Raw genomic sequence first — 279,806 nt, forward strand, 5'->3', positions numbered from 1 at the left:
TTGTCGAAAAGTTACGTTCAAGGCCCGATAACATCCTAAAGGTGAGGATAAATATCCTCCAGCGCTTCGGCACGTCTCTCGGAGACAACACTTTAGCTCAGCGGGTAATACTGTCGGATTCTGTGACTTACCGCCACTCGGCTCTGGATCTCTTTTTGCCTAAGTGTAGTCAATCACACCCGCATCCGGGGTGCTGTCCATGACGTAAAAAAGGAAATACGGAAACGATGCAAATCGGTACTTGTAGTTTTCATTTCTGATGGTCGTTGCGCCGACACTAGATGGCGGCGTTAAACCGCACTGCTTTTGCTACTAAATCTAACACACAGACTGCCTGTGAGACAATGATCCGAATAAACGAGATAAGAGAACAATTATTACAAATAAAATGTGTTTTAAGTATTTAAAGTTTTCATTTAGTCACAGTAAAAGTGACAGTACACTCTATTATATTTAAAATGTAAAAAAAAATTACAAAAAAGGTATTTAAACCATATAAGATAACAGACTAAAGCTAAAAGTGCATTCATTCATTCATTCTGCCTTGCATGGCAGCAGTCACCCCCACTGGAGTGTGAATGTGTTTTTTGGAATGAGTGAATGTGAAGCTTAATGTAAAGCGCCTTGCCCACCGCGAAGGTGTAAAAAGTGCAATTTAAGTGCAGTCCATTTAGCATTTAACTCTTTGCTGAGCCCCTGGATACATTTATAATGTCACCTGTGTACACTGAGACAGGGCAAGGGGTCAATGCTGACCAACAACCAGACCCTCAAAAACACAAAGAGGCACCAGTTTATTGCCTTCCCCAAGAGGCTCTGGCGTCACTGCAGCCTATAATAAAAAAGAATTCCCACCGAGACCCTACACCCCCCGTCACAACCCCTGCACCCCATTATTCTGCCAGGAGATTCCCCAGGATGTCTGTAGCATTTCCATGACAACAGCCATTTGCGTAGATTGGGGGGGGTGACTGAGCCAAGCGATGCAATCGAACAAAGTTAAAATTAAATGGAGGGAGAAAAATGACGGTGATGAGAAGACAGAAGGATGCAAGAGTGGCAGGCCATGAGGAAAGGATGTGAAATTAAGAAAGTGCTTGAATGTATATATATATATACAGTATACACACTATTCACATCAAATGTTTTGATGTATATATATATATATATATATATATATATATCAACAATGCAGTGGTAATAAAAAAAAATACATTCTCAGAACAGATGCTGCCAAACCAAAAAAATGTTTGTTCTTGTATCACAATAAAGCTTCCAATTTTTAAAAAAAGCCACAATGAATATTCATGTATCCATTTTATTCATCTTTTATTTATTAAACATACAGTGAACAACAACCAATGCTATTCAATAAAGTTATACAATCTTTTGACATAAAATACAAATGAAATACATTTCAATAATCATCTCGTCACCTCCTCAGTTTATGACGTGCATCAGAACAATGAGGCCTTTCAACAAGTCGATGAACAGTTCATCATTGTACCAAACAGAAACTAAAGACAGCCAAGTGTAAGAGCACAAAAAATCCACTTAGCAGCTGGGTCACAGCGTTGAAAACATTTGGACAATTACCTTTTTTCAAAACAAATTACATGCTAAACAGAAACTAAATTTATACAAAAAAAAAATACTTGTAAAGACTCTTGGTGTTTGGTGGTACAAGTATGTTACGAGGTTGTTTACATGAGAAAATGTCTTAAAAGTCTTTTCGTGGCGTCCTATTGCCTGCAAAGGACACAAGCGAGTGGAAGAGGAGGTAGGATTTGGAGGATCTACTGCTCAGCAATTCAAGGAAGCATATAAGAGAAATTGCCCCAAATGCTCCTAGTGTAGCTCTCTAAGGCCGAGGGAAAAATTACAAGTACTTGTATTCCTGCAGTGGTGGATCACAACCAGGACCAAGAGATTTAAAAAAATGAAGTAGGTAATTTATTAACTCAAACAGGCGGATCCAAGAGATGTAGACCATAAAGACTGTGCAAAGATCCGGCTTTCGTGCCATTTTCTATCGAGCATTCACAGTGTCATATAACCTCCTGACAGCAAAGGAAAAAGGCTCTCCCTCTTTGAACGTGGCAGGATTGTTGAGCTGCACAAACAAGGCTTCGCGCAACAAGCCATCACTACTAAGGCTGAACGTCATTGTTTTTTAACATTTCTTATGAAACCCAAAAGGTTATGGTCAAAAAAAGTCAAGTGGTTGACCCCAAAAAAGATTTCACCCGCCCTGAGCCAGAGGATCGGACGGGCTGTCCTTGAAGACACAAGTCGTTCATCGACCAAAGATGAGGCCCTTACGGATCTCTATTTACAACCTGGTAAAAAGTACTCGTTATTTTCCTCCCCAGTCTTAGAGATTTCTTTTCAGGTGTGTGAGTGTAGAATGCAAACAGTAAAGACACGACGTGAGAAAACCTCCACAATACAAACACTTAACCGCTTACATCACCTCCACAGCGGTTGAGCTGCAGTAGCTCGAGGCATTTTGGGACCAGGTGTCTGGGAAGCTGTGGGGATTCTAGAGCTGACAGGAGAGGGTCCGGTGCCTGCGGCCTTGAAAGCTTTATTTCGGGCAGCAGATATTACAGCTGTGCGAATGCTCTTGGCTGTGGCTGAAGACGGGCTACGGTCGGTTCCAGACTTGGAGGCGACTTGAAACTCAGAGTTAGGGGCAAGTCTTTTTGACACACGGAAAGGAGTCCCTCTAATAAAGACTTGCTGGTTGCTGCTTGAGACCTTCTCCGGCGATGATCTAACTGTCCTGCTAGTCAACGTTGGCTTCACTGGAGTTTGTGGCTCAGTCCTCGCTTTTGCGCTATTAGTGCGCTTCACCTCTGTCTGACCAGTGACAGGCCGCGTAACAGGAGAGGAACGCATGGACATGCTACGAGTGGGTTGGCTCGCTGGAGTTGGGCCTCCATTCAAAGCCTCAGTTTTGGAGCGCACCGTGGGAATCCCCGGGGAAGGTCCCACACGTGACGCGTGTCCCCTTTTCGCCCCTATTCCGCTACGCACAGGGATCTTCACGGAACGAGCCTCCTCCTTTGAGGAAATAGACGCTCGAGTTGTTCCCCCTTGATAGTCAGCCTCCCTTTCTTTCCTCCATTTAGAACACGGGCTTGGTTCAGGTCGCGGAAGTGGGGACGTCGGGGGAGACAAAGCATCATAGGATCGTAAACCTCTCACCAGAGTGTGGCACTCCAGTGTCCCGCCCACACAGGAATATGACTTTGCCACTTCCCTCTCAGGAGTTGGCAAATCAGGGTACTTCTCTAGCTCTTTATTGAACTCCATTAGATTTGAGGGCATACAGTTCTCCTCCACAGGTCTGGAGGTCACCTCACTGACCGAGAGCTTTCTTAAACCCGCGTCAGGCATCACAGTGCTTGCTGTGATGGATGTCGTTCTTGCCAGTAGCTGTGAAGGGACCTCCTCTGAAGTATTTACAAAAGGTAGTTTCTCAGGTCTCTGGTGCATCGAGCCGCAGTCGGTGTCACCGTGAAGCTGTATTCCACTAACGGGAAGAGACTTGGGTTCTGATTCATCAAAACAAGAGCCACTAGATTTATTTTGAACAGCGTGAGGATTGTCAGTCACTGGCAGGCCAACCCCATGTCTGTGAGGCGATGTCTGGCTTTTAGCAGGAAGGGCAGCGGTCTCGGTAGGTGTAACAGCAGAGTTTGTACGGGAACTGGGTAAAAAATGAGCGGCCATTGAAACCACATGGTCATGTGAAGTCTCGGCTTCCTTTTCAAATCCTGTCGCCTTGTTCGGCTGGCCCTGCGCCAAGTAAGCGATACTCTCAGGTCCATGTTTCCTAACTGAGAAACCGTGTCCGTGCTGAGAGTGATTCATTGTAGCAACGTGGGAGTTCTCAACCGCTTCTATGCTCTGGTTAGTGGCTTGACTCTGCTGACACAGACCGCCTCTACCCACGACACATTCTTGCTCGATAGGAGAACAAGTGCCATCGGTTTCTGGGGAGCCACAAAGCACGACGTTGGTGTCATGGTCGGATGAACCATTAGTGTGATAGCTGGTCATTGTTGGGCTGCTGCCCAGTTCGGGGAAATTCTTCCCCGTGGATCGGATAAGGAGATGGTCATCAATGTGACGGGGAAGTCTGCGGGAGTCAGCGCTCCTCAGGCTACGTCGACTCCATGTATAGCTCAAGTTCTTCTCCAGGAGTTTCTCCAGCTCATCTTCATCGGCCTTGCCGTGTGGCTCCCTGCCCAGGCCGAGACCCGGGTCCAGCCCCGTACACACCGCCAGAGAACGACGCTTTTCACCCATCTGACGTTGACGCTCCAATCGTTTCTGCTCCTTCAGCTCCCGCTCTGAGTTCTCCTGCAGGGAGATGGACGGAAAGTGTAAACTTAAAGCTTTACCTCTGACTTCTCGTGATAAAAAATGGCTTTATTCACAGATTCTTCTGATACCTGGACAGCTTTTTGAAAGCGATGGCAAAACAAGTGGAAGAACCCGCAAGCCTCTTCTAGTTTGAAGGTGCCGCCATCTTCACAAAAGAACTCCACCATAGCCTGACTCGACATCCTCATGCCCTCCACCTCATCTTCTGCTTCTTTCAGATGCTCATCAGCCACCTGCACGAAAAACAGTTGTGTTTTAAGTCATCTCTTAAAACTAGTTTCCCGCATTGGAATTCTTGCGCATTTCATTAAATTGACCTAAAACTAAAATATTAAATAAAATGTATTCAACCAGAGACTATTTGTTATACCTCGAGGAATACATGCGTTTGCTGCTGAATCTCTGCCTCAGTTTGGATGTTTGCTTTGAGTGCCACCACTCTGCTTTTTAACTTGGACAGGTCTTCAAGCACAGACTCCTCACAAAACCTGCGTAGAAGAAACAGATATAAAATGCACAGGTATAATAGCAGCTGTGTAACACATCTAGAGGAAAGTCTCACAATCAAAGCTACAGATGGGGGAAAAAAAGGTAATAAAGGTTAGGGTTATGACAGTAAATGAACAATTATGACCATTTACAGGAACTTTATTTCTTTAAGTTTAGTCTGACTTGAGTTCTGTCAATTTATAAAATCCCCCAAAAATATTGCAGTGCATTTGTTCTCTTTAAAGTTTACAGTTGTTTGGTATTTTTGCAGAGAAACTCTCCAGCAGAGCGTGATTATTGTCTTGGAGTGTCAATGTTGTACTAACTCAGACAGGACCTGCGTATCTCCTCAGACAGTCAGATCTGATGGGTCTCTGCGTTTTGAGAAGAAACTGACCTGGAGGCGGAGCCAACATGGCCTAGTTGGCCGGGAAATGAGAGCAAACCCTGGTCCTTTTTAACAGCTTCCTGCCGAGACAAGCAAATGATTATCCCAGCTATTGTGTAAAAAGAAGCAACACACTATTCGCAAATGTTGACAAGATGCCATGCTTTGTGGAGCAGTCTGCTTGGGTGTCCTCAAAACACTTTGTGGACTTAGATTAATTTTCTGTACAGATTGTTCTAAAGCATGTAATTTACTGATCTAATCCAGAGAATATCAAAGTAATGTTTAGTTGTCTTGACAGAACCTCAAAATCATTGCAGTCAAACAATCATGTTTTTCGACTTGATTGATTTAAAAATCAACACTTTTTTTCCCATAAAAAATATTTTCAACCAGCTGTTTAAATCAGATGTTTATTTGGAGCTCCCCAAATTGCAAACATTCATGGATAACAACCCCCAATTTTACCTGAATTTATTTGGGTCAATTCTAGTTTGGAGCCTTTCCTGCCACCAAGTCTCGTGAAAATCCATCACCAAATTTTCATATCATGAATCTCGAATATGGCTAAAAATGTGTTTTATGAGGTTGGAGTCATTTTCACCTTTGTCCATCAAGATCTAACCAGTTAATCCTTGCTTTCAAGTGAAAAGAAAAGTCCTTCAAGGTGTTCCTAAGAATGGGATGGACAGACAAGCTATAAACTTGAGTGTGGAGGAATAAAAAGGATGTGGCTGCCACGTATTACCAAAACAGATTCTAAATATCACCTCCTTTGAATAAACAAATTCTATTCTCAATATCTATTGGATATCACAGGATGCTCGTTTGTTTGTATGCTTACATTTCAGGTCTTACCATAGCGACAAAATGCAGCAGATTCATGCCTGGTTTGTTGGCTTTGGTGTCAGCCAGTTTAAGGAGCGATGAAATCCGGAAACCAGCAGCATTCCCTGCATATCCTCCCTGCAAAGGCAGAGAAAAAGAATAACTCATACAAACCCAGCATGAGAAAACAAAACAAAACCCAGGTGCAAAAATCGGTGACGTCTGAGCACCAAGCCTCGACTCCATCGTGACAGGTGCATAATAGACACACAAAAAGACAGATTCGGCTTTGTGGGAGTGCATAAAAGGAAGGAAACAAAAATAAAAGACTCACAGCATTCATATAGTTCCCTGCTTTCAGCACCAAACGAAGGATCGAGTGCAATTCGGGACAGCTCAGCAGTTCTAACAGTAAAAGACAGAGATTCAAAATCATGCTGTTCCAGTGAAGCAAACTGTTACACACATCGTCTTTAGATCGTTTCAAATAAACTCTAGCAAAATTAAGAATAGTAAACGATCACAAAAGTTCTATCAAAATATTTTATTTAGAATAAAGCATCAAATGCTTTTTTGAAATCAAAGTTGTAAATCAGCCTGGATGCTTCCCCTTTGCATTTTAATTCATGGTGAAAATACTTTCAGCTAACACTAAATGGGAACATTTGAAGGACTAATATAGACCTCCATCTTTACAGTGGTGGAGTAAAAGACTCCCTGCTGTTAGCATCACCTCTGGCCGCCTCCCTCAGACATCTGGCCGCCACACACAGAGAGGTCAGAGCTGGGTCAAACTCCTGCTGCAGGATCATGGCGTCAAGACGAAGCCGAAAACTAGTAGGATGGAAGGGACAAATAGACACGGTGGAATGATGGCAGAGGAGAAAAAGAATTTGTGATCAATCATTGGTTAAACAAACACGTGGCAGATACAAATAAACAAAACAAAAATACATTTTTGAGCCTAAAAGCTATTTGTTGGAAAGACATTTCATACACATTTCACAAGTTAGGGTGAAGGGCCTACCTGGGGACTTCTACCAACAGCAGGATGAAAAGATCAGGTTCTCCCAGCCAGCTCCTCTCGCCACCAAACCTCCTCAGACGAGCCTCCTGAAGGAGGCCAGATGCAAAGTAAGACATGGAACGCAGCTTGGTTGGAAAAAGAAATCTAGAACACTAAAAGTGACCCGCTGTGAACGGCCTCTGCCAATATCTTAGCGCGTGGCTCATCTCTAGAAACAAGACCACATCGTATGCCGGAGTGGAATGGCGAGCCTCTCGACTTTACCTCCTCACTGTCAGGCAGCAGTTTGCACAGCTCTGAGAGCTTCTCCGCTCCGTATCGGTCCCCGACACCCTGTTTGATATCCTCAACAATCTCCTTAGCAGGCCTGCAAAAAAAAAAAAATGAAGATTTTTGGGATGACATCACCATTAAAATTCTGCACCCCCTCCCCCAGAGAATGCTGAAGTTAAGCAGCGCTATCAGCTCTTGGTTTATCCCGCTCTAATCAGTGAAAGTGGTGCAGAGCGAGGGTTGATTGACGCCACGCTGGCGACAGAGTGGCGTATCCACTGAGCAAATATGAGGCAGACGTGCTGGGAGAAGGCGTTGGAGGGGGGGGGGGGTCAAGGTGAAAGAGAGGAGAAACTGCACTGTTTGCCCTCTATTCCATCAGTTTTTCCATGGTCCTAAACGCTCTCATTGTGCGTGCTACCGTGAGGCTTTTACTCCCAAGCCTTACTCATCCATGAGTCAACAAGTTACGTCCATGTCCAAAAACTCTGCGACACAAAGGGAACGATCACATAAAAAAAACGAACCGCCATCGCGGACGAATCACAGACTGCTGTCTGACAATATAACACTATGTTTGGTTCAGACTACACCCATATTTCAACAGTGGCTCTGTTTATGTTTCCAGAAGAGCGGCCCAATAATTGCCCAACAAGACAACTGTTCGTGTACTCAAGAGGCATTTATATAAAAGCCTTTCCCTGCAAGTCTTGACAAATATAGTTAACGGCTGCGCCTCAGTCGCGAGGCACACAATTAAGCCTCTGAACATTTCTAGCACAAGTCAAGATGACATATTAGAAATTCGGCATTTCAATCGCATATTGTTGCTGTAGCAGTTCTAAATGCAATTGTTGCGTAGACACAAAGCCGATGCAAAGTCTGTTTTCTCCAACTGCATTCATTACAAAAGCTTTGATGGAACCTGGAAAACATGCCAACAGGCTTTCAGGGAGGGGCGAATGACAAGGCACCCTGTGGGGTTCTCTTTCAGTCGGGGGTAGCTTCATCATTCAACCCTTAAAGGCAATCAGCAGGTGTCAACTCTGACTCTAGGGGCTATTCACTAACCCACCAGCAACCTTCAAAGCCCCGGCCCGACCACTCGCTGCACCTGTCCCCAAGCTACATCCTCCTGCCCCCTCCATGACTCCAGATAAGCCCCCCCCCGTTACGACCGATGTGTGGCCTCACACCCCACAGTCCGTTCCCCAGGGCAGAATATACACATTCCGTTTCCTGCTTTTAAAGCCACCGTTTGACTGATGGTGCCGTTCAATAGCCAAACGCGTTAGGAGCTGCTGATGCTATTAAATTGTAGCAGAAGCTCAGGACAGCTTGCCACCATATTCATCATCAACTGTATTGCCGATCACGATCTTGACCGATCAATTTACTGAGTTTAGGAAATGTCAGGTTCTCAAATATCGGTGTGATGTCCTTGTTTTGTTCCATCATGGGCTCAAACCAAAAGATATTCCGTCCATCCATCCATCTTCCTCCACTCTCCCGCTTTGTGGGTCACGGGAGTTGCTGGAGCCTATCCTGGCGGTCACCGGGCGAGAGGCGGGGTACACCCCGAATGCGTCGCCAGTTCATCGCAGGGTCACACATAGACAATCGTCCTCAATCCTCAAATAGCTCTAGTAACCGATTCATCAATGTTTAAGTGGTGAATAAAGAAACTTACGTTTTGAACTGGCGTAGAAAGATTCCAATGTTCATACTGCGTTTGGAGTCCAATAGTGAGATCTATAAATAGATAAATCTATTTTAGGGGTAAAGAAAGTGAAAGCAATGTAAATCCCTTTATGGCTTTAAAATGCCACGCTCCTCGGTGATCACGTGGATCTGACCTCTTCCACGTTGTTCTGCGGGGATCCGGAGCGTCGCAGAGCCGACCTGCCTCTCAAGGTGTTGGTCCTGTCCTGAGGCTGACTGTCCTTCTGCCCGAACAGCTCATCCAGGGAATGAAGGTCTATGGGGAACTCATCCTCACCTGGGACCGCCCCGCTCCACACATTCTTCCTTCCTTCCACCTTCTCTTTCGGGATGCGCTCCCAGTTCAGCTTCCTCAGCCGGCTCCGACGGGCATTATCCGTCCGGCTAAATGACGAAGAGGATGAGAAGGATGTAGGAGGAGGTGGAGGCGGAGGAGGAGGAGGAGGGGGGGGAGGAGGTGGAGGAAGGGGAGGTGGCAGCGGGGCGACCAGCACCAAATGCGAATCCATGGCCGTCACATCCACAGTGTCATCAGTGGGAAGGCCGGGTAGAGTTCCATGAAGGTAATGGGATTCCTTGACGGCCACAGTCAAGTTGATGAGCATGGAGGGTGTCTGGTTTTAAAAGGGGGGGGGGGGGGGGTCTCTGCTCAGTCCATCAGTGACATATTTTCCGGTTTCAAGCAATCTGTAGTTCAAAGGTCGATCAATAACTGCATTCTGGGGAAAACAAATGACCATCAAACATTATTGAGCATGAAAGAATGCGGGAATCTTCCAACTTAGAGCAACAACAACTGAGTCAGCCGATGACCTCATCCGATTGGGCCTGACACCCGGGCCCCACTAGCCCTTTCATTAGCGTGGCCCCGTGCATCGATTGGTGCAACAAGTAGCTGGATCTAAAAATACAACCCCGGGTTCAACTTTCTGTGGAAGTTCAGCACGTTTCAAGGAAAGTAGTCGTGAACTGCCCCTCTCTGGGGGGTGTTTGAACAGCTTGTCCCATCCTGTTCACACACGCACAAACACACACACACACACCTCCATCATCCTCTCCTTTCTAATTAGAATAAATGGAGACACCACTGGCAATGATGCACAGAAGGTGAACATCTGAAACCGGGTCGCATGAGCACGATCCATCAGGATTAGTAATGCAAATTATGAATGAGTCAGAGGATTCAAAGTCCGAGGGAAACCCTTTCATCATGGCACAGCCTTGCAGCTGGCCCTTAAACACCTTGAACGGCGCGCGTAATGGGAACGTCTCAGGGGGGCGCGCCGCAGGGAGCGCGCTGCAGAAACTGCCGTCGATGACCTCATCACCCTCCATCATTGGATGAGATCCGTGTTTGGACGAGCAGAAAATCATTTTTAAACTCGCCTACTTTTGTTCAAGCTCGGTGGAAGAAGCAAATCTAATTAAAGAAAAAAAGAAAACCGCGAAATTAACCAGAACATTTTTTTTTTTTTTTTTTTTACAAAACTTCAGAACTCGTTTCACTCTGACATTTAGTTAATGTTCTAAAAACCTGTTCCCTTAAATCGGACCTTTAAGCGTAGAAACTATTCCTAAAGTATGGGATAATAAATCATTTGTTCCGCGGCTCTCTTTATCAGGACAACCTAATCAATTTGTATTTAACCTACCTGTCGGTGCCTCCTCCTCCTCTTCTTCTCTCAGGTCACCCACGGAGCGCCGATGAGCGCTGAAGCGTTACAGGAAACCACGAAATGTCTCGGTTCCATTCCGGGAGATTGTTTGCTGATTCTCCGTTAAATCGGCTAATTGTGCCGCTCCAGTCACGGCGCTCCGCTCTTCCTTAACTTGAAACTTCCACGCGGGGACGCGCAAGCGCGCACCCACATGCCTATTTGAGTTTTTTTTTTTTTTTTTGTATCCTCCCAGTTTTCCCATGGGCGGATTTAAGGGTTCCAGGTACGCATGGGTATTAACTTATTAACTCCTCTAAGTAAACTTTGAAGGTGTTTTGGTGGAACTGAACTTCTGATATGTTTCAACCTTATAATCACGATTCCACTTTGTTTTGTGAAAGGCCAGATAAGGCTGCTGTCACGAGCTGATCGTCATAGCGGGCAGGGCTGATCTTTGACTGGTGCAGAAGTCCTTGATCATGCTATCAAAAATATGCTTTTCCCATGGCTGTCGGACATGGGAAATGATGTCTGTATCGCTTCCCTGCTACTGAGAGCGGCTCACAGGCGAAAGCCAAAGAGAGCAGGGAATCCCTGTCAGGTGGTGAAATGGCCCAGATGCCTGGATGTAAAACCATAACGCCCACCCTTTCATCTCAGGTGCTGCTGCGCTCCTGGCCGATGCCACCGGCTGCTTCAGAGTCCAGCTCAGGTAGCCGTGCTGACAGGTGGCTGTCCTCACCTCTCGGCTCTCGGGTCGGCAGTAATTAGGGGGTTCTGACCCAAAATATCCAGATATTGTTGTGCCTGTGCAGCAGGTAATGTTACCGGCTATACCCATGCCAGAATAAAGCTCTCTCAGGAAACTTCACTTTCCATTCAGAGTACAGTGCACGTTTCAGAACACAGAGAAACTCCGCCGTTGAGACGGCTGCTTCGTAGTCCTTAAAGATCCCTAACAGTGCTGCACAAATCTGCATATTCACGCCACCTTTCATGCAACACGGACACAGTAACAGTGATTAATGAACCGTTCAACATTAACTTGGCATCCTCCACCCCACTTGTTGCAGAAAGACAGTTATTCTACAAGGAGAGAAAACAGCCTGTGATGCGTTCACTCACAGCCAGTTCCCCTCTGCTTAACAGTGCACTCTGCCCATTCTTGAGAAGAATCAACGTGCACAACTGTGTTCTTGTGTAAGACTGAAGTGTGAGACAGACTGCAATTGTGTGGCAGGAGAGTCATGCATGCGTTTAAATCCAGTTCTGCTACACCGGCCTTCAGTCAGAAATCACAGTTTTACTTGATCCAGCAAAGGAAACCTGACCGAAATTATCTTATCGTAAGTGTGACATTTCTTTGAAGCCTTTTCATCTCAGTTAACGTTAAGACCCTCACAGCAACAAGTCTTTAGAAGCTCTGCGTGTAGAGCGGTGGGGTGATTGCAGCCATGCAGCAAGTGTTAGCGCTTGGTCATCGTTCCTTTTTAATCTGTCTTTGAAGCTGCAGAGGGGTTATGTAAAGGTGAAGGCTATTGCCTTTGTCCTCCCCTAACTTACACAGAAATAATCAGAGGTGTTGACACACTCAAGCGGGAATGATATTTGCGCCCTGCACAGTTTTGGTGACGCCGATCAGATTTTACGCAGCGACCTCTGTAAAAATGAAAAATGTAATACAACTGGATTTCCACACAGCAGTAATGAATCCGGATGTAAAGAAATCAATACAATGGACCCCCCCCGGTACATACCGGTAGTGTGTAAAAGTGCCTGGCAAGCTAGTCCACATGAAACTATTGATAGAACCATATGGGGGGGATTAGTGTTATTTTTGCCTCCAGGGTCTTGGTCATTTCCTCATGGAGGTCAGTGTTACTGTGGATCTGTGAGGGGTATAAAACACATACATGGTGTGTATGCACACACACACACACACACACACACCTGGATCTGATCCCATTTTGGGACAGGCAGTCTGGGGAGGTATTCTTAATCAAACCCACCTTCCTCAGATGTCTTTAGGTTCCCCAGCTGCACTCAGATCACGTGCAGTTACCCAGAACGGGCCTGACAAGCATTTCTGGCTTTGGTCAGACTGCCAGCCGGATAAGAACAGACATCAAGAGACAGAAAGCACATATACGCTCCAGCTCCTACCCCCAAATTATTACTCACACACACAAACACAAATGTGCTCTGAGTAAGTAATATGTTCCATAAGTGAGGAATCAGTGAGCGTACACTTGCCCACATTCATATGTTCATATGGTAAAAACAAAAGACACAAGAAGAGGCTTCCACAAACGGTTCTCAGAAAACACACTATAAGGACAGCACACCAGGTCTGTGTATTTTCCTCCTTTGATTGCTCTTTAAAGTTTCCTGCATTTTCTTTGTTGAAGAGCTGTAACCTTTTTTTTTTGCTCCTGCAATGATATCAGCTGCAGCTTCGATATCGGTTGAGAGGACGGACGGGAGACACGACTGAACCGTTGTGCTTCATTGTTTTTGTTGCGTGTTCAAAGTGCAGCCGGAGCTTTCCTGTCTTCGCCAACCTGTTGCACAAACAGGTGTGTTGCGTTTGGTTAAAGTTAAATTCCGTAGATCGAATGTAGGAGACAGACCTTCTCATCTCCTTTCCTTCAATTGTATGACTCCTTGTTATAATGTTTCCTCATACGAGAAGCAAGACCAAGCTGTGGTTGGGCACAAAGCCCCGGAGCAGAGTGCCGGGGGGGAACTGGACTCCAAAGATAGGTGGTCCCGCTCCTCTGCAAGAGTGATCACGCAGTTAATATTCAAAGGGCCAGGTCTGTTGTAAAGCAGCAACTCAATAGAGGTTGACAAAGCGCATCGTACAAATAAAGGCTTTCCTCTGAGTAGGATGTGTATACAGCAGTGAAAGGATTGCTTTGCTGGGGTGATCATGTGTGGAGGATATAGTGAGTTCTTATAACAGGGCCTCCTCTTCATCACAAACCGAACCATGAGCTCTTAATTTCACGTTTGTCTCAATAAAGAACTGCATTTATTTATTTCATTCTTCATACCACACACTCACACACGCACACACACACACACTCTGCATGCACGAATAGACGCAAATCGCACGTACACACACTCAGCCTGCATCGTCATTTCGGCCGTCTAAAGGTAATTATTCTCCCCCCTGTTTCTCTTTGCCAACATGTGACGTCACCCACAGAGACACAGTGGGACTGTTGGCTCGGTGCCTGAGGGCGGGCGGCCATGCTAGCAGGGAGGAGAGGACAGGAGAGGAAGTTTAAAGATTAGCAGTTGAGAGATTAGCAAAGTAAATAAATGAAGTGGGATCCCCTGGGTTTGGGCTCGTGTGTTTTAGGGTTGCAGGGATTAACTATAGCCTGTTCTGCTGCCGGACCCACGGAACCCATCCTCCACGTCTCTGCTCCGCCCTCGGCTCCGAGAGTTGTTCAACCAACACATTTAAGGCTTAAAGGAAAACATGCGGGCGTTATGCGGGTCAGACCTCAGGGGACACCCTCGGGGATTAACCTCACTGCTACTCCCTTCCCAGTATTTCCACTGGCATTCAATTGATCAAGTCCTATTTATCCTCACTAAATGGTTGCATAACAACGTGACAGGCTGATGCACTGGAGCTGATGGTGAAACAAGGCACCTCCGGAGCTGATGGTGAAACAAGGCACCCCTCCCCCCCCCCCCCCCCCCCACCGGAGCCCATGAATTTAAAAGTTCCAGTTTGTTGTGTTATTTGATAACCTGTGGAGGATGCAGCATTTGTGTGAGCGGCTGGACATTTGGAGCACACGTCAAAGTGGAGACAGAAAGCTATAGGTGGACCGTTGTGTGGTTGTTTGATCTTTTATTGAATTGCAAATTTCTGGATTTCAGGAAACAGGCTGAGAAAATGACACATAATTCCCCCCCCCCCCCCCCCCCCCCCCCCACCGGTAATTCTAATTTGTTGATTGATACATCTTTTGTTTTTAGTCTCCCAAGATGATGTAAATGATGCTGATGTTTAAAGCAAACTAAAGGGGGGGGGGAAAAGACCAGATGATTTCAAAGCCGTTAGAGCCACAATAAGGAAGGGATTACTTAGAGTGGGTCACTTAAATGTTGAGGCAGCATGGGGTTCGTTATTCTGTAGAAATCACATGCTAACCCTCCCTCCCTCTGTCCCTCCCTCCCTCTGACCCTCCCTCCCTCTGTCCCTGACACATGGAGGACTGGCAGAGGGAGAAAGAAGAGAGAACAAAAGGATGAGTGACCATTGCGGAGATGCGATGACCAGCTGAGTTATTCGGTCAACACCCAGTCAGATGGAAGGACGGGCTGTTGCTAGGATCTACTGTGGGACAGAGAGACCACTCTGGTTATACTCGATGAAAAGAACCAGGCCTCTGTTTACCCTCACAAATATACGTCTGTGAAAGAAAGTCAGTCACCACCAATTAGTAATATCACCCACCACAAACTCTTAACGTGTTGAAAGTGCCTTAAAGAAGATGAAGAGAGGTTGAGAGAAATAGTGGTGAGTGACAAAAATATTGAGACATGTACAACATCGTCACTGATAAAGTGCAGGTTTAAATAGGTCCCCATTCCATCCAGCATTACTCCACAATATCCACTTACGCTAATAATGTGACTCTGTGATGACATCATTTCATCACTGTGGAAAATGTGACAGCAGTTCAGATTTGCATGATGCAGTCCAAGCAGGCTGTCGCTGATCTTTCTGCAGTAAACACCACACAACTCACACTTCCAACAAGCCACAGGCATTTCTATCCCTTTTATTCCTAATTAATACTAACACTAATAAGGATAATAATACGTTTAGTGAAATCTATAGGACCTGCAAATTAATAACATTGCAATTAAAACAATTAAATTTGCTATGGAGAGATGACTTAGTCCATTTTTGGTATATTACATAGAAGTGCTGTAAGATACCACTGTGTACATAAAATAAGTATGACCAAGAGGGGGATAGAGAAACCAGTCAAAGCATTACTGCTTGCTCCTCATGTGTAGACGGCAGCTTCTCTAGAGGAAACTAAAGGAGGGATTATCTTGGGCCAGCCTTAAACAAGAGAGAGAGAGAGCAAGAGAGCGAGAGAGAGAGAGAGAGAGAGCGAGAGAGCGAGAGACCCATTAAGATGTATGTGTAGAATCCTTTGAGGCCAAAGTCTTGCATGAGGAGTGCCGAGGTTACGATCAGAGGTCAGAGGTCAAGCTGAAAGTCTATCAGCAACTGTCTGGGGTTAAATATCACAGTCCGGATAGATGAGCACTTAGCGAAGTAACACTTGGTGAATGTAGCCAGGGGTTAAAACCTGAGTTCCAGCCCACCCCCAGGCATCAAAGCACAGCGCATAAAGCTCGTGCATTTTTGTGCATGCAAAATTTCCATTGGCAAGACAGACTGGGAATCGTACCTCGTGTCGCTCTGGGTGTGGCTGAATATGGAGACGGGGTGTGAGAGGAAGTGGTTGGGGAGCAGAGGTGTGGAACCCTGCCATCCTGTTGTTACTGGTCACACCTGTCACAGTTGTTCACAGACAGTGTAAAAAAAATTAACAGGAGGTGTTTGTTTATTCAGACCGATGGGATTCAGCAGACAAGAAGGACGCCCTAATCCAAACAGGACGTGGAAAGAAGTCAGTTCTGACTGAGCAAAGGGCTAAAAGCAAAAATCTACGACAGGCACAACAATCTCGCCCGTTGCACACACACACACACACACACACTTGTGTGCAGGATAATGGGAAGTCTCTTGTTTAACGCCTCCTTCATTCTGCACACTGGTGCATTCTTAAACCGATCCAAATGAGACCAGCGCTAGGTGTGTGGAGGAGGAGAAGGGAGGTGTTGAGAAGAACAGAAGGGAGGCAAGGTCTTCTAAAACCACAAGCTTTCAACTCAGACGTTTGTCCTCGCTGACCTGAAGTTCGCCTTTCATTTGCACATTTGTTTCTTGTTTTGGCTCTCGTTGTGAATCTCTTGTGTGCAGATTTATCAGCGGCGCAGTCACAACACTTTGCGTACCCTGGCACCATGCGAGGCATCTCTCCCTGGCGGCATCATTGTTTTGATCTTGTTGCAGAGGAGGCTCCGTGCTGGATTGTGTGTATCTCAAGCCGATCTCGGTCATCTCCAGTGACCCACAGAGGACGGCACATGAGGCACGGCAGTCGCAATGCCCCGGCCCTCGCTGGGGCTGTGATCAAGCATAAATCAAGCGCATGCTCGATTACTTCCATAGGACTCACTGACAATGTGGGAGTGGAACTCGTGAAGGGTGCCACTATGTGGTACATCAGAAGCCGGAGGGTTCGGGGGGGGGCACATATCTGGGTACAGAGCAGGTCTTTCATAGGGAGGCTCTTTGAAACCTAACTGACATGAGAAATCCTTTTGAAGGGCTGTTTTGGTAAAAGCCTAAACTCCAGAGCAGGTTTAACTTGTTGAAATGGATCCTTTGTCTTCCCATTCAGGGATCATATAAGATCACAGACACATGAGGAAACATAGAGGGTACCCCCCCCCCCCCCCCCCACACACACACACACACATGTTAATATTTACAGACCAACATCTGATGTATAGAGGTGAGGCACTTAGGCGCAATGGTAATGCCATGTTTGCACCTTAATGTTAAATTCTAAGCCTATTCGCCCACCAGGCGCCTGAATGGGCACAAAGGCAGGGGAGGAGGGCCGAAAACCAAAGTAAAATAACAGATTTATTACAGTTGAGAGTAATTTCTGTGCAGGCTGCAGGCGCTACTGTCAGACTATTAATAAACAAACACGCGTTTGAATGTTGTAATCATGAATATGTAAAAGCCCAGAACTGTACAGTGTGCTTTGCCTCAGATATGAGGCCTGCACATGAGTTCCACGTAACCGTTAATCCCGTAATCCCTCTCCCACTCCAATTTCCCCAGGTGTACTGTGCATGTCTTTGCCAAGCAATGCTAATTACGAGATAGTTGGTTTCAGCATTGTTTCACATACAAAAGAGATTTACTCCAAATCTAGGTCACCACCCCCCCCCCCCCCAAAAAAAACAGGCACCCACTGCATTGTAGCTAGGATTGTCCCTTTATTTAACAGTGACATAGCAACAGCAGCAACAGGCCTGATGACGATAACACTGCTTTACAAATTTTAAAACGCAAATTAAAGATTGAGGTTTCTGCCAGATATTATATATTCTGCCCGCTACGAAGTGACCACGGCATTTAGCTTCATGTGTTAAAATGTGTTTGTTTCGGATTGGTTAACCATAGTTAACTGTAGCAACTGTTGTAACATGGATGGCTATTATGTTCTATGAAATTCCAAATGTGATTGATCATCATGGTGCAAGGAGCTGACACTGCAGACGAAGACTGTGTGTGTGTGGCTAAAAGTTAATCAGGAGGGAAACCTCCAATTTACCAGACATGAATATGCTCAGATGACTCCATATAAGGGTTGCTCCTGTAAACACTACCGTTGCAGACCATCATTAAGGTACATTTTAAAGTGTTCCATCGAAAATGAATCCAAAAAGACCATCACATCAATATTACCAGCTGATCAGGCAGTAATACACATTTTTATTAGAATTAAATAGTAAAGCTGATCAATGTATAATATTGATTTTAAAAAATCCAGAGGTAAATACTTGAACCCACCTCATACAGGGAATCTGATAAATCTGACGGGGTAATTGGCTGTAATCTGCCAACTCTTCCGTATTTGTGCATCTCCAGGACACCGAAATTGGAGGGAATGATTGTAGCTGCAGGTAAGAGTGATGGCTTTGAGAAAATGTTATCAAAGGGTATATCAAGTTTGTATCGTATCTTGAAATGAGTCGCAGTTTCCGAACATTTCTACAAGTGTGTGCTACATAAACAGGATATCTAGAGAGGAGAAGACCAGCCTGGGAAAAGACAGAAGTCGGAGGCGATTCTTTCAAACAAATAATTCGCCATTTGCTGAATGTAAAGGAAAGGGCAAATAAACTGTTCCAAGTTAGAGCAAAGCTCAGTGAAGCATGGCCGAGGGCTGTAACTGGTGATGGTGAATGAGATCAAATATTAAGCATTAACCACCCACTCAACCACAGTGTTGAGAAAACCAGCTCTGTGCTGCCACCACTTATTACTGCTATTACGGAGCTTATCGCCTCAAAGTTGGTCTGAGCCTTTATTGTGGCACAGTGTGCAGTTACATAACTCGGATCGACATCAACAAGTCAGAGACAGGAACGTTCTCACACGCAGAGAGAGTCCATTGTGACTGACGTATGACGCGTCAACATGTGGTGCAGATCGGTGCAACAAGTGCACCTCATTGAGCCGTGAGAAAGTGAAGACCTGAACACGGATGCCCTCATCCCAGTGCCAGCCTGTTTTCTACTGTCTGGTAGTGACCTTCGTTCTAGTATAAAAAAAAAATACAATAAAACTGACTCACAAGGTAGGGCCTATTGTGTAACTGAGTGGAAGAAGGGGGGCTGGGAGAGGGGAGAGAGGGGTTAGCGGTGGATGATCCACTTATCTGGATAAAAGATTTTGGAAAGTGGATGATTTCTGCGTGAGAACGGGACGCAACACGAGTTGTATTTGCTCAAGGATGGCCAAAGGTCAATTATGCTGTAGCTGTCAGTGATTAGGAAAGTCTTTTGAAAGGTGTGTAGAGGAAGAGGGAACGCAGAAGAGGAGGGCCTGCTTGGCAAAATGGCAGCCCCAGTAACATGAAGAGGTTTTGTTTGATAAACTCAAGGAGTGGGACTTCTTCACACCAACGTAACATCCATCTTCCTCCATCTGTTGCACTGAAATCAAAGAGTTTCTAATGAATTTACAGTATTTAATTACCTCTGACAAGGAGGTTATGTTTTTGACGCCATTGTCTGTTTGTCTGTTTGTTTGTTAGCAGGGTTACGGACAAACTGCTGGATGGTCTAACTTTGATCACATTAAATTCTGAGCGCGATCCGGATACCTGTCTGGATACAAAAAAATAAACATCCGGATGTTCACATTTACTGAAAATGAAGGCTTTTTCAAACAATCATGTATTGTAAAATATGCATTCAATTCACTCACCAAAACGGACAGACAACGTCAGATAAATCAACTACGTACCCCCCCCCCCCCCCCCCCACACACACACACAGACATGAGAACCTCTCCGATAGTCCGAGACCTCAGTAGGACACGGGGAGTCTCGAGTAATCCTTCCCCGCCCCAGACAGCCCGTCTCTGGGATTGCACGTCACTCGATGCCCCTCAGGTGGATTTAAATGAAATCTGCCAAAGCCAGGATCAGTGGAGTTTTCCATTCAAGGTGTGTTTTTAGATCTGGGATTTAGTCTAAACCCTGGGAGAGGTCGTATCCTCACCATTAAGCACTGCAGTGTGCACCATAGTGTGCACCATACCTTACTGGGGAAAAGGTTCCATGCAAGGCAATGCTACTAACCACTTTCAAAATGTGGACATCTGTAAGTGAGGAGCACAACTGATAAAGATTCCCAGAGGGTGGGTGGATCGCTATCTGTGTTCGGGTCAGCTTATCCTTCCCTGAGGTGTCTCCAGCTCCTCTGCCCTGCCACTGTTATCTTACAGATAGAGGGGGGGGGGGGGGTCAGAGGGCCCAACGACAGGTGATGACAGCAAAGATTTGAAGTGTCCACTGGGCAAGCCGTGACAGCTTCCCTGCAAACACCAGCCCTGACCTGTCCTGTTCCTGAGGTTCAACTATAAAGCAAAAAGGAAAGTATAAGTGTATCTTGTCTGGTATTTTTCCACCTGTAGGTAGCATTTAGGGACGATCCGGAAGGGTATTAAACACGTCAAACTGAAACAGTTTACAGCAGTACATTTTTTTTCTGCTTGTATATGGCGTGCAGAGGAAATCTAACCACAAAATAAGTGGCTGTAAAGCGTCAGTCGGTACCTTATAAACTGTAGCATATTCAGCTATAAATAGAAAAAATGTCATGTCTTTCCTTTGTTTTAGTGTAAAGAAGTACAAAAACATTCGGAAAAACTTGATATTTAATGAACTATTCTTTTACAAAACATTTCAGGAAACACCTCAGATTGCTTTAGAGAAACGTGCAATTTACTTTTATCATTCACATCTATGCATTGCAACTGATCCCATTGATTGTACGAAGGCACAAAACTTTAACAAGCAATTGGTATTGAAAAATATAGTAATGCACTTTAAGATGAAATGAGACTTATAAAGAAATGGCTTTTTAAACCATTTACACATGTGCATATAAAATCTAAATTGAATCCCTGCCTACTCCTTACAAACTAAAGAGAGTGCTATTAAATGTGTAAGGAAGAAAGTATTCACCTGTCCTGTAAACTTCATACATGAAACATACATACACATACAATGCATGCTGAAAATGTATGGAGCTGCATGAACAGTAGCATTCCACCATGCTCTTTGGTACTAAAGCTGTGTTGACTAACATTAAATTGCATCACCACAGTCAGGATTCATTTTCACAGATCTGTATTCTTGTGCAAACAGTGTCTGAGGCAGCATTTTGAACGCGTTAGTCTAGTCTAGACCGCTTTGTTTTTGTTCCTGAAACTTGGCATCTTTTGGCCTGCATCAACATCAGGTGTCATGTCCCGACTAGCTGTCACTCTCAGAATGTAATGTAAGTGCTTGTATCTGAGCCTTGATCACATTTTAGTTTTATTGATGTTCATTACTGAGAAAATGTGTTCAAAAAGGTAGGTTGTCCCAAACATGCACAGTTCTTTGCAGCCAGGGCTGTTAATTTGGGTTATTCTGGCAATAGATACTGATCAAATGTGTCCAGACCTATGGAGGCAAATTTTCCCTTAAAATCTGTGTCACATTGCAAATCAATTAATTCTAACTGGATGTCGACACATCAGAAGCTTTAACTGTGAAAGGTGAGCAATATGTACACCAAATGCCTGAAAACGTCTCTCAAACTCCCACAGCAATCCTGCAGTCTTGTCTTTGTTTTTTTCAAAATTCATCCTGCGGGCCTGATGGAACCTCCTTGCGGGCCGGTTCCAGCCCGCGGGCCGTATGTTTGACACCCCTGGATTAGAGAGACCCTGTATATAACACTAGAAAAGCACACAGAGAGCGCAGACCTCTGCCAAGCAGCTCATTCCCCTCCTAATTGGATCTACACCGTCCACATGGTGATCTGGATCAGCACCAAAAGGTTCTAAACTGTTCTTGGTATCTTTACCGAAATTTCTTTACTAAGATTTCAAAACAATCAAGAATCCAGGATCTCTTGTGGATCATCACCAAAAGTTAATCAACTTTTGAAATAATGGATTCAAAGATGACACTTATCTTACATACACTTTTCACTAATGAGCCTTTATAGAGCACAGATAACCTTTTCGCCAAAGCAACGCCATTCAATTTTCTAGGAAGGGACCCCAAAAAATACAAATAATGTGGGTCATCTGCTTTCATTTGATGTTATCCAACGATAACTGAGCTGAAGTAATATATAGGCTGCTCATTTGGTGGCAAAATATTCTGTCCAGGCAATTTGACAGCGCAACAAAAACTCTCTGTATCTCAAAGCTATATTGTGTTTGATCTGTGATAGAATTAACCTCTTGCTCTCATGTGCTTCTTAAAATAGCTCATTTTAAAAAGCAGGGTTTGTTGTGAGGAACAGTCCCCGACCCTTTAAGCAGAGAGAAGATGTGTTCACCCCGACTGCGTTCCGAGCGACTGCAGCTTGCACAAATATAAAAGATGTCAAATGCAATTGCCAAAGACATGCGGTGCACATGACGTCACCTCCTGCATGCAAGTGCCCACTAAGGAGTATGCAGAGTGAGCAACGTGTGGAAGAGTACACAAACCCTGCCCCCCCCCCTATGCATGCTTTGAGCACAGAGAGAAAAGCCAACACAGGCGATGATGTCAACCCCTTTCCCATAGAGGCACTATGGGAAAGCCTGAGGTGCAGAAAGCTGGAGCCCCCTTTTCAATATCTTCACAGCAGAATGGCTCGTTAATAATGAGCAGCACTTCACAGGCCCCGACATGGGAGTGAACTGAGGAGATGCACGAATCCCAAGTCACTGCATATTGATTGTTTGCAATATTTAATGATCGATGAATGACAAAATGTGCTTTTTAATTGGACCATTGTGTCTGCAAATAAAGATTTGATTTGATTTGAATCAAAAATATTTTCAAGACTCGTGCATATTTTGAAACTATTACATAGTTTAAAACAAAGATGACACTGTAACAGAAGGCAAGTAAAAAACATATCATATGTGTGGGACCTGCAGGAATAAATCATCAAAGGCAGACGCCATGTTCAAACCCGTCATGTGTTAAAAGCGTTATAGAGGCTGCCCTCTGTTGGTCATTAGGAGATTTGCTGTTTGCACAGAAACACAAAATCAGTCAATTGAATTGAATTGCATGAAATTCCTGGTTATAATTAGACACTTTGGCCTGTGCCCATTTCACAAAGCGAACTCAAACGCTGTTATAGGTCACTGTGAGGGACTGTCTTTTTTTATAAGTGAAACAATTCAGATAACCCATGGGCATGTAAACTCCTCACAGAAAGGCCTCAAGACGACTGAGAACCTTCACAGACATTGCGATCATGTTTCATCTCCATTGTCTTTAGTTTGAGGCCGGTCTGACGTCGCCGAGGGAACCGGTTTTGGTTGCACCCTGTCTTACTGCGCCACTGTGTTCTTCCGCGCAATATCGTGCGTCGTCTTTTTTTTTTTTTTTTTCGGTGATGTTTATTCCACAAATTAATCTAACACCATTGCAATACATAATATGTAAACTTTGTTTATATATATATATATTGCCAAAACAACATGACAAATCTATCCACGTTTCATCGTAATGGCGACTCACGGATCTATTTTCTCTCAATAATCAGATCCACCCATTACGCCATTTTATGTTCCCTAGCCGCCTTAGTCGACGAGGAAACCGTCCTGTTCCTTGACTCCTTACAATATCATCAGGATTTAAGACAGTAGCTCGTTAATTAGTCAAGGTTGGGTAATGAATTAATATTCGTTCGAATATATACCACTGGAATATTTCTTCTATGCGGAATTTCTAAGCAAACGGGTAGGTTAGCTTCCTAAACGTTAGCTTGCCGAACAACGTGCTAGCTCGACGGCAGCCTCGGAAGACGTCTCCGGTCACACCGTTTTCTCTTGGACTGTTTTCTACCGGAAGGCACGTTGACGACCACCGTGCGAGACACGAAGACCGAGGAGATGGCGACCTCAGTGGGGAACGTGGCTGACAGCACAGGTGAGTCGCTGCTATTTAAAGTTTCAGATTGAAAGTCACGTATCTAAACACCAATGCTAACACCGATGCTAACACCAATGTCCGGCCGAGGAGGCTAGCTAGCGTCCATTAACAAAGATTAGACAAGTGTCTTCTCTACAATCTCTCGTTCGCATGGTCAAGTACCGTCGCGCTGTTAACGTGGACTTAGTTTGTGCATCTTTTTTGTCTAACCTTAGCTGCAATGTCGGGCTAATGCTAACTAGCTTTGTCTCCGTTGGAAGCAACTCGCTTCGGACAAAAGAAAACCCTAACGAACATGGTATTATGCAGGTTTGACTTCGATGGTAATGCACATTGATTTTTAAATTTGACTTATATCTAAAGTGTTTGTAAATAGGTTTTACATGTAAATATTTGCCGTTAGATTTCCTTTGTTTCGAGCTCTGGTCTCAGAGCTGAACGCGGGGCCCTACAATAGCTCTAGCTCCTGTCTGACGACGATTTCGCGTTTTCCTAATTAAATAGAATGTTGAGGGGGTAGTTTAGCTACAATTCAAGCTAGGCATGATAAATGTGTGTGAAAACAACAAAGAACTGAAAAGCTCTCTGCCTCCAGGTGTCCATTTGTCTAATATCTTCGACTGGTTGCATCACTGCCCCAGCCTTGTGTTTTCTAAATGCCATCTGTTTTTATATCTGCGAGCTGTTGACTTAACCTTTGATATTTTACTGCCCCTTGTGAATGTGTCAATGTAAATAAAGCATGGAGGATATGGGTGTCAACGGAAACCGTCTGCCAACCTTTCTTGCATATTCTCTCCATTCGTACGGGTTTTGAATTGGTGCTATTTGGTTTCATCTGTAATTCTACAAGTTATTTTAATCAAATACAAAAGATAATTAAAGACACATATTGTAGCAACAAGTCTTGCTAAAACCAGAAACGTCCAAGAAGAAGATGGCTGGTTAGCGGTGACAGACCTAATTTACTGCCCGAAATGTCCCTTGCTCTAAAAAATGCATGATAATGAATGTGACTTAACATTTCTGAATGTTTGCTGTGCTATCACCCCCTTCCTGCTTGTTATTCTTTGGTCATCTCATGTCTTTGTTAAATTTTATTTTGGTTTGCTGACTGAGAAGGCAAAAGCACTCGACAACTTAAACCACAAAATAAAATGTTATTTGAAGTGAAATGATCTTGTTTTAATTTCATTCTTGCAATAAACTGCTTGTAAATTGGAGATAACCAACAGCACAAATCTGAAAAGTTACTACCTGGCTTTCTGAAAGAAAAGACGCATCGTATATGGTGTTAAAAGGGAATTGTATCTGTTTTTAAAGTTGACCAGTCTCATACAATTATGGAAGAAAGCCAATTTCAGTAAAAACGAGTTACTCAATTTTGATACAATTTTGGATTGCAACACTTTATTTAACTTATCTTCATTTGACCTGTTACATACATTTCTGTGTCTCTTTTTTTTAATGTCATTGACAACATCAGCTTCATCTCTTAATTTGTCTTCATTTGTCGCCTTTAATTTCTTGCATCACCGCTAACATGTTGTTTCCCCCCTTTTTGGGCTGTGGTGGTGGTCCAGAACCGACAAAACGTATGCTTTCCTTCCAAGGGCTGGCAGAGCTGGCACACCGGGAGTATCAGTCGGGGGACTTTGAGGCAGCCGAACGCCACTGCATGCAGCTATGGAGGCAGGAGCCTGATAACACCGGTGTGCTGCTGCTCCTGTCCTCCATCCACTTCCAGTGCCGAAGACTTGACAGGTGAGGTGTGGGGAGGAGGAGTCTGCGTACACTGAACATGTGGCATGGGAGTGACGCGGCATAATGGCTGCTCTGCGGCTCACGGTGCACAGACAGCTGGTTCCCGGAGTCTAATTCAACAAGGGATGTGTCGAGGAAATCCTTTGTTAAATCTTGCTCTGTCTCGCAATGTTTCGGTGGTGGGAATATCCATGTTTTGCAGGCGAGTGTTTTAGGTCTCAAAATTTACAGGTGTAAAAATTTGCTGAGCCCAATGCCAGTAGTATAGTCAAAGCAAGTTCAGTTAAATGTGTTTGTGTAGTGGGCATGTACAGAACGCAGTAAAAGCAGTCAGGTATAAGCCATGCAGACAGAGTGACACTTTATTTCATTTAACTCCGTATTGTTGAGAAATATTCCTAATTATTGCTTATAGATGCATCATATCTGTGCAAACACAGCTTCATCTGAGCTAACCTGCTAGCTTGGAAATTTATTTATAAATAAATGGTGCCTAAAAGAAGTCGTTTTAAAAATGTACGGATGTTCAATTTTATGTTCTATTTAAATATTTGCTGATGTCGTCGAGCCAGGTTCTCCTTTTCGTGGCCTGTAATGTGCTGCCGTGTTTTGTTCTAAGGTTGTGACTCATTCTGGTCCTACAGGTCTGCTCACTTCAGCACCTTGGCCATTAAACAGAACCCCATGTTGGCTGAGGCCTACTCCAATCTGGGCAACGTGTACAAGGAGCGTGGGCAGCTGCAGGAGGCTATAGAACATTATCGACACGCTCTGAGGCTGAAGCCTGACTTCATTGACGGATACATCAACTTGGCGGCAGCGCTCGTGGCGGCGGGGGACATGGAGGGAGCAGTGCAGGCCTACGTATCTGCATTGCAGTATAACCCTGTAAGTCACACGTTTTGTGTCTGATTCCTTAGAATAACCAAACATGATGCTGGGAGAGTGTCTTTCTGTATTTTCCGGTTGACGGGTAGCAAGCCTGTTTCATTTCTACCCCGACATGATCATTGAAAGTAGAGGTGTTTGGTTTGTTTTTAACTCATTCTGTGCCAGCCATTTTCACAGAATATTACGTACTATGACTATGCAAACGCCGAGCCAGCCAAATAAAAACTAAAGTGTGTACCTACCGTTTTTTGTTCTAAATATATTGGCAGTTCAGCTTTCAACAAAAACCTGAGAAAACGAGTGTTTCGTGCCGAGAAGCATTCCAAGCAGATCGCTGATTTTTATTTTAGTGACTCGTCAAACAGCTCAAGAGTTGATTAATTCTAGAAAACAAACAGCTTTTGATGTTGCAATAAAACATTTATGTACAAACAATATATATAACATATATTCCCTCCACTGTGTGTCCTTCCGGCTTATTGCATAGTAATAGGTGGCAATCATCCCCCAAAAGGGGTATCTGTCCTCATGGCAGTACAGAGAGGTCTGATATTTACTGAGGACATGGACAAGAGCGTCCTCATTCCCACGATCGCATGTGCGAAAACACTTTCTTGATGTGTGTGTATATATGTCACGGCACTGAATGAGTTAAGCTGGTGGAGGTTAGAAGAAACAGTTTTAGGGTTTGTGAATTTACTCCCTAGACTCAGTATATGAGTAAACTTATTAGAGTCAACTCATTGGTCTGTGGGTCATTGTTAAATAGTTTCCTTATTTCCTCTTTTTTTTTCCCAGGATCTTTATTGTGTGCGAAGTGACTTGGGCAACTTGCTTAAAGCCCTTGGGCGCTTGGAAGAAGCTAAGGTGCGTTACAATGACTTGGAATCTGTATAGATGTGTTTTGTATGTTTGTTATGGGTTTATTTTTCACATTTTTGTTTTTATTGTCCATTTTTCCTTTTTTTCCCCTTTTTGATATTTGAAACCAAATTTAGTCCTTTCTTATCCTGCGCCTTAGAAAATTCCCTTCAACTCACTGAACCAGGTGAAGGGCAGGAACTGGTAGTTCTCTAATCTCTTAAGGTGTGGACACCACGTTTTCAGCATTTTTTTAAAATCATAGTCCTTTTTTATATTAATGACTTTTTAGACTAATTAGTTTTATATATATATTTTTTTTGTAGGATACACTTAACTTTTGTCCCGACCTTGTTCCGCGATTAGTCCCATCGTCCATTGTTTTACCCCGACCTTTTACAGCGGTCTGCCCCTCCCCTTTTAGGAAGAAAGGCTGGGGTTTTAAAATCACAATGTTCAATCGGCATCGTTGTCATTGGGCTTCGGCCCGGGCATTTTAATATTGATTTTAGAGGGGGAAAGCTGGCTCGGTCTTTGAAGAATATATGAACTGATGAGAAGATAGTGCAAAAGATAAGATGGCTTCTAGCCTAACCACGATACTCCAGTTTATTAACTGCCCACTCACAAGCTTTTGGTCTCCAGTTTGCTGTCAGTACAGTTGCTGCTAGCACGGGACTGTTACACTTCCACTTGTCATTGTAAAGCCCGTTTCTATAGTAACGGTAATGGGGGTTCCTCGGGTTGGGTCAAATCTGGAGCTGTGGGGTCATCCCACTGGTTACAAGCCATCTTGTTTCGTGCTTGAGGTGGGGAAAGGAGTGGGGAGGAGCATCGGGGAGTCACAAGCTCTGTCGCTCCGCCCCCCCGCGCGCTCGCTGAGAATTGGTGGAATGTGCGCGCTAAGAGCTGTCTTCCTGACCATTGAGCTATGCCCAGTCATTTCCAAAGCATACCATAATAGCGCTCTCCATACTCTGCTGCTGGTGCAGTATCTTTTCATTCGGCCATAGCGATTTGACCTCGTTGGTTGTTCGTTCTGACATCCACTAATGACAACGTTTGGGTTTAAGAGAGCTCATCCGGAAGTTCTTACAATAGTTCAAGTGAGGTGAGGCAGACGGCTCACAATCTGCACACCACCTGCGTCAGAAAGACAGAAGCAAGCGCAGCTACAGCGATGACTTCTTTATTTCAGAGCTGTGGAGGCTTCTAGATACAAATAATTACACCGCAGATTTTTTCTTCCTATTCCATTGGCCAGGATTCAAGAAAGCAGGCCAGGATAAAGAGATCAAAGTATTAAAAATATTTCATGAAGCGGATAAAAGAAAAATGATGAATTCTTCTTCCCTTTTTCTCCAAATATGTAATATTCCCAAATATATGTGATCAGTTCATTTGGGCAAGATCAAGCCAGTAGCTGCTCCCCTGCAGTTTGTAAAGCTAAGCGATGGAAAACTGAAATTCTGACTCCACCGATAACTAAATGCATTCAAAGCCTTTCTTCCCTCCCGGTTACCCTCAAAGCATCGATTTTGTTTTCTTTGAAGCGACATTCATTGCATGAATGAAAACTAAGAATAGTCTGTTTTTTTTATGTTTGTTGTGATTTGGAAGAAATTTCCATATTTAAAAAAGAAATATGTCTTTTTCGAAAACTTACTAACGATCTTGTTTTCTGATTTTGTCTCTTTTGGTTTTTCCACGACTGATACTGTTATTGAGAAGGTTTCAGGTGGGTGGCACTATTCCTGCGTAGGTGCCTGGCGGAAAGGAACACTAGGGCAGCCTCAGTCCTCTCCTCCTCTTCCAGCCAGCTGCGGCCACCACTCTGACAAAGTCCAAAAATATGGTAACGGGTTTGTAACTGCCAACAAAAGAAAAACCACCGTACTTCATGCTTGAGCTCCTCTGTCTTGTGGCTTCCTTTGAAGACCAAATGAAAAGAGTAAACATCTCTCAAAATACACAAAATATACCAATTATCCAGTTCTGTATTGAGTAAAAAGAAACTTGGATTTGGAAGCAATGATTGTGAAAAGCAAGTAAGCTCCCTCTAACTCTTACATGTTTATTTTTGTCCTATTTTGTTTTGTTTTTCCTTCTTTATTTGGAGTTGCGGCGTTCTGACGATGCGCTGTGAGTCTACAGTTACGCAGGGGCTGCGCAGCGAAACCCCTCTAAGCGACCCAAATGGCAGCAAGCGCAAGAATGCGACCCCCGCCCCCCCCCTCAACCCTTTATGGCTTGTTGGTTGCGGACTGCTCCCCACTCACAGCCAGCCTGGCTCCCAAATGCTCCAAAATGTCAGACACAATTGGCTTTTAAAAATCGCGCATTTTAAGTTTGTATTTATTCAGTAATACATTTTGGATTCCAAATCCCAAACAAACAAAACAACAAGGTGAGCCAGAGGTAGATCCCTCAATGCCCCCTTCCACAGTGTCCCCCCCTTGAATCTGATGTATTTTGGGAGCTGAGTGTGTGCCAGTCTGGTGTAGTTGTTGGTCTGCAGCTGTCTCAACTGGTCATCCAGCTGGCGCAGCGGCGAAGCAGTGACCTTTGCCAGGTGCAAGGTCACGAAAGCGGCGCGCTCGCGTTTTTTTGCGCTTGCGTTACAGGGATCAACACTCGCACGCACTGTCCAGAATCCAAGGTTGTGTGTCAAAATCTTCAGCATAAATATTTTCACGACTTAGATCTTGATGGTGTGTGTGTGGGGGGTGGGGGGGGGGCAGACTATATCCGACAGTTATTGAGACTGTGTTCATAACTGATGGATGACGGCCTGCGTGTGGGTGTCGGTCGGATCTGCGCTGCGTAGGAAAAAGCGATGCAGCTTATGGCATCAGACGTGCGCTCAGAAGCCCAAACTGTAGACTCACTTTTTGCGATGATGGAGACGAGTCACTAATTTTGTTCTCTCTGCCCCTTTTTTGTTTTTTCTTTCTTTTATTCTCAATCTCCTATTTGTTTTTATTTTGCAATTCCCTTTCCTCCCCTCTCCGTCCTTTCCTCTCTCTCTCCTCCCTTCCTGTGCTTTGTCGTCGTGGAACCATCGAAGGCTTGCTACCTGAAAGCCATTGAAACTCAGCCCAACTTTGCCGTGGCTTGGAGCAACTTGGGCTGTGTGTTCAATGCCCAAGGAGAGATATGGCTGGCCATACATCATTTTGAAAAGGTCCGTCGTATCTCCCATCAACTCTCGTCATAATTCTGTATCGGCGTGTTCCTGTCTTGTCCGTGTATTCAGGTTTTGCTCTTGATGTTTAGGCAGTGACGCTGGACCCAAATTTCCTTGACGCGTACATAAATTTAGGAAATGTTTTGAAGGAAGCACGCATCTTTGACAGGTGAGTTGTCTGGATGGATGGATGGATGGAATGATGAACACTTTAATGAGGTGATTAGGCTTATTGTTACTGCCTGCATCACCCTACTGCAAATCCGATGGAGTTGTCCATTTGCACACGGAGACCCTTGTGCGTTGATCGCTGTGTTTTACATGCGGTTTTTGTACATCGAGGCCTGTAATCACTTGCAGGTCTGTAACACAATTTATAACCCTTTCAGCACCAGATTTTCAACGTAGAATGTGCTCTAACGGTTACTTTGAGAGATAATTTAATTACCGGCAGGTGAAGTCTGCGGAAGATTAATCTTGAGCATAACTTGCATCTGCGTGTTCTTTGTTTCCAGAGCTGTGGCTGGATATCTCAGAGCGCTAAGCCTGAGCCCGAACCATGCCGTTGTCCATGGAAACCTGGCCTGTGTCTATTATGAACAAGGCCTCATCGACCTGGCTATTGACACCTACCGTCGGGCTATTGAGCTGCAGCCACACTTCCCCGATGCTTACTGCAATTTGGCGAATGCTCTCAAAGAGAAGGGCAATGTAAGACGATGCTCCGTGTGGATTCACCCCGAGACGAGGCCAAATGCCCGTCCTGAGTATTTGTAGATAAACCTTCAGTGTCTTTCGAAGGTGTCTGAGGCCGAAGAATGCTACAACACAGCCCTGCGTTTGTGTCCAACTCATGCCGACTCGCTGAACAACTTGGCCAATATCAAGCGTGAGCAAGGCAACATAGAGGAGGCCGTTCAACTCTACAGGAAAGCACTTGAGGTGAGAGCAGAGTCGACGGTTTGTTTTTTCGTAATTCATGATGCAAAAAGAGGCCATCGCTGGCAGCGTTATTGAAATGTCTTCTTCTTCGTGACCGCTGCTGTCCATCAGGTGTTCCCAGAGTTTGCTGCGGCTCATTCTAACCTGGCCAGTGTCCTGCAGCAGCAGGGGAAACTCCAGGAGGCCCTCATGCATTACAAGGAGGCCATCAGGTCTGAGGCTACGCCACTGGCATTCAGAGATTCACTTTGTATTCAAATGATTATGTTTGTTATATTTTAATACAAATGTTCAGTGCTTCATAAGATCTAAAAGCCGTCCCTTGAACATTTCGGTCCATGCTGACACTGGATATTGTCTGAGAAGCATCCCAAGCAGGTTTTTCTTGTTGTTTTCATTAGAATCAGTCCCACATTTGCTGATGCCTACTCAAACATGGGAAACACGCTGAAAGAAATGCAAGACGTGCAGGGAGCTCTGCAATGCTACACCCGTGCCATCCAGATCAACCCTGCGTTTGCTGATGCTCACAGTAATTTGGCCTCCATCCACAAGGTAGGAATAATTCCTGATTTTAACTTTATACTTTATCACTCTGTGTGTTCTAAGGCTAGACATTTCTTTTGTGTGGAAGTCTATTCATTTTGGTTTTACACTCCGCCCGCTAACAGGATTCTGGAAACATCCCAGAGGCCATTGCGTCGTACCGCACAGCCTTGAAACTCAAGCCAGACTTCCCCGATGCTTACTGCAACCTGGCACATTGCCTGCAGGTCTTTGTGCGCTCTATTTGTTGAATGCGTGTGACAGTGAATTAGAATGTCATTTTGAAACGTGTCCCGTCACTCTTCCAGATTGTGTGCGACTGGACGGATTACGACGAGCGGATGAAAAAGCTCGTTAGCATTGTTGCCGACCAGCTGGATAAGAACCGCTTGCCTTCGGTGCATCCGCACCACAGCATGCTGTATCCGCTGTCTCACGGCTTCCGCAAGGCCATTGCTGAGCGCCACGGAAACCTTTGCCTGGACAAGGTACACGCACTGATCCAAGCAAGTAAAGTTTAAAATATCTTGGAGGGGGGTGGAAGGTGGTGGCTGTTGATGGCAATGGCCGTCTGCAGAAGTAATGGTAAGGAGAGGGAGGGGACGGATGTCGGGCACGCGGAGTTCTTTGGGGGAACGGAAGCGAACGCTGTGTTGAGGGTGTTAGACGTGGTTTGAGGTGATTCCACGGGAGATTTTCTTGGCTTCCTGTCAGTCTGCCATTGCCACAGTGTGTAATACAAAATGTCCCCATTGCTGTAGTTGTGTACTTAAACTGCTGTTTCCTCTTTAGGTCAATGCACTACATAAGCCTGCCTTTGAGCATCCGAAGGATCTTAAGGCCAGTGGTGGACGGCTGCGCATCGGCTACGTCAGCTCTGACTTTGGAAACCACCCGACCTCCCACCTGATGCAGTCCATTCCTGGGATGCATAATCCTGAGAAATTTGAAGTACGTGTTACAATTCTAATACATTTTAATTTGACCGAGCGAGCGTGTGCGCGTGTGTGTGTGCGTGTGTGTGTGTGTGGAGCGTCTTATTTATTTTTCTCTCTCCAAGGTGTTCTGTTATGCACTCAGCCCCGATGACAGCACCAATTTCCGTGTGAAGGTGATAGCAGAGGCTCACCATTTCACAGACCTCTCGCAGGTGAACCTTTAACCCTGAAGCTGCCGTTTGGCTCTCGACATAATGTCTTCCATCAACCTTTAAAGTTCATTTTAGGTCATTGGTAGCTGTTGTGAGTTCAAACGTTTAATTCCAACTCCTGTAGATTCCTTGCAACGGCAAGGCAGCTGATCGGATTCACCAGGATGGCGTCCACATTCTGGTCAACATGAATGGGTACACAAAAGGAGCCCGGAATGAGCTGTTTGCCCTCCGTCCCGCCCCTGTCCAGGTGAGCGTTCATTCTGATTCGGTCACGGAGGCCTGTGTGAGTAAATGGCTGCACGTTCAGCATGAATGCGGGCATGAGAAACTGCTCCTCCCTGCTCGCCAGGCCATGTGGCTGGGCTACCCCGGGACTAGCGGGGCCCCCTTCATGAACTACATCATCACCGACAAGGAGACGTCGCCGATCGAGGTTGCCGAGCAGTATTCTGAGAAGCTGGCCTACATGCCCAACACGTTTTTCATCGGCGACCACGCCAACATGTTCCCTCACCTGAAGGTTTGCCTGGCTTCACTTTGCAATGTCTAATTGGTGCAAAATATAGTATACAACCAGCGTTTTATTTTGTCGTGTTTCACCCACAGAAAAAGGCGGTGATTGATTTCAAATCTAACGGACACATATTTGACAACCGTATTGTTCTAAATGGAATTGATCTGAAGGCCTTCTTGGACAGTCTGCCAGATGTGAAAGTGATAAAGGTAGGTTAAACGCACATCCTGAAACTCGCTTTTAGTTGTTTCAATGACCTGTAGGTATCATTTTTATAATTTTTACTCGTGTTTTATTGTGCTCGGTCAACATCTGCGTATTCCTTTATACATAATGTTCAATGTAAAATTGTTTCCTGTGACCAGATGAAGTGCGACAACAACCAGGAATCTGTCGGGGAGACCAATGGAGCTCTGTCCATGCCTGTGATCCCGATGAACACAGCAGCTGAGGCCATCATTAATATGATCAACCAAGGCCAAATCCAGGTCACAATCAATGGCTTCACTGTCAGCAATGGCCTGGCCACGACTCAGGTATATTGATTCTGGATATCGTCTTGTTAAACCATGGAGGATATAATGGCCTTGGGTGCGAAACATCAAGTTCAGAAACGAGATGACATCAGCGGTTTAATTTAGCTTCGTGATTCTCCAGATCTTTGAGCAGCTCAGGTTGTCGTCTGTCTGTCTGTCCTTACAGACCTGCTGTCTTCATGAATGTAACGTTAAAGCACAGATTTTTGGATGGGGGAAATGGAGGCACTTAATTTCAGTAAAAAAAATTCAAAAAAAGAAAAATAACTTTAAAAACGGTCTCACTTAAATAAAGTCTTCTCTGTCTTTATTACATTGTTTCCAATTCCCTATTTTAGATCAATAACAAAGCTGCTACTGGGGAGGAGGTGCCACGGACAATCGTCGTGACGACTCGCTCCCAGTATGGTCTGCCAGAGGACTCCATTGTTTACTGCAACTTCAATCAGCTCTACAAGATCGACCCCCCAACTCTTCAGATGTGGGCCAATGTGAGTTTGGCAGACATTAATTTTGAAATTAACAGTCCATGCAGGTATAATGAGTGGAATCTGTTTCAAACGCTGTTTTCCGTGCAGATCCTGAAGCGCGTGTCCAACAGCGTGCTGTGGCTTCTTCGTTTTCCCGCCGTCGGCGAGCCTAATATCCAGCAGTATGCTCAGAACATGGGTCTGCCCAGCTCTCGCATCATCTTCTCTCCCGTGGCCCCCAAAGAGGAGCACGTGAGAAGGGGTCAGCTCGCCGACGTGTGCCTCGACACGCCGCTTTGCAATGGTCACACCACAGGCATGGATGTTCTGTGGGCCGGAACGCCCATGGTCACGATGCCAGGTCAGGACGAAGCCCTCGATGAAGTGTCTTGAAAATGTTGCTCATTTCAAGGCTGTTGATGATTTTCAACTTTCTGTGAAGGTGAGACCCTCGCCTCTCGCGTGGCTGCCTCACAGCTCCACAGCCTGGGCTGCCTTGAGCTAATAGCACATAGCCGCCAGGACTACGAAGACATCGCAGTGAAACTTGGCTCCGACATGGAATAGTGAGTAAAGAGCGCTTTCCAGAAATGTTGGTTTCAGGCTTTCAGGCCTCTCGTCCACAAGGCTTCTCCTGTTCCGAACCAGATATTTATGATGGGAATCATTAAGGCATTGGGTCCTGGAAACCAAGTCTTAGGTTGAGGTTATTCACCGTGACCCAGATGATGGAGAATGTTCAGGCATCTTAATTAAATTCTCACCTTTCTTCCCCCCCCCCAGCCTGAAGATGGTCAGAGCACGAGTTTGGAAGCAGCGAATCTGCAGCCCTCTTTTCAACACGAAGCAGTACACAACCAACCTGGAGAGGCTGTACCTGCAGATGTGGGAGCGCCACAGCAGCGGCAACAAGCCAGAACACATGGTCCAATCAGTAGAGAGCAGTGAGAGTGCCTGAACCACAAGCACACCGATTCTCTGCCCGCACACCCCAACCTCGTTCATCCCAGCCATTTAAAAAAAACAACATTATTGCCACCTGAGATGGGGTTGTTACCCGTTTCACCCCAGTCCTCCTCTTGAAGAACTGCCTCCAGCTCGATTACAGTTAATAGGACTTATTATTTGTAAATGAACCCACACGATTATCCCACCTCCCATTGTTTCTTTGTATCGCACATCTGCAATTCCTGAGCCAGATTGAGCCTGACATTTCCAGGCAGCTCTGAGACTCGTGTCTGAAAGCGTAGTATATCTGGTGAGCATGGCGATTGTGACTGCACTGCTTACCCCCCCCCCAAGCACCTGGATCAGTGGAATTTTACCCTCACCTTTGTGTTTGTGCAGGAAATATTGCATCTTGTGGAAGAAATGCCCAGTCATCATTACTTGTTGATCTATTTATAAATGGGTTAAGAGTGTTGTGTGTTTTAAAGGGACGATGTTGCACCGTGAACGTTGTAACTGGCCTAAGTTTTGTCATGTTTCACGATATATATATATATATAAAAAAAAGGTTGCGATGGCTAATAAATTTGTCTTAAACTGTTCTAAATTACTACAATTAATAGATGGAGGCTCTTTATTCTCACTAATAATGCAAACGTACATTTTGTTGCCAACTGAGGAATATATTGAGTAGCCATTGTCCTATTATGTCACACTATTCTGAGGGTGATTGAACAAAGCTTAACATTGAATTGAAAATGGTCTAAATTTAAATTGAACTCTCAGAGCTGTTCTATAATTGGTATTGTTTTTATCCCTAAACCAGGAACGGCCTAGGTAAGTATTTTCTAAGCAGTTTTTCTTTTTGTAATATCTGTTGACTGTATTCTGTCAGTGATGCCATAAGGCCTAAAATATCATTAAAGGAAGTAAAGAGGAGAAGCTGTACTGTCTTCTCTCGTTTGAGTCTGATGTTGGTTTTCACATGGGGAAGGACTAGGATAAATGTAGTAGTTTATTAGAAAAGCAGTTTAGAATTCTTTTTTCAACAACTGGAGATCTAGGTAATGCACATTATGGGCTCTTGAGCTTGGCACGTCAACGTGAATTCAAGAATTACATTTAGTTCTAGAGCAGTGATTTACACTGAATACCAAGAGATGTGTCTTGTGGCATTTGGATTTAAACAATTTATCATTTTTTAATATCTGGGCGAGTCTGAAAATGTATGAAGACTAACATTTAATGCTTACAGTTGTAGTGAAGGGGAATTTGGTTCTCCTTCATGTTCTGTACGTTTTGTCGGCAATGAAACGTTCCTCAGTGACGCAGTCGCATTATTTCGTTATGTTTGGGTGTGAGAGGTTCCATTCCATCCAGTCCTAAACCTGGAGATCAATCCCCGCTCAAGAGGATAATAAAGCAAGGATTGATCTGATCTAAAAAGAAAAAAGCTTGTTTTCACAATGACGTGGAAAGTTAAAAAGATACAATCCACATCCAGAACCGCTTCATAGTCTAATGAACTATCCCGAGTCAAGATACAAACCCAGAAACAGAAGATTTATTACAAACAGGTCGGGAATCGCACTATTAAAGATGCATTACTGATGAATAAAAGGCAAATAACCGGACGTGACGTCCTGGTCCTTAATCCGACTGGGAGGAGACTACAGTGTCACGTGTGTTTCGAAACACGCTTCTATTGGTCAATTCTTTTCTGACAACTTCCGGCGTAGTAAAGCACAGGATTTAAATGTTACCGTCGTTCGTCTCGTTTTCTCGGTCCGTCTCTTATTCCGGTGAGCAAAAGCGCATTTGGTAATTATGTCTCTTGAGAAACATGTTTAATTAGCATTAAACTAGAGGATGATGCAATCGATCAGGCAGTGCTCTCTATCGGAGAACACTGAACCACTAACAAAACCAATATCCGGACGTAGCAGGCAGGCTAGCCGCTTCGGAGCTAGCTAACGTTGCAGGTTCTTTACAACAAGCACAACATGGCTGTGTGGTTTTATTACGAGCTCATCTTTTTATCCAGCGGGGATTAGCTAAAGGGTGAATTATGTAACTGTTGTGTCCCGTTCCGGCAGAGCTGGAGAAACTATGAACGGGGATACCTGCAAGTTGTTTGAAAGAGTTGCTCTGAAGCTGGGCTGGGCCGCGGAGGGGGGGCTGGACACGGCCGAGAAAAAGGTTCGTTGCTCGATTCACGAACTAGAAAATCAGAAACAGTTTATTTCAACATTGTGAGAAGAGTTAGGATTGGAACTCATTTTAGAGGTTCTTTCCATTGTATTAACTATACTCTGTATTTTTTCTCATCTAACTCTTCTAGCAGTTATACTATTTGTATTTACCCAAATAATCATATTATTAATCAAAATGCTTATTGTGTTGATACATATTCATATGATCATTGACACAATGTTGTTCTAATGGACGTTTTGGTCAATACATTTTTTTTTTGTTTATATTTTGAATTTCAGTTACTCAGATATTAGTCAATTGAAAGATGAAAATAAATGTGCAATCTTTTGACAGTTTATTAATCTGTAACTGTTTTTTTCAAGCACAAATTACAAGCATTTACATAATTAAATGTAACGGTTTATACTGTTCTTTGCCACATCCAAAAAAAAATTGCTTTGTAACAACTGTGACCTTTTCAAACAAATATATATATATATATTTCATTATAAAGTAGTTAATTTGTTCATCTTGTAAATAGTTGTCAGGTGTAATAATGGTGATGTATTTATTATAAGTTTTAATGTTCGTCTTGATTGTTTTCTAGCTGCTCGGAACGATTGACAAGACCCGCCATGCTGCAACAAGTTGGTCCGTGCATCGATCCGGATCGCCCGTTCCTGACAGCAACGACGGGCCCGATAAGGAGAACAAGTTCTCAGAGGGCATCGCTTACCGAAGCCAGTCCGTGATCGAGTCTAGTGACGAGGATGACTTTGACCAGTGTGAGCTCAATACCACGAATAGTGTTCAGTTTGCCGTTTGCTTTGCCAGAAACTCATTTGACATTTTCCTTTCTTAGTTCTTGTTGGAAAGGCCACACCCAAAGTCAAGCCTACGCCACGAAAACCATGCAGTGCTTCAAAGCAATACAGGTATGAAGCTGGAATGCACCACAAAAAACACCCCACTTTGATCTGTCAAACAGTTTTTTTCATGGTTGTCTGCGCTTTCTTTAGCCCGAACGTCATCCTGGAGAGCTCAGAAGATGAGACATTTGAGACGTGTGAGTCGAGCCTGTCATTGGGTTCCGTTTTTCTCCGTCAACTGGCAGTAAATCAAATTCTAACATTATTTTTTGACTATCGAAGTTCTGCGACGAGTGAAAACCCCAAATACCAAGCCGAAGAAAGTATCAGAGCGGGGGAGCAAAGATGGGTGAGCTTTTCCGTTACGTTTCTCTCCAGTATCTGTTTGAAAAATGTCTGTTTTAACTTTTATTTCTCTTCACAGCCTCAAAAACTTTATTGTGAACGATGACTCATCAGATGACGACTTCATTGCGACGACAATATCTTACAAAGGTAACGCCGTTTAACCTCTGCGCTCGTCGTACTCTATCGTAGAACCGTACGTGCGTTAATGTTCTGTGTTCTAACAGTTCCTACGAAGAGCAACACGCCGGCATCCACGCGTCCATGGAGGAGACCCCTGTCTCAGTGTGACTCCCCAGTCTTCGTCAGTGATAGTGATGATGATGACGATAAAACGGTGAAGAGCACTTGGAGGACTCGTCGGGCGAAGCCCCCGCCGAAGGCTGAGATCAGTAGTGCTCTGCTTTGTGATGAAGATGAGAATCTGCCTTCCTCGTCACCCTGCATGAGCGCAGCATCGCTGGCCGTTTCCAAACGCACTCTCTCTGCGCCTCCTTCGCTGGAGGAGTCCGCCGGTTCCGACGAGGAGTTCACGTCCCTGCTGGAGAGGCTGAAGAAGAAGAACAAGTTCCTCGCCGCCGCGTTCTCCGCTAGTGGCACGCAGGGTAACGGCTTCGCTGGGATGTTTCACGCTTCGTGTCTTTCTTTGGCTTTTCATTTGACGCCGATGGATTTCGGTGTTGTTCTTGCATTTAGAACGCACGATGGGGCCTCCTGCGTCAGTTCCTCCTGTGAGGGGACTCGGAACGCCAGGCTCTAAATCGATAGGTGAAACGCCTTTATGCGCGACGCCACCCACAAAATCCAGCATCATGAAGCCCACAGTCAGCCAGTCGGAGCCCAGACCCACCAGCAGGTAGTGGATCTGGTCTCCAAAGTTTCTGGGATGTTTCCCAAACCCTAAACGGAAGTTCCTCTACTTCAGATTCGACGCTGATTGCTTTCGGTCCCTGTTCTCTCCCAGTAGGGCGGCGACGTGTCGGACTCCGGGGTGTTTCCTGGAGTCCTTATCGAACCCGAGAAGCAGCTACGGGCTCAGCTTCAGGCAGAAGAAGGAAGAACTCACGAGCAAACTCTATCTGCTCTACAACGCCAGCGTGTTTGACAATAAGGTGCTTTCACTTTTCTTTTGTATTCAGTCGTTTCAATTAGGATGAAATTTTAACCGTATAAATATTTTGTATTTATGACACGTTCTCTTTTCCTTCTAGCTCCCAAAAAACATGTCGGTTACTTGGAATAAGAAGATGCGCAAAACGGCTGGGTACTGCGTTACGGGGCAGGAGCGAGGCGGGGGCAGTCGCTACGCCCGCGTTGAGCTGTCGGAGAAAGTCTGTGATTCTGCAGGTAATACTTCTGCCCAGGTCTCAGAGGAATCATGTCCAAGCGTCTGTTTATATTCACCTCCGCCTCATTGCTCCGCCCCCCCCCCCCCCAGACCGCCTCAGGGACACGCTGATTCACGAGATGTGTCACGCCGCCACCTGGTTGATTAACGGCGTCAGGGACGGCCACGGGAGCTTCTGGAAGCTGTACGCGCGCAAGGCCACCTTGGCGCACCCCGAGCTGCCCATGGTCACCCGCTGCCACAGCTATGACATCAAGTACAAATTTCAGTATCGGTGCACACGCTGCCAAAATACGTACGTGCGACTGATATCGTAGGAATAACAAAAAACAAAATCCACGAAGGTCATGAAAACTTGATTTGTGCGTTTTCCCGTTCTTCAGGATCGGCCGTCATTCCAAGTCGCTGGACACGCAGAGGTTTGTGTGCGCCCTCTGCACGGGACAGCTGGTTTTACTCACGCCGTCCAAGGCACGGCCTCTAACGCCCTTCGCCAATTTCGTCAAGAAGAATTACGGGAATGTTCGACAGGAGTTGGCGGGACAGAGCCACGCAGAAGTGATGCGCAAACTGAGTGACGACTTTTCCTCCAAGTCAAAACTCGGTCAGAGCTGAGCGCGTGGAGATCTCTGCGTTTAAACGCAACTCCAGGCAATCTACAAATCCCAAAATGCCCAAGCCTGTCAGCAGCGAGCCGTGGTTTTTGTGATTGAATCGTTTATTTGTTTTCATGTTGTGTATTTGTCAGTATGTGACGATGGATTGGATCGGCTTCACCTGGAAAACCTGAGCTGTTGGTTTTTACATTTGACCCGTTTGAGTTCCCTGTTATGAATTAAAGATTTATATTGAATTTCTGACCCTGTTCTATTAAGGTTTTAAAAGCGTGACTGTTTTGTCTGCCGGCATGAACGGATGACGTTCACAGAATGAATGTTCCCAACGTTTCATTTCAGCCATTGTTTGTTTCTGATTGCGTGTCTTTTAAAATTATTAAATTACCTTTGGGGGAAAACAATTGCCTTTCTTTTTAGTCGTGCACAAAACATCTTTCTCAGTTTTACGTGTGTGTGTGTGTGTGTGTGTGTGTGTGAGAGCAGATGGCCTTATATTTTCCATGACGGCGTCCTTGCTGTCAGGCAAATATTGACCGGTAGAATACAGTTCTGTGCGGATGTGTTAATATTGTCTCAGACTTTTGTGTAATTCTAAATATAATCCTGACGGCAAACACGAGCTGTTGACTCTGCTGGTCCGCGTGGCTGATGGTTCTAGGCCGGAGGTCTGAACAGTGACTGCCTGCGTTGCTTCCACAGTCGTCAGAATGAAAAGGATGTCTGAGCCTGTGTCTGCAGTAAGAAGCCCACGAGGAGAAGCCTGAGCAGCAACAGGTGAGGATGAGTTAATAGCAAGTCATTTTACAATGTCTCCTGTTCTAATGTTGTATTTTTTGTTCCTCCTATGGAACCAGACGATTGTGCAGGCAGGTCACGGAGCGCCTGATGCAATGAGTAGTCTCTGCAACGTGACGACAGTGGAGGCTCAGATTCAGATCAACTCCACCGTCTTCCACCGGGTTAAGATGATCAGCATGTGTGTGAGCTGCACCTTGAACGTCCTTCTCAGTGTTCCTTTACTCCTGGTCCTCACACGCTCCCCATCTCTCCTCAGACATGCTCCCTTCCTGCTCCTCTCACAGCTCCTCTTGTGTGACAACTTTCAGGTACTGTACATTTAGAATACTTCGTCTCTGGACGGATTTTCACGATACCGCTCTGGTGTTTGGTGTTTCATGTGACCTGTATAATGATCATTACCATTTCAGCAGCTTATCTGGACAACCAAGGCGGTTCTTTTAAGGTGGAAAGAAGCTATACCTGTGACCCAGTGTTTGATCTTATGTGCTGCTGACCAGGCCTGCTCACTGGTTTGTAAATAATTTATTTACTTAATTTAATTGCAATAACGATAAAGTGCTATTATATTCTAAAACACTGATTCAAATTGTGAAATCTATATTTGTTACAGCTGCAGTCGAGGCTAGCAGTCTTAAATTCAGACCGCTTTCTGTTCTTTTGGACTAAATCTAAAGGATAGATTCCTATTTTACAGTTCAGTCAGAAATGTATCATCCAGAAGTACTGCATGATCAGACTCAGTATATTTGACCTGGTCTGTAAGAAAATGTCTTAAATGTGAGGTTTCAACTGGTCTGTCTTAGAGATACCAAGTAGTATCACACTTTAGTCTTGACATGGTTTTCTTTGGTAGAGCAATACAGCAGAAGTTAAATATATATATATATATATGGTGAATGGAAAACAGTTTTTTATTTTTAGCTTTTACACGAGAGCAGTTGGATTTCACCTCATACTTCTCACACTGAAATTACATTTGACTCGGTGAATGAAAACAAAAAATGCATCTAAGTTTTATTTTAAAACAAATTTAGGCAAAAAAAACCCTCCAATTTGGACTTGAATTACTGCATTACAGGGTCCCTGCATGCTTTTTAACTTTCAAAATGTAAAGCCCTCATGTTGCCTGGATGCCTCTTTGTGTTCTATGATCTATTTATCTGTCACTCGCCTCTCCTGAAAGCTGTACCCCTAAAAAGCTGGCAGCCGAACTAAGGGCTGCGTCTCACTCCCCACCTTGAACAGGTGGACCTCTTGCTGAGCACCGCTCTGGCCATGGACCGCTTTGCAGCAGTCAAGTGGCCCCTGTACTACGAGTTCTACATGTGTCCTCGAAGGAAACGGGCAGCCGTTGCAGCCATATGGATTTTATCAGCGGTGCTCATCAGTGTGGCTTTATCCATCAGCCTCAGCACCGTAGAGGTCAATTTCCCCCTGACCCGCTGTCGACCTCTCATCCTGGTGCCCTGCGTGTCGGCGACGTCGGCTCTGGTTCTTTATTGCACCGTGGGAACGGCGCTGTTGGTGCCCCTCTGCTTTTTGACCATCCTGGGAAGCTTCTGTCTGCTCTGCTGGGACATGCGCGCAGGACTGCTCTGCACCAATCGAGCGTTTGTGACCCTGACCCTCCAGGTAGCTCAGATAATCCTCTTCTCTGTCCCTTTGGTCACGGACAGCTATCTGATTCCTGCCTCCATGCACAGTGATGCGCTTGATATAGCCACCACCATCAGCTACAACCTGGGGGTGCTGCTCGTTCCTCTGGTCTACGGCTACCGGTCGCGGGAACTGCAGCAGAGGATACGGCGCGCCGCCAAGAGCAAAGTCAAAGAGCAAAGTATGCCGAGAACGTGACGACCATTTTATTTTATGGACTTAAGAAGATGTGAGACGGCATTGCATGGATGAGACGCTGCGTATAGTAAGGACAAAAGCGTGAATTGCTTCAAGATATTTAATTTGTACTGCAAAACACTTCTACTGTATCAATACAATAATAGATTTACTGTTTAAAGCCTGCATATTTTACAAAACGTTCAAGAATACAGAGGGACAAATACTCAGTACACAGGACGGGTACTCTGGAGAGTACAAGAGGCCAGACTTAAAACTCTGGAGTTACACCCTCAATGGAACATCCCAGATGGAGGCAGGCTGATGCACTGTGTGATTAATGTGCTCTGTTTGTCACCACATTGGGACAGACACTGAACTTTTGATGTCAGCATTGTTTGTTTGTTTGTTTGTTTGTTTGTTGTCCTTTCAGCCGGGTTGCTCAAAAAGCCAGGGACAGGTTTTGATGGCGCTTCTAGAGAGGTAGATTATGTCCCAAGGAGCGACCGACTAGATTCAGGTGGTGACAAATCTCTGATTCGCTGCACCGGCAGCTCTCTTACCACAAGAGGGTGCCAGGTTCCCTGTAAATGTGAGCTCCATTACGAGTGTGTTTAGAAAAGGGCTAGCTCTGCGCTCTCTGTGTGTTCTTAATAAACCTATACTGCGTTTCAACCATGAGAAAACATTTTAAGTGAAAATGCACGACACGAAACAATCAGGATTTTGACCGATAGATATTTCTGCAGCATGAAAGCATGTAAAAGCATCCTGCCCCCCCCCCTGCCCCCACCCTTGACCAGCTCTCAATAAAGACAGGTTTTCTTCATAATTCGCAGGAACTCCTGCTGGTTCACTTCCCCGTCTCCGTCCCGGTCTGCTTCGTCGATCATCTCCTTCGCAAACGGAGGCGGATCAATACGGTTAGTCACGCATTCTGATAGCGGAACTTCGTGTCTCCTGAAGCAGCGCTTTACCTGCAGCTCCTCGTCTGTCAGGTTCTCTCCCAGCTCTTTGGCCACTCGCTTCAGATTCTTGAATGAGATTTTGCCCGTCTCATCGTCGTCAAACAGGCGGAAAGCTTTCAGGATCTCCTCTTTGGAGTCCTTCTCGGCCTGAAACGCACGGACGTTGGAGAGCGATCACGAATCAACGCGCCATTTTACAAGTGGTGCGGGGAGGACGGACGAGGGAAACGTGGATAGTGTACTTTAAAACAGATAGAAACCATTTTCTGTGTCATGACGGCGAGGAAGTCTGCGAAGGAGATCTTTCCCGTGCCATCCTTGTCCACTTCGCTGATCATCTTCTTGATCTCTTCCTTCTTGGGTTCGAACCCCAGAGCTCTCATTGCAACCTGGTGAGACGGAGGAGAGCGAAGCACAAACACAAATGGCTCCCCTGCGCTACGCCGATGAACGTCAACAACGTTTGAGCGCTTCTACCTTGAGCTCCTTGACATCGATGAACCCGGAGCCGTCGGTGTCAAAGAGCTCAAAGGCCTCCCGGATCTCCTGCTTCTGCTCTTCGGTTAGTTCTGGCTTGGGGGTCGTCTTCTTGCGAGGAGGGGGCACGGGACCCTGCAAGGACGGTCTTTTGGCACTGGTCGCCTGGTGGGGGAGGAGGGGGTCAGAAAAAACTATCCAAATGGTAGCAGACATAAACTATGACGCATGTATGACGTCAGAGATATCTTAGGGGAGAAGGGGCGTTTCTCCAGATTGAAAAAAAAGACCAGTGTGATAAATGATGAAGATACCCATTAGATTGATTTAGGTTATGACATATTAATTATGACTCACCATCGGTTGCTGCGTGTTTGAAGTGTAGACGCACTGAGCGAACAATGTTTTCCTCTGAATTAGATGCGCGTCATTTAGGATGGACGGTGGAATGACGAAACGGGTTCCGCTGCGTGCATATATTTATCCGTTTCTGGCGTAAAGCGTTCGATTGCACTAAAACAGCTCCTTTTGTCTTCTAAGCCGATTCTCTACCGCGCAGGACGAGCAAGTAGAAATAACGGTGCGAGGTTTTCATGCTCTGCGGCGGCTGTCATGGAGGGTGGGCGTGGTAATGCGACCCAGGCTGCTTCACCGTCAGCGAGGGATCCGCTCCGGCACGAGCGGGAGTAAAAATCTAACGCACCGGTCGGGAAGAAAAAGATGATTGGTTGACGAGTATCACGAGGTGCATGACGCGTTAGCCTGAGCGATTGAAGTACTTTAAATACTGCAACGAGAACACGAGACGTGGTAACAACTAATCAAGTTTAGAATATGAGAAAAGAAGAAGATGATGAAGAAGATGATGATATAGAGAATAACACGACGATGAAAGTATAATTATTACATAATAATAATATAATAATAATTACACAACAGAGTTCTTCCCGTTTAACATACATCGAAACGCGCGACTTAAGTCTGAATAATTTTCTCAAATCAAGTCAAAGAAATGAAAAGCGATCAAAAACAAATATTAATACTGAATATGAGAGTAATCAATAAGATTGCGTCTGACGTATTTTAGAAGGCGTGCTCTTCGGGTGAGGAGGTGGCGCCGGAACACTTTCCGTGACCGCTGATTGGTTAGAATCGTGGCGTTCTTTGACGTGCTACGCAAGCGATTGGTTATTGTTGAACGAACACTTCGCCGAGCTTCAAGCCCGACCAATCAGAGCGCACTTCCCAGTCAGCTGATTCTGAGTCGGTTCAGAATCACTCCGCGGTAAATGGTGCGGCGCCTGCATTAAAGTTAAAACGTCAATGAGCGTAGACTCTGACAGGAGAAGCTCAAACTCTTCGTCGCTTTTTTGTGACGTCAGTGCCCTTTCCCGAGTCGCAGCTACTTCTCGGTAACTTTCTCTCGTTATGGCCGCGCGTCTTCGACCGGTGAGTTATAAACGCGTGTTGCGCGACTCTGTTAGCGCGATGCTAATGCTGCCTGCTCCGTCACGCAGAGCAACAAACGGTGTGCGGTCATCGGGGGCTCGGGCTTCCTGGGCCGGCACCTGGTGGAGAAGCTGCTGGACCGGGGCTATACCGTGTCCGTGTTCGACATCCGGAAGAGCTACGAGCTGCCCGGTGTCGCCTTCTACCGGGGGGACCTCTGCGACCAGCAGGCCAGTTTGTTTCAGTTACCGATAATCAATAAGAGGAGAAAGTTCAAGTTTTAGTGCCATTTTGTGTCTGGAATGCTTTTAGGTTGACTTGGAGTTTGCAGCTTTCTCCCCCCCAAACCACCATCCGATGTAAAGCGTTTGTCCCAAACGAAAGGAAGAATGCTTTTCTTCATAATATTAATATAGTCTCCATTATCAATATTATATTTTAGGAAACAAAAGATCAAATTAATGACCCCTCTTAAATGCACCGAATACCATTATTGATCCCCCACCGGCTACTCGTGTGGCATGGAAAGGAAAATACTATTTTTAATGGTCTCTGGCATTGTTTAGGGGGCGGGGCCGTAGTTTGGGGACCCTGCATTAATAGTTAGTTCTGTCTCATTCTGCGTCAGGCCCTGCTGCCAGCCCTGGAGGCCGTGTCCCTCGTCTTCCACTGCGCGTCTCCAGCGCCTGCCTGTGACGACCGTGAGCTGTTTAAAAGGGTCAACATCGATGGGACGCGCACCGTGATTCAGGCGTGCACCGAAGCTGGAGTACAGGTGAGGCGGGGGAGGAGAGGGAGGGGGGGAGGGAGAGCGGTGGGTATGTGCACGCTTTCTGACAACGATGATGTTTTAGTTGAAGCGCTTTCACCTTTTTTTTTTATCTTCCCAGAAACTGGTCCTGACGAGCAGCGCCAGCGTGGTGTACGAAGGACGAGATATTAAGAATGGCAAAGAGGATCTGGCGTACGCCAAGAAGCCCCTCGACTTTTACACCGAGACCAAGATCGAGCAGGAAAAGGTGATTTATCTAAAATGACTCTTAAATATGTGAATATGTCGTCTCGGTGAGCGGCATGATGAGGAGACCGGTTCTGATTGAAGCAGGACATTTATCGGTCCATTCATGGATCAAGTGTTTGTTGTGAGTTTTCCCGCTGCTCCTTGTTTAGAGAACAGCGAGTTCTGAAACGCTGAACAGTTGGACATTCAAAGGTTGAGTGGAGGTCACATTAAGTTCACCTGTAAAGGTAAAATGCGTTTGAGGTTCATCCTAAAAGCTGAATCCTAGCTTTTTGTGAGTAGTTCAAGGCCCTTCCGTATTCCTCCATCTTGTTTTTTTTGCAGTTTGACTATGTTTTCACTGCTTCTGTTTTTAGTTGGTGCTTGAGGCTTGCGGGCCGGGGAACGGGCTCCTCACCGTCGCTGTTCGTCCTCATGGCATCTTCGGCCCTCGGGACCCCCAGCTGGTTCCTGTCCTCGTGGACATGGCCCGCAGGGGCAGGATGACGTTCATCATCGGGTAGGTTGAAGCAGTTTCGCTGATTGGTTGATTGCATTCATGCATATTCAACCAAGGGCAGGAAGGGCAAGGGCAAGAAATGACCCCAAGTCTCACGATTCTTACTGTAAAATTGTTGAAGGTATTATTTATGCCTTTTATTGAGGTTAATAGAAAGCTAACAATGCTAACAAATGTCAGTGGACTTCATAAATGAGCGTGAATGCACAAACATGACCTTTAACCTGGAAATCGATGCAACCGCCTAAACATAAATATATATAAATGTACAAAATGGATCAAAGCTGTGTGTTGTGTACATTTAAAAATTGGATTACTGCACACGACTTATGTCACCCACCTGTAAAGGCCATATGAGGCGGGTACTAGTTCCGTTAGCCGTCTCTGCTAACCACGCTGGAGTAGCTGTTACCGGCTTGCTCGACCAAAACGCCGCTAGAATCGTTATTTGCATCTTTATTTTATTTTTGGCTTCGGTCCTCGGAGCTTATTTTCATGTTTTGTGTTTACCTTCTCTTTCTCCGTTTTCTCCAGTGACGGGACGAACCTGGTGGATTTCACTTTTGTGGAGAACGTGGTGCACGGCCACATCCTGGCTGCTGAAAGCCTGCAGCCGGGCTCCTCCACATGTGGCAAAGTGAGTGGGCGTGAAGTCCGAGGCAGAGCCGAGTGAAATACTCCACGAAACCCAAACGCTACATCCCTTCCTGTGTCGTTTTCCAGGCTTACCACATCACCAACGACGAGCCGGTTCGATTCTGGGACTTTCTGTCTGAGCTGTTGGTGGGTCTGGGATACAAACCGCCCCGCTACCATCTCCCCTACCCTCTTGTGTATGGCCTGGCCCTGCTCCTCTGGTTGTTGGCCCTGATTCTGCGCCCGCTAGTGTCCTTCAAACCAACGTTTACGCCAATGAGAGTGGCCCTCGCTGGAACGTACCATTACTACAGCTGCGACCGTGCCAAGCGAGACCTGGGCTACAAACCGGTGGTCGGTCTGAAGGAGGGGATTCAACGCACGGTGCAGAGCTACCCTCACTTAAGACGGGATGCTCCAGTGGAGGCGCGCCGCGATCAAGTCGGGCCGACTGGATTATTTAATTAAAGCGGTGGAAAAAGACATTGTCCTGCTCCATCCTTTGTAATGGCTGTGCACCATTTTCACCAGCAGGTGGCAGCAGATGATCCTAGCCAGCGGGCTGTGTATCATAAAGCATTTAGTAAAAGCTGTAGTTTTATTGATAATGTGCTCTTGCACTGTATTATAAACTGTGAAGTCACTCAAATACTACATAATTGTTATATAAATATTGTATTTTTTCACTCATCGTGATGCTGCTCTTTATGGTTGTGTAGCCTGAGGCCTTTCTCTTTCGTTAGAACTAAAATCTTACACTTACTGATGGCTTTGACGTGCATACTGTAAATGTTTCTAACGAAATGAGGTGCGTGTTGAAGAAAGGCCGGTCTCTCCACTTAAAGTTGGGCTGCAGCAGTCTGACGTCAGTGGGAACCTGCGTCTGTGTGACGGCCAATCTGCCTTATATAAACAGGGAAACACCAATAAAACATTCTTTAAATTCACATTTGATGTGATGTGATATTTAATGTGAAAACTCCAGGCTGCTGCTCGTCTCGTCGGTTACGCTTGAGTTTTTTCGATAAAGAGAATTGTTGCCCCATTAAATACTTGAACGTGTATCTCAACGCAGGCCGCAGAGAAGAGGACAGATTACATCACAATTGTATAGCATGACAAAAATTCACTGCCATGTGCTGCTGCTGCCGCTGTCACATAATGGTTATCAGGACGAAGCACCGTCGCTGAATACAATAATAGGATGGGAAAGGAATGCATCTTATTTACAATATTCCTTTACAACTTAAATCCTTCAAATTGGGCCTGTCTCGTCATCGATGGGAGTGGAATGTGTTGATTACCTGTCACCGAGGCTCTAATCTTTTTTATCTTTCAGGGAAGCTTTCTTTCATTCTGCGTCTGGGGTGTGGCGACCGCACCGCAGGGCGCGGAGTAAATCTGGATCCTTTGCATTCTCATTTTAATTCCGCGCCAGTGGCGCTCGAATGATTCACTTCAGCGCCTTTGAGCCGAGCCGTCCGACTGGTTTCTCTATTTGGTTGAGGAAAACAGGGAGAGAGAAACTAGACAATAGCTGCGACTGTTTGCACTTGTCATTCTGCGTGGCAGCAGGAAACTCTCAAAGTTGCTCATTTGCATCTCCTTCCTTTGTCAGGTTGCAAAATCGCTTCACACCGGCTCTCCGAACGGATCATCCTTCTGTACTTGTGTGCACAGTTTGATATTGATTTTTGGATCGGAAGATGGAGCGGAGCTCCTTGCTGTGCTGTTTGTTTGCCGGTTGCTCAGATACGGCTCTTTGTTGTCAGGACAAGAGCCGGACGTCCTCATTTTGATTGTCTTTGACTCATTTAAACAGAAAACACATTTCTATACAGATTTAATGGAGATTAAACTCAGACATAACTGGTTTCTGAAATCTCATTTTTATTTCTAATATAAACATTCCATTCATTACACTGCTAACACTTTGTTTGTTTTTTCCCTCAGGTTTGGTTTTATGTTACCTCTCCTGATGGGTGGAATGCTGTTCCTGCTGATCTCAGACCAGTTTGCGTGCGTCGCTCCTTGTTTCAGATTAATGATGTCTGCGTTTCCTGGGTTGGCTTTCTGGCCCAGTGAGCAGGAGAGCGGCGTTCCCTCCCCGGGGGAGACGTTGCTGTGAGTCACTGTGCCCTTCTGACGCACACACACACACACACACACTTGTATGACAGGTATGTAACGCTCTAATGACTTCTTGGTTAACCTCACACAGATGAGTAGGCAAACAAAGACTGCTCCACCCCCACACCTACCTGCTGCGTCTACCTGGGCTCGACGCTCACGCCTCTACCTGTTCTCTCTGATACACCTGTGAGACAGACTTCCTCTCTGCTGGGTGGACGCGTTCTCTGCTGGATAGAAGGTAAACCTGTGTCTCTTTTACAACGTGACTGAACAAATAAGCTGTAAAGATGGTCTGCTTAGTGTCTGGAGCGTAGAAGTAATCAATCACACCACATTAGAGGGTTGAAGGCGTTGGCTGCTGCTGGGTGTTTCCCCCGTCATGGCTGCGTGTCTCGCTGATACGCTTTCTCTTCATCAATCATTGATCAGGCATGGGCTGATGTGTTAAACCGAGGATCAATACGCTTTGTGAGCCCCCCTCTGTGTGTATTTGCTCTGTCACCGATAGAACAATATCCCCAAAGAGCCATTTTGACATTTTGAAGAAGGAAAAATAGGAGTTTTATTTGTATTCTGCGTATGCGTCAGCTTTCAGACAAGGGACCAGGCGTCTGCGTTTCGCCGGTGTTTTCCTTTTCATCCGGGGAACGTGTGCGTGATTCTGACCATAAATAAACCGAGGGCTCAACGCATTTGAATTTGGCTGAATTGAAGAGATATTTAGTCATTTCTTTCAAGTATTTTTTAAAATCCAAACACAAAGGCCCCTCTCCTACTTGTTTTTGCGTGTGTGTGTGTGTGTGTGTGCGTGCACGCGCCTTTGTTCCTATTTAGGCAATCGTGATATTCTGTAAGAAGTGGTCGGACGAGATCATCTGCATGTCTAAAGGGTGAAACAGAAGCATTCTTGAACGAGCACGTGTTCCAGATTGGGAGGGATTGATCATTTCACGACAGATTAAATGCTCTAAATCTCTGCGGAGGAATTTTCACACGATCCCTGTCGTACCGTTTCCAAAATATTTTCCAGGTGACCTGTAACGACAGCAGCACCAGCAAGCGAGACGAGCGTCTGAAAGCAAGCATGACGTCAGGTGAGCGGGCGGATCTGATCTGATCCGACCTGATCTGATCTGATCTGATCTAATCTGATCTGAACGTGAGATTGTGCCTTGCCCATAGAGGCTTCCTACATTCTGATCTCGGCCCTGAACATTCAGGCGGTTCTTTGGCCTGAATGTCCCTGCTTACATTCAAGCAGAGGCTCATTAATATGGGGGTATGCCACAGGGCACACTGTGTGTAATGACACAGATGTGTGTGTGTGTGTGTGTGTGTTTGTGTGTGTCTCAGAGGGTAAAAAAGCAGCTGTGTTCGATGCCACCAAAGTGCGGAGCAGGCTGAGGGGAGATGATAGCTGGCTGCACCGCAATAGCAGTTCTGAGACTAAAGCCGCGGCAGTGAAACCATGGTAAAGCACACATGCACTTACTGTGCACACATCATGCACTGCTGATCCCTTTTGGACAGACAGAACCAGAATCCTGTGCATCCACGCAGGCTAGCGGAAGTGAAGGCCGGCCGTCCAAACGGAGCCCTTTCTGCATCCAGTCCACTCACATCACCGACAGAACCCGCCCCACGGCCCACCAAGGCGGATACCCAACGGTGAGCATGCGCCACAAATGTCACGGAGTTTCTACAGAGCACTGTTCTGACAGCAAGTCTCTGTTCTGAATTTAGAGCACCAAAATCCGGATTCCTTATCAGGTCAGTCTCGCCTTCAGACGTCTAATTTGAAGACAATCATCGAAGGCAGGATCTGATGGGCACTTGCTTTCCTTTCAGAGGCGTGTTCACGAAACTGGACGAGGCGGCGCCATCCTCTGCATCTAACAAAGCCAAGTAAAAGCTGCTTCCAGTCTTTCTTCTTTAGTCAGAACCATCTTATATCCTGCTGATGACCTACCAATACTAGAAGAACCGTAACTAGATAGTTGACATGACTTCTCTGAACTGGACCTGGTTCCCCAAACAGAACCTCGACCTTGATGAGACTCTTGTCAGGTCAGACAATTTACTCCGTTCAGACCGTCTAAAACGAACAAATCAACGCTAATTACAGTGGAAAAAAACTATTTTTAATCGCTTGGTTTTATTACGAGTATCTCGGAACGCTCGTATGTCAAAGCGCTCGCAGGTCGAGGTTTTAGATCCCACAGTAACGTCCTCTTTAATCTTTTATTTTTTATTATAGCGGACTGACACAATTCGTCAAAAAACCTTCAGAAAGTTACAAGAAAATGTGAGCACACACACACACACACACCTACACACAGACACACAGACACACACGCACACAGAGCAGATTTTCATGTCACATTTCATGAGAATGAACTTTCATGCGCCGTACGGTGTTTGCTCTGCTCCTCAGAGCCCCCCACACCGTGAAGCCCGCCTCAGACAGCCGGGAGAGCCAGCTCAGCAAAGACGAGCAGGAGCGACGGTAAGAATCTCCTCGCACAAATGAACCCACGAGGATTAAATGCTCGTGCACGCTGGAGCGACGGCGTGACGGTAACGGTCGGTTTTGCAGGACGGAGGCGGCCGGCAGCGTTCTGAAGAACTCGGCCAAGCAACGATCGTATGTGCTTTCTGCTGCGAAGAAATTTGAGTATGCACGCTTTACGTTTCTCCTCAAGCCGGCTGGAACTATACCCGGCACGGTCCAAAAGTTCTGACATCTTTAAAAAGTGATGACGCATTTAGGAAAAATCACCGTTTTAAATCTGCAAAGGTCGAGACAAGAAGCAGCAAACGCCTCTCCAGCCCAAGGCGGGTCACCGTTTGTGGCTAAAAGGTAAATGCGACTTTCAGTACCTCAGAGAGGAGTAAGAAGCTGCCATGTGATCACGCTGCTCTGTCTCATTGGTGCTACAATGCAGGGTGGAGATTTATGACGATGAAGAAGGCCCTTCATCGCTGGCGCCCACCAGGACTCCGCCCCCCTCCCCGGTCAACCCTTTCGCATCGGGTCCCGCTCCTCCCCAGACTCAGCCGTGGAAAATGTGAGTCCATCGGTCCGCTTTCACGAGTGGTTCCCGCTCCTTCCATTTCTTCATCGCCGTTGTGGTTTTCAGAGGTGACACCAGGGTCAAGTCGGCCATTGAAGCCTTCGACCAGCTGGCGGCTCAGAGCGAGGGCGAGACGTCGGTCCAAAGGCCCGAGAAAGAAGACGTCCACCCTCCTCCGGCGCCCGTCATACCGGCTGATCCGTTTGAAGACACGACGCCAGGGTGCACCAAGAAGGACACGCCTCTCCCCGTGTTTATCCCCGACAACGTCCAAACAGTCACCATGGGAACAGAACCTGGGAGTTCTGGACAGGCTGACACGCCTCTGGTTGACCTTTCCTCTGTCCCAGAGCCAACCGTCCCAGAACCAACGGCTCCAATGTCTCCTACCCCAGAGTCACCCATTCCCCTTGAACCTGCACCACCAGAACCATCTGCTCCAGTCTCTACTGCAACAGACATCATAGTGAACACAGAACCAGAACCATCTGCTCCAGTAGTCACTGTGGCAGACCTGACAGTGAAGACAGAACCAGAACCATCTTCTCCATTCTCTACTGCGACATTTGTCATAGTGAATGCAGAACCAGAACCAGAACCATCTGCTCCAGTGGTCACTGTGGCAGACCTGACAGTGAACGCAGAACCAGAACCATCTTCTCCATTCTCTACTGCAACAGACATCATAGTGAACACAGAACCAGAACCATCTGCTCCAGTGGTCACTGTGGCAGACCTGACAGTGAACGCAGAACCAGAACCATCTTCTCCATTCTCTACTGCGACATTTGTCATAGTGAATGCAGAACCAGAACCAGAACTAGATCCATTTGCTCCAGTCTCCACTGCAGTAGACATCCTAGTGATCAACAAACCAGAACCATCTGCCCCAGTTTCCACATTGACAGGCATCATGGTGAATACAGAATCAGAACCGGAACCAAAGCCGAGGTAAGATTTCCTCGCACCGAAGTCGGCGCTGCCACGTTGTGACTCGGCAAACGTTAATAATACCTCTTTGAGGTTTTACACGCCGAGCTGAGAACACAGTAACGTAACTGCATTTCCACGAATTAAACTGCAGAGCCGTGCTAAAAAGCTAAATTCAACTCAGTTTGAACGGAACCGGTAGTAAATGCTTCATCCTCGCTGGGCGTGAATCGCTTTAAATGCATTTCCAGCTGCCTTCCAGTGTGCGTTTCGCCCACAAGGTGCTTTTGCCAATTCATTTCATTTCATGTGTGAGTGAAAGCGTCCCTTCTGTTTTCACATCTCCAGGTGTGAGACGCTCTCTGCCTTGTCTGACACGCTCATTTCGTTTGACACGAGTCCACACAGGTACAGGAAAAGAACAAAATGAATATATATATATATATAAATACCAGTCACTCAAGCACACATCTTCTGATAATGATTATGACTAATCACAAAATGATAAATCACTTTCACTCTTGCTGTCTGCAGGATCGAACTGGAGCCAGTCCCAGAGATCAGCAATTGTGTTCCGACAGACGACCTCCTGGTTCTCACTGGAGGGTTCGTTGAATCACATTCTCACCCTTCCTGCAATTAAACAGCCTTGTCATGTTTGTTCATTTGCCCACAAGGTGGCACTGTAGGACCTCAAAATATCTCCCTGCTCAACCTGCCTCGGATGACCTGCTATGCTTCTGAAATCACTGAATCTCAAACTCGCACTTTGTTCCTCAACTGCTCCTCCTCCTCCTCCTCCTCCTCCTCCACAGTCCCGAGGCACCAGCAGAGCCTGTCCCCCCCAGCCCAGGACGCTGGAGCCAGGATCTCCTAGGGGGCTTTGACAGGTACTGGGAGAGCTCTCTCTACCGCTCCAGCCCTACATCCAGAGTCGAGCGTAGAATTTCATCAGCGGAAAATCAATAGTTCTCTCCATTTACCTGAACTTACCTCGCCGTATATACACCGTTTTGAAGTCTTCTGCGTGCCTCACTTTGTGTTTGATGTTTGAAGTGATCCACACCCAGAACAGACCAGTGGCAGCCTGGATCTCCTGTCCAATGACGTCATCGCAGGCCACACAGACACACACAGGTGAGAACGAGACAGACGTGGGACAACCTCCCCCCCCCCCCTCTCTCTCCCTGCGCGCCATTAATTCTTAGCACCACAGATGAAGGGGGGGGGGGGGGGGCAGGCATCCCAAGTCCCCGAGGTGCGAGGCTTTTAATAAATCCCACACCCCTCAAGTTTATCCATAAATCAAGGCTCCTCTACTTTCTAACTCCCTGCTCCGTGCCGTAAACGAACAAAGCCGCAGATTCCTGAAACGACTAATACTTTGATGCAGGAAGCCACATCTCATCTGAAAGCAGGGCTGGAAGTAGAAGAGGATGTTCTGTGCTGATTAGTATTGTGGCTTTGTGTTGTCCCCACCAGCCTCAGCGCCCAGCGAGAGGAGAAGGAACCGGCGGATGAGACCAACAAAGCGACGCAGCAAAGGTAGAGGGAGATGACAGGATGCTCTTAAGCAATTATCGACTGCTAACGAACCCGTTTGAGTCTGATATGTGCCTCGTAATGCTTCATACTGAGTCCTTCCTGCTCCAGCTCCACAGAGACAGTCACGATAACCACAGAAACTGTGATCGTTACAGAGAAAAGGTACGAGAACACACAGAAAGAAACTTTGCTCTGTGCTGAATTCAGGTTTTCATGCATGTGAAATTGCTCAGTGGGTTTCGAGTGTCTCTGAAGAGCCAGGGTTGTAAATAGTGCATGGGAAGAACCACAGTAGCCTTTACGTGCCCTCTTCTCTCATCCTCTCGCACCGTTTGTCGGCGCCGTCTTCCACGCTGCCCTTTCCTGCCCGTCGTGCAGCATGGGCGACGGCGCAGATCCCGGGAGCTCACGTGTTACAACCAAGAGGTAGATGATTCGCCTGTCGGTGTTATAGCAATGAAATTAAATGCAGTTTATATATGAAGAAACCACGTAGGTTTGACCCCCCCCCTCCCCATAGGATTACATTTTAAGATTTATTCTCTAAATAAACAAATATTTCTTGGTTTTAGTGAGATATTGTTGGATAATTCTACATTTTTTAATGTACATGTATTATTACTACACATTTTGCAATCCAGCTATAAAATAGCCTTTGGCCTTAAAGCGTCTGATACCGACTGAGTTTGGCTCCTGGTTGTTGTGGTGCTGTTTTCCATTCAAACTGCATTACGTCTTTCCATTATGAGCCAATGTGATCAGAATTCCTTTGACGCGAGACGGGCCGCGGTGACAATTGAGAGTGAAACCAGTGTGAAATTGTTTTTTCAGCCCGGCTGATCCGTTTGATCCGTATCCGATAGGGACCACGTCCCCCAACAGGTGATCATATTGGTTTGGAGCTGTGACTGTTTTTCCAGCCAGTCAGATCGCATCGCAGCATGCATAATGCAGCAGCTTGAGATTATGAGGCACTCTTCTTTATTGCAGCGCCTCTGACCTCCTCCAGCCCCGCTCAGATGTTTCCTCCGACAGGTACAGGAATGATCATGCAGATCGTCATACAACTGCATCCACGTTTATTAGTAATCAGCAGCTATCGTAGCAGACGCATCAGTTCGGCTGACGCTGCAGGAATCATGAAGCTTTAAACTTAAAATAAACCGGGCTTATTATCATGCATGGGTGTTCTCTCTCTCTCTCTCTCTCCTGTAGCCCCGAGGAAACGCAGACACAAACGATCACAACCGTCACCACTATCAGGTTGGTGGGGGGGCATCTGACAGCTTTAAAACTCAAGTTTTGTGATGAAACCCTGCGGTGATTAGAAGGGAGTGAGTGTCAGAGGTGTGTGTAGACGAGGATCAGAATGAGGCTGCAGCACAGAGAAAAGACCCAAACCAATAAACCCACGTGGTTCTGCAGCGGGCCACGCTCAGCCTCATCTATGAATAACAACTGCAGACGTCTGATTTTTCTGGATACCGTCCAACGTATCGACGGCCGCAGTCTGAAAAGGTGAAAGCTTAACACGGCTTCCATTCCTTTCCAGGGAGACGCAGAGTCAACCAGAGGCGACCTCGGATCGGTGAGTTAACCAACGGCGGACGGTAAAAAGCAGGAATACTTTGGTTTTCGGCTGTCTGATCGGTTTTCCTGATTTTGTGAAGACACTCTGCTCACGCAGGAACGTGTGATCTTTTAAGACTGGTAACATTAAGATGTGGAACTGCACAAAATATTTTAATTCCATTTTTTTTCTGAAGTCAACTACCGGCTGCGACAGAGAACAAAGACCCAAGTTCAGAAAGCATGTAAGTTTCACTCACCCAGCACCTGCAATCAGGTTAACATTCAGTTAAATAGAACTACACTAATTCACTAGCTTACTATTTTATTTATTTATTTAGCATTAATGTAGTAAGTAAAACTTCAGAATTTTTGTATTTTTTTTAAATGTTCAAACAGCCCAAGAGTTGTTCAAATTATGACCAAATAAAACAAAGAATTAAATTTGAGCATCTGGAAGAGATGTTGGATTCTTTTGCTTGATAAATGGCTGACAATTTTAGGCCCTTATGAGAGTTGATGGTAAGAAAATAAGACTTGCTGCACTGCCCAGATATCGTCCGCCTTAAATCAACCTCTCTACTTTAGACTGGTCGTTTGATTTTATCATCAATTAATGCATTTATATTGTTAAGTTAGTTTCATTTTATTACTATAATTCTAATTTGGTTGCTGCTTATGTTTTTTGTAGTTTCCAACTTGCTTTGCGGTTGCTATGCAAACATCGGTATTACTGTTATTACTTAAATCCCCAGGAATCCAGGAAGGCAATTTTTATTGAATTCTAATGTTACAGTATTTTCACATGTTTGACTGCCTTTGTTTTAGCAATAATGCACTGAAATACCTCGAGGAGGGTGTCACCCCCCCATCAATGTGGACGCCACAAGATTTTAATCGGAGTCCAGTGCGTCATTGTGTTTTAAATTTATACGTGAGAGGAAAGGAAATAGACATATAAACTTAGTCTGAATTGCTTAATCAATCAGAACCTTTACATTGCCCCCCCCTTTGTCTCCCCAGTGTCGGCACTCACCGCTGGGCGCTCACACTGGACACCAGCACGCCTAAGCAGGAAGGCCCTGCAGAAAGGTGATGCCACTTTGATTTGCTCTCACACCTTCTCACGGTGCAGCTTTATTCATCGCTGCACGTCCGTTACGCGCTGAAAAACGTTCAACGTGTGTCTCCTCTCAGCCAAGCCACAGATCAAACCATGCTGATCAAGTTTGAGAGAAAGTAAGTATTGTTTTCATTTAAATCTGTGTGTGTGTGTGTGTGTGAGTGTGTGTGTGTGTGTGTGTCCTCTGCTTTTATTCCTGTGCCCTGTAGTGAACTAACTTGCTTTTGCAGTCTCTACTCATTGTGCCAGAGATCATTGTTGCACTCATGCTAATAAAAAATGGGTCAGATGTGTAGATGGTGCAACCTTTGCTCACAACTACTACACCCCCCCCCCCCCCTCCCCCTCCAGCCTCTTCTTCTGTTGCTTTACAAGAGGAGTGGGAATTTGTCACCCCCTCATCCCCTCATGCTACAGTGTGATGTCGTCGTTGTTTGTGTTCAAAGGTCCAATGAGAATGACTCCCCGTGGGACCGGTGGACATCACCCACCGTCTATAACATCGCTACTGAGGAGGAAGAGGAGCAAGAGCAACGGTATCTCAGCCGTGGCTCATTAAATGCTAATTAAACCACTTTATTTGACTTAATTTAAGCAGTAATTAAAACACTTAAATATTTAGTGACTGGCAGCCATTTAAATACAAGTTGATACTTGGTTGCTCACTCTGGGAAAAACAAAACTTCTCTTCTTCACCTGCACTGCCGGGCTTATTATCATGCATGGATGTTCTCTCTCTCTCTCTCTCTCCTGTAGCCCCAAGGAAACGCAGACACAAACGATCACGACTGTCACCACTATCAGGTTGGGGGGGGGGGGGGGACATCCGACAGCTTTAAAACTCAAGTTTTGTGATGAAACCCTGCGGTGATTAGAAGGGAGTGAGTGTCAGAGGTGTGTGTAGACGAGGATCAGAATGAGGCTGCAGCACAGAGAAAAGACCCAAACCAATAAACCCACACGGTTCTGCAGCGGGCCACGCTCAGCCTCATCTATGAATAACAACTGCAGACATCTGATTTTTCTGGATACCGTCCAACGTATCGACGGCCGCAGTCTGAAAAGGTGAAAGCTTAACACGGCTTCCATTCCTTTCCAGGGAGACGCAGAGTCAACCAGAGGCCACCTCGGATCGGTGAGTTAACCAACGCCAGACGGTAAAAAGCAGGAATACTTTGGTTTTCGGCTGTCTGATCGGTTTTCCTGATTTTTTGAAGACACTCTGCTCACGCAGGAACTTTTGATCTAAAAACATCAAGTGAGGATCCAGTGCTGCACAATAGTGAAATGCACTCATTAGTTTGCCTCCCCGCGTCCCCAAAAGACAGGGTGTCGTGTAGAAGCAGAGTAATTCCAGAATGACACACGGATTGGGAGAACATGTGTCCCCCTCATACTGTAAGAATAAACAAGATGAGGATTATGTTTATGCCGACGCACACATTCGTGGTCGCCGTAAAGCCCGAGGGAAATTCGATTCACTCCTGCCCATCAGTTATTGAGGATATATTGATCAGCTATTTAAAGCCACTCTCATAAAAGGCCTTCTAACTCATGTATTAATATCCTTTTTTACGCCAGATCGTGACAGCATCGCCTGTTACCAGTTAAATTGCTTCTTGGTCAAATGTCCCGGCGAGTTGTCTCGTAGTTCTCGTAAAAGCCTTTCCTGTCCCGTTGCTGCTGTCCCACATTGAGATTGGTTGCTGTCACTAAAAGCTTGAATGTATTACGTTAGAAACAACAACAGACATATTCTGTTTTGTTCGTTAGGTTATCCCATGCTGGGTTTTTAATTCTCTCGCCTACCAGATCTGCTGTTGTCTTCGTGTTGGTAGTAGCCGCCTTATTTAGGGGGGGGCAGAGATTTAGGTCAAATCCTGTGGGAATGCAGCTGTGTGTGCTCAATACCGCAGTCTGGAGTTAAAGTTACCTGCAACTGCTGCACGGAGCAGAAAGACTTCTGACTCGGCTCGGATGCTGACGTTAAAGGAACGAGATGTGATCTCCTGCTGTCTTTCAATTTGCCCTCATTTCCTTGCCTGTAATTATCAGTCTCCAGATGTCAGATTAATGATGTGCGCTGGAAATGTGCCTTTTTTTTTCACCTCACAGCCCGTTAAACAGTGCGCCATTAATAAACCATTATTTCCTGAGTTACGTCTGACAGACGTTTGCCGTGCGTTTGCCTAACCGCCGCTCTGTCTGGCAGCTATGAAACCTATTCCAGGTCTGCCACGGTAGAAGAGGAGAGCTTCAAAACGCCGGAACCCGAGGCCAAAAAGTGAGACATTTTCACAAGCGTGACAAATAAAGTGATGACTGATGTTTTTGCGGAGCACATTGATTCTCTTTCTTCCACCTGCTCAAGGGCGTTTGTGTACGTGAAGGAGTATGTCAACTCGACGGAGCTGTCTTTGCATAACGCCAGGGACACAAACTACGGGTAGGACCAAAAACACGTAGGATTTATATGAATAATCCTTCCAGCTTCATGACAACCGACAAACTGCTCTGTTCTTCTTAGTGGCTCAGGTTACTTGACATCGAGCTCAGTGGGTTCCTCTTACAGCAGCCCGTCCACTTACTTCAGGTAAAGACATTGTCCTCTAAACTGACTTATTGTTCTGTTTCCTCTCTGATTAGTCGGCTGCTTTCACATTGCTCATATTTTCATTACCTGCTGTTCTTTCCACAGTTAATTTGGCATCAGTCTCGGTCCTAATACTCTTATAGAAACTCCTCCTCTTCATTCTAATAACATCACAATTATTTAAAACTGTCTTCGAGCCAGAGCCCCTCCTCCCTCTGCGTCTGCAGGAACAGGCCTGCTGATTAGGAGGTTGGATTTGGGACATGAAACCTCCACTTGGAGATCCCCCTCACACCGACCGGACTGAGAGGGCCATGGCGTATTTTAGCAGAGCTGCACTTGTGTTTTTTACTGGCCAAACTAACTTGTCACAATCTCTGCGCCTCCCCAACAGCTCCCCGACATCTAGTTGTACATACTGCGGAGAGCTGGTGGGGAACGACGCCAAGATCTCCATCGATCACCTCGACATCCACTCCCACCCCGCCTGCTTCAAGGTACTTCTGCTCCGATGCTGTCCGGCTGAAGACGTGAGGCGGCCTCCATTGAGCTGGAATATTCCTTCGTCGTTGAAGTGACACTTGGAGATTTTGTTCACTTGAAAAAAAAGTGTTCTAATGTGTAATTATGAATGTCCAATCAGCCAAAGAAAGAATCCAGTTTAGATGTGATGAAACAAAAAGCTCACTCTTGTTCAGAATAGGCATACATTGTTGCCATGCCTGTTCTTGAATCAAAACACTTATTTGGAATTTCTAAACTACATAATATGGTCTAATAAACGAGGAACCAGCTCATGTGAGTTCAGTATCAGTGAAGATTGTTCGGTTCTCTCTGTCCCAGGAACGCTGAAGCAGCAAAACAGCAGGTCTTCCTGTAAAAGGAGCGCAGCCGTCGCCGATAGACGACGTGTCCTGTCTGCTCTTCACTTTATTCCCTCTTAAATGCATTTTCTAATAACACTCTCCCACATTTTCAGTGCGGTGTGTGCGGGAAGCCGATGGGAGAACTTCTCGACAGCATGTTCCTGCACGGTGGGAAAGTCCACTGCGAGACCTGCTATGCCAGAGCTTTTGAGTGATCGTCCGCGTCCCTTCATGTTCATTTGCATGTGACAGCGTTTGGACTGTGTTCAGTCTGAAATGGCAGTGATGTGGTTTAGGCGTATTGCAGTGACTAATGTGCTTACTTGATTGTTATTTTAGGATAAATGTCTAATTTTTCGTCTCGTTATCCTGGCGGTGAAAGCTCCGTCTGCGTCAGCCAACGATGAAGGACGTAGCTGTGAAACAACAAGGGGAACTCCGATATTCTACTAAAGCAACAGCAGATAGACGAGAAAATTGCTTTATTAAAAAAAGTGTTCAAATGCTTGTATTTGATACAAAATGATCTTGTTTGATTTATAAAAATAAAATAAAATGGAGTTTATTCAGTCTTGGTATTTGTGATAAAGATGCAGTAAGATGGAGTTACACGTTGTGAAAGGCATTATATCATTATTGCACGTAGATAAAGGGAGCATCAAGGAACAGAACAGATTGAGGGGTTGCATAATAAATCTGCCAGAGATTCACTAGATCAGTTCCTGAGAGCTGAAGTGACTTCCAGCAGGAGAGTTGCTTAACTTAAAGTCACCTTTCGGTATTGCATGGTGAAACAATATTGCCTATGCATAGCACCAGCGTGCTTTAAGACTTCGGTTAATAACCATCAGCTACCTGCCGAGTGACCGTAGAGAAGCTAACGCTGTTCCGAGGCTATCGGCTTCATGGTCTTCACACACAGTTAAGCACACTGCAGTAAAAACCTACCGTCCGTAACAATGTGCCTCAATGGCGCTGGATGCCGTTAGCATAAGCAATGAACATCGGTGGACTTGACAATATGTGCATATAGCACTTTAAGATACTCTTTAGCCATTACTGACATAAGGATAAAGTATCAGGTCATTTGAGTCCAACATCAAAATCGATATAATGGGAACATAACTCCTCCGAACGGGTGCAAAGGTTAGCTTGAATTCACCTTCTCTCCCTCGTTTGAGCAGGGAACGCGTAACGACACGCACCCCCGTAATCCTGGACGCGCTCCACGCTCCGTGACCTCGCGGCCTGCGTCAGCGTTTTCCTCTGGCTCGGCTCACGGAAATGTTTTGGACGTGCTTCCAGAGCAGCGAAGGCTCCGACTCGTTATGTCTTATCAGAGACTCCAGGCCCGCTGCTTGGTCCAAGCTCTGCCAGTAATCCTGAGGCCATGTTTGCAGCCATCTGCGGACAGATATACGAACAGATTAGTCTCATCACAGTGGATGCTTTAATTAGATAATTAAAATGAGGCGATTTCTCTCCCCTCGGGACATAGTTATTCCCATTTAAGTACAGACAGCGGACGGATGCGACTCCTGGCATAGCTACGAATTTAAGAAAAACTCGCCCGTCGTTTGCAGGCACGTCCTGGACGCGCCCGTACCCTGGGCTGGGCAGGGGGCACCCCATGTGAGAGTTGTTGGCCATTCTCGGCTGAGGAGGCGTCGTCTTCTTCGGGGCTTTCCTGTACGCTCGCTCTGCCGCCAGCCGCGCGTTCTCCTGGTCGCAAACGTAGCATTCGAATCCGTTCAAGTAGTTCGGCTTGCTCATGTCGTTGACCCCCCACTCGCGGGTTTCCAGAGCCTCCAGTAAATGAGCGTTAGTGACGCGTTTGGGATTCTTGAACTCCAAATACTTTGCGTATTCGTCGTCGTTCTCATCGAGATGTTTGAGGAAGTCCCCGAGCGCTTTTGGCGAGGGGAAGTCATCCACGACGACGACAGAGTGGCCGTTGGGCATCCAGTCGGCAACCGCAGAGGAGCCTCGATACACGGGAACGCAGCCCTGATGGAGGGGCCGCCACAGCTTCTCCGTCATGTAGTCTGGACACAGGCCGTTCTCCAGCGCCAGGTGGAACTTGTAGCGCGCGACAAAGTTCATAAAGTTCCGTTCTTCGCCGGTCGCGGTGGCCGTGTCTTCCAGGTGCTCGGGCAGGGGCTTGTTGTTCAAACATTTCCCGTACGAATCCACCTGCCGAGAAAATAGAATAGTTTGAGGCACGACGGGGATGGAGGGAATAATTAGTGAGGAGAAACCCTTTCAACTGAACTCTGGACACTGAGAGGAGTAAACAAACATCACATTATCGGCCACTATTTACACACCAAGAATGAAAGATGTTACTCTTTGTAACCCTGGAGCAGAGGCAAAATTAAAGGGTTTCATTTCAGACCCAATGGAGGATAATAAATAAACAAATTTCACTCAGGTTTAATACATTTAAAATAAGAGACAATCAGAGATTGCAGACCCTCGCCTCCAATAGACCATTCGATCTTGTGAGACAGTAAACAGGGCTTCCAGATCAGAGGGGCCAAACCTGCTCTAGCTTGCTGCTCCGGAACGGGAAAAGATACAACTACAACTGTAACATATATGAAACTAGAATGAACTATGAGTGTGCACACCAAATTTGAAGTCTCTAGCTCCAAAATTGAGGTCAGGGTGGACTCCTGAAAAATGCTGATTTTAGAACGAAAATTAGCTCTCAGATCCGGATTGTGATCCGGATCCGGCCGAAATTAGTCATGGTCATAGACCTTTAAGGAGTACTTATGTGGGATTTTTTTCAGATCCATACCGCCATATGTTTTGAAGAAATTAAGAAAAATGTCAAAAAGTGCCCTATCTCGCAATGTTAAAGAATCCTTTAAAAAAAGTCTAGAATCTGGATCCAGATCCGGATCAACGCCATTCTCGGGGAGGACCGAGCCACGGACAGAACCTTGCTTTTGTAAAAATTTCAAGTCGATTGGGTTACTAGTTTTTGAGTTATGCGCTCGGACAGACAAACAGACCCAATTGCAATACCCTCGCCTCCCCTTCGGCCGTTACAGCATAACAATTGTGGAATGATAATACTCAAAATTGGCGTTATAGGAATCGAAACTCGTGTAACAAACACCTCCCGAGCAATAAGTCCATACTTTACCTGAATGTATTTCATGAGCTCCTGGACATATCTGTTTCTGTCCGACGGCACGTCGCAGTGAGACTGCATGTACAGAACGGGGGCCAACCCCCCCCTCCTCAGCCGGTTCTTCTCCTCCAGGGACACGGCCACGGGCGTCAGCAGGTAGTCCAGCGAGGGCAGCCACTGCAGCGTCAGAGGGTAGTCCGACTCCCTGCGAAACGTGGCCGTGTAGTTGAACAGCTTGATCCCGGGGCCGTGGGACAGGACGTAGTTGTTCATGGGCGACTCTTCGTGGAACAGCGCCCACGTCTGGTGGCGGAGGCGAGGCAGCGGAACCTCGTACGCCCTGAAGTCCGTTCCGTAGAAGATGATGGATGCCGTCCGCTTGTACAGCTGGACCTTTGAAGACCAAACTCGAGGTTATTGGGGAACTGAAGCATCATTCCCTCTGCCCCCTCCCCCCCCCCCTCCCCCCCTGGTACCTTGCGGTTCCTTGTGACCATGCAGGAGGATCTGGCACAGTCAACACGCTCAGTGTCACCGGGAAAATGTGGGAACAGCCCCCCACTCCACCAGAGGAGGATGGGCAGCTCCTTGTTTCTTCTGTCGTCGCTGTTGCCGGGACCGACGTACGAGCCGATGGAGGCAAACTCCACGTCCGACAGAGCGCTTTGGGGCTGGAAGGCTCCTCGGTCTCGGTCCACCACATCCAGGTGAAGAGGATCGTCTGGAAAGGAGGCGAAGGAGACCCAGACCCAGCAGAGGACAGCGAACAGCCCCAGACACGCACAGGGCACCAGCCGGGCGCTCCCGGACATCTGGAAGGTTGAAAGGAACAGAAACGAAGGCTGGCTGTGTTGTTCTGGGTGACGTCATTTTAAATCGCTGCGACAAACAACCAGTAACATTAGCAGATGACCGATAAATCTCCGCCATCCGTGTCAGTGTTTGTTTCTAAATGCGCGCGCATTGTCTCCTACCATAGTTCCAGCCGGAAGCTCATTAGGACGCAGCTTTCCTACGGAAGGAATGTTGTTGATGCTCCCTGACTGACTCCAGGGCGCGGATTCTTCTTCTACGTTTCTCCTTTCTTTTCTCTTCTTCGCGTCTTACGCCTAAGACGGGGCTGCTACACAGCGCCACCTACAGCCGTGGAGTGTACATTGTAATTACATGTTGAATTTAACTCTAGAATGATTTCACCGTTAATTACATATGCCCAACGCCACACATATGTGGGAAGTAATTGCTAGTTAAGTGCTAACATGAAGGGATGTGCTTTGAAATGTCTTTACAAAGGAATTCCCGCTTGTGACTGGTGCGTTTTGTTGCCTTGAGATATAATCGGCAGAAAAAAATCCAAGTGAACAAAGTTGCCAGCAATAGAAATGAATAGCAAAAGGAAAACAATGACTCAATTTGCAAGGAAGAGAAGTATTTAGTATTTACTCTAAATGCAGCTACGTTCATACTACGGTGCCACGTCACCGTCGTTTATTTACGGACGTGCGCGTGCTGCTGCGGCACGGGGGCGCGCACGTCACCAGTCTGGATGTCTGGGAGGGGAGAGCACGCAAAATGAAGCTGTCAGAGCAGGGTGAGTAGCGAAAACCGGCATGTTTGTCCTGCGCGTTTCTAAAAGCATTCCAGATGTGAATGAATCGCTGAAATATTCGTAGCTTTGCTGCTTGAAATGCTTTTTTTTATTTTTATTATTGTTAATTTCTTGAGGCCACAACAAGCAGAGGAACGTCAACAAGCTCTGGGGCTAGCCGGCTAGCTTGGGAGGCTCGCTAAAGCTGCTAGAGCTAGACTATAACACTAATATCGTTTGTTGTATTGAGTTTTTTTTATTTATATCTTTAAATACGCGGCCTCTTATTGTTAGCTAAATTCCCGTAATGGCTAATCGTCAGCAGTCTAATTTGAGTTTCAGTAGCCAGACCTGGTTGCGAACAGGCGGCTCCGTATTTCTGGCGTTTCCAGTCACGACTGTTGCTCTTCTGTTTACGCAGCTCATCAGAGTTCTGTCTGAACTGTGTGGTTCCTAATATATATATTTGAAAGCATGGCGCATTCGCAGACACCCCTGAGCCTGTATTAGTATGCAGTTCTGTAAAATCCCAATCAGAATCGGTTTATCGTCAATGAGGGTTCACAGGCATGTAACAGTAATGACTAAGTTACAAAAAACACACAAGTACAGAACGCATCACAAAACAGCAGCATCAGGAGTGGATACACAGATGTGTATTAGCAGCAGTAAAACGAATATAATCGCGCGGTGCAAAGAGACGAGACCTTCGCCAGACATCTCGGTCCTTCACCCCTGACATTAGTCAACCATTACACGTCTCTGGTAGCTTCCATCTGTTATCAGGACGGTTGATAGCGCTGCTGTATCGCGCTATCTACGCTTAGTTTTGGTTCTAGTGTCTCTATTCTCACATCTTTCAGCGGTTAGTTCCATTTCCCTTTGACTGCATCTATACTTGTTTCTTCCTCTTTCTAGGTTCCTTTGACCCTGCCCACCTGGTGTGGATGCCAGAAACCCACTGAGGAGGCCTCGCTGGGTGGGGGGTGGGGGGTGGGGGAGGAGAGGAAACATGATGACTGGAAAGAGTCTGCTCCTGAAAGTGATCCTTCTGGGTGACGGCGGCGTGGGCAAGTCCTCTTTGATGAACCGCTACGTCACGGACCGCTTTGACTCCCAGTCCTTCCACACCATCGGCGTGGAGTTCTTAAACCGGGATCTGGAGGTGGACGGCCGCCTGGTCACCCTTCAGATCTGGGACACGGCGGGCCAGGAGCGCTTTAAGTCTCTTCGCACGCCGTTCTATCGGGGCGCCGACTGCTGCCTCCTCACGTTTGCCGTGAACGACCTGCAGAGCTTCCAGAACCTCGGCTGCTGGAAGAAGGAGTTCATGTACTACTCCGACGTCAAGGAACCCGAGCGGTTCCCCTTTGTTGTGCTCGGCAACAAGGTCGACGTGGAGAAGAGGGAGGTCGGGGAGGACGAAGCGCGGGCTTGGTGTGAAGAGAACGGCTGCTGCCCTTACTTTGAGACCAGCGCTAAGGACGACACTAACGTCACGTCCGCGTTCGAGGCGGCCGTCAGAGAAGTCCTGGCTGCTGAAGACCACACTGACCACGCGCTTCTGAGTAGCACAATTGATCTCCATGGCAACCGCAAAACCCCTCGCAGATCTTGCTGCTGATCGGTCAGGTTTGAATCCACCTCGTCTCAAACGCGCTGGTGGCAGTAAGTTATTGCTCATGCTGTACGTACACGGCACTGGACACGTCCGAGCCACCGCTATCTAGGTGGCTGAATTATTGCTCTAGGTACCAGGCACACGTCCTCCTTTGTACTCTACTCTGCTTCTAGCAGCGTTGCAGAGAACCGTCGTCACCCAGCTCTACGTCAGTCTGCCTATGGAGTTCTTGAAGAGCATTTATTTGAATTTAAGTGATTACGAGTTTAACGTCCAGTGAGAGAGAATCACTAACCCCGTCTGGACTAGCACACCCCGACCTATGACTCGGCAACATGCGGCTTGCTCTGGGTTTCAGATAGACCCTTAATGCAGCAGCGTTTTTATTGTTATGGGATGTGGGGAGCGATGCGTTTACTGGGTAGGGTGGGAGTTAGTGGTCCCCGTTTTGGTACTTTGACCAATATGATTGGAGGTACGAGGTAGTTAAATGATGAAATAAAACTCGTCTTCAATGATGAGGAAATTTGGAGCTTCAATTTTGCCGCTCTGGCTTTAAGCACCGGGTACGAGCCGTTCTGGTTGGGACTGTTTTAGCTATTGACTATTATGCTGTATCCATTTCCACTGCGCTGCCGTGCAGCTGGAAGGGTCAGGTGTACGAGTCGGATATCTTCAGAGCCTGTTTACTAGGTAAGGTTCAGTGTTATTTAAACGTGATGACATAATGTTGCTTTCCTGTTGTTGATCAACTGCTTTTAATTGTAATTTTTTTTGGCAGACATGTCCGTCCACTGCTGATGTATAATATAGAGCTGCATCATCTACATTAGGCTTCTATGTTGGATCAAGGGCTGATTAAAGCTAGTGGAAGCTACATTTACTAGCATTAACAATCACGTATTATACTGTATGTGCATTACACACCACCCTGTTCATTCGGTGCTGGATGTAACAAGTATTATAAATTAATACTGTGAAGAGAAAAGGGTATTTTGAAAAAAAAACTTGTAGGTGAATTAATTAAACCAAATGAGGTCCATTTGCTATTTGTCAGTCCATCAGTTTTGTCCTGTTTAAATGATGTAGCCGACCAGTGTTTGACTGAAATCTGGTTTGTCTGAGAACCAGTGGGTACTTCAAAGCTGGGTAGCATGAAAACAACTGTTTCATTTCACTGCGGCCCTGTGTCAGTATTTTGTTTTTATTTATGGATGTTCATATTGATTGCTTATGTAAGCTGCAAAGGGCATTAATTTTATAATGTGCAAAATGACTGAGCATCTGTTTCACCTTCAGTGTTTAACCCACGAGTGTGGTTTACGATGTGTGAAAGTCAGACTGGTGATCCTGATTATGAGTTGGTCTAACGGGGAACCTCCCGAATCGCTGTTTTTTGCACTACAGAGGATACGACTGGATATTCCAACTCGCTGGCAAAATTGTGTTTTCTTTCCAGTGCTTGGCGACGAATAAAACACAACTTACCAAATGTCTGCGTTTTGTTTTTGTGCTATGAAAACATGTGGCAGCTGAAATTAATGTAACCATTTTCAGGCTTAAAAGTATTTTTTAAACCGAAACTAAACCTGTATTTGACCATTTTTACCATCAGAGGTAAAAAGTGTTGACGCTAAGCCGTAAATCGAGGGTCATTTGTTTCTGCCCCAAAATGCACCTTATTTAGATTTGAACACAAGACCCTGAATGTTCTTGGATGACAAAGCTGTGTAAATGTTTATTTCCACTGATTGTGAAATTATATCTGCAAGACAAAAAAAAGTCACATCTACTTATTAAACAAAATTTTAAATGTTTGAACAACAATTGTGCAGACGGTTTAGATTCTGTAGACACTGGTCAAACGCAGAACATTAGAGGAAATAAGCTAAAAATAAAGTTCCCAGCTTCCCACCATTTTGAAACTTAAAATGTAGCACATGGATAGCCTTTATTTTAATAAAGTAATTCCCAATAAATTTAAACTTTTGATTTTTGTAAATTTTGATGCCCAGCTGTAGAATGATCCTGGACATCTAGAGGGGCTGGCAGATCTCAGATGAGGATGCAAGGTATGGAGAGCAGAGTGTTGCTCCGCTGTCTCTCTGCAGCCTCCCATACAGGCTGTAGCCTCTGCTCTCCTCTTTCGCCCTGCGCCTCAGCCTCCTCACATACACCTGACTCACAGCCAGGTTCAGGGAACAGAGCACCTGTGGACACGAGGAGAGAACACCAAACACCTTACGAAACACCTCGGCCCTGAGACGAGGCAGGACGCCAACGACAAAGTTACCAGAAGATAAACTGGTTTTATGTCAGAGGTATGCTGCTGCACAAATGCGTTCAAGAATATTCTCTTTATTATCAAATCTTACTAACAAACAATTATCAAACAGCCTTTAAATACATCACTCAAAGCTGAGTAAGGCTTCAGCCAATGAAATAATCTAATCAACACTGTAAAAGGTTTTGTTAGTAATAATAAAAGTGTAAAATTGGTAGTAAATTCTGCTACAGTCAGTAAGAATGTGTTATACAATAACTACAACAACATTCCTATAGAATTAGAGACAAGGCAGCTCGATCTCTGGAGACGCACCTCAGACACAAACAGCAGGAGAACGTCCACCTCAATAACGCCTCAAATAAAGACGAATGAAATGAGGTCACTTAATAGGTTAGCATTATTGGGTGGAGGTGGGGGTCACGCAGCAGTGTGCATGCGTGTGTGGTTGCTCCCCCAGAAGAGCCGCATTGATGCTGCAGAGGTCTCTTTGCCCGGAGGACCCCCTCCCTGCCATATATATAAAGGGACCCTTCCGCACACTTAGCACAGGTGCCCCCACAACTGGCTCCTTATTGGCCGCTTTTGAAAATGGACATGACTCCATTGTTGAGGCTTTTCACCAGCCCGTGAGAAAAGTCCCGAGGGTCAGCATGAGACTGCAAATGTGTGCCTGTCTTTCACCATGGGAACCAGCTGTAGTGCACGGTAACCGTGGTGATCTACAATCCCTATTCTCTGGAAGTGTGTTGCAAGTGGATGGTTATTTTGAGCATGTTAATTATTAATGATGTTTTAACTGGGATGCCAAAATGAATTTTGTTACTAATCTCAGGAAGCAGAAAGAGAAACAATCTACAAATATTTTATACGGACGTCAAAATACTGAAGTATGACTAAACGCAGCAGATGAATCTCGCACCATGCGCGCACACACACACACACACAAACAAAGCTACGACATCTCATGGAATACAAATCATTTCAACAAGTAAAAAATATAAAGACAACATGTTTAAGAGTCCTGGTGGTTCTGTGCAGAGGACGTGGAAGAAACTGTGTTGCCATCCCCGTGCTGTTGGTGACGCAGCGATATGGGAGACAGGAGAGGAGAGGCGAGCCTAACACCGTGCACCTATGCCCTTTCGCCCCAGATACCGCAGAACTGCAAAGTTATAGGTGGTTGAAGCGGTATACGTCAGCTACGGAAGCACAAACAAACAGGAAGTGTCAGGACAGAAGAGAAAGTAAAACAGTTCATTTTTACACTGCAAAAAAACACATACACAAATCAATCAATTACTAATGGCTAAAACTTCAGAGCAGTTCCCGTCATTGTACGAGAGCCACTGTTATGAGTGCTCCATTATGCTGACTGGAAAGCCACCAGACATTACAGCATTGTCGTGACGCGTAGGCTGAGGAGGAGGAGGAGGAACAGAGACTGATAGTGCAGAGGTCATCGCTCATGGAGGCCGGACATGCCTTCCCCACCTACGCTCGGAGCGTCATCGAGTCACATGAGCCACAACACTATTGTGCCCTGCTGTGAAGACAAAGCCAGATCGACCTCGGATGAAGAATAATCACTCACCAGAGCCAAGAGAGTGATGCCGGCCCCAGAGAAGGCAGCGATGTAGAGGTCATAGGTCATCCGGTACTAATGGGAGGAATGTTTCCCATTAAGGGTGATGCTATTGTTTCATATCAAGGACCGTGACAAATACTACTACGTGTATTGTACAGCGTTACCTCTCTGGTCTTACAAACAGTGGACAGAGTTATTCCACAAGCTTTACCAGGCACTGCGTTCCATGGCAGGAGCCCTGTGAACATCAGATTACACTATTCAGCTCAAGCTCGCACAGAAAACTATTAAATATTCTGTATTCATGTTGTCCACATGTCACGTGAAAATACATACATTTAAATTCCTAGCCTTTTATTTAACTCAAACTCCACTGGTTATTACTTAAGATGTAATTGTTAAAAGAAAATATGTCACATAAACGCAGGTTAATTTCTAAAAACAATATTCACGTCGTCGGGACAGTCCGTGGAACCAACTCAGAACAAGCAGGCCCAAGTTCTTGTTCAAGACGATTTCACAGACAACAGACTGCTGCAGGTTTAACCTCAGAATAAACTGTAATAATCTCGATGATCCCCGAGTTTTCATCTGGGTCCATCACCGGGTCTCATGATGTTCCCATTAGCTTCAGCTGTACTTAATGCTAATTGTCACCAGATGTTACAAGAGCAGCCCACGAAAGCAAGACGGTGAACGTGGCAAACATTACAGCAGATAAACACGTTGCTATTTCCATTGTCTGTAGTTTAACATCTGTCGCTGAAAGCTAGAGTATAAGATTGAAGAATTGGACTTTGTTTTTTTATTTAGACATACATTTGTGACTCGCACTCATCCAAACCCAGTAAAAAAATAAAATAAACAAACAGTATCAACAATCTATAATACCAATTTGGTCAAGATAACTTTTAAGTCACGCAGGTAGATGTAATCGTTTATCGTCTTCCATCTCAATCAGCAGGCGATTGATTTAGTTGTTTGCTTTTACGCCGTGTAACCATGGCAGCCGTGAGCAGAGGTCTTCTTACCATATTGCCTCGCATCGACACAGAGCTGGTTGATACTGGCGGGGGTCTCAGTCAGAACATCAATAGTGCGGCACGTGGCATCCATGTTGTAGCAGAAGTAGACGGGCAGCGCCGAGAAGGCAAACACCAACATCCACAGAGCGGCGAGACAATATGTTATCACTATAAACTGAAAAGAGAGTAGGCAGAAGAAACGTTAGAGTGCATAATCAGAACGAGCCCATGCAGATAAGTAATCTAAGAGAGTGCTTTTATGAGCAGTGACTCACTTAGCGGCCACATTTCCTATCTTCTAATAAGCTTAACTCACTTTCTGTCCTCCTACCCGTCTCCCAGCAGCCATCCTCCTTTTACACTCAGACTGTACGCTTATCTTTGCATGTACCCAAAAGTTTTTTTTTTTTTTAGCAGCTTTAAGATTTTCGGCTCAGCACCCCACCAGGGAGTGATACGACTATTAATCCCATGCAATCTCTCAATCCCCTTTACTCGCGCCCCCCCCCCCCCCCATCCCTCTGGGCCCTCTCACCGAGGAGCTGAGGCAGCGGCCGCACATGGTGCTCCGGAACTCTCCGAAGGTCTGCTTGGCAGCGCTTGTGGTGTAGAAGCCCTCGGCCAAAAGCACGATGCAGTAGAGGAAGAAAAACGAGGCCAAGCCGTAGATGAAATACTGGAAGTACTGAATGCTGAGAAGAAAGCAGAAACGGAGAGAGAGAAGTCGGGATTAATAGAGAATAGAGGATTAAAACGACGTCGCCGAAGGCCGCCGCTCACATGTAGGCGAGGGTGATGTAGTCCTGAAGGTTGCGGGCGAAGTAAGTCTCGATGAGTCTCTCCGTCTCGGTGAGCGCCTGGTGTCCACAGCCGCAGAAGAGGGCAATGCCGGAGAAGCAAAGCAGCGTGGCGGCCAGGGAGCAGTACGGCACCCGACCCAAGCAGCGCAAACAGCAGTCATAGCAACCTGCGGGTCAGGGTGCAGCACCGGAGACATCAGGGCAGCAAACCTCCTCAAGCGCCATGGCCGACAGCTCATTTAATACGGACGACCTGTGAAAGTGTCACTTTAACCAAATCACTGACTCAGCTCTGGCGGTAATCACTCACCTCATTGTCTGGTTTCATTTGCTATGGTTTTCATACATTTGCCTTCACCATGAAATATAAATGTACTTCCTGTATTGTTCAAACAATTATTTTTTGGCGATTATACATATATATGGTGTCATTTATGTCCCGGTCCTTCAGTCCCTATCGTCTCCATCTCTCTGTCTCCCCTCAACCAATCAAAGCAGGGGGCCGCCAAAGAGGAGTCAGATATCTGCATACCTAGATAGCATTTTAGTTCTCTTCAAAAGTTTAACCAGTCCTTTATAAAATATTTTCTCATCCAGTCTCCTCACTATGGATCAAGCTGCAGCTGCTAAACATTGATCCCTGCGCATTCTCCCAGAAAGCCATGTGTTGCTTGACTATGATGCCAAGGCCGAGGAGATGGGGACGTCTTCTCCGACCCCGACCAGCACCCTGACTCCATTCATCAGCAAGCATGGAGAGTGTGAGAAACGGGGGGGGGGGGGAGGATGGAGAGGAGAGGTAAAGTGAAAGAGAGGCTGCTTTTGTGACTGCAGAGACAACGGTCTTTGTCCCGCAGCATCATGGGGGGGGGGGGGGGGGGGGGGACAAGGCCCCCCAATGTCAAGCAAACAAAGAGCAGAGACTCCTCTTTGCACAGATGCAAACACGCACTCATTAGACTTCCTTCTGAGGAGACACAGGAGTGAGAAAACGATAGTGGAGAGCTGTCTGTGCTGGAAGAGGATGGAGAAGCCAACCCGTGAACAATCGATGGAGCTCTGTACCACAACGTACGTGCACGTGTGCTTCCACCCAGCTACGCAACAGATGCAGACAGTCTGTGGCTGGTACCGTTAGAGCGAACACAAATGGCAGGCGGGGCAAAGAGATAGCCGCGTAATTGAACACAACACGAGTTGTGTTGTTTGGGCATGCGTACTAGTGTGTTGGGCAATGTGGACTAAACAAAGTAGGAATATTTTTGACCTGAAGCCACCAAAATGATCAACATCTAGTTGTTCTTTCTTAAAACATGACAGATACTATAGAGTCCTGATCAATAATCATTGCTAATGATTGATACATTAAACATCATGCAAGCTTTTTTTGTAGAACAAAAATCCCCTATTTTTCTCTAGGCATGAACCAGGCCTGGCCAGGGGATGAAAACAAAAGTTTTTTTTCTTTACAACAGGATTCAAGTAAACATGTTTTGGATGCCTGCTGATCAATAATACCTCACTGGACCCAGAACGTGGAGCTAAAACTAGAGTCAAAGCGTGGAATCCTGGAGTCTTCAGGTCCCACCTGGCGCTAATTAACTAATTGATGACGTCAGCAGCCTGAACAAAGAGAAAGAGAAGCTTCCGGGAATAAACCTGCGGTTGTGGCTCCAATGAAAACACAGACCACGTTCCTTTGAATATATATATATAAAGAGGGGGGGCAAAGTCCAGCTCAGCAGAAATTGAGAAAGATTGCGACTGAAAGCAAATGCGACAAGGCTCATATGAAAGTAGTCCCGCCATCCCAAGCATGAAATAAGTCTCCTAATATCAGCGGAGCATCAGCCCGACCTCTAAACTGACACGAACCGTAATCACTCGTGATGCCCTCTCCCACAGTCCCACAGTCCCACTCCCACTCCCACTGCGCACTGTGCGCAGTCACGGCGGATATAATAACAGATCCGATCATGTGAAATCACCTCATATGCTAATAATAGAGATTATAATGTATCAGCGGCTTCCTCACCCATGTCGGAAGGATCCGTTAAATGCTCGTCGGGTCCCCGCAGCTGGTCCGCTGATGATGATGATGATGATGATGTGCGCAACTCGTCCGGCCCACGGAAATCAATCTCCAAGTCGTCGCCCCCCCCCCCCCCACGAGGGACAGACCCACTGGTCGCTTAAAGAAACAAGGCGTCCTTTCAGCGAACTTCGAGGCGTAGAGTAACGAAGGTCAAGGACCTTGACCTTCAATGAACGAAGGGAATTGAATTGCGCAAAAAAATAAAATAAAAATAAAAATATCAGACCTGCATGTTTTCTTATTAGTATCCTTAAAGTACAATTTACAGACAACGAATATGTGGGAAGCAACACCTTGGATTATGAAACAACTTGTGTGTGTGTGTGTGCGTGTCTCAGAAATAATCCACTTTGGGTAAATGCCAGCTCTTTGGCTACTTTCACACTGCAGCCAGAAAGAACTTTCAGCACTATGAACAGCGCAAATCGCATGAAATATGATCTTTTCAATTCTTGTTTGGCCCACAGATGAAAAATCATGTCTCTTTGCTCTTTCTGAGCACGCTCACATCGAGGTTTTGCCAGCACTGGAGGCCAAAATAAAATAAAAAAAGGGGGGGGGGGATCACTGCAAAGGCAGCAACAGCAACTCAGAGACGCGAGGTTGTAAATTCTATAGAGAAGTGAGAAAATATCTCAATCAAATCAGTTCTGTGCTTTTTTTTTGCATCCAATCTAAAAAGATTACCGACTATTACCGCGCGGATGCAAGAGTAACCAATACTAGAAATGAAAGACTCTGTCATCTTTGTAAAAAATATTTTGATCTTTTCTATATTGTTCATCAAGATCCTCTATGATGTCACCGATGTCAGATACAGGTCACAATGCATGCCAGATATGAACAGTCAAAGCAAAAGGGGGACTTCTCTCACTGTCAACGGTGTGAACGCAGCCGTGGGCTCCGTAAGATCACAAACCCACTATCAAATATTCATCACAAAATAGATCATCCAAGATGAGATGCGGAGCGGCAGCAGCAGGGAGGCGCCGCTGATCTCAGATGACCTCACGGTGGTGAGAGACCGGCCTCTGATTCATCTCGGCCCTCTGGCCCGTGAATAAAGCGCTGGCCTCATTTATACACAGTAGATGGCAGGCTTTCTCCTGCCACCGTGAATCAACAGCAGAAGGCACACGGGGAGTCCCCCCCACAATGCTGCTCATTTTTAAAGACAGTTTTGTCATGAAGCATATCCAAACACAGCGCTTTAAAAACATTCCTTTTTTGAGCCTGTCTGGATATATATATATTTAGATATTTTAATGTACTGGAATCTTGGCAATCATGAATTAAAGAAGCATCTTAATATGAGGAATTATTCTATAATTTATCCAGATGGGAAATTATCCTAATTTGAAGATGCTTCTTTAATTTCGCTATGGTTCTGTTATTTCTAATGCAATCCGTCCCACATTACAACCCTATTAGATTATTTAGGTGAGAAATCCTCAGAGAAGCGCGGCTCATGTTATACAAGCCTTGTTCCCCATTAACCAGGCTGTTATACATGGTGTTTTACGGGCGTTGACTCGCGGCTCTCCTCCTTTCCTAAAAGGCTCGCTGAATACTTTATGACACTGTAACAATAAAAGATGTTTTCTTTGGAGAATTCTCAAACTTTAGCCTGCCCTCTTTGTGTAATTGTGTGTTCAGATTTGTGACCAGGTTTTGCCCTGACTCGTTATACTTTATGCATCACTTCATTTGGTTTAACAATGCAATTGCTCCCCAGCTTACGCATGAATCGGTGGTGATGCCTTCTGAGAAGATTTCTTATAAGGACACTGTGATTTCACTCCAACATCTGTGTCTAGAACACTAATCCTTAAATTACAGTGCTGTACATTAGGTTGTCTGCCTTTGGGTGACATGCAGCGCCATGGGTGAGAAGAAGCGCTATCAGGTAACAGGTGTGGGGCGGCGACTTGAGACGGCGCTTCTTCCCTCCTGTTCACAGCTGTGCTCCGCCTCCCGCGGTCATCTCAGAGCATCATATTGTAAGACTGTCAGCTCCCCGCCGAAGGAACATTAAACCCAATTCACTGTCTAAATATCCGAGGCACCCTATCACTCAGAGATGGAAATCGGAGAAACCCTCAATCAGCTTAACGGACCCCTAATTTCATTCTACTTCTTACTGCAGGGGCCATGGAGCCGGATCCTTATAGATTACCGATACTGCTGCTTTCACAAAGCTTATTGTGATGGGTTCTGTTTACATCAAGACTTTCATTGTAATTATATATTGCTTTGATGCCAAAAGGAACAAGTCTCCACTCGTCAGAACAAACATTCCTGGTAACTCGCCGGGATCTTTATCAGACAACTGTGCAACTTTATTTCCGTCAGTTGGAACACATTGTGCATCAGGATAATCCAACTAGATATAAAACACAAGAAGCTTTTTTTTTTTTTTACAAATATTCAGAATGCCTCTAATGCCAAGGCTGATTTCATCCTCGACACAGTGAGACTGGGGATTGTGTGCGCTGTTTTATTGTATTAGTCGTCAGGGTAATATTTGTCTCTCAGCCTAAGTGGGATCTCATTCTCTTCGCTGCGCCCCTTCTTGTTCTGCAGACGTCTCCTCCTCTGCTTCAGGTGGAAGACAGCTGTCACCACCAGCAGGCATGCTGATGCCAGCAGCATACCTACGCCGACTAACAGCGTCAGCCGAGCAGACCTGGTGTCCTCCACTTCACAGATGGAGGCCTTTGAGGGAAACTGAACCATGTCATATGTCCCTGTCCAAGTGGGCTCCCTGTTCAAGTGGCAGGGCTCCATGCTCTCATTTATTAGCAGATTGACCCAGACAGTGGCATAAAGTGGAATTGGTTTCCCTCCATCCCTGACCACAATGAACAGATGATGCATTCCCAGGTCACTCCACAGAAGTTGCCGAGCAACAGTGATGTTTCCTGACCTTGACTCCACCTGGAAAGGACTGCTTGTTTGCACAGCCTCTGGCGCTGCTGCAGTGTATACAAGTTCTGAATTTAGCCCTGAATCCCTGTCAATGGCGTATATCTTTGTTACCATGGTACCTGTGATTGTTTCTGGGGAGACAGTCAGGCATGATGAGTTGCTGCTGGGAAGGATCACTTCTGGCTGATTGTCATTGATGTCCTCCACAAAGACTGTTACCCTGGCAATGGAAGTCAAAGCCACGGGACGCCCATGATCCGTGGCCAGCAGGTAGAGCTCATAGCGGTCCGCAACCTCACGGTCCAAAACAGTTGCTGTGTGAAGTGTTCCCCGGTTGCTATCCACAACAATTGGTCCGCTGCTGTTTACAGCGTACAACGCTATGTTCCCATTTTCGCCTTTGTCTAGGTCTGTCACCCCTATCCGCCCTGCCTGAGCGAACAGCGGTACATCCTCAGGAATGAAAAAGAGGAAGTGAGGGGTTTGAAAAACAGGTGCGTTGTCATTCTGGTCCAGAACACGAATAGAAACGGTGGCCGCCGACTCCAAGGGAGGAGAGCCGCTATCTCGTGCACACACGGTAAGTTTGTGTTCGCCCTGAAGTTCCCTATCCAGGGAGGCTAACACAGTCAGCTCACCGGTCATGGGGTCAATGTTAAATATGGTCGGCGTATATTCGTTCAACTTGTAGGTCAGCCTGCTGTTGGATCCACTGTCTGCATCTGTAGCTGAGACATGTTGCAGTGACATCCCCGGCTGGTTGTTTTCCTCCACCTCCAGCTGATAGTGAGGCTGGAGGAAGTGTGGAGCATTATCATTGACGTCTTTCACCATCACCGTGAACACATGGCTAGTCGGGGCAATCGCTGTCCCATCAGCTGACCTCCCATGCCCTGTAACAGTAACACGATATTCACTTCTAATCTCATAGTCTAGGGGTTTTGAGGTGGAAAGCAGATATTTGTCATTCTGTGGGCTTAGGCTGAATGGCACGTCACCCTCAATCACAAGAGAAGAGTCTTTACAGCTGCCGCCACTCTCAAGCTCTAAAATAGCTAATACGGTGGGGGGCTGGTTCTCTGGTAACACCATGGTCTGGTTTAGTTGTTCTGCTATGAACCTGATCCTTATTGTCAAGTCTTTGTTCACCTTGGGGAGCACAGACACGGTTACCTGCGCGACTGCTGGGGGGCAGCGATGGCCACTGGCTAACACTTTCAACAGCAGCTCCTCGGACTTCTCGCTCTGGAGGTCTTGAGCTAGTCTGATGCGTCCACTGAGTGTGTCCAGGCTGAAGAGTTCCCTGGCCCGCTCTGACACTTTGGGACTAAAGGAGTAAATGATGGCAGCATTTGGACCTGAATCTGGGTCTGTGGCTATAATCTGAGCAACCAACATGCTCTTGGGGGAGCCTCCAGGGATGTCGACACTGTGAGGCCTGTTAGAACTAAAGGTTGGACAGTTGTCATCAACATCTGTCACTGTCACTATTAAAGTTGCCGTAGCACTTAAAGGGTGTGAGGCACAGTCTGTTGCCACCAGCGCCATCTGATACAGGTCCTTTGTCTCCCTGTCCAGGGCGGTTTGCACGACCAGCACGATGGTAGGTCCATCTTCTTCAACCTTTAAACTGAAAACTCCGTCAGAGTCTTCCAGGTGGTACCGCAGCTCACCGTTGCTTCTGGCATCCCGGTCCTGAGCCTGGTGATCCAATAAGAGGCTGGTGCCCACAGCCACATCCTCAGAAACACCAAGGCGTATTTCACTGTTTTCAAAATGAGGTGCATTGTCATTGATGTCTTCTATGATCACAGGAAACTGTACAAGGTCTCCCGAGGGCCCCACGACCGCATTGTGTAGAATAATGCATTCCTTGGCTTTTGTCTCCTCGGGGCAGAGATCCTCACGATCCATCTTTTTCTCCGTCGTGTAGAAATTGCCTGTGTTTTTGTCCATCCACAAATATTCCTGGGTCAGAAGCTGGTATGGAGGTGGAAAATATTTAGTAAGTGACCCCGCGAGAATCCCAGGCTCCTGTTCCTCTGGGACAGAAAACCAGACAGAATCCCCAGGAATCTGCCGGAGATGGACCATAACCAGCAGATTCTGGTGGGAGAAGAGCAAAAAAAGGAAAGTCTGAAACATTCTGGAAGCACCAGTATTCTCAATTGTGGTTCATCTTCACTTGATGGAACACCATACTTTCCTTGAGGTAATAAGATTGAATCACATTTCTTCAGTCAACCCTTTTGAAAGGAGGCAACTGCACAGTTAAGGCAATGTGATGCTCTTCACTTTGCTGCAGCCTCACTTAGCCTTGCACACAAAAACTAACTCACAATAAATTTGGCGCTACAAAGAAACAAATGGCACATCAAAAACACACATTAATTAAAATGTATCTTAGTATGTTAAGCTTTTGAAAGGGCACCAGCGTTCACAAAAGTGAGACACTCTTCACTGCCGTTCCAGGTACTCTGTCACACATTCAGTGGTTTTATCGTTTTTAAAATTGCACACTAATGAATAACGATCCAGGTAACGAGAAACACCGAGCCAGTAATTAAATATCATCAGATCGGAACATCTTTGCATTTCCTTCACTGACCTGCAGCAGCCCAGCCCAGTTCATATTATGAGGAGTCTCATGGCCCATCGCCCTCTCACATGTTATCCAAGTTCCCTGGCAGCGAGCGAGCGAGCGCTGAGGACAGAGACGCCGACCTAAACCTGGATGGCTGAAGGCAGATTTTTATTGCAAGCCCCTCCTACCAACACTTACCTTGTGTGAGTGAATGACACAGGAGAAGATGGAGGAACAAACAGGTTTGTCTGCATGATTTGAACCCATACAGAGCAGTGCGTCAGCATGGCGCTTGTGTTATGTTAATCTCTTTCATACAAACTGTGTTAGGCAGGATTACTGCGTTAATACTAAACTTGTTTGCACACGTTTTTTAATAGCACACTTGGCACCTGTTTTATTAATTTTTTTAACTACTTCAGAATAATATAACAGCCTCTAAATTATGTTTTGCTCTCAGATTTGACTTCTGGTTTTCCCCTGTACACATTTTCTCGATCCCTTATCCTCGAGATCAAGAATTTTGAAACAAAACAGCAACCAGACAACATTCAGAGAGCGCAGATCTCCATTTATAACGAATATAAATACATTTTCTTTGTGCGGATAACAGTGCTAATGTTTTATGGTTCTTTCTGCACGCTTGGGACCATACAGGTGCTAGCTTCTTCTGCAGGTGAACACCGGTGGGAGTGTTTGGAGTGCAGTTCGTTTCAGTGGAAACCGTTGTTCCTTTTTTGCTCTATATTCATTTGATGAATTTTGTTACTTCCAACCAGGAGGTGATGTTTTAACCGCCATCTGTTAGTTTATAAAAAAAACTACACAATAGAGTTTCATGAAACTTGGCAGCGGCAAAGAAGAGCTCAATAAATCTGGGAATGACTACAGATAAAGAGGCGGATGATTCTTTAACATTGGAATCCCAAGGATCGTCATTCTGATGTCTGTTTGGAATTTGGATTAGGCTTTAATATAATTTAGATAAAAATATGTGGTGAAATCTGATGTCTTAAATTACCCAAGAGTGTATATTATAATATTCAGCCCATTCTGATTAGTTACATTTCAGACATGCATCCACTATAGCATACCAATAATGATGTAACTTTGGCTAAAAATGGCTATACTGCATTCTTAGTACTTTTAATAATTTGATTTTACAGAAATTGAGTCAGAAGATCAAATGGCCTCGTCTGCCACAGGGCCACACCGGCAAGACCACTGAGGACCTCTGTCGACAGAGCAGAGTACTGCACCACTACTGCGCAGGTATTATTCATTCACACATATTTTAATACTCTTTACTCCACACAGAGTCAATAATTTATTTACAAATTCACACAAAAGGGAATCACTGCAGGTAAGTAAAAATATCCCTGACAAAGTGAGGAGGCTCAGTCTATCCACAACAAACAAATAGTGAAGGGGCGGCTTTTGCTATTTAGGAACATTTGTTTTGTCTTTTTCTATATTTGTAAATTATGGCTCATTTGATGATGAAGCTCGGCTTGGCTTCCTCCAATAATTATTTTTGCTTGCTGTTGTCTATACTTGGTTACCACATCCGTGACAAGCCCCTCAGACATAACACCAGCTTTCATGCCTCGTCCTATTGCAGCTTCAGCTCAAATCAGAAGGATTCTCTTGAAGTCCAGACAAAGTTTCCAACAGCGACGTCATTTGCGTGTGGTTTTCCGGTGAACGCCCCGCCCACTCTTTCCGGTTCCAGCTCAGCGGCGAGGCCTCTCTGCGCTCTGATTGGCTGGGCCTGTCAGCCGTGTGACACATGCTTGACTTTAAACCGCTGGAGGCTGTCAGCTTGCAGCTCAGAGACGCGACAGACGGGCGGACGGGTCGGACCGCGGATGCAACATGTCCACAGGTGAGTCCCATTTATCCACGAACACCAAGCAAAGACCTCCTGACCGGAACCTCTTCAAATACTAACATTTTAATACAGATTTAAATCACAAATTACTTTTTGAGCAGAATGTTAAATAGTTTGAAAGTTGTTGACTGTATGTGTGTGTTCAGATATAATGTCCTGTGAGGCTTTTAGTAGCTTCTGTTGCATTCCCGTAAGGAACTTCTAAAATTAATCTATACATTTCCCATTATCTGCACAAAATAACTGCAATTTAGACTTGGATGTAACATTTGTTAGATTACAGTTTGTAGGCCAGATGCTTAAAAGTGATAACTTTGCTTTGCCGGAGTTTTTTTTTTGCCCTCTGAAACCATCTTGGATGGGACTCACGTTTTCCCTTCGAGTGGAACGTGATTCATGGGCTGTCTCCGACCGCTGTCACATTTTCCGCAGACTTGGAGCTTGAGCTTGGCGAGTTGCTGCATGAATTCCAGGATGTGGTGGAGGAGCTGAAGTCCCCTTCTCGAAGCCGACCTCATGCCTACCAGCACATCCTGCAGGAGGCCAAAAGTCGCACGGGAATGACTGAGGACGGCGGAACGGAGGACTCGGATTACAGTGAGTGACAGATTTGTTACCTGGGCCGCTGCAATAAGAATAATGTTGCTGATTGTTCATAGTGAGTGGGTGAGTGGGTGGGGGGGGGGGGGGGGGGGTAAAGCCTTTGTGATGCATCACTCGCAGGTGGGTGAGGTTGTGTAAAGTCTCTATCAGCCCAAACAACTGCAGCTTGACATTTTCAATTTGCGCAGAAGTACAAGAGGCCAGATCCCCGGACTGGAGTATCGAAGTGGCTGTTTTTGCTCATAACAACGGGGTTGATGCACCGGAATGAACTGCAGCTTTTAGATAACCTGTCTTCTGTAATTGTCTGCGGTTTTCGCTGCTTTATCCGTTGTGTTTGTCGACAGTTATGGGATGAAAGGAGAGAGCGTTTTTCTCTGCTCCCGTGCGTCGTCATTATTGTAACTCTGTTGCCCCCCCCAAGCCAAACGCACTCAAAGCAAGCATGCCTCTACCTTCTACTTCACTGCACGGAACAATCATTGTGTTCGAGGGTAGCATTGTGTTGCTGTTGTTGTCATAGTGGGTGTTGATCGTTTGCATGGGCGTGCCTTGCTGCTTGTCGTCTGTTTATCTCTACCCCCCCCCCCTGCCTCCCTCTCCCACCCCAGGCAGCGAAGCTTCTTTGGGGAACAGTTTGAACACCAGCGAGGAGGAGCTGCACACAGCAGGCGTAACGCTGGCACCGAAAGGTACGAGACTCCCATCGGCCTATCTCCATCCAGATAGCCCTGTTGTAGCAGCGATCACTATCACGTCTGCTCTGATCACTATCGCCGCCTCATGGATGCACACAACCCCCCCCAGGAGCTGGGAGCCCGTGTTTTTAACACAACAAAGCTCCTCCGTCTGCAGGTTTCCTGCTGAGGTTACTTGCGCGTTTGCATGTTGAGACTGGCTCAGGTGTGTTTGAATGACATTGGCTACCGTTACATTTCAAGAGGGTGACGAGGGGGGGGGGGGGGGGTCACTCACTCTGTTTACATGGAATACCTCACCATATTTGCAACAGCGGCCCCGGCTGGATCCAGTTTAAAATGTAAAGCTCGACATTACCTTCATTTTAAATTGTAGAAAAGAAGCTGACCCTTTTGTGCAGAGCCAAATGTTCAGTTTTTTTTTTTTTCTCATATCTGTTTCAGTGGCAATAACACAAAACTGAGCCACATTTCTCCACCAAAATGTTCCACTGCTGCCTTTTTTTCCCTTCTTCTTTCATCAGATTCTCAAATTTCTTGTCTTTCTCTCCTCTTTCTGCAGCCAAGCTGGGAGACACGAGAGCTCTTGAGAGTTTTATCAACATGTTGGACCAGGAACTTTCAGGTTTGTCTTTCGGAGAATTGCACCCGCTATCACTCAACCGATTCTTTACTCCCTTCGCACGTGACAAGCGCAGAAAGCTGCGGTTAGTAATGCTGGCAGACACTCACAGAGCTCCCATTACACTTTGAAGTAGTATTGTGTGGTGGAGGCCACTTGGGGTCTGCCCTGTGCGACCTCCCAGTTTATCTCTCCGCCCCTCTTGTGTGTAACTGTGTCTGGACAATCTGAACTAGCTTTTGTGATAAAGGAACACTTGACTACATGAGCAAGGTGCTTCTGCTATCAGCACGAACGCAGTGGTGTTTCAGATCTTGTGAACACAAGTCCTGTGAACACACACGAACCACAATAAAAGCAAAACATACATCTTGTGCTATCAGCAATCTAGACATAGCGAGAACTAATGTTACAGATGAATCATAAACCCCGCCTGCATCTTTACTAGGCTTCCTTATTCGGTGTGTGCCTTGGCTCGGCTTCTTTTTCTAGGTTCTTACCTTCTCTCTCCCTTTTGCAGAAATGTGAACGGGGTGAGGAAGCTGGCCATAAAGATGAGGGGAGGGGGGGGGGGGGGGGGCGAAGCAGGCTAGAGGCAACGGGGCCATGAAGGACCGGTGGATCTACACCAGAGCAGACCCAAGAAAGCAAAATCATCCTCTGGCTGCTCCGAGGGGAAAAGGTTAACATTCGAGATTTAAAAGGACATTTCCAAATTACGAACGCCCTAAGACCCCTGCAGTGCCACGACCCGTCGTCACGAAGACGTCCCTGCAGCATCGAATGCGGAATGTCTGACATATTCTTGAAATTAGACAAAGCTTCTGTCTGTTCAGCAAGAGAAAGGAAAAGCTGCGAGGAGTACAGAGAACGTATTTCATGCCCCATTTAAAATCCCTTAAAGGGCCCTAAATCCTGAGTGCCATTTTCAAGAGGCTGATCTTCCTTCAGCTGAAAATTACAAATGGCACTTTAACTCTAGACTAATTTTAAATTTGGCTGGTTTGCATTTGCCATGCATAATCGGCTTTTAATTCCAGTGTACAGTTCTTGTTAATATTCTGTCTTTTTTTTTATATACATCAAAGTGTTGTACAGATTAATGCACATATAATAAATAAAAAGAAATATTGTTGGGACGTTATTCCACTTCATTTCTTCTGTTGATTTGTGTAAAACTAAATCTAATCTAGGCTCAGACTGAGCGTGGATGAACTCCTGGCCTCACTGCCCACATCTGATTCAACGCATAGTGTGGAAAGCCCCTGACAGCACTGACAACAAATTATATTCAAATTGCCTACACTCTCACTCTCCCCTGAATGGACTGAGCCTACAGTCGCACCACATGAGCTACTTCTTTTTTTTTTTGTTGGCACCTCTGCTTCCTCTCTGTTTTGATTATACTTTGAGTTTCTCTGTTGCCACCATATCAGAAAACCCGTAAATTTAGCTCAGGCATCACGTTAAGGGAAGTGTGTCAGCCGTTCTCAGAGCAACAATGCTCATTTAGATTTTCTGCTGCGAGTCTCGCGCAGGGCTTCGGCTCTGCTATAACTTATTCCCACAAATCCGACCTCGGAGCAGGAGGAGGGGAAACTGTTCTGCTTTTTGCAGCTGGGAATTTTGGTTTCTTAACAGACTTTTGTTTCATGGTTGTGTTTAATTTCCATTATTTCACTGTAGTGAAGGTTTATTGAGTGTAATACATTTGTATGTTTCGTCTTGTCAGCGCTTTGCTTCTTGGGGAAACAGACGAGGCCAACGTGACTGCTGTGGTTGTGAAGTGGCGTTCACACCCGTGACTTCTGATTTTTGTCCATTTTTGGCGGAAGTGCACGCAAATATTTCCAGTTTACTGCAGAACTGAGTTGAGGATAAGGTAGAATGAGGAACCAATACAAACAATCTCTGAAATATTTAGCTGCACATCTTGTTGTACTCACATGAGACTGTTGAAGAGTAAAGGAAAACTTGGTAAAATAGATTTCGGGGTTCAGCAGATGGCCCATCATCTCTTCACCGGTCGGAGTGGTACATTATAAATGGGCTGCTTGTGTAGAGATGCCTTTCGCTGTTGTGTCAGTGGCAGCGATTAAAGGGAGGATGGCTGGACGTGTAAAACACTGTCTTTTGGCTGTTTGTGTCGCATTAAAAGACAATTTGTTCAGAAAGTCCACCATCCCAAACTCTACTTAAATATTTAACCCTGCTGCCTTGGGTTTGGCACTGGCCTCTGGGAAAGAAGGCGAATCCAGCCTGAAGATAAATGAGCTTAAAATTTGACAACATTTGAGAAGTACAGAGGAACAGTGGGACTAAAAAAAAGGAGAACGCGAGGAAAACCAGAGAGTTCAAACAGTAGGAAGACACAGAGGGGGTAACCTGCTCCTACCGCGTCGTCTGTTCTACTCAGAGAAAGGCCGGGATGACTGATTGAGGCCACAGCTGTTCAGGATAGTAACGAACAAAGTTTCCTTTGACATGATGGAGCTTCCCTTGCAAATGAAGGACACATCCTGTTTTCAAAGAAAGAAGGCAAGGAATTGCAAAAATGCATGGAATGTGGCGGAGTCTTCAAAATTCAGCGGAAATATTTATTTTTTTTGGTGCGGCATCGCTTCTCTGCTTTAATCCACACCGCCAATTCACTATATGCATAAAGTCAGCAGCATCTAATTAAGCGGTATGATTGTTGATTAGATTGCTCTTCAGGATCTGATGTAATATAACAGTTTGTCTCATGGGAGCAGCTCCCCATTGTTTAGCTAATTACTATGAGACCATCGTTTGACTGGCAGCCCATTCGAGTACGAGGCCAAAGCGTCAGCCAGTCTCCTTGTTTAGATAACCAACTGAACAGATGATGAATGAGGCGTTCATTCGCTGGCAATTTAAGATGAAATGTTATGATGAGATTGTGAGTGATGAAGAGGGAGGAAGACCCTTTGCTCCTCACCTATGGGCACAGGCGTCTTAGTAATAAATGTCACATGGACTTAAAATCTCTGCACACAGTTCTGGTTTGTTTTCAGCCAGTTAGCGAGCTAATGAAGATGTAATTGAGTATAGCGAAAAGGAGACTCTTATTATCAGACGATGAGTAAATGAAGCAGAGATATGGCCTGTGCAGCGAGGCTATCACGGCCAAGAGGAGCGCGGCATGCAGAGCACGCAGCCCTCTGTCATCTGCCTGATGAGAGACTGGAGCAACGCTGCTCCCCCGAGAGCTCCCCAAACGATCCCGGCTAACAACGCTCTCCCAAGGAATTAGCCGTCCGACACACACACACACACGCGGAACAACGGAAGACGCACAAAGCTGAGACCAGCCTGTGAGCCAGGATCAAGACTCAGATCACTGCTCTGGTATCGTAGCAGAACTCTCCAAAGGCAGAATGAGGCACTTTGACCGTAACACTGGATGTGAGATCATAGCTCTCCTCATAACCTCGTATCAAAACCGATTCAGATATTCAAGAACCATATGAATACCTGAGTGCAATAGTCCATAGCTTTATATTTCAGCCTTTTGGTTTTAATGTTTATTCCACTACTAGCTGAAATCCATGCATCTCTTTCTAGAGTATATCCATAAGACTTTTACCAACATTTCCTCCAGCACCATTGTTGACATCTGATTTCACTGAAATGTCCGAGCCACTGTTGGATGGATTGTCATGAAATAAGCGACCAGGCATTTGTGTTCTCCACAAATTAATTTTAATGACCTTGCGGATCCCCCCCCCCCCTCTCTCTCTCTCTCTCTCTCTCTCTCTCTTTTTGTTTTATCCATGTAACACCAGGCTGAGGTCAAAAGTTCATACTTTTGAGAAAAGGCCATGATGATAACGTTTCCATCATCTTTGGCTGTGTGCTACTTGTGTGTTTGTGCTCAATTAAATAGAAAATTGACAGTAACTGTAGCATCTCTCTAGCCTGGCTGACCGCTCGAAGCAGATTCAACTCAAGCCAGCAGTCACTCATCCACACAGTGGTGGCTGAGGCCATTATGTAAGGTGCAGAGGCCTAATCAGGAGCAACACCATCCACCCAAAGATGGAGCAACCACTTAATATCTCGCCCAAGGACACTTCAACCTGTAGCCTGTAGAGGCCAGAGATCTACCTGGCAACCATCCAGTTAATGGACTGTGAATATTAGCATGCTGATGAACGTACACTGTATATTACATAAGATAAGCATCAATGTGTTAGCATGCTGGTGTATTTACTTCAAGCAGAGCATTCTTGAGGAATAAGGACAGGCTAGATTCGTGTAAAAATGCAAGGGTTTATCTTAATGGAGAAAATGAGAATTTGTGGGTTTTATTAACTTATACATAATCAAAACAGTTTGTTTTGTTCTGTATTTAGAAAAATCACTGACGAATACAAAGCTTTCACAGTGTCAGAAAAGATCAAATCTTAAAGCGCTCTGTGGATCATAAAATTAAACTGATTTATGATGCAATATTCATTCTGGAGAAAACAAATCTCTCCTCCCTCATTTTCAAACCATTACTGCAGTGGAAACATTTTAATGGCTTATTTAGACTTTTGAAGTTATTGTGACGTAAATCCAAGCCTCAACCTATGGCCGTGTCGCTTCCTGTTTTGCTCCCTGACTTCCCAGACCTCATTGTACGGAACAGGAAACCCGCGTAATTATTTTCAGAGGAGCACACAGCAGAAGAACGTGACTCATTCAGCCTTCATTAGACTTCAAATGAACCATTGCGTCACTTTTGACTGGGGATTTCTTCACGCTGCTTCACCCTTCCCCTTTCAACTCACACAGGCAATTTATTAGAATTCACGACTGAAACCGAGAGAAACAACATAAAACCTGCAAGAGAACTCGAATGTAATAATTTCCTGTCAATTCTTGTATTATTGAGAGCTTTTGTACATAAAATGATGTCCAAGCTAGGCATAGTGAACAGTGTTGTGAAAAGGGAATAAAGGCTAACAAGTGGATGCATGAGTGGAAGTGACAGTGAACATAGTTTTAACAAATGCCATGGGCTACCTAGTGGGCAGGGGAAACGCTGTTCTTTGCTGTAATGTGCTGTGGCAGTAAGATGTCATTCACACAAGCGGAACTCACACTCGGTTTCTGGTGTGTTAGTCGTGTCAGTAGTGCGAATCGAAACAATATCTAACATCTCAGAATTGGCCGAGGACCGCTTCGCTGCTTAAACTTTCAATTTAGCAGCTTTCCGATCGATCCGCCGTCATCCTAATTATAAGCCGTGGTAAATTATTAGGCACGAAATCGATTTTACGCAGGTTTTGTGAAAACCTTTTGTGTTAATTGACATTCTTATCATTTGTAAACACGAGGCAGACATGCCAGCACCGTGAGACACGGTGAAGCTGGAATTGCAGGATTTCATATTTAAAAAGGATTTAGAAGTTTTGTGAGGCTCATCAAACTGCATCAAAAGTATTCGTTTAAATATTGCATTTCGGTTTGTCACACAAACTGGACCGACTATACAGGACGAGCATTTAGGCATCACTGACAAATGAATGCGTCCGCCTCTCGGGGGTAAAAGTAAGCTAACTTCAAAGGATGTTTCTAGTACTAAACAGAAACAAGTAGGCTTCTAGTCAGTCTCAATGTATTTGATCTGAAAGGTCTGTAAAACGCCTGGTAGCATGGATTAGCACTGCATATCAAATCGGTGATATGCAGTGATCTAAGTGATGAGATGCTTTCAGAAAGTCCTCTGGGAGTCCTCTGTGGTCGGACCCGGAGCAGACACCAAACTCATGCAACCTTCCCTTGCCACCAGCGAACTACGTATCTGAAAAAATGCATTAGTGGACTGCCATCTGATGGTGAACTTCAGCTGATGCAACTTAGAGATAAATCGGTCACATCTCGGCCGCACAAACAACTTGGAGAAAGCGGCTCAAATCTGCAAGTCGGTGGAGTGAACTATTCACTTTGAGAGGCAGTTGTGAATCTTGCCAGGAAACATCTTCTCCCAACAAACCGTTAGACCCGAAACAGCGAGTAAAAAAATTATCCATCAAGCAGTATCTTTTAGAAACAGGATTTTCTGGACAGAAAACAGGGTTGATACCATGTAGAGGCTTACAATTTGCTTGTTTCCTGCTGTTGTTGCTTCCCTCACTCACAATGGGGAGGATCCGTGCTGCAGTCTCAGCGTCCGCCGTGGGATTTTGAGGCTATCCATCTTACAGGGGGTAGATCATTAAATAGTCGAAAGGCAGCTTTAGGCCATGGGGCAGGTGGGACCGCTTGTGCTGGGTGAAGGAAAGGCTGTTACTGTTCTTTACTGGGCCTCCATAAAACCCAAACCAGCCGCGTTTACTGTTGAATAGCCCATTAGCGTTCAGGATGCTGCAGTCTCACAAAGCAGCTGCAGTTTATCACGCCCAATCATCGCCATGTTATTCTAATGTATATATAGTACATTCGTTTAACAAAAAGTCTCATTGCAAGGCCAAAAACAGCAATGAATTTAGTCCTTGCTAACAAGTCCTGACAAACCACAGCTTGGAGCTTATAGCCTGTGTGCCACAGGACTCCATCCAGAAATCCTAAAAACACATAAACCAGCCATACTATCGGCTGATGCTCCAACTCATTCTCTGACAACTCTGCAGCTGCATCCTCCCTGGACGGTGGCGCCATGGCGGGTGCACTTCCCTGAACGTGCTTGCTTTGCTCGTTTGATGAGCTTTGAGGAAAGAACTGCACTGGCTGTGTCGATTGTAATTAGAGAATACGTCACCCAGCCTAACAGTCTGGCTCCCGTCTCTGGGCTTCTTAATGTGTTTTTTTGATGACAGTGAGGTGAATAGCACAGAGTCATGCGCTGCATCTGGCTGTGGCTCGAGAGTCAGAGCTGCTTTGTCTGTTTCTAGTATTTGTTGATGATGCCAATAAAGGGTCGCACATTTGATGTTTCCCCCCCAGAAGAGTAGCGTCCTCAAATGCAACACTTAGATGGTTATGTCCTCATTATAAAAATATTTTCGGTGAAAAATATACAAAACACTATTATCAGTACCAGTCTTGCTGGCTTACTGAAAACGGATGTCTTTTTCTATATTCATAAGAACAACCATAAGATACAAAAACGATAGATATTCGATTTTGATGACCCCAGTTTGTGCGACTCTAAATACCTTCCAACGCCATAAACACAGAAGTAACAGGGCATCCTTAGTGAGCTGTACAGTGACACAGATAATGTTAAAAACCATTCGCTTGGCTGGTTTCATAAAAGCAGAATGCCCCTTGTTAGGAAAACCTGAATTACATGCCAGCAATTTGTCTATTCTTCACGGTGCACAAAAGAAAATTGTCAAGAGTGCATTTCTTACGTGGAAATAATAGATTATAGATGTTTTGACAAAATGCAGGATAATTTCCCTTCGGAGGAAAAACAGGCCGTTTAAATTTAACCCACTAGAATTGTGGTTCAGTCTCTGATTCCACTCTACTTTCAGATGAGTAATGCTAATTAGCTTCTTGGTCCACAGAGAAACATACTAACTGAAGAAAACTAGACTTAAGTGATTGGAAATGAGCGAGTTGCTGTGATTATAGCACTTGCAAAGTGGAAGAAAGGGAAAATGTGCAAGTCATGTGTGTGCGAGGAAGAGGTAGAGCTGCTCAGATGGCAGTATTGTGTGAGGGAGGAAAGAAGAATGGAAAGCAGGAGGAGAGCGATGGGGTGAGGAAGAGGTCGAGAGGAAAAATAAACACATTTGCCACGGCAGAAATCAAATTCACAGTATCTACATGTGATGGAGCACACGTGGATCTCCCTCGTCAGCCACACCACACCTGCAGCTCCGTCCCAGCGGGTGGCATTGTGCAATTTGGCACATCCCTTATCTCGACTGGGTTTGTCTTCCGTGCTGTCGAGGCAGCCGCAACCCCCCATTGGGAAATCCCAGCCAATCCTCGAATGATGCTGTCACTTTTGAAACACTTTCACTGAGGTGCAAACAAATCCTGACTGTAGAAAAGTGCGTGCTTCATAGCTGTCCCGATTTTCTACTGGTGGTGAGTCTTGCTAAGGGAAGTTTGGACTAATTTCACCCTTAAGGTGCCGGATTGCTGAGGGACTTTGACCCCATTTTCCTTTTGATGCACTCCATCACTACTCGTTCCATGGCCTTCCTCTTTGCTGCCTGATTATGTATCTTTTTTTAAAGGGCCACGTGTCCGACATGGCGTCCCCAAAGCCACCCGGTCCACCGCTGCCAATTCTCAGCGACATCTGGTAGGATTCTACAGCATATGGGAAAAGAACATGGCAAAAACAGGCTTGGCCACTGCTGACATTTCTTCCCTTTGATAGTTTGTTCTTAACTTCAGTCAGTTTTAACCTAGTTCATGTGGGCGATGCATGTGTGAGCGTTGGAGCCAGAGGAGCCTGACGTCTCACTGCTGCAGATCAACCAGCAGAGGGGACCGTGCACATACATTCATACTCTGTCCTAATGGGCTGTGCATCCAATTGTCACGCCAGCAAGGGCTATAATGTGACGAGGGAATGGTGAGCCATTATCATTTGTGGTGCTGATAGCAGAAGCCATGAGAAAATGGAGCAAGTGGTCAATTAAAAAACATAGACTATAAGTTCCAGTCATCACCTAACATGAGCATCCAAATCTGATGACCTGCTTTTATAATCTTTTGTTTAATGATATTTAAATATCTGTATTGTGTTCACTCATATTTCACACGTTAATGCAGGTACAGGTTGCACAGGGGGTCGTCGACTTACAACCACAATTGGTTCCGGGGGTGTCGTCGTAACCCGACTTGGTCGTAAGTAGGCCCATGCTAAATTACCCTCAGCATATTACCTTCACTGTCCCTCTTATTGTCTCATTTCTAATCCTGTCCAACCTGGTCACTCCCAAGGAGAACCTCAGCATCTTCATCTCTGCCACTTCTAGCTCTTCCTCAGAGCCACTGCCTCTAAGCCGTCCATCATGGCTGGCCTCACCACTGTCTTGTAGACCTTTCCCTTCGTCCTCGCTGACACTCTCCTATCACAGAGCACACCTGATACTTTCCTCCACCCATTCCAGCCCGCCTGCAAACGATTCTTCACTTCTTTTCCACTCTGCACTGTTGACTTGAAGTCCTCTACCTTTTTTACGTCTACTTCTGCTGCTGTAACAAATTTGACTATTTGCACAATCTGCTTCCAACATAAGCGCAAGCACAGAGAGATTATTAAATGTTCTGTATGTATGAGACAGTGCCGGGTAGAAAGCAGCTGCTTGTTTCTGCCCCAGTGACTGTGGCTCAGTCGAAGACATTGACTGATCAAGAAGTGAGCCCCGTATAAGACAGGATGACTCATATCAGATCAGTCTCCAAGACGTTTCCTCAAACAACCCTTTCCCTCTCTCTGCTACTGGCAGCGTCGGTGATGAGCTGACAAGATTGTAATTCTCGCTCCGCTGCTTCCCCAATCATTAAATACCAGGGCGAGTTGCAATGGAATACTTCACAAAAATGTAAAGGCTTATGCACATCAAATATTTAAGAATTACAACGCAGATCTATCATCACAGGTCAAGTCGCATCAATGCACCCACGCAGTAACGCATGACACAATCTCCTCGACAGCAAGGTACCTCGTCAAAGTGGTCATATTTACTTGCAGAATGAATAAATCTGTTATTTCCCCAAGAATAACAGATAATAGGATGCAACGTGTGTACATCAAGGCAATCTTTCCACAATCTCCCATTGCTGCGGTTCTACTTTGCATGAATTACTGTGAAAGCTGGAGTTATGCACGCAGATAGGCCCCAAGCTGTTAGCCTGTTTTTCCTCAAAGGTTTCAATGAGAGAAAAATAAAGAGGCAGGACTTGAGGGAGGTGTGTGTGTGTGGTGAAGTCCTGGGGGGGGAGAGGGCGGGGGCGGGGGGGGGCTTGTACTTCCTGCAATAATATTTCTTTTTTTAACTCATTGTGAATGAAAATAATAAAAAAATATTGAAAGGGAGGGAAAAAAAAACACTTTGATCAAGCGATAAAAAAAAAAGTTTTGCGAAACTTTATATATTCCATTTTTTACAGTTTTAATTTGGCACATGGCACAATCATCATGTATGCATCTGGTATACATAAATAAATATTAAATATTTCATACATAAATATACATATAGAGCTCTTACATAGCTACCTAGAGTGGTGTTGGCTTAGGATGTTTCAACCACACAGAAATGATTGGCGCCGTTGTTTCATCTACTGAACAGTGTTTAAAGTTGTTTAAAATTGTTCTGTAGGTAGGAGTCATATCGTCATAGAAGCCCTATACATATATGTATGTATGCCCATATTTATATATATTCAAAGAAATACAAGTGTGCACTGATTTATTCAGTGCAAACAGGCCACTGTCTGCTTTTGAAGAGACACTTCAGTGGAATCATGTCAGTTAGTTCACTTGAATCTTTAGCTATTTTTTTTCTCTTACATGTAAAATAATATTTATCCTGTAATTTTTAAGCAAAATTAGACATATAACTTTATAACTCTGAAAATAACAAAAGTGCTATTTTGCAACAACAGACACCCAGAGACGCGGCAGGAACACTACTGGTGGTGAACCAAAATCAACAACATGAGAAAGTAGTCAGCCTCCACCCTCCAAAAACCACATTATACAACCTACGGAAAAAACAAAACAAAAAAAAAAACAGGTGCACGGACACACACCTATACACGCACACTCATTCACTCACACACATTCACGCGCCACTCTTGCTTTTGCAAGTTCCGACAATGTGTCTCGTCCTTTATCTCATCTCTGAACCAAACTCGCACGCAAGGAATGAGAACTCATTTTCACACAAACGCCCCGGTGCTCTAAGCAGCATGTGTACGTGCACACTCTGTGGAGATAATATAAGATATCTTAACAGATAAATTGTTTGAAAAAGATGCACTTTTTTTTTATAAACAAAACAATCACAGTAACGTAGTATTTATCTCTGCCTTCACATGTCCGAGCAAGCGCCGTCCCAGACAAATAATTTCTATAAGAGATAAAAAAAGAAAAGATAACACTGTTTGTGTTGGTATGCAACAGGAAAAGCGAGTTGCACAAAAACGGGTTTTAAATCTCTACATCTACATATCGTCTCAGTTCCCATCCTGGTTTCAGTCTCTCTTCCTCGAGCCTCATCAGCGTGTAACGCACTCCATACGGAAATGTCTCCATAAACAGAAGTAATGGAAAAAAAAGAAAAAAAAGAACAAGCTTTGTGTAAGGCATTGAAACGTAAAACAAAAATAAAAAAAATGAATTAAAAAACATTTTGTGAATATCGACGTCGAGGCCTTTGTTCAATATGTGTCTCCCGCAGGAGGAAGGGATGGGAAATAAAAAGCACTTCTCTTTGTTTTTGTTATGAATTCAAGAAAAAAAGTGTCGCTATCTTCTCAGTCAGCTTAAAAAGGCTTTTAAAATGATTATTTTAGAAAAGAAAAAACACTGCAGAAAGACCCCCCCCCCCGATCAGGAGAAGGGAAGCAGTTTCATTTTGGCAGCTCTGCACAACTTGACATCCACGGAGAGCTCTCAGCAACTCTCCTCGTAGTAAAAGTCTAGTTAAATCTCTTCATGTTTTAATCCCACTCATGCCCTTCCACTCCCCTCCCATCCCCCCCTCCCTGTGATATTTATAAAACACAATCCTCTCCTCCAGTCGCTCATCCTCCTGCTCCTCCTCCTCCTCCTCCTCCACCGCCTGCGCTGGCTCCCCCCCCCCCCCCCCCCCCCCCCCCCGGCCTCCTTAAAGCTATACGCGGGTGGTTGAGTGGGAGTGCGGCAGGCCGGTGGAGTTGAAGCCGGTTGTGAAAGTGTTGTAAGGGTGCAGATTGGGCATGCCCACCAGAGAATTGGGGATCATGGTGATGGTGTTGGGGGTCATGAGGGGAATGTCGTCCGGAGAGCGTCGAAGAGTGAGCGTGTAGTCGGGGAGTGACGCCAAGCGCAGCGCACCCTCGTTGCTGTTCCCTGCCTCACACTCGTGGTGTGTCTGGTTCATCTGCAGCGACATGATCTCTTCCTCCGGCGCGTGGTGACCAATGTCATTGGCGGTGGCCTGCCGCTGCGGGCTGGGCTGCCCATGGCGGGCGTCCTGTCGACGCTTGTCCTTGCGGTAGTAGAGGGCCGCAAAGGCCAGCACATTGAGGAAAAGCAGCGACGCCCCCACGGCAATGGTGACACTGAGCTCAGTGGAGTAATCTCGAGGATTCTCCACCACCAGCGGCCCCGTCTCGTCGTCATTCCAGGAGTCTTTGTTCTCGCTGTTGTAGGCGGGGGACATGGGAGGCCGCTTGGTGTTCAGCGGCCAGGAGGTTTTCCCGTTTGGCCTCTTGGTGGACAAGGTGTTCTGGGTGGTCTCTGGCGGTGGCACTTTGGTGGTGGTGGAGGTGTAGTGGAACATATCATGGAGGTTGTACAGGTGGGGCACCAGGTGTTTCCAGAAGGCCACTTTGGTGGCGCGGTAGTGGTCGCGCACGCGTGGCTTCAGACCGATGTGCAGGTAGAGCTGGTCCTGCGGGTTGTACTTGGACCAGGCCACTTCTTCAAAGCGGTTGGCCTTGGTGTGGATGAACTTGGTGTCTTGGGGAACCGGTTTGTTGGGATCACTACGGGCAGAGGAGAGACAAAGGCGACGTTGTTAAATAAGACTATAACACCACTTCACATCGTTCCTGCAGGGATAGGAAGCATGTCAGTTACAGTTACAGCATGCAGTTGGATAAGACTCAGTTAATAATTGATCCAGGCGTGTATGATGACTTAGAGTCATTCATTCTATCAAGTCATTATCCCGCTGAACTTTGTCATTTTTTCTTATTATTTTTATAACTTTTCAGCACAACCCGGTTCCTCTCCTCTTTCAGCCACTTATCTGTTGGTCTCATCCCCTTTTCTCCCATCTCCCCAGATGTTGTTCTTATTTCAGTTCTGGTGAAGCCCAACGACAAAAGCAGGGCACAGGCATTTTAAGTAAACACGTATGAATAAGTCAGCAGGCTTTAGGGCTTGCGTCGGGAGGCATCATGCTGTTGATAATCCAATGCTGGTGGAGCCCCTCTGCTAATTGCTCTGGGAAGGCAGCACAGTGTGCATTGGCATCCAGCTCACTAATGCAAAGTGGACCATATTAATCAACATACGAAGAGGAAACTGCTCATCCTTGAGCACAACAGTATTTGTTTGGATGAGCGTGTGAAATCGAATGTGAGGAACAAAAGGGATGTGTGAAACAGAGTGAGAGACAAAGATATGAGTATTCTGGAATGCAGTTCCTCTTTTGATCTACAGAGTTCACTCTTCCACTTTTTCAGTTGTCAACATATTGCCTCAGCAGCAGATGCACAATCATTTCAACTACAGTGACGTTATTGATTTATTGAAGGAATTAACATATAACCGCATCCCATGGTCACACAATTCTGTGTTGCGGCGTCAGGAATGGGAGTTCTGGGGTTTCAGGCTATCACTTTCGGAATAGGTTGAAAATCTGCACAAGAACATGAAGAATAGAGTCTTGAAAATACAATAATTGATGTTGGAACAGAAATTGTTGTTGGCAAGGAGACGAGGCTCAGTGCAACATTTCTCAAAATGTCACCAAATACCCCTCTGTGGGTCTGATTGTGATGCCGGTATCAAAGTTCACATTTAGAGATATGCCAGCAACTTAAGTTTCTATTTATTATTATTTTTATTTTTATATAAGCTGAAAAACCTCAAGACAGCCCTGGGAATTAAAATCCACGGCAGAAGAATTCACCCTCAAACCTCTCCTGTGTTCATTTCTGTGCTGTCAATTTTTCTTTTTCAGGTCAGTGCTTCTGGGAGAGGTGAGAAAGAGAGAGAGAGAGAGAGAGAGAGAGGGGTGAAGCAAATTGAGATGGCTTGAGTTGAATCCATGGACCTGCGCTGGTGTCAGCAGCGCAGCCCATAAACAACCTCTTTTATTAGGCCCGTAATGATCCCCAATGAATATTGACAGCCGGGCTATGATGACTTTGTAGCTGAATATCAGTAATTAAGTTTCAAAGGAGGGGCTGGTGGAGGTAAGGTCATATTGATCTCCCTGTGAGCAACATGCCAAAGAACAGGACGTCGGTGGAGCAACCCGAGACGCGGTTATCTGCAGCCTGCCTGCTGCATGAATCTCATCATGTCCTGCGCGTGCCGTCTCACATTCCTGCAAGCAAATGTCCCCCCGCCCTTCCGTCGTTCTCCCATACATACATACACTAAACACACACACACACACACATACACACACACACACATGACAATGATGATGGAGCTCAGAGCAATCTCATTTAATGGGAATTCCGGACATTGCCATAACACGGCAAATGGTCTCTTTTCCAGGAGGGTCAATTTGGTGAATTGCGGTGGCTAGATATCGCAAAGGTGCTTGGATAAATCTCACAAAACAATCAGTGTGTGCAGGGAGCGAGGGAGCAGCGTTGCGGAGGAGCAAGAAAAGCTCTTTTGGTGACTGGCTGGCTGGTTTAGTGCAACTGAAGATGAATAATTTAGGCAACAGAAAGAAATCAATGTGCCATCTTTCGTTAATTTGATTTGCCGCATTAGAGAACAACTGGCTGCCTTATCTAATTACACACACATATGCTTGGGTAATTGTTGCAAAGCCAAGAGTAAACAGGCTGCATTCCTTTGAACAGTTTTGCCACTACTGCTGAACTTTGGGCTGCGAGCGACAGCTTTGAGATCCCGCCTCGAGCTGCAGGCGTCAGTCGTATAGTGAAGCGAGCTCGGCGTGTGCTTGTCGTTGTGGTAAGGGCTACTAGGCTAGCTGCTTTAGCTGCACATGGGTGCACGCATGGGCACCGTGCTGCCGAGCTCCTCGAGCTCAAATAGCAATCAGTGAAATCATTGCTGAGGATTTCTGCAGGCGATTTTCCTTCAAATAGATATAAGAGGTTGATAATGAAGTGAATGACAGTGACAGACATGTTTATTATTTTGCTGCGCCTTCTCCGTGCACGAGGTCAAAACAACTCAACACAATGTAACATAATTTAGAACAGAGTGACAACAAAGGAAATGAAAAGATTCTCAAGCTGCATTTGTATTCAACCTTTGTACTGACCCCCCCCCCACGCTCTGTGTTCCTATGATTTTGTAAGTAAAACCACAGAATGACTACAATGATATCTGAGATGGGCAACAGCTGAATAGTCAGATGCAAAACAAAATAAAGAACAAAACAGAACTGAATCGATTGTAAGGATGGAGAAACATATCGACAGTCTGCTGATTCAATGGCCTGAAGACTTCCAGAATCCGCTGCACCGTAAAGAAACGTTCATTAGGGATAAAACTAAATGAGGACGCTTAGGACGTTTATTTTAACCTGCTGAAAAGCATCTGGTAAGCTTGATGCTTGTGGTCCTGCGTTAATAGACCTCCCACTTAATCTGGATGGTCAGTGGAGCTGTGGCTGGAGCCCAGGCAGGGCAGAGGGATTATTTCACCCATAAAAGCAGGCATCTTAATGGCCTCTCTGATGCGTTCGTACGGCTGTGGTACTGTAAACTGTCACCTCCATCTCCTTCTCAGACCCCCCCCACCCCGCTAACCTCGGCCTGCCACACGTGTCTGCGGTCGACTGGTAGTTTGAGTTTCATCTTCTGCCTTTCATCTTGAGAACCTGTTTGCGTGTTTGTGTCGGTGCATTTGATGAACTCCGGGGCCAAACATATGCAACACTCGAACACAAGACGCGTCACATTTCACTGAAGTACAAGCTTTGCAAGCAGTGGTGAAGAGCCTCTTCACGCTGATGAAGTCTGCTATAGGAGGCATCACCTGGACGACAGGCACGACTCCACATCCGCGGATGTGGCGAAACGGCTCGGCTGATTCCGAGCTTTACCTGCAAGTGCTGATTTAAGAGGTAGATAAGGGGCAGGAATGAATATCATTTTTGCTCCTTTTTCATTTCACATGAACCACGTTCCCCTTTTCATCCTGATGTAATTTGAAGCGCTCGAATGATCATAGACCTCGCCATCACCAAATCTGAAAAAGGTACCTGCAGGTGCCCTAAGGCAGAAGATAGGAATGTATTTTCACCACACTCAAGGTCTCTGAATCCCGAGCAGACTATGGGCTCTCATTAATTCAGTGGCGCTGATGCTCATTTTGCTAAGCTGCTGAAATATGCAAAGTTAAAGCCTGCCCCCCCCCAGTTTTTGTTGTCACTGTCACTGCAGCTAATTCTTCCCCTGCAGTTGTTTATCTACTTACCAGGTAACACAAAGTGTGCAGCTAATTGTCATTTTTCAACCCACACAAGATTTCTCAGCACATTTACTTTGCATTCCATGTAGTTATTCTCAAAATAAATGCACTGTAATTCTGTTTGTGGACTTTGCCCTAGCGCAGCACGAGGGGGCATTTTCTGCATTGAGCGGGCAAATGATCAGCCTGTGCTCTTGTTTACCCTTCATGTGGGCTCACACCGGGGCAGAGGGCTGAGTGATGCGTGGCTCATATCTAATGGCAGCCTTCGGCTCAGCACGCTCAGTGATGCAGGGTGAGGCGCTGTGACTTTTGGAGCATGCGGAAGTGTTGGAGGACACTCTCAGAACACTCCACATTATTATAGATGCTATTGATTTGTTTGATCAGATGAGCAACAGGAAACAAAACCTCCCCAAACAGGCTCCTGACATTTTCCTTCAACCCCCCCCTTAACTAATTAACAACTTTCAACCACTTCCGCATTGCGTTACTTTGGTATTTATCTTTATTTGAATGGGATAACCACATTTTAATAAACGTACACACGCAGGTCCTCTGTCTTTCCTCCTCCTTCTCCCCTACCGCCCTCCTCTCATTACATTCAGGATGCAGCATGGACACCGATCAATTGAATCCAGGCCCTTTAACAAGCCACGCCGCTTCCTTACCTTCTCTAATGCAAATCAGGATATTGAATACAAATCTCCTATCAAGTGAGTGCCTATTTAATGGAGTACAGGGGTTGACGTCTGGGCCTGTGCTATTCCACAGTGTCCAGCATTCACAGATCCCCAGTGCAGGTTGAGGGATTGGGAGGATAATCCGGAGAAAGGACAAAGAGGCAGGCGAGGAATGAGTGATGCAACAAGGAGACAGTTATGGTAAAAAGAAGGCTGAAGAAGTGTGCAACTGAGATCAGATGGGAGAAAGAGATGATGCATATGTGCTGTTCATTACAGAGGGCATGCGTTTGATTGACAGGCAGGAAGAAGACGCAAACATTCTGAAGACTGGGTCGTAAATCAAAGTACTAGTTGTTAAACAGCACCGTGAACCCGGCATGGTTACTTCTCACTGCGTTTCCTTGATTGGCCGCCATTGTCACCCAAGACAAAGGAAGCGATGCTGAATGGTTTGAATGGGAAGCCATTTTTCTTTTGTGTGAAATAAGAAGGGAGGATGAAGGAGGGATACAATGAGAATAGAAAATCAACACATGACAGCGCTATGCCCTTTAACTACCAACGGAGGCACAGCTAACACATGCAACACTGAAAATGAGAACCAGCCAGCGGGGCAAAAAAAAAAAAAAAAAAAGGGAGCTGGGAAGACACCCCACCCCCCGCCCCATATTTAGAACACTAATGAGACACGAGGATGGATCTTTCCGGGGCCCTTCATCATTCGGTGTTTTGTGAAGTGTTCTGCCAGTGTTTCTGTGAACAACTGCGTTGCTGTTCTTGCATCTGCGTTTGTGAAGGCATGGAAGTCGTTGTGGTGAAAGTTTGGGGGGGAAGCTGTTCAGGAGAAGTTGTTATGGCGATAAAGCGCAGGACAATTTTGACTGTCAATAGTAAAACAAATGTTGCTGCCAGATAAAGCAAAAACTCCGAGCTGAGTAAATCCCCACAGCTTCTGAAACATCCCTAACTCGCAGGAAAGAGCAGCCTCATAGCGCAATCACACACTCTCGCAATCACACACACACACTAAGAAGATTTGACAGCGTGCACTCTCTGTATGCTTTTATGGTTCACTGTTACTGATGGGCGGGGGGGCGGTGGACAGGGATTTGCCCTGTGAAGATGCCACATGAGAGCCTGGAACAGGAAGAGCTTTGGGGTGAATGCTGCAATGGTATAAATTGCAGCCCAAGTGTCTCAACATTGTGTCAAACGTTTCTACATCCGATATAGAGAGAGGGCAGCTCGGGCAACCTGGGTCAGTTCATTAGGAACATCTGGAAGGGGAGTAAGAGCTGCTTTACAGATATGCGGAAGGAGGCTGTTGTGCGGCCCACGAAGGAAAAGTGAATTCAACTGTGCCTTAATTAAGGACGTCCACTAAAGCCAGACTGGGTTTGGTGGTGCTGGAGGAGATATCCTTATCCCCTGGCATGGCTTAAATGAGGAGGATGAACTTCAGAATGTATGAGAAATACCTCACATGCTCAATGCCCCATAAGGATTTGGTGGTTGCATCCTTTATTCAGGCTAGGGTAACATTATGGAGAGGCATACTGAGCTTAATAATATCCCGGCATCTAATCCCAGGCTTTCCGAGTGCCTAATTGTGATCTTTGCGTAATCTCCCAGTCTGAGGCTTATGCCGAGGTGGCACACCATTGGGTGGATATTACCCATAACACGGCAAACAAAACCGTTGAGTTCCCACCAATTGGTTCAAAGAATTAATCATTTGCTGAGATAGAAATGTATAAAACTGACATGGGATCAGCAATAAAATGCAGACTGTTCTTTTTGTCCTGTGCTGCTGGGCCAGGTTTGGGATTTGGCTGCTTGACTCTCCGTGGCAGTTTGTTGAATTAGCGTGGTTGTAGGCGAGATAAGAAGGATGCCATAATTGATCACATAAAGAAAAGTCTCGTCTTTTCTTAGACACACCCTGTTGTTCTGATACAGCAGATGCTATTCTTCTTCATCTCTATCTGATAAAACTGCTGCTTTGGATGTGGCGACACAAGATGGATGCCAGGCAGAGGAAACAGCTGTTTGGTTTGAGCGGCGCTGATGGACCTCAGCAATTTCCTTGAGGCTCCAAAGCAGTTGACATCACTCCATCTGCACTCGCTTACCATTAGTAGCTCACGGATGCAGCCAGAGCCAGTGGCTCTGGGGCTGAGCCTATCGGCCATATGTCTGGACGCAAATGCCAGCTGATTGGACAGGCAATGATAGAGAGAGAGAGAGGAGATAAAACAACGGAGCAAGATTTCAGGCTGCATCCCAGTCAGAACGGGATCAATACCTCTCTGGTTAGGGGGGTTGTCAAATTAAATTTCAGTTGTTGGAAATTATTACTATAGTCGTCATACAAAATGGCCATACTTAGAGATGAGTGGGGGAGAAATCGAGCATTGTGGGTAGCCGGAGTAACCCAAGGCACGAGTGATCGACTTGTTCCACGCTGAGGGAATCGATACTGCTGAGGGCAAAGGTTTGATGTGTCTCTCTGATAAGTCTGTGTCTTTTGGGCCTCCGTATAATAGAGAATAGATAGCGTTTCCAGCCAAACACACACACACACACACACGTACTGAAAGCCAGGCAGCCATTCACACACAGCCTCAACTCAGTCAGCCAAGCACAAAAAGCACAGCACACATTCTGGAGGAACATTTAATCTTCCTCAGATTCGATATGTCTCAGGTTTTCAGACTGGAACCCATGAAGTTCAGGAAAAACACCTCGAAAGAAAATGTCTTTGTTGAAAAATGTCTTTTCTGTCCTGTGCCATCCATTGCAGAGCTCCCTTGTCCCTGCAGCTTCTCTTCTGTTGCACGGGCCCCCTTTAATAGGACTCCGATAGGATTCCTCTCTGTGCCTCTGTGCTAAAGGAAAAGGCCGCACTCGTGTGATCAATGCTTTCGGTAAATTGCAAATACGGCTGTTTAATTTAGTTAAAATACAAGTGAGTAATACATGTGACTATGTTGTGTTTGTTGTGTGGCCACAGTTACTAGACCAATCTAATTTAGGATTAAAGACAGATGGGAGGTTTGGTAAATGACTATCCCTCCTCCTACTCGTCTTCAGACCTTGAGAGGAATCTTTTAATTTGTTGAACGTTCAACATTTTGATGACATTTTTCACCAAACGTAACGCTGGAGTCTGACCAAACTGTCTGCTGCTTTGCCTGTGCTCCGACATCGCTTCATGCAGCATGGCTAAAATGATCCTGCTCTGCGCTCAAACTTATGCCATGCTTTTTAAAAATGCTTCCTTGCATGTGACACATTTTTGTAGCAAGTGAGACCCCATACCCTAAATCAATCAAAACAGGCATTCTCTCCCGTTGTCAAACAACCTTTAAAACACAACACAACCTTGCTGCATTAAAATAAAGCAACAATATGAAGGCCATTCAGAAACAGTGGTGTTTGACCTATGCTATGAATTTTAATACAAGCAGCTCAGCTCCAGGGTTGAAAAACAAAGCAGGAATGCCAAAAAACTTTACTTCTTATAAGAATAATAAACACAAACATGCTCATAGCCTGGTGAAAAATGTAGTTTTGTTCTCGAAAGCTAATGTACTCGTGCATAACACTCGTGTGGAAGGTGAAAAATTATATAAATCATAAGTTGGATTTATATTTAATAATGTATAGTGAAACGCAGGCTCGAGAAGTTTGTTTGTCTTCCTGTGTGGACCCAGCAATTTTTTTAGATTTAGCTAGCTTGGAGATAGCTGTGCTTGAATAATCAGGTTACATTTGTCTAAGCTCAACTCCACCCATGCTATGCCTCTTTGCCTAATTTTAGTAGCGTGTCATTGATGTCTATGAATTCACCTGTGGAATCCATCACCGTCCAATCCATCATAATCCCATTAAAAGTCTGGATGGCTATCGATTAAAGCACAAATAAGTCATTCAGCATTTCCCCGCTAATTGAATTTCTGACAGAGAACATTTTTTTTTACTGCCAAGAATAATGTTGGTTATGCATTAATTAATTAATTAATCAATTATTTGCATTTGTGGGTGGCTCAGTGCAAAGCTTTTTTCGAAACATCTGTCCATCTCCTGTTGCCTGGCAAATGTGGCGCAAGGTCTGCTGAAAGTGAGCCGTGCATTCACTCTGCAGCGGGACGTGCAAATCTGACACAATCATTAATATCCCCTGCACATGGCGTAGTGAAGAGGAGAGACCGGCTCAGTTACAAATGGAGCAGGTAAGAGGTATTCTGTAGTTATTATTATTTTTTTTTTAGCTGAGCTATACAAGAAAATGTTTGGTTAAAACACACAAGTGATGTTGGATTAGGATTTTCTTTTATTAAATGTTTGCTGGATGTGATATGACATGTGTTTTATGTGGAGTGAGCGCCGAACAGCCAATAATATGGGAATGTTAGAGACAGTTAGACCTGATTGATAAGTCAGTCAGTACAACAGCATAATTTGTTTTTTGACACCTGACATTAGCTCCTGTATCATATGTCATCACTGTTTTGGAAGAAAGTGAATGATGAACCAGGAGTGACTTATTTTTCTTTAAAAAAAATAATTATACAGTGGATCTTATTTTTTGTAGATGTGACAAGTATGTCAGAATACAACTGAGAGATATGACCGATTCTCATGCAATATAGACAAGCAATAGCCGTACCAAAAACGGCATCGATACCTATACAACTGCAGAAAACCAAAACACAGCCATTTATTTGACTCACCCAGTCTTGGCAAAGTTGGTCCAGTAGGTCATAACCACAGCGCTCAGCATGACATCGTTCTTTGAGAAGTTACAGGGGAAAAGTTCAGTCGGACCAATCATTGGAATTCCAAAAACATATGGCATCTCATCGCCGTGGGCAGCGTCCGACCAGGCTGGCTTCATCAGGCTTTGACAGTGGTGGTAGAAGGCATAGAAGTACGTGGGCGAACCGTAACGGGCGTGGAGGTCAGCTGTCACCACCGATGGTTCCACCCACTGGTGGTCGGTGAACAGAGCCACCAACGTCTTGCGTCTGGTCTCTGGATTGTCTCTGTCTGCCCAGTCTGTGTACATGAACTTAATGGTCTCCCTCAGCGTGTCCTTTCCTTCCGGGTACCCGTACAGACTGTCGACAAAGTCTGACACGGAGAAGTCAAAGTCATTTCCAGACACGCCATCCTCTGAATCCACCACGTTCTCCACAAACCGCAGCCCTTCGCCCTGGTTGACCCCCAGCATGATGTCATAGTTGAGAAACTCCCCCTGCTCCATCAGGATCTCAGGGTCATCGGGAATGACGTCGCCATCAATCACGGGCCCGAAGGCTACGTGGTACCTCGCTGGCTGTATGTCCTGCTCCACCAGCTCCCTGGAGCTCTTCTTCCTCAGACAGTCCACCATGCCCAAGGTGTCCAGGACATTACAGCCGACTTTCTCCGCCAGAAGACGCGTATACTTTACCGGCTGGTAGTTCACCGCCCAGCTTGAGAGGGCTGAGCCGCTTTGAATGATGGCTCTGTGGAACAGCCCTGCACAAGGACACAGACAGAAGACACAAGAGGATGGTTAGCGTTTCACTAATGGAGGATAATTCAGATATACTACATGATAGTTTTTAATTTTGTGGCTGCCATCATAAAAAGGACACCATCAGCACAGCTGATAGGAATAAAAAAAAAAAGCCACACAGAACACTAATAGAATCATGACGTCATCCGGAGCTCGCAGACAGAGGGCGGGATCCACACTATGTTGTCTTCCCTTCTTCCTGCTATCTTTATAGGCTCTTCCTGTAATGTTTGTCAAACGCCGAGGCTGAAGGCGTCGTTTTCTAAGCTTTGTTGCAATCAGAGGGTGCATCACAATGGCAAAACCACACTATACCAAACTGAAAATGATTAATGTTTTTTTTATGCAAGAACCCTGTGTGAGAGTCCTCTCCTTGTTAATCTACTTTTCAAGGCAGCTTTAATTGGATGACCCTCAAACACAGCAATTATAGACACAGATGGCCCTTTTTTGCAGTTCACTCAAACACACGCACACACTTTTCCATCCGTTATGCCAAGCACAAGTTTTTTTTAATTTTTACCTGAAAGATCACTAAATTCTACAGGAGCTGGTGGGTGGATTTCTATAAATAAAGCCCGACTCCTACTCCCTACATTTGCACGAGGGATAGAGCAGAACATTTTCACCTAGAGATGCAATCTAACATGGTTGCACACAATAAAAGAAGCCCATACTGATTGTGGTTTCCTGCTTGTATTATACTCAAACAGAGAACGTCAACAGACCATCTGTTATACGAATCTACATCGGCGTTTGGGCTACAGGTATAGTGGGCTCAGAAACCAAGGTGAACCAATCTTCAATCTCAAGGGATGCTCTTACAAATGAAATGTCATTTTTGTTGCACCGCTCTATGAAGTGAATTTGAAATGTCTTTCCAGAACAAAAACAGATCGCAAATAATTACCATCATATCCAAAGACTAATCAAATTATGTCCTCTTAAAAGATTTCTCTTTGCAGACAGAAGAACGGATGTGACATAACATCCTCATGGGAGGGCCTCTGTCACATCATCCCCAAAGGCGTTGCAGTCTCTGTCTTGACAGCACCACTCATCGGTTTTCCCCGATTTATGAATTGGAGAGAAAAACGGAGGTGAATTTCCCACTTCTTGACCAGGCTGCTTTAAAGCTCATCCCACTTCTGCCGCCTGAATATCTGGATTCCACTAAACACACGATGTGCAGATGAAATGGTGCAGAAATGGTTCGCATAAAACAAATATCATCATTTGGCAATTTCACATTTAAGCCACTAGCAGCCTTACAGATTAGCTTTGTGATATTTCAGCATCAGTGTGGGTGGCTGTGTTGAAGTCTTTGTGTTTATGAGGTAAACAGCAGACTTAAGTGCCAGATATATCACTTTGGTAGTCTTAATCAGAGGCAGCGGGGGGCTTATTTCTTCTTGGAGAAGACAAAGTGTTTATTTTCAGAGCTGTTTACATTTATTTGTTTGCAAGTAGTAAGTAGAATTAATGTGTCTGGGTGAGTGAACTGTGAAATGTCTCTGTGGTGACAATGCTTACTAGTATTTGCCCAAAACATTGAGTAGCTGAGCAATAATTTTGGTCTTCGTACCAAATATTTCAAAAGCTTTCCTGCTTCTACTTAATGCGTCTCACTGAATGCAGAGGGGGGGGCCCATCAGCTGTCTGTGGCCTCGTCCTGCCGCTGTCCTGAGGCTGTGCGTCTCTGCAGGATGGGACAGCGGACGCTGTGTCCCAGGGAGATGAAGCAGATGTCAAGGTTTTCACCCATTTGGAAATACGAGAGGGGTAGAAGCAAGATGAAAGATGGCCCCTTGGAGGCAGGGAGTGGGCAGTAGCTTAAATCCACCTTCTCCTTCGCCCGTCTCGCCTCTCTTCACATCTCGACTTGGATTGTGCTGTGCAATCAGAGCCAGTCACGGTGTGGGGAATCTCTCAAATCCCAGTTGCACCGGCCGTACCACAGCCTCTCTCTTTGATCAGACGCTGCCAGAGGGGAAAAAACAATTGTCCACTCAGCTCCTAACTGCCGAGATCATTTGATAGACCTACGTCAGTCGGGACAGACTTGAATATGGATATGCTTGGTCGCCTGGCTAGAGATCCAAACCCACAGATGACCTACAAAGCTATCTTTATCTTTCGCTCTGCACGGCTGAAGAGCATGAGGAAGACTAACCGAGCCTTCACCATTGTTTGTACAGAAATCTTTAACTCCACTGTGCGTGGGCCGTCATTGGCCCGATAAATATGCATTAGAGCCGTGTGTGATGAGCCCCACTGTGGAAGGAAGCCCACTAGGGGAAGTCATAGGGAGAGGAGAGGAGAGGGGAGTATAGGTTCTATCACCCACTGTGGGAACCCACTAATTATCCACAGCGGGACGTGTACATGTGTGTCTGAGGACATGTGTGTGTGTGTGTGTGTGTGAATGCGTTTGGGTTGACAGTGATTGTATCAGTATCGTCTTTGACCTCCACGCAGTAAACGATTAATCAATCTAAAACCGAATCACACAGGAAGAACACGATGCCGCCGCCACGTGCGTCACATTCGTGCCTCGCATTCGTGCCTCGCATATTCTAACTTTGCAAAAATCAACAGATACCCCTAAAATAATCTGCCGCTGTTTGACATGGGAGAACCCGACACACAAACTGTGAGCAAATCCATCAAATCATGGCCTTGCTGGCAGATTGAGGTCACGCTGAATTATGGCTGGAGCGCTGAGGCGATCACTCATCGGGCTCCTGCTAAAGCGCCGTTGCGTCTCTCTGCAGCCGCCTCTGCGCCGAGGTTTGCTGACCTCGACCCGTTGCTGCCCCTTCGCTAGACATCCGTTAAACGGGCAAGCGGTTCAGGCCCAGGATTGGTGAAGGAGCTTGTCGAGATAACTCATCACGGATAGGAAAGATAATAAAGCTTGACCTTGGGGATACGATGACCATCGCATAGCTTAGAGAGCCACGACCCACACTCACACACACACACACCCACACAGGTTTGAAACACAAACAAGTTAAGGGCAACTAAATGGATGAAAAGCGGATATTAAAAAGCCAAGTCGAGTGTGCAGCATGACGAGGCAGTACTTGGAACACCGCTGGTGCATTCGTTCGGTTCGTGTCAACGATCAAGGATGTTCTGCTGGTAATGATTCCAGCGAGCGCCATAAATGACTGGCCTTTATAATATGGAACAGCTGGCAAAAAAAGTCACTGGAGCATCAGCGGTGAATTTCATCCGTCTGGCTCGGGGATAACTGCGACTGTAAAGTGCATGACCAAAACAATGTCGTCCAGATAAAAGAAACCATTTAGAAATGCAGCACTGCCATTCAGCGAGCTCGGTCAGGTGGCATTGAACGTTTAGATGGGGCCAGCGACTCATTTCCACAATATGCCACGATTTTAAGGTAAAAGCTGCAAATATATGTAGAGTGGCAAAATCTTATCAGGATCCATCTCATCCTGGGAGAGGAGTAACGTGGCCACAGGGACTTGTATATTTGGATCTTCATTCCATCTTTCCCATAATTCATACTAGATCTTTTTTTTTTTTTTTGCCTTCAATCTTTTTCTTTTGTGATTCTCTTTCCATCACACTCCTGATTGATTATTAGGCGTGAGCTTGCATTCTACACCATCACTGTAGGGAAATTCCCACAGACCGGAGAACTGAGCAGAGCCCCAAATGTCTCTCTCTGACTGCAGTCAAACTAGGCTAGCGCTCAGTTGGACACACTCAATAAAGGTTTTCTCGCTGCATTTCACTCCAGCTTTTTTTTTTCTTCTTCCACCATTGTTTCTCATTTTTAATTTTCTTTCAGGGTTCAGTTCAGCATTTTTTGTTTTTTTTTCCCACCCTGAAACACAAAAAATAGATGAATTTGTTAAATCGCATCCGACGTATTTAAAACCACCTGGGAGATGCAACTGCAATGAAAATCCGATCTTACATCTTTGGCCACACAGGGTTACAAATGTTATCGCCATGGCTACAGCTGATGGTGCCACGGGCTGCATTCACTTCAACAAAAGGGCCTTCTGGTCTGATCCTGCATTAGTCCATGGATAATTACCCTCGCCGAAGAGGAGGCGAGGGTATTGCAATTGGGTCCGTTTGTCTGTTTGTCTGTCTGTCCACGCGCATAACTCAAAAACTAGTAACCCAATCGACTTGAAATTTTTACACAAGCAAGGTTCTGTCCATGGCTCGGTCCTCCCCAAGAATGGCGTTGATCCAGATCTGGATCCAGAGTCTAGAATTATTTTTATATCTGGAATTGTGCCTGTGCTGTAACATGGGAATGTCACTTTAAGAGGGAGGGACACAAATGGCATGATGGGAAAAAGAGTCCAGAAGGTGTGTTGTAGAACACAGGAGACAAAAATATTACTTGACGTTAAAAGTTTCCAAACGAAGATGAACGTGAGTCCAGTCGTTCATTTCATTTCAGGGGTGCAACATAAAAGTTGTATCTTTTCCCGTTCCGGAGCAGCAAGCTAGAGCAGGTTTGGCTCCTCTGATCCAGAAGCCCTGTTTACTGTCTCACAAGATCTAGTTTAGATTCTAGTTTCACATTGGTCTAGCAGCCCTAAAACAACACCTGCAATGTTTTTCTGTCCAACATCAAAAATGTCTCAATCGAAATGAGTTTTCTGAAGCATCATCATTGAAAACATGTCCTGGAGATACTTTAAGTGAAGGCACAAAGGATGTGTGTGTGTGTGTGTGTGTGTTTCGTTTGCATGACATTAACCCAAGGTCCTTGTTTACCACCCAAATAGGACTTGCCATTTATGAATCATGGCACGCATGATTTGGTTCCCTTACCGTTTTATGCTTGCGACCATTCTTGTCACCTGGCTTCACGTGTTTACAACAAACCAAGTTTACCCTGGAATTATTTCACAAGAGATAATCCAACAGGACAGCTGCCAAAGCAAATGCATCTTCTTTCCAGAAACTGTTGTTTTGTTTTGCATGGCTCAAGACGCAAAAACGAATGGATGCATAATTCCTTCAAGACTTAAGTCTGTCTTACATCCTGGGAGGTGTTGCAGGAACATTCAAATCGAGAGCAGTTGGGCTTTGAAATCAGAAACGCAGCCCTGCTCCTGTTCTCATCCTGTCCATATAGAGGCAGTATCTTAGGGGCCAGTGTTTTCATCTGTCAGTGAGAGACATGCTTCATGCCAGCCCTATATAATGTTGTTTGAAGCTGCTGGTCTTCGGCTCCAGCCTCTGTAGAGACTGCCTTGCTTGCCTGGAGGCTGTGGCTTAGGCCAGATAAAGAGTTTGATCCATGAGGGTGGGAGGACGGGAAGAGGGAGGGAATGGGGAAGCAGAACAGAGAAAAAAAAATTGGGAAAAAAAGAACAGAGCGAGGATGGGGAGGGGGGGATAGGAAATATGCAATTTTAGTTAAAAGGAGGAGAGAGGAGAGGAAGATTAAAATGACCCCACTGACAGGCTGCGCCCCGGTTCCAGGATCAATATGCATGGGAGCGAGGCGAGTGTGATTTCTCCTGCTAATCACAACATGACAATACTCCACAATCCAGGCCTCATCATCATGCCTCTCTCTGCACGAGGATCACATCAGGACCACCGCCCCACCGTGATCCCATCAAGCCGGCCGCCGCCCACAGGCTTGCACATCACACCTTGTTTTACTGCAGGTATATTTCAGATTGAAGCATCTTTTCATTTGCAATATAATGAACTAAACTGAATATTGAAGCACTCCTTTGTGATTATTTTCTTCTGGTGCTTCTGCTGTATTGTGCAATACAGCAAATGAAATCTTGCATGCAGGATAAAACATCCTATTTATTTGAGAATCCTTAGTTATCCAGATATGATGCTCGCAGGCAGAATGAAAAACGCATATAGCCACGCTCTCACTCACTTATGCTAAGAGACGTCTTATCACACTTAACTGTAGGTTCGGGCAGCTGTTCCGTGCTTTAGCTGCAGGTAAAGTGTGAAGAAACGTGTTTGATCAATGCAACAATCAGAATGCAGAGAAGCTCTCGTTTCTTCAGCAAAAATCCTTCGGAAGCTGTGAATAGAGACACCGCTATAAAGGAAAATCTCAGAACGGCTTGAACAGAAGCAGATCTTCTCAACAATTTTCTATTATTATTATTTTGTATTATTGTTATTATTTCGGATGCACTTTGCAAGAACATGCCCTCATGCACTCCCTCTTGATTAATGTGTTTCTTGTTTTTGTTTTGTTTTATTGTTTGTGCATTCTCATAACTACACACACATGGAAGTAAATACAACCAATTGATTTCTGTCCCCCTGCAGCCTTCCTGCCAAACTGAGAGAAACAGAAAGTCTGCAAGCTGGATTCCCCCCCCCCCCCCACCCTCCTCCCCCCATTTGCACTCATGCATGTGTCACTAATGCTGCAGCCTCTGAGAAGGGAAGAATGTTATCTCCGTGTCCCTCTATTGCTGGCTGACTTTGTGCTGTGGCATTCGGGTGGTATTCACCAAGCTCCATCCACACTGCAGATAGCTGTGTGTGCGCAACAACAACAACACACCACTGTCAGCGAGCCTAGCCCTCGATGTGAAAATGGGAAGAATAATGAGTTATTACAGGGTTATCTATGTGTATCTCCGTGTCATGACTGTGTAAGCGGCTCCGCTAATCTCATTAGATGGGACAAGTTGTTAAAGATGTTTTCTGATTTCCTCTCTCTTCTCCAACTGTGTCCACAAATAGATTTCAGATCAGTGTGTAGAGGAAATGATTAGCATCTTTAGATCCTGTAGAAACTGGTTTTTCGTGGCAGCATTGTGACGTAACAGGACACACATCTGATTCCTGCTGTTTCTAAACATGTGCACCATGTTTACTCCCCATCTGCACTGCATGTCAGCCCCGAAGCTCGGTTCATATATGCAGCAAGGAGTGATGGGCGGAGACAAAGGGCACACTTGAAGGAAGCAGAGACTCCATTCATCCAAATCAGATGTAAAATATGTCTACTGTGGCAGGGCCAAAGACAAAAGTCACACACACATGACCATTCAGCCATGAAAAGTGTAAAGAAGAGGAGCTTCATTTGGCTTGTGACAGTCGGATGGGACGGCTGACACTCAGTTTTGGGCCAGGGAAAGCCGCATAGAGGGCGCAGTTGCATTTGTAACAAATCATTGCAAGGGGAAGGAATCAGATAAATCATTCTGTGGAAAGAACAGAGACAGAGCGAGAGAGAGCGAGAGAGAGCGAGAGAGAGTGTGTCTACGTCTTGCAAAAAACATCATCTGTGCACTGTAGAGGCTTGAGCGGTGACGGTGAGATGGATATGCACATGCTGGCTAAAAGCAGGAGGTGGGTGGAAGCTTACTGCTTACCCTGGCCCTTCACAGCGTTCCTGTGCAGCAGATCACGAGCTTAGAAGCCTCTGAGCCTGATTCTGAAAAGGATGTGCCCCCGATTACATCTGATTGTAGTGCGCATACAAAGGGACACAATGTGGATGGTGTCCCGACACACAGAGAATAACATGCTGCCTTAGCGTCACACTGGCCTCCTCTAAATATCAATTGTTTTGTCAGAGGAGTCCAAATCCTACTGTAGCTACACAGAAAATACCTCCAGGTAATATTTAACATATTTATCCTTTACAACCCTCCCACAGCCAACGCGACCACCATGCACGCACGCACGTACACACGCACGCACGCACGCACACACACACACACTCATATAATCCAGGAAGCTCATTAGGCACCACACACAGAGCACCTCCTAGGCAGCACCCATTTTTCTATGACCAAGAACATCAACGACTCTTTTAATCTAAAACACTACTAATGAAGCCACTGCAGGAAAGAAGCACCCCCCCCCCCCAGTGGTCGCACCAGCAGCAGCATCTGAGATGACTAACATGAGCGTGTCAGAATGTTCACTGGCTCCAGCAGCATAAACATATTCATCTAGTTGTGCCTTTGTCATTTTGTGCATTCCCCTCTCACAGTGTCCGACACTGTTACCCTCCTCTGCCCATTGTGCCACTAGCCTTGCAGCCAGATGCCACGCAAACTCGGTCTGATTCAAGGTGGCACAACATGCAAGCAGCAGGCAAAAATAGCATGGATATGTGTGTTGTCCTCTCTTTGCATCCATTCTTCGGCACACATTAAAGACGGAGAGTGAAACTCACAGGGCTGGGAATGGAACGCCATCCCAAAATGTGATCTCTCTAACTCGGGAATTACCTGCAAAGTGGAAGTCCGCTGTGTCTGCTGACTGTGTGTGTGTGTTTATGTGTGTGTGTGTATGCATATACTTGTGTGTGTGTGTGAATGCGTGGCCCTGGAAGACATTTAAGATAAAGTACAGCTGGCCAATCCCAGCAGAGCAGCGTGCCTGCCGTCCCCGCCTCATGCTTCATGCTATAAAAGACTGCAGCAGACCCTTTAGCCACTGTAGACACATGCAGTATAACAATTGGGTTAGGACATGTCCTGCATAATGTCTGTTGGCAGCAGCAGCTGCCTAAAAATCTACTCAAACAATTAAGTAAATTGGAAATCCCGACAATTAAGAGCTATTTGCGCAGCTTATCTGAACTCAGCATTCACCCTGTGGGCATCGATCTGCTGTTAAACCAATCAGAATTAATCCGTTCCAATGTTTCTTATTTTGATCAATACTGAATTGCTGAGGTGTTGACTTTAGTAATAGAGATTAAAAATGTGTCGACCAAAGCGTTCATCAGACTGATCATTTTTGCTCCCCCCCCCCCCCCCCCGCTAAACAGAACCTTGCTGACTACACATCTATCTGTGCTGTAAGCCAGAACATATATCTTAGCGAGACAAGCAGACCAACATATGGATGATCTAAGCTGGTGCCATCCATTCTTGCTGTGTGTCAGACAGAGAGAGAACAAGGAGGGGGGGGTCATTGGAGGATAAAAGGAGAGGAGCAGAAAATACAAGAAAAAAAATGAGAAGACTCTTAAAATTCCTCAGTGGGTGCAATTGTCCCCGGAGAGTATTCAAGTCAGGCAGAGGCTCTCTGCGTAGGAAAATGGCACTCTGCATGCTAACTGCGACTTTGCATTCATGGTGAGGAAGACACAGGAATCCCACTGCATTGCGTGACTCATGCAAACCAATTCTTTCCTCCGGCATGCGCCGCTCTCAAGCTCAACACAAAAGCTCCAAAATAATTTTGGAGAGCGATTCCTTTCACTGCAAAACGTTTCTTTAAGGGTTACAACTATTCTTCAGATTCACCACTAGAACCGAGGACATACGTTTCCCTCCTGGTGCAGACTTTCCATAATAATTTAACTATCTGAAGACAGTCTGAAAACACTGCCATTTTATTTGTTTACGGGATTTAGAGTGGCTTTTTTATTTTTATTTTTACATTTTAAGCTAATTAAAATGTAATTCTGAGCTAGCCCATTGCTAAGCATTTTCATTTAACTGTATTTCGTGCAGTTCTGCCACCTCTATAGGGTCATATTGGCTTATGACGCTCTGCAACTGTGAGTAAATGTAAGGCTGGTATTAGATTTGAAACCTGACATGAAATCAAATTTCTGTGCACAAAAGTATAGGTGGGAGAGATTGTTTGTTGATACACATCCAAGGCCACATCTGGTAAGCCCCATCAAATATACATGAACCTCGAGACGTCATAATATGGCCGCACTGCTGTGCTTCCTCAGCATATTCCCGTTCCGTGCAAGGTTTTCAGACACTGACATTTACTTTGGCAAAAGACAAACATGCCGTTACTTTTATCTGCGGTATTAATGTTCAACAGCGATCTGTGTGATGTCACAGGAATGACAATTAAAGGCAGAGCATTGTTCTCAAGGCGCGACAGCACAGAGAGATGGCTGATAGTGATGGTTTGAGTCTACGGCTGATAACTGATTGATAGTGCCACAAACCATAATGGACACGTAATGAATACATTTAACATGAATGCTAATCCCATTAAAATTTGGGTGAAGTAAAAAAATATATAATCCTGGAGTGTCTGTTATTGTCTGCCGCCTTGTGGAGCTAATTTCCAGCAGCCGGCTTTCTCACGAGAACCACGCATATTCTCCTCTCAGAGATCCACTACAGTCATTTCATACTTTGGCATGTACATAAAGCAGGATCTTAATGCCTCTGATTCTTCCCGCCAAGCAGAATTGCTTTATGGGTAGTGGTTTAACAGCCACTCTGCTGCTAATGGTGGAGATGTGGCGTCCACGGCTACAGATCCCACCTGCAAGATGATCTATAGCGCGCAGCAGTGTGTTCCTGCCCTGGCAGCCTGATTCACAATTTATTGGTGGGTCTGTATGTGTGTGCATGTGTGTATGTGAGCATACCACTGGCAAGCATCGTATGAACGCATTTGTATTCTCGTGAACTTTGTGGCGCTGTGCAGGTGAGAACGATGCTCAATAGTTGCCGTTCTGCCTCAACGGCCACACTTTGAATTATCAGCCTTTTACATTCAATCCAGGTTGAAAACAGCAGAGGTGAAAAAAATAAAATAAAAATCACACTCGTGAGACGGTGTGCATGTTCCTCTTTGGGTGTTTGTCCTCTTCTCCATGGCAACGCACCTTTCACCACAACGTGTCCATACATTCCCCGCTTTGTGTTGTGTGCTTTGCTGCCAGCGCCAGTAGGCAAACAGCTGTAGCCACATGAAATCCTCTGAAGTGGGAGAACACGCACACACACACACACACACACAAGCCTCTGTGTGCATTTGTGTGTTTGAGTGTGAGGCGCAAAATTTTACCTTTAATGACAATCAGTCCCACGGGCTCAGACCTACAATGGCCAAAGCCGCGTGTGTGTGTGTGTGTGTGTGTTCAGTGTGTGCGCGCAGCATCAGAACAGAGCTGCATACACGGCTTGTGTTCGTGTGTGTGTGTTTGTGAGACCGAGTGCACTTGTCTATCATTTCGGCTCCGTGCTGGAACACTCCACTTTCTCAATGTCAAATGTGCACATATTCAACAGCAACTGATGTCACAACACATGAAGCATCTCACCCACAGACATTCTTCTGCAGCGCATTGGTAAGCCTATTGCTGTTACTATAGAACGTGTCACTGTCAGCTTCCATCACGGCATAGAGAAACGAAAGCGTGGTCTGTCACGGCTATCACACGCACCTACACACGCACACACACACACACACACTGCTCTTTACTCACTTTGAAAATAGCATTTCCACAACCAAGCTTTGTTTTTGTCGGACTGCTAAAAGGATCACTCAAGAAGTTACAGCGTATAAAATTATTACATATTCATTCAGTTTGCTGCCAAATTTGATTTATCTACAAAAGTTTTCCGAGCCAGATGCTGAGAGACACATCGTGTTTGGTGAAATGCAATTTTTCTTGAACCAATTCTAAACCAATAATGACACCAATGAGATTCCAGATTCGAGGGGCAGGTTTCCCTGGTCAAGCAGTGATATGATCAAAGGGCTATCATTTTTCGGTGATATTGGATAACGGGGAATAAAGTCATCTTACATCTTAGATCAGGCATTCAACCGCTGCTACTCCTCAGACTCGGTTGCCTTTATCTCTACCTTCCTTCCTCTCTGCTTTAAAACCAACAGAAGTAGCCAGGAGGGGAAATACATTCTCCAGGTCCTTTAGCTGCTTTTCAGAGTGTTCATATTTGTTAATATCCAACTGGACAAGCAAATACAACAGCAGCGTCTGCAAATACAGTTTAAACTATAATCTGTTCAATTCTTATATTTATTTAAATCAGCTCTAAACATTTTGTCTAATCTGGTTAAAAAAGTCATAAATAAATAGAGAGTGAGGTAGAACTTCCAGATGAGAATCGGTGTGTGTGTGTTTGCGTTTTTACGTGTGTGTGTGCGTTTGTGGTTGTGAGATCATCATGACATTGAAACAAAGGATTGACTGTCAAAACACACGCAACGGGCAAAACATTCTCGTTTGAAGATGAACTCTCCTTCGTAGCAAACCACCGAGACGTGAAACAACACGGAGGTGAACGCTGATCAGAAAAGATAAGTAATGTCGAAGTTCACGACTGTGCTGCAGACTCTGTGGATTTCTGATGTGCTTTGTGTTGCCCCCCCCCCCCCCCCCCCCCTCTGATTTCCCTGACAGCCCTCTCTTATCTGCGACCTCCTGATTTAACCATTAAACCTATTAAACGGTGACAATAACATAAACCATTCTGGACTGCATTTGCACATGATCGTGGCCTCTAGATTGTCATTTACTGTAAATAGCTTGGAGCTGATCAGGTCAATCGTTCTCTGCCCCCCTCCCCCCTTGTTGCTGTGCCACTGTGTTTCCTGCATGAGGAACGTAAGCAACTGGCCCGTGTTAATTCAATGAAGCACGTCCATGGCAACACGCTTTCCTGTTTGAATTCTAATCAAGCATTGGTCACCCTTTTTCGTCCAGGAAATGTTTCTGGCTGTAATCTGTAGCTGTTGCCATGAAGATCATCAGATATTCACAGTGTCATGGCTGATGCCGCAGCTTTCCCCTCCTCCTCGCCGGCTTCATCGGTTTTGACAAATAAAAAAGGAAATGTGCGTTTGGCTTTCGAACAAATTTCAGCAGTACAATCTACAGTGTTTGAATTATTTAATACCATACTGCAAGTGGGGGGGGGGGGGGGGGGGAGGCTCAAAGCAAAAAAAGGCTCAATGCAAAAAACGGCATCATCTGTCTCTCCTCTGGGTTTTTCAAAATCTTCTATCTTTCAATCTCCCTGCAAGTGTGGATCGTGTTTTTGGTATCACAGTCGATTGAGGCGGTTTCAGAGGAGAACTAACATACAGTAACAGTGCTCCTCCACGTCTCTTCCACGAGGTCAAGGTCAGAAGGTCATTATGGGCCGGATGCGTAGGCACGGCACAGCCGGACGGAAGCTTTACCAAGACAGATCTGTAATAGCAACCGGTGGGAGAGGAGGAGCGAGAAGGCTGTTGCGTTTGTAGCACAGTGGCGCCGTTTCCCATCCAGTCTGCCTCCTCTCTCTCCTAATGAGCATTCCATTAGCAGCTAGGGGACGGATTTAGGCAGTTAGGCATACGGAGAAGGCTGGCTAACAATACAAGTGGTTCGCTAAACAGCTGCTCTCTCTCCCTGCTGTCACCTCCCATCTCCAGCTAATGAAGCCCTCACCGATGAACAGAAGTCCCGGTACACGTCTGACAACGGCCACGGACACCCAGACAGGGTCTCTCCGTCACTCACCGGCCTCGTAAAAGAAGTATATGAGCAGAGGATCGCTTCAGCGCTAAGACAACCAAGGCACCAATTAGGTAGTGGCTCTAAGGGGAACCCTAGGAATAGCACACTGGGTGAGCGCAGACATTTTTTAGGAGCACTCTGCGCTGCTCTGCATTTGTAAGCGTTGGAAGGTAAACACTGCATTTATTTCTGAGTGGAAAGCCATTTGATTTTATTTCATAACGCATAGTTAATAGATAACGCTGACGGCTTGTGTGAAATGTTACATTAAATGCATTTCAGTAATGTTTACAGTGGTGAGCACCAATCAAAATTAGGAGCAGCCCATATGGGCTCGTCCACCTCTGATGCGTGCTCTCCCAGCAGCCTTCACTTAAACAAGGAGATATATATGTTCGCTGAGTTCACGCCTATTTGTCATTTTATGAACATTTGAAATGGCATTATGTTTGGCTGGCAAAGAGGGGTATTAGTTTTAGTAACCTGCTGAGGCTCGATTGTCCACCGAGGGTCCAGGGGTCACCTTCAAATGATGCATGGGCTCGTATTTACTCTGCAGTCACTTGAGCTGCCGAGGCCGCGGCGTTTTAATGAACGGCTTCGTCTTAATGTGCCGCTGCCACAGGCCTCCGGCAGGAGATTCTGAAAGTCGACACTCCTGTTTTTGCAGCAATTGGACAGGTGTGAAGACTTTTGTGCTGCGAGACAGAATTCACTACAATTTATAATAATAATATTCTCTTCTTTTTTTTCCTTTTGACTTATTTACCATTCACATCTTCGTTTCCATGAGAAATGTAATCCCGTATAAAACATAACCTTTAAATCTGTTCACATGAAGATCTAAATGCTAAGACCTCTCCATGCATGCACAGTGACACTGATTTATTAATTCCTTTTTCTCTCATTAAAATAAGCATTAGATCTACAACTGGAACATACCACTGAAAACAAAGTACTACACGGACATGATCGTGTTCTCAGTATTTTGCTATAGCCTTGGTTTTTCAGAGCCAAATCACAAGTTTATAAATCCTACACCTGAACGCTATCAGGTGCCCTTGGAAGGCTTTTTTTCTGCTAAGAAAGCTGCACAATGTTGAATTGTAGCTCTCGGGTTGAGCCCTGTTGGCCAATCGAGCAATGCTGTTAATGCTGAAACAGCTGGGCCTTTTTTGGGGACCTTTTTCATGTGTAATAGCAAGATCTCTATCTGACTGGGAAAAACAGCACACACACCCCCAACAGCAACCCCACAGCTATGCAGGCTGATTATTATCAATTACCTGACTCTCTGTGGCACCTTTTTTTTTGTCTTTTCATTCTCCAGCCTCTTGATCTGGTAATGCAAAAACAAATATTGTCATTTGACATGTCAGCTCAGAGCATGGGAAACCTGCCACAGTGGTGAACCAGCATGGTGCTATCGGTCTCTGACAGTGGCATTCGATTTGGTGAGTCTCTCTGTTTCACCGCTGAAAGGGATCTATAGCTGATGTTACCTCTCTGAGCTAAGAATCTATTACAGCCTCGCAGGCTTGAGAGCAAAAGATTTAGTCTTTTTGTCAGGTTGCACAATGTTGGCCCTTTATAGTGGAGCTTTCTGCTAGTCAGCATGTTTGCTGAAGTTCCCCTCATTGGGGATTTCATTGTGCTCAGACTATGCAAATTTCACAGCTAAGGCTAATGCATTTGCACTGCTGAGAATTGAACGTCTTGGTAGGCAGACTACAGCTTGGGAGTGCAAGCGCGAACACACACTCTCTCTCTCTCTCTCTCTCTCTTACAGCACAGTCAGTGCTAGGGAGCCAGATGGCTAACATAAATTCCATTTCCTATATCACGTTGTTATACTGCTACAGTAAAATAACCGCACTAATGTTTCTTATATGCTACACTTTTACTGAAATTACAGCTTTCTTTTCAAATCATTGTCTTTAAGCATATATAATGTGTCAATGAGTTTCTGTGTAATCTGAATATTACTAGATGTCTACTCTATAATTATGCAGTATTTCATGCGCAACAGTCTGTTCAACAGTGAGAACTCTGTGTTGCTTAATGTTGAGATCATACAAATTAACGCATAAATGAGAGGTTGAAAAATGAAAGAAATAGAAATGGCCTAGCAAGGAAATTCAAATGAGAGATCGGTACAAAAGAAAAGATGGAGGAACAGAATGAAATGTGAAAAAGGTGCGAGGGGGAAACTGGAGAGTTGTTGAGAAAACTGGGCCAATATGTGTGTGGAACAACAGGGAATAAATGAAGGGTGTAGGAGATAGCAAGAGACGGAGAAGGTGTGAGAGGAGGAGGGAGGTCAGTAGATGCGATGATGGGTGGAGGATGAGGGGGGAGGGATGAGCCCCGAGTGCTCAGCTGTCAGTGCTTCCTCTGCAGGTGGGGCAGGAGGAGTGCCAAATCCCTCTCTCCTGCTCACACAGACACCCATGCATCACTCTATAATGGATGCTTTACACTGGTGCCAGATAGAGAAAGGCTGAGGGAGGGAGAGCGAGAGAGAGGGCGGCATGGCGAGAGGACGAAAGAGGGACATGAGGGGAGGTGGTGGTGAGGGAAGAAAGGAACTGCTATAAGGTACAGAGAAAAAGGAGCTGAAGAAATGAAGGCAGCGGAGTGGAGGCAGGGAAATGGACGGGTAGACGGAGAGACAGACAGATAGAAAGCCCCATCAAGTCATTAGACCAATCAAGAGAGGAAACAGACGAGACAGTCTGGGAGCAATATGATGCAGCTATCGGTTTAATTGATCTAAAACAGGATCAGAGAATGATGGGTCACAGCCAGGAACTGCAGCCATCGGTCCCCCCCCCCCACCACCCCCCCACCACCACTGATGCTGTCCATTAGGAGGTGCATGAACACGATCTAGACAAAGATTCATCCAGAATGATTCATGGCCGGCCTCGGCCCGACTAATGACTTTCCAGCTTCTTCACTGGAGACTGAAGGTCATCAACAGACGGCGCATTCTGCCGTCGCCTCTTTCATCTGCTGCAATTAGACTCTGAAAACAATCTCAGCGACGCATCGTCAGGTGGGTCCCGTCGCATTGTCTCAGAGAATATTGCAGAGACAAGCGCATGCATGAAATACGCTTTGCCCGTGCGTGGATCCGGAGCTCGAGATACAAGCAATGCGCTGCCACTTACGTTGTTGGAAGCATGGATTTACTAAACCACTCAATTATCCCCTGCCTCTTCCTCTGACCTGCTGCTCAGCTCTTTAACACCTATAACTCCACGCTTTATAGGCTCAACTACCTGCTGCAAGCTGAGACAGACTGATGGCTGGATGGCACCAATGAACTGTTTTTGCCGTTTTCAGCCCATTTGTCAAATCTGCTCTCTTCTGACAAGCGATAGGTTAGCTGCCTCCGTCTGATGGGCAGCCCGACGCTATATTGTTTTCTGGATTGCTATTTCAGAATCTGGTCTCAGTAGAGTCTTCTCTACCCTAATAACACCCTCTCACCTCACAACAGTCCGGATGGAGAGCTCCCAAGAATACACTTTTCTGTCAATGTTGGAATAGTAAAGAGAAGAAAAAAAAGCTGCTGAAGCCTGAATTAAGCCTTTAAAGTAGTAACATCTGGCAAATAAACCTTCAGTTTGTCTTGGGAAAGTAAATAAATGTTCCTCTGCTATCCGTAATCAAAGACTTTGCCATTCGCAATGCCACATAGGCCACATTTTAAAAGCAGCTCACTTTTTCCACAGTCCAACAAAGCACAGGAGTCAGCACAAATAAATACAAGCATTCCTGCTCCACAGAGACGGCTTCCCCCCGGTTTAATTATTGCTCTTGTCAATCGAGGTGGAAGAATACACCTGACAAGGTGCGCCCCCATTCTCTCATCGCACATAGGCCTTATTCACACGCTGAGATGCCCAGACACCTTTCAGCAAACAGTCGAATCCAGCCCTTTAGACGGAGGCATCCTGTTGCCCAAACACCCGGGTATCTTCACACTGTCGAGCTGCTGAATGCCATTGACGCCTCAGAAATGGGGTCTATTCAACCTCAACAATCGGCAGTGGAATCTTTCAAGGACGATGCATTTGCACAACAGTGACGGCTGCGTTGTGCACGAATAACATCTTCGTAAAATGTGTGTGCAGTCATCTTTCCGTGCGAGTCCGACTCCCATCCAAGGGTTTGCATGATGCCTTTGTTGCAGGCCGCTATAGGATGTCTGAGCCCGCAGAAACGAAGTCGAGACTGAGCGTGGATCAGCGTGTACAGTGAGAGCTCAGCACAGGGACATTATGGAGAGGGGGTGTCGACCCGTTCTCCCCTGGGTCTCGTTTTCAGAGATGTGTTATTTTCAAAGGTCATAGCCAGACGTAACATTGCAGTTAAGGCAGTGATGTAGTGCTACTCTCACACACTCTTCATCTAAATGACCTGTTGGCCCTGGTTTTACTGTATAATTTTGCAACAACATTTATTTATTTTGCAACAACATTTATGTTAAGGTGTTGATACATCAACATTCAGAACTGATTTGATGCACAAGTTCCCGGGGCTCACTCCATCCTCACTGTTCACAGCTACAACAAGGGCTGTGTTTTCTCTAAGGAGGACCCTAAGTTAACATGTGCATGGTAAATGCATATCAAAGCACAGGTGAGAGGTGCTGCAGGGCAACTTAGGCTTCGAATCCCAGGATGGTGGTATAACTGTTTCAAGATTGACAGAGGCAGATTGATCGTCAGTCGAGTGAACATTGTTGTCCATCTTGTTTCCTTTCATTGTAGATCCATGAGTCAAAAACACTATTACTTATCTATACTGATTTGTATCGAGTAATTCTGAGAGATCCCAGAGAAGACTGGCAAACCTTTTATTGAAGTTTGCACTTGGAGTTTTCACAACTCCATTAAACCCCAAAGTATTTCATCCTTTCTACAGCTTGTCTTTTCCTTTTGATAAGAGAGGGGGGGGGGGGGGGTACACCATTCACTCTCAAACCTATGGGCAATTTAAAGTGACTTATTCCCCCATATTTCATTTTCTTGAATGATTATTTTGGTTATCAATTTTTTATTTATTTAACTGATTATTAAAAAGGTGTAACGTTTTCTAAAAGACATAAGTAAAATTCTGGATTTATCAAATGAACAGTCCCAAACTCAAATATATCAGATTTACCATTATGGATGAAATCAGCAAAGATGCGTTCATTGATCAATTAAACACAGCTGTTTTTCTTGGTTCTAGGCAATCATGACCTCAGCAGGTGTGTCATCTCTTCACATAGATGTAATTTTGACATTCATGTACATTAAATAACACCATAAATTATATTCTTTCATATATTGAAGGTAGTTTTTTGTGCCCTGTGCGTGAAACTGTGGAGAAAAGGACAGCAATCACAACAACAGCAACAAAATACTAGGATAAATAAAAGCAATTAAATAAAATAATTTTCCCTGGTGTCTGCTTCACATTGAATTAAAGATACAAAAAGAAATAATTGAAAGCAAACGTTTTTAAATTAACTCCTGAATCAGCTCCATCAGACTTGGCAGGATGTGAATAGCACTGGTCTGGCAGTTTTACGTAAATGTTTATAAGCCAGTGAATGTGACAGTGAAGCACATTGTACAAGCATAAAACAATCAAAATGGCCAAAGCAATAATACAAAGTTTCATTTTGCAAACTGGTCAATGTGATTCGACGTAGACTCAGTCTGTGTCCGTATGAGGAAATACTAAACAATGTAATGACTTTCATTACTATTATTCCTACTAGCATAATTAATCGACTCATCGATTAATCGATTAATCATTGCATCAGATTTAACTTCTATATGAATATTTGTCTTGTTCAGACAACAGAGCAAGGATGGAGCCGATGATGATGTTGTATTTTGGATTTAATTGGAAAATAATGTGCGGCCACACCATTTGTCATATTTGAAAATACCCACAATCCTTGATGCTGTCGATCCCACAGTCCATTCCTTCACTGAATCACCATCTTTGTATTGTTTCCCATTAAATGGATTTTTAAAAATGCGTTATCCTTTGCTCTAAACCGCGCCGCCACGTCAAACCGCCCTCTTTACACTCATGGCCCAAGTGGGTTCAGCGCTTCATTAGGTGTGTCTTGCATGAAAAGACCTCAGTATTGCACTGCTGCCATAAAATCCAAGCATTTAACATACACATTTATAGTCCTCAATTACCCAGAAGTCATAATAAAAGTGAAAGCTGACATTGGCATGAAGGATCCTCCACACCAGCGAGTCTTTAATGTCCAAACGTTCCATTAAAAGGGGAGCACTTCCTCAGAAGCAGAGCTTTTATCCTGATTGCTTACAGGAAGAGGGAGGAGGGGGCGGTGGGGGACAAATGACCTTCACCAGGTCTGCAACCAGTCCTTCCCTCATGTGAGCTCCGTGAAAAGAGAGCTAGTGTGCTCGTAGGTAGACGGCTGGATCGGTGGTGCAGAGGCATGTTGTCTTGCGTTTGGATGGCGTGAAAAGAGAAGATATATGGACTCTCGCTCATGAATCAACTGTATATATAAATAAATACACACATACAGTATATACATCCTCACACGGGCTACTTGATATTCTGTTCATGCGAAAATAAGCCATCTCACTTTTATTCCATAATGATTATTAAGAGATAAGGAAAAAAGACAAATCTGCATGTTCAATTAGTGCCTGTGCGATGCCAGATAGATAATACAGGAGGCTGGCTAATGTCCTTGCTTTTGAACTTCTTTAGCCACTTTTTGTTTGAAGCGGGAGAAAAAGGGGACAGGGACAGAAGTGTCCCTCGATGGGAACACAAATGTTGAGCTACATTTAATAAGCTGGCCAAAAACACTCTCCTGCCGAGAGACACCGCGCTTTAATGACCACTCTGCTTCCAAAGTCTCAGATGTGCAGCTCGATCGCTCAACACACGGCAGACAAGGCAGCCGTCTTATTAATAGCAAGCGCTGCGGACTGGGAAGCAAAAAACCAAGAAAGGGGCAAAGGGAGAGACACACTGGCTCATGGAGAGTCTCCTACATGCTTCTACTGTCAGTGCAGGCTGGAGACAGATGGGTGCAGGGAGGAGGAGATTAAATGGAGGAGGCAGGCCAGTGACTGGGGGTCTAAAAAAAATCCAGCCCTCACGAGAGGACATCCAGGCATACCTCTGAGCAGGACAGAGGGTGGGGGTGGGGGGCTGTGATAGATGTACCCTTTGACTGGAGCCCGCCGACATGGCGATGACACCGAGGCTAGGCCAGAAGAGCAGCTAATCAAAGACAGCGGCTGGAGGGCCGGGATGATATAGAAGGATCCAGCTTATTAAATAGGCTTCAGGAGGAGCATGGAGCATCTGAAGTAAGTTGTCAATCTGCCACCAACAGGCAGAAAAAGACTCCCTGTTAGAGGGAAAGTCTATGCTCTGTAGGCAGTGATGACAGACTGTGTACAGTAAGACCGGGAATACTGTCATTAAATACAGGGACACACCAGGGAGCTCCGGAACAAAGTATCATCGCCGATTTACTGTTTCTTTTTTTTTTTTCCAACTTGGGCCTCGTTATCCCGCATCTGAGCAGGCAGGTGACGGGAAATGTTTGGCTCCGAGTGTGCAGGTAGAAAATGTCAAACCTCCGCACAATTTCACACCTTAAGATTAGACCTCATTCACTCTATTTCTATAGATAGAATCAAGAACGTCAAATCATGCGCTGAGGACCGGCCCTGATGCAGGGTTTACATCCTTTGCTTTCATTTCGAGCGGCAAAGTGAATATCAGGTACCTCCGATGACAACACAAGTCCATCACGAGAAGCCCTCTGAAACCGAGTGAGATCGTGCCCACAAGGCATAACCTTACTTTATCAATCCACATGCATTTACTCCATTCATGTTCTGATTAAAAAGGGAATCCGACCAGAGTCTAATTCAACAATCAAGACTATCACAGAGGAGAAGAATGAGTAAAGGAGAAGGGGGGGGGGGGGGCGATGGATGTGTGAAAGCAGGTGCGAAAACACATTTCTTCACTTCCCGCAGCCCACTCCATTCCTAAACTTTATATAATTACAACAATCTATGCTCCAAGAGAGACTGTGTGAAATCTGATTGCCATTGGTAACGTTCACAGCAAGAGTCCTGGCGTGATAGAAGGGTTCGTGTTTCAATTTCCTGGGATCCCTCAAGTTTTACTGGCTCCCCCCCCATCCCATCAGTGAAGAATACATTTCCATTCGGGGGGAAAAAACAGACACGGTAATATCCAATTTACTAGGAGGCAGAGGAGACGGTTTCACTGGTGGTATAATAACATGCTACGTGAAGCGTAGCATTATGGAGTATGAATAAAAAAAAGGCATTTATTGTAAAAATTCAATCCAAAAGCAGTCATCATTCATCGGAGGAAATCGAGGCAATTAGTAACACTTTGAGTGCAAATTGGAGAACGCAAAACACATCACAAATCCCTGGCACTGTAATAGGGTGCAAATCCCCCCCCATAAAAAAAACCCCAAACCCAAATTACCCCTTTCACATGCATATTAGAGATCTCATTCGGCCTATTGACATGCGTGGTTTGTGTGTATGAGTGTGCGTTGGTGAGATCCCTGACCACATTATTGTGTGAGACCAGCCCTCTATTAAATGAAAGAGTGATTTCTTTCATGTAATTCACTTACATGTAATGTATGGCAAAAGCCTTGTATTATATTTCTATACACGTACGTCGAAAGCTGCAGGTCTGTGGCTTGATAGCATGCTAGCAAGCCCGACGGCATAGTCCTAATGGAAAATGACTACCATATACGCAATGCACAAGAACACAAACCCTGTTAATGCAGCAGCGCATTGACATCCTGATGGGCTGCTGTGTACACAACGAGGCTATAAATGAAAAGAAAAACAAACAGACAGCTTAAACATCCCATGTAAGACCACTTATCCTTAAACGGGGTCGCCAGTTCATCACAGGGTCGACACACAGAGGGACAAATGACCTGCCACATTACGGACAATTTGGAGTCACCTTCTTGCTGTGCGGCGACAGCGCTAACCACAGTGCCGCTCTGTCTTTAAACAGATGGACAAAATGTGTAACTGAGTGTAAGAACTGCTGGTTTAGCGAGAAGCATTTCCATAATACTCTGCAGGGTGTGATTCCAGGATAGAGCTTAAACAAACAGATAAGCCAAATCGCTAACTGCGAGAACTTACCTATAAGCAGCGAGGCTTCCATTTTCATTCAGTGATGCATTAGAGGAGGATGAGCATGAGGGATGGCTATCGCATGTCCAAGCTGGGCATGCATGCTGCATTTATCACTGAAGCCACGGTCAACATGGGCATGAAATCATCATGAAGTAGCACGCAGGTTGCAAGCAGATCAGCAACACTGCCTATACAGGAAAGCAGTGTGATTGTTGTTGTACCTGCCACTAAATACCTCTCCCTTGGTACACCATGTTTATTACATGTACCGGTACACATTTATTCCTGACATAGGGAATGATTCCTGCAAACCAGCAGAGTCCAGCAAGAACTGCACGAGGCTCAAAAATCTGCCGTGGAGGTTCAATTTCTGGATGGGAACGAACATCCCAATCATTTAAATGCAAACACCTGCTCCTCAAAGCATTTGCTACACTGTGGAATATATTACTCAATAGCCGGCTAGCTGCATCACCAGTTTCTAATATCAAGCCGCCTACACAGCTGTAGCACCCCCCCCGCCCCTCACTGCGGTGGCGTACCTTCAGAGTGGTGGGAGAGGGTGAGCAGGCTGACACAGGAAGCTCCGATCCCAGAACCGAACACCGTGATTCGGTTCGAGTCTCCCCCGAAGAAGCCGATGTTCTCACTGATCCATCTCAAAGCCTGGATCTGGTCCAGGAGCCCGTAGTTGCCTTTCGCAGCCTGGTCGCCCGTGCTGAGAAAGCCTGCAACACACACACACACACACACACACACACACACACACACACACACACACACACAGACACACAGAAATCGAGATGAAAAACGTACACATCACACTGAAGTGAGGATACAGCGTAAGGTTTCCTCATCTAATAAGTCATGGATTATTTCCCGTGATGGCTAAGGTGCTCCCTGGTCCTGTCAGACAAGCCGTCATGCCAGGTGGCAGCAGCGGTGAGATAATGCCTTATTGGATGACAAGCCTCTTGATAAAATAGGCGCGTGTGTGACCACATGTCAACGGCGCCTTATGGGAAATCGATGGCATGTCTCTCCGGGTGAACACCCATCATCGGATATATTGAGCAGATCTGCTGGGAGGCCTGACAAATCTATGAAAACTCTGGAGCAGCATGAGAATGTGATGATAACATGTAACAAGGATTTTGATACGCTAAAGCCATTTACAAGAACAGCGATCTCACCACCGTCCTCTGACATTTTGCCTCTCTCGCTCCCTGTCAAACATTAACAACAGCTCCTAGCAGCACACGTTTCCCTCCACGTCTGTGTAATCGGCTATGTGATGTCTTCGTCGGACAGCGAGTCTCTCTGGGGGCGCATCAGGGCTCATGTTAACACACCCGCCTTCTCCTAGCTGCTCTCCGGGGCATAAACCCTGCTGGATGATGGGTAATTGAGAGTCGTGGGAGAAGATCAAAGGCGAGCATTCCCCGCAGTCCCCATGGTGGACTCGGTGTCCATCAAGCTCCTGAGCATCCATGTGAGGTGACATCTAGGAGACATGCGGAAAGGAAGACTTGCCTGGTTTTAGTAGCATCGCCGCTTAGCATTTCACAGGCGACAAATGTGATGTCGGCGAATGTGAGCGGGCCTGCAGGGCACTGCATCGTTCAGTGCTTCAGGAATGTGTGTATTTTCTATTTCACAATCAATGTCCCCGTGATGAGCTCTCAAAGCTGTGTGTTTTTGTACTCAAGTCAACACAAGGATGCTTTCTTTAGAAAAACACTATTAAAAAGTAGCTGCAGGGCTCATTAGCTAGTTGGTGCATGATGTAGGTACATCTCCCTTTGTGTGAATCAGAGACAGTAGGTCGCCCCACTGTCTGCCCCCCCCCCAATTGGACACCCGCCTCGCCCAGAGTGTCTGTTGGCAGTGACAAAGAGGCTGGGCAGGAGAAAGGCCAGGCCTGATCATTGATAGGAGGGGGAACAGGAAGCAAAGCAGAAGACAAATGGATCAACAGATGGTCTCCTTCGGAAGTCTCCCTGAGGATGATGGAGCGGCAGGGTGCATGCAGAGAGAGAGAGAGAGAGAGAGCGAGAACAAGAGACAGGCAGGGGAACAAACATGGACCAAGACGGAGAGACAGAGCAGAGTAAGAGGAGGACTTCAATTCAAGAGCTTTTTCTTTCCCATTTCTCTCGTGGCTCCTCCTCGTGTTCCATCATAACTAAAGCACAACAGCTTTTACAGCCCTCTCCTGGGCGCTGTGGAGAGAGAGGAGACACAACTTTCCCAGAACGACCCTTATTTGCCAAATTGTCTACACTTTACCTTGTGTGTGTCAGCTGGGTTATGAAACGCCAGGAGACCGGCGTGCTACAGGGATCCTGTGCAACAGTTAGCTTAATAGAAAAGATGCCATTTGGGGCTGTGAGATGAAGAACGAATGACAAAAAGCAAATAATTACCACTCAGTGACCTCGACTTTTGCAACCTTTTTGTTTAGGCCTGTTCATTCCTCTATTATAGAGGCCATTAAAATGAAATGTTGAACCCAATATATACAGGCACATTAAAAAAATATTTTTTTATATATAGCTGCTGGTCATGTTTTAATTGGAAAGGTAGAAATCTTTTTGAAAAATAATTAAGATAGAAAATTAATTCCTGTTTTCTCCTACAGTCCTAGCAGTGCATCTTGCGTTCCTCTTTTCATTTTTTTTTTTTACTGCTGCTTCTTTACATCTATCACTTATGAATTACCTCCAGACTTTCAGTCTGACTGCTTTAATAATGACACATAATATATTATTCAATCCCCCCCCACCCCCCCAGTTTCTTGCTTTTATATTCTAATTTCCCAAATCCCTGAACTCATGAGGGATTCGGTTGTAGTTTTCCAGATCTCATCAGCATGCGTGGGCTTTGCCTGCACATGAACCGCGATGTGCCGAGTCTGTCTGTTCACAGCTAACTCCTACACAGCACCTTGGGATGCTGAGCTGCAGCTCCGTGCTTCTGAAGTATTTGGTCAGGCTGATCATATGAATTACTATACTACACTGCTCATCCTGATGTTCAGCAAACACTATAAGATGCACTCGCTTTACAATAAGCTTTTACTTATATAGACCAAGGCGCTCATGTGTTCGTTCACCCGTGCCCGTTTTTGTTGTTGTTGATTGGTTCCTCAGCCAGATTAAAACCCATTCAACTTTTGTGTGGAGCTGTAATAAGGGACAAACCTATTTTCTTTAACGTTGCCAAAGAAAAAAAAGTACTGTTGTTTTTATTCCTAATCATGGGAAATTCCCTGAATCAATTTCCAGGAAGAATAGTTCCGCCTTGGCGGAGGTATACAGAACCCTACAGGACACACTGTGTTCACATTATAGCTAATTTTATAGCTGCATGAGTTCCAATAAATATGATCATTTCAATTATCTCACTAATTCACTTTGATAAAAGTAATATACACAATTACTGTATACAAACTGTTGTTTGTTCAACAATCATAAACAGTTTCGAGTTGTTCTCCTATACTTAATTTACAATGCATAAAAAGTCATTTGTGCTAATTAGACTTTCTTTACCACATTTTAATCTCGTCTGTTGTGAGCACTTCAGTATGCTGTAGGTTAAATGGGAGATGCTTTCTTAGTTTTAGATCCACTCTCGGGAACTGAGGCACAGCCCACTTGTGCTACCTTAAGGCCTCATACAAGGACTGTGTGATGTGTTTGCTCTTAAAAACAAGGGAGGGAGGTTTTATGTATAAAACACAAATAGTTCAGTCAGAATTGCTTTCCTATTGACAAAAGAAAGGGCTGAATGTGGACCACACTGGAGAAAAGAAACTACTCAACTGCTCTTCATTTAAAACAACCTTCTTAAATCAGCCGAATCAGATTTCTGTTTAAGGTCTACAGAGAAATCCGGCTTGCATGAGTGCCACATATGCAGAAGGTCATGCCAACAAATAGCATTTAGAATTGTATTTACACAAAGATTCAGCTGCAACACATGTCAGATGGATGGGTTCCTCTTTCGCTACAATAAAAACGGATGAGTTAATAACAGCGGTCCTTCACACACCCCCACCACCACCACACAGCAGCTGTAATTTGTCTGAGCTGATTACATGGTGTGTTTTTTGTATCATGTCTTAATAATGTTCTTCCTTGACAGTGATGCGGTGAACTTAATCTGCATGAGAAACGGTTATTTCCTCTTTGTGGCAGCAGGGAGTCAGAGTTTCAGTCCTGATCTCAGTCAGAGCGGCGGCAGCGGCCGTGGTCCAGTCACAGCCAGGCGAGGTCACAGCCGCCACCTTGCATCCCTCCTTATCGAGCAGCACACTGCGAGTATGTAGCATAGTTCCCTGCAAGGAGCCTAGCTACTCTCATCACCTTAACATGACCAGAGGGTCAATTAATGTACACAACATGACAGCGTCGCCTCTCACAAGCTCCAGGCCACTGAGCCAGAACTGATTCGTGGGCTGCAGACACTGATGCTCAGAGACCAGGGGACCACCGTTCAAATCATGCACCTTTCCAGTTCCGCGTTTTCACACACCAGTTAAAATCATCGCATCACACAGACTCCAAGGAGAGTGGGTTTATCTTTAAAAAAAAAAACCCCCAGCACTGATCGTGATGCCACACGATACATTTTATCAGCAGCAGCCCGATCATATTTTATCAATAAGCAGTTGCGGGAGTGTCTCTGTTTACTCCTGAGCCGCAGCACCGATTTCCTTCAGCCGTGCCTCTCAGCATTGATATTGCGCTATTGATTATGATTTAAATGTCTATTTCCTATATGGTGGGCTGTAACTCACGCCGCAGCGGAAGGAGGTGATGATAATGATCGTTCCGATCCCAGACAGCTCTCTTAGCCTGATAATGGAATGTGTTTAAAGTAATGGTGGAGGGTGAGAGGAGGGGGGGGGGGGGAGGTGGCAGCAGTGGATAAAGTATTTGGATGCTTCAGTAAAAATACTCAATGTGAGAAGCCAGGCAATAAAACACTCTTAGAAGTGTTGCATAGAAACCGTCATTGAGACAGAGAATTATTCAATGCTAAAATATGTCCAATTTGATTCTAAACTATTGCATTTATATCCTAAATATATAGAAAAGTAGGCGCAAATACAATGATTCTTATTTCAGCATGACAAATAAAAATCATCAAGATGAAGCAATTAACTGATATTGAGTAAGAGTTTTCGTTGTATTTATACATGTTGAGAAGCGCTTCAGAACAAAACACTAGAATTCATGTTTAATAAATAAACATCTGTGAAAAGTCAGTGAAGCTTTAATAAAACCTCATGATTTCTCTCTGAGATGCCGCGCAGGACGAGGAGATAGTGGCATGAAGATAAAATATGTCCTGTCCTCATGAGTAAATGTACTCGTTACATTGCACCATTGGGGGAGCCAATTACTTATTATTGAGCTGAAGAGTGAGTTTTAATGGGGACAGATGGATGGAACGGATAAGGTGGGGTAGAGGAAGAGGACACGGGGGATCGGAATAACAGCAGTGACGTAACTGCGGGAATGCTTTTTGGCTTTCTGCTGTACTGAGATTTGCTTTTTCTTGGCCATTTCCCTATTTCTTTCTCCCTCTCATCCTCCCCTTCTAAGGGGGAGCAGTTTAACAAGGCTGTCTGTGTCCAAATCCTGTTTTGGTACTCCCCTCCTGTCTCCCTCTTGAGCTCTCCCTCTATCGTTTCACCCCCTTCTCCTCCTGAGGGAAATAAAGGCCCACACAGTCACAGCCTTGAAAGCCTCCCCTAAGAATCCCCCACTACAAAAGAGCGCCAACTTCCCCCCCAGCCAGGCCCGGGCTGAATGGGAGCCTCTGGGGTTTGGGTAACAAGCAGAGGAGGGAAGGACCCACCCTCCTCCCAGCCACATAAAGGGCCTGTGTGTTAGACCCATGATGAGCAAAGGGACATACCCACTGATCCGTCCTCTGCACAAAAAGTCATTCCCAGGCAATTTTTAACCTCCCTTTTAGGAGGGTGCGGATTTCATCACACAGACAAGATTCACAAAACAAAAACAAACAAACAAACAAAAAATCAGGAAGGATGAAGGGAAGGGGCAAGAGGGAGCAGTGGGCCTGAATGAAGGTGATTGCCACTTGGATCAGCGTACAAGCTCCTGCTTACAGCTAGCATGGCTGGGGAACAGTCAGATCTGAGAGCAGGCGAGACGGCAGGAACGACACGGACAGAAAAACAGAGAGCGAACGAGGGAATAGGAGAGAGGAAATAAAGAAAGGAGCGCAGGCAAGCACAAAAAAAAGCCTCTTTATGGCAGCCTGAACACTGAAGTCCATTTACCCAACACCACCACCTTGTTTCCGGTGGAAAGGAAAATAAAGATGTTTAAAAAAAAACAAAAAAAAACAAGCTGAACAATCAGAGATTGCAGACCTTCGCCTCCAAGTGCCCTATCTCGCAATGTTAAAGAATCCTTTAAAACATTCTAGAATCTGGATCAAACAGACAAACAGACAGACAGACAGACAGACAAACAAACAGACCCAATTGCACTACCCTCGCCTTGCCTTCGGCGAGGGTAAAAACCTTTTTATTGTCACCCCTACAAAGCATTGGTTCCCTGTGAATAGACAACATGGCCATGGAAAGACATCACTAAGTCACTAAGAATCACCGAAAACATTAAGGTTGTCACATAAAAAGATACAAAAGAATCCGACAACCTTGAATTGCAGCAAATACATGCGACGATCGAGGAGGCGCCTCCCCCCCCCCCCCGACACTGAGCAAATTCAGACTTTAATTAATGAAATTATAACAAGCTCACCAAACTGCTTTGTCTTTGAAAACGACAACAACGGACTGAATGCTAACAGAAAGCCTAAATGCCTTGGCTTGTTCTGAGTCTTGGATACACACAAAGACACACATAAACCGAGCATGCTCTGCATGAGCCAACGATGCAACTGCACTTTGGCCTGAAAGGCGGTCTCGTTGTCTGATGCCTGATGCTGAAGATAGAGCATCGCGCATTCAGCGCTGTTGTAAATAGATCTAACCACTCAAATGGAAAAATGCGGCTTGTGTGCTACAGAGCACTGAAAAAATATCAAGAGGGAAAATCGGCAGCGCACAATCAAAAGTTCATCTGACACACATCTGAGCCCCTTCAATCCAGCATCTCTCACAGGCAGACAAGGGCTGATCTTGTTGCAGGCGGCGGCAGGAGAGGCATGCACTGGAAGTCACTGATGGTGCACAAGGCAGCTGTTGGTCACCTTGCATGGCACTTTGGGGGTCATGTAATCTTATCGTGAGATGTGTCCCTGTCCTTGCAACACAATTCAAGGGCTCTGCTGAACAGCAGCCCCAGCAGCAAACTACAAATGAGCAGTTTGCATATGCATGACCCCTGGCCTCCGCACGCCACTCAATCAATCACACATCGGCTGCAGTGGCTGTCAGCTTTCAGGTTTCTTTGCCTCTACCACATTTGCCTCCCTTACACCTTCCTTTCACCATCTTTCCTTTTGCCTGATTTTCCTGTCTTTTTCTTTTCTCCCTCTATGACCCTCTGCCCCCCCAAACACACACTACCTATACAATATACACTCCCCTCTATATCTCTTCACATCATTCCTCTCTGGGATGTGCACACACAGCGGATTCTCAAAGACATTAGAGTGCCTTTACATTAAGCGGCAGAGCTTTGCATCTCACAGCTGGTGCGGAGGCGGCACTGGATGCACCAACAGAGGGAGGACGATGGTGCTGGAGAGTCTCTCTGTGAGGCTAAGCATTGCTTTGGTTCCACTTGGAGGAACATGCAATTTGTCTTACTTAAGTTGAATGTGCAAAGGAAATACTCTTACAGTTGTAGGGAATTTCCGTATTAGATGGGATTCCACAACGTAATTACATGCCGAAACCACAACAGGAACGCCCCACATTTAGTTTGCTATTGCTATGACTGATTTTCATTGAACGTCTCACAACAGTGACGTCACACAACGCAGATAAACATGGGCTTAGATTGGCTGGGGCAAATCCCCGCCTTCTGGGGATAGAATGACGTGTTGACGAAGCAGGAAGCGTCTTCATTCCACCATGAGGCACCTACTAGAGCTATATTGGAATCTCAGCGCTGATAATCTAAACAAACTGTACTGATCTGTTAATGATATAAATGTCTTAATCTTAACCCACATTCTCCTCATTGACTACGCACCCACGATGGAGAACAAGAACCGGAAGAGGGGTTAGAATCCCTTACACTGTCCTTTGTTCAAAGGAAACAGCAGCGCTCGGCCTCGCTTTTTCACCGTGGCTTCAAGTTCAAAGACGTGGTGTGAGGCGCCACATTGATTGTGAGTGATGTGATTTGAGGACATGTTGAGGCCGTTTCGAACCAGCAGGATGCGGCACAGTGAAGTTATCACATAAGAAATCAGTACGCCAATGGATCAGAACCATAGTCATCAATAGATCATTGATTGTGAAACACCTCAGACATCAACCTTAGTTTCGGTTAAGTATTTTGCATAGATTTTGTAGAAGACGTCCAGGAAGGGTTATTTGTAGCTACACTAATATTATAATTCTTATTTGTTATTTGGAAAACCTGCCAACTTGTGATTGTAAATCAACATTCACATCTGAAATGAGCATCTGTTTTCCTGAGGTTCTGTGGCGCATATTGTATGAAGGATGTTTTATGTGTCCTCAGAAGGATAGAACAGTTTTGGCTACATCATGCAGTGCCGCTGCCGGGGGGGGGGGGGGTGCTCTGATTTGGAATTGGTTCAACCATTTTCAAGATGCAAAAATTCATTGGGAAGCAGTGCTATTTGATTCTGTTCATCTTAAACTGAAACTAAAGCTTTGGACTGCATCTATGGATTATCTGTTGTGCCGATGCCAGTGTTCATGATCAGCCAGAGAACAGTGTATAAAAATATGCCAAGTTTTTCTTAAAGCCAACAATTATGTAATCCAACTTTTACAGTTGCAATTATTAATGCGCAATTACAGAAAGAGACAACTATTTTGATAATCAATTAAACAGTCAAGAAAGAAGAAAGTCAAAATCCTTCTCTTTCAGCTACTCATAATTTGTTTTAAATTATCTACTTATTTGCTATTTTGTGACAAGAATTGAATATCTTTGGTTTTCAGGCAAAACAAAGCATGTGACAATATCACCTTTCTTTGCAAAAAAAGCCTCACTAACATCTGTTTTTACAGTTGAGATGAGATTTTATGATTTTAATGATGACCCTTCTTTGATTTAGACAGATATAATACAGCAGAATAATTGTGATTCTGGAGAAGATGCAATTTAATGGCTTCATGTTAGGCCTCGGGCCATTTTTCAGAATTTTCAGGTGGTATAATCAGTGAAAATTTTTATAGCGAAAAGAACAATGAATTAAAGTCACTTATTACACATAAATATTTAGGACTATAAATGGATACACATACTTTTTTCTTCTTCTACAATATGTCTAAAATAATAATTTAAGAACTTTAAGCGACATTCAATTAAAAACTATAATTGTAACATAAATCAAGAATGACAAAAATATATCAAATGCCCAATCCAACCAATGACCAAGGACGGTTTTTGTTTGGAACAATTAGGACGTTTGTGTGTGTCTGAATGGCTGGGGGCCCTGGGCTCCAGCCTTGTGCTTATGAGTAAATAAATGGGAGTTCCATCGCACTGAGTGTGCAACCGCTGAGTGCGTAAGTGAGGAGGAGGGCTTCCAACAGGGCGTGCGTGAGCATTTGTTTGTTTGTTGGTGTGCATGTGCGGAGAAGCAGCGATGCTTGAGTGCCGGGAGTTGGAATGGATATGCGGTGTGTATACGGCGAGGGTGGTATGGATATTAATCATCAGGAGGAGCATGGTTCTGTGGCGCCACATGGAGATGGATGGGCTGTGAGTGCAGTGATGTCACCCTGACAAATGGACCAGCCACGTTGGCTGAGACTTGCACATCGTCTCTCATTTCAATTAGCTCCTCACACAAGAACGCACCTAACCTGCAACCTGCAGGTTCCACGTGCCAATCCGCATACACACTCTTGGTACGAGCACAACTCCCCTGTGGTGCCCCAACCCACAGCCCAGCCCGCTAACAAGATGCAATGATCTGAAGAATACAGTGAAGCTTCTTTAATTAATCTAACTCAATTATGATACCGCTTTTACATTCAATTCCAGCAGCCAGTCACTCATTACCATTTATATTGTCAGCCCGGCACACCGACGAGGTCGATGGCCAGCGCACTAGCCAGTGGGAATAGGCAGAGGGAGTCTGGGTGGGTTTACAAAATTAAAATTGTGCTTTGCCAGTTTGTTTTCTCAAAATATCAATTTGAAGAAGTGCCGGAATGATGGCAAGGCGAGCGCTCACCTGGGCCAACGGTAATAGGATGCATTGCACTGTGGGAAATGGCATAATGTGCGCACCAGCAATCACATTCAGCAGCATCACCTGCAAGCCGAGTTCAGATATAAAAGGTCTCATCATCTCGGCCACCATTAGTCGCCCCGTTTTTGGAAGCGCTGCTAACCAACTGAGCCGAGGCAGGATCCTTAAATGTCTGTCACCTAGAAAGGACATGTTGAACCCCGAAGCATGTAGAGTCATTCATCAGAGGGAGCGAGCCTTGTTCCAAGCTCCTGCCTGTTTTTAGTGAACCGAATGACATTTGAAGCCTTCAAAATATCTAAGTTAAAAAGCCTCTCAGTCACCATCTTACTGCTCCCACCACTTCTTGATTTCTGCCCCCGCACTCCTCCTCCTCCTCTATCTGATCTCTGCCGCTCTGCTGTGATCCAGCTCTTCTTTACACCAGTAAAATGATGCAAGCGAATCGCTTTTGGTATAAAGCTAGGGCAGGTTCGGCCGTGCTGAGCAGGAATGTGCAGTGCGGAATGAAGCACTAAGTTTGGCATTTGATCGGAGCCTCCTGGGACTGCAGCTCCAGTTCCAGCTTAACATCAGCGGTGGGTATCTTTTCATCTGCCCTATAAAAGCATCAGGAGGTTAATTCCAACTCTATGGAGAGGAGTGTGTGCATGAATAACCTAATTGTGCCACGGAATTAATGAGATACTTCCGATCTGCATTTAGCAGGTTACATTTCCTGAAAAACCGAAGATGGACAAGAAAAAAAAACAGTTTTAAGAAAAAAAGTTTGAACTAAATCAGCTCTTCTGTGGACTGGTAATAACCGTCACTAACGCAGAACACATTTGGACACATTAGTAGTTCGATGTTGTTCTGTCTCAAAGAAATTGAACCCACCGGGTTTGTAAATATGCAGAATGTATTCCCCTCCTCCTTGCGAGGTTGCTTCGCTTCACATATTCCTTTGTTGTTGAAACCTGCCTGTTCTCTCACCCCAAGAACAGTGGGAAATGAAAAATGGATGGAAAGCTTTTGAAATATTCTGTATGGTTAGCATCCCAATTCTACAACAGTGTGTGTGTGTGTGTGTGTGTGTGTGTGTGTGTGTGTGTCATCATGTGCTGTCACATGCAACACAAAGGCTCGGGGGACACTTTTACACGTGTCCTACAAAGGTTGGGAATATTGGCTTCCCTTTCCACTCAGGGTCTACGTGCAGCCAAAGTGAATACCCGTTTCATTTAACTTCTTCTGCCATTCTCCTTTTTAGTCTAGTCGCATCAAAGAACTGGGTTCGAGCAACAACAGAAAAAGGTTCGCGCTTGCTTTGTGTTTCATCTGGCCCTCGCGTTATCCCTGGGGAGGTCTCTCTCTGTGCTCATATGTGCTGTTTGGTAATGAGAGATTGTTCCAGGGTTCTGTTTGTTTGGCTTTCTTCCCCTTTTCCCCATCACGCTGAAATCTGCCCGACAGTTTGGCAGCATGGCTCGGGGCCCCCACAGGAGCTACTATCAGATAAAATGACACCGTGGCTTTGTTCCATACGCCCTATAGGCTGACCAGATGTACCGTGCACTCGAGCGCCCGATGACCAACGCGCACACAAAGCGGTGGAAGCGTGAGACAGACCAGCACGCTGTCATGTTAATTGTTAATAATCATTTATTTTCACGGACACGATCAGCTTTGATGGACAACTTAATTTGAGCTCCGATGATTGACATGTGATTGACTGGCAGCACAGATACAGGATTCCACTTTGTTGCAGGCGAGATCTGATTGGACAAGAGCCGGCTGTCCTCGCCGTCGCTAACAGAACAGCTCTTAAGCCTCAAACTCTCGACATATGCAGGCAGACCGGATCCATTTTTCTCCTGTCATTGTCACGTGACTCCACTCACTTGTTTACCAAATGAGGCTGGAGTAAAGAGCCGACTGGTCCTCTTACAGCCGAGCACCACCAGGGCGGTTGCCGCCGTCAGCTCCTCTTAGCTCAGCCCTCTTCGGTTCACATTTCGGAAAACACACTTGTCCCAAAGGAGCTCATCTGTGCCCCCTCACCCATCCTGACTTCCCTTCACCCTGCTTCACTTAAATGAATAAAATAAGGGGCAGCACGCATAGGTAATTTGATTAAATCTGACATTCGTGCTTTAAAGAGCTTGCTGACAAAGCAAAAATATGATGCGACATTGTCAGAAGAAATTGTCAGTGTGCTGTCACATGACCCCCGCCCGTCCTCTATCTCTATCTCTATCTCTATCAGCCGAACATTATTCTCTGAGGATACTCTTGAAGTGTTAGTAGATGAAAAATGCTGTATTGTACAGATGACTGAGCGCGTCAGTCACTTAATTTGATGCAAGCCCAACCAGACATCTTCACTTAATTTTTTCCTCTACTATATTTGCATTTGTAAGCTTGAACCGCGAGTGCATTCTGCACGAGCCTGTGGACATTTGTTTTATACCAAAGACTGGAGTAAATGTGTCCAATTTCTGCCAAATGATGAAGGCTTATTTCATTTATCCTGCAGTCTGTCTTGCAGGTTTCCCTGGCGGTCATTTCATCTATTCCTGTGTATATTCCGACTGTCTTCTCCTTTCCCCTCAGGCCTAAGAGGGCTGACTGGAGTTGGGAAGGATGTATCGAGCCACCAAGCACGCATGGAATGACAAGCCATCTCAGTCAGAGGGGAAACCGCTCATTATACAGATTGCTCCGTGGCGTCTCTGGGTAGCCAAGGCCAATGTCACCTCTCTTCTGTCTGGCCGCAGCCAGTACAGGCATCGTTGCCCATCTCATCATTGTTCCCCTCTGGCTCGCAATCTCCCAGCTGACACAGTTTGCCGTTAAGGCTCGAATCCCTCGGAGTCAGTTTGCCTTGAGGTTACGAGCGTGGATTTCTGGCCGAACACCAATGCTGACAATAGGAGGGAAACAGACATGTCTTAATGGAAGAAAGGACTGTGAATCTTATTAGCGGGACATCTTGCACCAGTCAATGCTTTCAATTGCCCTTCTTTCTCTGCGATAGCATCAGCAGCAAATAGCTAGAAGGTGCAGAGCGGAAATAAAGCCAATTGTGTTGATCAAATCATCCCCTGCTCGGCCATCCCACGTCTATTTCTTTACTTGAGTGTCCACTGACTCACTTCTCGATTGATAAAGCTCTATGTCTGTTAACGCTCCCTGTGATGATATCAAACACGTGCCGATGACAATACTTTTGTCTTGTATGTGGTAGTTTCAGTGCACTGCAATAGGTCCCATGTTGAGAGACAGGTGCTTCTGAGCTGAACCTTTATCTCCACCCGAGCCTGCCCTCAAGATTGGCATGGGGAGCAGCTTTGAGTGGCAGGATCCTTGTCTTATTAAACCAGCAGAAGCTTTAGTCCCGCTGGTGAGCAGTTTGAGAGCTTTCCTAATTACTGGCTGTGGTCAAACACACAGCGGATTGGAGGACTAATTTAGGAAAGTGCCACGAGAGTATTGGATACCTGAGTTTTTCTTTTTAACCCCCCAGTCACCTGTGAAGCTTCTGAGTAGGGATCAGAAATCACGACTGAATATTTGGTCTTATTATCTTTGACAGTGTCTGCTGGTGATGTAGGCAAACACATAAAAGTACTCAAAGATATTTCCATTACTTGTAATGAAATGTAAGTGTGACCTTTCTAAGATTGTTAATTCAGTTAAATTGGCTCGTTTACATCATAGGGGTGGGGGTGGGGGTATTAGAGAAGAGGTGGCACCAGCAAACGGCACTGGACCCTGACTTGTTTGCACAGAAATATGTGTAAGTGCGCCCACCTCGGGAGGAGAGGACTTGTTCCTTCATGTTTCAGATGATGTATTCTCACCCAACATAAATTTATCCATTGCAATATTGTTGGTAAATGTAAATGGTGTTTGCATTAAAGTGCAAATGTAGCACATAAAAGTGCTCAATCAATATTCTGCATTAAGAAGCTAGCCTGCATAGGAACATTGATGTATAAAATGTTATATAATGTTATATAAAATGATGGATGATAAATTGACAGATCAACTTAATCTGGTGCTGATCGAACCCTAGAAAGAAATGAGTCATTATCTGTATTGATACTGCCATTATCCCAGTTATAATTCACGTCGTTCCATATTTGTATTTATACATAACAGCTGGATCCGAAGTTCACGGATGCAGCAAGCTCTTCCTCTACCGGTTCCTTTCTCATCAAGAAAACACCCTCATTTATTTTAGCTGTCAGGTGAAATTCTTGTTAATCCAGGTCTGGTGATCTTGATTATTTGAAAGCAATGAATTAGACGATTCCTGTAAAAGTCTTGAAAGACAGTGGCATGGAACTCAAAGTGAGAATTCAACTAACACGGCCCGACACTTTCAACAGTAATGTTGATCTGGCATTGAATTTCTGTCACCCGGGAATCTGTATCCATTTTAAGACATTTTAATCCCTGTCAAGCATTGTTAACTTGTTTATTGCTGTATTAAACACCAAGTATGCAGCCTCAGACGGAGCTTTAAAGGCTTCTAATGAAAGCGATGGGTTCCCACCAATGTCACAGAAACAACAAATTATATTACATATGTGTTACTGTATTGGGAAATTTGAGAGCCCTGTAAGCCTATTTTAGATTTCATCAAATATTTATGGAACACCGAGGTCTATTTTGGTGGAAATATTACCTACATTGCTCTGTGGAATGATGTCCCTGTTTACCGGGCTTCCTTACTGCTCACGTGTTTGTATCGCCACTGCTGTGTTCCCAGCACAGTTTGCTGCGGACTTAACGACTATAGCGAGAGCAAGACTGCAATACAGGATAAAGTAAAAGCCCTGAAATTCATTGCATCGTTACGAGCGTAAACCAGTTGAAACAAAACAGCATGCATGGCGCTTTCAGTGCAGAGCGATCCCATCACAAGTCAGACAAAAGCCAAAGTAAGGCCATTTCCTCGCACCACACTGCTGGGAAATAGACTAGTGTTACTAGACGTGCAACTGTGCTCCAGTGACCCAGAAACACATATATCTAATTGTTCGAGCTGGGCTCTGGGGCTTCCTTCACAAAGCTATGACCTCTTTGCAATCAAATCACAGTGTACGGCTCATCAGGACCCAAAGGAGAGCCTGACTGAGCACGAGTCCCTCAGGCGTGAGCAGAGGAGTTCAAATCTATCTATCTATCTATGTGTGTCTGCAAGTCGTGTCTTATGTGGCTGCATAGAAACAATCATGTCCATGCACAAAAATAAAAACACCCACACCCACACAAAGAAGTCAAAGACCCTGAGACAGCTCTATTTGTTTTCCCTATCCCCTTGAAAGTACACCAAAGACCAAACAAAGGTGAGATAGAATGCGTGTGCTATTTCAACCCTTTTCCTTCCTGGACAATCTAATAACATCAGACCTGGGTAATACAGCAAGGTCAGCCGCGGTCCAAGGTTAGGTCCACAGCTGGGGCGGTGTGTTAAGAGGGGAGGGCATGCACGCAGCCCTTCATGCAAGAGCTGATCCCCGAACCAGTTCAGCAACAGCCCCTGTGATCGTGGTAGAGTGCATCTATAATTGAGGGTGATAAGGTCGGTGCCATATTGAAAGTGGAAAGTGTGCTGTTGATAATTAGCAGCCCTGTAGAATGCCCGATTTTTTTCAGTACAGCAAAAAAGTTTGTGCTTGCTTGCAAATTTGCAATGAGATCCTTGCTGATGTTGACAAAAAAAAAGGGTCTCCTAAACAGCTGAGGGATGGAGAATGAAGCGCTTATAAAGAATGATCTTATCAGCATGATTTATGAAAAAGAGGAAAGCTGGTCGGACCTTAGAAGGATGATCGCTATACTTTGCAAAAATATTGTCCATGAGCATCCCCTCTATCTGTTTTCTGGGGGGGGGGGACATGTCAGGTGCTAATTGTTAAGAATTGAGTTATTGAGCTGTATACCCTTCTCCAGGCCCTGAAGGACTAACACCAATACAAATAGTTTCCAAACACATTTGGAATTCCACCAGAGTGGCCGTGACTTACCAAAGACATAATCTTGTTCTAATAATTGGAGCTCACAGGCCATCAAATATCATGCTGGTTTGTTCAATTGATTCAGACAGAAGGAAGCGGGAGGGGAAAGAAACATACATTTGCAAAGTGAATATCACACCTCTGCTTTGTTTAGTTTTTTTAAAATGAGAGTAAATTTTGTTTTTTGTAGCATGCAGGGCTGGACTGTAAATAACTACACAGTGAAACATCATGAACAACTAAGCTTTTATTGTTCCCGCTCTCTTGCAAATGGAAATGCAGGGAGGAGTATTGCAAACAAAAACCCTTTAATAGGATAAGATTCATCTGTTCAAATGGAGCAGTTGACAACGGAGAGGTGGGGTGTCAATGGCCTGCTTGCTACATTCTGCAGCTGTCGCTGCAGCATTGAGGAGATGAGAGCCACATCACAACCCATCGGCAAAGGCAGTGCTGTGGATTACTGTTTGCGTGTGAATGCTGACTTGACACTCGGCAGAATGAGGTTGAGTGAAGGCATGTGGCAGAGCCCAATGATAATGAAAATAGTTGTGATAAAGATGTAATGGACGTGGATCGGGTTAAGAACATTCATATCACAGTGAAGGTGTGCGACTTGGTTTGATTACGCTCAATCTGCACTTTAAAATACACCCCTGCCAACTCCAATTCGTGCAGGCTGCCGTTATCACCTGCGAGCAGGACAGAAGCAGCAATGTGTTCCATCACGCAGTTGTCATTCAGAAGTGTTTGAACACGGTTTAAAGCATTTCAAGTGCAAACTGAGTTTAATTAGAATCGCTGCTGATTAGCATGGCTGCGGATGAAGACAAGTGTCCAAAGAATATCAACAGCGCCTCAGCCGGAGTGTTTGGGCGCCTATCTGGGGCTGGCGCTCCAAACAGCAAATCCAAAACCAGCTGCAGTTAAAAGAGGAGACTAATCAATAACATAAAAATATGTGCAGTTATATATGTGTATTCTCAGCTTTTGTCTTCCTTTTCAAACCATAGCACAACACTGTACAGAAGCCAATGCCTGTGGGTGTGCAGAGTGGGATAGAGGGATGTGTGGGCTGGAGAGATAAAGCAAAAAAGCTGGAGTGTACCTGGGTGGAGAATGCACCAGTGTTGTATTTCATTTTCTTGAAATTGCTCTGCTGGTTTCTCTAAGCAGCTCCTAAGCGCCGTAATTGCCGAGTGTGATTGTGCAAACCGGTTTCTGCCGTCCTGTTCCATCCTCGCTGATGCACAACACGGCCAAAGGGAAGTGTGAATAATAAAGACTTCAAATGACAGGCACGCAGCAGGGTTAATGATAAAGGTCAAATTGCCAGCATGCAGCCAGTGAGTGTAAAGGACAAGTGGCATGGGGGGGAGGGGGGCGGCGGGGGTTCACAGCTCACATGGGATCGTGCCCAATATATGGGAGCAGGTCCTCCAAAGCCAGACGAGAGCTGCTGCTCGACGGCGACTCGTCCCTGAGAGGCTGCTGCGTGCATGCACACTCCACTGATGCTTTTATTAGCTGCAACATCGGGTCAGTGATGCCAGAAGCTAATATGCTTTGATATGGAAAAACACAGCAAGGCTCATACCTGTGTAAACAAGACAAGGACAGGTGAGAACTTGGCAGGGCTTAATTTGTGCTACCGGAACAGGGCCGTGAACTGGGGACAAGTTGGACAGTGGACCTCTTTTATTAGATCCGGCACTTCCTCTGTCAATATCAGATTCTATAGGCCTGAATACATTTTGTGTGTGCTACTATTTTTCAATTCTTCTTCTGAGTCTCACTGAAGTTACTCAGAATTTACATATTTTGGGTGCATTTTAAATATCTCATGATCAGGAGTCACAGTCCCATCTGTAGAATGTAAATCTCTGCATATCGCTGTGGCTGATGTCCCCAATATTTCATTTTTCAACAAGCAATTTCTATTTTTCCTTTTCCTTTCCCTGAAATGTAGCACTCCACGATGAGTCAGCGAGAGAATGAGGAAAGACAAAGAAAGAGAAAGAGAAACTGCTCGGCCTTCCTGATTGTAAACTACCAGCTAATGCATTGAAAAAAAAAATCTATAATATGTTCAAAGCAGTTTAATGACTAATTTTGTTTGTCTCTAAACATGAAGGGAGGAATCGAGGTTCATTACACATTTGTGGCTTTCTGCAGTGCAGGTACTGAGATGGCGCAGAGGCCCGGCATTGGTTTGACTGGCAGCTCCACAGAGAGAATGTCAGCCGGTACCTGAAGCAATGCAAGTCCAACAGGACATTCAGTACATCTCAACACATTTCCCTGCTATTATTCATGAGAAAACTGGAATTCAGCACCACCTGACCGTCACATCGGTCCCACATTATATTTAGAGAATCCCTTGAACCTTTCTCGCCTGTGAGGGGAAAAAGTCCCTCCTTTTGTTCTATGGACTAATCTCATTTAATCCCTGCGCTTTATTAGGTACCTTTTCCCTGATGTTTTTATTAATTCAGCACAGACTGGACAGTTAGTTCTGAATGTTTTTTTTTTCATTACTTGCTTTCTTTTTCAATTTAACAGAATTATCATTCCATGTCTTATTTTTTAATACTGTTCAGTGTATTATTTTGCTGATAATTAATGAAGTGGTTGTTACGAAGACACTCTAATGCCCCCCTTGTTAGATAATAATGATTTATTTCTGCTGCCTCTGTGCGCTGCTTTGCTATTCTTTCCCTTTTGTCACCCCCCCCTTCAGACTGCTGTTAGTACATAACTTCCTTGTTGTTTGCTTACATCAGAATAAAACAAATCAATCCTGAGCAATGCACTGATAGAAAATCTTTCATTCTGGCCATGAACCTCTTAAACGATGAGACTCAGGTGTGTAACTGTGAACTGCCATTTAAGTATTAAAATCAAGGGTTGCTGCTGTGCTATAAACGGTATCACGCATGATAATTTCAGATTATCATCTTGCAAGAAAACAAAAACAAAAAATAACCACTGAATACTTGTCAAGCATCAAATGCACTTTTGGTAATAATACAGTTCAGTGGTTGCTACACTTCCGTTTAAATGATACAGATCATTCACCTCCCAGTAAGTTAAATTGCTGCTGCCACCCCTGTCCAGGCTGCTGGATGAGTCTTCACCGGCTTATAGATTACACTGTTTGAGCACCAAAAAGACACAAAAGGCAAACTGAACTTTGTTCATGTTAATGCGTGCGGTATATTCATTCTGGTTTATTCTGTAAATAATACAGCATATTATTGACTGACTTGGTAAAGTTAAAAAAAAAAGGTCTTATAAAAGCTAACACATTGTGCTCTTCAAGCAAAGTAAGCACAAATAAATGATTTATTTATTTTTTCATCTGGGATCAGTTTTCCGTGCCATTTTTTTCCATCAGCATTTCAATCGCTGTCTTGATTGTTTTCCTTTAAAGGAATGTATCAGATCGTATTTAAGACATTAAATTATCATAATGGCCATTTTGCAAGAACTATTTAGTTTGTCACAGCATTACTATCCAAACATAATCAGTCTTATATTGTGCCTACAAACGGCCACGGCCACCTGGAATGAGTTACGCAAGGCAAGAGCTAAGTAAGGCTAAGCAGCACCCAGCAAATTCCTGATTTACTGGCATTTCACAACTCTTTCAGTTTGTTCTATTCTCTACATCTTTTTCCAGTTTCATTTCTCTCCAGGGTATCTCCTTCTTCAAGTGGTTGAAAAGACTGGATGGGCAAACGAGGCGGTGAAACATCCCACTTGGATCAATTTTATACCAATCACGGCTGTGAAACAGTGAGTGAGGGAGATGAAGTTGGACCAAGTCGGACTGCAGCCACAGCTCGGTTCGCTGCAGACTGCTAGCATGCATTGCGTCTCTGTTTCCCACTGCACCACAGCTTTCATAGACCTTGTCAGGGTCATGACCTATTTAAAACGCACACATATAACTCTATAAAATGCATAAATAATAGGGTAACCTGTTATTCAGGAGGTTATAACCTATTATAATAATTTACTATCATCCTCTTCTGGATACGTTAAGTATAAAAACTGTCTCTTGACATTTTATGTTGCTTAAACTTTCAGATGCTTTTCTCCCTAAATTAGCACAATTATTGTCTGTCTGATTTTAACAATATCCAACTCCTACTCCTGAGATGTGATTATAACACATTCCACCCCCCAGCTGTGCTGCCCACTTCAATCCATTATTGCACAATGTCCACCTACCTTTTTCTCAGCAATCTCCTTCACTACCACCTCGAGTGCCACTCTTTACCAACCACACCCCCGGCAGCCTCGCTGATCCAGCCTCATTCTCCATCCCATTACTTCTTCTCCTCCTGCTTTCACCTTGTCATTTCAACATCCCGCTTCTCACCCTCGCCAAACCCCTGCCTCCCGCCCATCATCCCTCTGCTGCAGCACTCTGTGGTGGCAGCTGTAGAGTGCCTCCCACACATGTGAGGACGGCTGACCTTGGTGGTTAGGCTTGGCTGCTGCTATGATTAATGCATTTTCAAGGCAAGAAGCAAGTACCTTAACCGGCCTGGTCAATATCTATCTCCCGTCTTAGGACATAGGTGGTGATAGATGTATCTTAACATACCTCCTTCCCTCTTCGAGTGCCTCTTGCTCTTATCCTCCTCTTCCTACCTTTCACGGGACTAAAGTGAAAAGGAGGGAGTTTTAGATCCCCAAGCTTTTTCTTTCTTTTGCCGCGCTGGGCTCATCTGGAAGTTGCACACGTTGGCTTTCGTTCGATAAGGCTGCAACTTGTGTGTCTTTTGCCTTGAGGATGGAGAAGCGCCTGTTTGGTTTTTTTTTGTTTGTGAAGTTAAAAATCCCTTAAGGACAAATGTACTAAGAAGACAAGCTGTGCTGCCATTAGGAGCCCGATGCTCCCTCCTAGAGCAGCGTACAGAGCAAAACAAAGCATTCCAGCAATGAATCACCACAGATTGATCTTTCAGGCGCCATAAACAAGGAGCACAATACGAGGCGGGATTAGACAATATTCATAAATAGTCTTAAAAAAATACAAATATTCAGCTTTGGTATTTGCCTATATCATCTTGACAGCGTGATATTTGTTCAAAGCCTTCATTCAAGGATGCGTGCTGTTTCCATTTCATTGATTCTCCATCGCCGTGTCGGCATCTCACCGGAGAAACAAATACCAATTTGCTCTTCCCATTATCCCGTCTATATTGCCTTTTCTGTGGCATTTGGTGGCCTTCAATGTACTTTTAATGGTGCTAATTATTGCGCAAGACCCTTATATTTATTTATGTATATATCTTTTTGACTGTTTTTGTGTTCACAGTTCTATAACCGTGGCATTTAGAGCTTAAACAAATATGAACACTCTTGTGTATGACCCAAAGTCTACATTGTGGGTATCGCGTTGCTGATATGGGATACTGTCACATTAAAGGTTGAGAGGAGGCTCCATTAAAATCCTTGAGATGACAAGGATATTTTGCAAATGCTGGGCCTTAAAGAAACAGAGGAAAAGACGAGCAAGTGTAGCAGATGATACAACAGAAGGTTAGACGACTGTTGGTGTGGATATATCTTTTGGGATTTTACTGGTGTGGCTGTTAAAAGGGCTGCCGGCTCTGAAAGCAAAGGTGAAGAAAACTCGGCAACATTCATTTATCTGAGTCACTGGCCTCTGCCACAGAAACCAAAGGTGGAAGAGGAGCTCAACCGCTGAAGTTACAAGTCCTGCAGCTGTGCATGCTTTGAAATGTGAATTGCCCATTGGGTACATTTTGTGAGCGACTAAGACTATGGCGGCGGAAAGTAGCACAGCTGGAAGATGCAGCTCTACTGCTGAATCAGTCTTTTGTTACCGTGCCTTGTCAGAACGAGAACGATGGCTGCTGGGTAAATATTAATCTTCTGCCTTTTTGAGGCACTCAGCGCTCCACTCTTAAAACTTTGCTAATGTTTAGGATGCAAATGAAAACCTCATGAGAAACACATCCTCCATCGCTCAAAGTAAAGGTCAAACATCTCACAATAAAACATCACAACCAGAACAAGCCACACGCGGCTGACATTTTCCTTCGGTGAACCATTGTCCCATCTGTGCACTTCATGTTTCTGGCTAAAGTGGGCTGTTTTTGTGCTGCAGAGGACCCCTTGACCAGATGAAAGCAGTGTTTGGATCAGCGCTTAGATCTCTTGGTCACGCATATTTGCTGAATTTTGTGAAAGTCCTGCGATCGTCTAAACATGTTTTCATCTCAAGGCAGATCTACAGATAAAGTTGTTTTGAAGAGCAGGAAGTGTTGGAAATTGATTTCTTTATGCCACAGTTTTCAGAAATATCATATAATGAGCTTTATTCCTGCATCCTTTTGTCATAGGTTGAAGAAGGACAAATATACAGTATATATATATATATTAGGCCTTTTGTTTGTCAGCGCTGGAGTTGGGCTGGCCATTTTTTTCAAACCAGCCATAAAATCAGTCCAAATACTGAGTGATGAAAGGTGAAATTAAGTTACCCAATGCTTTTAGTTTGCTGCCTCATTTCATTGTCTGATTTTTGTTAATGTAACCAATGAACCCACATGAATTACCCTCATTGTCCTCAAAATGAGGAGATGGTGAATATTATTGAGGAAGTAGTCACAATATTGCATAAGCAATAGTAGCAGAATTTACTTTTAAAATAAATTGAAAGGAGTGAGTCATTTTGTGGCTATAATTAGATGACGGCATGCTATTTTCTGTGCGACACACGCCACAGTGAGCTTGATTGTCAGTTGTTTCTGCGGTAGGCAGAAGCTACAGGATGTGTTTCTATTACGTTATACAATATGACTGCAGGGGAGCGGTACTATGTCAGGTGTGCTGCATTTAAAAACGCACTCTGCTCCATTATTTACTGGGACTCGGTCCTACTCAGCATTATTCCCTTTAAGTTTTAATCAATGCTAATCTAGAATTTGAGGACAGAAAGGAGAACTCTTCCTGAGGATAGTGACAATCTGAACTGTGACAAACAACAGGGGCCCCATCTCTGCCCTGATTTGCACTGCCAGATGTTTTGCTGCAGTTTGTCTGGCAAGAGCGGCTTAAGAGTTAATTTGCTGGCAGTGATTTGTGGGAGAGAAGCATCAACAAGCTGCTGCAGGCTGGAGCATGAAAACCATTGCTTCAGTCTCTTACTCACCGACATTAATAGGATGAATAAATACTTTGTTCCCTGCTTAATTTGGATAAATTGATCCAAATGGCAAAGAAAACAAGTAAATATCCATCTCGGCTGCCGTCCCGATAATAGAAGACAAAGAGATCTTACTCTGCCTTTGCCTTTCCCTTCTACCTCCTGCTTGAGAATTCTTGTGCGCGGCAGCGAGCTCATATATCAGGTGATAACTGAAATGACTGAGACTGGGAACACTTACTAAGGGAGGGTCTTTATTTTAAGTTGATTCACCCTCGCCGCACAGGAGGTTGTCATGTTGAATTTTATTCCGTAGTAACTCACAGAGGGATTTTTGTGATCCGAGACATCTAATGTGACAACTGAGACACACCCAGATAAATTACATCCTGAACATAGTGAGTGTTGTAGTAAAAATACACGTCATGTTCTTGACTAAAGCCGCTTATTTATCTATCTATACATATTATTAATTGCTGCCTCGCTAACTGCTATTCCTAACAGTTTATTTCTGTGACTCGGCAAATAAAGTGCTTTTTATAGGCAATCTGCATTATCACAACTTTGACCTAAATTGCACGAAGGCCAGGAAACCGAGGCTTGAAGCAGATTTGTGTATCGACTAAAAGTAAGCATTTCTGGCCCTGTGGGCCACCGTACAGCGATGTAGAGACAGTTACAACATAGAGCTCTCTGGCTATGGAACAAATCAATGCTGCAACCTCATCCTCATCCTCATCACACACACACACACAGCAAATTGAGGTTACTTTGATTAGATCTCAAAGCAGTCTTTTCAGTGAGTAGGGTGCACTAAGGTGACAGCGGTGACGGTCCCACCATGAAATGGATGTGATCAGAGAGATCTGCAGATATACCTCAAAGGTCACCAATAAGCACAGCCAGAGGCGAGAACGTCACACGCCACTTGACCACCTGTAAGAATGGCTTTTAAGAGTCTCACCTTGAGATTTGGCAAGAGACGCAGCCTTCGTTTATTTTAAATGTATTAATAAACTAGTAATTAAGTCCATCCCCCCCAATAGACTGGGAAATTGACATGCTCTGGAGAGCCAGTGAGTAATTATATTTGTAAAGAGCAGTGATACAAGATACTCCCCTCTGACTGGGACTCATGGCACATCATTAGTGACGAACAACAATTCAACACGTGCACTGCGCACACACATAAACACACACCTACCCATGCACGTACAGAAAGGCACACACGCTAACACAAAATGCCTCACACTCACGCAGCGGCAAGTAGAAATCCAAACAAAAACAAAAATCAAAATGCATCCACAGGAAAGCGTGGCCCCCGCCGAACAGGACAGTGTGAAACTCCATCTCCCATAATTCATCTGGTGATAATCATGACAGGTCAATAACTAATTATGGATTTAATCTGATATGAAATCACATTCATCCAAAGAGTGATATGAAAGTTTCCAAATGGAGCCTCAGGAGGACTATGGCCCGCCCTTTGAATCAATAATTACTATTATTACAGCGGCATGGGCCTAAAAGCCGCAGGGAGCTGATAGAACATCTCTCCCAACGTAGTGGACTCCTCTTTAATTGGAGCAGGGGAGGCAGCAACTCAACACATCAGAGCCTCTGAATAGAATTAGGACAACTCTCCTCCATGTTATCTCCCCTTCCAAAATGTTCTCCTCTCTCTCTCTCTCTGTGTGTGTGTCTGAGGATCCTATGACCGTGCATCACCGGAGAATCTGCAGCTGCAGTGTAGAGATCATAAAATCAACATAAATCATTAATCAAAATCTAGATTTGGCAAACAATTGGTACAAAGAAATGTGCTTTTCACTATGCTGAAATGTTTTTCATCGTTCACTTAAAGAACGAGTTTAATCACACAGAGTGGTTAGTGAGCGCTGTTGTTACCTCGTACTGTTATTGTGTGACAGGAGTTAAATATTCACACTGTTGTGTGTATTTCAGAGGTGTCTATTGCGCTGTTAATGCCGTGCTCAGATTGCTAAGGGACAGTCTGAGAGCTACATTAGTGTCAGAAAGCGTAGTTTGAGTTGACTTGTCTGCTTTCACTTTAAACTCATTATCTTGTTTAATTCTCTCTGCCTCTATTATTCCCTCATCCCTTTAAGCAGCCTAATTAAAAGAGCTTTCATTTCTTTGCCATTAATATTTATTTATTTATTTTGCATTTTACATCAAACAGCTCCGCCCCACACATAGTCTTTATTCTTCATTATTTAAATAGAGATACTTGAGCCAAAGCCACAGATGGAGTAAAGAGTGCAGTATTTGCTCCTCTTCTGCCACAAGTTGTCCTGATGTTCTACTGTAAGTGTTTAGCTTTCAACTGTGTGTACTCATGTGCACTGCTCAGTATAAACAATTAATCTACTCCACTTAATGCTGTCTAGACTGATTAATGCTCAAACTGGTGGCAAAACCCAATTTCAATAAGAAAGACATATCAACAAGAATAAAACGGAGACGTGCAATCATGGTTTCTTATGTTCCAACTGCTGCAATCCACACTTAATATCTTCAGATGGCTTTGTGCTAAATGGCCCATCACGGTCTGATTTCTCTCTGGCCTTGGTTTTATTTGGTTTATATGAGTGTGTCTGTAATAACAGTTTAAATCTGTACCATGGGGAGATTATCAGGCCATGCGAGGGCATTGGGCATTATCTCTAAACTACATGCATCACTTCTTCTCTGCTCATTTCTGAGAGAGGCTGCTGGGGAGCTCACAGAGACTGCTGCGCTTACCATTGGCGTGTTTGTCCACATGTTTTCAAGAGTGTGTGTTTATCTTGCACGTGCAGGTTGTTGTTTTTTTCCTGTGTCTGACAGTCCGTGCTCAACGCGTGCTCAGCTATGCGAAGGCCAGCATGTGTGCAAGCGAGTGGTCCATCATGGTGTTGGAGGATGTGTGTGTGTGCATGCATGTAGAATGGCATTTAGAGAAATGTGGCAGTGAAAGAAGAAACATCTGACTCATAATTGAAGTGCCATGAAAGAAATATGATCATGAATCTGTATTAGGCTTACGTGCTCAGCGTTAAAATCCAGTGGCAGGAGCGGGAGGCAAGCGAGCTCATCTAGCAGCCTGACTATCTCACCAGCCTGAAGGCTTATTGCAATGCTCAAAATGCTGCTCCGAAAAAAAAACGACACACAAGGTGAGCAATCCTGATGGCAAAATTGATAGGCCGTAGCACTCTCATCTCCATCAAAAAGGGAATATCAGGATAAATGTGGCGCCCGTGTGATTCACCCACACAAGTCATCTCGATGTCCTGGAGGGAAATGCAGCGCTGCTCTTCAGTCACCCCATTGCGCTTGACGTCCGCCGCTCTTTCAGTAAGGGGAGCCAGAACGGGTATTTGGTTATATGCAATACCACAATAAGTGGTCACAAAGAGTTCATATAATACTAACAAGCTTGTGTAGCCAGACCTAGTGCTTCTATAACAACCTGAAAAAAACGCATCCACTGAAAAGATTCCGATTGTTTGAGCCAGTGTTGCATTCACTGTCCCGTCACTGTCGATATTCACAGCGTAAATGTGTGCTAAATTGGAAGTAAATGTATTTGTAAGCTGTTGAACACATATATTCAAACCCCTGAACTCAACGTTTTTGGTCTTGCATCAGATTGCTTTCTACTAATCCAAAATAGCCTTAGCTTAAATTAGCTTATGAGCTACACAATATAAAAAAAACAACAACATCTGTATGAGTGTTATATTATAATATATATATAATGACTCATGAAGAATGAATCATTCTAGAGCTGTTTGTAGCAGGTATGACATTTGATGTCGAAGAGGGCTTGCAGGCAGTAATTTAAGACAAACAAGCATCAGCAATGAAACGAAATCAGCTCCGTCAAACCGAATAAAGCAAAAGGCCAGAAGCAGCTCTTGAGCCAGGTAAAAACTCGATTCAGTTTGGGGTGGGCGTTTTCGTTTGTGTCAAGCAGCAAATAGAGCCAGTTCCTTTGCTTTATCGGAAATTGCTCGACTTGTGTTGTGACAATCGCATATAGTAAACCAACGTACTGCTCTGTTCAACCTAAAGCACAGAAGTTAAGAAAATACCTGCTAAAAACTGTGCAAACAAAAACAAAAAGCAGCAGTAACTTCCTCTTCACTTAGAACCACTGGGACAATCAGCTAGGCAGTTTAGACAGAAATATAAAGACGACAAACCCATGAACATGAATATGTGCTGCTTTGATGGGATTTATTGACCAACACTAGCCTCATCGTTAGCGGCCCACAGCGGTGCAAATCAACACATGAAAGTGTTTGTCGCCAATACCCAACGACTTTAAATGTACAGCAATATGTGGAAATGGAAATGAACTGTGTCGGAGAGATGGAGGGAAAAGGTACAACGCTAACAAACTCCATTTTGTGTTGCAGCAGCTGTTTCCATGGAGCTCTCTCTCCACTTCTTTTGCATTCTCTCCATTGATTTCACTGCCTCTCTCTCTCTCTCTCTCTCTCTCTCCCTCTCACACACACACACATGCACACGAGTGTCTGAGAGGATTCAGCTGTGAGTCAATCTGCACCTAACCACACCTCAGAGAGATAACCCTCCTTTCTCCTCTCCTCCATCCCTCCAGCGTAACACTCTTCTCATCATCCGTTTTTTTTAAGCCTCACTACAACATTATCTTAATTTATTCCGAGCCCCAGTCACGACAGCAAATCCAAATTCAGTACACTGAATTATTGTGATTCCGATATGTGAGCACCACATTGACAAGTAGTGTGGCAAACGGGAATTCCGTTTTCCCCTTCCGCCGTGGTCGGACTATGTGACAATCAACAGTTCTCTTTACACCCGGCCGTCCTACAAAGACGGACAAGAAAAATGTCTTTGAAGGGAAATAGGAAGAGTTGCTTACCGAGGACTCCGACGCGGTAATTGAGAGTGATAACGATGACGTTTCCGTAGCTGGCCAGGATGCTGCCTTCGATCATGTTGCCCGTCCCCTCCATGTAGGATCCTCCATGAATGTAGACCATCACCGGCTTGGCGCCAGAGTCTCGTATGTCTGCAAGAGTGGCCATCATTAACACATTCAAATTGTCGTCCATCTGCTCTGATCAAGGGTGAGCTCACATTCAGATACGGAGAAGATTCAGCACACGGTGGGAACAAAAAGACAAGGCGACAATCCCTTCTCAGATACCAGCTGCAAGACTACAATCTGCTCTGCCCGTGTCTTTAGCATGAGAGAGACATTGAGGTTTGATTTGACAGTTAGGCGCCATCGTGCAAATTATTGAGTTATTTATGAACCTGAACTATTTGCGCTACTTTGTGTCATTTCCATGAGAACCACCCGATGCAAACGCACAGGAAGCCGTGAGGGAGAATAAAGTGAGAGATACTGCAACACATCTGCACACCAGCGAGAGGGTTAATCTGGTGTGACAACGATAGAGAATATGCATCAGCTAATTTAACAATGCTGCCATAGGCCTTCTTTTTACACTGCCTATCTCTGTGCAGCAATTTATTTGTACGGTCTTTGTCGACAGTTACGTTTACACCTCAGTTTGTGTAAAATGTTGTTTATTCTTTTCAGCATCAGGGCTTGATTCCCAGCTGGAGCAACACACCAACCAGATAAAGCACATCCAGAGGTAGCAGGAAGGGAACAAAAAGCACCTGTCTGAGGAATCGACTGAATTACTGGCTGCTCTGCTGGCGCTGGGAGACGAGAAAAGAAACGCTCTCTCATTTTCACTCCTGCTCCCCCCCATGTTCTGTCACTCACAGACTCTCCCTGTTTCACTCCCACCTTCCCACCATCTCTGTCCAACTCCCTGACACCCTCCCAAAGCCCCGAGAAGGGTGAGAATGAGAAAGGGAAAAAAGGAGGAAAGCGGGTGAGGACGACAGAGAAAGGGACAAACACAGACCATAAAGTAGGAAAATAGAAAAAGAAAAAAAAAAAAAACACAAAAGGGAGAGCACAGAAGGACAGATGAACAAAGACAGGAAAAAAAAAGAGTCAGGTTAAGCAGAGGACTCAGATTTAAAAGGGTGACATTGTATTCTGGTTGCTATGGCGACAGAGCCAAAATTCAAAATGCTCAAGAACAGCTAATCGCAGACCAGATCCTGCACTACTAGTCATTCCCCCCATCACATTAGTGTGCTCAACACAAAGCACGGCTAGTAAAATGCATTTTATAGGGACATGTTTTCTCTGCAGTCCCCTAAAGATGAGCTCAGGCCTAGATTATTTCTCTCTCTCTTTTTTACCCCTAATGCTTTGGTTATTCATGATCCTGTTAGATTTCACAGCCTCAAAGCTAAGCAATATATTGCATATGACGTGGCTTTATTTATGCCTTTTTTATCACGCTGGTATCTGAGAAGTCTTCATGGTGAAATGTGATTTATAGCTGACACTTCTCTGTACCAACACTTATCTTTGACAAGGGGCGGAGGGGACGAGAAAGAATGAAAGTACAGTCAGAGGGGGGAGAGAGGGGGAGAAACTGAAAGGATGTGCTACACAAGGTACTGAAACAAACGGGCCACAGATAGAAAGAAAACAGGGAACAGAGAATAGCAGAAACAACAAGAAGAGATTAGTCAAGTCACTGTCACCAGTCACCTCTTTTGTTGATTCAGGTTTCCATGACAACAGTTCTATCTGTTTGAGATAGTGTTACAAGACACTGAAGTGTCACTTGGTCTGATCTAGCCATTCATTAATGTGATCGATTAATGTGATACACAGTTCTCATTGACAGCATGATTTGAATCGTAATAGAATACATGTATGAATGTAACATTTTCCAAGTGGACTGTGGCTGTACAACGAGCAGTAATAATCCTGTCTGGAGCCACTCTCATCTGCACCACAACTGGGCAAGGTGCAGAGGTAATAGTTCTTCTTAGCCAATCAGAAGAGAATATTAATGGTTGTTACTCCCCAATCTAGCAAAAAACAACAACAATTAATTAATCAATCAATCAATCAATCAAACAAACAAACACACACAAAAAAACCTGGTGATTAAGTGGCTTATTCTAACGGTCTCACTGGTTCATTAAACCCATCAACATACATTGATCAAAATGCTGGATAGTGGCTCTGTGCTAGGAAAGAAGCAGAGATAGGTTCATTAATGCACTGGTATATTGGAAATAAAACCTACATGCAAAACACGTAAAAACAAAAACAAAATAAAAACAATAATTGGAAAAATATGTACTGCACATGATAAAAATGTCAATGAAAGCTGATGTGCAATGAAGAGTGAGCTGAATACAAAAAAAACCCAAAAAACTTACACTACACTTTATCTCACACATTTCTCCCACTCACAGAAATGAAATCATGCAGCATCAACGAATGCAGATAAAATATTGACAATAAATGTTGTCAATTGACGACAATAACTGCACAACTGAGACTAATACATCACAAAGGCTCTGGACTGATAGTTAGTGGTGGGAGGGGAAACCACGAAGCATCTAAAGGTTCATTTATACACTATCTGTGTATGAAAATAAATACTTCTCTTCCAAATGATAAATAAATACCTATTAAGGCTAACATACCGGCGTTCTTTATGTTGGCAAGGACACTTCCACGAGATGGCAGAGCTTACAATTGTGTACCTTGCATCAGTAATCTTTCAGAAAATGTACAGTGGGCTCCATTCACATTTAGCCTTGTGCATAAATGAGCCGTACTATTGCTTTTGTAAGTGGAAATCTACCAGGAGCACTCTTTTCTCCTTTCTTCTTTCACTGTACCTCCACATTCACGCCCTTTACTCTCCCTCCACAAAAAAAAAAAAAAAAAAAAATACAGTCCGTATGACATACTTGATGTCAAGAGCCCTCCGGAAGCTGATTTGACCCTCCAGAGAGGGCGAGTACAAAGGCAAAAGGAGATAAGTGTTGCGGCATTCACTGTGTCAACGCTGAAACATGGCGACTGTCGGCGGCCATCAGAGAGGCTTGAGCGTGGTGCTGGTGGGGTGATGGGTGAAAACGCTCTGATGTGGCAGGACATGACATCCACCCGACTGTATAGTGCTCCCGACAGGTCAAGCGTCGTGCTTCACTTCTGAAAAGTCCATTACTGCCCATGTTCCTGTTTAAGAACTGCTTGTAGTTTGAGAGCAAAACAGGCAGCGTAATTACATCCAATTATGCAGCAGCTTGTGCCCATTGTGCAAATCATTACAACTTCCCTGAAAAACTGCTTAAGACCTCCTCCGTAATGAATCCCGTAACGCCGGACCGTGTTCTACCGGGTCCCTTTGGGGTGGGGGGGACTTCCATGATTGTGGGAGAAAAGAAAAATGTGTGAAAAAGGTGTAGCACAGTTGCTGCTTTTTTACACCAGTGGACTTGACCTCACCTGGACAGATGGGCCTGTCAGCAAAAGAGAACCATATAGCTGGATTGTGTCAAACTCCAGTGTGCTCTGCTCAACACTTGACATTTATGAGGGTAACTGAGGTATGTCCTCTGTATACAGACGGAATCTCTATTTAAGGGAGATACGTGTGAGAGTGTGTGCCTCTCTATGAATCTTGGCATTTCTACAGTAAATGTAATAGCAGGAATGACCTTTGTGTGAAGGTGACTTTTTGCTCACTGGCTGCTGTGTGTTGTGTTAAATATAATGTTGGCAACTGGGCAGATAGAGAGCAGTGTGTGTGTGTGTGTGTGTGTGTGTGTGTGAGAGTATGGTATGTTAAAAAAAAGAATCACAGGGCTGAATAAAATAAAAGGCAGGACAGGGTGAAAAGTCTACAAGGCTATTAGCCCAAACGCCCCTACAGCTGGCCTGGATCTAGATGAGAGAGGGTAGCTGCAGAGGTGTTGTCAGCTCTAATACTCACAGGTAGCTGTTTGCACTTCAAGTGGACTAAGGCTAACCCTTTAGCGTTCCAGGGTACCCTGCTGTCTGTGGTGTAGGCCACGGAAGCTGTCGTTCTACCCTACAGCCTGCTAACAAACACTTTTCATAAGTGCACCCGGCAACAACTCCCCTGATGTGTCGGAACACAGCGAACCAGAGCGGTTTGGTGAACCAATTCAAAGCCCGTCGCTCCATTTTTCAAAAGCAATGTATTTTTAGAATTTTTTTTTTTTTGGATTTGCCAATTATCTTTTAATACTCAAGAGTGAAGGACAATTAATAAACTATATAGATGACAGAAACTGTCTGGCTCCTCCATCGTTTGAAACGACGCCCTTGTAGATCAGCCATTAGCAGCGAGGCTTGACGTGGAAGAAGTGGTGCAGCAGCATTCCAAATATCTCCACAAAAATGGGCTTCAAGGGGCACGATTCCTCATCCCCGCTACATCAGAGAGAATATGATAGTGGCAGAATGGAGAGAATGGTGTATTAACTGCCCCCACTGTCAATTCAGTCTCCAGCCTGCTTGAGCTGAGCTGAGGGCTTTGCTGTGTGGGGATCCAGTCAGGCCTGTGCGATGGAATTAATGATAATACCCGGGCAGGTGGAGCTCAGCTCTGCTCCCGAGTACAGCAACCATGGGGCGCTCCTCCGAGGTTGGAGCTATGTGTGTGTGTGTGTGCGTGTGCGTGCGCCATCTTCTTCAGTGCCTCCTTTGAGAGCTTTGAAGCAAGTGTTGTGTTGATGCGTCCCTGTGTGTGCATGTTTCGCTGATTTAATGGCTACAGGTGTGCATGTTTGAGTGTGTACACACTTGTGCTGGGCGAGGGCTAAAAGTGTAAAATGGCAGATGCCCACACACACAGGCGTGTGTTTTTCATCAGTGGGAGAGGGCCGATGCGGAGGCGTGAGACACTTCTCAGGTGGAGTGGAGACGGCGGCCTGTCTCTCCCAACCGTTTGGCGTTGAGCTGCCGTTTTCCACCTGGTAAATTTAGCTCCACTAAAGGCTCACGTCCTCTATTTATACGTGATTGAGGAGTTGATAGTGAGCTGATGTCAATTCCAGCAATTTGGTCCACATGCTTGTTGCTGGAGTGAGTGAGTTGCTCTCGCTGACTGCAATTTGAGGACGGCCAGGCGGTCTTCCGTTCCACACACAGGCGGACAGTCAGAAAGTCACAGAAAGAGACAAACAAAAAGGCTTAAGGGCCACAGATGATCGTACCAAAAAGGACATTATATTCCTTGCTTTATAATTCATTTAACTTGACTCCTTGTCTCAGTTAAAAGATTTGATTGGATGTTCCTTGGCTCTCATATTGCACATTTACATTCTACTCATGGATTCCATTACAAATTTGACTTTCTTTTCTTTGTGAATGTGGAAAAATCCTTCATTGTTCCAATAAAACGTATTTAAATTACAGCATGTCTTTAGGGTTACAATAAGCAGAAAGGCAGCTCAAATATGGCCGAGATTGGAGGGAATAAGCCAACGATGGCCAGGCTGCCAACTCAGACAGCATGGTAATGCTGGGATGAACCAACTGAGAGACGGAGGGGGTAAGACAGAGAAGTGAGAAGAAAGCAGCGCTCTGGACTGAATAAGAATAAGTGGATGAGCAGTGCATGAGCTAAAGAGGGAGCGGGTGAGAGTCCTGCTTGTATTCTGATTCGACTCGCCTTTTAACCTGAATACAAATGTTTGATTTTCGCCGGTAGGGCATGCGCTGCTTTTATTGCAGATAAGGAGATTGCTACTTCCTGCAATAACCGCACAGTCACTTGTGAGAGCCGGAGCATGTGTATAAAGACAGCTTGCAAGGACGTTGGTTTTATCACAGAGGTAACGGTGCTCTTTGAAGGGAAATCGCAGAGAAGTGGAAAGATGCCCCGGAAACACTGCGAGTCCATGAAACCACACGTCCAACAGAAGAATGAAAATCTTCTGGATCATGTTCGGGGTTTGATGGGTTTTTCTGTCACACGTGCATTAGCTACAGTGCAGAGGCAGAGATGCTGCTGGAGCAGCATTTTGCTTCTACAGCGTTGCTGCACAAATTGCATTAGTTGCGCTCGGTAAAGAAAAGACTTGTCACATTTTCGGTGAAGCTCGTCGTGCACAAAGGCTTGGAGACCGAGCCGCTGTCCACGCACGCAAAGACCTGCCAGACAAAGGGATTGGCACTTGTCAGCTCTTTTGAACGGACTCGGGGGTTACATTTACTGAAGTATGTGGTCTTGCTTGGGGGGGGGGGAAGACAAACTCACACTCACGTGCACACACATGCACTGTAAAGCCAAAAACCGAGGGCATTTTGGATTCAGATGTAACAGCTCACCGTGGGCTTGAATAAGAAACACCTGTGTGTCAACGCGGTGCCATGGCAACCCTTCCTGCTCTGTGATCAAGGCCAGCATTTTTTTTCTTTTTTTTTTTAAAAAGGCAAGCCCACTGCCTGGCAAAAAGGAAGGAGTACAAGCGTACAAGTACAAAACCCTAAACATCTGTAAAAGACCCCGGCCAGCTGGCCTCTGCTGGGTTTAAAACCCGACACGGGACCTCAAAGCAAAACATTAATTGTGCCACATTCAAGACAAATGAGCGCTAGATATGGCAGCTTTACTTGACGTCTCAGTGATCGTGCCAGGTAGATGGTCCATATGTCACAGCCATGCGCCAGAGAACAGCTCGGCCTCAGGCATGCAGATAAATATAACCATGAGGTGCAAAGATCTTTACCAAAAAAACAAATGACAGATAAAGTGATGAATAAAATAAATGACATATATATATATAACTTGATACAACACTATGTTTGCATCACCTGCATTAGCGTGGAAGGAAGATAAGCGAGGGGCCATATCAAGGGTTTGATTTAGATTTAAAGACTTAAGCCGTTTCTTTTGTAGCCGCAAATCGTCTCTCGCTCTCATCTCAGCAGAGATCCACCCTGAGCCAGGAATATCCCAAGATAAATATGGAAAGTGAACAATGTAATTGCTGAGCAGCAACTTCCCGTTTACTACACCTCTCACACGCTAATCCTCTCCAGCAGCACTCCTGAACTGCCGCTCCGCAGTGAAAGCTTCTGGCAGACCCGGGGACTCGTCTGATGTTGCACAACATCTGTCGTTATTGCCATAAATACAGCTGCTGGCCGCGCCTAGAGGCGGGGCCGTCACAACTACCCCCGCCATGGTGATAACTGTCGGCCTGGAAGCTAAGTGAGATATTAAAATGACCCAGGTTTGGTAACTGAGGCAGCTTTTAGAGGACAGACTGAAGCCTGACACTTAAATCATCAGCTGAATTAGATGCTTACTAAGGTAGACCGTTCGCATTCATTCCCACACACAGCCTCTTTTAATTAAAGACAGATTGTAAGGTGATGGATGGGGTGCTTGATGATTGTATTTGAAAGTAGAAGCAAAAATAAATCCAACAAAAAAAAAAGAAAAAAAAAGAAAATTGTTCATAAATCAATCATAAAACAGTGACATTTATCCCCAACCCCACAACCAAACAAAACACAAGATAAATAAAAATAAAAATGCATGCAACCATCTCTGTTCACCGTGGAAAATACCTTCATCTTCGTCACCGTCGTTATCCGAAAAATCCTCGCCCTGCTTTTTTGCATGGGTCCCTGTTAGTGAAGCAGGGAGAAACATAGAGAGGCACAGGGAAATTCAAAATAGCATGTTTGGCAACACACAAATGGGCAGTTAAGAAAAAAAGCAGCAGTTCAACAGCCTACTTGAAAAATAACAATGCTACGGTAAGTATTATGCATTTCACATTAGACAGTGTGTCAAGGACTTGGCTTAACACAGTACATACAATTATGACATACATAAATAAATAAAAAACACCAAAATAATCAGAAAACAACTTTAATAATCTAATTGAAGTTATTATAGTACATTCAGAGCTGAGTCATACACCACTGGCAGCTTCAGGAAACAGTCAATTTAATAAAGAATACCCTTTGAATCCACCCATAATATGTCTGATTAGACTCTATTGGGATCATGTTTGAACATAATTTTGGAAATTTCCTTTTTAAAGCAAAGGTTTAGTGTGTAAAATAACACTATTGATACTGCTCTCTTTGGGATATACATACATGCCTAATATTTTCCGCCACCATTTTAAGAGACCGTAAAAAGACAAACAAATGGCATCAACAGAAAATGCAGTCACTGGCAATCAAAGACTATAAACAGCAGGAAGCGGGAAGAACATGGTTTAATTTCGGAGCAACAGAAATGCAGGATCGGAATGTTCCCAGAGGTGGTGAGACTTGAATAAATCACATAATTATATATGCGTACTCAGTGATGTGTGATGTTAGTTTAGCTTGTTTCTTTGTCCTAAACAGTTGTAATGTGCTGCTGTCCTTGTACGACATTATTATGAATATTCGGGCCCCCTAGGGCACCATGTACAAATATAGAGTGGCCTATAAGAATCATCCTGAATTACCGCTGGCTCAGCAGTATTGCTTGTTAGAGTATCATATTTTGGTTCAATTTTTTTGTTGCTCAACGGTCACTTTGCAAAGCCATCAATCCATTCCGTTAAGAGTTCTTCATTTACTGACAAGATCCGGGAGAAATCAGGTCTTTATACAGGAAAAGGAATTCATCAAATTATTCATGATTCCTATTTCCCATCGCGTTGAACAGCAGAGCTTGGTCTGACTCGTTGATGTAAACATCATCATCATAAATCAAATCCTTTTAAAATGAAATGTCAAATTTATATGCTGAAAAAAAGGTTTTCACAAATGCCATGGGTCTATTTCTAAATATGTATTACATTTATTACATGTTGCAGGATACAGCACATCAGATCTGGGTGACTGTTTATAGGGGGGTAATACTAATGGCGGTGACAGTAATTAACATACTATAATAACATAAATATTATAATATATAAGATGAATCAGGTAGAGACACCGTGCAAACAGTATGGGCAAAAAAATCAAAAACAGCCTCAAATTCTCAACAGGTATTCTCAAACAGATTCTTTTTTTTTAATGAATGAACGTGACGCTATTTTTCTAGACCTCACCCACCATGAAGTAAAAGATGTAATAAATTGAATCACAGCCCAGCAGTCATTATATTTACAGAGTGCATTTAAGCTCTCCAAAGTTCAGCCTGTCAATCAGTTGTGTTTAATGTGGTGGAATGAATAATACATTCTTTATACATGCAGGTATAATCATCCCACTACATAAAGCAATACAATTAAAAATTAAAATGAACAACTACACCTACAACAAGGTTTAGTCAACAAACTAAAATTCTCTCCAGGAAAATAGCATTTTGAGACCAGAAGAACATTTTCAATATTTACATTGATGAATGTAGGTTGAAAGAATTTGCCATAATCTGCTCTCATACGCATCGACCATTGGAATTAATTGGAATTAATTTATGACAAGTTGCTAGTCTGCTGATGTGGTAGAGCAGAGGTAACGCTGTCTTATTCCTGAACTGGACTGTCTCCGGTAATTTTCCTAAATGGAAAAGCTGAGGTGCAATGAAAACTTTATGATGAGAAAAGAGCTGGACTTTTGATATACCTGAATGACCGATGGGTTATTTTAGGATACATAATGTGTTTACACATATTTATTAAATTTTTTGTTTTAATATTATTTTTGGCCTACTATTATGTATCTATGTTATACTATCAGTAATATATAAATATATATCTATATATTTGTCCTCTCTTGTCTGTGTAGGTTCTCTTGCTTAACTCAAAAGTGTGTGGACTCTACCAGTCAGTTAGAAATGAAGAAGCTCTAGATGACAGGTGAAACAGAACTTAAACAAGTCTCGTTGATTCTTTTTTCTTTTTGCAGTTCTTGATAGGCCTTCTCTTGCTGTTGTTTTTCCTTTCACAGGCTATAACACCAATGTCAGGCTGATGATATTCAGACTCTTTGTGATTAGTTAGGCATCATCCAACACCTTTCTTTACCTTAACACAAGCAGTTTTATTGAAAGACTTTGATGCAACATGCTTTCACTCAGATATGACACCCAATGCTAGGAACTCTGGCATCAGATTTAAATGCTGTGTTTTTAACCACATATATTCATCCTGATATTTCACCTAAAAGCCGAATATCCCTAACCTTTTGTGAGTAGTGTATATGTATATATATATATATATAATTAAGTATTTTTTTTACTTTCTTGCTTAGCCTGAAACAAAATCTGTCAAGTTAGCCAGTACTTACATTTAAATATGACAAAAGTCCATTATAATTACGTTAAAATGATATATGGCTTAATTTACAAGACTGCTGACCAGTCTGTCTGATTGCAACCACTGTTGTCTGAATTGCCGGAACCTAAATGCACAAAACCGATGCTCATAATGGATTAGAGGACAAGTGTTTGTGCAAATCCTAAATGAGCCCTCAAGCCTATCAAAAGCCTGAACACAGAGGTTTATAATATCTGGAATGTCACAATGATGACAACCAGTTACTGAAATTGACATAGAAATACAGCGAGTGTGCACATATTAGACCCCGAGCCAAATTCCACTCCTGCCAAACAACCTACCATGTATTTTGGGAGACCCAAAGTCTGCACCAAACCTAAGCCAATACTTTGATCTGAGTGTGCATTGAATAAGGCTCCATCACTGCATTATTTCACAAAGTGCTAATCTCTGGAGTTTGGCAGGAGTACCACATAAAGCTGAGCAAATGCCATAGAAGCAGCAGTTCTCAGCCAGGGGCATCTTCATTGTGTAGGAAGTGATTGCCATTAAGATATTGGATGTCACGTCTGCCACGCAGGCTTCAAGGGAACCTCCGAAAAGGTTTGCGCAAAATAAAAGCCGGCAGTAAAACAAAAGTGTTTCACCTGCTTAAAGAGCCTTCTTTATGGCTTGTTAATGACAATGTTTATTCCCACATTTACTGTGCCATTGAAGAGGCAAAACACTGAGGATACTGAGTGTCTTAGAAAGGCATATATATGCCATCTATGCTCTGGCATTTTGAATCGTGTTGTCTGTGGGCCTGTGTGTTAAATGTTGGCTGTGCAACTGAACTGAAAACTGAAAACTGTGACATCTGCAGTAACTCAGTAAGACAGCCTATATTTGACCTTGGATCTTTGAAAGACATGCCACAGTGAAGAGAATGGGAAATTAAAATGAAACTACAATAAATAAATGTCTCTTTGCATAGCGGGCCTGCAGGACCGACATTTGCATCAAAACCGGGAGCATAGGCAATAACAGCCATTATTAATTTTCCCTGACAAGACAAATAGAAAGCCGTCACATTAATCAGATTGGGTTCAAAGAAACGCGACACGATGGGCTTATTCGTTTCATGAGGGGTATTGAAATTTAGGCCTCACATTCCAGCAGGAAATTGTAAACAAAAGGAGCTCTGGTTGTTGGCTGTTGGGTTTTTAAAAGACCAAATCCAATCATGCACACACACAAACACACGCACACATACACACAGAGGGGGCTCTCATTCGCTGGAGACTTCTTGACGGAATCCAGAATTCACTCAGTAGTTCATAGAAGGGCTAAATGTTAACTGCCTTTCCATTGCTGGAAAAAGGTTCGCTGACAATAGATGGGCCTTGGAGTTAAATATCAGAAAGGTCAGAATGTGGAAAGGGACCGAAGTGAAATGTGAAATGTTGCAGCCTTGACAATTTAGAGCAGTTATATTCAGCCTCTAATCCACAATTGGCCATTCTTCTCTTTCAGAGCGCCCCGTCCCCTCTCTAGCCGTCTGTCTCTTCTCCCTGTCTCTCTCCTTCAGTCTTCCCCCCAGTGTAGAGGTTAAGAAACAGCTTGGGAGAGACACATAAGAGAGAATGATGGAGAATGGCGCTCAAAGGTTAAGGAGGCTGTAATCCTGCACTAAAGGACAGCCAAAACTCATACTGTGCTTCAGCTGTTCCCAAAAATAAAAAACCTAAGACAAATATAATGCAGCCAAATTGACTTGCTGGCTCTCTGCAGCGGCATAATGGAACGAGGCATGTTTGACAAGACCACAGGCTTCTTGGCGTGCTGATAAGCTCATGCACGGGGGGCCTGCTACCTCTCGATTCTTGATCTCTAATGTAGGATTCATTCCATATGTTAATAAAATACTAAAAGGCACAAACATCTAAGAAAGCCAGTCAATGATAACGGCTCTAAAAAAGCAATAAAACAGAAAATCATGTGATATGTGTGTGTTTTCTTTTTCAGAGAAACAAAACAAAACAACAAAAATAATAGTACATACATTTTGATCTTTACAGCTTATTATCAGCAACACCTAACTTCTGAATTTAATCAGATTTATTTGCATTGACTTCAAACCTAACTTCATCTTAGACCTTCATATGAACACAAGCACACAAAAAAGGAATGTCTCTCTGACATTATGCGTACGTCCCTGGCAGTGTGACAAAACGTTAGACATCACTATTGTCGCTAAGATACCATACTGTGCTAGAAAAATTTTAATTTAAGATGTCTTCAAAAATATTGAAATTTCGTGAACCTTTGAAATCAAACAGCAAGTTCATCCAGAATGCCTCTCCACCACTGGGAACCATGGAGGAGGTCGACTCATGGTATGGCGGTTGCTTTCCGTAACTGATGCTGTTGAGCTGGTGAGATCTGAAAAGCCCATCGATGCAAAGGAGTTCAGAAATATATTATTACACATAAGATTTTCCTCCAATTGTTGTGCAATGGAAATAAAAGACCATGCGGAGGCCATTGTAGATAGATAATGCACCAGCATACACAAGAAATAAGTTGCAGTTTGAGCAGTCTGCTTTGTGAATTCCTGACTTGGTCATTCACGTTAACTCTATACATGGGAGAAACGATGCCCTGCTGACCTGGGGCCTGCACACTGGTATTGCAAACAATAATGTGTAGCATTGTTGCTAATTTTGAAAAATAAAATGAAGAAAATCCTCATTGATTGTCCATGCATGCTGTCAATGTCACTGGTGTAGTCAGTGCCTTCCCATGACATTTGCATGGAAACCATTTTACCCAAAACGCTCAGTTTGGCCCATTCATTTAACAGCATTTGCAGGAAATACTAACTTTTGGGTATGGGCTCCCAGAGCGCAGTTCTTGTCACCCTCCTACTATTGGGTAAAAAGCTCAAATTACATCTCCTCTGCACATTGTTATTATGGTTCCAACCTTATTGACATAGGTAGGCATCGCACTCTGACCAGAACAACAACAAAACAGCAACTTCAGTCTGTGCAGTTTTGTTCGTTCTGTAGCCTTCAATTTAAAAGCACTCCTCCAATATCGATTTGCTGCACCACAACTGTGATCCTGTTCAGTGGTATTGATTTTGGAATGTTACTGCATCAACTGCTGCCCTGGCAGTGTTTTCGATCATTTTTCAACGTGTATCAGGATAAGTCCTTGTGATTCCAGGACATCATGCACTGTTGTGTAAATGAGGCCTTAGTCTGCGTGATTCAGACCCTGCTTTTGGTTTTAGCTTCATTACCCTCGCCGAAGGGGAGGCGAGGGTATTGCAATTGGGTCCGTTTGTCTGTTTGGCTGTCTGTCTGCGCAAATAACTCAAAAACTAGTAACCCAATTGACTTGACATTTTTACGCAAGCAAGGTTCTGTCCGTGGCTCGGTCCTCCCCGAGAATGGCATTGATCCGGATCTGGATCCAGATTCTAGAATTATTTTTTTTACATGATCTGGAATTGTGCCTGTGCTGTAACATGGAGTGTCACTTTAAGAGGGAGGGACACGAATGGCATGATGGGAAAAAGAGTCCAGAAGGTGTCTTGTACTACGTTCCGGAGCAGCAAGCTAGAGCAGGTTTGGCCCCTCTGATCTGCCCTGTTTACTGTCTCACAAGATCGAATAGTCTTTTGGAGGCGAGGGTCTGTAATCTCTGATTGTCTTTCTAGGTTAGAATGATGCTATGGTGGATGTGATTGAGACAGCCTCGGTCTTCTCAAAAAAGAAGCAGGAATTGACAGCGGGAGCTGGACAGCAAATCGGCAAGAGGCCTCTGAATAGGAACTTCCTGCTTTAGTCGTGGCTTGCATCTTAAACCAGTGTGCGGACCGGATCAGCCGGCTTGTTGCAGCTCTTACTAGTGTTGATTATCCGTCCCAAAAAGATGATCATGGAATAGAGACGTAATTTTTCCAACAAAGAAAAGTAGGCATCTGCTGCATTTTTCAAATCGCATATGACAATATTTGTTTTTGTCTTCTTAGAGAGTTTTTGTGCTTGCCTCATGGCGTGGATATTTCTTCGGCAGCACTCTGAGAGGAGCCCCGCCTTCCTTGAGGCAGCGTTGCGTCAGCCAACCAAGGAGATTATCATGGTGTGTTATTATCTGAAATGGCCCAGACACAGTCGAACCAGCATTTGGGTTTTCTTTTCCCTCACAGCTCTTGAGCATCTAGAGGTCATCTGCTAAGAGCAAAAAAAAAATAAAAAAAGGTCTGCTGCTTCTGCTGGGTTAGTTAATCTACAGGTTTGGCAGCTGATCACTAGTCCTGGCATCGTGTTGTGAAACACAAGGCAATCTTCTCCCTGCGAGCGCTGCATGAGAATGAGCGTTGGTCCAAATGAAGCCAGAATGTTCAACCAATTTTGCTGCAATTATCTGAAATGGACTCACGGTGAAGCCTGAATTCAGAAGTCAGGAGCATTGATTTCAGGGTGAAGGACTCCAAGGACAGGTTTTATACAAGTGTGGAAAGAGACATGCTGTAAATCCCAATAGAGTGTAATCTGCATATTGTATAAACAGGCGGTGTGAACTGCAAAGATGCACCATCACCAAAACTCGGCTTCAATCAGGAGCTCATCAAAGAGATGCGGTTTTATAATTATCTTTTTAAGTTTGTTAATCAATTTAACAACGTAAACATCCTAACGATAAAAAGCTGACCTCATCAGGGCTCGTCCTCACAGAGTTAACACTTCTTGTGCCAGTGTAGCACGTCGAGGCTGACAGCGCGTAGTTGTGCTCTCTAACTGGACTCTTATCACTGTGGTCATGGTGTCAATTTTTCCACATTTGATTATCTCCAATAGATCTTGTTAGTAGCTGCTTGGACATACTTGTCAGGCAATGTTACAATGATTTGGCAAATGAAGGGACAGACATTTTCAAAGTGAATTGATATTTTTAGTATGGTCGAGTCGGGACAAACAGGAATGCTTTGTTGACCCTGTCCGGCCAGAACAAGCCTCACATTAAACCCAGCTCTGAATACTAACCAACGTCACTGAAAATGAAAGGATTACCTACTGCATTTATGGCTTACAGCTTCCATCAATTTTGATTATGTCTATCTTTGATCCTCCATTGGGGAACTAGTTTTTGTTTTTCAGGCTTTAATGAAGGGAAATAACCCACATCTTTGATAAAAGGGAACCAGGTCTTGCACAATGCCCAGTAGAACGTTAATGGAACAGGACCTCTACAGGAGGCGTGTATTTGTATCTACGGTTCCAGGCTGTACACATGATCATACGCTAACATCTTGTCTCATAAAGTAGGAGAATATCACAAAATCATGTACAATAAATTCTACAGGTTTCATCGGTGATGCATTTTTCTCACTTGACAGGCATCACTTTACTTTGTTTCAGGCCTGCACAACGTTGCTTGGCAATAATTACACAGCTAGTTCATCAAGTCAAATACCATACTGTACATCTCTTTGTGAAAATGAATCAAGAAGAGCTCAGAGGAGCTCAAGGTTGTAAAACTGATAGTGGAGGTGCTAATTGACCTGAACGTGCTCAGTGTGTATGACTCTTCATCTTCAAGCAGGTCTCTAACATTTAGCAAACATTTCAAATTGAGACATACAACCCTATAGGCATTGAACCTTTTAGGGAAGAACACTGAACTATGGAAAATACATATTTCATATAAAGATGGAACTGTTTAACAGACCCTCATTTCACATGGAAACTGTCAAACCAGAGATTAGTTTTGTGTAGGAAATATTATATAAACCAAACTACGCTTTAAAAGTTACTTTCTACCCTTTGTGAGAATAATAAATTATGCTACATTTACTCTGATAAGTCAACATAAACCAAGATTAGAATAGTTGTTTTAAAAAATGGTGCAATACAAAAAAAGAGAGAATTTCCAGCTGAAAATGACAACCTTTGTATTTATAGCATCAGAGGAACTATGCAAAAATCATCCCTCTGCACAATATTGTTTTCACAAAACCAACATGCAATGATAAACCATTCTTTCATTATCAAACATGAGGAAGATAATTGAAAAATTCAAAGTGGAAGGGGAATATTAAAGAGATACATTTGTGTATATTCCACAGTGGGGGCTAATTCATAAGCAGAGTGCCTGGAGGGTCTGTCTGTCTCACAAAAATGCTTTAATAAAGCAGAATGTGCAAACCCACAGAGTGAGGCGAATAGGTGCCTGCATGGAAATAACAGCTGAGGTCTCAGAGCTGAAGTCGAGGCTTCACTGTGGCGGGAAACGTGCTCAGGATCCCAGTCTTAAGGCGACACGTGAGCCCCAAACGCCTTCCGGCTGGACTAGAAATTTAGCCGCCTGTTGTTACAATTTGACCAAGTTTGCTTTGCTATGCTTCGTGTTTGATCATTTACAACAACGAGGGGAGGAAAAACAACAACCCACCATCTCTATTTGAATGATGAGCATAATAAATAAAAATAAAAGATAATAAGGGAGAGGTCGCCCCCCACTTTTATGTGTAAATTTAATCAGCGGCTGAGGCTCAGATGCTTTCAGATGTCACATTTGACAAATACTTGCAATAAGTCGGTGTCTTAAGTGCTGTCAGAGCAGCCTGACATGAGGCTTAAGTTGATTGCATACCAAGTCAAATTTGAACTTCTAGTATTTCAAAGCAGCATTAATGTCTCAGATTTAACCAACAGCTGTATTTAAATGGAGGAACATCAAAAAACATGAAAAAGCAACAACACAACACTGTCAACAAATAAATACAGGTTATTCTTAGACATCACAATCTATTGCTTGACAAGGCATCATTATTTATTTATGGACCCGCATTTTCACTCCTTGACATGTCTCACACTTCAGCGCGCACGCAAACACACACACACACACACACACACACACACACACACACACACACACACACTGTCATATCTTGCATTCCATCAAGGTTGATCTGAGTCCCATGTTCAACCCAATTATTACTTTGATTTGGGAGTTGATTGATGGTGATATTGGTGGCTTTGGAAGGATGCACCGATCACTCTCCTCTCTCTTTCATTCTTTCAATTCCTCTCTTTCGTTCCGTGCTGGCTTTTCCTTTTTCCTTTTTTTTTTTTTTTTACATACCTCCTTTCCTACACATTTTCTTGTTGGGTTTCCTGGCACATTCCTTGGATATTCTTTTGACTGTAAAATGAATGAAAAAACTGCAAAATAACAGAGGCATCTGGAAAAAATTGCACGTAACATGCGACAACTCAGTTTGAGTCAGACCCCTTCCTCACCATACTTCCCATCTCCCTCCCACCCTCCCAGTCATCGACAACAAGAACAGGACAGAGGACCTGTGGAAAAACTAACTGGGGGGTGTTGCTGCAGAAATATTCCAAAAGGGCGGAATGAATTTGCTGCATCCTGGGACATAGGAAGCCCATATTTACATGCACTTCTATTTAAGACCCATTACCGCCACACAGAAGGCAGAGGAGCTTTCACAAAGTTTTCCAATTTATATTAACCATGATCCTTGGAGCACTTAACTTCCCAAGCCCATTTTCATGTGTGGTTCTCCTTTAAGTAGTGAAATAATATGCACCATTTGAAAAAAAGTCACAATCAAGAAAGGTAAAACTATTAGTCATTGACAGGCCCAATCTATTGTCGTTTGCACAAAATGCACTCGACTTCTTAGCTTTGCGCAAGGACAAACTGAATATATTAAAAAAAGGAGAGTAAAGGGTCTTACATAGGTCAGGCTGATGCCACAGGCCTCTCATGTACCAGACAGAATATTTCACCAACCTTAGAGTAGTAGATCATTCACTTATGAAGCAGGCCACTAATCACTAATGCCTACAGTCACCCCAGTACAGTCAAGACAGTGAGGGTAGGAAGGTGCATTTTCCAATCTGTATGATTACTCTTCGCTCTTTGTATGATTCGATTTTTATTGTTTCTTTCTTTCTTTCTTTCTGTTTTTCTTTTTTTTAATATCAAGTCGTAAGTCATTTAGTCATCAAAAGAGGGACCTCTAACAGTGGCATGGAAGGGGAGGATCGATTAAAAGGCTAAATGAAGGATCAAGTCAAGATGGAGAGTGAGACGATGGACACGGACACAGCATGCGCCAGACGACACTTCATGCTCTGCGCAAAATACAGAGGTGACAAAGTTTTAGAAGAAAGACAGAGACAGAGAAGGAGAAGTTTGCTTTCACCCTGTTCACTCCACGCACTCACCGTCCTCAGTTGGGACATAGATGTTTAGATAAAGACAGTCCTCGTGTTGATCCTGTATGTATGTAGCAACTATATCCAGGTTGAAGGTGAACCATATCGGCATCATGATCTCTGGCACAGCGTTGTGGATATTTTGAGGGCAGACGGGGGCAAAGCGAGTGGCATTCTTGATCCCGGACCAGGAAGAGGGAGGCTCCGGGGGCATGAAGCGTTTTTCTCCAACTGGTGAAGCGGCATACGGGACCCCCAGATACTGGTCCACCGGCCCCAGGATCTCACTCGGAAGGGGCACCCTCACCCCTCTGAGCTTCCCATACTGCGTGTTCACAGTGGGGTGGTAGTTCTGACCCATCACAGCCGCAAAGCCCCAGCAAAAACCAAACACCCACAAGGGCACATTGAAATCGGTGCCACCGTGGGCACCATGCCAGATCTGTGAGGGGAGACGACTTCTCCTTGCAGAAAGCCACATGGTCCTTGTCAGCAAGAGCGACTGTAGGTGACCAGCATAGAAGCCAAGGCAGGCCCTCGGCGAACACGCAGGCTTTCTGCTCAGTGCTGCAGCAGTGCCACCTGAGCGATGGTCATCAGCTGTGATGCTGAAAACTGCCTGCGCATAAATAAGGGCGGTCACAGCTTCGCAGCTTCCTCTCGGCAGGGTGGTCCTTATTCACCGTTCTATCTGTCCCACTCGTCAGATCTTCTATCCCGTGCTGAAAGAGAGTACAACAGGAAAATTAATGATAATACCCAGCAAGCCTATCAGTTTGCTCCATTTTTGTTTTTACGCCAGTCACTTTTATTGACTTTAGAGTCCTTTTTGTCATGACGTCAAACAGCTCACATTAACGTGACTGATATCGTCGTGGTGCCGTCGATCCATATGATCAAGAACCTGCATTGAATTGACTACTGCAATTAAATGTGTGGAAATGTCTTCAATGCTGTCAACTTTTAGAAGGTTATTATGGTCTGTTTCAGAGGTCATCATTTACATAAATATACACAACACAAGTTGCTGCTGGTGAAGTCTGTCTTCAACAAAAACGAGAAGCCAGTAAACCTGAGCCATCGTGTCTTTATTGCAGCCCGTTTTAATCAGAGCAAGCAGCTGCTTTCTACTGGTGTTGCCTTTGCCATGTGGGATTTACTGCACATGTCAACGCGAGCTGAGGAAATTATTAGACATGCATTCTGTATATGGACACAACTATAAGGGTGAGACAGAGTTGTTGACAGGAGAAGCCCTATTAAAACCCAACATCAAGAGCGTGGAATATAATAACCCGATAGAAAAGTCATGTCCTCTTTAACGTCTGGTACACATGTCCCTTTGGTGGCGGCTTACATACGGACAAAGCAGGATTTCAATTTCATCACTAGCGTTTGCTTGCACAGATCACTTTCTGCGCATGGACAGAATAAAGGCCAGAAAAGGGTGAAGCTACAAGCGGCTCAGGGGCCTCTAGTGACAGCACTGTAAATGCTAATCGACTCTCACGAGGTAAACCACAGGTGTCAGCGACAGTACGTCCCGGCACTGCCTGATCAATTTTCAATTTCTGTGGCTTAAGGGCCCACTCAGACTCCTGCACGATTGTAATGCTTGCTCTGATAACAATGGAGAAAAAAATTCAGCATTTAGAGGGGGATATTGTATTCCAGAATTCGTTTTTAAATTATTTATGATGTATCAGCTGCTGTTGGAGGGCCGCTAAGCACCGAGAGGACACTGACTTCCTTAGGGGTGCTTTTAGCACTGGGCAGCTATTCCCATTTTCTCTAGCAGCTCTGTAAAACCTTTCATTGGAAATTCACTGTAATGAACTGACAGCAGCCTCATCTGCAAAGTACAGTATTTTAACAGTTTCTTGCTAATAATGAATGCAAACCATTATGCAGTAATACCTCTAAATACGAGCAATTTTATGTCCGAGTATTCCAAGAAACGGGCTAAGATTTGAGAGTATATGGGAGCTCCATAAAGGCTGTGAATCCTATGAAAGGGACAAAGTTAAGGTGATCTCTTCCTGATGAGATGGAAAAGTTGCTGCTTTGGAGGGTGAAAGAAAACAAGATCGCCGGAGATTCCATAAGCGCGTCTGTCATTAGTTACCTATGAGGGTACGATGCAGCAGAGGGAGGGGAGCGTTCTACCACACCGTGACATAATAAAACACCATTTTTAATTAACTTTATTATGATTATTTTTTATTTACTAATGCATTGTGTTTGTTTTCATCATTTATTTACATGTTTATGAACATTATTTAGGGATATTATGTGTTTATTTGGGGGGATGGAACGAATGGAAAGGTTTTATATTAATTCTTATGGGGATAATTACATAGACACGCGAGCATCATTAACATACGAGCTGGATTAAAGGCTGAATTAAATGCGTATATAGAGGTATTACTCTAACAAGCTACTAGAAATAAATGACTTTTATATTCCTCTAAATTTACAATGCAATACTGGTCACATGTTCACCATTAACATCACATGTACTGTTGACCCACTCAGCATTATTGGCTATTATTGGTAGCCTACATCAGCACCGTTCACCCGCACAGAATGCAGCCTTGCCATCCTTCTTTTGACAGTTTCACAGCCATTCACACTTTAACTCATGTGATGCTAATGCCACTTGATGTTTGCATGGGTAAATATAACCACTTTTGTCTACCAGACATAGCAACACAGCCCACACTATTTCTGATTGTCTTAAAGGTGGATGGTAAGGATGAACTTAACTCTGAACATGTTACTTCCTCCAATAGTCAGGTGGAAAATATCATCTTCAAACCTTAATACGCCCCTTAGGCCTCTCAGAAAGATCAGCCATTGTTTTGTCAGGACTCAGGACAGAGGTTCCACAGCTGCAGTACATCAGCTCTATTTGAGTCTACAAGAATATTTAAAGACTATTACTGTAAAGCTACCGCAGGATTTATGCTTAAACTACTCAAGCCAGCATGCACACATTCACAGACAGATCATTTTTCTGTAAATACATCCTGGTTAACGATCACCAGCCAATATAACAGAGACTGTGACACCCTGAGCACATGCTAAATAATAAAACATTTAAAAAAAAGTCATTCATACTCAATTCTGGTGCAAAAAAGGATTGTATCGGTCAGCTTCCAATGCTGGAAAGAGCACAGCAACATAGCTGCTCACTATGAGTTACTATGGCTTAAGTAAAGAAATCAGAAATCTCATTTAAAGACTGCAATTCTAAGTATTTCATTCTTGTTTAATTTTGTTACAAGACAAGTACATAACATTTATCAGTGCTATGTGCTACAGCTTGTATAGCCTCAGCTGCTGTGACACACTTCAGCCTGGGTGCACTTTTATACAGTAATGACTACTGAACCAGAAAACACCAGGCCACAAAATAAAACCAGTAATATTCAGCGATACACTTTATTAGCTATACCTGGATGAAACAAATTATATTTAACGCAAAAGCACTGAAGTAAATCTATGATGATTATGATGTAGAAATGGCTTTAGAGGGGCATTTAAATCTTATGGTCATTTCAGATACTCTGGCTTGTTGGGTTGTGCTGCATTACACTGAGAGCAATGTAATGTCATTGCCAGTAATTAATTATAATTATCGGAAACACCATAATGCAATAAAAAATATTGGCAATCACAAATAATAAAACAAACAGAACTGCACAAATTATCACTGGGTTGAATAAAAAAAGAAAAAACACCCAGAACATTTACGGCAATGTTGTATAAACTGCCCTAACCTAAGCCTGCATCTGAAAGTTGAATTCTAATATTTGATTTTCTCCAAACACAATTTTAATTCTGTGTGGCTCAGACTTAGAGCACTTTTATTGACTGGGTCAGCATGAAACTATTCTGTTAATCATCACAAGAAAAGATTAAAATTATTTTTTAGATTATTTTCATCTCAAAAATATCTTGTCCTTTAAAAATCTTTTTTAAAAAGGCACAGCTTCTATACATAAAAACTTACAAGTTAAACTACAACTAAGACTCCTGAGGCACATTTTTAACAATAAACAGCCAATCACAAAGCCTAGATTTCTGTTACACCATGTGATGATGAGAAACGGACAACTTAATCAGCTTCTTTAATTAATTTACACGATTGAATTGAATTCAAGGACTATGGAGGCATATTTCATTTAAAGGCTTGTTTAATTTACACTTCAGACTGGCCTCTGTACGGCACCAGTAGGTTCTTGGAGTGTAAATTACTTGGACATTTTCATTATGCCTAATTAAAGACAAAACATGATTTAAAGAGTCAAAATTAAAGTAAATAAAACTGGTGTTATGGAATTAAACCTCACCATTTTATTGCACTGTGCACTGAGTTTGTTTACCCGCCTATATTAGGATATAGAATAAAGACAAAAAAGCAACTCATGCACATTTATTCTACTTACCCACTAAACTGGTTATTGGGTTTTTTAACTAGAGGGCACCATGTCAGACTAAAGAATTAACATGATACTGCAAGGCTACATCTGCAACCCCTCCTCAGAAAATGGATTCACTGCATTTTCTCGACGCATCAGTTTTCAAAGATGCACAGATTCCCCATTAAAAATGCAACTGGAGCCTTTTTAGCTTATATTTGCACATAAATCAACAGAATAAGTGTGATAACTCCAATTCCAGTCAAGATAAAATACATCAGGTCAAACATTTTAATCAGGACATGGCAAGGACGCGGGACAGTGTGATGGAGAGTGTGTATTTAGAGGACACAGCACATAGGACTTCATCAGTCTCTGCTACAGCAGCATCTCAGAGGTCCTCTGCGCTATGATCTCTCTACCTGCTGAAGCACTGCCAAGGGAGAAACAGAGAAGGTGAGCGGGATTGCAAGAGTTCTCCCTCATCATCCCAGAAATATTGATTGTCTTATCACCATGGCCTTGCAGCCCATAATAAATACAGCTGGGATGATGGAGGCACGGACAGGGGAGAGGATGAAGAAGAGGAGGGGGCGGTGCTGCCCTGAGTCTAAAGGAGGTTATTAGCCCTTATTGCTGGACGGCACTCCACCAAGTACATGCCGTTAAACACTCTCCTTCCCATTTCTCTGAGCCCTGACTGACAGGACACGTTCAATTCTGTCGCTCAGTTACTCAATCTTCCAAAGAAACCCAATATGCAGCACTTGAGTTATCCCCATATGCATCCCCTGTATTTAGATACACACAGACTTTATTCCTTTTTCATTTTGGTCTGAGCCCACAGATGGGTCCTCTTATTGTAGAAGAGCCTTTGTCCTCCTGCAGTGGAGAGATCTCTGCATCGCAATAAAAGTCTGAACACAGAGCCAAATGTACTCCTACGCCTCAACATCCCTCAGAGAGAGGCTGAATGGACTCTGATAAAAAAAAGGAACAAATAGGAGTTCTGAGGAGATAAGGCGTCTGACTGTCCTGAATCAGTCATTATAGCAGCGAGTCTGCTGCAAAGGCATTCACGAGCTGTTTTAGTCTTTTCCAACATCTGACTTGAAGCGTACCGTACATAACCTGAGAGTATGTAATCAGCGATTACAAATGTTTCTGGTGCGGCTGCTTTATATTCAATGCTGAATGTGCTATTATTGAATCGGTAAGAGACACAAGCAACAAGACAGCAGCAAAAGACCCAAGCAAGAAAGAAAATGTACTCAGGCTTTTACCTCAGCTGAACTCATTAAAAAGTGAGAGGCAATGGAAAATCTTAATTTAGTGTCTTCACCTTCTCATTTGTGCTCCAGAAATACACCACATCAGTGTAAGTGCTCTATTTTGCGACACGCTCTCATTTTATGATTGGGTTGCTCTGTGGCCCCCACATTGTCAATAGTGTTGAAAAAACATCGGAACATTTCCTACGTTTTTATTGAAAATAGGCAAACATGGATTTCAAAATGAGAAAAAAACCAACCAAAAACAATTCTGAATGTATACATGCATGCTTCTAGTCTATGCTTTCAGGCATGTACTTCATATGACATCCTGGTCTTTCAAAAAACAACAACAACAACAACATGCCATATTAAACCAAGGAGACTGGCATGTTTCAGATTCAACACTAAATAAATGTCAAAACTAAACGGTGGCTTCATAAGGCTCCTGCTGGGAGCTGGTGCCACGGTAACAGTGAGGGATAAAGGGCCACTCGTTCTTTTTTTTGGTTTTTTTCTTCATCAGACACAAAATATGCACAATCTTCATGACTTTCGAGAATTGATATCAAATGCAGGACAAAGATGCAACACATCCCGAGTGGTAATCATTGAAGACAGTTTTGACAGTTTTAAGGGAGCAAAAGGGAGACAGTGAAGAATGATGCCGCTGCTACGCCTTGTGGCTGCCTGCTAAGCTGCTTGTCTGTAATTTTTCTCCGAGCTGCTGGATAAATGCTGCCGTGAGTGTCATTACCAGCCAGAAGGACATGGAAACACGGTGAGGCTGGCTTGGCAGGCCAAATAAAGACAGATTCCAGGTGAGTACATGCTGAGATGAATTCTACGGCTGCAAGGCAAATAAATAATGGCTGTTAACTGCTGACGGTGCTTGAAACAACTGTTTGTTCTTTGTGACTCGATTGATAGGGACAGATGTGATCTAGAAGCCTTAAAGCTGCAAAGCCAAGGCAGTGGACCCATTCCTTAATCTATTCTTCTCTTGACTGGTTGTGCATGTCAGATCGGGGTTAGCTATGTGAAATAACGTGTCCAAGGTACAGGTATATTAATCAAAGGTAACTCACTCAATTAAATGGAAAAAGACAGAGGAGTTTGCATTAAAGGAATGATAATAAAGAGTTCCTCATTCTAACTCCTATCGATCACCAGCAGAGTCCTGCTACACACTCGTGCTGAAAAAACTCTACGGAGCTAATCATTCAAGTAGCCCACAGGGATTCTTTGAGAAACCACAGGAGCGGCTATTGGGCCCGTCTTTAATATAGCCCTATGTAAACACATTAAGTCTATACAAATGGCATACTCATGATCCACCCTCCCACAGATGCTGTCTGCAAGGTGCGATCAGTTGTCTTGACATGTTCTGTGAGCAATTTCACCAACTCTCCCGAAACTAAAGGAAAGCTGTCCATTAGTAGTAGTGTCCATAATCTAGATTTTATTTAATCTGTTTTTTAGACACATTGTCAAGTATGGACCACTTGCTATTGATGTGCACACAGAAATATATATTTGAGCAACCCTGGGCGGGATTATTATACATATTGGTGGGTTTATGGGTAGCAATGTGAGCATAAATTCAATTACCTACTTAGAATTGGATAAGTTATCATGAATGCTCACCCAACAAGAGTGTATCCTACCATATCATAGACAGCGATGTGCAGCCAGGGGAGGCAGGTGAGGCGCCAGCCAGCTGAGCCTCACCTTGCATTGATCAATCACTCGGCTAACTGTGCTGACATGCTATGCAGTGAGACTGTATTGCTGTCTCTCTGTATGTCACTATTTACGATAGCTCTATGTGGACTAAATTACTATAGATCAACTGATGTATATAATGTCGTTTTTTAATGTGATCAACAACTGTTAATGTGTAACATGTTTCTTGTGCTGAGTGATTATTTAACGGCTGGAAAATAAGCTTTTTTCTTGTGCTAAAGAATGTTGATTTTTAATATAACCCATTAACTGCTACCAATCAAATGGGGAATAAACTAATCTGTAGGGATCAAGTTTGTAAATCTGATTGCAATGAAGTCAGTGCCTCACCGGCCTTCAAGCTCACTGCACGTCACCGATCAAAGATAATCCCCGGACCTTTCCATGATGGGGTGAAATTATTTCCCTTTGTCCAATTTGTTTATGTATTTTGTCCAAATACTTGAAAAACTATTGATTCCAATTAACCTCGGCTGTAAAGTTTTGTGCCAATAATGTAGTCAGGGCGGGGCAAGTTATTTTCAAAATATGTTGCACTGGATATTTCCATTACTGTAGCTACTCTACAGTACCACCGTGATGATACTGTGCAAAGTAATATATTATTGATTAAGCTACTTTTTGCACAAATTAATAGATAAGTGATCACAAAGGTCTCCCAGCACTGGATTTATAAAGTTTGTTTTCTTTTCATCATTAATCCTACCTGTAGGATTAATGATGATTAAGACTACTGCTCCCAAGTACCTCTTATCAATTGTCAGTGATTAGAATCAGCACCCCTCATCATACCACAACAGAATGAGCCAGCTCATTATATCCCATGATATATCCTCCTCTTCTCGTTTATATAGCACTCTGCCGTTCATTGGAGTTAATGCTTGAGAAACTTACTTGATTGATTATGGAGAACGATTAATGAGGTATGGTATAACAGTATGGTATTTACAGTAACACACACACACACACAAACTGATCCAAGTGCTGGGGTATTGGGCTGCATTTTTTTCTTTCTTATATCGGCAGACCAGCAAACCGCATCAGTAACAAACAACTCTTTTGACTATGACACAACAACAATTCTGTGGTGAGGAAAACACTCAGTGTTGTTTTTAAACAACAGTTACAGTGGGAAGGATCATTAAGTGTATAAAGCTTGCCACATCTATTGAAAAACCCTTTCTTGGGGAGACCCTGCAGACAGTATAAAATTAAACTGGAATTATGCAGATAATTTATGAGGCTGGAATATCTATATTTTGGTTGACATTTCCTGGCAGGGATGTAGAAAATTAATTCATAGGGTTGCAATATCCCTGCCTCCCGCCCACCCCCCTATTACAGGAACTAAAACACAAACAGAAGTACCCTCATGCAAGATTAAAAGCCAGGCCTTTGAAGAGCCGATCATCCTGAGGACAATAGTTAGCTTTGCACCATTTCAAAAAAGCAGCAATGCCTTATACTGAATGCGTGTAATTCCCCACTTTCATGCAACGCATTTTAAATGATGCTGTGTGTGGGGAAAAAGTCAGATCAACTTCTTCAGAACTATTTGGTATTAATTATGTTTTTAGAAATTAAAGCTGTTGAGGCGTCACTGTAAAATGTGTGAATTTACAAGTAAGCATGAGAGCAAAATGAATCTCTTCAACGGCTTTAATTTAAGGTAAGTAGGTTGCACTAGGCAGTAGGAACATGAAAGGTCATCTGTAACATATATATATATATACACACACACACACACACGGAAATGACCCAGATGCTGGCAGTAAAGTGAATTATCTAATTAAGCAATATGCACCTTAGCATTTGCAGCAGTTACATTGATGTAGAAATATCACATTTAGATAAAAAAAAAAAGGTGTTAAACTAGGCTTCATGTAAGAACAGGAATCTCTTTCTGATCTTGAAGTATTACAGCGTACCTGTTCTGTAATGCCGCTGCATCATTAACAACAGTTTTGTAGCTTCGCCTTTTCCCTTGCGGTATGCACATGCTCTTTTAAAACCTTCATAAGCAGTCGTACACCTAGTGTACAGCTGCTTAATTGTGATTGATGATCAATTAATTTAAGAATTTTGAGAAAAATAACATGTTAATGAAGGCAGCAACACCCACCCCATTATTCTGTTTCTGTTCAAAGACATCGGCTGCTTGGCTTCCTTGTGGAGTATTTACTAATTCCAGAAGCACAGTGGTAGAGTGACACTATTGAGATGCAAATACTTGGTAGTTGCAGAGAAGTGAGAGGTGCCAAAGTCTATTGTTGTATGACGAGCAGGATTCCTGGATATGCAGCTGAACGCCGAGATGTACACAAGTGCACTTGAAGCGGCAAAACCCAAAACGTCTCATTTTATACACAAAACAGGCATAAGGGATGTAAAAGCATTGTGTGTTGAAAAGGGGGGGGGGGGGGTCCAGTAACCCAATGAAAACACTGAATGTCCACTGTTGCACCATGCCCAGAGATTTATGGGAGCATAATTACGTTTCGGAGCGGCCAGAGAGTAATGTGCTTTTAACTAAAGGTCAACGGTAAACAACACGGCAAGGAACACACGACTACGATGTATATTACAAGAACAAAATGGATCTTGTTGCACCAATGAGAAGGTGTGACCTTCATCTTGAGTGCAAGGCAAAACAAACATGCTCCACCATAATGATCAGAGGTGTGTCAGTAATTAATAAAGCTGCAGGAATTAGCCCCAAAACATGGAAATTAGTTCAATATCCCGAACGTTGAGGCGTGTGTTTGAATGGGGATTGGTAGCATAAGCTTAAAAAAAAAACACATTTAAAATGTCAGTCATGTCATATATGACATGTTCAACATAGGTCACAGATGAATTATAAAACTTTTAGTCGTCTTTGAAAAGGTGAACGCTAACAAGTGGCTAAATGAGACTGCAGATAAATGCCAATGCATGACATGACTACTCACTAGGAGTCCCATACATTCACTCAGCAGTGGCGGAGGCCATGCAAACGGGCACCTGCTCATCAGGAGAAATAATCCCTCGCGCAGCTGCGGTTCAGCAACCTGCCAAAGGACAAACGTAGCGTGGAAGTGAACACACGCAGAATTCGACTTGCACCAAACTGACCCAGATACAACGCTTGGAAGAAGCTGTAGCTGTCCAGCGGTTTGCTAACTTTGGTACTAAACTGTTATTCTGCTATTATTAAATTACAACCCTGGTGATCTGTTCGCATGCTGCTTCAAAACAGCTGATGCCAGGAGCAACAGTGTGCTAATTAACCGAACATCTGGGCTTGCTGGTGCGTTCAAATCGACTCCACCTGAACGCAGTGTACTTAAGTGAGATATTTGAAGCCACGTCTTACGTTCAAGCTCCTCCTCCGAGTAACTCCAAATGAACATTGAGCAGCAGGGCAGAAAATGTAATATTCATCAACACAGCCTTCATCAAGCACGGCTAGAAAATGATCATGTGGAAGGAGGAATGTAAATCACATCTAGAGCTTCATACAGTGGTCCAACCTTTAGAGGGCAAAATGATCATACTGATGGAATCACTTTACGTCTGGCAGAGTTAATATTATAATAAAATGCATTTAGTCCAACTTAAATGTAACCATTATATATATATATATATATATATATATATATATGAGAAGAGTGGGAAATGTAGGGATGATATTTTATTTTATAGCTTTAACACTGTAATTTTAGTGTTTTTTGTGGCATTGACATATCTTGCTGAAATGTAAAGGTTTACAACAGAGTTTAGTTTCCATAATAATGCAACATGCAAAGAGCAATCACGTTTAATTTTCAACAGCAATCTAAAAAGTTATATAATCAATATAGATAGCTGTTCAATATATTCAGACTTCAAGTTGTACAATGAGAGAAAGGTAAATGAGTAAAATATGATCCCGACTGCTTTCATCTCAATCCAATAATAAATCATTTACATTTAAAAATGGGACGACTGAAAATGTAAATGTGGTTAATCCATCGCATTACAGGCTCACACAGAGCTGCAGCCAGGTGGATCTATGGGGTGATGCAGACGGATTAGCGAGGCGATAGCAATCACAGCTGAACCCAGTACCAACACATCCCTTGGCTGGGTTCTCTATTGATCCCGCCCAGGCTGCAGCGCCGGAACGAGGCCTTTACCTGATCTGTCTCTCCAGGGATACCTGAAGCTTTGGAAAGCAATGCTTTCAAAATGTGACAGTAGAGTGAGATTTATCCATAAATATGGTAAAGAATGTGGTGTCCGGTTATTTCAGATTCGACGCACAGGCAGGGTGGGTGCTGTCTGAAGGGCGAGAAAGACTCTCACAGCTGTTAGCTGTGAAAAGCAACTGTCGAACACCACTCATCGCACGATCACACCAGTATTCTGCAATATTATTCGTCTGGCCGGATGATCCAGATGACGGTGAGGTCTGAGGGACACTTTCAATGACAGTGCCCGTTGAGAGTAAACAGCATTGGACCAGGGGACCAGCATTGTTCTGTTACTAATACTCATCTGCATCTGAAAAAAATAACTCAAGTGTAACTAAGGGGCAAAGCCTGGAAAAAAGACGAGATGTGATGGGATTGGCTGTGTGGCGGCGACGCAGGGACATGTCTCAATATCAAACATGGAGAAGGGAACACTGTCTCCTGACAAGAGTACTTTCAGCTCGCCCTGGCGGATACACGTCTCTTCTCCATTCACTATTTCTAATCCTGTCTGAAAGCCTATCTCAGATGTCAGGCTTCTTCCTAAATTGGCTCGTGTTCTTCGTGATTGATTGAAGTAGCGTAACCCCGCTTTATCAGACCACACTGATCTCTGTGTTTCTGCCAATTCTATTAGGTAATGCATCCTACATCATTGCCTCGGTTGATCTTACCTACTTCCATCTTTGGAAAAGACAAAGACGGGGGTAGGCAAGACTATTTACTGTAATAGTACTGAGCTCTATGGTTCTATGATCAGGGATGGCAACAGAGGAAAACATTTCAGTTACTGGCTGCAGGGGGGGGGGTTGCTTTTTTGTGATGATTACAGAATGTGGACCAGTTCAGTTGGAAGAAAGGTAATGTAATTTATACCCAGCATACCAATTTTTAGGAAAGAGATGACAGCAATAATAAGACAAACGTAAGGAGTAAGCAAAATCAAGACTTTCACTCCACAGTAGTTACCATCGCCGTAAAACAAATCTAGTTATGGACTTACTGCATTTCAATTCAGACGTGGTTTTAGAGAGCAGAAATTATCAGATAAATCTTACACTATTTTTCAAAAGTCTGTCGCCACCAAAAACAGCAAAATATTGAATTATGTACATATGTTTTTGCAACCTTACTGATATACCGAATCGCTCCTATTGACAGTTTTGATTAAAATTTGTGCAGTTTTTCCAGCATTGTTTGTGCGTGCCGAATGGAGTATTGCGGAGAACATCCAACATTGTTGACCAAACTCCGAGTGCAGCCGTCCGTCATCAATAGAGGTGAAAATAATAACCTCTGGTTCATTTGATTGTGAGAGCCCAAAGATTTACATCATCAGTTCTGAAACAGAAGCGGTTATGGATAGGGTGAAGCACAGGATGACGATTAAAGTAAATAAAAGGCTTTGCTGTGTGTTTCCTACCTTTTCTACCTTCCTACCAGCCAAAGTGACAGCGGTTCTTCCGGCATGCACACATTTCTGATGATGATCACATTTCTGTGACATTTTATGCTAACTGTCACATCGACTCCATTTCCGCTCAACATCTGAGGTCAAAACAACTACATTAACAACCGTTGATTAAACTGCCACGTCTGCCTGCTAAGAAGGAAGTTTCACTCCGGCTTTAGTAATTCCCCCTGTTCACCAAATTATCATGTTGTTGGATTTTGTGTCACTCAGTCCATTTGGGGGCGTATTCCAGCGAGACCCAAATGCGAGATGTGCCCCTCAATGACAAGCGACATCCTAGTACACATTCATCTGACTCCCAGCTTTGTTTTGTTGCCTGCACCATTTCGCACCAGGGATCGTACCCGTAATAAAAGTGAATGCTGGCCTCGAACCCTCTCAGATTCAAAAGTTTCACAGAAACAGTCACAAAAATGCTGAAATCCCCAGATTCTCAGGAAATTGACATTCCGGACTGTCATACCGACTGCAGAAGCAGCATCAGGCTGACACCAGTTTCTGACAAGTAGCACACTGGTATCGCATTATTCTTCAAAATTGCATAAGATTTATCACCAGTACAATATAGTGCGCACAGGGATAAAATTAAAGCACATTTCATAATACCCATTTTTTCCGTCTTCTACCTTTGACTGATGACCGATAGTATGAAAAACACACCGACGTTCTCTGACATTGGGCTAACAATACGGCTATAATTCATGCGTTCTAATGCTGTAATATCCCCCATGCCATTGCACACAGAGGAGAGGCTGCCCTGATATTAATGCTGACGCCTGAGTCCTAGACGTTGCACTTAGAGTGTCTCCTGCAGGACATTATTCAACCCACACAGGCACTTCAGAGTTGTGAGACAAGAGTAGACCACTACTGCACAAAAGTCACATATCCTCAGACGTCGCGGCGTCCTGTGGGAACTCAAGGTCTTACAGCAAGACCCACAGCATATCAACTTTTTTTTAATCAGCTATATTTCATCCAGATAATTTGTGAATACACACTACAGTGAACTACGTGCATTGAAACGTAGAGGACCAATGACAAACAGTAGAAATGCACTGCATAGGGAACGCTGGGTATGAACTGAAATGCCATTTGTGTACTTTTATCAGAGTAGAAAAATACATTAATGACTGTACACTTCGAAGTAGGCCATGCCCGAACACTGCATGCAGATTTGGCCGCAGTATAATATGCCTTCGGTAATGTAACATGGGGCGACTTACGACTGAGTCAGCATACGGCAAAACCCTCGGAATCAATTGTCGTCGGAAGTCGACCACCCCTCTGCACTTCTTCAAAAACTGCACACACCGTTTCCTTCCTGTCCTGTGCCCACTTTGCAGCAATGGCTCCCAGAGCAATGACAGCACATAATGCAGACACTGTTAATGTGCTTCGCGATCCAGGCTCGCACGTGTCTCTGCAGTTTTTTCAAACTTTGCTAACCAACCAACGAACAGACTTTTCATCCTTCTTCCTCATGTTTTTGTTGGTGGGATAACTATAAATATCCTCCCTGTTCCATGTTTCATTAGCAACCTGAGGGTGGGGAAAAACTGTTCTGCTGCCAACATCTGGATTTTAGCCTGCCTGCAGTGAAAAGTCAGATCAGATCAGATCCTCCTACATCAAATGCAACTTGAGGGCACATCATTTATTCATTTAACTGCTGACATCTAAACCATGCCCTAAACGGTGACAATTTAAAAACTATTCCTCTGTGCCCGAACTGCGCTGATATGAGAGCAACCAGCAGGGCCTTTCTTGTTTCCTTGCTGGAGAGCCGTGGCACCTATGTGAAAAGGAAGTAGAAGGATGGAGGTGCTTCCAGGCCTTCTGTAAAATGACTTTAAAGGTTTTATAAGGCATGTTTTCATAGACACAAAAAGCAAAGTCGTACGAATGGAAATGGCATGTCACCCATTACCAAAATGAACACTGTGAGGAACAAAAAAGCCGGGATTGCATAAATGACAGCCTGTGTAGGTGTTTCCTCTGTTTGTGCTGATGTGTGTGTGGGTGAATTGTTTTGTCCTTTTCATGTTTTACGAGTTGGTAGGAAAAAAAAAGTGAGATAAATCCAGAGAAAATTTCCACTCAGTGGGAATAAAATCAAGTTTTTATTCAACGCTTACTAGCACGACAGCAATAAATGGCAATACTTTAAGTTTCCAGGGACAAACACAACTGTAAGTACAGCAATAGGACTCTTTTCTAGCCTATTTTTGCAACTGTAAACCATGAATCACTTTTTTTTAATCTTATGAATAATTAAAAATATCTGTATCAACAAACGAGGACACCCCAACACACGCCTCAGTAATAAGATTGTTCACTCGCTCCGCAGGAATGTGGTATACTAACAAACACCACAGAGGGAATCCATATGTGATGCATACACAGACAATGTTTTCAACGGAAGAGGGGAGCCGCCTCTGTGCAGGATTAAGTGCTTTAGAGCTACTGATGAGAGGGGACCTGTTTTTATTTGCTCTCAAATAGGCATTTGGCTCTTGATGGAACACCAGCCACGTTCTATCCCATGAGGGTACAAATGCTCATCAAAGACCTGGCTTTGTCAAATGACCACTAAACACAGAATATACATGAAGCACGATGCAGGACAGTTCAGAGAAAGAAAAAAGAAAAACATAGTTTATTGCAATTTACAGTGTGACTATAATACGTACAAATGTATGCTACATGGTTTGGGCGCTCGATTCCGAACCGCTATAGGATGCTTCATGTTTTTGGGATGCTAGCCTAGTGTGGCTCAGAATTCCTTTGTGAGATTCTCTTTTCCTATCAATATCAGTGGCAGTGGCTGCCAGAAGATTAGGTAGTTGTGGATGCCTGGGGCTGTAAATCTGGGCCATGGGTTGTGTGGGATGTTCAGATAAATGGGTTGGGCTTTGTTTTACTGCGACATTGCATGTCTTAACTTTCTGTGTCTACCAGGGATTTAGAACATTTGCTACTGTCCTTGGGCCTCTCTTTGCAACAGCGGCTCTGAGTCGGGTTTGAGTCAGCCCTGCTGACCCGAGATTACATAAATGTCCTCTGTGAGCCATTCAGCTCTACATCCATGCGCTACTGTTTTGGTTGCTTTTTATTTTTTATCGTAAGCAGCATTTTGCCTCTGTGTGAGCATGGGGTGCAAGTCTCAGATGAAAAGGGAAACTGAGTCCTCTCACACTGTGCTCCACAGTCAAATGCAAAGAAAGGCTCGTCAATGGAGGACTCTCTTCTCCCAAGCCCTCTGCTGAGAACCCGTGCTAATGGATGTGGTTAAAACATAGCTTTACATGGGAAGCAGCTGTTTGGCATCCGTGTGCAACGGGAAATACATGCGAAGGAAAAGTGGGCTACGAGACACAAAGCACAACTTTCCCTGAGGAAATATGTCACATGTCTTAATGTCTTTTGTGAATCCTTAATGTCTTCTCTCAGTAGGAGACAACGGCAAAGACATGGCTTAATGGGTCAGTTCTGGATCCTTTGTTACACAGTGATCATGGATCTGCTGGATAAATCACATGAGTGTCTTATGAGGGCGTAAGAGAGTGTATGTCTTGTGTCGGACTATTGGCAATATATCTTTACACAAACGATGCTGTATGTAAAATATGCAATAAGAATTCCATTCGATACTTTAGATACAGACTTGGAAGATAACTTTCACATGCAAGATGCTGATGAAATCAATAATAACTCCAATCGGCATAAAGTCGATTAATGATTTGGTGCCTGGTTTCCAAAAAGTCTGAAAAAAAAAAGATTGTTCATTCTTACTCTTAACTTTCACATTTTGGATTCAACTCAATGCGAAACGAATAAAATGTGGATTGAAAGATTGTGAAGTGAATGAGAAATGACAACGCAGTTAAACGCTGCAGTGCCAGAAATCACTGAATGATTTTGCCATTTTCAACACGTCAGGAAGATCTGCCTCAAAACAAAAATCTTTAAATTGAAGCGGGAACACAGAAAAACTCGGAGATGACACTTCAGTATGATTCATGCTGTGCTTGTTGCTTGTTTAGTGCAAAGAAAGTAGACAGTAAAGTATGAATAAAACAAAGTTGGCACATTTTTGTGTGACTGGCTTTCCCCCAGCCCAGAGCTCACTTGTCAGAAGGCTTATCCCGGCTTACCTTTCAACAACCTAACCATTTTCCTCTTGTTTCTTTTCAATCTCAACTCTTCCTTCTGTCCTTGCTCTTATCCTCTCTGATCCCCTTTCAATTCCTGCTACTCTCACAGAACTGTTTTTATCCAACAGTATCATCTCACTCTTTTACTATCAGATTGAGCTGCCCAAAACCATTAAGTCATCCAACACCTGTACTTAATCCCTCTTGAAATTCATGGTGACCGTAGGCCAAAAGGACTTACGGAGAGAGAGCGAGAGAGAGAGAGAGAGAGAGAGAGGGAGAGAGACTACAGCTCTGGTGTCTCATGTGCCAACTCTACCTTCCTTTTGGAGTGACATGAGAGACAAGATGCGTGCCATGAAGCGGGACTCTGCCAGGCTGCTTTTAGCATGCAGTAAAACATGGTTCCAAATGCATCCCACATAGCTACAGTTTTCTGTAAAATAAATAAAATGAAAGTGAGGCGAAGTGATTATGGAATTAGAAGATGATTATTTGGGCGGTTGAAGCTAAGCCTCAATTCTCTGCTAATTAAAGGATAAGAAAAGTACCTCAAGGATTATTTTATGTGCATGCCCACATCACAAAAATAAAGTCTGACAGAAACCCGTTAAAATTTCTAACTCCTACTCTCATCCACATTGTTTCACTCCAACTGTTTACCTAGCAACCTACAGCCACCAATTCATCAGAGCTGCCATCTTGGGAGAGGAAGCCACAGGGCTATTTCTGTAATGACCCAGATTTTCAGGTGAACCTGGATCCATATCCATGTAATGAGCTGCAGCAAGTCAAAGAGAGTAGATAAGGTCAAATAAACTATATTTCACGTGGATGTTAAAGCTGGGAAAATACTGTTCCAGAATATTTCAAAAACTCAATAAGCTAAATGCTGTATTATTCAAGCTCCCAGAGGCCTGCCATGAGTGAATCTGGCCTCTAAAACACAATCAATTCAAGAAAAAGTCTTTCTGTCCAATGTTTTTTTTTTTTTGTTCTTAATTTTTTCAGATTAGTATTGAGCCAATTTTTATGATGGGCAATAGCATGATGGTGATATATTTGGAGGAAAACTGTAACTGACCCTTTTTGAGGAGGAATATGAGCACAGATGGGCCCTGAGTTTGATGGAGGAATATTTCTGTCCTCAAAGGCTATCAGGAAGCAATGCCAGGCTGGCCAGAGATAAAAATAAACTATGGTCAAGAGCAGGTCCAGGCTGAAACACCAATCCCGAAACAAGCATGATCCTATTGAGGTCAAGGTTTTACAATGCCATTAAGGCACATTCAAAATAATGAGACTAAAACATGTTGCTGTTCACTCATATATTTCTTTACTTTTATATTGTTTTTTTCTGTTAAGGTGTTTGGAGACTACATAAGGAGCAGCAGTCTGACATCCAGGCAAATTAAAGCCTGCAGTTAGCCCAATTTCCTGAAGGAAATGTCAGCATCGTAAAACAGAGACTAACAATAATGCTATAGCCATCAGAAACACATCCTCACTGTTTTGAGAGCTTTAATGACCCTCTCCTCAGTTTACATCCTAAAATTACACATACAAATGTAAAATATTTTGGCCAAAATTAAAGAATAATTTAAGGGACTTCTCTGCTGTTACGACACGCCTGGGATTAAATATCATGCCTTGATTAAATGTGCAGAAAATAAATACAAGCAAAAATAAAATGTGGCAGAAGGTGGCAAGCCAAAGGCCCATTTACTATGAAGCAAATGATTGAGGCCCCTCTCTATCACTATGATACACATAATATTTTATTGGGTCTCGAAGACTGTCAGTAGCCAGAATAGAGGGATGAAAAATGAGGACTAAATAAGTAATGACTCAGTCATCCAGAACGACTCAGAAATGTGCTTATTGAAAGAAAGAAAGAAAGAAACATGAAGTAGCTTAATACTAATGCAGGACTCAATCTCATCACTGATAATAAACAGTTTAAATATAGAATATATATATATGTGTGTGTGTGTGTCTGAATGAGAGGAAGGAAGGATCTCATTTAATCTCTTGCATTACTGCAGTCATTTCCCTCTCTTCATCACAAGCATGTGCTCTGCGAGAATTAAAATATTTAAATCTGTAATCTGTCAGCATTATGAGGTTAACACACACTCAGATGCTCGCCGTCCTATCTGTCACCACACTTTCCACTTCACATGGCACCTCGTACATCGCAGGAACACGACATGGACTTTGGCAGTTCTGGCTGGAACAGCCTTTGCAGACAGTGTCTGTAATTCCTCCCGAGCAGCATGGCCGTGTTTGTTGGACCCTGGACAAACATTAAGGGAAATGTCTGCAGCTGGAAGAAAGAAAGAAAAAAGCTGCGCCAATGCACAGCACGAGGAAACCTCTAATTGTTTCCCCAGTGCATGCATCCCAGTGACTCTGGAGCATCTTACCTTGTTCTTTTACTGTGTGCAAACCAACATCCATTATTGATTTGGTGACACATGCTCTCACACATCATAGCCTAATGAGTGGACTTAAGTGGATTGTTAGAATGGCTCGGTGCTGCAGATGAGTCTCATGAATGCAACTCTCTCATGCACGGCGCCATGTTGTCTAGGAACTCTGAATTAATAAATAAGAATGAATAAATTGAATGGGATTAAAGTTTGATCGACTGTGACCCCATAAAATACGGGAATATTAGGTTGATGGAAGACACTCCAACGTGGCCCATTTAGCCAGCTCCATGTCATGTCTTCATACGACAGGCTTTTACTAAGCTCCTTAAGAGCCTGCCCCGGGGGAATCCGGCTGGAGGCACTGACTCAAACCTTATCGCCACTAATTTAACCCACGAATTAGCTGGGCTCTTGCTTCTGTGTCCTACCTGAACTAAACAATATGTTTTTTTCTCCATGTTAAGAAAAGGAGGAGAGAAAGGGGTTTAGTGTTTGCTTCATTGGATGAGAAGGGGAAACGGCAGTGAAAGGCCTTATCTGCCACGTCAACGTCAGCCGGACAGAAACATTCATCCCCAAGGATTTAAAACTGTTGATTCCCTGTCACTTGTGGATTAAGTGAAGTCAAATGAAATTTGAATCATGTGGATTAAGGTGAAAAAGAAAAAAAAACACCAGGCAGGCCTTCACCTCTGTCAGCTGCAAGGTAAGGATGACTGCTCCTTTGTTCACTTCACTCTTACTTCAAAATACTTTTTTTTAATTCAAGGAGCTTATAAATCACAGATGAGAACTTTCAGAGCATAGCAACCATTCCGTAAAGTGAGGAGTTAGTCATTTGACATGTCGCAAAGCTTGTGCAATTAGAAAATGAGTCCCCAATCACAGTCATAGTGAAATTAAAAAACTAGCATCTGTGCAAATAAACTCTTAAGCTGATATATTTCTGCAAGCCAAAATACCTTTTGCATGTTTCACATATAGATGTAGTGACCTGAACTTCATCCAAATCTAAGCTCATATACTTTAAGTCTACAGTGCAGCTTTGCATCTGAAAGGTTCCCTCCCCATCACGACAGCCTCACCCTGCCTCGGTCTGGCTCGCTCCATTTGATGCATTTTTGAAAAGTCCCCTAACCCAGCTCCCCTCGCCGGCTGTGTGGCTGGTCAGGTCCCCGAGCTTAACTCGGTGAGCTTCGTCATCGGCTCTGTGTATCAGTGCGCATAAATGGCCTGATTAATAAATAAGTAATAAACACATAACTCCTGGCAGACAGTGAGTGGAGACATACTGTGTGACATCTGCTTTGTAGTTAGAAAGACGATGTCCAACAAAATTTTGTCTGCTAAACAGACATTGGTCCTTGGCAAGGAAACCTGTTCGTCGAGGGAGATGTTTTTGGGTCGTGAACAATGTAAAATCTCTGTTAAATATGCTATGTGCAGCAGTCTTGAGGCATTTATTTTTGCCTCAGCCTTAAAGTATTTATTTTTTTATTCAAACAAACACACTTTTATCTTTACACAGAAGCAAAACATTTGTATTTTTTCTTGATTGAAAAGAGTTTGACGCGTGTGTCGTGTGAATTGCGTATTATACAACGTATGATTTAATGATAATTAAGTTGCGTGAACCTGGACATATAAATAGAACCGAGGGATCTCGCTTCATTCGTCATTTATTTTCTCTGTCTTCCTAAACTTGATCTTCCACTCATCGTCATTTTATGTGGTAACAATATAGACTGAAGCCTAAAAAAAAGTGGTTCTCCAAAAGAGGTTGAAATAACCAATGCGATTCTCCTGCTTGCTTAATGTGAAACGAATGCATATTAAAGCCAAAGTCTCCCCAACTATTTTTGTACATTTTTTTTATGATGACATTTTTAAGTTAGGAAAATGGTGAACAGTGACAGGTCTGTCTGCGGATGCTGGACAGGCAGTCCGTGGACATATTTTACGGAAGGTCAGAGGTATCCATTTGTGAAATTATTCATCTCATGCGTCGTCTGAGACGAGGCTCAGCCACAATGACAAAAAAAAACTTCTGCAGCCTCCTTCAGATGCATGCACACCGTATCCGAGTATGTGCACACACTCACACACCTCCAAACCCTCGTCTGAGTTGTGAGAGCAATAACGAAGGCTAGGAGGGAAAGAGAAGGCTAAAGAACAAGAGGCCTCCCGGGCCAGAGACCAATGAATGGCTCATCCGTGATAAGTCAGGCCAAGATTTACTCAGGTGTACACAGCCGAGGTCAGAGCAAAGCCTTGCTTGACCTTTGCAGCGGACAGGGGGTCTCATGGAGCTTTTCTGATACTGTCAGAATAAACAAGAGGCTCAGCGCTTCTCATATGCACAACTGGCAGTGGCTACGTGCAGAAGACTTCTTGACGGCCTCAATGATTCCTGGCCTAATAAGTCTAGCTAATGAACAGATTCAGCACGTAGCATTCTGCTGAGACATAAACCTCGAAACAAAGTCAGAAAATTAGCAAGGGAACAGCAGGGAGCTTAAAAAATAGACACTTGCTGGACTGAATCAAAAAGCATAAGGGGCCGGAAAGAGAATTCACATGCAGCAGTACAATCCTTCACATGACATTTAAGACGCATAAATTAAATCCAGAGTCCTAATCAAATTTCAGAGGGGGGGGTTAAATGCACTCAACAATGTGTCTGTATTATTATTAAGCATTAAAGGCTTATTTCTTCAATGCTGTACCAAATAAATTGCAGGGTAATTTCCAAAATGTTCAGGATTCAGGGACACATTGCCCCTTCAACCAATCACCATGGCAACTCTTACTTGACATTTACGCTTTCTCTCTATTTTTTTGTTATTTTTTTTGCCTTCGATACTCACAGGTGATCATTCTTTAAACCACTACACTGAGGCTATTTACCTGTGAGATTCTGCTATATGTCCCAGAATGTCTGGTCGTAAAAACTACAGCCGCTATAAGATTCCCACAGGATTATTCTCTCGGTTTAAATTACACAATATTCTCGCTCAGGCCGTGTTGTGTGTTTTTGACTGCTTTCACAGGAACAATAAAGAGCTGAAAACTGAGGTTGTTTACTACGAAAACCAGGCAGTCACGTAAGAAGCGCAGTGATCAAAGAAAAATAAACATTTACAGGCTAACACATCAGAAAGAATTTCAATCATGAGTCGGTATGAGAATAAACGCCACACTCACTATGGTTTCTGTCTTTTTCCACTCTAAAGAATGAGAAATATTCTCGATTCTTGATTCATTGAACCTCATGCATTCAAATTGAGTGGGCTGCCTCAACCATATCATTCAAATCAGTTTAATTAAAGTGCAGAACCTAAAAATAAAGAAGTAAATCAGGGATTCCCACTGATGGATGTGGCAGAATAGCCTCCTTCTCACCTAAAACAGATGTGAGCATGCACATAGGGGGTTAGTGTTGGTGGCAGCTCCTATTTGTGTTATTGTTTGATCTGATTTAATTTCTGTTCAGTTTTAGGTTTTATCATTTAATTTGCCTAAAGCAGGGCTATTTATTTATGAGCGTGTGTGGAGAGGAGAAAGTGTGTGTGTGTGTGTTTCCAAGAGAGGAGAGAGAGAGAGAGAGAGAGAGAGAGTGGGAGTGGGAGAGAGAAAGCTTGCGCGTCACTGCTCCATCACGCACACAAGATGCGATGCCCAAGTAACAAGTGCTCCGAACAATTTCCACAAGCGTTTATGTATTTATTTTTGCGTTAACGCGTCCAGTGTAGACGCGTGGAAACGTGTCACGCCTGTCAATGTGGGCAAAACGCGCATCCACTTAATCCGCATCTCACAGAGAGAGGAGTTCGAGTCACAAAAGCAAGGCGCGTTTCGGAGGAATGCGCGCTTTCTGTCTGTTTTACTGCTCTGCGTCGACGCGGCGTCACTGGATGCCAGCCTTTATCTCCATAGACAAATAAGGGACAGATCGATGGCATAGTTTCAGTCCGAGCCGCCCGGTGCGCCCACATCATCTCTCCGCCTGTCTCCAATTCACGGAGACAGTCTAAAGAAAAGATCCCGAGCTGCTCCTCAAGTATTAAAATGACTCACCTGCCTTGTGAAGACATAAACACTCCATAATTTGTTTATTTGAAAAAATAAAATAAAAACAAAAATAAAGCCAGGGTATTGTTTCACTGTTTCGGGGTCTTTACTTGCAGTCGGTTAATCCAAATATCGAAATAGTCCGCTGCTTTGTTTTGTGTTTTCTCCTTCTTAGTGATCTTCCTGTGAAGCGCCTCTCGTCATTTTAGTGAATTTCTCCCATTTTTCTGTTGGGTTTTTTTTTTTTTCCCCCAGAGCGAATCTCTTCTCCTTATTTCCTCCCGGTGCGTGTTGATGCTTCTGGCTTGGCTCTCCGGCTCAACGCGAGCTTCGCGGGAGCGCGCGGCGCGACCTCGTCTGGATATTCGGGAGCGCCGATTGAAGATGGAGAGGAGAGCTACGAGGTAACCAAGGGCACGCATATCATACATGAAAACATAGCAAAGTATTTATGTCCTCCAAATAAGATCTGCCCTTCTCACTGATCGCCATCAAAAATGTGTTGTTAATCCGTTTGTCACAGATCGGTTTTATCTCTCTAAACCCACGTTGTCCCCTCTTAAAGGCATATTCTTACCATGACTAGCTGGTCCGACGGGATAACTGAACAGTTCAGTTATATATCGTTAAGACACAATCAATCATATTGTCAAACTCGTCAAATAACTGTGATGTTTCCTAAAATACATGCTTAATCAATCATGTAATCATTTACATCTGCATACTCTCATATGTCAACATTATATGCTCTTAAATATCACCGATAGATAGATAGATAGATAGATAGATAGATAGATAGATAGATAGATAGATCGATAGATAGATGTTCTGTATTTGCCATTCTTTCTAAAACCTTAATCTCAACATACTTTTGTTTAAGTCAGTGGCCCCGGGCTTGGACTCAAAACCACAGGACTGCGTTGGAGTCCAGTTTGATTCCCAGTAGTCATGAGAAGGGTCAGCCAGACATCAGCTATCAGTTAACTGCCCCTGCCAAAATCAGGCAATTCTGTTACCCCAACTCTTCTTATCCTGTTTTCCTGATGCACACCCCCAGTTCCTCTTGCCCAACTCATCGTACCACCTCCTGCTTGACCTGCATAATGGAATTGTCATTGCTGCCAGGCTCTGCTTGGCCTACAGGTCACCCACCTGAAACCTGTGTGTCCCCTGCTGTCCAGCCCTGGGCTGGATGCCCATGACTATATGAATCTTTTATCTCTTTTGGCATGAGCGCCTTGTGCTGTCCTTGGGTTTTTCCTGTAAGTTTGGTTCCTCTCAGAGGCGTAGTTCGTTTACAGTTTTTTTTGGCTTCACTTCTTTTTTTTTTTTTTTTTCCTTGGAATTTTCCTCTGTGGTTGCCACTCGTTGGACTCATTGATATTAAATCCATAAACAGCAACCTCTGCATTTTGTGTTGTCTGCAGTTGGGTGTTGCTTTTGAACATCATGTTATTCAGATATTCAAAGAGTGTGGGTGAAATGAACTCACACTCAGAATCAGTAATTTAAAACAGAGAACAAAAGGAAAACTGCTTTTGATATTGTTTTGCTCAATAAAAATAAATTGGACAACATATTTACCTGTCACCAAAACTGTGGTACTGGATATTGTGCCTGTGTGTAATCGCCCTGTTCTGCTTGTCAATTAGGCAAAGTGCGCATAATGCAGTCACCAGTTGACTCTTCAGCGAACTCATTTTTGAGCAGCTCTGAGAAATACTTGTTAAAAGAATGTTTAATTCTGAAAATAGTCCAGTCCTTCTAAAATGTACTACAGCCCTGATGAATGATCTATATTTTACAATGGCCAGCATACTACACACTTTGTTTTACTGTAACATGCAGTGTTTATATCCATATCAGGCATGCGGACATGTATGACCGTACGACAGCAGTGAAGTGTGCAGTAGGAGTAACAGGGGAGTTTAGTGTAGAGCTGGGATGCACCAGGAATCAGCTCTGAGCCCCTTTTTATTTGCCATGGTGATGGATAGACTAACAGAAGAGGTGAGACATGCAGGAAGCTCCTTGGAATATGGTGTTTGCAGATGACATTGTGATCTGCAGTGAGAGCAGGGAGCAGGTAGAGGACAATTTAGAGAAGTGGAGGTCCGCTCTAGAAAATAGAGGAATAAAGGTGAGCTGGAGTAAAAGAGAGTATGTGTGTAAATGAGAAGGCCCCAGGGGGAACAGTGAGGTTACAAGGAATAGAGGACTTCAGGTACCTCGGGTCAACAGTGCAGAGTGATGGAGAATGTGGAAAGGAAGTGAAGAATCGTGTGCAGGCTGGCTGGAACGGGTGGAGGAACGTATCAGGTGTGCTCTGTGATAGGAGAGTGTCAGCAAGGATGAAGGGATAGGGATTTCGTTTTTTTATTGTGTATTTGCTAGGCAACAGAGGTAGCAACAGCATCAAATGGCCTTTACAGTAGCACTATGAACAATTGTAACTGGTTATAAATAGTTATAAAAGGTAGCTGCCCGTGTGTCTGAGGTTTCAATTATGTAAAGCTCTTTTTTCTCCCATGAAACATTTCATTTATTCAGTTTGAATTCAACCCATTAATGAGTAATGAGGTGATAAAACAGCTTCAAATTATAGTGGGTGTTTTTAAGATGCACTGGCCTATCAAAACCTTTCGTATGGCCGCTTAAAACTATTGTATAGTCACAGTTAATGCTTTACTCCATATATTCTTATACACACAGAAAATTGTTACAACAATTCCATTTATAATAATATATCATATTATATACTTTATTATATGGGCGGCAGGGTGGTGTGGTGGTTAGTGCTGTCGTATCACAGCACTAACTGTGGCCGTGGCCGTGTAGATTTTCTCCAGGTTCCTCCAAACACATGCAAATTAGGTCCAAATTGTCCGGAGTGTGTGCGTGAATGGTTGTCTGCCTCTGTGTTGCCCCGCGATGCGCTGGCGACATGTCTGAGGTGTATCCCACCTCTCTCTCTTTCTCTTTCTCTCTTTCTCTCTCTCTCTCAACACAGAGGTAGATTATTAGGGAAACTCTTATTCTCCTGTTGCATTTCAACAGAATGGACATTGCTGCCTCTAGCGTTTACACGACCGCACTGCACGTCCACATCTGAATTCGAAGATGTCAAACGCCTTTTGCAGCCATAGAATGAAAACCCCCGTCACTGTGCTTGGATGTCAAAATGCCGCTTGCTTCTATGCAAAATGTGTGGAGGCTACCAGTTCTGCCAAGAATCCAGATCTCTTGATATTACCCGCCGTGAGTGTTTTTGTCTTCTCGGTATCTACAGCAGACGTCCTCTGAAGACCAGAACAAGCTTTCCCATGGTCACTATAAAATACTTCCTGCAGTATTCGGCGTAACTTGCAGCTATTTATCATGGCATTACTCCAGAGACCAACGCTGTAATCTCTGTCGGAGCTTGACCAATTTATTCAGCACCTTTCCTGCCCTTCAAGCTTTGGTTTACAGATCAAATGTTAAAAATAGAAAGTCAAGACGGAGCAGGTGCAACACCCTCACTTTGATAGTGATTCTTTAAATCTGTGGTGAAATGATGCCAGTGTTACATAAATAAAATCTTATCATCCCCTTTGAGGGGTTGAAACCATGATGGAATAGCGGCGTTGCAATTTATTACTTACCCATTTAATTTGCTCTGTTACTGTTTATTTACCTCGATAACCCAGAACACAACCTGATTGACAAAACCCCCACACTGATTACAAATGTTGAGGATTTATTAATAGTCACCAGGACAAGTTCATTATTCACAGCACCGTCGCATCTTAAAGACAGAATAAATAATGGCTAATTTAATTTAATCTGAAGCGGAGAGATGAAAACGCACATGGGGAGCCTGTTTTGCAAGTGATGAAAGATGCTTTTTACTCTCTGGACCTTCAGAGAATGTTGATGATAATGTCATAATTGAATGCTTTATTCACAATTCATGACCGCAGTCAATTCCTTTTAAAGCCCCTGTAAATCATGCAAAGACAGTTCATCACAGATATCTGTTCAGCTCAGACAGACTGATCATCAGGCAGTGTCCCCGGCAGCCTCAGAAATCTAACGAGGAAGTAAAACGTTGCAATCAGGCTGTCAATGCATGGGGAATGTGTTCAGCCACACTGTTTACTTGTTCACCGCCACACTGTATTTATCAGAACAGCCTTTTCTGTACTATAATCAGGTCAACATGTGTCCCTGTCCAGGGTGGGAATGGGGATTATGGATGCTTTAGTTTATGCTAAGCATGCCGAACTCTTTCCTTCAAAAGTGTGTATCTAAAATGCAAATGATAACCAGGACAGTAAACTTTGGAAATCATATTTATATGCAAAATATCCCCTTGGTGATCATGCTGTTGTAAATATTGGCTAGTTCCAAAATCTCAAATTTGAATATTTGTTATCACTGTGTTTATGCTGAAGTGATACTTGAGTAAACTGTGCACTAGGCAAAAAAGCAGCGAGACAAGAGCTTGGCTCTCATACTCAGATTTCCATATTTATTTATTGCCTGAAATCCTGCAGGGAGTTCAGCTGAATGTCAATCATGGAGCTGACTCACTAAAACAAATATGCATCTGAAGCCAGACCACTACAGCACAGACCCCAAACTGTAGCTTCGTATCAGTCCAATCTATTTCAAACTGTCTCTGCACTGAAAATGTACTTAAAAACCTTGGTCCATGCTGTAGCAATGCCAATCATTATCATCATCATCATATCAAGTATAGATATAACAGTTAAATCTTTAGATTCTGTAAGAAATCAGAGGTAATCGGAGAAGTGATCCATAACTGAGGATGTTAAAAAAACACATCTGAATACTTCTGAGAAAAACAAACAGAAGAAGAAAGAACAAATATAACAATATTATGTGATCCAAAGATGGTCTGGTTTGCAGGATTTGACATCTAGTAGTGAGTTTGCAGATAGCAACCAACTACACCCCCCATGTTTCCTTAATCTATAGCAGGTTTCAGTGGAAAAAAGCTGTGTCTGGTTTGTCCATTTTGGGCCACTGGAGAAACCTGGTGGGGTGAAAACCTGCTGTTAACTGATAGCTGATGTCTGGCTGACCCTTCTCATGACTACTGGGAATCAAACTGGACTCCAACGCAGTCCTGTGGTTTTGAGGTAAAATCACCTGCTCCCTATAAAAGATCAAACTAATGAATAAATCATAATGACATGTTATTTTAAATATTCTATTTCTTCTATACCTCTGATTTCTTTCTTTTCTTTTTTTTTACATTAGATGCTTTTAACCTTTTTTTTTTAATATATATATATATATATTTTCCTATTTTTCCGAGTAATCTTACCTTTCTGGAAAACAAAAGAAGGGTGCAAGTGCCCTGAGAAAACATTTAATCTTAAACTGCATGCAGCAAATAGTTCTGTTTTCCTGTCTCCATTTTGTGCAGTAATTCAAACAGACACAGGACTATAGAAGCCTACAGGCGCTCTGAACCTGCTTAGGTCTCACGCTACCATCTCACATACAGCTAGATCTGCAAAGCAATCTCAGCTCCTCACTCAACGCTGCATGAAAGATGCACCAGGTCCAAACTTTCCCTACATCCAATTCTGTCTAATGGAAGTGGATGCATTGCGTTTTGGAATCACGAGTCAATTGTAGCGTGATGCCATGGTTATTGTGAGTGTGTTGAAGGTGGAGGCACCTCAAGACATTAGTATGCCAATGCGTTTAAAGGCCAATTTCACCCTGCATGCCTCTGGAACAAAACCCCAAATAATTTGCATTTCAACAGAATATCACTTTTCAGCGCCTGCTTGGAATCTGTGTCCCATTGGTGCTCCTATTTCACATTTCCTTGCCTGGATGCATCATCACTTTTGTGTCAAATTGTCTTCATTTAGTTGTAATAAGCGGAAAGAAAATGCCAGTCGAAAAACATATTTTTTTTAAATTGTTCAGTCACACCTCTTAGAATTTTGCTGAGTTATTTTTCTTTACAGAGCTTCCCATGAGTGCAATATGTTTTTTTTTTTTTTTTTTTTATGTATTCCTCATTAAACACGAGCTAACAGGAATGAATCGGAAGTACGCATCGCTCCATAGACCTAAATAGAAGTCACCTTGTGCTGGAAGAGGAATTATTGTAAAGCTCAACCTTATATTTCACACCTTTAAAAATAGACTGTCAACGCTCCTCATATAAAATGGCAAATTAGAGCATGATTTCCCCCGTGTGTTCCCTGTTCCCCATCATTGGTAGTAATGACAGCTTTACAGAGAGAACTAATTAGCAGGATTCCTCCTGTTGGCGGCGCCGCCATGCGAGCGTCGGAATGATGTCGCAGGTGGAGGAGAATGCAAACAATCGTACTTTCTTTTCATCAGCCTCTTTGCCATTTCAACTTTGTTTTTTCAGTATTTTCTTTTTTAACAATATCTTTCATTAAAAAGAAAGCAATCTGTCCATTGGGTGTTTAAATGTAATTAGCAGCACAATAAACATGTACAAAATATATTAATGCCTGTGAGGATTGATGGATCCACTAAGGAATTGAATAGTAGTCAGGATTCTTCTCAGGACTTTAAAACTGCAATATGATTTTTTTTTTTTTATCTAAACATTTCAAAGCTTGCTCTCAACAATGCTTTGATATTTGATGCTGTGTGCAATTCAACTGAGAACACAACACTTTCCAGAGCAAAAGACAATTTCTCACTTTGAAACGTCTTTTGCCTGGAGCATCCGGCAAATGAGGCTCCGGTGAGCAGGCGCCAACTTCTGTCATCCATACACTAAATGTCATGGGCTTAGATGTGCAGGATGTAGTTTGAGAATGAGACACTTTATCGTGACAAGCATGCAATATCCCAGGCACACACAGAAAAAAAACACGCTAAAAGAAAGGCACTTCTACAAAACACTTGTTTCTGATAATTAGAAATCCTCATGTAAATCCACGCACACATTATTTAGAATCTTTTTCAGTGTTCATTGTCTTTTTCTTTGTGGAAATAATAAAACATTTGAATTAACTGTGAATATTAAATGGGAGACGCCGTTGCTATGAAATCCGTGACTGCGTCTGGGTGCACTTTAAACTCAGCAGGAAAGGAGCATTATGAGGGCAGACTTTTACAAGCTGGATTAAAGCACATACCAAAGAAGAAGAGCACGTCAATTATTCATCAAAGTGGGGAAAAATCACGAGGGCAGATGCGTAAACAAAAGCATGGTTGTGCAGAACGGTGCCGGAGGCAGAAGGGGACAAGACGAATGGAGGATGGCTCAGAAGCAAAGCCCCGCACTCACAGTAAAGCGAGGATATATTGGATATTCTGACACACAATCAAACACGAGTCGTGCTGTAACCCAATGAAAGAAAGACTATTCATCTTTTTCTTTTGTTTGCTTAGCCACACCCTCCTTGGTGCTTCTGCACGTGTTGTACAGATTTAAGTGTTCTATGCGACCCATAAAAGCTGCAGGGTGTAGAGAACGGGCAGCATCAGAGAACATTGTTTATTTGCAGTAAAAGGTCAGGCTCTGCACATTTACAATTCTTTGGTCTTTACCTCAATTTGCAAGCATGTAAGCGTGCATGTGCAGGGGCAGTCAAACCTGATTGCTTCTGCTGTAATGCATTCTAAAAAGATGCATATCTGGGTCTGCATCCATCATATACACAAACTAAATGTGACGCTGTGAGAAGGATCCATATAAGAATCATTATCTGTTCTGTTACAAGAGGGAAAAACTGAGTGACCAAAGTCGCTGATCCGTGAATTTGGTTAGTGTCACCTTTGCAGGTTCATTTATCTCCCTTGACGCTGTGATTCTTAGAACTCTGGAGCGACCGGATGCACACAGCAGATGCAGAGCTCCTCCGCTCCCCTGCAGAGAACAGAAGCCTGATTCTCCCACCTGCAAAGACTCCATCTGCTCCCTCGACACAACACACCAAAAAGCTCTACAACCACATTGACAATCAACCCGACCTCGACTGTAATACCCACCAACGCTCTGTGTTTGACACAGCCATATCCACTGGATGTTTCACAGAACCTCTCAGCAGCTAGGATTGCTTCATACAAAATAAATGCCTTCGATTGTGCTCCGAGATGTCTTTCTGTCTTTCCAATTTACATTCTTGCCATGCTTTTGTGTCATATTGCAACTCTCCAAGCTGGTGGTCTGCATTGCATCAGTGAAGATGGTGCAGCAAAGAGCTGGACCCGACAGCGGGTGAGTGAAGGTTTGGTGTGTGGTGGTGTTAGATATTCAGGTGTTTGCGCCAAACAAATAGTAAAAACATGTGGAAAAAAAGCCATAAAAAGCTGCAGCATAGACGCCAGCACCCTCCAGAGGGGAGATCTAGAGTTCCTCCGTGAAGAGATTCTTCCCGAGGTGAGGCAGAAATGCAGGCACTTTAAATCCCATTACTATATGATAGGGAGTTGTTTCTCACTCTAGATTATCCAGGGTGGCCTTAGAGAGGTGGACCTGAAATCCTGAGAGGTGAAGTATACGAGGGTAACAATGGCAAGAGCACACGGGCAACATGTTTCTCTTCATTAAGTAATAAATAATGCAGGGAAAATCATTTTCTCCCTAATGGATGTTGCATGCTGAGAAAGGATTTCCAGTTCCAGTTTTAAAACATTTAGCATGTGAAATGATGCGTCGTGAAGTGACAAAGTGATTTTTCAGGGCAAGAAGAGCATAGTGCAAATGCATCAGAAAGCTTCGGGGGGAGAAAAAAAAAAGTGAGACTGCGAGAATAGGGAATGAGACAGAGAACGGCTGGGACTTTTCCCTTTCAGTTCAACAGAGTCACCTTTAGTGTCGGGATTCGCCTCAGATATGCTTCCAATTTCACAAGACATGTCCTCTTTCAGTTGAGTCTTTGATTAGAAATCAATACGGAAAATACTGAATGCATGGTTGTTGAGTCTGGAAATTGGATTTTGCTTTATTTTCTTCATCAAAACTCTGCACTGACACATCACAGATTTGAACGTGTGTAGCAAATTGCGTCCTGCCACTGCCAGATAGGATGGGAAGCATGACTACCTCTGGAAATTCAAATAACATATCCGATAAGGCAGGCAGACTTGTTCAAAACTGTGCGATCGGTGGGATGGATGAGTATTAACGTCACAATAAAAAGCCTCTGGTTTTTGTCAAAGTGGTTCATCACCTGCCGTGACATATCTGCAGAGGAAGACGAGGGGAACAGCAGAGGCACACGACAGATCACAGAGCCTCAGCATAAAGGATGTGGACTTCTTTCACCCTCTGTTATGCTACCTGCATCCAGCAGCGTGAGATGCAATATGTATATGTTATCAAAGTAGAAATCTGGCATGAAACTTTAATGAAAAGAGGAATAGAGAGAGCGGTGCACAAGCTAAGATGATTTGCTGAAGGCAATGTGGAATTGTTTTAGTGAAGCGTAGCGGACAAGAAGCAAGAAACCTGGGAGAAGGAGAACAATTGCCAGAAGGCATTTACACGTTCACATGTGAATATTAGAGCAACCCTCGCAATTATACATATCACCGAGCGAGGATGCGGCTGCAGTCCACAAAGCAAATGTCCTTACTTTGAACATAGACGTGGCTTTCCTGGGGACTTTGCAGCTCGGGTAGCCAGCACAGTTATCCCACCATTTGGAGGAAGTTTTGTCTCAATGATCAGCAGCTAAACGCTACTTTTCCATCGCAGATGCTTTCTGCGCTGTTGTCCTTGGTCTGTAGTCGCTTCCTTTTGCAGGCTACACTCATCATCTTTAGGATAAACAACACAACACAGTATCCAACTCTGGTTGGGAAAACTGTCTTAAAGTATCAGCAAACTTTGACCCCCCCAGTCTACATGCAGCAGATTTTGAAAACAGATTGCTGCCCCCCCCATTTACCTTCACACACACAGACAGCATTAGTCTGTGCCACGACTGGAGTTGCTAGGCAACTGAAGACACATGCTGCAGACTGAAATTTTTCTTTGATTCAAAGGAAAGATCTTATATAATGCCTTACAGGGGAGAGATTTCACATAATAGCAGTAAAATTGTCCTAGTAATTAGAATTTATGTAAAATTAGCTGGCACATCATGCTGAGTAACAGCATTGATTTAACTCCACTTGAAACACTCGCACAATTTAGAGTTTTGCTGCTATAGTTTGCTGCTATGGAAGGAAATTGTAAAAAGGAAAAAACAAATCATATATAGAACACACATAATGATGTGGAAAATACACGGTAATGCTGTCATGTGCATGTTTAGGGCCAAATAAAAATCACAGCATTGAGGGGATGAAATCTAAATGTTTAAATAATAACTTTTTCAAACCACTTTTGCTGCCTCGGTTCCCACATATTTATATAGTCAAAATCATTCTAGATGTAGTCGCTCGTACTTAGTTTGCTTGTGTAGAAAACCAGATGCTGCAGTCGTGCAGTCAGTAATATGTTAATTAGAATCACAATACTTGTGGTTCATCTAGTTAACATAAGATGTGGGTAGTCTGAGACACAAGTCACTTTCATTATGCTTCTGTGTGCTGCAGAGGCCTCAGGGAAATTAGCGGGGTTAAAGGTTGAGTGGTAGGCGCATCACGCTGTGGATGACCTGAAGAGGTTTCCTGGGTATTAAGGCAAGATGGCTGCAGGGAAATAAGTAACAGTGTGTGCTTGGATTATCTAAATCATGAGTGAAGCTCATAAATATGCATGGTCATTATCCAAAGTCTCATCCCTCTCACTGAATCTATCATGAAGATAAATGAGTATTATTCACTCATTCATGACTTACTGTAGGCCGCACTTTCAAATGTGAGCAGACAGCGCCCCCTACTAACCATATGCAGTATCTCATTTTTGTGGTACTACAGTACCGCATTATACCAGTGACGTGCGGTGAGGTTTGTGGCTGGTGAGGCCACAAACAATCTGTGTCAGATTTATAGAGGTTTATGTTTCTCATATCTCATACCAGCTTCCTTCACACACACACACACACACACACACACACACACACACACACACACACACACACACACACACACACATACTTGATTTACATGTTTAGCCAAGCAAGAATGTTAAATTCACATAGCAGGTGAGAGAGAGAGCCTGTTTGCTCTGAACTCTGTTCTTAATTTGCCATTGCAATGCCACAATTCATGCACCTTAATACAAATAGAAGTACACTGCAAATTGAAGTACACTGCATATACTTAGATTTTTGTTGTGGACTGTATGTTATACAAATATATAATGTACTGTACAGCAGTGTGTGCATATATGGTCTTACCTTTACTTGTGATGAATGAAGTCCATAGGCCGGTCCTTCTGGACAAAAATCTCAATTACTTTGTTGTCAGTTTTCCTTATCCTTTTCTTCTCTGAGTTTTAAAAGTCTCTTCGTCTCAATGGAGATAATTGTTGTTTGCAAAGAGCAACTTATCTTCCTTTCCAACGTTTGAAGCAAACATTTTAACTCCGGCATATAGGTCTTCCATTATTTATAATTTCTAGTTTTGACTGAAATTCCAGTTGTAAGAATTTGTTTAGCTTTGATATAGCATCTGCATCTTCCATTGTTGCTGTCAAAATACTTCCTTGTTTTGAACCTGTGTATTTTCTTCTTCTTCGTAAACTTACGTATTTCATCGCTAGAACAAACATAAACGGGCTCACGTGCGCCTCTGTCTTGAGGAAGAGGTACTGTCTGCCTCACCTTGCGTTTTTATGGCAAACCATTAAGACTAAATACGTTATAATACGTGGAATATGAAAAATAAGAAGATATAATAAAAGTGTCTACAAACATCTACAAACATCATATTGGTAACATACACAGAGACCGCGACTGGCACGTAGGATTGAGCAATATTTGAGAGAACCTACTACCTACTGTGTATAGTGAGTATACACAGTAGGTTCTTTCAAAGATTATTCTGAGACTTTACTTACTGTTACTACTTTTATACAACATTTCTATATTTAATAATTTTGACAGACGACATGTAAGAAATACTTTTCTGATCACTAATTTCAAACTGCAATATTAATACTTAACACATCTCACACATGCATAAAAACACACATAAAATTAATGTGGTGGAAATTAAAAATATGAATTAAGTAGATTTTCGACTTGTTTTCACCCTAATATATAATATACCTATTAAATATTCAAACGCCTTAAAAAGTAATTTCAGTCTAGAAAATAACCACTAGATGGCACTGCATGATCCTTTGTCAATTATGACAGAAACCGGTGCGATGAGACAAATCGAGAGATGAAAATCATGAATAAATAAAACGGTCCTTCATCTGATGTTGATGCCAAACACACATTGAAAAACGTTTGCCTCACTGTCACTTTGAAGGGTCATATGATTCTGGCATTGATAAATAAATAAAATGCCCACAAGTAAGTTTTTCCATGTCTTTCTTCTTGCCGTAATTGCTGCTTTTCTGTATCAGTTTTTTGATATCAGTATTTATCCATCTCAGTGAGATATTGGATGCAAAGATACTGATAAACAACAATGTCTCAATAAATGTTTGAATCAGATTAATGTCTGTATCACAGAAACAAATGGCAAAATAAATGTTTGATGTGTCAAATAAACAGTCTTAGCGCTTGGTTAAATGTTTAACTTTCCTGTTAATTGTCTCCAAAATTTTATGTAAATTTAAATATTTATAATTAATAAATAATTTAAATGCTATTTGAATGTTACCACTGAAAGGATGTGTCCTGTCAGGAATGAGACTGACCTTGTCATGTCAGTTGCTCAGATGCTAAGGAGACGAATGTTTCGTTCTAATGTACAGCACTGTTCATTTTATGAATTATTTTAAAATGAAATGAGATTTTGCATATGAATAGACAGTATACATAATGGCACATTTTAAATATACAGTGGATGTCATTTAAATATGTTCAGATGTGCTGTGTGACAATGAAACCCTTCTGCTTACCGCCATCAGCGCAGCAGACAGCCCACCAGAGGCCTGAATGAAGCTATTCAAGCTGAAGCCGGCGACCAGGAGCAGGACATCAGAGGAGGCACACAGGTCCAGACAGACAGCGACAACACACACAAGGAGGAGAGAAAACAGCAAACAAGACTCAGCTTGTGTGACGTGTGCAATGCAGACTCATCCCTCTCTTGTGTACCGGACGCACATTTTCCTCTTCTGTCTCAGCTCTGAATCCAATCACCTTGACTCTCACTGCCTCTGAAGTCTATTGTTTCTAAGACCCCCCCCCCCCCCGTGGACCTAATTACAAAGGATTCAGTTCATAATCCTCTTCCTCTCATCATAAGCCTCAAATCAACTGAAAGTCTTTAGCTACTGCAAAACCAACCAATGAGATGTGACCTCAGATTCCTCTTCTTTCCCACTGATTTACAGTGTTTCTACTGCTTTAATCAGGCGGGGATGGTGGCAACAAAGCGCAGCTTGTAAGTACATTATGTGTGCTGAAACTTCAGCGTGCATTTACGTGTTTCCCACCACCATTCTCTTACCACTCTGCAGACCAGGGCTGCTTTCACCCCGTGTGATGCGATAAGCAATGAAACGCTACGGTCATAATATTCTGTTTGTTAATTCCAGTCTCTGCCCAATTCGTTACCTTGTGATGTGCACGCCATTACCCGTCGGCTTTCTGCCGTTCTACCAGCTCAGCAATAGTCATGACGGGAGCGCAAAAAAAAAAAGGGATCGTTTGTTTACTTCTCTGCGGCCTTATTAATGTGACACAGAGTCTGGTTGATTAAGTAGCTAACTACTCTCACATCACGAAAAAGCAACGCATCAAAATGGCCTGGGTGGGATTGCGTTTCAGGGGCCTGTGTGAGCAGTTTCATATTGATTTATCACTGCACAACATATCTGTCATACACGCAAGCCTAATCCACAACACAGACACAAATCAACATTTTCAACAATGTAAATTCATTATTTGGATGTTGGATTCAACTGTCTCTGTGAAAGGATTATGACTGTGGATGCCAGTTTCGGGGGGACACCGTTGGTTAGGACCAACATTTATGGGGACCAGAAGAGGAATCAGATCCCCTGATTCAAATCACCAGCAGCAGTTAAACTTTCAATGTGTCTAGTACTTTAGTTTCTGTACAAATATCTGAAAAACTAGCAGCACATCAGCACCTTACTGTTAGCGTGCTACACATGCCGGTGATGCTGCTGAACCGCACGCACATCCCATGTCAGTATGTTTGTGTATGTCATGCTTAATTATCTGTGATATTACACATCGTACATTACCTTTATAAAGTCATATGTTTCCCTACTTTTCTGAACATGCGAGAGATAATCCTTCTTGAATGGTTTTAGTAAATTACACTAAAACAATTTGAGCGATGACCTTGAAATTGTGAGAAAGTAAGTGGCATGTTGGATGAGCGTAAGGTAAAACATTAGGGGCTGATCATGACGTGATTTATTGTTATTAAAACTGAGCTTGCCTTGACGGAGGTTTGTGCTCTTTGTGCTGTTTCATATGAAACATGTATTACTGTAAGAAAAAAGAAAAACGTTCATAAGCTTGAACGTTTGTACCGAAGGTCAACCTCCATCCTTAATAACGCTGGCAGTTTTTAAGTTTCACAATTTGAGAGATTTCATGAAAATGAATCATTATTCCAGGGATTATTTGTGGAACTAAGTGTTTTTTTTGTTAGTTTTGCATTGTGTTTTTTATTTTATTTAAAAAAATAAGAATTCAAGCAGGCAATCAGGTATTATTGATCAGCCCAAGCAGTCTCTTTGCTGTGTTACTTTCTCTAAATCCATGTGTGTTATCAAATGTACTTTTTAAACAAATCAGAATTAGGGATTGATTAACAAAGTATTCAGATTCTGATAGTATAGTATATTATGACTTTTTTCCTGTGGACATCCTCTAGAAATTTCAGACACGTTTCCAAATCCGAATGACGCCGACCAGGACAGCTTTGTGCACTGCTAATTAAGAAAACGTGTGATATTTAAAAATGCTAATTTCAATTTAAATGCAAAGTTGATTTGCTGCGGTGACCCCTGATGGGACAAGCCAAAGGAAAAACAAGCAGCATTCAGGAAATGAATCTGTCAGTTTGGAACTGTCTGAGATGCTCTCGGAAGCTGCAGTGAGCAGCGGCGTTCCAGAGAGGCGACTGCTGGGCAGGCAGACCTGGACACTGCAGTAACTTGACATTACAAGCAGAGACCTGTTGTTTTCATCCAACCTTGCAACCAAGATGGATGTACAATGCACTCAAATAGTACTGAGGGGGGAGGAGGAATGCTGATGGTTCTGGAGTGTTGTCCAGACTTATATATAAATGCTGAAAGCTCTCAGTTTATGTCCCTGATGCATTTGGCTTCCTCTCCCTCCAGCGGTGGGTTCTTCAAAGGCTGACAGACTGACAGATACAAGCGAGAGGAGCGGTGCCTAAGAATTGATTGAAAATCAGTAATGCTTGCAGGAGCAGTTTGATCTAAACAGACTCCAGTGAAATGGGATGGAGTGATAGAAAGGGGAGATAGAGGAGTAGAGACAAATGGCGAGGGCGGAGAGAGACGAGAGAGGGAGCGCTGTCAGTCAGTCACGAGCAACATCAGCCTCAAGGTGATGACTTCCAGAGATGTTTTTCCACTGATGGTATTGAAACTCAGGTCTTGTCTGACAAAAAGCAATTCATAGATAAGCCAACAGAGGACTGAGAGATACATAGTCTTGCAACGTGTCAAAGATTTCCTGTAAAGAAAGATGCGCCGGAGGCGGAGCGTGGGGAGATTTGTCGCTGAGACCCTCTGCTCTAGTGAAAACGGCCATTTTCAGCACAAATTATGCTCAAGAGGAGACAAATCCAGCAAACAAACAACTTAGACATGTCGTCTAACAGCAAAAATACCCACAAGTTCTATTAAAAACTGAAATGTATCAAATACCACAAGGCCACTGCAAAATGCTCCTGACATGGTTTTACTGTGATGATCTGTACTTTCAGTAAATCATACAATAGTTAAAACCAGAGTGCTGCAAAGAGTCTCTTAATTTTTGTTCCATAAACTCTCAGATCGCAAAAGGCAAAATGAGCTTTATATATATAAATAAACATTTATAATATAAGAAACTAGCACAGTAGGAATTTAAAGCCATCTGGAATAATGAATGTGAATTTGTTGAAGAGATTATGACCTTACATCTTCAAACTGAGTGAATATGAACCAATAATTCCTGAGCTTGTCTTTCCAAATTGTAGTTCTGAATGAAAAAAAATACATAAAAAAAAACAGCTGGCTGGGCTAAATAGGATTGAAAGTTGCTTCCAGGAAAAATGAAGAGACTTGAGCTGAAATCTCTCAACTGTACCCCACTTCCCAATTAAAAGGCTTCATCCTTTGATCTCATTCCCAATTACTGAAGCCCTTCTTTTCGAAAACAGACAACATTGTATGAAGTCTCACTCGAGCAGAAGGTGGTAGTAAACTTTCAACACAACACAATGTGAGTTGTGTTGCTTTTTATGATCAAGAAATAAGCAAACGTGAATTATATATGCATTTCCATGCACTTGAGCTACATTTTTATATCCTGTCCCACTGAAAGAACTTGATATAAGACAGAATACTCCGTAATGGGGACTGATGCGATTACAAACCGAATATGTCCCTGCTTTTTGAAACATGAACTATCCAACCGAAGGAGAGTCACTGCAGCGTCGCTCCCATCCCACCGTCAGTCTCTTTTCATCAGCGTCTCCAGCGTCGCCTGAGCCTAGCATCTCATTAAAACCTATAGTTAAAACAGTCAAGGACAAACGCAGGTGGATGAACTCAAGACCTCTGGCGGCGCTCAGTAATAGCCTCTGAAGCATAAAATGTGTGGATAGAGAATTTGTGTGGCGTGAAGATCAGGCCGAAGACAAACGGGAATCATTGGGCTGAACTCTCCCCCGATAAATCCATCACCTCACATTAGACATGGCCCCTGGAGATTGTCATGGTCATCGTATACCGGGACGGCAGAAAGCGGGTTGCTTAATGGCATTTGATGCAGCTGTAATGGGAAATATGATCACACCTTTCTCGTCATGACGTCAAGCCTTCCTTCAAAGCGAAGCCGCCGATCAATGATCTGTCTTCTGTTCAGCCGATGGATGACGCTGCTTCTAATTAGCTCATCTTCTTTCTGGGTGCTCAGCCTGTTTGTATAGGGTTAGATGTACTTAGTGCTCCGTGTCCATAAGGCTTTAAGCAGCAACTGAATTACGTGCTCTCTGTAATTACAGAGATCCCCAATTCTTTGATACAAACAGACCTGGTAATTAAAGTAGTAAAAATATACAAAGAACTTTAAGTAAAATTAGATAGATTTATTTTGATGGAGGCTGCAAGCCCAGTACCATCAGCACCCCCCCCCCCCCCCACGAAAGATTGTTGTTATTTTCTTGTGGTAGAAAACACCAAACAAAACCGGACATATTCACATGTTATTGATACTCATCAAGCAATTCAGTGATTTCCTTATTTCCTGCAAATGACTTAATTTATTGCTGGCATTTGTTTATTTGTCTGTTCTGTTAGCAGCATTGCCCATAACACACTCAAAGAAATTGTGAATTGGATTATTAGGGATTATTAAAAGGGAGGTGTGCCACAGGGAGGTGAGCATTGGTGTGTGAGCTCTACGGGCTAAATGAGGAACCTGAGCTGTCTTGGCAGAATGCTGACTATTATATTCCTATTAGATTTCTCCATTCAATTATTGACGTTCTCCGTTTCGTTCGACGCCCGTGTGAAAGTAGCACAGAACGGTCTCTCTTCCTCCTCAGAGTTTTTAAGTACTTTTGCCTGGATTACTTGAATTGTGATGCTGGAGTATACGCAGCACAGACCTGAAACCTTCTGGCGATTATATCCAGCGGTCATAATTGACATATTGAATCTATCTCGACAGGCATCTGACAGGTTTATTTTTCAATAAATACAACATGTCAGTGATAAATTGTGACGATAATAAAGCAATTTTTCAAGTGTATCGAGTAGCAGTGATTTGTGTCTGGTGTAAACAACTTTGATAAATGCTCTCCGCTGTGTTTGTCATCCTTTTGGTCAATCATTTTCATGTTTAAATGAAGCAATTTGTTTCTCAGAGCGCAGCCTTGTTGGAGTTGATTATCAAAGCCGGTGATGTCCACAACGATAAAAATAGAAAACCTGCCGATCCACCCACTTCCAATGTCAACAAGCACTCCAGCAGGCTCTGTTCCTCTTAAGAGCATAAAAAAGAATGGCACCGGCCTGCAGAAGGATGTGAGGAATCAAAGCTTTAATTACTGTAATGAATCTTTCTGGAGAGGTATTGAAAGTGTGGCACTCGTGTGGCCTCAGCAGGAACTCATTCCCGGTTGCAAGACCATGGTCATTCATCATCGGTGGAACAGTGTGGTGGCGAGTATCATAAGGAACAAACAGCAGAGATAGATCCTCAAAGGATGGACTTTGGAAGCTCCACATTCAGGATGTCAGTGCCAGAAGGCGGGGGGGGGGGGAGTTTCCTGTTAAACTTTGTGTCCACTCAGAAATAAAATGAAATCTTTCATATGTTGGAAAAATAACTGATATATTTAGTTAATGTGTAATTCAGTCTTGCAGCTACTCTCGTTTAATTTCGGTCCAAGCTATTCATGTATTGGGGCCTTTGTACTATACAGTGGTACCTCTACTTACGAATTTAATCCGTTCTGGGAGTAGCTTCGTAACGTGAAAACTTTGTAAGTAGAGACGCATTTTGAATGTAAATGCACTAATCCGTTCCAAGCCCCGCAAAAGTATTGTAACGGTTCATGTTTTAGGAGTGTTCATTATTCCTACGCTGCAGAGAGTCCGCAAAGGCATCCAGGGAGGAGGGGCGGTGTGTGTGTGGGGGTGCCGCGAGGAGGAGGAGGAGAACGGGAGAGCTGCGGGAGTTAGGGAGAGTTACCCGTCGTGTGCTTATTCCAGCGTCCGACGGACGCTACATTATGATATTTTTTTAAAATATTAATCTACCTGTTAGCTGTTACTTTTTGTCCTCTTTGTTTACTGGTCCTTTGCGGTGTTTTCTGCCTCGCGTTTCTTGAAAAACTGATCCAATGACGTCTGCTTTTGCCGGCTTTTGACAATCCGTCGGAAATGTGCGAGGCAGACGTCATCATAATGAGCAATAGCCCGACTTGTCAACACTTTTTCCGGGTGACACGAGGGGGACACGAATAGCATGCTGGGATACACGCATACGCAACGGGTTGCCAGGCAGATTTTAGGCGATAGCCAATGGCAGAGCAGCTACGAGCAGCTATTTTTGACTTCGTATCCTGAAACGCCTTCGTAACGAGAGGCAATATTTTCCCGTTCAGATACTTCGTAACCTGAAACTTTCGGATGTAGAGACATTCGTAAGCTGAGGTACTACTGTATATGCAAATTTATTTTCTGACATGTTTTTCTAAACAAATTAAGAGTGCTACTTTTTCTACTTTTTCATAATGGTCAATCAATTCATTCATTTTGGATATTACTTTTAGCAGCAAACAAACGCCTTGGCCCTTGTTCACAGTGCACTTGAGTGACGCTCTTACACGTTTGATCCTAAGAAATTAATTAAAAATGTACATGACTGAGCATTTTTATTTCCAGCCACTGAACCTAAACTCATTTAGTGTCAACAAAGTACCTATAACATAAAATGCAATAACCTGCCAAACATTTTTTTATTCCTTTCTTTGACAAATAAAGGTATGTGAAATAGTTGTGTGTGCTTTTGCACATTCTAAAAGAGGCCATTTGTATTTGTTGTTGTAGTTTTTTAAAAACCTTAATATGTAAAGTAAAGTATTTCTCAGTGGGTTTCCTCATTTCTGGAATATTTGAAGGGTATTCTCACGAACTTTGCAAATTTGACAAAAAAGGTTTAATGATGTGATGAATCAATTGAATTGACATTTTCTATAAATTCCTCCCTCTTCGCTTCGGTTCCCAGAAACACATTCAGTTTGCTGCTGGTTCTACACTTTAGTTGACCTGATATAAATTGGATGGGACACAGATGTGCTCAAGTCTGTTTTGTGTCTGCCTGTATGCTCAAATTGTGCAAAAAACACATGCAGCTGTTCTTTTGTGAGTCATTTCTGCGGGCACAACAAAACAATTACTCTGTTAAACACTGAATGGCTGAGTGGTTTACAGAGATCACAGACCTGGAAATGCATATACCCACTAGAAACTATTTGTTTCATGTCTGTTTGGAGATCAGAATAGAAGGAGGGAGAGACTTGCAGCTCTGTCCTCAGCTATTATACCCAACGATAAAACCTGTTGTGTTTTAAATCATGTTATATCAAAAGTTATATCACTGTAACATTGAGGCAGTATTTAGAAGTTGACCTGCTGTAGAAAGGCGAACATCTTGAAGCATTATTATTATTATTAAATAAATAAATAATTTTAAAATGATATATTTTTTTAAATAATGTGACCAACCGAGCTCGCATCAGCGGAACCACACATGCTGAATCCAACCACTAGGTGGCACTGGTCTCCCAATCAGAAGAGTGTGCAGCTCCCAAAGAGGCAGAAAAGCATAACCACCTACCTGCAATCCATTTCCATATCTAATAGCACAGGGTTTCCTACTCTTGGAGTGAAACAGCTTGGAAAGGGAGAACAGCATTTCCCGCCCACGGAGTTGGAATGCAACTGTGGTTGAAACACATTTCACATCAAACAGCTCTCTTCTCAGTCAAATGATGGCATATAGGTTTAGTATTACAACATCTGGATCTATCTAAATGTATAATACTTCATTCATATTACTCCACATGTGACTGATTGCACTTTTCTTTTTTTCCAGCAGGAACACATCGTGCTTCAAATATTGTTCTACAGAACAGAACCTTGTGTTGATGAAAGATATCTGTGTTTCAATGTCAGCTAGCAATTCCTTCTGGTGATAATGTCCATGTCCTTGATTCAGAAAGCAACTACACGTGAATGATAATGTGCTGATGGGCTTGAGCCTCAGTCTGCCATGAAATGAGCATGACGGGTGATGGGAATAGAAACGGGCATGGCGTCCCTGCTGCGATCCTGCCAATCTGTCGTCTTCAGACAGAAATGAAAATAGCTGGCTTGTTCTAAAATGGATGCCCCCATTTGTCATTTTATTTGGGAGACACAATTTCCCGTTTTTTGTCTCATAATCACTATTTTCTCTTCAGCAGATTAGATCCATTTCGCAGCAGTGCAAAGCAAAGTAATTCAGGCTGAGACAGGTCAGCCTTTCCACACACTTGAGATCCATTCTAAATTGGAGAATAGAGATTGCGGTAGACCCCATAGTGCATGCATCCAATCCCACACGTCTGTTCAGCTTTCCTGACTCATGCCCCACTGCGCCACAGTGTTTAGTGGAAGTACATTTAAATTATAGTTGGTTGGTTTAAATGCCGCAGCAATATTAATGAAAGTTGTAGTTCCTGATTCAAACGTTTATCCAGATGTGCACCAGACTATAACGGCTGCTCCCTTGGCCCATGCTGCTGAGTTCTGTCAGGTTCCATGTGATTATTCTTAAAGCAAACTGAGAAAATATCTCCTCCTTGATGAAGGTAACAACAAACATGTCCTTCAGTAGAGGTTGTTCCTAACAACTATCCACCTGACGACTAATACCTGAACATATTAGCATGATGTCAACTTTAGAATGGAAACTATCTCTGTGCACAAGGGAGATTTTCAGTTCTGAAAAATAACCTTGATGATTCCACAGTGATGTCATCAGGAGGCTTATAAATTGCAACGTACATCCTTTAATCCATTTTTAAAAGTAAAAAAAAAAAAAAAACATCTGAAAAACATAGTTTTTTAAAGTGGTGACATCGTAACGTCTGCCAAGGTTATGTTTTCCGTTGTTTCCATTCGTCTCTGGATGTTTGGTCAGCAGGACATGCAGAATACCTGAATGGATGGGCCTTAAGGAAATGTTGAGGCTGCACAATTCACTTCAAAACAATCTGCGTTTTACTGTGTTTCAAAATGAAACCCAAGTATGAGTCCAGTATGATTGCAATTATAGTGTCCTTTACCCATACATCCCATAATGAAAAAAGGTAGAAGGTGTAGACTGATTTACATGCTGTAACAATATGAGCCATCACAGACTTAATTAGACTTCAAGAAGGGCACATCAAGGTAAGGATTGTCATTACCGACAGATTCTCCCTAATAAATAAGGATAACCTTCGGCCACGCAGTGATCAATGGAAGTTCGTATTCCAATAGACTATTTCAATTAGATTTCTAGATTTATTGTGTTATTAATATGATCACTGAATAGCGAGAGTGGACCCCGCCAAGGAGACATAATCCATTGTGTTCCCTGGGCTTACCGTAATGTGTTATTAGTATTCAGACAATAGCCACTTACGAAAATCATTTGATCACACCTAATCTCATGATTTCCTTAAGATAAATGTTTTTGCTGCTGATAATCAGCAGTAATTGATCATGACACTGACATGAACAGCAATGAGCACCATATGAGAGTCCAGGATTCCCAGATAAAAGAGACCCGGATATGATTTTTATTCAGCCAGATGCATGGTGGGGGGTTGGCACAGATTTAAGAAGGCCTGCAAGTCAGACGAAAGTCTTCAGTAACTCAACATATGGTCGCGCATTTCCAAAGTAAAGAACGCCATGTATGGAAGTACTGCAAAGAATGAGCGATGACTGAACCTCCCAGCTCCTGCTGGCCCTCTTCATCTGCAGTTTAATGGACCATCTGACAGTTTTTAGCAACTGTAGTTTGAAGTACGCTGGTAGGGAAGTGAATTATTGTTTCATTTATGTCCGTTTTGATGCTCACAGGATAATCAATTCAATGTACAACCGGACCGATATCATCACAGCCAGATATTATCAGCTCATTGACCCATCGCAGGATCATCGGCAATGGTGAATCTGATTTGCACCAATGTGAGAAATTCTTTATTAAAACAATACCAATAAATTCTTGATTTGATTTAGTCAATGAATTCCTGTTTAAAGAAATTGCTCTTGCAAACACAGCCGCTACTTACAGCCAATGCATTGACGTTGTGAGAAGAGAACGCAGCGTTGTGTTTAGTGTATCACTGAAGACAAAGACAGATTGGTTGATATTTATTATATTGATATATATTATATTTTTTTACGTTTCCTGCTGAAGCTCTGTTTTGCTTCGGTTATGCATGGAAAGACAGAGGAGATGCTAAAAGCCTGCTATGTGAACTGACTCTGATGAGCTTCAGGCTAAATGTAGCGATTAAGGTTTTGTTTTGTTGGTGGAAACACAAACAGAGCATCAGTTTAAGTCTAAGAGAAGAGAAGTAAAGGGAGTGAACTCTGCTTGGGCTGGAGAAACGGCTGCAAGGCAACAGTAATTCATCCTCCCACGTCCTCTTTCTGCCTGTGTCCTTCTCCATTTCCGTGCTATTGAAGAGGATTTGGGTGCCATATTTTCCGTTTTTAGGGTGACGTCAAAAGGTCTGCTTACCGGGTTCATCAATCTGCTGCTCTGCTTAAATCGGCAGGAGGGAAAGTAGGTCAGCAAACCCGTAGAATTTGGGGAAATGTTCATGTTGCAGATATGTGGAGTTATTTCTTTGGCATGTAAAAAACAAACACATAAACACGTGTTAAACATATAGATATCATATTTATAATTCATACCAGCTGCACCATGCACCATAAAATACATTTTTAAAATGTTAAAGATAAAGCTGAGTGCATGTGTATTGTACATTTCTTTCGGTCCGGGATGAAAAAAATAGAAAATCACAATTCACAACCCAGAAAACAGTAAATTACACTGACATGGCTACATTCACACCTGATAACTATAGTAATATACTACACTGTGGTACCTGTCCTATATGAAGCAGCGACTACAAATTCTGAAGAGGAAAAATGTAGACCACAGCAGATACAGCATCATGGCTGACTGCCCATCGCCTTTTCACCGGGAACCTCAGCGGAGGGGCTCGGTCGGCGGTAAGTGGGGCGTAGGTTGGTGGGAGTGTCCGATTTGAGAGACGGAAGATGTCCCTTGAACCTATTAATAGCTCTCCGACAGAACACTTCAGGGAGACATCACACGCTCCGCTGGCCTCCTGCACAGAGGATCCTCCGAGTGGCTCTCCAGAGATGAGCGTTCCTCACGGACACGCCGAGAGCCCACAGCCCATATCAGGGGCATCACGTGATTCATGTCACTGAGGTTCAAGTGCAAACAGCTGACTTTACAAAAAGCTGCCAGACAGATGTTTCAGATGTGACAAACATTTGCTCACATCTGATGGGTGAGCTGAAATTATATTTATGAAGAGGTTTTGATGTGCTCTGAGCTAAATGCTAACATGCTCAAACATGTTGTTGCAATATATTTTAATCCAAACCGTGGCCAGACTGTGATGAGTCAGCAGATCCTGAGAGTTTCACGAGAATGTCTTGAACACATGTTTTATTTCAGTCAATCCCATTGTTATGCTCATATTTATATCATTCTGAAGCATCCCATGGTTGTGTTGAAGGAACCTTCACAGAATTGCCAAACTGAAAAGATTTCAATCTTGGGGAACATAAATATCTGTCCAAAAAAAAAAAGAAATATATGTTTTGATCCATGCTCTACTTATAAAGGCATTTTATTGAAGGAATGAACATCTGGAACAGTCTGTGGAAGATTAAGAACAGCACTTAGGCCTCCAAGAACTCTTTACTTTATTCTCTCACACACACCATCACAAGCTCCAACAAATTTTCTGTCAGTGATATCGAGGCCGCACAATGCAGCCTGAACACGCGTACTATGTGAACTTGAATGTGTCGTCTGATATTGACAATTGCAGTGAATTAAAAGTGGTAAGTGTCTTCTCCACATGCGGCTCAAGGACAGTCTTCATCAGCATTCCGACCCCCTTCATCGATGTAAGACGTTGTTGATGAGTTTGACCCCAGGTTGGTAGATCCCAATGTTTTCCTGAATATCTCAAGGGCAACAGTCTGAAGTCTGTTCACGCAGCAAAGAAAGGTGCTACATGGTTCTTCCATTATTAATACATTGAAGAGGAAACGTCTGTCCTCGAATCCTGAGGTAAATGTTGCCAAATTATCGACTAACCCTAAACCAAAAAAATACAAGTTGTCAAAGCAATTGAAAGACACAGCTCATAAGCTATTTTTTTTAAATATGAAGAAAATATTATTTTATAACCATGCAAATGCCTTTTTTAATGGTTCATCACAGGAGATGAGATAATGGTGCATCTTTGTGGTGAGAGGACGGGAATATTAGGCGAGAACAGCGATATAAAATCAATAGAAGACTCAACCTTTAACTGTTCCTTAATGAACTACTTATAATCTGAACTCTGTCATGACCACTACTTAATACCTCCATAAATTTGAATGGACAGCCATATTTTCCCATTATGACCCATTCAAGAAGTAAAAGCCAAGTGATTAGAGACCCCAATAATAGCTAATCAATTATCCTGTCGTCATTGCATGTTAATAAAAGCTAACTATATCAACGTTATTGTCTGTAAAAATGTACCTGAAACGTGATTCTATTAATTCAGACGTGGGTATGATGTAGACTGAGGGTGGAACCTTCTGTTTTGTTGCTCGACTGGGACTGATGGGTTGATTCAATGCAATGCAAAAGGTTCGAATAAAGCATCAATTTTTATCATAATTTTAAAGCAGCTCCGAAAGTAGCCTTGTAAATGTTAAGCCCTGACCATCTGGCGCGTGTGTCGGTGCAGCAGAAACCTGGGGATGACGAGGTGAAGTCAGAGGGCACAGAGCCACAAACTGCCGCTGCGCCTTGCTCTATGCACGGGACGTGTAGTCAGGTAGGTGCACACACCCACAGCCGCCGGCTGGTGATCATGGTAATTGTTTGCTGTGATGGCAGAGGTGTTCTAATTGCTTATATTTCTCCTTTGTTGGTAGTGCCCAGCAGCAGTCATGTTCCGCTGCTGTGATTGACATCTGCAGTTTAACAATGACGAACACAGATGCAGAAGAACAGAGCAAAGCCTGACACAATACGTTAACTACGAAGTCATACATTCATATTTCACAGTGGAACAATTGTGAACTTGCGATTGCTCCAATCTCCACATAATGTACTTCGCCTCACTCCAATCAGCCAGATTGGCTCTCATAATAATAATAAAAAAATAATAATAATAATTTCATTCTAGCATTGAACAATGATGTCCACGAAATCTATGCTTTGCTTTTTGAAACTTATGCTCCCCTTGTGAAAACAAATGTTGACATCTGATCTTTACTGTCATGGCCTGTTCCATGAAACCGAATTTGTGGTTAAAGAGGCAAGTTCAATGTTAAACCCTCAACTGCATGGTAACTGGCTGCAGGGCCTATTTGCTCTGCAGCAGTATGCGTATATTCTGTGGATCCATATTTTGACTTATGATCTTATGTCCTATGTCATAGAGAGAAATATAAATACAGGTATGAATTGAGATTCTTATTTATTTATTTTAATATTTGGCCCAAAATGATTGAAAAACACGACTGAAAAATATTTTTTTAATCAAAATAATGCGGACCAACACAAGTTTTTACATATTACAATATTCCACCAAATTTTATTATGCTCAGGATGGTAAACAAACTGAACCAAATGCTTTACATCCATTGCAAAAAATAATGCTAACAGTACTCTTTTCAATATGGTTTTTCATATTTAAAAAATGTAATACATGCACTAGCATTTCAGATAAATCAATCAAAATTGATGAGCATTAGTTTGCTTCAGCAATGAAAGATTCTGCCAAATTTTCTCCATCTCTTGAGGTAGCTGAAGCCTCAACTGTAAATATGGTGTTTGGGAAAAGTACGATTTGTACTCAATCGTGTCCCAACGCTCCGACCACTAGCGTTTAGGACTGTGCTGAGCCTCTATTGGCCTGGAGCGAGAGCTCTCTAGACACAGCACTGACGGACAGCTCCAAACAAATCACACTGCACACAGCAGCTGCAACACGCTATCGGAATCTCAGTGTAGCAAGTCAAAGCCCATTAGATTTCATTTTCTGTACCTATGGCTAGTACGAAAGGCAAATATTCACAGTGCTTGGACTACAGCATATATATAAAAAAGTGTTTTTATTATTTGGCCTGGAGTCAAACTCAAACCTGCATTCATGAGAGAAAACAACTTTCATCTCTTCATACTCTGGTAAAATACATGGATCTACAAAATACTTCTAAGGGTATTATCAAATTAAAACTGGTGCACAAAAGATCATGAAGTGATGAATGAAAGAATGACTGTTTTTCAATGTGTTAATTTCCTTAGAACACTGACAGCTCCTTCTAAATAAGTTCATTGGTGCAAAAAGCCCCGTGGTGGGCTTCTTTCAGCTTGAAAAATAGCAGATATATATATACACTATCAGTGCTTTGGGGTGTCAGCCCCACACATCCTATGCAATCTGTCATGCACATCCTGAGAAGAACAAACAAACTTGAAACCTGTCCAGCTTGAGGGCACACGTGTGTGCATTTTGGCTTTGTGGCTCATTTCCTAGCTTAGTACATTAATTAAATTGGTTGCTGGAGGTGACATGACTGAAATGACATATTGAGACTTAATGGTATCAATATATTGCTTCTTCCATAGGCAGCACAGTGGCACAGTGGGTAGTGCTGTCGCGTCACAGCAAGAAGAAGGTGTTTCCGGTGTTAAATTCCTTTCTGTATGGAGTTTGTATGTTCTCCCCTTGTCTGTGGGGGTTCTCTCCGGTTTCTTCCCACCTCTAAAAGCATGCAGTTTAAGTGAATTGGTCATAGTAAATTTGTTGTTGTTGTTAGTGTGTGCACGTGTGTGTGCTTGTTTGTCCTTCGTGTGGCCTCGCGATGAGCTGGCGTCTCATCCTTGGCTACCTGGCCTCTCGCCCGTAGTCTGAGCTGGGATAGACTCCAGCAACACACGTAAAAAAAATTTCTCAACATAAAGGGAGAGAGAGAGTTTGCCAACATTTTGAAATGCATGTTCCACTAAAATGCACAGATTTGTAGATAAGTACTTACTAACAGCAGGTTTGGGTTTAGTTTATTTCATAGCTGTCATAAGACATGATGCAGCCATCTAGCACCAGATTGGATTCAGCTACTGGATCAACATTGTCTATTTGGGGACACTGGCCCATCCACAATATCAGTTAAACTAACTTAGTAACCTAATTACTTCTAAATTATATATTATAAATGGTTCAGATGTACAGACAATGTGTTAGTATTAATTGTACTCACTGTACTATTCCTACATTACAGCATTCATCAAAATACAGAACAATTGTGATCAACAATATTAAAATGCAGCCATTTTTATAGAAGATTATATGACAAGGTCTAATTAATTCTAATCAAACAAGCAGACATGATTAACAAGATTTGTTTTATTATATCTAACATGACAATCTGATCGATTGTGTCTCATCACCATCATTATTCTTGAGCAAAGCTGAAGCGGGTGATACATAACCTGACTGCTGGTACTTTTAGCATCACTGCACATGCACTCTACAAGATTTCTACCTATCAGTCGAGAGAAGCAGTACAGAACATTTAGTCTATTCTGGTTGTAAGGGTGTTTCAAACTTCGGGTTTTGAGTCTGCACACATCGTCTGATAAGCAAAAGTACCATATTAAAAAAAATGTTTTGTATACGGTGTTCCTTTTTTTTAGCATTTTATCCACAACAGAAAAATGGGCCAGAGAGAGGAGAAGAAGAAAAAGAAGGCCCTTCAGAGCTAACTGTAACCTCTAGCCTATTATTAACTAACAGCAAAAGTCTGCACATCCATTCCAAAGTCCTCCGGCAATCGAATTGGTGACACAGCACAACGAAGTGTCAAATGATGAATGGCTGGACCATATAGCGCATTACAACGTCTTTCTAGTCTATCAGCTAGAGGTACTGTAGATTTCTTCCTTTCTGAGTTTGTAATGGATGTTAATAAACATCTCACCTGAGCACACGCCCCAATCCTGTTTAACATGTAGTGATTAGGTGAGTTTAGCTGTCTGAACCTAATCCTCAGCGTCATAATCCTTAATCTATTCCAGCATAGTGCAAAATGGTCTGCAGCGACAGAATCAACAGAATGCACTGTAACAGGAAGAATGTAGATGATTTGCTGCTGTTGTCGGCTCACAGTCAGTGAATTTAACACATTTAGTCTCCCTTACAGTCCATTTAAATATAAATACAGAATAAATTTTACTTCTTAATTAATTTCTCCTCCATTATGTTAAAAGAATGTCAAACCAAATACGGCTGAATCAAGTAATTTCTTCTCCTGCACTCCAGGGTTCCAAAAGAGGTTCGGTCTTACATTACCATTCTAAAACCATCATCATTTAAATGTAGTGTATAAACCTTTGGACAGTAGTTGTTGCTGAGAGGAGCGAGGCTGATCGTGAGCATGAATCACCTAATCTTTATTTATCTATATTTATCTGATCCACGTCTGATGTGGATCAAACCAGCGCTTCCAATTCAACACAATTCCTTACAGTCACTTTTACAAAGTCCACACGACTGATTAATTTCTAAGCACAATGCCAGTTTGAGTTCCAAACATCCAATCAAACCATGTTTCCATTGAGCGGGTGCAAAACATTGGAACGAATAGCTGCAAATAGTCAATCACAATGTAGTGATCTATTTTGGGTCATACTGGATTGATCTTGAGACACAGAGCGCTTCTCCTAAAATGAAAAAGAATAAATAAACTGAACCTCTGGGAACACGTTGCATGAAGTGACCACCCCGGGAGCCTAACAGTCACGAAGAGCAATGAAGAAAAACAATATTGCAATATAAGTGCTGTCGAACTTGCCCAACTACAATGCCCTGACACAAACCTGGTATTTTGAGCATGCAGTTGTGTGGCAGACCAAGGCCTCCATGACCTTGAAGTGCATTCCCCGGGATAGATAGATGTCATCTTGCCAACTGAGCTGCCTGAATTACTTCTCGTCTGGGTTCATGTCCAACTCTGTCTAGACTAGAGAGTAGTAGCTGTCATTCATCCAATGCAATGACTGCATGAGGTCTTTTTTTTTTTGCAGCTTTGCATAGGGGCATAAAAAGCGATGTGGTTGTCTCTTTAAGTAGAAAATAAAAGTCAGCCCAAATCAAATCACAATGGCTTATCTCTCATTCGTCTGTCTGGGAAATGCAAAGTAGTTCAAAAGTATATGCTAACAGCAATGTCAGAAAATATTACCAATCTTTTTTTTTTTTTGAAAGCAGAATGCATGGGTCATCAGGAAGACTGTCTTTTTTGTATTGTCTTTGTTTCTGCAAACTGAGCTTTGACTGTAGAGACCAATAACAGACCAGCAGGCACTGTGTCTTTAAAGCCTTGTCAGAGTAAGAGTGTGTCATAATAAATCTAAAATTCATTCCAAAGAAGTTACAGCTCTCAGTATTGCCTACAAAGACATTGAGTTCTGCAGAATGAGGCTTGGCACCCTAGAAGTGTATCAAACCTTGATTTAGTTTTATCTTGGCTTTAAGGGATACATTTTAATCCAGAAGTGACTCCTTGTATCTGTGAACTGAAGGTCTGCTGGGATGAGCTGGAGTCAAGTAGCTGATAGATGCTGTATTCACAGATGTAAGATGAATGCAATTAAACCTTTGGTGTTCCTTCATGGACACAAGGCAAAGTAGTTCTGGAGCAGCAAGAGAGCTGCTCTGCACTGTGAAGGTCAAAGTACAATATACCAAAATATCACACATTTCAATGTATGGGTCATGTAATTTAGAGGTTTGAACTTGTGGATATGGATGAATTATGAATGAATGAAAATAAAACAAAATTACAATAATTGTATTCCAAAAACAATATCAAAAGGAGTTCCACCTCAGTGAACTAGAATGGTAAGACCTTAGTATTGCATAATAATGAGTTGATACATGTATTACGTCTGCCTGTTGATGTGTAAAATGGGATATTCCAATTTTACTTCATTCGTTTTCTGTCAAAGGCTGATGCCAGTGGTCAAGGGTTTGCTGCAAAACACTCTCCTTCACTGTCAGTCCTCTGCTAACCCGCTATGTCTTACGACTGATTCATAGGGGACCACCGCAGTGCTTAGATCAACCAGCAAGGCCAGGGCGGAGGTCACTGTAGCACGGAGGACTTCCTTTAACAGCAGTGGCTTCGATTTCCCCCAGTTTGTTTATGAAGAGGGAATTCTAGGCTGCTTATAGCTGTGCTTCCTTCATGCCTTCCTTCCTTCATGGAGCCGAGCCTATCCCGTTCCCTCCTTAAACAGTTACATCCCATTTGTATTCATAAGGAACACAACAACCACACCAAATCATTGTTGAAAGTTTTGACACTTTTCCTTGTAGATCATGCACAGATGAACTGCTTGAGATTTCTGCCTGGTAAAGGGCAGTATTTTCTCACCACGATTGCCAAGTGGTAGCTCATGCAGGGAATTGACGGGTCCCTGTAGTGATACTGAGTACAATCTAGACATGCACATTTTGGAACGTCCCTGTCTTTGCTACTGTATAAAAATAAAATCGACTTGACTTTGACATGATTTTGTTTAAATCTTTTTTCATGAAAAGTGAAGAAACTGTACTATTGCACAAAATAAAATAAAAAGTCACATCTGATTAACTTTTTCATGCATGATAAGTTACTTGTAGCATATTTTAGGTTATGGACAAGGCACAGAATTTAGGCTTACTATATAGTCACCATTCTGTATCCGTCCATTTGTGTGTGTCAGCACAGGTACACGAGGGATTTACGCGAGACAAGACTCATATCACATCTGTTTCATCAAGTTTCCATTGAAGCTTGCTGCTACAAGCTGGGAAGCAATGCGGGGATTTGTGTCGCTGCATGAATCAGCATTAAGCCTGGCATCAGAGGGAGGTTATGTTCTCAGACACGGTTTAACAGACTAATGAGATCTCATTGCTGATGTCCATGGAGCCTGTCTGGAGAAGGCTCGATTGCTGCTGTCCTCATCAGTCCTGCTATCAGGCTGCTGGAGCTGACCTCCATCAGCCAGAAAAGCCAAACACAAGAACACATTTAACGTGAAAGCAAACATGTATTATTACACAGATGGCATACCGACAATGCACTTTTTAGAAATGTATTTTCAGAAATATGTGGCTTGGGGGGGGAGTTAGTGCTGTTTTGCTGAGCTGGGTATTTTCATTATCTTGTACGTCAGCCCCAGACCCCCCCTGCCTCTCAAGCATCCTGAAAAGATGGGAAAAGAAAAGTAGTTAACTTTCCTTAAAGGTGAAACAAAGATTTATAAGAGACACTTATTTTGACTTAAATAAAGGTTTGTAAGTTGTGTAGATAAGTGTACAATTATATGAAATAAATTGGAAAGTGATTTACTCAGCATAGTCAACAAACAGATATCCATCCTTTGTGTAGAATGCTGTTTGTATTGCCTCCCCCCTCCTTTTTTGTAATTACCCATCTTTACTGCCCCAGTAAGATAAGGCCAAGAGATTGGTGTAAATCAGAAAAAGATGAATGCACCAATCTAGGTTTTGAAAGATACTTGTAGCAGTCGGGCAGCTAGATAAGAGAGAGAGAGAGAGAGAGAGATAGTTAATTATCAGAGGTGTTTTGTGTTGGAACTGATTGTTCTCTCTCTTCCACCTCGCTGCATCTGAGACGTGAGATTTTCGATGAGTTGGAGAATGGCGGAGGGAAGATGGGTCGAGTATCTGGAAAAGATGCAGAGCTTCTATGTGTTTAACCTGCAGAAGATGCAAAGTAAATTATGGTAGCATGTTAAACATAAATACCTTTACCAAGCATCCTCATCGCTGCCATCGCGGCAGAGAGAGCTTTGCTGTTCCACACACAATAAATGATGAACAGATGTCACAGCAAAAGGTCTCATACCCAGAGTGAATGCTGAGGTGGTTCAGCAGGGAAGTGCTATGTGGGAGGTGCAGCAAATCTTATTTCCAGAATCAATTCAGTCAGCACCGTGGCGAGATCATGAACTTGAAGACAATTATCCCATAAATGGCAAGAAGAGGTGATGAGGATTCATTTTCTGTGAAAAGGCTCGAAATAAATGTGATGATAATGCTCACACAATTACAGCATGGCACTTCAGTTTCCTGGATTATCATTACATTTAAACAATAGAGGTTAAACTGGACATAAACTCTCTTGTTTGTATTCATAGTGTGTTTGGAAAGTTATTTTTTAAATGGGAGAACTTTCTTTTTTTTTTGAAAAGAGGTGCTGAATCCTGAGAATATGACTGAAACTCAGGGCTAGAAAACATCCGTCGACCCATTTTGTTAACTGCGTTATCGCTAACCGGGTCGCTGGTCGTGCTGGAGCCTATCCCAGCAGGCTACGGGACAAGCCGCCAGTGCAGGGCCACACATCGACAGACAATTACTCACGCACACACTCACACACAATCTAACGTAACCAGTTCACCATAGAGGCATGTTTTTTGGCAGTGGGAGGAAGCCGGTGAACCTGGTGAGAACCCACGCAGACACGCGGAGAACATGCAAAAGGGCCCAAGAGGGATTTGAACCTGTGGCCTTCATGCATGTACACAGAATCGGAATGGAACTTTTTTTCATTTAAATAATTTGTATTCACAATGTGATTCAAACATATTACATTATGATGTTCCCTCTTTTATTTGTATTTTTTTTTATATGATGAGCAATTCCACCATGCAGGAACCCAGCAGCCAAATCATGCTGTCCATGACTTAGCCCCTAAATGACAGCAAGTAGTAATGAATCATACTCTGAAAGAAGAATGTAATGAGATAATAGGAAGCGTCACTCGAGAACACTTAATAGACCAGTGGACATCTGCTTGGAGGTCTGTGAGATCTGATAACCAATGTCCCTGGCTTTAATTAGCTCACAACTCTGGCCATGAACATTACACCAATTAGGTTCCTCCCAGCGTCCTCCGGGAAGAATCGTTACCCACAGTAGGTTCTCTATAGGGGATGGCTGGCAGCTGCACATCTAATTACACCTATGGGGAGAATCTCTTCTTCACTCTGGGCGTTAAGCAGCCTCGCTCTGCCCATGGCGGAACAGCATTTATTTTTTATTAAAAACACATAAAGTACACGTATCGCACTTCTGTTAGTGACTTATGGCTCACATTTCTGTGACTTGTGACTGATGCATAAAAGGCGTCAACTCTTCTCTATCCTGTACCTTATGTCGTTTTAATGCAGGAATATTACGTCTCTCCACATGTTGTATGAGGAAGAGCGCAAGTTTGGATAGATAGCGAAGGTCGTTTCGTATGTGAGGTCAACTTTATTGATGCAACTTGGATAGCATAAGGTGCAGTGAGTGGGATATACATATATTTTCCACTCTCAAAGGTCAGTACAGTTTCTATTCAAATTACTATTTGGCAAAAAAGAAACAATGGCAACAAGAGAAACTGCATTTCATATTTCCATATTTCTCGTGCAATGCCGTGAGTTTAAATGTGAGCTACAGATTAGCCTTATAGACCGTTTTCAATATTTTTCTCATTCAAAGTCATCAGAGATTAAATTTTCAAAAGGTCAGATGGAATAACTCAGCCCACGGCAAACTTGTGACACACCATTTCAGGGGGGGGGTGTTTATGTTCAATAATGTATGAATGCTTGCTGTTTCATTAAAATATATCCCAATTCAGCAAGGTGTTTGATGAATATCCCATTACTGAGCTAACCCTTTTATGGAAATAAAATGTCAGTGTTTTGACTGTTTCTTTGTCCAGAATCCAGATGGAAATATTTTGATATTTTTAGATAGGTCACTTTGCACCAGTCAGTCAGTCAGCCTGCTCCTCGTAGATGGGCTGTTTCAGCATTCCTAATTGTTCTGTGCTTGATCGTGCATTTCATGCTACATTTTGCTGTGCATGTACACACACACAAATGTGTTTGATATGAAGTCATATCTTCAGTTCATACATATTACACTTTTAGCATGTTAACATAAACTGTGATGATATAACTGGTTGTCGAGATACATTTTTATGAGTTAAATGATCAGACCTATCCTGATATATTAATGTTTTCCTTTCCTTCAGGAAAATATTTATTTTCCAGTGCATTTTTCTTTCATTTCAATCCTTTCAGTTTACCTATTTGAAGTTGACATTTGTTTTATCCTTTCAGCTGTTTAAGAAGTATGGAGCTTCCTCCAGGAGCTCAGAATATAAATTAATCTGAATCTTCTTTGACACAAACCATTTCCAGATGATCACCGGTGACTGGTCCCTTTGATAAAGGGTCACAATCTCACCTGTCGATTACCGTGACACTCATCCAAGTAACTTCCTTGTTTAGTCAACAAGTACCTGAAAAAGCAAACTGTACAATACTGCATATTACATCCCGGTCAATTAAGGCTTACAAGGAACATGAGATAAATGCTGTTTTTTTTCCGGAGGAATTATTGGAGATTGTTAGGAAATGCCCAACATCTCCCACCATTTAAAACTTTGGGTCTTATGTGGACGTCTTTGTGTAAATAAATGAGGGCAATAATAACTTCCCTTGTCCTGATAATTGCAGTCAATTTAGCAAGCAGTAGATGTGAGAGCGAACTGAGCTGGTGTTATCTGCATGGGACCAGCCTGTGATAGTAATGCAGAGTCCCAGAGTCCTAGGAGACTAATGACGCAGTAGGATTACTGAGCGCTTACTCTGCTTGCACCAAGGACATTTGCCAATAACAACTTTATCAGGCTCCTCCATGTGCCTTGGGTTCTGGCATTTGTGACGGATGGAAATTAAGAGTTGCTTTGTTTTGTTTCCAAGCTCGGGATTGCTGACTGTGACTGTTATCAAGAACAAAATATTGTTTCCAAAACCTTTCTTGATAAAACCTTGAGAAATTTCATCATGTCACTGTCATTTTGCCTTTTCCTTATCAGTTGATTAATCAGGGCGAGTGTGCAGCCAAAGACAACCCTTTCAGGTTTGAGGAGGACCTTCTGTGACCGTCTTGCTCTGAGGCAACAGCACCGCCCACTGCGCCACTGTGCTGCCTCTTTATATACATTCATTCATTCATCTCCTGAACCGCTTTGTCCGTTACCGTGTCACGGGTTGTGGTGAAGCCTATCCAGCAGTCAACGGGCGAGAGGCGGGGTACAATTTAGTAAGAACCCACACAGACACGGGGAGAACATGCAAACACAGATAGGCCACAAGTCGGATTCGACTTCTTGCCGTGAGGCAACAGCGCTTACCGATGCACCACCGTGCTGCCTCTTTATATACATATAAAGAAAAAATCAATGAATTTGACAGGGTTTTATCATATTTTTTCTCAAATGCTAGAGAAACTGTGACTTAAATATTTAGTCAAGGAAATAATAATAAAAACAATATTCCACAAATTGTAGTTTTTCTTCCGGAAGACAAACCAAATCTGACATAGACTAAATCAACACAGTTTGAGCTGCTGCACGATCTTAGTTGGAGCTCTGCACCATTATCATTTGCTCTTTCCACAGTGGTGAATTCAGCACAGTGAAGATTGCTTCCACCACGCTGTCTCAGTCCGCTTCCTTAAGTCCTCTGTATAATTGATAAAGAAATGCTCTCAACACGAGCAGCTGCAGCTACACCAGAATATAAATGAAATAAATACAATGCCCTGATCATGTTTCCTGTGAAAAACATGAACGTGACATTGCTCCTCTTCCTACATGTGTGTTTTCCACTTTACTCATTAAGATCCACATTTAACATTCGCTGTCAACCGTAAGCATGCAGATGACCCTCCTTTAGTATGTGCTGTTGTCTCCCCTTTTCCCTTCAAAGAGCCAGATGCTCCTTGTTGCACCACAGGGGACACCTGACATTAACACAGATTTCTTCAGGGCTGTGCTTAATATGTATCAGAGCCCTTTTCTGTGTTTGCCGACGCAGACCCTTCATGGGTATGCCGCATCCCATCACTATAGCCTGAAGAGATAAAGACCCCCATTCAGTATCAAGCATGCACACGCATGAAGCTATAAAGTTAAAGACAGAAAAAAATTATATTTGAAATGCTGTCACTAGACTTTAAAATTGTTTAAACTTACTCATCCCTCACATGTCAATTGCTGGTGTTGAGTTCAAATTGTGTAGTGAGGCTTGTTCCTTCCTGGCTAAAGCTAATCCTGCAACTTAATTGCTGCTCAGGGCTCATTTTGTCTGCTAAGAGATATCTAAAGGGATCTCAATGGACATGTAGCACACTTGCTCCCTTAATTAGTTTCCATAGAAACCATAGAAAATGTAGATGATGCATTCTATTTTTCTGGAAACATTCCACCTAAATTTAATAGGAATTTAGGATCCTGTCAAACTTTTATCAAAGCACATAGCTGCTCAAATGGCACACACCCACACACACACACGGTGCGATGACGCCAATAATCCCAGGGCGTAATAAAAAATATTTTGAATCATGAAAGCTTTATTTTACACTGTGGTCACTACCCAAAGCTCGGGACCACAGGTGAGGGTAGGAACGGAGATCGACCGGTAAATGGAGAGCGTCGCTTTTTGGCTCAGCTCCCTCGTCACCATGACGGTGAAGAGAGGGCAGACACAGGGACGCACGCACATTAGCCAGGATGCTATCATAATAGTATGTCACCAAACGATTGTAGACACAGTAGAACAATCTTTTAAGTCATAGGGTGACAAAAGCACTGACAAAGTTTACTATGTCTGATAAAGCTCAGGACACGTGACCACAACACGCTTCTATATGTGGGTGTCCTGCAGTATTTATTACTGAGACACAATGTGGTACCAACACTTCTGATATATGGATGGTCACTTGATAATGAGCAACAGCGGTGACTTCAGGGCATCGTTGAAAATGTAGGTATTTTCAATTCATACCATTCGATGAAATTACTGAAAACAGCTGGATACGCTGAAAAAATAAACTGTTCTTGTCTTTGAGAGCAATTAAATACTGGTATTCAGAAGAATACCGCATATTTGATTTTCCAAATATGAATGATATTAATTAAACTATAAACCCGATAGGTCACCCAAGTGACACTTTTCTAATTTACAGATAATTCTATTTGACATGCTTGACTGTCATAAATGACGGTGAGGACATGACAGATGTTATCTTATAGTCTGTGGTTAGACTTCCTGTCACTGGCTGCAAACATCCCTCTCAATGATGGGACGATTAGCGGACAGTGCTGGATGGTTGACAGAAAGTATTACAGCATTACTATGACAGGCTATCTAGTTATCCAGCCACGCCACTGTGACAAAATCAATATCAACATTTCCCTAAAGACATATTTTCCATGTAGGACAACCTTACAGAATGTACATTTCAAATATTACATTTTATTTTTACATGAAATTACAAACCTTCCTTTCAAATCTATTTATCGTAAAGGAATGACTGACGAGTGCAGAAATTAGTTTTCCTCATCAATGCTGAAGCAGTGAACAAGAGGATGTCATGTGATCAGATCGAGCACTTGATCTCATGCTCAAGACTAGATTATGTGCCGTGGTACACTTCCTCGGGCAGGAAATGTCATTTCACAGATGACTGAATTTGAATGAGCAGTTGCCACCATGGGGGAATATGAAACAACAGATTTAGCAACAAATAGGTCAAATACAAAGAATCCTCTCTCCCTGAGTGGGTAGAAATATTTTGCGGTGAGCCATGCCTTCAATAGTAACAAAACGGAATATTACAGTGATTGCATCGCTCATACCAGGGATGCAGAAGTGGTAACATGACATTGGGGAATATTAGAAAACAAATTCACACAAAATTAAAATTTAATTTTAGTTCAGAGTGGCAGTGTAGGCTGCATGCTGGTTATTTGTGACAGCACCCTCCTGTGGTGAGGATAAGGCACTGCATGACTATCGTCTTCTTTGGGCTTGTTCTGCCAGGGGTCGCCACGGAAAATCTTTCTCCACTTCACCCTGTCCTTTGCATCGTCCTCCCCAACACCAGCCACTCATGTCCTCCCTCACTACGTCCATGTATCTTCTCCTGGGTCGACCTCTAGCCCTGTTCCCTGGCAGTTCCATCCTCAGCATCCTTCTACCGATATCGTCCCTGTCTCTCCTCTGGACATGTCCAAACCATCCTAGTCTGTCCTCTGATCTTATCTCCAAAACGTCTAACCTTCACTGTCCCTCTTATTGTCTCATTTCTAATCCTATCCAACCTGGTCACTCCCAAGGAGAACCCCGTGCAGCATCTTCATCTCCACCACTTCTAGCTCTGAATGACTGCTCCATCAAAATTCAGGTTAATTTTTATGCAGTTGTTCATATTATTCAGCTGTCAACATTCAGTTTAGATTCATGAGCAGAAAATGTAATAAGGCGTGTTATCAGGAATTGCTAGACATCTTGTCGGGGCCATCCGTTCACACAGTAATATGCTGTATATAAACCGTCCTCACATCCTGATAGCTGAGCTCGTTGACATGTTTGATATTAAACTTCTGAGCACAGATGTCAGAGTTATTTGTTCTGCTGCCGTAACTGAGTGTTTACACCATGCTTGATATGAATGTCTGTATCTACTTTGAATGCATTGAAGACACCACAAGGGTTAGAGAAGCAGCGGTAGAACTACAGCTAGGTCTACTGGGTCTCTATGTGAGACAGAGAGGAACTGCTGCAAAGCGAGAGGGATTGCACCGCCGCATCGCACAGGAAACCTAAGAGGGTGGGGAGAGAGAGAGAGAGAGATAGAGAGAGAGAGAGAGGCCGCTTTTATGATGCCTTGACATGAAGAAATGCAGAGATGCAAGTCACTGGCTTGCCCAGTCTTAAAGCTGATGCGGACCTTAATACTGGAGCTCTGCGGTTATTTCTGTGCTTGTTTCCATCGGGGATGAGTCAAAATGCCGCAGGACATTATTTCATGCATCACTGAGCCGCTTTGAAACGGATGCAGTCCGTTTTTCATTGTTTGGCTTCCATAAAACTGAATCTATATACAGTGCTGTAAAGTCAGTATACCTCGTCCGTGGGTCCTGGCCGTCAAATAAAAACAAGAAAAGAATGGAGATAAAGGCACATGGTTGGAGACTGCGTTCCCCTCTTTCTGCATATGAACATGAATTACCGGTACTGTGCATTCGTTTTTCACAAGTTGTTTTCTTTAAACTGTGGTATTATAGATCTGACAAAACAATGGACATATAACTGCGATGGATTCAGCCTAGTAGCTTCACATATAGATAAGTTGAAACCTGTAATTTGTGCCTGTAATTGCATGCTGTCCAGTTCAGTCCTGGTTAACGCATGTGAACCTGCCTAAAAAGAAACTGATGCAAATCCACTGCCGACAGCAAAACTCTGTGATGTTTTCATTGCACAAAATAATTACTAGTGTTACAAAATGTAGAAGTGCTGTTATTTATTCTGTGAACTATGGTCATTATGTTACTGTCTCAATGTTCTTCATCTCGACAACCGTCATTAGTTCCATCCGTATCCACAGAGAGTCCCAGAGTGCTCTTAGTCAATGCAACATTTTAAACATACATTGGAAATCCCAATGTAGGACCACATAAAAAACATACTGTAAGATAGCATCTGTCCCGTGGCATAAAATTAATGATTATAGGCTATAATATGAAATTTCCCCAAGATATTAAACAGAACAAATATAATTAGAGCCCTGGGATTTTAAATAATACATTTTTGCTTGCTATGTCTTGGAATTTCTAACCCCCAGCTTTGCATTAATCTCAGGCTCTTCCTTAAGTACAAATGCAAAATTTTAGGTTATCTTATCATTTCCAGCCATGAGAAGGAAGTAATGATTGCTGGGTAGTCCAATATTAACATTAATTTATGTCATATTTTAATGCTAGTTTATGTTGCAGATTAACAGTTATTAGAAATCATTATTTATAAAGTTTATGCAAGTTTCAAGAATGGCCTTTTTTTATGTTGTCACAAAGCGTGACACATTATGACAACGTGCAACATAATACATGATGACCTACAAAACAGTTTCTCCAGATTTAAAGGGAACACAAAATGTTTGGATTTGGATTCCAGAAAAAAAATGACATTCTCATCATTGTAGATTTTTTTCTGTGAAAATGAAATTCAAAGCCACCGAAATCGTAATTCCTATTGCAAAAGTAATACCTGCCTAAATAATTTATTTTGGCAGCAATCAGCCCTAATTTATAAATAAATTAATTTCAAATATAGTGAAAATGTATTATTAACAACATCTGTTCATTGTGACAAGTGGTCTAACATAGAACGTGCTGTATTTTAACAATGTGCTGTTAAAGTGTTCATAAAAGAATCACGAGTTTAACCTTTCCTGATAAACCTCCCATCTTTCCAGCAGAGAATAACCTTTCCTCAGAAGGCAGGTAGCATAGCAGGAAACTAGGCATCATGTATTTGTGCTTCCATAGGCTTCACAGTGTGGAGATAAAGTAAGTCAAGCTTTGCTTCAGGTAACTTCACGTTGCTTCCATCCATCCATCCATCCATCCATCCATCCATCCATCCATTTTCAGTCCATTGTGGTGAAGAAGCTTTGCCTTTCGGCTCAATTCCTATATATTTACTGGTTAATCTACGTTCCTACTCTCACCTACGGTCATGACCCAGAGCTCATGACCGTAGGTAAGAGTAGGACAAGATACCGGATACGAATGGTCAAGATGAGTTTCCTCCGCAGGGTGGCTGGGCTCACCCTCCCTGGTGACTGAGCTCCTCACAGGGAGGAGCTCGGAGCAGAGCCTCTGCTCCTTCACATCGAGAGGAGTCAGCTGAGGAGGCATCTATTTTGAATGCCCCCTGAATGGCTCCTTGGGGAGGTGTTCCGTGCATATCCGACTGGGAGGAGGCCTCGGGAAGACCCAGGACACGCTGGAGAGACTGTCTCTCAGTTGGCCTGGGAGTGCTGGAAGTGCTAGAGGAGGTGGCTGGGAGAGGGCAATCTGGAGTTACTTCCATCCATCCCTCCATTCTCAGCTGCTTTATCTGCCTTGCGGGTCACGGGTGTTGCTGAAGCCTATCCCGGCTGACCATGGGCGAGAGGCGGGGCACAACGCGGGCGCGTCTCCAGCGCATCACGGGGCACAGAGGAATCAAACAACTTGAAAAATCCCTTGCAAGTCCTTATGCTCCATTGCAATGCAGTCTATTGCCTGATGGGAGAAAATAGTGCTGCCTTTAAATGTTAATCTTTGTGCCAACATAATTAGCCGCTGGCCCCGTGTAACACCCCACATCAAATAAAGAGCAGGCCTTTGCAGTGGAGAGTGGTTGCACTTGAAAGTCTGGAAGATTACCACACACAAGCAGAGCCTCAGAGGAAATTTCCCGGTTGACAAACTCGATATTTTCTATGCAATTGCCTGAAAGGTTTTGAAGGTTTAGCAGTCAAAGTTATGATTGGTGGAAAGAGCATCTCCATAGATGTTTGCGTGAAATTCCACTCACATACTGTGCATGTATTTGAGTATATATTCCGACGTTCATAGACACGCTGTGCTCCGCACCGAGAATCAGGCAGAGAGCGGCTCGATGAAGTTCTATAATCATAATGACATTGTTTGCTTTGTCATTTCAGAGCAGACGCATCAGCAGATAATGGAACTGAAAATAAAATAAGACTCCTCATTTATGTCTTTGTCACAGGCATTTGCTGGGAGCCCTGAGATGTCGCCTCTCATGAGGTCTTGTTTGTTAAATTAATTGTTGAGGCTCAGTCCTGCTTTTACTCACGATAAAGGGAATTCGACTGTCAAAGAGCAATATCCATTTGCAATGTCTCCCTGTATTGATTTTCAAATGATATTTTCAGACAGCAGGACAGATTGTGTGCACGACCGAGGAAAGAAAACTGCTTCTGACTCATCCGGGATACATTTACCCACTTCTGACACTGTCGTCGCTGAACATCGCTGATGCCTGCTCTAGGGAAATCAACGAGACTTAGTAAAGACGAAAAGAAACTAGTCAATAACTAGTTTCACAAAATAGAAGCTTACACCAACTAGAGAAAGATTGAGGTACTGTATACTGCATGTCCAAAGTTAGGTGCATCCGGTTTGATTAAAAGTTGTGTACAACCTTGTGATTTGGTTCTAAACTGTAGTCTGGTATGAATATTGATCAAAGAGGCTTCTTTAAGATGACAGAGTTTAAAGGCAGGACAGGCCAGACGGAGAGAAGTGGATGGTGAATATAAAGGTGTTTCACACACGCAAGCACACACACACACACTATGTGTCCTGCAAGATAAAAAAGCACTTCAATTAGTGCAGGAAATATTGATTGCTATGCTTTTCTTCATGTTTCCATTATAGAGTGGGGACCCACAGGGAATGCAGAGAGGGCAGGACAGTATCTGCTACAGCATCTAAATGTCTTTACTCCACTTTGTCATTGATGCTCCCCGTCAGCTTTCACCAGCTTCATTATGCACAATTAAAATAATTGACCAGAGTCACCAGTTCGGTGTTTAATATGTCCCTGTTTTGCAAAATGTTTTTCCATGGCTGACAGCCTCACATTTGTGCAGATATTGAAGCGTCCCTGCCCACTGGACTTTGCTCTGCATGCTTTCTCCGTAACTATTTTAACAACACAATTATTAATGTGACAGCTATCTTTTGGTGTCAGCATAAATCAATGACATTTTCTTGCACTTGGCTATAAATAGCGTGTCGAGAGAGGGTGTGGGTGCCTTTATCCTTTGACAGCCTTTCCATCGCTGCAACTGGCCACTCAGTTTATACAGTACAATACTAAACGGTCAGACATTATTCAGAGAAGGCCTGATTGGTGCTTTGTCACACAGACTACTCACAAAGATTACCGCATCACTGCACCTCCTGCAGCGTGATCTTAATTTGCACAAAACATCTTCCACAGCTACCGACGGGCTTGTCACAATATTACATATGGCCTGACCGTCATGCTTTAAGGTTGAATCACTGACATTCATTTCGTCCATTAATATTTCCACATCATTTTTCACTAATCAGGATTCAGCTTTATGTGCCTTGAGCGGAGAATCAAATTAGTCTACAGCGCTACAGAATCTCTCGAGGTGCTTGATCTCTCTATGAACATCTTGATTTCAACATCCTGGATCATATAGTGGCAAAGCCAAACAGCACAGCATAGCTGTGAATAAGACGAACCCAATAACTTGGAGGAGGATTTTTTGTCAAATTTGATTCACAAATAGATAAATTCACCTAATACTGCTAAAAAAAAAACATCCATGGATGATCCTTCCAAGGAATTTTCATTGGAAAGAAGTGATCCTGTCAAGTAGGAATAAATTAGACACTGCTATTTAGTCATTAGATTAACAACAAAGGATAACATACATACATGAGACTGGATATTGGGCATAACCTTTGTCTTCTCATGGACTGTTTCATATTGGTTCGCATGTTGGAGTCAGACGATACACTGATCGCTAATTGCAAATGTCAATGATTAGGAGAAATCAGGATAGCGTCCATTTTGCTGAGTCGACACAGTAAAGGTGTGATGAAGCTGTTATTATGAGCTGTTTTCAGGGCGACCATTGTAGCTAAGGCTATGATCAAATGTTTTTGGCATTTCACCGGATTATCCTTTCTTCAATCTTAAACTCACACACAATACATTGGAAAAACAAGAGCGCGTCACGTGCTACAAAATTATTATCACATCTGAAAAATTCCTTGCAAGTCCTTATGCTCCATTGCAATGCAGTCTATTGCCTGATGGGAGAAAACAGTGCTTCCTTTAAATGTTAATCTTTGTGCCAACATAATTAGCCGCTGGCCCCGTGTAACACCCCACTTCTTGCTTCACAGTGCAAGCACATCATTGCAAACAGTGACAGTGCAAGGGAAATGAATTCTTATGGGAAACCTTCAAAGTTATGTGAAGATGAATGTCTCAAGGTCGTCCACATGTTTTGTGCACAAAGAAAGTTTGCTAAACTCTAAAATGTTTATTCCAGGTGAGTAGAAAGTTAAAAAAGTTGAATCCAAAAATTAAAAGTCATTTATATCACTGGTTCCATTTATCATTCATTCTTTTCCTTTCTCTATTTCCGCCAATGAGAGGCAAGTGCTGCGTGAGTGTTGCGTGCGGTGTGAGGATGCGTTCAAACTTTTTAGGTCAGAAATCTTCGATTCAATCCGATAGTGGAATATTTTCACCGGGGTGGCACCGGGGATGGCCAGGGTTTAGTTGAGGGTTGCAATGGCCACCTTGGCCACCCCTCTGGCTCCACCACTGCTCTCTGCCTTTACTAAAAACGATACGGGCTCTGCACGCCGTCATATATTTGTCTCCTCCCCTCGTGTTCTCTTTTTGCGTTGTCTTTCACTCATCCTCTTGTCCTCACTGCTCCTGCTTTTGCCTGGATTTTCGAGTTAAATCGGTTGAAATCTGCAAATATCCGACATTCCAAAGAGATTAGACAGTGAGCACGACCTTGGAGTTCCCTACTTTCTATGCTCTGAGGGGATAAATCTCAGTCTTGGTTTTAGCTGTAACAATGATAAATACACTGACGGGGCATTCCATCAGACCTGTCCATCCACTCAGATTCATTTGGAATGGAGATTGCACTTGAGATATTTATCACGACTGCTATTGGTTTTCGGAATTGATTACACCTGACATGGGCTTTTCTCCGAAAAATGTTAACAAGCCTGGTAATTTTCCCTCGACCAACAATTGCAGGTCTACTGCTGAGGACAGATACTGAAGCAGTGCCTCCAGTGACAGCCTGTGCTGGGGAGCTGCATGCTGTAATGGTTGACCATTGCTCAGAGGCCGTATGAATAAGAGAGCATGCCATTAGCACCACAGGCCGCTCCATGCTGGTGTCTCCAATAATGGGCTAATCAATGTGAAAACTGGCCTCTGGGCTCGAGAACAAAAAAATGTAAAGCCTCACAATGTCTGTCCAAGGCTCTCAGGCAAATATGTGATTCGCTCCAACACAAATAATACCAACCACATGGAATATTGTTGGAGATACATATCTGCTCCCATACAAATAACAGTTTGTGCCATTGCTCGGAGAAATTCATTAATAATTTTGAGCAGCAGCAACCTTTTCTGTTCACAATATTGAGTAGAACCTAAAATCTAAAAAGGATGTGCCATTGCGCTCCTTTCCCATTAAGACAAGAGAGGATTTTGGAGGATAGGCTTTTCAAAACGCTCCGCGTCCAAGAACAGATCCCAATTATAGATCTGGGCTGTGCCTGTCTCAGTCTGCTTTCCATCAGATGACACTCTGGGATGCATGCATTTTCTCCCTCAGCACCCCCCCCCCCCCCCCCCCCCCAACAAACAAAAACACGAAACACGCTCACCTTGTAAATGTCGCTTGGTGAAAGCGGTAGCCACCTGGAGCAAGGAGAGAAAACATGTCTGCATGTTCCAGTTGGGACAGAGCTATATCAAAACTCTTTGCCATAAGGAGGAGGCGTCTTGCTTCATGGTAAATAACTGTGTGAAACCACCATCTGTTGACTTGGATGTGTGAATTCTGCACTTTAAAATGTCTTAAGAGAAGGATCATACAGGCTTTGTTGTCAACAATATATTTACATCACTTTTAGAGCTATGATATCAGAAATCAGAAAAAACTGTCTTATCCGGTTTATTTTGGTACATCAGCCATCTTTGTTACACATCATTATGATATTGGTGCAGAGGGAGCTTATTTAATTTGAAATATGGGGTCTGTTGCAGTAAGGGGTTTGTTTTATTCTCCACAAAACATTCCTCCCCCCTCCTCTTTAACTGAACTATAATGACACCAAACAATACTGTACTTTTTGTAGTGAAATGTGCCTTTAAAATAGATAGTCGAATGATTTTAGTATTCAATAAAAATCTTCACATTTCTCTGGTACTGTGTCGCCTTTGAAGAAGGGTCAGTCAACCAAAGTCAGTCAAAGGAATTGAAGTTGCTCCCATCCTGCTGCACACACACACAGACGGCCAAAATGCCAGATGGACTCAGAAAGTAGAATATCCTGCCTGCCGTTGGTCTTTTAAATAACTTATTGTCATTTCCATAAACTTTATTGTTGTATTGAATTGAATTTACCTTTATTTGTTGTTGTCTGCCTGTTATTTTCCTGATAACTGATCGCTGTTCAACAAATTGCCCCTTTGGGCCAATAGAGACATCCTTGATCCTTGAAAATACAGTCCTTTACTTCATCAGGGGTAAAGGCAGAATCGAATTAACTGCACAGTTTGTCTATCAGAATTAATAGGCATTGCATTACGTATCCCTCGGGGGGAAGCCAGGAGCACAGAGCCTCTGCAACACCTCTGCTATAACTAATCCTTCTTTTGTAGTGGCAACAACCAAAAGGAATAGACAATTCCTGGCCACAATATGGAACGTGTCAACACGAATCCACTCGCTGCATACTGTATAATGCGTTAGTTGCAATGATGTGCGGTGAGAGAAAATAATGAATCTTTCTGCAAAATATTACTCATTATTCCGTTTCTTTCATTATAGCATTTATAACAAAGCAATCATGGTAAGCCAGCTAAAACAATGTAGATGCTAACAAAGAGACTGAGGCTTCGATGGGAACAACAAAAAGGCGAGTTTAGGGGTCTACGCAGCAAAATGTCAGTCACCATTTATCACTAGTCAGGCTCTCAAAACTACTAGAAAACACCCATCATCCGAATTCTGATCTACAGAAAGGCTTGTCTCAACTCTGTGGAGCTCTAGAATTAGAATGCTGGTCATCATTAACATTCATCTAAGTGGAGGCAAAAACCATCTCAAACACACCTCACATAATTAAAACTCGCTAATGTCCACCGCAGAGCCTGCCGTGCTTCTGAACTAATTCAGCTGCTAAACTTTTTCGCGTCTCCATCTCCTCTGGGGGGGGGTTGCAGATCACCGTGACAGTTGGTATCGAGCTCAGCCTCACGCTAATCTGGAGCAATGTCTGGAAGGTTTTTTGACATCTCAGTCTGCTCTCTGCATTGTCGATTTGGGTACATATGCTCATCTCTGTTGTTCAACGTGGAAACACAACATCAGATTTCTATATTGCACTCGGGTTTTAAACGTATGTGGGCAGACATATAACCACATATAGTACATTGCTGAGCACAACTTTAGAACGGTGGTAGCTGAGTGTACTTGGTATGGCAATGATTTATTCAGATGTTACTAATCTGGCGTTGGGGGTAAACAATGCTTCATTCAGACCGTTTGAATCTTCCTGTATTCCTGTCGCAACAGTCTTTCCACTGTAGATTATTCCTTTTTATTAAATCCGCTTTGAAGGTCAAGGCTGACAACTGTTGGATGAACATGGCGTTCCGACTCAAACTGACAGACAGACAGAAGAGCAAGAGAAAGCAGACACGATGTCAGCACTTAAAACAATAAAGCACCTCGCGGTTAGATCTGATGCCTGAACGCAGTGGAGCTGATCGCATAATGAAATAAATAATCAGATAGCTGTGGCGTGATCGGGCTGTTATTATGTGCGGCAGGCGGCTCATTCTGCAGCTCATCCCCGCTATTGTACTTGCAGTGGAAGGCACTGATGTGTGCCAGTTGAAATACATTGTTGCTTGAGCGCCTCATCGCTAATTATGAAATGCCAAACTTCATTCGGTTTGCTCCTATTCTGGTAGGTTGACAACTCGGCAGTTCATGATTCATAACGCTAACCCTCTTCACAGAAGCAGACCTGGGTGTTATTATTGCTAAACAAAGTCCAATATTGATTCTTATTAAAGAGAAAGAGACAAGACTCTTGTGTTTTCTGTGCCAGGTCTTCTAGTTTCTTATACCTAACAGGAAATATTTTATGGGGAGAGCTAAATCAAAAAGCATAGAGTTGATTTGCAATTTCTTAGAAGCACAATCATTTACAGGTTAATGCAAACCTGAGCAGAGTTTGTTGGAAATTATGGTAATTATTGGAATTTAAAGAGCCAATGTTTACTGTCAAGGCTTATCTCAGCTGAGGTCAACCCCACAACACGCTCCCCCCCTAGGGCGGGTTGCAGGCTTTAGAGGGGGTCAGAAAATCATGCCAATGTGTCATTCAGTTTAATTCTATTAAGCACAGGTTCAAGCTCCAAATTAAAATGCAAATTACCTCTGTAATAAAAGTGAGCGAGCGTACAGCAGAGATAAGGCACATCCTTCTCTTTTATTGCCAGCGCTTATGAAGTATAAACCTCCTTTTAATGTAAAATGTAATTTAATTCTGAAGAACAAAGTGTCTCAAAACACGTTCAATCCGACTTGTCATGTCGGAGACAAAAAAAAAGGACCAATGGATTCAAAGTGGGGATTCTGCCTTTATGGATTCTTGTTCCTGTGCGTTTGTGTTGATTTACCGTCTTTATTTCCGGCTGACTTTACTCACGACATCAGAGGTTGTGCATAATGAAAAAATGTAATGTGTAACTTTAATTTCCACTATCTAATAATCTGCAGATCATTAAGAAAATCAGAACAATGCTAATCACAAGTTCTTAAAACCCAAATGCATCATCATCAACCTGCTTTTTTTTTGTCCATCCAATAGACCAAAAACGTTAAATTTAAATTCAAGATGAAAACCAGCCACTGACTCAGCTCCGAGTTACAGCTCTAGTCGCAGGTCATTGAATTGTATTCACGGTTTAAGAATAAAACTCAATGACCTGATTCTAGCTGTTGTACTGTAGCCATCAAAGCATGATCATTAATATGCATTAAAGTAGGCGGATAAAGTTTGTCTGTGGAACTGCTTGTTGCTTTCCTTGTTGGCTTCCTGCGCGCTGGCTGAGAGCACTGTGCCTCCTGAACATGTTAGCAAGTACACAAGGTGAATGTCAGTATCAAGGAGGTAACAGCTTGACGTCTCACTGGCCTGTTATCACTGAGCTCCATTGAAGCACAGCTACTGGGGGGGGGGTGTGGATGTTGCATCAAATCTAAAGCAAGGTGAAGGAGCAGCAGCAGGATGAGACGCAAAAAGAAAGCTGCAAAGCACCCCCAGCCCTGACCCTCTCCGACTCCACACATGTACTTAGTGTGATGAATATTCATGAGGGGGGTCGACCTTTGCATTGCTAATAGGATATAAAAGGGAAAAAGCCGCCTTATAATCTCCGGCCTTTTTTCATCCTACGACTATCGTTGCTGTGCCCCACGACAAAGTGGGGGAAGGGAGGAAGATTTGCTAATTCATTTGTTAATTAAGGCCTAAGCAGCACAAAGCTAGACAGACTGTACACCTCAGTGACAGGTCACCTCAAATCTTTGGACTGAAAAGGAATTAACAACATAAACTGCTAAAAAAGACGTGATGGTGATAAAGAGGATCCCAGACTGCTGCGGCAGAGACAGGCATCAGTGTCTTCGGAGGCTCAGATAGCATCTGGACAAGACAGTGATGCATAACGTGCACAGGCACAGTGGGCTGCTGAAAAATTTAGCACAGATAATTTGAACAAAGGGGAGCGTGTGAGATGGATGCATTTTGTTTCATAAATGAACATCTGCTCAGTGTCTATAGGCTATTCTTCACCTTTCGTTCACCTCCCAGCCAGTGGGAGGTGCAGGGTCTACTCCAAGGGTCTGCACGCTGAAAGGCTTTTTCTCTCTCTCCACTGAGCCATGGGCTCTTGCAATTAGCGCATGTCACAAGCTTTGTGAAATGACAGTGACTCAAGACAAGTGAGTCGTTCTTTAATTAGTTGATGGTGCAATGATTCCTTTATGTCTGATAAAACTATACCAAACATAAACCAGTGCAAGTGAAAGCATTAGCATGATGATATTTCAAGACAAAAAAAAAAAGATATCCATTAGCATACTGTGGCTGCTCTATGCACGGTGACGCAGTGGTAAGCGCTGTTGCCTCACAGCAAGAAGGTCGCAGGTTCGAATCCTCTCCGGCTTCCTTCCACCACCAAAACCATGCAAATTAGGTGATTACACTAAACTGCCTCTACGTGCGAGTGTGGAGGAGAATGATTGATAGGCAGGCGTCTATGTGTGGGCTTGTCCAGGGTGTAGCCCCGCCTCTTGCCCATTGACTGCAGGGACAGGCTCACACAACCCGCAACCCAGTAACAGACCACGCGGTTCAGTAGATGAATGAATTAATGAATGGCTGCTGTATGGGCTACAGTATTTCATTTATCCATTGTAATTTGGCTGTTGCTGCAACTCACCAAGATGCAGGAGGCTGTTTGTGATCCTGTGCGGTCTTTTATGCTCACTGGTGGGTGCAGTGATGGATCAAAGCTTGGCTGCTTGCAGCACGTTTTGCCACTGCTTCCGGCTTTCCTGAGGTCTGCTCACCCGAACTGCTTCACTCTTGAAGATGCTTCATACAGAATCCACCTGGGTGAAAGCTTTTACTGATGTCATGCTGCACTGCAAACACGAAGTGAATTTTTCACATGGGTCAGTTATATTTAAAAAAAAGTTGAAGGGATTGCTGGCTTCTGGGAGGAGAGGACTGAACAGAATGCAGGGTAACACGCTCTGGAAACACGCTTCGGTTAAGTCTCAGGTTGTTGTTGGGGTTTTGTTTTGTTTGGATGGTTTTCACATTTGTTCAAATTATAGGAGGTTAAAGCAGGGTAAAGTCATCAATTGACAAATGAAGAAAAAAAGAAAAGCCAAATAGAACAGGGATGGAAGAAATCAAGAATGATCATCGGAATGGGACCGTGCAAGGTTGGAGGAGGAGACAGATATGGAGATGTATGTCGAATTTAACAGCGACACAGTGGTTATTATTTTTTTTATTTTAATCAACGCTGTTTTTTCCTGTGGGGGTGTGCAGGCTCTCTCTCTCTCTCTCTCACTCTCTCTCTCTAGGCAACATGATCACCACTTAATGTAGGGTGTTGGAGTTAGTCCCTCTCCACCATTATTGATGTCTGACTAGAGGGGAAATATTCTTCCTAATGGTGGAGAAATCAACGGATCCTCTCTTGTACATGGAAGTACAGAGAGGGGAGGGAAGATAAAATAGAGGGGGGAAATGAGATGAGCTCACTCAGAGGTCAAACACACAATACGCAACAGGCAACATTTACTATCACTGCTCCAGCCTCATAAATAATAAAGTTGTGCTGCTCTCAACTGATGTTTCCTCCCAGCTAAGGAGCTCTAGTAAGCTTGATTCTTTTAACTTCACAGAAACAGATATTTTGTTTTTCTCTCTGTGCTATTCCAGTCTTGTAGTTCTCAAAACTGAAGTCGTTAAAACGATTTCTTTCTGAAGCCACAAACAGCATTGAACAACATGCAGGTGTACTCCCAAAGATCTGTGAGTAGATGTATAAGCATATGTGTAGTATGCTTGACTGATGCCTGATACACTGTAAATGGTATGTAATGTACATTCATGGTAAAACTCAAAAATGAAATAAGTGAAACTAGAACTGCCTTTTTTTGAGTGTAAATTTTTGCAGAGCTGTAAACAATCTTCAAAAATATTGCACATTGAGCTAAATTTGCCTCAAAATCTATTTAAAAGAAATCACTTTACCCTTTAATTCCATAAAAGCTGTTTAAAGAATCTAAATGTTTTGTGATTTTATGCTACCAAACAAACAGACTGATGTGTTAAATGCACGGCAGAGGAAAAAAAACACATTCTTGGACAGGGAAATAAGTGTGATTCTAATTTAAAAAATGAAATAAATATTTACCAGTTTGCGTAATGGGATTAATTTTTAATGGCTAAAAAATAGGATTTTTTTTAATTTACTGGTAATACAAAAATAATTAGATTTAGAAGATCTGTTGAATTCAAATGAAATAAAGGTCTCTGCTTTGTAGTTACGACCGTGTGACCTTCTGCTTGTATTCCAGCATTCATCATCAAAGGCTTGGGGAGGCGCGCTCACAGGGTTTGATATTACATAAGGGGCCGTGCAAACGTTGAGGGTGAGCCAAAAATTAATCGCCGCAATTAATTACAAGGGCCATATGGTCAGCATGCAGTGCCTCGGTGCCATTTCCTGTTAGATGGCTGAGGAGGTGCTGGGGGGCCTGCTGACATTTGTACAAAGTCCCTGAATCAAACATTTGTGTTCCTCTCTCTCTCTCTCTCTCTCTCTCTCTCTCACATACACACACACACACACACACAAATATGGTATTGCCGGGGATCACTCTGTTACCTCTTTAACTCACGATCAATGGGACACCAACATTCAACAGTCAGTCATCAAAGTGTTTGATGTTGTTACAATACCCAAAATGCTGTTGATCATTGATAAAGACACTAAAGTCATTAGAGACACACATTCACAACAACTCCTCGACATCCACCCTCAGCGTTTGACTATGTATGAAGCTAATAACAGCAGAGAGATTCAGAAGCTTACTTAATCAGAATAACAGCTAATTGTAGATCATTAAAACTGACAAAGCAGAGAAACTAGATGGATATACTCCCACCTGCCAGCGGCTATGTGACTCATGGCAGACAGCGGTTACAAGGTGCGTGCTGCGTGCACACATAAGGCTGCATTCATCATGCATACATTCCCGTAGGGAGTATAGGGAGATTGCAGCTACAACTCTGAAACCTCCTGCTGATAAGCAATTCTGAATAATCAAATAAGCTGTGCAGTTGTTCAAGTAGCGTCAAACGTAGATTTGCAGATACTTGTGAATGTGCAGCGAACTGAAACTATGTAAATTTGAAAAGATGACTGAGCATGAACTATTACATAATTATGAATCTGTATTGTGGCTGTTGATATTTTATGAGATTATTGTTAACATTCTTCCCATCTCCCAGTCAAAGGGTGATGATTCATTTATCTGCAGTGTTGGAGTTTTCATTTCTGTATATCTTGAAAAAGAAAAAATGAGCTGTAGATGAGCTGCGATCTCGTAGTTGCTGCTGCGTTACCTCTGCCTGTGTGTCTGGCCTTCTGTGGTCTCAGGTGAGAGACAAGAATAACAATTTATCCACAGGACCGCAAGATTGAATGGAAAATGAAAACCAGGTACTTACTAATGCTGTTCTTGCAGGAATTATTGTGTATGTATTAGGAAATAAATCATCCATAGTCACACCTCAAATTAATTCAACAATGTTCAAATAAAAGGAAAAAAAAATCATGCAAATAATCCAATTTTGGCACCCTAATTGCAACCCTAGTTTGCAAGGCTAAACCTATGTCACATTAACAGGTACATTGTATTTCCTATTTACTCTAATTAGTGGAAATAGCCACTTCGGATGAAGACTTGTCAGGCCACACCTAAATGTGCCGATTTTCCACGCAGTGATTGACAACAGCTCGTAATGCCGTAGGATATTCTGTCCTCACACCGGTCCAGGAAGATAGGATTGAAATGACGTTTTTTCTCTCTCTTCAACAGCCTTTTACTTATTAATCACATTGAGAGTATGAACCGTGAAATGAAAGCCATCCCGATAAACTACTCCGGCCTTGACTAAATAAATGGTTCTCCAAGGGAAATAACTTTTCAAGGAATTGGTTTGGTGGCAATATCATGAAACTATGCAGAACATTCCAGGCATGCTGTAAATCAAATGTTGACATAAAACCTAAGGGGAACTTAAGCTGCTTTTTCTTGGACTGATTTCATGTTCAAGAACCTCCGATTAATGCAGATAATTTTCTATTATAATTTACTTTACTTTATTTTTGTCTTATAGAAATGTAAGAATTGCATAATAATGCCAAAGAGGGAAATGTATATATATATATTAGTACAGTAAGGCCTAGTAGCAAGCAGTGCTTGGCGACAGCTTTCCATACTAAATGAAAATGAGTCAGTTGCATCTTTTGATTAATTTTAAATGAGCTCAATGAACTGTGCAAAATGTTAATTTTCTTCATGCGGACCTTTTGTATTCCACATCCCTCAAGGGAATGGCGAGAATACAATTCCAAAGTTGGACCAGCACAAACTTGGCTCAAATTCAAAAGTGATGTCACTCTCTGGGCAGCATGTCCTTATTTTAGGTGAGTTTCGCTTCACTGAACATTGTGCTTTGGATCCAACATGAAGGAAGCCGCTTTTGAGCACAGGGTGATACGTGGAAGTGACATTGTATACGAATAAATGCCTTTAATGAAGATGACCTTTGCACTTAAGCAGTGCCAGCGATGCGTCATAGAATACACACACTGCCTCACCGGGTTGCGTCATTTGAAGCTACACACAGTTTAACACGGCCTTTACTAAGTCAAAATGTTTCACCTGTATTCTGGGAATCAGGCTTCAAAAACAACATATACTGTACTACTGCTGAGTTGTGTCTTATGTGCAGCGTAAATTTGATGCAGTATTTTAATACAGTATTTTATTAGGAACCAGATTAACATCAAATAAAATTATGCAATTGACTGATTTTAATCAAGCGATTCATTCATTTCCTCCCCAGCTACATTATCGTATATCATATGGAGAGCAAAGACCTAGTATATGACATAAGGTACCAGTACAACGTACAGCCACTGTCCACAGGCTGTGCAGGTGCCATGCATGTTTAATGTCAGTCTCCAACCAATTAAATATCTTATAGAAAAGACACTTGTATGTTTTGTTCCACTTTATTGTCTTTACACAATTTCAGTAAGCAGACAGCTCAGAGGAAGAAGGAAACTGTTCCTCAGTCTGCTGGTCCTGGATCAGAGGCTCATAAAGCGCCTGCCAGAGGGCAAGAGGGCAAACATTCTGTGGGCAGGATGGGATGAGTCCTTGAGGATGCTGTGGGCTCGGCACAGACGGCGTTTCCTCTGGATGTCCTCAGTAGCTGGAAGAGGAGTCCTTGTGGTGCGTCGAGTGGTTTCAACCGCCCGCTCGAGGCTGGAGCATCTGTTAAGTTGCTGTCTGTACTTATAAAACTCAGAGTACAAAGTATACAATGACATTACTTTGACTTCGTATGTGGAGCATCCATGCAATACCATGACAAACATCATGGGGGGGGGGGGGGGGGGGGTGCAGAATGTAGGCATGAAAATGTATTCGCACTAACTTCTTCCGCATAATATATGCATAGCTCTTCAGTGTGGTACATACTGCTGACCAACGACCCCACCCCCTGACGAAAGAAAACAAAAACACAGATCCATGTTGGGTCAGTCAGGATTTAGAGCAGATAAACTGAACGGTGATTAAGACACAGAGCCCATCCCTCATTCTGTCAATACCTGTTTTGGCACTGGTGTGACTTAACAGCAGGGCGGAATGTCTTTTGTCAGTAAATGAGAGTTTAATATGTTGCACCATGGAGATGGGACGTAGCGTGTGTGAACCCTGCTGTTTCCTTCATCAAAGCCTCGGCCTGTCACAGACAAAACCGCGTGAACCCACTCCACTCCACTCCACTCCAGTGACAGTCTGAAGGAGCACAAGCCTCACACTTTTTTATGGGCCTGTTAAATTGCTGTCTGCTGTACATGCATCAGAAACTGCACTCAAAGTTATCTAAAGGTGCAAATCTCCATTAATATTCTCACAGACTTGAAAGGTAATTTGTCTTTTTTTCCATTAGAGGAAACTAACTGTCCTCAAAAAATAATGACTTCGACTCATCCCCAGATGTTTCGGGTGATGCACTTGGCAGCTACAGTTTGAGAAAATCATGTGAAGATAGAGTTTAGTGGTAGTTTTATAGAGCTCTAATATCACAGTCTAGTGCATCTCAAACATGATCCACAGGCTAAATTGCAATCATTCACCATGCCTGAATTTCTTAATTTGCAATTTTTACATACGTCCACAAGTTTATAAGAAGGCCTGCATTAAATATGAGACGGCACATGACAAGCCTTGCATTTTCAGGAGAGACTAGAACGCCCCTCTGGGTAGCATTGTTGTCCATGTTACAATACATTTCCTCTGACAAAAGATGAAAGAAAATGAGCGACTAAACACGTTTTAGTTCGAGCTAATATACATGTGCAACCTGCGTATGTCAAATCTCTATGGGAAACACTGCAGTCGTTATGCAATGTTTAAAATCAGAAGTTAGAAGACATTGAAGACAGCAATGTGTATTTTTGTATTAGATTTTTTAATGTTGGAGACACCTTCAAGATCAATTCCAATCTAAAAGAGCTCCTTTCTCCTGATTTTCATGATCTTAAATAGTCATGTAGTTTTGAGCATCTTAAATCGAATTGAGTACAGGTCGACAAGAAAAAGGCATCAATATGTGATTCCTTAAGCTGGTGATAACCACAGAATCTCCTCATGGAGGTGTTGCATACCTATCCAACGTCCAATATGTTTGTCGTATTCTCATGAGTTTGGGTTTACTGGGGCAGAAGGGTCAGAATGAAGATGAGGAAGAAGATGGTTTTCATTTCTTTGCTGCTGTGGTTTTGCTTGAGTTAACTCAGTTTGTCCTGCAAGTGCCCAAATCTACATCAAAACCCAAATTATTTTATTCAAAATTGAATGGTGAGCAGACAGCACAACGTATTTTTTTTAATAATCTGAAAAAAACTAAAAGTGATCAGTGATAATGTGGATATTGCTGCTTAACACGGCACAATAATTCTGACCCGTTACTGTGATGAGAACAGAACCTTAGAGAGTTTCATTATCATTCCAGTGAGAGCGACGTAGCTTTACAGCCTCTTGCAAATGGTCCATCAGATAAAGTAGAAGACATGAAATGGTTTCTTTGAACTAAATGATGACAGCTTTTAGTAGTCACACTTTTCTTTGATGGATTATACAGTGAGAATTATGGATATCAGAAATGATAATGGACGTGTACAAATACTAGGTGGCCTCGCAGTATAAAATGACCTTGATGATTTTAGTACAATCACGGGTGAATGAAAGTTTACACAAACAAACAAATAACGGTTTAGTGTTGCATTCACAGAAGTAAGGTATTATCTTAAACCTTTTTAAATCTGACAAAGACCTTCAAAGGATTCAAAATGCAACAACAACAAATAAAATCCCAGCTATAACGTGCACGGAGGAAAGGAAATAAGAACTACACTTCACATCAGAGGAAATAAGTTGTGAAAAATCAAGAGATAAAACTTCTCATGTGGAGCCATGATACTCACATATGAGGCAAGCCACACCTGACGGAAGTGCACCGCCAATGAGCCTTTTTGGCTGCCCAGCTCCTCATCCTCATCACTGCCCAATGCCGTGGACCCTCCGCTTCCCAGCACAGATAATTTGATATCAGTCCAGGTTCCAGGTCGGCAGTCTGGCTGTAACCTGCATCTGGTTTCCATTTGTGGCCCATCTGAGACCACTTCTTTATTCTCTGGTAGCGGCCCTGCTGATGTCTGCTCCTGACCTTCAGCTGGTTGCCCCTGCCAACATCAGGCCACAATGCCCTGCATCCCTATGGGCTTTTAGGGACTTCATCTTGGCTGCAATTACCGACTGACTTTCAGACCCTAGACATCATGAGTCAGTCATCTGTGCCGACACACAGGTAGGCCTTCAGCTGTCTGTCTCTTGTTCTGCCCGCAGCAGTCACCAGGATTCATGCTGCTGTGACCTCCATTCTCTGCAGCTTTGTGGGCATCTTCGTTTTTGCCTGCTCCCTAGTACTGTGCTGCCCGTGTGCTGCTCTGCAGTTCATGTGCTTTTGTCCTTCTGTATTTATATTTGCTGCTCTAATCGGGGTTATCTTTAAATTGTACTGTACTTTTTTGTCATGTTAGAAATGGAGTACTGCTGTGTATTATAGATTTTACAGCAGAACCCTTTATTGGAATTTGTCAAAAGAGCATTAGTATTGGAAGCAATAGATTTTGGAATAGAATTACATGAAAGGTCCTTTATCAGTAGGAGGAATGAATAAAGCCCAGAGATAAATACATACTATACTGAAAGAATTAGAAGATGTTTATAAAATGTGATACAAGAATGTGGATCACGTACTGCAGATAATATAACCTGGCCAAATATGTATCATATTTAATTGTAATTGCATGAAAAATAAGCCTGTGGCATTTAACATTTACAGAATGGTAATAAATTGAGCACAGTCTCAAGCGACACAACGTTAAGTGTTGCTTTTCCAAGTTTAACAACCTATTAGGATGACTTGTCATTGATTCCAAATGGATGTGATGCTGAAATAATTCTGGATGTGCTTGTGAAGTGAATTTACGGCAAGGTTGGCAGCAGATTTGTGGCCTGTTAAGTTTTGTGTTGTGGGTTTTACCAGCGGATCAACTAGCTGACTTGGCGAACACTAAATCAGTGACTTGGTGGGTTTATTAGTACGATAAAATGGATTTGGACATTTAATTATCAAGAGATGTTAAATGGACCACCAGAAACTGATAATCTGGACATGACTTGGGAAATACTGTGATGTCACACAGCTTCAAGTTTGTGGTAGAACTGGAATACGACACGAGTCCCTCGCGGTTGACCGGTCTCGCCCAGCTTTCGAGTTTCATGTGACCATTTTGAACATTTAACGGCCCCTTTAGCGTTGTGCCCTCGGCGGTTTCAAAGGCTTTACTGTAATCATGATTTAAACTCACATTACCAGCCAAAAATTACATCAGCCACATGTGATAAAAAGGACACAATGCTTTTGACTTATATTCTAGACTTTTAATGTCACTCTTTTCTAACTATTGTTTTTTTTTATACAAACAGTAATTTCACTTATTAAAAAGAACAACAACAACAAAAATTTCTTCAATGCGGACAAACATCATAATACATGAATACACCATGAATTTGTATGAAGTGGTTCTGTTTATCAAAAAACACAAATTGCAACCCATGCTGCCCATGCTGCCCATTTTTAAATCTAGAGGTGAAAGGTCAAGGGACCAACGGTGATGCCATTTACTTTACTTAGAGGCAGCAACATCAGCCAACTATAAAAAGTATTCAAGGTGGAAATGCAAAAAGGACACAACATATCATAGACTTCTGACTCAGAAACTTGCAGTAACAGCAGAAGGGTACACCACACTGCTGAGCACTGTGATAGTAGGTTTTTTTTTTCATGATGCACTTCCAAGAAATGTAAATTCGCTCTGCACATTTTTCTTCCTATACTGATACAGTTGCTACTTTGCATTTCAAACGGGAATAAGAAAGGGAAGCCTTCTAACAGAGCCGTCTAAATTCCTACAGAGTATTTTAAAAGCTGTGGACGGGGACAGAGGAGTGGCTGCCTAATGGGGGGATTTTGACACATGAAACAGCCTAATCTGCTGTTATTTCCGCTGTAAACAGAAGCATTCAGGAGAGCTTTGTCGAACCAGCATTTTTTTTTGCTAGCTGTTCTCATTGCTGATCAAAATGCAATCTGGTATTTTCCTTTGTGTCTTCTGGTAGCATGTGATCGTTTCTAATGGCAGAGATAGGTTGTGTATTCTAGCAAAAGCATAACTCAGTATTTTTGCTGTGTCCAAGAATCCAGAAACACTTTTGTCTCATTTCCGTCTTCATTTTACAAGTCGATGCTTTCCTGTCTGAAACGTTCTGCTGAATTCTGCGACGTTTGCTATTTCAGAACGAGATAAGAAATCAAACAAACGCAACATAATTCAGCTGATCATTTTCTATTATTGTGTGAATGCACAATGACGATATTTTCACAAGGTCGTTTAATATCTGGATTTAATAGCTATGACCCTCAACAATTATTCATAGTTTGAGTTCAAATTAAATGAATAATATCTGACATTAAAAGTGCATTAAAAGGATTTAATATAATAAGTTTTTTGTGTGATATGCAGTCATGCAATGTAAAAAAAATTACATTCTGATAGAATGGCAAGTTCTCATAATGAGGGTTAATTAGTTATAAAGCAACAGAAAAACATTAAGAACGTGCGAGTATGTTTTGCCTTGTATTATAATATCTAGGTATAAGCATAAATATTTTAAATGACCAATTTGTAAGCAAACATACAGTATTTCATTAAAATGGCACCTGCCGAGTTGCACCAGCACTGCTGAGCGTCATGTTGGCCCAACTGGGCCCAAATGCCAGTGACCTGGGTGTATCTCAGGTTAGAGTAGAGACACGGCCATTCATGAACTGCAACTGTGGCTACACTCAATCAAAAGTCAATTTCTGCAGTACAATATGCAGAGCCAGAATATATATCTAAATGCTGAAAATAGAATGGAAAAGCAAGAACGCTGCAATCATAATGAACACGAAGGCGTTTACATCCAACCTTAGAAGTCAACACTCGCACAAATGATGGAACATTTTGTAAGACATCAGTAAATTTACAGTGAAATATAAGTGTTCATGTACTGTGACTGTAAGATTAACAGCAAAGTGACAAAAAGCCATCCATTCCTGTTAGTTACGAGATTTAATTTTGACAGTTGTGGTTTCTCCGGGTTCTCTCAGGAATTTAAAAGCCCCCCCCCCCCCATTGAAGGAATGCAGTGTCAAACCATGCTGCAAACCATTTCCAACCTTCTTATATTAACACAGAGTTAATAGCCTCAGATGCATATTTTCAAGGTAATAGCAGAAGGTGTCTCTGGTGATACCAAGATTATTCAATCCTGGACAGAAAATTTAGTATCAGTCACATGAAAAATGCAGTATTCTCTTTGGAAATCCAGTGAAGTGAAATATAAATCAGCTTTAAGTGTAGCTGAGAATACTGCTTCATGGTACTGCTTCAGTGTACTTTGGTACAAACCAAAGGGAATATAAAATAATAATAATATCCATATCACAAATAAAAAATTTACAAAACAAACTACATCATTATTTATATATATATATACCCTTTAATGTCACAGATGCTCACTGTTCAGTGGTCACACCACTGAGTTTGAACTTTGAGTGTATGAACCATTACCCAGACATTAATCAGTTTGAAAACTGTATTTTTTCATTACAAAAATGTTTTGCTTTATTTTCTCCATTAAATTATCGGGTTTTCTTACAATTATAACACAAGGTTTTTTTTTTAACCATGACAATACATTGAATTCAACATTTATTTAAGTCCTATACATAAATAACAACATTAATACATTATATTATAATGTAAGATCCCATATGTCCACCTTATAACCAACACATTATACCGAGTTGCTGGATGGAAAATTGCCTTTCTACTTCAATAAAAACTGCCATATCAGTGTTAAACAGAATATTTTGCTCTCCGAGGGAGATCTTGTCTTTAAGCTGCCATGCACTGTTGATAAATACTACGGACCAAACAAGAACAGCGTGCAAATCGATTATACAGAAATTAATTTCAGATTACTATTGCATCATAAATGTTGACATTTTAAAAAGAGAGAAAACATCCAAATGAAAGCAGGAACAAGAATCTACTCTCCTGGTGGACAACTTCTGTCGACAGCAGAGGAGACTCTGATCATTCGGCGGTTCATCTTATCGCTCGCTCTGCAGGCTTAAGTCTTCAACGTCTCACTCTGCAGAATAGTGCAACGCCAGTCTTTTAAGAATGCCTTGACTGGACTGAGTGGAATGCTTTCTACAGCATGATCAGAAACCTTTGCAGAAACAAATGTTTCTGTAAGATAAACAGACACAATAGCCAAGTTCAACAATAAAAGGCGACGGTTTCCTCACTATAATAATGGCGCTACTGCTGCCTCCTCGGGAAGGAGGCTTTAAGAAGTCATCACAGGAAAAATAATTCTAAATGGCCAGACTCCAGACATTGCACATATCTGTCTGAACAGAAAGAGAAGTCAGTTGTTACACAGGCTTCTCAGTTAATGATAATGTAAAAGTTTGACTTCTGCCACCACAAATCATCAGAAAATTAAAAAAGACTCCCATTCCCCAGTATTTAAGTAACACAGCATATAATGCTAGGAGAGAATATACACACACACACACACACACACAATAAAAGGTGATTTCAACATTCCCCAGTGTAATCTGTATTCTAGACTAGAATGGCCTGACATTGGTATTGCCTTGTCTTTATTCATTCACCGCTCTCACAGCAGCTGTTGGTGACAAAGCTACATAGATCGTAACACAGCGAGAAGTGTTGCAGGAATGGGGATCAGCGCCCGGCCAATGGAAGCTGCTCACCTGTCAGCGAACAGCGATAGCGTGAAGACAGTGTGGCCAGACTGGAAGCAGCTAGCGACAGCTCCAGAGGGAAGTCTGATGGGGCCAATGTTCATTTAAAGGTGCATTTAAAACTCTCAGACGTGGTTGTTTTCCTGTAAGATTTCACAGCGGGAGTGCAATCTTAGATAAGCCTGCTTGCTGCATGATCACGCTTGTCCAATGCTGATTGCATGACACGAACAGACTGGCTGAAAGTAAACAACTTTAATTAGGTTTAGGATTGGGTTTACACATCTTACATGTCCATTAAGATTACATCAAGGTTCATTTAATGGCTATTATAAAAAAAAAGGGTTCTGATGACGCAGTGTTTTTTTAACTGGATAATACTTGCAAGTTTATTTTTCTTCTGTAAAATATTGTACTTAGTAAAGTTGTAATTAACAAGCGATAGTCAATTAGTCTGTTTCAGAGATGCTGCTTGGCAAATTATTTCCTTTGGTCTTTTGAGTCTTGCTTATCTCTGGATGAAAATGAAATTACTTCTTACTGTAGCTGCCTGACAAGTTACCACATGGGATTAAGGCCTTTATTGCAAGTTCATTTGACAGACAAAATATTCTATAAACAAATTATACAATCTAAATATGAATACTATTTCCTTATGCTGCTGCTGCTGTATTCTTTTACTCAATGATTATAGTTTCAAGGGGATAAATGTACACTATAATACGCCACATGTCAAACAAGCAAGAGAAACGTAATGTGTTGGCTTAGTTTAAAGCATTTTGAAAGCATGACTTCCACCTCTTTACCCTACATTTTAGCATTTCTTACATGACCCTCCTCCTCCACTTCCATGTATCTGTTTGTAAATCTCATCTGTGCAGAATATGGTTACTCAAGGCTGAATTGAAGGCATCTGACTCATTTTTTAAGTTTAAAGATATTCCACCTCATCCAGGACACCCACTCAGAGGTAACTGACCAATGGGGCTTTCAGGCAAATGGACCTTAATGGTTCTGAGAGCCATTAAGGTCTGTGGTCACAGCTGAATCCTCGGAACCATTAAGGCTCTACTAACCGTAACACTATATAAACCCTAAAGTAATGCCTGCACAATGTTTGGCTGGCAAAATCCCCAAATCATTAATTGTCAACAAAGAATGTGTCTAATTTTCTATTGATGAATTAATCAGCCAATACTTGCAGCTAATCGATTTATGGCATTCTTGTCTGGAGTAACAACACATAAAGGATGTGTTGAAGTCATTGGTGTGTCTCAGTGTAGAAAGAAGGCCAAAACCCAAACAAGAACAGCCTCTGATGGCAAGACCCCCCCCCCCCACAGGAAAGTAAAGCCAGCCCAAACTCAAGGAACTTCGTGTTGTCAGACTTATCTTTGCCAAACTTCACGTGGTTCCATTCTTTTATGGCTGCATGCAGGCCGGGCCGGCTCTCTCAGATACTTTAAGACTTGTCAGACAGGCTTTCACTAGAACAGCATTAAACTCCACCTGTTTCAGATTTCATTTGGATAGACAGATTTTCTGTTGCAAGCTGTGCCTTTATAGGAGAGAGAAAATAAGCTCATTCAGAAATCAGAGCAAAAGTATGGGCTACAATATCCACATATTCATTAGTCCTTGATAAGAGAAGAATTGTATTTATTGTACACCAAACACATATCATTACTGTATACACAACATTAACCTTTTGGCCAGCCTTATGAGTATGTTATGTAATCAATAATCCATATTATATCACATCATACTGTTTATTGCAATATTTAATTTAGTACCTCATCATATTAGGTATGAATGTGCAGGATTTCATCATAGATTGCATCATATTCCGGTATTTCACTATATATTCATACATATATCATTACTTTGATGACTGTGGCTACTGAGTAAACACTGCTCACTGGTACTGTATGAATGGTTAACATGTGAGTTTAAATACTCTTTTATTCTTTCTAAATTGTATTTAGAATCTCATTTCTAGTTCATGTTTAAACTCCCCGTTATTATTATTATTATTATTATCATTATTATTTTACTTTTCTGCAGTTGGTTGGACTTCATTCTGTCCTTTTCGCTTTGGAGAATAATATAGTTTTCAATGTCAAGTCAAATGTCAATCCAAATTCTGTTTTATTCAGTCATTACTAAACATGACTTCTTGGATAACTGTGCATTGTTTAATCAATCTGTTTCTTTCAGCACAGATCCAGAGTTTGACCGGCCATAGTGCTGAAGCCGCAGGTGTTACTAATAACATTTGCTGTGGTTCTATTCTATTCAAGCGTCTCTGTAAACCAGGACAGTGTGACAGTAAAGCGGCTCCTAAATTGAATTCAGGCATTGCTTATTTTATTATTTACACTTGTGTTTTTCACACTGTGTCCTGTCAAAATGTCTTATTTTAATTTAATTTTAATTTATATTTATATATGTATATATAATAATTTGCTATTGAGTCACTGCATAATTATATCTGTCTGTCACATCTCAAGAATCTCTATTCTATTCTTTACACTTATAAGCAATGAGATAAAGAAAAACCCTGTTCTCTTATATAGGAGAAATGTTAATTTGACTTCTTCAAAAGGCTACTAAAGCACATTGTCATGATTGTCTTTTTTATTCAGGCTGCAGCCCCCGCAACAGTCCTCACTCATCAGAAGGCTGAGTCAAGCAAAACCGTCTGCATTCAGTTTCAGGGCACTCTTTTGCAGACAGGTACTTTCTCTGAAGCCTCAATGGTGCTCAGGGCCACAGCAGGGGAGGATTTTACTGTATGGCATCTTAATCCGGTACAAGGAGGCCGATGAAATCTCACAGTGAATGTTTGCCCTTATATACAGCATTACAAATGACAAAAAACTAAAAAAATCTCAAGCAGCACAACATCTGCCGTGGATACAGGGACATGTGTCTATGAATTTTGAATTAATAAGGTAACAAAGAACTAAAGCTGCCTCAACTACTATTTTTGTGATCTGGATGTCTGGATCTAATCAAAAATCAATACTGAAATGTATTTTATATTTTTACCATGTAGTTTGCCAGTGTAACTACGCACTACTTACAGGAATCACGTGATTCTATACAGTTGTAGCACCGTTGTAGGCCGGTTTCAGTGCATACATTTTGACACGGCAATAAGTGGAAAAATAGTTAATTATAAAAAGTTCACCTTTATTAATATGTGAAAAAATAAATGAATTAAAATATAAAATAGTAAGCGATATTTGAATTCCAAATTTGACAAATCAAGATTTTCACAGTGACAGAAAATGCATAAATCCCAATTTTAGATTACGTCCATGGACAAACACACATATTGTTGAAACGCTATAGACTGCTTTTACTAATAACCCCGACCACAGCTATCACAGCATCCCGAAGTTGTTGTTTCTGTTACTTTGAAGCTTCTCTGCCAGCAGCACTTTTCCTTGGAATCATACAAGCACAAACTGTAACAGCTTCTGTACTCCAGATCGTCAACCCCCATCCATCTGCAAGATGAAACGTGAATAGTTTCTAATGGCTAAACACCTACTTGCACTTTTATTACACTCATGTCCTGGAGTTCTGTTTTTCCTTGGCTTTTCATGCGAAATGCAAAATATAATAGTGACTGTTCTTCCTCGTACAAGCTGTAACATTACTGAAAGCTCTCGCACTCAAGGACGATCCTCAGTCAAAATGATGGACTGATTCATCTTAACAATAACATCTATCTGAATATAATTTCTATAATATAGAACACCCTGGTCTGGACCGAGATGTGGCTGCAACCGTGTGCCCTTCACACCACTCAGTTTTGCACATCTGTTTGAGGGCCATTAGGAGACTCACCGATAGCACAAGTGTCACTCTGATTTGATCCGCCGGTCTCATTTGTCCATGCTGTTCCTGTCTGATGACATATTGTCTTATAATCTGCTGTGTACAATCCTAAATAAAGAGTTCCTGGCTCTCAACCTGACTGACCAAAAGAGAAACACCATTACAGTAATGCAGCTTTCTGAAAAATATGTTTCTGTTGTCGCGCAGCTTCGGGCTCGGGCACCAGGATGAGTGCCGTTTGTTTATGAGAGCGCATCAATCATTCACTAAATTGCCCATCAGTATGAGTGTGTGTATGATTATCTGTGTGTGTGGCCCTGTGATGAACTGGCGGCTTGTCCAGGGTGTACGCTATCTCTCCCATTGACTGCTGGGATAGGCTCCAGCAAGACCCGCGAAAGACGAATGAATAAATAAAGGTTGACAATGTCTGAGCGGTAAGCTGAACCTCTTCAGACCTCTTCTGGCTGTTATTAAATAATTGCCATGGTTGTATTTTTGTGAGATTGATTATTTGTCTTTCGTTCTCTGTTACCAGGATTATCCAGAAAAATGAAAACCACACGTTGGGTTTTCATGAGGTCAAGAAGAATCAGAATCAGTTTTGTTTATTTGATGGATTACTATAAGATCAAAGTGGATGTAAGAAAAAACATATTTTGGAGTGAATCTGGATAAAGTGGCAGCTCCAATTTATTTCTGAATTTGGATTAGGGCTTAATTGAATGAACATAAACTGAACTGTTGAGTCTTCTTAGCGTAGCCTTTCTAGGTTTTAAAGTGCTTCCACTCCAAAGAGATCCTCTGGAGTCGTAAGGCTTAGCGGTGTTATGGAGCCAGTAACTCTATGTCACTGGTGTTTAAAAACACCAACCTTTTTTCCTGTTTTATTAGACGGTGACAGCTGGAGAGAGGCAGGAAAGGCAGGCAGAGAGAGAGAGAGACGGAATAACATCCGGCTGAGGATCCGGCTTGGAATTGAATCATGGCGCAGAACAGACGCAACCTTAATACACGATTCGAGCTCAGGTGGGTTACCATGGTTCCCATCTGGTGCAATTGTTATTGGCTCACGCTATTGGTCATTTTCACACAGTGCATACCCAAACTGACTGATGGCACTTTCAGATTTTACAAGAATTGGATCTTATTTTTCATTCAGGCGGAAGCAAAAGTAGACGTTTCATTTCTGACGATGATTATTTCAACTGGAATAACCGCTAGCGTTGGATGGCAGCTCCTTCAACAGGTGTAGAACTCCAAGAGCTGACAGACCCACTTTGACTGGTTATAGTTACTAAACTTTGAGTTTTGTAACCTTTGGGTTGGTAAAAAAAACAACAACAACAAAAATACATAATACATTATTTCCTCCTATCACCTTCAATCTGTCACGCTATCACTGTCTCAATACAGTATATGTGAGATATGTCTTCAAAGTGATTCGTGGATGTTTTAGTCTATGAGACAAAAAAAAAACATAATTTATTAGCTTGCTCTTTCTAGGAAGCTTAACCTTTTAAAATGTCAGGTGAGAATGGCGTCTTTTTTTTAAAGCGTGTGATATTGAAAACCGAAAACTATCCTGTTTTAGGCGCTTAAGATGACCTGATGGGAGCAATTTGTTACAGAGCAGATAGACCTCTTCTACAGGTTTAATTAAAAGCTAGCTCTCCACACGATTAAAGAAGTCAAGAAAACTGTCAGATTTGAACTCGATATGAGGCTTTATTTCCACACAGCATTAAACATGTCTGGGTTGACTGAATAGGCAGCAGAGGATAAATTATAACTCTTCTCCTCGGTGACAGGGCCATTTGTTTAGCCTGGGCCCGATCAATTTGGCTCCATCGTCCCTGGATTGCCTCTGCCTTTGTTGTCACCACTCGAGCTGTCTTTAGCAATCATCAGCTTTCATGTCAAATGAATGAGCTGTTCCATTGTCTGTGCTGTTGCAGCTTGACCACTGGTCAAAAATAAATGGAATGGAATAATGTTAGTTTTACACGCATGCAGGAAATGCGTAGCAAATGTGGCCGAGCCATAAAGGCTTCTGCCAGAAAGGTTTGGATCACATGGACAAGTTCAATGCATTTTACCTCCAGAAGAAAAGAGAAACCTCTGAAACTTTAATGGTCCTAAGAGGAATATCGTGTTCATGAGTGATGTCAAAATGTAGCAGCATGTCAGAAATGTCATTTCCAAAATGAATTATGGTGAATAATCACATATACAACAACGCAGCCTCAGCGGTAGCACGGGTAGTGTCTCCCTTAAGGAATGGCATCCGGTGTAAAACTTTGCCAGAATTTAGCATGCAATCGACTTGAAGGTTGATTTGCTGCGGCGACCCCTGACGGGACAAGCCGAGAGAGGAAGTAGAAGAATCTCATATACAACACATGGTCAAAGTCGGGAATCGGGATTATCTTTATAGTTATTTGAGTTACATTCAGCTCTGTACTGCCAGTAGACCATTTAGTAGGAAGAGCAAAACCAAAAACGTTACAGCTCTCTGGTTATTGGTTGGACTGCACTCACCATTAAGACCTGAAGAGGCGAGAATGCTGACAGAATTAAAGCTCCCGCTACCAGACATTCTCTATGTTATGTAGAGTATCTGCATGTCTCTGCTGGGGTGTGTGTAAATAAAGACTTAATTTATAATTTGCACGACGCATGCAGTGAAGAAAACCCACACAGACGGGGAACAATGCTTAAATCTAACATAATATGTCGTTCAGACTTCTTTCTGAGGGAGCTCAGGCTTTGCTGCAGCATTTTATGCAGATGGTTCTGAAGGCCTTGTTGACCACAGGAGCCCTGCAGATGTCCTAATAGAATTGGAGGAATAGTTGTCGGCCTCAGTGAACAAACACTGAAGCCTATCTTTGCTCAACCACCCCCCCGCTGCTGCCACTGACAGTACACTACATGAGAATATGCTAATATGCATCAAACTGATAAAAATGCTCATTAAACTTCATATTCCAGGGTGATGCTTCTGGGCTGATCCGTTTGGGGGGGAATAATGGTCATTCGTGCACAGACAAGACGCTTGGTCTCGGTCTCGTCAAGTGTTACGCGTCACAAATATTACAGTTAAGACTTGCTGGGTTCATTCAGTTGGGCAAAATAGAAAACGTGGATTAATTTCAACCTGCACTGCTAAACTATTCCGTGCATTAGCTTGATTACCGCTTTATCTGTCAAATGAATGCGCAGAAATAGCTGACATAGCGTTATGTTGCAAATCCAATTTGGTATTGATTGACAGTGGAGAGATTCACCGGGCCTAATGCTATGGCTTTGCACACTATTAGAATGTATTACGATGTTTTTTCCCCCGCATTGTAAAGAAGGGACAATTTGCTGGGAGTAATTAGTTAAGCTCCTCTGACTTTAGGCAAATCTAATTGCAGATAAAGTAGAACATTAAAAATGGGAGAAATGAAGCATTACATTCTGGAACTGGGCCTAAATGCTCCATGCTGAGGACCAACATTACAAAATAAAAGGACAGAGACACACACTTTAAAAAATAAAAAAGGCATGCATATGCATCTTCTGCTGACGTCTTGCTTTGATCCATTAGTGGTATACAATATTCATAGTCCGAGAAGCTGAATGTTTCACAGCAAGCGCATATATGCTGAAGGCATTATTAAGAAGCATGGCACAGACTAGCTACAGAATGTTTACCATTTATCATGTCCTGCTGCTTTCGGTGTGCAGCTCCTTGCTTCAACTTGCTTTAAGGGAAGCCTGCATGCTGAAAATCAACACATAAGGGATGAGCTTTAGCTAAATATCATGATCTAAACTTGGAAAACATCTTTGGTTTATATATAAAATAATTCCAAACTGCAGCTCAGCCCACACAAAACCATGTACGGGTTGTTAAATCACCCGAAATGGTGTATTTGTTGCTCAGGGTGTAAACATGCAAGATGGATTTAACAGGTTCATCCGCCATAGCCGGAAAATCAATCACGGGAACGGTGGCGGTGAGGTGACACAGTGGACGCTCTTAATTCTTTAAAAGGATTGCTGACTGTTAATGGTATTTTACCTCACCTTTCCCATTATCTGTATCAACCAGTTTGTTTTCTCGATTAGACATGCAGGCAGTGAGAAACACCCATCTCCCGTTACTGCGACATGACAACAGAGGCCATGGGGGAAGGGAAATAACAGGCTGCTGTTGTTGTTAACACTCCTGCGGCAGCGGCTAAGGGATTGTCTGGAGAATTTTTCTTAGCAACATTTTATTTCTTTCCTCTCTCTACTATCATCTGTCACTGTTGGTAAAGCGGAATTGCTGCCTCTCAGAGATCTAAAATGAATGGGTCACTGAAAACTAACCATAGACAAGACATGGTTGATGTGTGTGTGTGTGTGTGTGTGTGTGTGTGCGTGTGCGCGTATTCTTTATTTGATACCTCTTTACTGCAGAGAGGATATTAAGAAGATAAAACAAACCTTAGATGTGATGAAGGCATCTGGAAGGGGAAACAGGCTTTTACACATGCTCGTAGTTTCACGTAGCAGTGGCTCTGTTTGCTCTTTGATGGCTGATCATTTATTTACATCATCAGACACGTATTTTAATATCATCGTACAGGATGAGAGTTTTATCTTTTGGTGCTGTAAGCTCCAGACTAATATGATCAGACATCGTGATCTCCTTTCCAGCGGCCGGCTCAGCGCTACAGAGAACAGAGTTGATAGATTTTCTGCTGTTTAGGAATCAATTAATTATTTGAATGAATTATTCAAACCTTGATGATGATACTTTATAATGATAAGGAAGTGAACATTTTTATATTAAGGCTTTTTTTTTTACTAAGAGTATGTGATTATTATTTATTTTTTTGCATTTTTTTTCCCTTTTATATACTTTGAATGTATCAGTTAGTAAATTGTCCTTAAGTTTTCTGTCAAAATGTCAATTTGGAAATCAGTTACACATTTAAAGAGCCAACCTAACATGATCTCTGGAGTGATGGCATGCCCTGTGATTTACCTTGTGCAGCTTTGTGTGTGTTTGTTTTAACTGCATGCATGTGACCTATTCTATGAAGCTCAACTCTCCTGCGGTTAAGATATCCTCCCGCCATGCGTGACTTTGCAATGGCCAAGACCAAAGTGAAGTATGTCACCCTGTGCAGCTGATAAAGCTGCTTCTGTCACGCTCAGACCAAAGAGTGTTTGCTGAGGAGCCAAAAGCGTGGGATGGATTTATGACACGGGACACAGCTGCATTCATATAGTAAAATTGGGGAAGGCACTTCTCTCCTCATCTTGTGAACTATGTCACATCATTTATCTTATGCCACATGATGTGTTCTCAGTTTCCTCATGGGAAGTTCTCACCGGTTCAGCAAGAACATCTTTCCCATCGCAGTGCTCTGCCACTTGACACCAAGGGACAGTTTTTTCTTTTTTTTTACACTTCTACACTACAAATCTGACTCTGCCATTCGACAGTCTTTGTACAAAATTCTTCATTCAGCTTGACGTGTTGTTTCTTTACATCTGTGTGGCGTGCTACCACGATGGCAAGTGCTCCTCTATCCCTTTAGGCCATTGCCTTCCCGGAGTCTCTGTCATGGGAAGAGGCTCTGATAGCGAATTGACAGGGACTCGGTGAGAGCAGGCTGTATTATCTTTGTCCAACATCTGGCAAAGACTGATGGGCTCTTGGAATAGCTCTGTAAAGAAGGCGTTTTAGCTGCATAATGCTCGTCTAACTGCAACCTTGCTACAATGCTAATTCACTCCCTCTCATTATTTGCCTCTCACCAGAGGAACCCATTTCTAGGATTACTGCGTTTCACTCCACACTGCGGTAGGAATGATGTGAAGCAATTAACTAAATGGTAGCGTAAACAGGAAGGCTGAAGGTGTGCTGAGGAAACTCAATGAAATGTGACCAGTCCTGATCATAAATTACAAGTCAGAGAAGTGAGTGTGTTCAGTATTCAAATGTTTTATGCAAAAATATTCCCTGATGTGCGCATATTACTTGCATAAAAGGAGCGCAGGTGAATTGATGTCATCGTTGTGTGTAAAACATACGGCACTAATGCACCAATAACCGTTACATGAAAGCTCCTTGCTCCTTATCTGAACACCTGCTTCTATCTGAAGGCGCTGCAGCACAGTCCTCTGATCTTACGCGAGGAGCGGCTGAGTAGATTAGTCGCAGCGAGCCAGTTCTGTACCTGTCTCTCATCAGCATGCCAGGAGCATAATGGACCGATCAATTAGGATGACAGAAGAAAAATATTTTGATACCTATTGTAAGGGTACACTGGTTAATTGGTCAAATTAATATATCATTGTCTGTGAAACTTGGCTCCTGCATTGGCTGATGGATGTAGTCTCTAAAAGTCACCTTCTCGTCTGGAATCATTGACTTTGAGGCAAAAAATAAAATCCCATTTCTGCATTTGGTTTGATAATTTCTAAGGCGTATTTATTTATCCCGTTTCTAATAAGAGAAAATGTCATGTTTGACAGTGTCATAAGTATTTTTCTCACAGTTAGGGTAGGAGTGATAACGTTTGCGGTTTGGTCATCTTTTTGCCATTCCTGTTCCAAACTATCCTTAACTTAGGATATCTTTGGTCGACCTCAAAGCTCTATGATTGTATTTTTTGTATTTTTGCAATTTTTCATAGCCGGTGCTACTGAACCCACCGAGGCAGCACCCGTTGCTTCCCCAGTCAGGGTCTCGATGCCCATGCTCATTCCCTGATGCCTATGGTGTCAGCAAGGAGCTGCGCAAGGAGGGCGATGCACATGCAGAGGCTCAATCTCTGGCAGAGTTTCACCCAAACACCACAGAGACGTCTTCACCAGTAGGAGTCACCAGTGAAGCTGTAAGGAGCACTGCCAAGTGGGTTTTATGGAGCTGGAATCACTAGAGCTAAGATTAAAGCTGAAAGCTGCAATGCTAGGTGGGTAGTTTCACTTCAAGCTCCACCAGTACTCCCACCAAAGAGGCTTCCTGTGTCTCCAGTGCTCTATGGCTGATCCCATGTGGCCTAGAACGGAGGTATTTTTTCCATGGTGTAGAATGTTTTTTCATGTTTCTACCCTGATTTTGGACTCATTTCCTGGGTTCACCAAGAGAAACATGACCAGATGTATTTAATAGTTTGTATAATATTGGGAACTTGGTGACTTTAAAATCATTCCAATTAAATGAAATGAAGAAATCCAAAAGCAAAACTACTGCTTGCTACTTTTTCATTAATTTTTGTTTATTTGACATTTATTGTGAGGACAGCCTGGAGACGCAACAGCACTGCAGTTATTAGTGCTATAAACTGGCTCCTGCTTACTCGCCCAGCCACATTATGACAGTAATCAGTTATCAAATTCCTGCTTGATTTATCCAATGACTGGCCAATTTTATTTTTAATTTTCTTATCAAAATGTGTTTCATTTTAGCAGAACAAATATATTTAATTATAGAGTAATTTTGTTTCTCAGATATTTATATAGATCTTGAAAATCATAGATGATTGCCACATTCATTTAACTTCTGATCACAAGAAGACAGAGTTAAATATTGTGATCATGAGAAAACACGTGTCTTATATTAAAATTAAATTACCGAGTGTGCAAAAGAGCCAGTCAAGCCCTAACTAGAAAAGCACAGTACAGACCTCGACCGAGCACGTCAGTCTCACTAAATTGTGATTTACACCAAAAATAACAGCCCTAAAATATTTTATCTATATTTTTAGATTCCTTATATATTAAAAGACAATTAGATTCACATTGATGTGATTATTAGTATAGAAGTAAGTCACAAAAACACACTTTCAGTAATGGTGGATTCTTCTGGATGTAGATCCAAAGCTTTTGAAGATAAAACAAATCTGTGTGTCCACTACTAATTCCACAGTGTCTTGTAAAGGCAGCAAAAACAGAACCTCCTTTGTGGAGGTAATAGAGATATTAATGAAAGGGTCCAAAACCAAAATAGTTTTGTTGTGAAGATTTACCCCGATTTTAACCGGATCTGTTTCCTCAGGTATTAAAGGTGATACAGGACGACACATAGAACGGAAGCGCCTGAACATACAGAGTTGTTGCAGAGAACTGTCCAGAGAGGCAGGTCCAAATAGGAAGGAGCTGATTAGGTGAGATGTGTAACAGGTGCGTCTTGTTCAGTTCAACGATGCCTCCGCAGCTGTGCAGGGCAGAAATCAACCTGCAGCAAGAGTCACCATAGCAACCCTCACTAATGGGGTTTAATTTTAAAAGTTAATATTTACTTCCTGACCTCATTCTGGATCAGATCCAGAAGACATCTTGTATGATAGTTCATATCGGACTCCTTTATGACTGTGAGCTTTGTTGGGTGAATTTAATGCATATTTGACAAGATATGAATTTTTGAAAAAGCCTCCATTATAAGTAAATGGGAAAATTCGGATTGCGACAGTATGTACGTAATCCGGATCCAATCCAGATGACATGTGGTGGTAGGATAGATGTCCCCACCTGACATTACTGTCTTAATTCCCGTACATATATCGGTCAATAATCAACCGAGATTTTGAAGAACAGATTTTGAAGCTCAATTTACTCCAATGTTACCCAACATTTTAGTGAACCAGAATCCAGGATCTCTTCTAATATATCACCAAAATGTAATCAACTGTTCCTGGTAAGCTTCCCAACATTTCCTGAAAATGTCATCAAGATCCGTCAATAACATTTTGAGTTATCTCTCTAACAGACAAACAAACAGACAGACAAACCAACTCTGGCGAAAACATGACCTCCTCGGTGGAGGTAAATACAATAACTGCAGCAGTTTATAGACTCCATCAGGAGTTGAAATGTGTTTTATTATTATTTAATAGTTTCTAACATATTTGTACACGCAAAGAGACAAAGACAAGGATTCATCCTGTTTTGTTGGGAAGTGAAGCCAAATGAAATATTCTTGCTGGTGAAGCTCTCGCCGCTCACGCCTATAGCCTGTTAATCATCATCACGATACAAAAGGCAGTCTCTATTCATCTATGTCTCTACTTGAGTAACACTGTGAGTACTTTCTAATGATTTGCTTTCATATAGATCAAATCTAATGCAACTGAAGTCCTGCAGATTTTGAGACAACATGATAATGCAGCATGGCTGAAATGTCCCAATTAGAAAGAATGCAGCAGAATCATCACCATTTAATATCAATTACGCGGAGATCTTATCTAAACTGCGTAGGCTCCGCTTTTAATAGTATTATTTTCTTTATGGGTTTTGTTTGAAATGAGACATGATTAGCTCAGCTCACACTGAGAACCAGCACAGTGAGAATGACCAATTAAATAGCTGCTTTGTTATTATTCAAATGAATGGTTCCAAATAGCATTTTGGAAAACCGACAGCACAGATGGCCTCTTATTTCCACTGGAGCAGATATTCAGGTGGGATGTGTTGAGGAGGAGTCAAAGGCTTGCATTTTGACACTGGTCATTATGACTGCAGCCATTAAGGTCACGCGGCCGTCATCCTGCAGCGCTGCATCCAACGGAGGCTGAGGCTGAACAATCAATGATGATGTCACTCCAGGCTCGTCCCTGGAGAACAGCTGAATCGCGGGAACAGAAATCAACTTTCACCCCATTTGGAGAGGAAATGTTTCCTTTTGATCACCATTCCTCACTGCTTGATCAACATGGATGATTAATGCCGGGCCTTCAAACACAAGATCCCACAGCTGTATAAATTACATTTGGAAAATAATCCTCCACATTTTAAACATGCGAGTAATTTTCTGATCACGTAAGGCAGATGTTGCATTTTGTGTGCTCCTCGGAAACTGTCAGTGGCAGGGACATGGATTCCTTAATTCAACCTTTATTTATCCACAGTGGCCCAATAAGAAAGGCTTAACTGGGCATTTCATTCTAAGACCAGACACACAGTGTATGTTTGGGACGCACGGTCCTCCCCATGCTGAAGGGAGCATTATTGCACTATCAATAGCTAAAGCCCCTTAGCTATTTGCAATGCAATTAAAATCTGAGTTTCCAAAGCACTTTGCTGAGGGTGATGAATGAGCCAGTAATCCCGTAATTGTTCTCTGTTAGACCGAAACCAGGAAAGATAGATGTTTCAGTAGAGACAGACTTAACGGAAAGTAAATAAAGGACATGCAGATTTTACTTACAGCTATTGTAAGTTAGCGGTGTTCTTTTTTATTAATATGTTTACAAATCGGAAACGAGATAAATACCGGATGGAATCAGTCTGAGTTTTAGTCGGTCACTTTTAGCCTTTTTTTGTTTCAGGACCACGGACAGTTCTGCTGCGCGTCTGCAAGTCGCTCCACCCACATCGCTGCGTGTCGGTGTGTTTGGTCTATTCCTCCTTCTATTCATCCTCACTTATTACTTTACCTATCTATAGCAAAAAATAGACAGACAGACAGACAGACAGATAGAAGATAGATAGATAACTCACTTTTGTCTCAGCCACATCGGGCGCACTGTAATCTAATACACAACAT

At 43.3% G+C, this 279,806-nt stretch overlaps 14 protein-coding genes across 15 annotated transcripts in view; 7 read left to right on the plus strand and 7 right to left on the minus strand.

Annotated features, from left to right (window-relative positions):
• Nucleotides 1-159, minus strand: part of rhogd (ras homolog gene family, member Gd) — a 1,225-nt gene extending 1,066 nt beyond the window's left edge. The window contains exon 1 of the mRNA XM_068740478.1: nucleotides 132-159. The gene's annotated coding sequence lies outside the window, so the exon portion shown is untranslated. The remainder of the gene's footprint in view (nucleotides 1-131) is intronic.
• A 2,310-nt stretch (nucleotides 160-2,469) lies between these two features.
• Nucleotides 2,470-9,727, minus strand: fhdc2 (FH2 domain containing 2). Its single transcript, XM_068740861.1, has 11 exons — nucleotides 9,257-9,727; nucleotides 9,091-9,152; nucleotides 7,392-7,494; nucleotides 7,128-7,213; nucleotides 6,834-6,934; nucleotides 6,435-6,505; nucleotides 6,131-6,238; nucleotides 5,282-5,352; nucleotides 4,766-4,883; nucleotides 4,464-4,628; nucleotides 2,470-4,371 (listed from the first exon to the last, which is right to left on the minus strand). The coding sequence occupies exons 1-11, from the start codon at nucleotides 9,725-9,727 to the stop codon at nucleotides 2,470-2,472; spliced, it is 3,258 nt and encodes a 1,085-aa protein (XP_068596962.1).
• A 14,368-nt stretch (nucleotides 9,728-24,095) lies between these two features.
• Nucleotides 24,096-36,557, plus strand: LOC137895397 (UDP-N-acetylglucosamine--peptide N-acetylglucosaminyltransferase 110 kDa subunit). Of its 2 annotated transcripts, none has more exons than XM_068740879.1 (22): nucleotides 24,096-24,132; nucleotides 25,719-25,899; nucleotides 26,544-26,787; nucleotides 27,589-27,657; nucleotides 30,719-30,835; nucleotides 30,928-31,007; nucleotides 31,354-31,549; nucleotides 31,640-31,780; nucleotides 31,892-31,992; nucleotides 32,182-32,335; nucleotides 32,452-32,553; nucleotides 32,635-32,814; nucleotides 33,119-33,277; nucleotides 33,387-33,476; nucleotides 33,601-33,726; nucleotides 33,829-33,999; nucleotides 34,086-34,202; nucleotides 34,359-34,529; nucleotides 34,868-35,020; nucleotides 35,108-35,360; nucleotides 35,442-35,565; nucleotides 35,783-36,557. In XM_068740879.1, exons 1-22 carry the CDS (start codon nucleotides 24,096-24,098, stop codon nucleotides 35,955-35,957), a joined length of 3,141 nt encoding a protein of 1,046 aa, XP_068596980.1. In that variant the 3' UTR covers nucleotides 35,958-36,557. The 2 variants fall into 2 exon arrangements, with proteins under 2 accessions (XP_068596980.1, XP_068596981.1); XM_068740880.1 differs by having other exon boundaries at nucleotides 25,749-25,899.
• Nucleotides 36,558-38,056: 1,499 nt separating this feature from the next.
• gcna (germ cell nuclear acidic peptidase) lies at nucleotides 38,057-41,317 on the plus strand. Its single transcript, XM_068740849.1, has 12 exons — nucleotides 38,057-38,146; nucleotides 38,748-38,925; nucleotides 39,003-39,075; nucleotides 39,160-39,206; nucleotides 39,292-39,358; nucleotides 39,434-39,504; nucleotides 39,582-39,959; nucleotides 40,051-40,210; nucleotides 40,322-40,466; nucleotides 40,566-40,701; nucleotides 40,793-40,997; nucleotides 41,086-41,317. Exons 1-12 carry the CDS (start codon nucleotides 38,057-38,059, stop codon nucleotides 41,315-41,317), a joined length of 1,782 nt encoding a protein of 593 aa, XP_068596950.1.
• Nucleotides 41,318-42,209: 892 nt separating this feature from the next.
• Nucleotides 42,210-43,974, plus strand: LOC137895302 (olfactory receptor 4K13-like). The gene is made up of 3 exons (XM_068740783.1): nucleotides 42,210-42,425; nucleotides 42,528-42,629; nucleotides 43,366-43,974. Exons 1-3 carry the CDS (start codon nucleotides 42,210-42,212, stop codon nucleotides 43,972-43,974), a joined length of 927 nt encoding a protein of 308 aa, XP_068596884.1.
• Nucleotides 43,975-44,739: 765 nt separating this feature from the next.
• cetn2 (centrin, EF-hand protein, 2) lies at nucleotides 44,740-45,874 on the minus strand. The gene is made up of 5 exons (XM_068740163.1): nucleotides 45,756-45,874; nucleotides 45,399-45,563; nucleotides 45,182-45,310; nucleotides 44,931-45,068; nucleotides 44,740-44,849 (listed from the first exon to the last, which is right to left on the minus strand). Exons 1-5 carry the CDS (start codon nucleotides 45,756-45,758, stop codon nucleotides 44,760-44,762), a joined length of 525 nt encoding a protein of 174 aa, XP_068596264.1. The 5' UTR covers nucleotides 45,759-45,874; the 3' UTR covers nucleotides 44,740-44,759.
• Nucleotides 45,875-46,826: 952 nt separating this feature from the next.
• Nucleotides 46,827-49,944, plus strand: nsdhl (NAD(P) dependent steroid dehydrogenase-like). The gene is made up of 7 exons (XM_068740560.1): nucleotides 46,827-46,847; nucleotides 46,916-47,077; nucleotides 47,476-47,622; nucleotides 47,738-47,866; nucleotides 48,225-48,367; nucleotides 48,902-49,004; nucleotides 49,091-49,944. The coding sequence occupies exons 1-7, from the start codon at nucleotides 46,827-46,829 to the stop codon at nucleotides 49,469-49,471; spliced, it is 1,086 nt and encodes a 361-aa protein (XP_068596661.1). The 3' UTR covers nucleotides 49,472-49,944.
• A 6,708-nt stretch (nucleotides 49,945-56,652) lies between these two features.
• On the plus strand, nucleotides 56,653-63,148 carry znf185 (zinc finger protein 185 with LIM domain). Its single transcript, XM_068740313.1, has 18 exons — nucleotides 56,653-56,685; nucleotides 56,794-56,847; nucleotides 57,064-57,111; nucleotides 57,517-57,567; nucleotides 57,676-57,720; nucleotides 57,901-57,948; nucleotides 58,238-58,273; nucleotides 58,452-58,499; nucleotides 59,278-59,346; nucleotides 59,452-59,493; nucleotides 59,824-59,913; nucleotides 60,134-60,181; nucleotides 60,477-60,512; nucleotides 61,590-61,661; nucleotides 61,749-61,823; nucleotides 61,905-61,970; nucleotides 62,365-62,467; nucleotides 62,950-63,148. The coding sequence occupies exons 3-18, from the start codon at nucleotides 57,065-57,067 to the stop codon at nucleotides 63,049-63,051; spliced, it is 978 nt and encodes a 325-aa protein (XP_068596414.1). The 5' UTR covers nucleotides 56,653-56,685; nucleotides 56,794-56,847; nucleotide 57,064; the 3' UTR covers nucleotides 63,052-63,148.
• Nucleotides 63,149-63,301: 153 nt separating this feature from the next.
• Nucleotides 63,302-66,975, minus strand: fut11 (fucosyltransferase 11 (alpha (1,3) fucosyltransferase)). The gene is made up of 5 exons (XM_068740312.1): nucleotides 66,953-66,975; nucleotides 66,455-66,790; nucleotides 65,991-66,371; nucleotides 64,407-65,029; nucleotides 63,302-64,240 (listed from the first exon to the last, which is right to left on the minus strand). The coding sequence occupies exons 1-5, from the start codon at nucleotides 66,953-66,955 to the stop codon at nucleotides 64,090-64,092; spliced, it is 1,494 nt and encodes a 497-aa protein (XP_068596413.1). The 5' UTR covers nucleotides 66,956-66,975; the 3' UTR covers nucleotides 63,302-64,089.
• Nucleotides 66,976-68,573: 1,598 nt separating this feature from the next.
• On the plus strand, nucleotides 68,574-70,673 carry rab9b (RAB9B, member RAS oncogene family). Its single transcript, XM_068740164.1, has one exon. The coding sequence runs from the start codon at nucleotides 68,579-68,581 to the stop codon at nucleotides 69,188-69,190; it is 612 nt and encodes a 203-aa protein (XP_068596265.1). The 5' UTR covers nucleotides 68,574-68,578; the 3' UTR covers nucleotides 69,191-70,673.
• A 550-nt stretch (nucleotides 70,674-71,223) lies between these two features.
• plp1a (proteolipid protein 1a) lies at nucleotides 71,224-76,923 on the minus strand. The gene is made up of 7 exons (XM_068740785.1): nucleotides 76,920-76,923; nucleotides 74,865-75,051; nucleotides 74,620-74,776; nucleotides 74,091-74,259; nucleotides 73,224-73,297; nucleotides 73,066-73,131; nucleotides 71,224-71,397 (listed from the first exon to the last, which is right to left on the minus strand). Exons 1-7 carry the CDS (start codon nucleotides 76,921-76,923, stop codon nucleotides 71,224-71,226), a joined length of 831 nt encoding a protein of 276 aa, XP_068596886.1.
• A 2,561-nt stretch (nucleotides 76,924-79,484) lies between these two features.
• On the minus strand, nucleotides 79,485-82,563 carry LOC137895304 (protocadherin 20). The gene is made up of 2 exons (XM_068740786.1): nucleotides 82,516-82,563; nucleotides 79,485-82,013 (listed from the first exon to the last, which is right to left on the minus strand). Exons 1-2 carry the CDS (start codon nucleotides 82,561-82,563, stop codon nucleotides 79,485-79,487), a joined length of 2,577 nt encoding a protein of 858 aa, XP_068596887.1.
• Nucleotides 82,564-84,366: 1,803 nt separating this feature from the next.
• Nucleotides 84,367-87,449, plus strand: si:dkey-27i16.2 (regulator of cell cycle RGCC-like). The gene is made up of 5 exons (XM_068740787.1): nucleotides 84,367-84,376; nucleotides 84,815-84,979; nucleotides 85,597-85,677; nucleotides 86,246-86,308; nucleotides 86,826-87,449. The coding sequence occupies exons 1-5, from the start codon at nucleotides 84,367-84,369 to the stop codon at nucleotides 86,831-86,833; spliced, it is 327 nt and encodes a 108-aa protein (XP_068596888.1). The 3' UTR covers nucleotides 86,834-87,449.
• Nucleotides 87,450-98,124: 10,675 nt separating this feature from the next.
• On the minus strand, nucleotides 98,125-178,868 carry nlgn3a (neuroligin 3a). The gene is made up of 7 exons (XM_068739982.1): nucleotides 178,397-178,868; nucleotides 177,285-177,344; nucleotides 167,485-167,544; nucleotides 159,892-160,041; nucleotides 131,903-132,088; nucleotides 108,052-108,841; nucleotides 98,125-98,980 (listed from the first exon to the last, which is right to left on the minus strand). The coding sequence occupies exons 1-7, from the start codon at nucleotides 178,866-178,868 to the stop codon at nucleotides 98,125-98,127; spliced, it is 2,574 nt and encodes an 857-aa protein (XP_068596083.1).
• Nucleotides 178,869-279,806: the final 100,938 nt, after the last annotated feature.

The sequence above is a fragment of the Brachionichthys hirsutus genome, chromosome 6 (assembly GCF_040956055.1).
Source record: "Brachionichthys hirsutus isolate HB-005 chromosome 6, CSIRO-AGI_Bhir_v1, whole genome shotgun sequence".
Classification (NCBI taxonomy): domain Eukaryota; kingdom Metazoa; phylum Chordata; class Actinopteri; order Lophiiformes; family Brachionichthyidae; genus Brachionichthys; species Brachionichthys hirsutus.

Bases quoted from the DNA above. Each gene is read 5' to 3' on its own strand.
- LOC137895302 (XM_068740783.1), top strand. From the start codon at position 42,210: ATGAGTAGTCTCTGCAACGTGACGACAGTGGAGGCTCAGATTCAGATC. The intron at 42,426-42,527 runs GTACTGTACATT...TTACCATTTCAG, and splicing joins TCTTGTGTGACAACTTTCAG to CAGCTTATCTGGACAACCAA. The intron at 42,630-43,365 runs GTTTGTAAATAA...CACCTTGAACAG, and splicing joins CTGACCAGGCCTGCTCACTG to GTGGACCTCTTGCTGAGCAC.
- rab9b (XM_068740164.1), top strand. From the start codon at position 68,579: ATGATGACTGGAAAGAGTCTGCTCCTGAAAGTGATCCTTCTGGGTGAC.
- plp1a (XM_068740785.1), bottom strand. The intron at 73,298-74,090 runs GTAAGAAGACCT...TGATGTTCACAG, and splicing joins TGTCGATGCGAGGCAATATG to GGCTCCTGCCATGGAACGCA. The intron at 71,398-73,065 runs GTGAGTGATTAT...TCGTGTCCACAG, and splicing joins GCATCACTCTCTTGGCTCTG to GTGCTCTGTTCCCTGAACCT.
- nlgn3a (XM_068739982.1), bottom strand. From the start codon at position 178,868: ATGTGGCTTTCTGCAAGGAGAAGTCGTCTCCCCTCACAGATCTGGCAT. The intron at 177,345-178,396 runs GTGAGTGCGTGG...TTCATTTTACAG, and splicing joins CTATGTCCCAACTGAGGACG to TCAAAAGAATATCCAAGGAA. The intron at 132,089-159,891 runs GTAAGCAACTCT...TGTGTGTTGCAG, and splicing joins TTACCGCGTCGGAGTCCTCG to GCTTTCTCAGCACGGGCGAC.
- LOC137895397 (XM_068740879.1), top strand. From the start codon at position 24,096: ATGGCGACCTCAGTGGGGAACGTGGCTGACAGCACAG. The intron at 31,993-32,181 runs GTCTGAGGCTAC...TGTTTTCATTAG, and splicing joins CATTACAAGGAGGCCATCAG to AATCAGTCCCACATTTGCTG. The intron at 33,278-33,386 runs GTACGTGTTACA...TCTCTCTCCAAG, and splicing joins ATAATCCTGAGAAATTTGAA to GTGTTCTGTTATGCACTCAG.
- fhdc2 (XM_068740861.1), bottom strand. From the start codon at position 9,727: ATGCTCATCAACTTGACTGTGGCCGTCAAGGAATCCCATTACCTTCAT. The intron at 6,239-6,434 runs GTGAGTCTTTTA...CTGCCTTTGCAG, and splicing joins CAGGGAACTATATGAATGCT to GGAGGATATGCAGGGAATGC. The intron at 4,629-4,765 runs GTATAACAAATA...TTTTTCGTGCAG, and splicing joins AAACGCATGTATTCCTCGAG to GTGGCTGATGAGCATCTGAA.
- si:dkey-27i16.2 (XM_068740787.1), top strand. The intron at 84,980-85,596 runs GTGAGTGACAGA...CTCCCACCCCAG, and splicing joins AACGGAGGACTCGGATTACA to GCAGCGAAGCTTCTTTGGGG. The intron at 85,678-86,245 runs GTACGAGACTCC...CTCTTTCTGCAG, and splicing joins CGTAACGCTGGCACCGAAAG to CCAAGCTGGGAGACACGAGA.
- LOC137895304 (XM_068740786.1), bottom strand. From the start codon at position 82,563: ATGGGCCATGAGACTCCTCATAATATGAACTGGGCTGGGCTGCTGCAG. The intron at 82,014-82,515 runs GTCAGTGAAGGA...TTCTCCCACCAG, and splicing joins ACTGGGCTGGGCTGCTGCAG to AATCTGCTGGTTATGGTCCA.
- nsdhl (XM_068740560.1), top strand. From the start codon at position 46,827: ATGGCCGCGCGTCTTCGACCG. The intron at 47,623-47,737 runs GTGAGGCGGGGG...TTATCTTCCCAG, and splicing joins GCACCGAAGCTGGAGTACAG to AAACTGGTCCTGACGAGCAG. The intron at 47,867-48,224 runs GTGATTTATCTA...TTCTGTTTTTAG, and splicing joins CCAAGATCGAGCAGGAAAAG to TTGGTGCTTGAGGCTTGCGG.
- cetn2 (XM_068740163.1), bottom strand. The intron at 45,069-45,181 runs GTTTCTATCTGT...CGTGCGTTTCAG, and splicing joins CCGTCATGACACAGAAAATG to GCCGAGAAGGACTCCAAAGA. The intron at 44,850-44,930 runs GTAAAGCGCTGC...CCGTTTGCGAAG, and splicing joins TGACAGACGAGGAGCTGCAG to GAGATGATCGACGAAGCAGA.
- fut11 (XM_068740312.1), bottom strand. The intron at 66,372-66,454 runs GTACCAGGGGGG...TGGTCTTCAAAG, and splicing joins TGGTCACAAGGAACCGCAAG to GTCCAGCTGTACAAGCGGAC. The intron at 65,030-65,990 runs GTAAAGTATGGA...TTTTCTCGGCAG, and splicing joins AGCTCATGAAATACATTCAG to GTGGATTCGTACGGGAAATG.
- znf185 (XM_068740313.1), top strand. From the start codon at position 57,065: ATGGGCGACGGCGCAGATCCCGGGAGCTCACGTGTTACAACCAAGAG. The intron at 61,662-61,748 runs GTGAGACATTTT...CACCTGCTCAAG, and splicing joins CCGGAACCCGAGGCCAAAAA to GGCGTTTGTGTACGTGAAGG. The intron at 62,468-62,949 runs GTACTTCTGCTC...CCACATTTTCAG, and splicing joins CCCACCCCGCCTGCTTCAAG to TGCGGTGTGTGCGGGAAGCC.
- gcna (XM_068740849.1), top strand. From the start codon at position 38,057: ATGAACGGGGATACCTGCAAGTTGTTTGAAAGAGTTGCTCTGAAGCTG. The intron at 39,505-39,581 runs GTAACGCCGTTT...GTGTTCTAACAG, and splicing joins GACGACAATATCTTACAAAG to TTCCTACGAAGAGCAACACG. The intron at 40,702-40,792 runs GTAATACTTCTG...CCCCCCCCCCAG, and splicing joins GAAAGTCTGTGATTCTGCAG to ACCGCCTCAGGGACACGCTG.